The 288,358-nt window shown below is 38.6% G+C and overlaps 1 protein-coding gene across 1 annotated transcript; it reads left to right on the top strand.

The window, feature by feature from the left end:
• The first annotated feature begins 69,680 nt into the window (after nucleotides 1-69,680).
• On the top strand, nucleotides 69,681-186,529 carry LOC149177309 (KOW domain-containing protein). Its single transcript, XM_089420080.1, has 5 exons — nucleotides 69,681-69,891; nucleotides 70,032-70,127; nucleotides 103,840-103,943; nucleotides 104,292-104,428; nucleotides 186,130-186,529. Exons 1-5 carry the CDS (start codon nucleotides 69,832-69,834, stop codon nucleotides 186,210-186,212), a joined length of 480 nt encoding a protein of 159 aa, XP_089276206.1. The 5' UTR covers nucleotides 69,681-69,831; the 3' UTR covers nucleotides 186,213-186,529.
• Nucleotides 186,530-288,358: the final 101,829 nt, after the last annotated feature.

Consider the following 288,358-nt stretch of genomic DNA (forward strand, 5'->3'; position numbering starts at 1 on the left):
AATACAATGCCCTCATACAAAGAGAGGGGTTGCCTTCTAGGGCAAAAAACCCTAAACTAAACATAAGTTCTACCCTCAGATCATCTGCCTAATGAATGGCCCAGATTGATTAGAAATTACTATACTTTTACAAGGCAATTTTACATTTGTTTTTAGCTTCGGGGGCGCTGCCCCCGAGCCCCCGCCGGGGGACCTCTGGCCCCGGACCCCCCAGCCGGGGGGGATCAGCCCCCCCAGACCCTCACGGGGGGGACAAGTCCCCCCCGCACCCCCCCGCGTGGAGGGGTGTACAAGACTTCCTGGGGTATACATTCGGCTGAAACAAAGACCTTTGAACAATCATGCTCCACACGCAACAATCTCCCACTTGGAGAATGATTGTAGCAACTCCACTGCTGCTTCATTTGCTGAACAATGACTCCTCTTTGGACCTGGCTGTTTTTCATCTTCATCGTCATCCTTGAAGACCAATTGAAACTGAGCATGTTCTCAATTTCTCCCTGGTTACAACTTTTGTTAGCATATCTGCAAGATTCTTGCTAGTGTGTATCTTTTCCGGCTTCAACTCTCCATCTTCCAACACTGATCGTATGAAATGGTACTTGAGCTGTATGTGTTTAGTCCTGGAATGAAATGTTGAGTTCTTTGCAAGATGAATGGCACTTTGACTATCACTGTATAACGTGCCCATATCATGCTCCTTACCCAATTCACCCATAAACCTTTGTAACCAAATCATTTCTTTACTAGCCTTTGTAGCAGCAACATACTCTGCTTCTATTGTTGAAAGTGCAACAACACTTTGGATTTTTGAAACCCAACTGACAGTTGTTCCTCCAACAGTAAATACATATCCTGTAGTGCTCCTCCTGTTATCTCTGTCACCTGCCATATCTGCATCAACATATCCCTGTAGAGAAATGTTTTCACCACCAAAGCATAATGCTTGATTTGTGGTACCTTTCAAATATCTGAGAATCCATTTCACTGCCATCCAATGTTCCTTTCCTGGATTGTTCATGTGCCTGCTTACAACTCCCACTGCATGTGCAATATCAGGCCTTGTGCAAACCATTGCATACATTAAGCTTCCAACTGCTGATGCATATGGAACTTTAGACATATAATCCATGTCTTCTTGGGTCTTTGGGCATATTTCCTTACTAAGTTTGAAATGGCTAGCAAAAGGTGTACTAACTGGTTTTGCATTGTGCATATTAAATCTTTTCAACACCTTTTGTATGTACTCATTCTTAGAAAATGTTAATTTGTGATTTTTCCTGTCTCTAGTGATTCTCATACCAAGGATTTGTTTTGCAGCTCCCAAATCCTTCATTGCAAATGAATTTGCCAATTTTCTTTTGAGTACATTTATTTCCTGCATGTTAGATCCTGCAACAAGCATGTCATCCACATACAATAACAATATAATATAGCTACCATCATTTTGCTTTTTCAGATCAACACAATGATCAGAGTGACATCTAGTATAACCTTGTTCAGACATAAACTTGTCAAATTTTAGATACCACTGCCTTGGAGCCTGTTTTAAGCCATACAAGCTCTTCTTCAACCTGCACACTAGTTTCTCCTTCCCTTTCACCTCATATCCTTGTGGCTGCTGCATATATATATCTCTTCCTCCAAATCCCCATGGAGAAAGGCTGTCTTTACATCTAACTGCTCAAGATGCAAATCTTCAGCTACTACAAGACTTAAAATAGTTCTGATTGAAGTCATTTTAACAACAGGAGAAAATATTTCATCAAAATCAATACCTTTCTTCTGTGCAAACCCCTTCACCACAAGTCTAGCTTTGTACCTTTGTTTTCCTCCATCTTCTTCCTTCAGCCTGTAAACCCATTTATTCTTCAATGTAGTTTTTCCTGCAGGCAACCTGACTAAATCCCAAGTCTGGTTATGCATTAAGGAGTCCATCTCTTCTTCCATGGCTACCTCCCACTTCTTCCTGCTTTCAACCTGCATTGCTTCTTCATAACATTCAGGGTCACCAGAATCAGTCAACAATAAATAATATAATGAGGGAGAGTATCGTTCAGGGGGTCTACTTATCCTGGTAGATCTTCTAACACCACTTTCAGGTGTTTGGGGTGGTTGCTGTTGTTGTGGTTGTTGATTATTATTATTTTCAGACACCTTTCCTTTTTCAGTGATTTCATCAAGAACTGCGTATTCCTTGTTTTCCTTTTCCTGTTTCTTTTCCTGCAACTGATTCTTATACAAGACCTTTTCATTGAATATTACATCTCTGCTCCTAATGATTTTGTGATTTTCGTAATCATATAAGCGATAACCAAAATCATTAACACCATATCCAATAAAGGTACATTTCTTTGACTTTGCCTCAAGCTTTGTTCTATTTTCTTTATCAATATGGACAAAGGCCTCACAATCAAAAGGCTTTAAAAAGGAGTAGTTTACCTTTTTACCTGTCCATGCTTCCTCCGGAACACCACCATCCAAGGAACTTGAAGGCCCTCTGTTTATTAGATAAACAGCAGTATCTACAGCATCTGCCCAAAACTGTAAAGGCAATCCTGCATGCAATCTCATGCACCTTGCACGCTCCATGATTGTTCTGTTCATCCTTTCTGACACACCATTTTCTTGTGGTGTTCTTGGAACTGTCTTCTCTCTGCGAATTCCATGCTCTGAACAGTACCTATCAAACTCTTTGCTGCAATATTCACCTCCATTGTCTGATCTAAGACACTTCAATTTCTTTCCTGTCTCAATCTCAACCAAAGCTTTCCATTTCTTGAAAGTATCAAATACATCAGATTTATTCTTAATGCAATAAATCCAAGTTTTTCTAGTTGCATCATCAATAAAAGTAACATAATAACGAGAGCCACCGAGAGATGATACCTGAGCAGGTCCCCATACATCTGTATGCACAAGCTCTAATTTTTCATTCTTCTTTTCTTTCCCAACTCTGAGAAATCTGACTCTCTTCTGTTTTCCATAAATGCAATTCTCACACAAGTCTGAATCAACATTCTTCAAACCCAGCAACAAATTCCTTGAGTGAAGAATCTTCATCCCCTTTTCACTCATGTGTCCGAGCCTATGATGCCATAATGCTGCATCTGCTCCTTTGGAAGTTAAAGCATTAACAGAGTTAGAAATACCATTGCATAAATACAATGTACCAACCTTTTCGCCTTTTGCTATTACCAGGGCTCCTTTGGTGACCTTCCAAGCTTTATCTGTGAAAGTTGTCACACAACCTTCACCGCCTAACTGCCCTGTTGAAATCAGATTTTTCTTTAGATCTGGAACATGCCTTACCTCCTTTAATAGTCATTGGTTTCCATTCTGTTGTTTTACAAGAACCTTACCCATTCCAACGATTTTACAAGGTTTATCATCACCCAGACGAACTTGTCCAAAATCTCCTTGAACATAGTCATGAAAGTATTTCTTATCAGGTGTTGCATGGAATGAAGCCCTTGAATCTACCACCCAGGAATCAGTAATATTTTCGAAAGAAAGAATCAAAGCATCTTGTAACACCTCACCTGTCACATTTGCTTCATGATTGTTTTCTTGCTGTGCATCTCCTTCTCTTCCCTTCCGAGATCTACAGTCTTTCTTTAGGTGTCCTTTCTTTCCACATTTCCAGCACACTATCTCTGATCTGGACTTGAATCTGTGTTTCCTTGATTTACTGCGATATCCTGAGCTCTTTCCTCTTTCCATTTTTCTTCCTCTAGACTCTGCACTCAAAGCATTTCCCGATGTCTCACCAGAGCTTTTCCGTCGCATTTCCTCGCTAAGGATAGCACCGACAACATCATAAAACTTTAAAGTACTAGATCCAGAAACGGAGTTACTAATGGCCATTACCAAACCATTCCAACTTTCTGGTAATGAGCACAAGAATAACAGAGCTCTAACTTCATCATCAAAGTTTACCCCTACAGAACTTAACTGACTTGTAACTGTATTAAAATCATTTAAATGGTTTGCAACAGATCCACCTTTCGACATATTCATATTAAATAACCGTTTCATAAGAAATACCTTGTTTGAGGCCGAGGGTTTTTCATATAGTTTCGACAACGTCTGCATCAAACCCTCTGTTGTGGTTTCCTTCGAAATGTTGAAGGCGACTGATGCAGCAAGGCACAACCGTATTGTTCCGAGTGCCTTTCTATCGAGAAGGTTCCATTCTTCGTCTTTCATACCTGTCAGCATCTTTGTTTTTCCGCCCAATGGTAGGTATAGATCTTTTTGATACAGATAATCTTCCATCTGCATCTTCCACAGCGAGAAGTTTCGGCCGTTAAATTTCTCGACCCTAAACTTACCAACTTCCGCCATTGCTCCCACTCGAACCAGGAACCCTTCTTTCCTGCGAGTTTATCAGCCAAATAGACCTTCGGCTCTGATACCAATTGTTAGAAAATTATATATTACGGAGCAATGGAACACATAAAATATTGCAGAAATATAAACACAGAAAACGCACAAAACAAGAGAGACATAGATATACGTGGTTCACCCAGTTTGGGCTATGTCCACCCCGAACAGCCAGTCCTTCCTTTCTATTATCCAGCAAAATGAAGAGACACAACCTACAGCAAATCCGCTATAATATCCTATGTTTTCTCTCACAGTCTCACCTCTCTGTTTCTCGCTCACATAATACACATCTATATTTCAGCCTCCAATATAATGCCCTCATACAAAGAGAGGGGTTGCCTTCTAAGGCAAAAAACCCTAAACTAAACATAAGTTCTATCGTCAGATCATCTGTCTAATGAACGGCCCAGATTGACTAGAAATTACTATACTTTTACAAGGCAGTTTTACATTTGTTTTTAGCTTCGGGGGCGCTGCCCCCCAGCCCCCGCCGGGGGACCGCTGGCCCCGGACCCCCCAGACGGGGGGATCGGCCCCCCCAGACCCCCGTGGGGGGGACAAGTCCCCCTCGCATGGAGGGGTGTACAAGACTTCCTAGGGTATACATCCGGCTGAAACAAAGACCTTTGAACAATCATGCTCCACACACAACAACAACCTTGAGTTTGCATGCTTTTCTTATTTGAGAAAAGCTTAGACATCCCAATCTTCTATGCCACAACCAATTTTCATCATTTTTTCTTAGATAGCATCGTTGTTGTCTTCCTTTGAGTATGTATAAGTTGTTTGGAGTTCTTGAACCTTTGATCACAGTCTCTCCTGTATCAAGCTCACGAACAACGCATTCGTTTGATTGAAACACCACTTCATTTCCTTGATCACACATTTGACTGACACTCAACAGGTTATGCTTTAAACCATCTACATACATAACATTTCCAGCTTTAACCTTTTCTTTCAAGAAAATAGAACCTTTACCTTTTATGTCAGCTAGAGTGTCATTTCCAAATGAGACATTCTTTTCCTTTTCAAAGGCATTATATGAGCAAAGTTTCTCTTTGTCACTTGTCATATGTTTGGAGCATCCACTGTCGATGTACCACTGATTTTCTTGTCCTTCTGCATACAAGGCTATACCACATCTTTCTGTTTGAGATTCTTTCCTTCTCCATATCTTGGGATTTAATGGTGTTTGCTCCTTTTGAGGTGTTTGCCAAAATTTGCTCCTGCATTCAGATTCTTCATGACCAAAGTTGTTACAAATTGAGCATTCTATTTCATTTTTAAGAGGAGAAAAGTTATTATAGGAACTTCTCTTGATCCCTATTACATTCCTTTGATTTCGTGCTTCTCTAGTCATGATAGTTTTGTAAGGAATGCATTGAGTGGCTTTGTGCCCAAAATTACGACATGAAAAACATTGCCCATTAAAGAAGTTTTTGTGACTATCAAATCTATTCACCTATTGATTGTAGTTTCTATAGATATTCATCTTTGGAGCCAATTGAGTATGATTTCTCTGAGGTTGGTTGTGGCTTCTATTCATATTCATCCTTGGATCAAATTGAGTATGATTTACCTAGTGATCAGCTTTATGCCTTTGCTGACGATTACATACTGTTCACTGGTCTTTGTTGCATCAAGATAGCTTTTGGTGGAGGTTGTCGGCTTCTGTGATTGAGATGCTTCTTCAGTATATCCAAGACCTATCATTATCAGAGGAGAACATTGAACTTTTATAATTTCATTTAAAGTTTCTGATCCTTTAGCAAATCTAAGATTGAGAGAATTTGTTTTCTCAAGATCCTTTCTTAGACCCACAATTTCACATTCTAGTTTTTCATTGTGTTTTTATTTTTCAGCAAGTTGGTATGTCAAGGTATCTATGATCATATTCTTTTCTTCTAAACAAATTTTGAGTTTAGAGATTTCTTCATTAAATTTTTTGTTGGCATTATGATACAGGTGTTGTCCTTGATGGCAACTCACTTAGATGGCAATTCACAGTCCTGCAGGTTAACAACAAAGGATTACAAATCAGACTCCAAAGATTGAAGAAAGAAAGGTATACGTTGGTTCACTTTGTCCAAGAAGCATATACACGCAGGTTAACATAACAAAAGTAGCGTATAACGTATACACGCGCTTTCACAAGAGGAAAAGCGCGTACATTTTGGAAAACCAAGTTTTTGGTCCAAGGTATTGATCCAAAGTATTTGGTCCAAGGTATTGGTCCTAAGTGGTTTTGGTCCAAGGTATTGAGAAAGGCCTAAGAGTATATAAGGAGGAGAAGATCATTAGGCCAAGGAGAAAGCCATAAGATCCTAAGGAATATTTCTATCTGAAGTATATTTTATGTTGCAGGGTTGTGTTTGGGACTGGATCTGAAATATTCACGTGCACCTTGAGTTCAATATGCGATCAGGAATCATGAGACTTCAAATGACTTGTTCCTGAATGATCTAATATTGGCTGAGACTGGATCTGATGTTTTGCACCTGTTCTATTTGTTATCTATCATGATCTAGGTTTGTCTGAAGTCTGGAATTGCAGCAAAGTTTTGAGTCAATATTTGCATATCTGTATGCAGGTTCGCCTCGGCCAAAGAGCGTGTACACGCAAGTTCGGTTCTTTCAAATAGCATATACAAAAGAAAAGCTTCTTTTCAGATCTGACTGATCTATCTGATCAAATTATGTTGTTTTAGTGTTGTCTGTCAATGAAGTCTTCTTAGATCTGAATGTAAAATTGAATGCATAAGGAGGCTGGCATTTGACTGATTGATTGTATAAGTGAGAAGAAGTGATCTCTGTCCCTACCTGTGTAAAGCTCTGTAGATATTCAGTATATTGATGGTTGGTACAGACTTGATTCAAAAGTTTATGTTTGTAGTAGTTTTAAAGGTATACGTAGGTTTAATTCACAAAAGTAGCATATACACACAGGTTGGGTTCAGCTAAGTAGCATATACACTCTAATGCATGATTTTTGAGGATACAGCTAGTTCTGAATGACGCAGGGTTTCGGGTTCAGCACAGTGTTCTGGTGTCAGTGATCTGATTGTTCAGATCAACTCAATATTGGTTGCTGAAGTTTAAGTTTAAAATCTTTGATGGGTCCAGTGTGAAAATTTGATGAAACATGGCCTTGAGATTGTGGTGTTGTGATCCAGGAGTATCCAGTCTGAAAATTCATGAAACGTGGTCCCTGGAGGAAGAGAGAAGGTCATAGCCCTCTGTAGGTCGGCGCCTACATACTAGTAAACATATCGGCAAGTACAAGAGCTAGGGGGTTGGAGCTCCCTTCCAGTAGCAGCTGGAAAACGAGTGAAGTTTGGAGCCTTCAGTAGCTCGGCACCTACGTAATGGTAAACATATCGTCCAATACAAGAGTCAGGGGTTTGGAGCTCCCTTCCAGTAGCAGCCAAAAAACAAGTGAAGCTTGAAGCCTTTAGTAGGCTGGCGCCTACGTACTAGTAAACAGATCGGCTAGTACAAGAGCTAAGGGGTTATAGCTCCCTTCCAGTAGAAGCTGGAGAACGAGAGAAGGTTGTAGCCTTCTGCAGGTGGGTGTCTGCATACTGGTATGAGTCTGCACCAGTACAAGATTGTAAACGGGTTTTTCTTATGTTAAAAGAAGACAACAGCAAGTGGTTTTTATCATGCATTAGGTTTCCACCTTAAATATTGGTGTTCATGTGTGTTTCTTATGTGTGATGGTTTGTTTTGTTATTACTACACATGGTTACTGTTTATATGGTTAATGAAGTACTGATGCACTAATTAAATATCAGCATATGATGAATTAACTGAATCATAAGTTTGCTAGATATACGCTGGTTGCCTTAAATATAGTTGCGTGTACACACGAGTTACCTTCATTGAAGTAGCGTATATAAATCTGATTATGGAAATGAAAAAGTTATTGATTTGATAATATTGATTCATCCCCCCCCCCCCCCCCAACTCTTAGTATTATTTCTAACAATTGGTATCAGAGCAAGTCCTTTAGCAGAAGCTTGATCGCTTGAAGGAGATCTGTATAAACAATGGGAAAGAAGCTAAAGAAGAAAGCACCTCAAAAGAAGAAGGCATCTCAAAGTAACTATGACAGTGGGAGAGACGATTGGGGATTATGTGGAAGCAACTCTTCAAATTCAGAATCACATCAGAATAAAGATGAACAAGCAAAAGAACTATCAGGTATGAATTTGTTGTCCTATAGTGATACATTTCTATGTTCATTTGAAGATGATGAAAGTGACAGTGAAACAACTGAATTTGCTCTTATGGGTGAAAAAGAAAGATATCAAATAGAGGCAAAATTTAAAAAGCTCACAAACAAAATTATAGATCAACAAGATCTATTGGACAAAAGCGAGTGTGCCTTCAAAGAAGAATCTACCAGACTAAAAGCTCAATTGGAGGAAGGAAACAAAGGAAGCAATACAAGGAAAAGGAAGATTAATGTCAAAAGCTGCAGGATGAAGTGACATCATTAAGAAATGAAGTAAACAAAAAGAGTACAACAATCAAGAAACTTAAAGACAGACCCAGTTACTATGAAAGTCTTGAAGCTAAGATCCTCTCTCTAAAAGAAGATCTTGAAAAATCAAATAAGCAGAATGGAGAACTACTCGAAGCACTTCAAGAACAAGAAAACGAAGTTCTCGAATTAAGGCAACAAGTGGAAGAAGGAAGAAAAGCTGAAGAAATCATGAAGAAGCAGTATCTTGAAAAGGAAGAGCAATATCATGTTGAGGTAAATATCCTAAAAGGTAAATTAGAAGAAAAGGATAAGATTTTACGATTTCAAGATAGTACCAAGATTTTGGATGATATTCTTAGTAGTCGAAGGTTTCCTGCCATCAAATCTGATCTTGGTTTTCATGAATATGTTGAAGGTGAATCTAGGTCACAAGGTGAGGCAAGGAACTCTAATGAAAAATCTAAAATGCTCAACAAGGAGATGAGAGGTCAACCCCATCAACAACCAAGGAAAGAAATTTTTCAAAGAAAATATAGTCGGTTATTTCCTCCAATGAATAATGTTGAATGTTTTATATGTCATAATTTTGGACATGTTGCAGCGAGATGCAAAAGTAGAATGGTTCAAGACCATCACACAGAAATATCATCAGCTTCCAAGTACTTTAAGGGATATTGTTTTTCTTGCAATATGTTTGGGCACAAAGCCATTGACTATTATCGAAGGAATAATGTAAGATGTTATGCATGTAACAAGTTTGGACATATAGCAAAGGATTGCAAGAGAAAATTTCAGGCACCATACCAAAAGGAGAAAACATCATCACACTCGAAGATATGGAAGAAGAAGGAAGTACAGTCAGAAAGATGTGGCATAGCACAGTGTACAAACATAACAGACTCAAGGGAAGCTGAAAGTGTGAAACTTTAGTGTTCTAAATCTCATACGCAATTTTCATGAAGACAAGTCGCGTATATACGTGAGTTCGAAGCTACACAATCGCGTATATGTTGGTTTGAGGAAAAAGCAGTGGGACAGACTCAGGAAAAGGGGTCTGATATGGTTCAGTCAACTATCTGCTCTGTTTGATGATGGTTACAATCTGATGATGATATGTGGAAATGTGTTGGTCCTCATAAGCTGTTAAAAATTTGATGTATATTTGATTTATGATGATGCCTTGATGATTCTTACTAATATTTGCAATGATCAGATCTGACAATGAACAGTTGGCACAGGTTCAGGGGGAGCATATACTTATAATAATGCATTGTTGGCATTATGTTTAGAAGTCTTTGGTACCTAATGATTCTTATCAATGGTGATGATGCTTATGTGGCTAAAGTGTTTAAATGATACATCATGCTATGTTACGATTATGAGTTGCCCATGATGAAATCTCAGATGATACTTGTATTGCTTGGGGTTACATAGTTGTTATTCATATCAGATTTATGGGTAATTGTGGATGATTTTCTAATGATGCATATAGTACTTACATGGTGATCTTCATAAGGACAAGGAGAAGTACAAATCCTGAGTACACAACTTCATTATTTGATGATGAGCCACTCATTTCTTTTATGTTGGTGTCATCATGCCTCCAAAGATGCATAAAATTCTTGATGATGATGTTATGATCATAGATGATGACTATGGTATTTTCACATACATATGATATGATGTGAATGATTTTGTGTTACTGCCTAGAGATATGACATATGCTTAGTTGATTCATGGAAGGTTATGATAAGGCTCTTTCTACTAAGGAAACAGAGCAAGTTGATCTTGATAAGATCAAGAGGATGAGTTGATATCTATATATGACATACTTTGTCACAGGTTGATGATATTTACATTGTCATATCTTGAGAACTGATGATGGACATATACAGGTTGTTGGTCTGGATGTTGCTGACAAATGCTTATGGTGCAGATCATATATGGTGTATGATAGTTGCTGATGACTATCATGGTCTTGTTTAGGTCTTTGGTCTTTGTTAAAAATGTCATGTATATCATTTGATGTAAAGGTCATGTAAAGGCCCATGATGTAATAATATGTCTCTGTCTGTCATAGTCTTTTAATGAGTCCTTTTTGGTCATATGATGTAATTTGTACCCCCACTATGCATGAGAAGGATGATGTAATATTTTCTAAGTCAGTCATGTATAAACATTTGGTATATCCCCACTTGGTTGGGTGGATGAGTCAAAATTGGTGTATCCCCACTTGGTTGGGAGAATGATGTATGTGTGAGTCATCGGTGATAGGAAGGTCATACTCACTTAGTTGAGTTATAGAGTCATGTTATTCTTTTGGAAAATATTTTTGCAGACTCTACATGTGCTCAGGGGGAGCATGGACGGTTTAGTGCATCTCAGCATGTACAAAGGGGGAGATCAATCAGATAATTCAACATGTACTCAGGGGGAGCATGGACAGCATAATGTATATCAAAGGGGAGAATATCTTGGTCCGCCCTTTTCCCTTGATGTCAAAGGGTGAGAGTGTCTTGGTGTTGTTGTTGCCATCAAGTCCAAAGGGGGAGATTGTTGGCATTATGATACGGGTGTTGTCCTTGATGGCAACTCACTCAGATGACAGATCACAGTGCAATATGTTAACAGCAAAGGATTACAGATCAGACTCCAAATATTGAAGAAAGAGAGCTATACGTTGGTTCACTTTGTCCAAGAAGCGTATACACGCGGGTTAATAGAACAAAAGTAGTGTATAATGTATACACGCACTTTCATAGGAGGAAAAGCGCGTACATGTTGGAAAACCAAGTTTTTGGTCCAAGGTATTTTGATCCAAGGTATTTGGTCTAAGGTATTTGGTCCAAGGAATTGACCCTAGGTATTTGGTCCAAGGTATTGGTCCTAAGTGGTTTTTGTCCAAGGTATTGAGAAAGGCGTATATAAGGAGGAGAAGATCATTAGGCCAAGGATCAAGCAATAAGATTCTAAGGAATACTTCTATTTGAAGTATATTTTATGTTGCAAGGTTGTGTTTGGGACTGGATCTTAAATATTCATGTGCACCTTGAGTTCAATATTGGATCAAGAATCGTGAGACTTGAAATGACTTTTTCTTGAATGATCTGACATTGGTTGAGACTAGATCTAATTTTTTGTGCATGTTCTATTTGTTATCTATCATGATCTAGGTTTGTTTGAAGTCTGGAATTGCAACAAAGTTCTGAGTCAATATTTGCAGATCTGTACGCAGTTCGTCTCGGCCAAAGAGCTTGTACACGCAGGTTCGGTTCTTTCAAATAGTGTATACAAAATAAAAGCTTCTTTTCAGATCTGACTGATCTATCTAATCAAATTCTGATGTTTTACTGTTGTTTGTCAATGAAGTCTTCTTAGATCTGAATGTAAAACTAAATGCATAAGGAGGCTAGCATTTGATTAATTGATTGTATAAGTGAGAAGAAGTGATCTTTGTCCCTACCTGTGTAAAGCTCTGTAGATATTCAGTATATTGATGGTTGGTACAGACTTGATTCAAAAGTTTATGTTTGCAGTAGTTTTGAAGGTATACACAGGTTTAATTCACAGAAGTAGCGTATACACGCAGGTTGGGTTAAGCTAAGTAGTGTATACACCCTAATGCATGATTTTTGAGGTTATAGTTGGTTCTCAATGATGCAGGGTTCTGGATTTAGCACAGTGTTCTAGTGTCAGTGATCTGATTGTTCAGATCAACTGAATATTGGTTGATGAAGTTTAATTTTAAAAGCTTTAATGGGTCCAGTGTGAAAATTTGATGAAACGTGGCCTTCAGATTGTGGTGTTGTGATCCAGGAGTATCCAGTCTGAAAATTCATGAAACGTGGTCCTTGGAGGAAGAGAGAAGTCCATAGCCTTCTTTACATTGGTGCCTACGTACTGGTAAACATATAGACCAGTACAAGAGCCAGGGGGTTGGTTCTCCCTTCCAGTAGTAGCTGGAAAATGAGTGAAGGATGGAGCCTTCAGTAGGTTGCCGCCTACGTACTGGTAAACATATCGACCAGTACAAGAGCCAGGGGGTTAGAGCTCCATCTAGTAGCAGCTGGAAAACGAGTGAAGGTTGGAGCCTTCAATAGGCCAACGCTTACGTACTAGTAAACAGATCGGCTAGTACAAGAGCTAGGGGGTTGTAGCTCCCTTCCAGTAAAAGCTGGAGAACGAGAGAAGGTTGTAGCCTTCTGCAAGTGGGTGCCTGCGTACTGGTATGAGTCTACACCAATACAAGATTATAAACATGTTTTTCTTATATTAAAAGAAGACAGCAGTACGTGGTTTTTATCCCGCAACGGGTTTCCACCTTAAATCTTCGTCTTCATGTGTGTTTCTTATGTGTGATGGTTTTTTCTGTTATTACTACACATGGTTACTGTTTATATAGTTAATGAAGTACTAATGCACTGATTAAAGATCAACATATGATGAATTAACTGAATCATAAGTTTGTTGGATATACGCTGGTTACCTTAAATACAATTACGTGTACACGCGAGTTACCTTCATTGAAGTAGCGTATATAAATCTAATTATGGGAATGAAAAAGTTATTGATTTAATAATGCTGATTCTCTCCACACACTCCCCCCCCCCCCCCTTCTCAGTATTATTTCCAACAATTGGTATCAGAGCAGGTCCTTTGGCAGAAGCTTGATTGCTTGAAGGAGATCCATAGAAACAATGGGAAAGAAGCTAAAGAAGAAAGCACCTCAAAAGAATAAGGCATCTCAAAGGAACTATGATAGTGGGAGAGACGATTGGGGATTATGTGGAAGCAACTCTTCAGATTCAGAATCACATCAAAATGAAGATGAACAAGCAAAAGAACTATTAGGTATGAATTTGTTGTCCTCTGGTGATACATTTCTCTGTTCATTTGAAGATGATGAAAGTGACAGTGAAACAACTGAATTTGCTCTTATGGGTGAAAAAGAAAGATATCAAATAGAGGCAGGATTTAAAAGGCTCGCAGACAAAATTAGAGATCAACAATATCTATTGGACAAAAGGGAGTGTGCCTTCAAAGAAGAAGCTACCAGACTAGAAGCTCAATTGGAGGAAGGAAACAAAGTAAGGAAGCAATACAAGGAAAAGGAAGATCCATGTCAAAAGCTGTAGGATGAAGTGACATCATTAAGAAATGAACTAAACAAAAGGAGTACAACAATCAAGAAACCTAAAGATGGATCCAGTTACTATGAAAGTCTTGAAACTAAGATCCTCTCTCTAAAAGAAGATCTTGAAAAGTCAAATAAGTAGAATGAAGAACTACTCCAAGCACTTGAAGAACAAGAAAACAAAGTTCTCGAATTAAGGCAGCAAGTGGAAGAAGGAAGAAAAGTTGAAGAAATCATGAAGAAGCAGTATCTTGAAAAGGAAGAGCAATATCAGGTTGAGGTAAATATCCTAAAAGGTAAATTAGAAGAAAAGGATAAGATTTTACGATTTCAATATAGTACTAATATTTTGGATGATATTCTCAGTAGTCAAAGGTCTCCTGTCATCAAATCTAGTCTTGGTTTTCATGAATCTGTTGAAGGTGAATCTAGGTCACAAGGTGAGGCAAGGAACTCTAATGCAAAATCTGAAATGCTCAACAAGGATATGAGAGGTCAACCCCATCAACAACCAAGGAAAGAAATTTTCAAAGAAAATATAGTCAGTTATTTCCTCCAATGAATAATGTTGAATGTTTTATATGTCATAATTTTGGACATGTTGCAGCGAGATGCAGAAGTAGAATGGTTCAAGACCATCACACAGAAATATCATCAACTTCCAGGTACTTTAAGGGATATTTTTTTTCTTGCAATATGTTTGGGCACAAAAGCATTGACTATTATTGAAGGAATAATGTAAGATGTTATGCATGTAACAAGTTTGGAAATATAGCAAAAGATTTCAAGAGAAAATTTCAAGCACCATACCAAAAGGAGAAAACATCATCACACTCGAAGATATGGAAGAAGAAGGAAGTACAATCAGAAAGTTGTGGCATAGCACAGTGTGCAGACATAACAGACTCAGGGGAAGCTGAAAGTGTGAAACTTCAGTGTTCTAAATCTCATACGCAATTTTCATGAAGACAAGTCGCATATATATGTGAGTTCGAAGCTGCACAGTCGCGTATATGTTGGTTTGAGGAAAAAGCAGCGGGACAAACTCAGGAAAAGGGGTCTGATATGGTTCAGTCAACTATCTGCTCTGTTTGATGATGGTTACAATCTGATAATGATATGTGGAAATGTGTTGGTCCTCATAAGCTGTTAAAAAGTTTATGTATATCTGATTTATGACTATGCCTTGATGATTCTTACTAATATTTGCAATGATCAGATTTGACAATGAATAGTTGGCACAGGTTCAGGGGGAGCATATACTTATAATAATGCATTGTTGGCATTATGTTTAGAAGTCTTTGGTACCTAATGATTCTTATCAATGGTGATGATGCTTATGTGGCTAAAGTGTTTAAATGATACATCATGCTATGTTACGGTTATGAGTTGCCCATGATGAAATCTCAGATGATACTTGTATTGCTTGGGGTTACATAGTTGTTATTCATATCAAATTTATGGATGATTGTGGATGATTTTCTAATGATGCATACAGTACTTACATGGTGATCTTCATAAGGACATGGAGAAGTACAAAGTTGAGTACACAACTTCATTATTTGATGATGAGTCACTCATTTCTTTTATGTTGGTGTCATCATGCCTTCAAGGATGCATAAAATTCTTGATGATGATGTTATGATCATAGATGATGACTATGGTATTTTCACATACATATGATATGATGTGAATGATTTTGTGTTACTGCCTGGAGATATGACATGTGCTTAATTAATTCATGGAAGGTTATGATAAGGCTCTTTCTACTAAGGAAACGAAGCAAGTTGATCTTGATAAGATCAAGAGGATGAGTTGATATCTATATACGACATAATTTGTCATAGGTTGATGATATTTACATTGTCATATCTTGAGAACTGATGATGGACATATACAGGTTGTTGGTCTAGATGTTGCTGACAGATGCTTATGGTGCAGATCATATATGGTGTATGATAGTTGCTAATGACTATCATGGTCTTGTTTAGGTCTTTGGTCTTTGTTAAAATTGTCATGTATATCATTTGATGTAAAGGTCATGTAAAGGCCCATGATGTAATAATGTGTCTCTGTTTGTCATAGTCTTTTAATGAGTCCTTTTTGGTCATATGATGTAATTTGTACCCCCACTATGCATGAGAAGGATGATGTAATATTTTCTATGTCAGTCATGTATAAACATTTGGTATATCCCCACTTGGTTGGGTGGCTGAGTCAAAATTGGTGTATCCCCACTTGGTTGGGAGATTTATGTATGTATGAGTCATTGGTGATGGGAAGGTCATACTCACTTAGTTGAGTTATAGAGTCATGTTATTCTTTTGGAAAATATTTTTGCAGACTCTGCATGTGCTCAGGGGGAGCATGGACGGTTTAGTGCATCTCAGCATGTACAAAGGGGGAGCTCAATCAAATAATTTAGCATGTACTCACGGGGAGCATGGACATCATAATGTGTATCAAAGGGGGAGAATATCTTCGTCTACCCTTGGCCCTTGATGTCAAAGGGGGAGAGTGTCTTGGTGTTCTTGTTGCCGTCAAGTCCAAGAGGGAGATTGTCAACATTATGATACACATGTTATCCTTGATGGAAACTCACTCAGATGACAGTTCACAGTGCAGAAGGTTAACAACAAAGGATTACAGATCAGACTCCAAAGATTGAAGAAAGAAAGGTATACGTTGGTTCACTTTGTCCAAGAAGCGTATACATGTGGGTTAACAGAACAAAAGTAGCATATAACGTATACATGCACTTTCACAGGAGGAAAAGCGTGTACATGTTGGAAAACCAAGTTCTTGGTCCAAGGTATTTTGATCCAAGGTATTGATCCAAGGTATTTGGTCCGAGGTATTTGGTCCAAGGTATTGGTCCTAAGTGGTTTTGGTCCAAGGTATTGAGAGAGGCCTAAGAGTATATAAGGAGGAGAAAATCATTAGGCCAAGGATCAAGCAATAAGATTCTAAGGAATACTTCTATCTGAAGTATATTTTATGTTGCAGGGTTGTGTTTGGGACTGGATTTGAAATTTTCATGTGCACCTTGAGTTCAATATTGGATTAAGAATCATGAGACTTGAAATGACTTTTTCTTGAATGACCTGATATTGGTTGAGACTAGATCTAATGTTTTGCGCCTATTCTATTTGTTATCTATCATGATCTAGGTTTGTCTGAAGTCTGGAATTGCAGCAAAGTTCTGAGTCAATATTTGCATATCTATACACAGCTTCGTCTTGGCCAAAGAGCGTGTACATGCAGGTTCGGTTCTTTCAAATAGCATATACAAAAGAAAAGTTTTTTTTCAGATATGACTGATCTATCTGATGAAATTGTGTTGTTTTACTGTTGTCTGCCAATGAAGTCTTCTTAGATCTGAATGTAAAACTGAATGCATAAGGAGGCTGGCATTTGATTGATTGATTGTATAAGTGAGAAGAAGTGATCCCCGTCCCTACCTGTGTAAATATCTGTATATATTCAGTATATTGATGGTTGGTACAGACTTGATTCAAAAGTTTATGTTTGCAGTAGCTTTGAAGGTATACACATGTTTAATTCACAGAAGTAGCATATACACGCAGGTTGGGTTCACCTAAGTACCATATACACTCTAATGCATGATTTCTGAGGTTACAGGTGGTTCTGAATGATGCAGGGTTCCGTGTTCAGCACAGTGTTCTGGTGTCAGTGATCTGATTGTTCAAATCAACTGAATATTGGTTGATGCAGTTTAAGTTTAAAAGCTTTGATGGGTCCAGTGTGAAAATTTAACGAAACATGGCCTTCAGATTGTGGTGTTGTGATCCAGGAGTATCCAGTCTGAAAATTCATGAAACATGATTCCTAGAGGAAGAGAGAAGTTCGTAGCCTTCTGTAGGTTGGTGCCTACATACTGGTAAACATATCGGCCACTACAAAAGCGAGGGGGTCGGAGCTCCCTTCCAGTAGCAGCTAGAAAACGAGTGAAGTTTTGAGCCTTCAGTAGGTCGGCGCCTACATACTGGTAAACATATCGGCCATTACAAGAGCCAAGGGTTTGGAGCTCCCTTCCAGTAGCAACTAGAAAATGAGTGAAGGTTGGAGCCTTCAATAGGCTGATGCCTACATACTAGTAAACAGATCGGGTAGTACAAGAGCTAGGGGGTTGTAACTCTCTTCCAGTAGAAGCTGGAGAACAAGAGAAGGTTGTAGCCTTCTGCAGGTGGGTGCCTGCGTATTAGTATGAGTCTACACCAGTACAAGATTGTAAACAGATTTTTCTTATATTAAAAGAAGACAGTAGTAGGTGGTTTTTATCCTGCATTGGGTTTCCATCTTAAATCTTGGTGTTCATGTGTGTTTCTTATGTGTGATGGTTTGTTATGTTATCACTACACATGGTTACTATTTATATGGTTAATGAAGTACAGATGCGCTGATTAAAGATCAACATATGATGAATTAACTAAATCATAAGTTTGCTGGATATACGATGGTTACCTTAAATACAGTTGTGTGTACACGCGAGTTACCTTCATTGAAGTAGCGTATATAAATCTGATTATGGAAATGAAAAAGTTATTGATTTGATAATACTAATTCACCCCGCCCCCCCTCTTAATATTATTTCCAACAGTTTTCCTCTTCTAAAGCATCCCAAAAATCATCATTGTCATAAGCCATGAGAAGTCTATAATCATCACTATCCTCTTCTAAACTATCCCAAAAATCATTGCTATCATAAGCCATGAGAAGTCTGTAATCTTGACCAGTTTCATCTTCATCACTATTAGATAAACCATCGCTATCTTCATGAGTATAGTAACTCCTTCGATTCACAATTTGTTTCCTATTCCCTTTTGCATATTCCTTTCCTTTTTCATATTTATCTTTATGAGGACATCTGGCAGCATAATGACCGACTCTACCATAAGAAAAGCATTTGAAAGGTAGCTTACCTATGAACCTTCCAGAACCCCATTCAAGCTTCTTGACAAAATTTACCTCATCTTCTTCTTCTGAAATGTGTCCTGATTGATTGTGTTCTTCCTTTTATTTTCCTTTTGGTGAAGCTTTAAATGCGACTTCTCTCATATCTGATGGACCTCATTTTCTCATCTCAAAAGCAGTTAGGATTCCGTGAAGCTGTGTCATAGTGATATTATGCAGATCCTATTTTTCTTCTATGGCAGACACTTTGAATTCAAATTTGGCAGACAAGGATCTCAAAAGTTTCTCAATTAAGGTAACTTCCTTTATTTCTTCACCCAGGTTCTTGATACAATTAACAACCTCATCTATACGTAAGAAGTAACTAGCTATACTCTCATCACTATGCATCTTAAGAGTTTCATACTAAATTCTGAGAGTTTGAAGCTTAGCATGTTTTACCTGAGAGTCTCCTTCATAGCTTTGAACGATTTTGTCCCATATCTCTATGGTTGATTTGAGCTGCATGAATTTGACAAACTCTAATTGTGAAAAACTTCCCAATAAAGTATTAGTAGCTTTGGCATTGGTTTCATATTGCTTTTTACCTGCCGTGTCTGTAGGAATTGCTGTTGGAAATTTATATCCTCCTTCCACAATTTCCCAGACATCTGTTCCAAGAGATTGTAGATAGGTTGTGGTTCTTATTTTCCAATAAACAAAGTTGCTCCCATCGAAGATTGGCAGTCTGATGGATCCCATGCTTTCATGATTACTCATCTTGATGGATCTTCCTTCAAGCGATCAAGCTTCTTCTGAAGGACCTGCTCTGATACCAATTGTTGGAAATAATACTGAGAGTGGGGTGAATCAGTATTTACAAATCAACAAATTTTTCATTTCCATAGTCAGATTTATATACGCTACTTCAGAGAAGGGAACTCGCGTGTGCATGCAATTGTTCTTAAGGCAACCAGCATATATCTAGTGAACTTATGATTCAATTAATTCGTCATATGTTGATCTTTAATCAGTGCATTAGTACTTTATTAAACATTAAACGGTAACCATGTGCAGTAATAACAAAATAAACCATCACACATAAGCAACACACATGAACACCAAGATTTAAGGTGGAAACCCAATGTGGGTGAAAACCACCTGTTGTTGTCGTCTTTGTCTTCTTTTAATAATAAGGAAATCTATTTACAATCTTGTATTGGTGCAGACTCATACCAGTATGTAGGCACCAACCTGTAGAAGACTACAACCTTCTCTCATTCTCCAGCTTCTTCTGGAAGGGAGCTACAACACCTTAGCTCTTGTACTAGCCGATCCGTTTACTAGTACGTAGGTGCCAACCTACAGAAGGCTACGACCTTCTTTATTTCTCCAGGGACCACGTTTCATGAATTTTTAGACTGGATACTCCTAGATCACAACACCAAAATTTGAAGGCCATGTTTCATCCAATTTTCATGCTAGACCCATCAAAAACTTTTAAACTTAAACTACATCAACCAACATTCAATTAATCTAAACAATCAGATCACTGACACCAGAACATTGTGCTGAACCCAGAAACCTGCATCATCATTCAGAACCAGCTGTAACCTCAAAAACCATGCATCAGAGTGTATACGCTACTTGGCTGAACCCAAACTGCGTGTATATGCTACTTCTGTTAATCAAACCTGCGTATACCTTCAAAACTACTGCAAACATAAACTTTTGAATCAAGTCTGTACCAACCAGCAATATATTGAATATCTACTGTCAACTTATAGAGCTTTACACAGGCAGCGACAGAGATCACTTCTTCTCACTTATACAATCAATCAATCAAATACCAGCCTCCTTATGCATTCAATTTTACATTCAGATCTAAGAAGACTTCATTGACAAACAACAGTAAAACAGCAGCACTGATCTGATAGATCAATCATCCTTGAACATCAAGCTTTTCTTTTGCATACGCTACTTGGAAGAGCCGGACCAACTTGTTTACGCACCTTCATCAAAGCGAACCAGCGTACAGATCTAAAAATACTTACTTCAAAACTTCGTTGCACCTCCGGGCTTCAAACAAACCCAGATCACGATATTTAAAGAATAAAACAGGTGTACATAATCAAATCTAGCCCAATATCATATCATTCAATAATAATAAGTCATTATGATCTTGATCCATCATTACATCTCATCCATCATCAAATGCTCAGGTGCATATTTAGTTTAGATCAAGCAAAGCATCAGAAACCCATAACATGTATATTTGCTTTTGATGTGACACTTCATAAGATATTCATTACTTGTACACTTAGCCCTTTGATCTTCTCCTCCTTATATACTTAGATCATTTATCAATACCTTGGACCAAAACAACTTAGGACCAATACCTTGGACCAAATACCTAGGGTCAATACCTTGGACCAAATACCTCGGACCAAAACCTTGATTTTCCAACATGTACGTGCTTTTCCTCCTGTGGGAGTGTGTGTATACGTATACACTCTTTTTGTTCTATGGACCTGCGTATACTTCTTAAACTGCTTTACATCAACCTTTTCCTTTACATTCTTTATTCTGATCAGTAGACCTAAGTTCCATCTTCTTGTTCTTCTGTACCAATGTCCTGTTACTTCTGAATAGACCTGTTACACTGTAATTTGCCATATTACTTCTGAAATGATTCCTTTGAACTGCCATGCATTCTGTCACATCTGATATCTCTCTTGTAGATTCATCTAGTTACCATATACAAGTGAGTTGTTCTGCTACAAGTGGGTTGCCTTCGAGTACAACACATGTATCATAATGCCAACACTTGGGCCATGACATGTGCACAAAGCCAACAAAAGTCTCTAAATGGTTGTTTAGACAAAGAAATTTCTAGAACAAAAATATCATAAGGAACTTGGTAACTTGGCAAAAATAAATCGGCAACAACATTAGTCTTAGTTGCTTCTAAGATCGTGAAATTATTTTCTTCAGACAATATCAAGAGAATATTAGCCTCCAGTAACTTGAATATTTGTCTAAATGTCTTTGCATTCAAGGGAATCCTCTTCGTTCATAGCATAATTGTTCTCGTTTTTAAATAATAAAAAATTGTGTGCAAATGAACAATTTCCCTGAAATCAAAAACTTATGGCACACATGAAACATTCACTAATCCGCTATTCCAAATCTTGTTATTGTTCTTCTCGTCCATTCACAAATTATCATAACACTGATATATAATCGACTAGTAGAAGTTATCATCAACAACACCAAGTAAATTAACAGTTCGGTGCAAATAGCTTCCCTACTTTGTCTGCTAACCATATTCGTTTCATAGCTAAAAACACTTTCTGAATCAATAATGTTGTCAACACCGCTGAGCTACATAATTTTGTTTTTTGATTCTGTATATATTCACTAGATCTTACTTTTGCAAATGCAAAATTGACTCTAACTATTGCAACTATGAAATATGTTACACAGAACATTTGTCAATAAATAGTAATTGAAGATACCAAAGCTAACATTTATGGAAACAAGTGCAAATATACCTCGAAGCTACAAAACCATCTCATCCATTTATTGCGCATCTCATTTTTGTGTGACTATAAATTCTTTACAATAATGGAAACTAGCTCACAGACTATCAATAATAATTCTCGCTGCAAAAAAGCGTGCCAAGTTATGCCTATTACGAAACTACAAGGCCGCATAGTTGGTGCCTACTACCTAGTCATTATTGTCTTTGAATTACGAATAACCTAACACATAAATTTGAAAAAGCTCAGAGACACATGCAGTTTGACCAATTATTGCAAATTGCTTCGCTCTCTTATCTACTAACCTAAATAAATGTTGGTTCAAAAATTAATGGCATTTTTTAAAAAGTCCATGAACGTACGAGAAAAGTGTCACACAAAATGGGAATATGCAGAGAAGATATGCAAAGTAGTGAGTATGTACGGAGAAAGGAAGATGCAAAAAAAGACAACAATACTTCCGCACATTTGCAAGTTTCGCACAACATTTGTGCATTTTTCCTATCTTTTGCAATTGTGCAATTACTAATTAGCTTAAGTTATAATAATATAATTAACAAATTTGAAATTTCTACAATAGTTAAATTAATTACCTATTTATTTTGGACTTCGCATGGCAATGAATAAACAAATCTATCGTTACAACTTATATGAAAATAGCTAAAATTTACAAAAGTGTGTTGTATTGCATTTATAATTTCTTATGAACATTATTACTTCAAAACAAAAAAATGTATAGCTTTTGTAGTCTTACATTCACTTAAAGTATAACGAAGCATGAACTGCATCATGGTCACTCCAGTACAAATGTGAAATATGAACATGACATTGTTGAAGAGGGAAATTTGTTCAAATGTGATCAATAATTGTCAGAGCATTTCCACGGGGTAGGACCTCCTCAGGGAATATAAGGTTTTCATGAGGCTGATCTTGAGCCGCCATCCAAGCACGAATACCTTCGTTCAGGAGAATATTTTTTGTGTAGAAAGTCTTAGATTCAAGATCTTCTGTTGCACGGATCTCGTGGGAAACAAAATCATAGGCACTGATCTGTCTCATGTCCCAGCTCTGTGATGTTCTGGGACCGGTTCTGTTCAATAAAATCAGGCTCTGAGATACGAAATAACGAGAAGATCATATCTATTCCATGCATTCTGACCAATTCGCCTTACTCACTCATATCATCGGACAGTGGTACCGCATCGAAACAAAGTTCCTCGTTATTTCTTGTAATTGCTTGCATCACATATACTCTAATAGTTGTTTTTCTTTTTCTATTTGAATTAATGTTGATATTTAAATCTCCAATAAGTATAAAAATGTAATCACAAATTGTGAATTGTGCCTTTGTTATTGTTGTTTCTTCAATAATTGTGAAAACAAGTACAAGTGGCGCAACATATACATTTATCACGCATATATGATATTGGAAATATAATTCCAACAAACAAGTTTGATTATGTTATTGCAAATATTTTTCGTTGATACGATTTTTATGTTTTCTTGTATGCAAGTAAGTACTCCATGAAGAGAATTTGATATGTTGAAATTGAATTTACGAAATTCAATATTAGATGGTGGAAATTTTAAATGTGTCTCCTGGATACAGAGAATCATATCATTCATTAAATATTCATCACGCACAATGTCATTCACATGAGCATGTAGACTTCATGTATTCAAACTTGCAATTGTTAAAGTATTTGCACTTGTTATTGGCTTCTCTATGTACCCTGATTTCTATGATGCTTTAGTTCTTAATCGTTTAATTTTTTTAATACTTTCTTATTTACACAAATGTTCTTTTGTGTTAGTATTTGAATAAGATACAATGATTTCATCGTTCTAACACATGAAATTGTTGTGTAAACTAGTCCATGTGTGGATATGCCACTTGGATTAAACGCAAGTCCATATAACGTTAAAACATATGATCGGTGAATTGTTCTAGCACAAGCTAGTTGTATCAGAAATTGTTTGCGCACTATAGTTGTAAAGCTCTTGCTATTACATGTCAATGGTTTTGAAACACGCAATATTGGAGTCTAATCAGATGAAACATTTTCATCATATAATTCATGATAATTGTTTCTTTGAAGTTTTTCGATTTCCAGATTTACGAAATCTATCCATAACACATCAACATTATTGCCATTTTTCATATTTTTTTGCATATTCCATCAGCACCATTAACAATACCATCTTTTGTATTACAGTTCCCTGCATATAGCTCAACAAGAACATTGCATTTGATAAGGATTCTCGACAGTAATCTCATTGTCTTATCATATGCAATAAATCCTATTTCCTTACTATGAGATTCATCAATTGCATCAAGAACTATTAGCTCTTCATTTACATGTGACAACTTTTTTTCGTTATGCTTCTATACATCCTTGTTTCTATAAAATAGGTATGGAAACAATGGATCCATTGGAGCAGGTCTATAGCACTTATCGTTTATATATTTTATGTATTTATCAAATTTTTTATTCACTCACATTTTTTTAAGGATTTCAACAAACTTGTTATATTTTTTACGCATTGTCATATGCAATTCATAGAATTTGACTTTCTCTTTCCATAAATTGTATACTAATTTTTCGCCCACTAAAATTTGTTGCTCAAAAATCAAAGAATCTTTGATCGGTTGTGCTTGGAACAAGTCACCTGAAAATATTACATCTATATTTCCCAAATAATCCAATGAAGTATGCTTAATTTCACGTAAGTGTTTATCAACGTGGTATAATAATGTTGAACCTATCAAAGGCGCCTCATCAATCAACATAACACAAATTTGTTCACAATGTTTTGTCAATGTGTCTAGTTTTTCACCTTTAAGCAAAATATATTCTAATTTGTTAAATGGTAAATGGAATGTAGAATGCAATGTTATACCACCTGCATTGAACATTGCCTTCCCTGTATATGTTGTGATGATTCCTTTTAATTGAGATGGGTCATATCTGAACATGTTATTGTACAACCGAATTAGAGATTGGAATATTGCTATAACAATAAATGTTTTCCCAACGTCTATGCCACCTGTTACAAGTACATACAATGGGTCATTTGGGTTTCTTCTTCTGATCAACTATTTCTTTCACAATCTTTTCCTGCTCTGGGTTAAGCATTCTCATTATTTCATTGAATTATGTTTCTTCTAGTACTTGTGATTGCTTTAAAAGTTGATAAGGTCTCTCAACAATTGATTTTGCATTTTTAGCCTTTTGCAAATATAGTATATCTGATTCGATATCATATTCTTGATAACGTTTTTCACTTTCTATTTCTTCACATGGAGGTAAATTTCTTTCAAACAATTCGCTCCTTTTGTTTTCAAGCTCAACATTTATGCTATCAATATCAGTCCACATTGTCATTATTTCGTTCATGAATTTTCGCTTATTACATTTTATGATTTTCTCAAATAAGAAATATGCATTCTCCCAACTCGAATATTGTTCTTTAAATATGTTCTCATCAATACGATATGGGACATACAACATTAATCGTTCTTTGTAATATTTATTAGAATCAATATGTTTATTATACTTTGCGTACCTTATAACATATGGTCTCTCAATGCCTCCGCTTTTTTTGCCTTGTAGTGTATAACATGATGCAAATTCCGCTAAACATACATGTTCGATGATTTATGGTCATTGCAAATAATGATCAATAATTAATTAACATGTTTTGTTTTCTAAATCATTTGGTTCACATTCTAGTTCTCTTGCTTTCTTTAGTAAAAACTTCTGATCATCTATTGTTGAACTATTAATAAATATACATTTCCTTAAACTAGTATTTAGTGGAATTGACAACACTATATATACAACTTATTGTGAAGACATTTGTTGTAAGTTCAATAAATATTTTCCAAGTCTTGCAATTGTTTCTATGATATCACCATCATTTTTTTGACACTCACTTCACACACATTTAAACATTGATGTCATTGTTTTATCTAGCTTTGTCATATATGAACTACAATAAGTAGTTGTAGCATATGAATCAAGTACAAATTGAGCATCAATATTTGCACCCCAGATTAACAGAATATGTTGAGCAAAGCTATTAGTCCAAATGTCTATTGGTTCTCTTTTCAACAAAATTATTCTTCGTTTTAGAGTACACTGAATTGTATGGATATAATCACATTCGGTTATACCTATTTTTTATTTTCAGAAAACTATCAAATGTATATGTCTCATCATGTTCCATATGCTCTAGTGCATCAAATATTGCTCTTGCATTCGCCTTTGTTTTTGCATTGTCGAATTCCATAGGCTCAAGTATTTGTGTTCTTGGCATTGGTGGTATCGGAAAATTGAACCTGCAATGCATTTGTTTTCCTTTCCTACAAGTGCTTGTGTGACGATGACGTTGAACAGTTTTCATATTTGTAGGTAGTTTAGTTGAATCGCAAGACAAGTACTTGTCAACAAAGTTTTTGATTTCAGTATTCATACTTGTTCCATAGATGGGAGCATTTTAATCCATATCAATCCATGTTCATGTTGGCTTCCTTAATTTTGGAATTTTGTTACAAAGAAATAGTCAACGACATCACCAAAGTACTTGGACTCATGTGAAATTAACTAATGTACAACATTAATTATACTTTTGTAATATCGTACACAGGCAATAGGATCATTTCTTATCGAAAAAGCAAATTTATTCGATTACGGTCATTAAAGAGGGAGGAGAAGCTAGGGTTGGAGTTGAAGACAGGGTTTTGGATTCAGGGTACCATGGCAAGGAGTGAAGGGTGGAGTGATGCTCCCTCCTACAGCCAGGCAGTCATAGGAGGAAGTCAAAACGCGGGAAAGAAACATTTCAAAAAACCACTAGACAAGATCTCAGAAACCAGAAGTCAGGGGACATCTGGAAGAAGTGGAGATCAGGATCAGGAAGGGGATCAATAGGAAATGAGAAAAGAAAAGGAGATTGGAGGCAGTAGTGAAAAACTGGCTTCCAAAAAGACCACGGGAGTCTGCAAGCCCAAGTCAGGCATTATTCCTCGGGTCGTATTAAGCGACCTAGCGATACAAGCTCATAGAGATCATATGATGGAGCATGAAATTATATGTAAGTTCATGGGGCTATGGCCAACGGAAAGGGCTTTACATGTCTGGATAAGGAGCCATTGGAAGCCAAAGGGGGAAATACATTTACATCTGGGTTCTAAGGGTTTTTTCACAGTAGTGTTCGCAAGCCTAGAAGACAAAGACAGAGTGTTTGAAGGGGGGCCCTATTTCTATGTTGCGGCAGGACTCTACATGTGGCCATGGATGATGAAATTTGTCCCAGAATGTGAAACATTCACTTCAATACCAGTTTGGATTAGACTATATTCCCTTCCTCTGGATTATTGGTTTCCAGAATCTTTGAAAACCATAGGCAACAAGCTGGGACATTTTCTAAAAATCTCAGAGGCAACTCTGAAAGGGAGATATACCTCCTTTGCCCGAATATGTGTGGAAATGGATCTATTTGGAGCCCTGCCAGAAGCAATCATTTTAGAAGTATATGATGAATAATGGGTGCAGACAGTGGACTATGAGCACATACCATTCAGATGCCGCAAATGCCATGAACATGGGCATACATATAGAGACTGCCCCACAATCAACAAGGAAGATAATAAAAAAACCATTGTCGAAAGAGACCACGAGGGTTTCACCAAAGTTGGGAGTAAAGAAAAAGGAGGAAAAAGTCCACACAAGAAGGCAAATGAGGACAAACACACAAGACAAAACATCTTCAAGATCCTGGAGGAAGAAGAGGGGAACAAGGAGACAGTCCAGGACATGGAGAATGTAACAAAAGAATAGGATAGGGTAGCTGACATGGAGGATATCACAGTAGACAACCAGCAAAAGGATGATCTACCAAGCCTGATGGAGATCAGTAGGGACCAGGAGATGACTCCAAGTGAAGCAGGAACAGAGGACCATGACTTACAGGAGATTCTAGATAGGGAAAATCTAGATCTAAACAAATTTTTGGAACAAGGTAAAAAAAATAGGGGTGGAATCCCTGCCAAAAGAGGACTATGATAGAGTACAACAGCTCTTTCTCTGGAGGTCACAAGCGAAGGGAGTGGGAGTCAAAAGAAATCATGAAAGCCAGGAGCCAAGTGGGGTCAAGATGATGGAGAATCCTCAGGCACAATCTCCAAAGAACTCAGGCAGGAAAAGAGGAAGAAAGAGGCAGAATGAACTGCTGAACGAATGTGGAAAACTGTTGATCAACTCAGGTAAGATGAAAGATCTTACCAATTATTCCTTTACTAATCTTTCTTAATGAAGTTCACAACCTAGAACATTAGAGGAATAGGTAATAAAAGGAAACAAAGAAATCTTAGTAACAGAATGAAAGAAGAAAAACCAGACATGGTTTTTATTCAGGAGACAAAATGTTCGATGGAAAAGATAAGAGATATTCATAATAAGTGGTTATTCAATTATGAGTATTTAGAGGTCAAGGCAGATCATTCGGCGGGGGGGATTCTCACTTTGTGGAACCCACAAAAATTGGGAATTCTGGATGCTGAAGCATCCAGGAACTACCTTTCCCTGATATGTCAACCTATAGGGGACAAGGAGATATACATGATTACGAATGTTTATGGACCTCAAAAGCTAGCAGATAAGCTCAAGCTTCTCACTTCCCTGGAGGAACTTAGAGAGAGACATCCCACTCTGCCCTGGATCGTTGCAGGAGATTTCAATATGATAAGATCTCTTTCGGAAAAAAAGGAGGCACTAGACAACTAGGCAGAGACTCCATGGCCTTCCAGAACTTCATTAGGAACATGAGGCTAGTGGATATTGAAACATTAAATGGAACCTTCACTTGGAACAACAAAAGGGGAGGGGCCCATCAAGTTGCTTCCAAACTTGATAGATTCATGATTTCAGAGGACCTCTTTCTCTCAGGACCTGCCATGACAGCCTCCATTCTGCCCTTTGGAGGATCAGATCATTGGCCTGTACAGTTGGAAGCCACCTTTATGGGCACTCCGAGAAACAGACCTTTCAAGTTTGAAAATGCCTGGCTCTCACATCCTAATTTCACTAATAACGTTGAGACATGGTGGAGAGAGGAGTTGAATATTCAGGGTTCAAAAATGTATATGCTCCAGCAGAAACTTAAACATATAAAATCCCGTCTTAAAGTTTGGAACAAAAATGAATTTGGAGATATCTTCAAAGCCAAAAGAGAAACTGAACTGAAGCTCCAGGAGATCAATCAGATCATCATCATAGATGGCTTCACCGAAGAGAGGCAAAAATTAACTGACTCTCTGCAGGAAGAATGGGAGAACCGATGCTTACAAGAAGAAATTTTCTGGAGGCAGAAATCAAGAATACAATGGATTAAAGAGGGAGAAAGAAACACAAAATTCTTCCACAAAACCACCATAGCTCACAGGGCACACAACAGAATCACAAAGATCAAAGATTCTCAAGGCATTGAGCTAGTTTCTCACAGTGATATGGAATCAGTCCTTGTTCAGCACTTCTGCAACATTGCAAAGGAGCCTCTGGAGGACAGATCTAGGTTCATTGAACATTTCACTCAATATATCCCTCAGCTGGTTACCAGAGAGGACAACCACAATCTCAACAGGCCAGTTTCAGAAGAGGAGGTCAGTGAAGTGATTAATGAAATGAAGAGTGGAAAAGCACTAGGCCCAAATGGATTCAATGTAGACTTCTTCAAGGCCTGTTGGGAAACTGTCAAACCTAATATCCTCGAGGTGGTGGAAGACTCAAGAAGATCCAAAAAGGTACTAAAGGCTCTAAATGCATCCTTCATAGCTCTGATCCCAAAGCAGGAAAATGCCATGACTCCGAATGGTTTTCAGCCCATAGCCTTATGTAATGTGGTGTATAAAATTATCTCCAAAGTTGTAGCCAATCGACTCAAACCACTTCTACCCTCTCTCATTTTGGAGGAACAAACAGGCTATGTGGAGGGAAGACAAATCCTCAACAATATCATCCAAGCTCATGAGGTGGTACACTCTCTCAAAAGCAACAAATAAGTTAGCATGATCATTCAGTTGGACCTCGCGAAAGCCCATGAAAAATTAAGCTAGGCTTACATAAGAGCAATTCTAAAAGCCTACGGTTTTGATCAAAACTAGATAAGCTGGGTCATGGCATTAGTTACCTTAACCATTTTTTCCATACTGCTTAATGGAGCTCCTTCAAGGACCTTCACTCCCTCCAGAGGGCTCAGACAAGGAGATCCGCTTTCACTGTTCCTCTTCATCCTCATGATGGAAGGGCTAGGTAGAGCGATTAAGATGGCAAATGCTGAAGGAAGAATTTAGGGTATCAAACTTACCACAGATGGAGAGGCAAACACTCATCAACAATTTGTAGATGATACTATGTTGCAGGGCATACCTACCGTCAAGGAGGCCAGAGCAATCAAAAATATCTTAAATGACTTTGCTATGGCAGCAGGCACTGAGGTAAGCCTTAACAAGTCCAAAGTTTTTTTCTTTAACACTAATATTGCTATTTTGAGAAATATTACTAGAATTATTGGATTTTAAAGAGAACAACTACCTTCCAAATATCTTGGCATTCCTCTTACTGACAAACCGTTAAGCAAGAAAGTGTGGGAGCCCATTTTAAATAAACTTAAGAACAAGATCAAAAAATGGACATGCAGATCACTAAATCTGGCAAGACGTGTTGTGCTCACACAGGCGATCCTGCAGGCCATTCCCATTTTTATGTTTTCAGCTCTCCCTGCTCCTCAAGCTATCAAGCAACTGATGAGAAGCATTCAAAGGGACTTTCTGTGGGGCAGAGGGGAAGAGAAAAAGAAGTGGGCTTTAGTAGCCTGGGACAAGCTTTGTAAGCCCAAGAGCCATGGTGGTTTGGGGCTTCTTGATCTTGAGACCCTCAGCAAAGTCTCGGGAGCTAAGCTTTGGTGGAGATGGATTAAGGAACCGAATGCCCCCTGGGCTAAGCTTTGGAAACAAAAATATGCTAAGCACTAGCAGGAAAAGGATCATATTAGAATGTCAGGGAAAAACAGGGGCTCCCATATTTGGAACCTTGCTCGGGATAATAAAAACATTGTTCAGCACCATTGTTTTTGGGAAATTCGGGTAGGGGATCTTGCTCGATTTTGGGAGGATAACTGGCAACAGGAACCCAACCTTTATAGGGATGAATTTGCAGATCTAAAAAATGACACAGACAGCAAAGATATGGTTCTGGTAAAAGACTTTGGGATCAAGAAAGGAATAATGGAAAATGGAGGGAGTGGAGGGATCTAGGATACAGTGATGAAAACCAACCGAAAACCAAGGCAGAAGCCCTCACCCAGGAGCTCGAGCATAGAAGGATTCTTGTCTCTTCCTCAACGGATCAATTAAGATGGGGAAAGAACACTAAAGGCAACTTTAACCTCAAAGAGGCCAAATGGGAAGTCACAGGATTTAACTTTGTGAATCCTGATCAAATCTAGAAGAAACTCTGGCAAAGTCCACATTGGATGAAAATAAAGCTTTTCATATGGCTGGTGCATCAAAGGAAGATCTTAACTTGGGAGAATCTCCTCAAGAAAGGCTTCATTGGTCCTTCCAGGTGTTACCTTTGTGGTGCGCATGAGGAGACGATTGAACACCTTCTCAACCTCTATCCTTTCACTTCAAAGGTGTGGGACTGGGTGGCTGCTATCTTTAGACAAACTGATAGGGACAGTCTCAGCATATCCAACACTCTAAAGAACTGGAGGAAGAACTTCTCAGGGAATGAGATAGTTAATAAAGCCTGGATTTTGGTTCCAGGTTTTGTCATCTGGCATGTGTGGAAAGAATGCAACAGTTGAATCTTCAAAAACAAAACTCACAGGCCCCAACACATAATTGAGCAAATTCTAAGGCAGCTCAAAGACACAGTTAGAAGCTTGTTGAGGACCCTTCCTAAAGATCCTCCCCTGCCCCATGAGGAGAGAATTTTACTTCACTTGGGGCTCCAATCTATTAATCCTTTGGGAATAATGAAGACAGTGAACCTTCTAAACACGTGTGCTACCATCTGGAAGCCTCCTCCTTATGGTTTCTTAAAAATCAATATTGATGGAGCAGCTAAGGGCAACCCAGGATTAGCGGGCTTTGGGGGTGCCATAAGAGACGATCAGGGACAAATACAGATGATCTTCCATGGCCACTTGGGGAAGGCTACAAACAACATGGCTGAGCTCATGGCATTAGAGCAATGCTTGGAAATCCTGGTGAATTCAGGTTCACACAATGTTATAATTGAAGCGGATTCAGAATTAATTATTAGAGCGGCTAAGAAGATTAGTAATGGCACCTCTCCAGATAAAGTGTCGAAGCACTAGAAGCTCTTGCAATTTTTTTACTACATCTATTCTCACCTACAAACCCTAAAAACTGTCAGATTTTCTCATGTGAAAAGGAAGGCTAATATGTTAGCGGATCGGTTGGTGAATGAAGGAGTCACAAATAGGGACAGGGATTCTAGGTATGCTTGGGATTCGCTTCCCCCAGGTAAATTGTGGGAGGACTGTCTATGTAACGCTACCCAGGATATGGAACTATGGACTAACAGGGAGGATCAGAGGAACCCTGAAGACCAGCGGGAGGTTGGAGGACTCCATACAGTCCAACCCGTCATGGTTCGGTGATTTTCCAAGGTCAGGATTCCCTTTGATTGAATGAAGAATGGTTTGACTCGGACTGTTCCATAGGGCGGGGTAGCCCTCGTCATTTGGCTTAGGTGGTGGTTGACAGAGAATCCAGGTGAACGGGATTGGCTCAAGTACTGCTTGTTGGAAGGAATTAAGGGACAACATGTGGTGAAAGGTCGGGTGGGATTTTACGCGAGTCAACTGGTCCAATACCACAAGCGGTATATTGGGCGAGGTCTGAACGGTTTCTGGTTTTTATGTGTTTGGCTTCGATTCCACTCTTTGAGCAACACGTTGCAGAACAAGGAGAGAGAAAACCGCCCGTTAACTCTCGCGTTTCTCGGCTTTTTGATATCCATGATGACCGTTGGATCTTAATCAGTGGATCAACGGTGGCGATTGTGTATGCGCGTTGGTCGGACCTGAAAAATATTTAGAGTGTTATGCTTTAACTTCCTTCGGGTCCGTTTGTCCGTTTGTCAATTTGTCAGTTTTCAGTGTGACTTGTGGTGGGACCTCTTGTGGTTCCATGGCAGGTTTTGGACTTGCCCTCCAAGGTTTACTATGCTCCTTGTGCTTTGTTTGGCGGTTCTCCCTGGTTTTCCGGTTTAGGTTCTCTTAGTTTTGGGAGATTGGATTGGTTTGGCTTGCCCGGCTGACTGTTGAACTCTCGCAGAGCGGGTGTGGCTCCTTGTAAATTATGTATATTTGACTAAGTTTAATAGAAGGTCCTACTCTTACTTGATAAAAAAAAAAACAACAACAAAAAACCAAAAACAAAAAAACAAAACAAAACAAAAAAACAAAAAAAAACAAAACAAAACAAAAACAAAACAAAACAAAAACAAAAACAAAAACAAAACAAAACAAAAAACAAAAACAAAACAAAACAAAAAAAACAAAAAAAACCAAAAACAAAAAAAACAAAAACAAAAAAAAAACAGGTTCATTTCTTATCAAGGTATCAATATCATCTTCATCTACTTCATTTTCAGTGCAAGGTTTTTTTCTCAATGTATTTGTTGCAAAGCCTTTACTAAAGGCTCTCGTATATGTTAAACACTACTAAACGAAACAAAGAAAGTGGGCAGACCCAGGTATCAGATCATTTCATATAAGTTTTTGCATAAATGTGAAAAATAGTCTGACGATGTCCCTATTTGTTTAAGATCCATATAAGTAATGTTTGATGCAAGAATGCTTTTCAAATTTGTCGTTGTTTTATTTTTTAGCTATTTTTTTCTTCCTTTTAACTATTCTTTTCTTATACGAATCCAAATACAACTGAATACTTGATTAAGGATAATTCGCATTGTTTTGTAAAACAAATTCGTTATATGATATGCAAAATCATGATCTTGATGCAAAACTACCTACTTAGCAATATCATGATATGTAAAGCTCCTTGCAATGCTGTCTAATTGTTTTTTTTCCATAACACAGTTTGGGAAAGCTCATCTCTGTTGAATACTTATCTTTGAGTATGCCCGAAGACCTGTAGCCTTCACCTAGAGCAATGTTTATATGATTACTACGAAGATCATAAATATTATACGAATCACTAAATCCATGTAACAATGTTTTTGTTATGGGCTCTTGATCACAATAATCATTATCATCAACGTTTTTTGTATTTGCATCTGTCTCACATGCATATGCATATTTGTTTTGATCAAAGACTTGTTTCCATTTTTATTTATTTAATTTTTTACATTCTCTAGTCTATAGAGTGGAGTTCTACATAATCATCGCAATGCCCTCGTGACTTTATGTACACGTATTTGTCCAACAACAAATATGCTTTTAAACACAAATGTCTTTTAATTGTAATGACCACAGTACTAGATTCATTTATGTCACGGTGAAGTGCAATTTGAAATCAAGATATGTCAACAGGCACATTGATTAATCCACCAGTCAATGCCAATTGTGGTTTTCTAAAATGATGTCCAAGTTCTCGTATTTGAAAAAATGGTAATTGTAATGATATCAGTCGTTCCTCCAATTCATAAAGTTTTTTCACTATGGAAATTTGTCTATTATGGCTAATTTGCTCTAGAACTGCAAATTTGATCATTTTGTCATTGTCTAATTCCATTTCGTATTTTTTGCATACGCACTTAATTTTGGACACATTACTGATTTGTTTTCCTATGACATCTCTTTTAAACCAAGTTTAATTGCAAATTGCACAGTCATAAACAAGAACATCTTGTGTTTTCTTAAAATATTGTTTTTCAACCACTGTTTCAAATGTATAATCAAACATCTGTAACGATTCTTTATGTTCATTAGCAAATTTACTATTATGTATTGACTTTTGTCGTTTCAATCGTCCTGTAATCTGACTTGCTTTTATACACTTTTGTTTCTTATGTATTTTTTGAGTTCATGCAATGAAGAATGTGGTCTTTTGCTTACATTGATAGACTTTGTATTAAGTTCCATAGTATTTTCATCAATGTCCATGCTCTTAGAACTAGAATTTAATGGCTTGCATAGTTTTATAAGAGCACTTATTTATTATATGTTTTTTGGCTCGATGCATTGATAGTCGCAATCTCTTGTTTGCATTGATAAATTTTGTATCAATTTCTATGCCATTTTCATCCACATCCATGTTTTCGAACTCATGTGTATTAATGGCACTATGTTTTTTATTGGATTCTTCTATACATTCATTTTCGTTAATTGCTTCAATAAGACGTGAAATGTTTTTTTGTTGTACTATCTCTTTGAGAGGTTCATAATGAAAATGACCTACACTTGTACCAAATTGCATAATATGGAATATTGTTTCGTCTTCTCGAACCCACAAAATTCAGACACAATAGCCAGAGTGTCAGCAAACCATATGCATATAGTTACGTTCAAGATATATTGTATCCAGTCATAAACAAAAATACCATTGTCTATATTCCCTTTTTCATATGGCATTGCTAATTGTATAATGTATCCTTTCCAATCTACTATTCCAGGAAATTGCTTAATTACATCTTCATTCATGTATTTTTCTATGCAGTTTAATGCAAATGAATCATTATGCATCATTGCATTGCAAAAAGTTTGTGCAATTATGTGTCATAAACAAGGAACATCATACTCATTCTTCATCAATTGGCATATTGTTTCAAAACAACTTTCACCGTAAATACTCTTAAACCCAAAAAATCTCTTAACCATATGTCTGCCCATGTTTTTTTCTATTTGCATCCATCCATGTTCTGTTTCTTCGTATGTTGTTATATTTATTATAGGTTCATGATCAGTTCCTATTGAACATTTTTTCTTACACAGGAGTGGTTCGAAATGTCCGCCAATTGAATTTTGGTCATGGAACAACATGTCATAACTTTCTTTGCACAAATTCGAACTAAAATGCAATAGTTTTTCATTGTTGTCTTTGACCAAAGTCTTATGGGAATTTTTAGCTAATTCGATAACTAATGTATACAAAATATGTCCCCCCAAAGTCCTCGTTCTTCCCCAGCGTTAGTATTTGAAGTTGATTTTGTCATCCTTTCCAAGTAAACATCTAGGCTATCTATACCATGCATATGTATTAATGCATCTATATTCAATTCACGTTCGTAAGATAATATGGCTTCAACCTTTCCTTCAAAAAAACAGTTCCTAAAATGTTATATTGTTCCTTCATGCAATTTTGTTGATGTGTATCTAAAATGCAATAGAGTTCGCATACTATTGAATAGGCAATCTCCCACAACATATGCAAAATTGTTCAAACGAAATAGATTATGTTGCCTTAGTATTGCATCCGTACCATTCCTTTCTATAGTAAACAAATGCTTCTCCATTGATGCTTTATCAATCACGCTTCAAACATGTTTGTTCATTCATTGATGCTATAGCAATTACATTTCGAAAAAAAAAAATAATTTCACTATGAACTATTCCTCAATGATAAGTACAACATAAACAATGTACAAGAAACTGATATAGATACAACCGATTCACATAAAACTCTTGCCTGTGAATGAGATATATAGTCATAAAACAAATGAACCACAACATCCCTGATACATATATCGTAAAATTTGTATCTATTTTTGAAAACAGATATTATGTATAATTCTTACGCTAATAAGCAAAATGCACATTTCTAATAACAAAGTATTGACTCCGACAACTATGAGTAAAACCATTCATAACGAGCCCCACCTCCCCTAGAACTATGAAATGTGTAAATATGCATTAACAACAAGCATACAAAAAAATGCATGATGAACACTTGGCCAATGCAACCACCGACACCTTATGTGTTAAAATTACGCCACAAGAGCTTTATAAAACTTAGAACATTTGATTTATGATTCTTAGGTTTAGCAAAACACCGTGACATGTTACTTGCTATTATTATTATTATTATTATTAAAATTATGTCATAAAAGCTTCATAAAACTTAAACCCTTTGATTTATGATTTATGCCGAAGAATGAGTATCCGCAATAACAAACACAATCTTTCTATGGCAAAGTTTTGTACTTCTGCATTCACTTGCACCCCCCCCCCCTCCAATAGTTCTTTCGCACAATTTCCTTCCACATAATAATGATTTTTAAACAACGAAAGTGTCTTAATATCAATCACTATGTGTAAGGTATTACACGATTTCATATTTATTTAACTTCCTATGTTTTTGTTATTCACTATGGATATGTGTACATGATTTGTCCTGTCTAACCTATCACATGCAAAATAGTTACACGTCATTATGCACAGAAATGAGATATATAGAGTTAGATGCCATTGAAAATATCACTTATATGTATTTTGCAACACATCATAGATATGAAAGACAACCAAATCTTCAATGATTACACTCTCTCGTTTCCGTCAAGCCCCCACATAATACAACTAGGATGAGTTTCCCCCCTTCGAATCGCTCTTGTTTTTGCTTCATTGAGCCATCGTCGCTCTATTTAGTGGCAAAGCATTCTTATAACACATATCCAAAAAAGAAATTGCATAGAGTCTAAATCTACGCAAAATAGAGAATCTGAACCGTAATTTTCCAAGTTTATTAGACAGTGTAATGTAGATTGAAGTTTATGGAGCGCGATTTTGGAGTTGCAGAGTAAGAGCTCATTACTTTTTCAGCTAAAATAACCGACGCTCAGAAAATTTTCAAATTGTTTTACAAAAAATACTTTTGTTCATGTTGACACCTATAAGCAATGTTGGTCCCCACTACTATGTTATTAGCTCACTTTAGGAAAAACCACATAAGTGCGAACAATAAAGACTTTTCTGCAAACCTACATAATCGACCTCTTTGCGCTAAAGACTTTGTTAATTAACATATTAAAGATTGTGTTGTTATAATGAAAGCTTTCCACTCCCGTAAGCTTTTTCTTTTTGTACATTTCTCCGGTGTTATTATTATTATTATTATATATTATTGGTAATATTCTAACTCTAAATATTTCTAAATGATTTACTAAACATTGTACCGAGTTCAGCGAAATGCAAACTAGAAAATGCCCCCGTTCTTGTCCTCCGCATGGTAAAAGGATCACATAAGGAAGGCTTCACAAAAGGAAACATAATAATATTAATTCGAAATTTGTCATAGTTAAATTAATTACGCACCGACTACATAAATTTCCTTTTGCGCCCCCGTTTTCATGCCCATATGCCATCCTCCACACATCCTTCGGACAATGAACATTTAAATTAGGCAAACTCAAATCCAACATTAACAACAAAGACAAAGGCTTAAAATTAAGGAAAGTTAGATCAATGATATATTTACATTGCTATAGCGACTTTGCAAACATAGAGTCAGAGATTAGAACTGTAATTTTCCAAGTTTATTAGCAAGTGTAATACAAATTGAAGTTTATGGAGCATGATTTTGGAGTTGCAGAGCAAGAGCTCAATACTTCTTTAGCTAGAATAGTCGATGCTCTCAAATTTCTCATCGATTTGGACTCAAAGCATGCTGAAATGATTCAATGTAAAGCACATGTCCATTCGACCTTCTAAGTAAGAAAAAGGCAATACTGGACTTGAAGATGGAGAGGCTACAATTAGCAAATGAAACATTGAGTTTTCGTCTTGATAATTTGGCTCACGTAGAGGACGTTAATGTTGAGGATGACACTAATGAAAGAGATGATGATATCATGGCCATTGACCAAGGTTCCCCCTTCTCAACTTGAGCCATCCCACGTCACTTCTGATATCGAGGATATGTAGTAATGTAGATAGTTTTTTTTTCGTTGATAAAGAAAATCAGTTCACAATACCTATCCTTCTTCGAGTTTTTGAACACCAGAACAAGAATTTTTTTTTAACTAAAACGGTTATGAATTTATTTATATGTTAAAAGCAGAGAGGGTCTTTGTCGTAGCGACCCCGCGTACATGACTGTAATCCTTCTTTTGCTGCCTTTGGAATGTGGCAGTTTCACAAATTTTGGAAAAGGCTTTCCCCATTTACAATTAAGATCCCTTTCATGAGAGTGCAACCTAAGTTTGCCATCCGATCTGCTTCCTTGTTGGAATTTCTGAGAATGTGATAAAATTTGTACGAATCAAAGCCTAGCAGGATTCTCTTTAATCTGTCCATGATTTTGTTGAGTCCAACATTGTTGAAATATTCCTCCTTGATTAGTTTTTTGATTAAAATTTCTGAGTCTCCGAAGACTTGGATATCTTTAGCACCTTTCTCTCTGGCAATGAGGCAAGCCTTAAGCAGCCCAAGAATCTCCGCTTGATTGTTTGTTTTCTCACCAAGGCCCCAGGCAAAAGAATCACTAAAGGACCCTTCCGAGGAGTAGATGATCCCACCAGCACCTGCAGCTCCGGGGTTCCCTTTGGACGCCCCATCAAAGAAAATGGTAGTTAGTTTTTGGGCCCTCCACCAGCTTTGAAAGATGTCATCTGTCTCTCTTTTTCTCCATTCCGGATTTGCTTTCAGGGGTGTAAGGAGGTACTTTTGGGGATGTGGCTCCAGGGCCAGCCACCTCTTTTCTTCCGGCCTGAGCAAAGGGTCTTCTTTGAAATATTGCTGCTGAGCCGCTTCCAAGAGAAGAGCCTTAGCTTTTGCTGCTACTTGAGTCGGAGAATGCTGCGTATCATTGAAAATCTGCTGATTTCGAGTTAACCACAGCTGCCATCATACAAATTTGGGCAGCGCTATCCAAACTTTGCGCCAGAAGGACTTGGGAGGGATACTTCGGGGGTAGCAGGCACTCCATGACGCAAAAAGATCCGGAACAGAGATTTGTTGAGGGATAGAGATCTGAAAATCTTGGAGTAGAAGCCCCCATACCTCCTTGGCAAATAGGCAGTCCAAAAACAGGTGCTGGGCAGTTTCTAGATTACATCTGCAGAGCGCACATCTATGAGGCCCTTCGATCTTCCTTTTTGCCAGATTGTCTCCTATTAATAGCTTATTGTGTGCCAAGGTCTAGGAAAAAAAAAGAAAAAAAAAAGTAGTGGCATCTTTGAGCAGGTCCTCCAGCAGGATCAATTGGTCTCTTAGGCGCGCGGGGACTCCATGGAAATCCCATCTTGTCCAGTCTCCACGGTTGTCCCAAATTGCCAGATCATAAACGCTGTTTACTCCCGCTCGTTCAAGCCAATTTCTGAGATCAGCGATTTCTTCTCTTTCTGCCAGCGGTTCACTTCCCATTATTCGATCTTTCCACAGGTGGGTGCGCTTACCATTACCGGGAATTCTGTACATGAGTTTTTTGAAAAAATCGCTGCTTTTACAACAGAGCCTCCATACCTGCGAACAAGACGCTGAAGTCTGCAATTGCATTTTGCTGAGCGCATCGTTGTCTGTATATTTTGACTGTAAAGTTATGCTGACGGGATGAGTGGGATCGTGGATCATTTTCCACAAGAGTTTGCCGCCCAGCGCTTTATTGACAAGGGAGGGGTCCCGAATTTGTAGTCTGCCCTCAGCAATCAGCCTCTTAACCGTGTCCCAATTGACTAAGTGCATCTTTTTATCATTGCCTTTCCCGCCTTGCCATAGGAAATTCCTGAGGAGGGTAGCGATCTAATCCATGACATGTCTGGGGGCCAGAAGAAACGTTGCCTGATAAATGGGCAGAGCTGACAGCTGAGATTTTATTAGAATGGTTTTGCCGCCTTTTGTTAACCAGTATCCTCCCCAGGCAGCAATTTTAGATTTGATTTTGCTGATGATGTGTGTCCATAGGGACCTCTTGTTCACCCCTGAGGAAATGGGAAGACCAATATATCTGAAACTGTCCCATTGAGCATGTCCTTTAAACCCGAGGATCTTCGAAATATTAGTGATCTCTTGCTGCTCAGTGTTCCAACTGTAGATTTCGCTTTTGCTCTCATTGATTAGAGCACCAGTCACCCTGCAATAACTTCTCAGCACATTGTCGAAAGCTTTCGCTATTCTGGTGGAAACACCTCCAAGGAGCAGAGAATCGTCCGCGAAGAGGGCGTGATTCAGGGGAGATGCTACATTAGAAGGTTTGAGACCCAGGAGGGAGCCAACGGTTTTTTCAGCTGCTAGTTTTCTACTGAGGGAGTCCGCCATGAGGATGTACAGGAAGGGAGAGAGAGGGCATCCCTGCCTGATACCTCTTTGAGCTTGAAAGAAATTGGTTGGACGACCGTTGATGAGGGGAGCAATCCATGGGGATTCAATACATGCTTTTATGAGCTGGACAAAATGATGAGAGAAACCAAAAGAAAGCAGAACTTTGCAAAGGAACAAGCGGTTTACTCTATCGAATGCATTCGCCATGTCAAGTTTGATCAACATACCTTTCTCCCCTCGCTGTTTGCTTGAGTGAATGGTCTCCTGAACTTGGATGACATTGTCCATAATGTATCTGCCTTCCACGAATCCGCCTTGAGTGCTGGAAATCAATTTTTTGAGCAGGGGCTTGATTCGATTTGCAAGGAGTTTGGCTATGATTTTGTAAGATGCGTTACACAGCGAGATAGGCCTGAATCTTGCAAAGGTGTCAGGGTTGGTTTCCTTGGGGATTAAAGCTAGATAGGTGGAATTGGTTCCTCCTCCTATCTTGGCTTTTCTCATAAAACCTTTTATCATTTTGAGGAGATCAGTTTTGATAACTTCCCAACAGGATTGATAAAAATGGATTGTGAATCCATCAGGCCCAGGGGCCTTATCGGCTTCCATTGACCAGATTACTTTGATAATTTCCTCATCTGTAATGGGTCTGCAAAGGGCTGTATTTTCATCAGAGTTAACAAGGAGGGGAATATTGGAGAGGAAGTCAGAGACTTCCTCTTCATTGCCTTGATTTCCATCATTGTATAAATTCCTGTAGTGGGCTTCAGCGGCGCCTTTCACCTGGTCGAAGCCTTTGCAGACTTGACCCTCCGAGGTTTTGATTTCAGCTATATGGTTCCGGGACAGTCTAGCTCTGTATTGTCTGTGGAAATAAGTGGTGTTCCGGTCCCCTGCCTTTAACCATAAACTTCTGGACTTTAGTCTCCAGTATTCTTCTTCAGCTCAGAAGGATTGGTAGGTGGATCGTTGTGCTTTTACTTCCTCATCCAAAAGTTCTGTTGTAATATCTTTATTTTCCATTTCAGTTTGCATGGAGTGCAGCCTCTGGACTGCCTCTTTTCTTTGATTGGTTGGATTGGGGTCTGGCTTTTTTATCCATTCCTTCAACGCGTGTTTTGTGGCCTTCAACTTTTGTTCCCAGATGTAGCTAGAGGAGCCTGTGAAGGATTTAGCCCAGGCAGCTTTCACAGTCTCCATGAAGCCCACTTTCTCAATCCATAGAGGGCTGAAACGAAAGGGAATGGGGCCCAGATCTTCTTCATCTTCCAAAAGTAGCTGTATTGGCTTGTGATCAGAAGTCAATTTGGGCAGGATTTTTGTGGTGACGATCTTTTTATTCATCAGAAGGGCGCTTTGAACCAGGAACCTGTCCAGACGGGCAGAGATATGATCCGACCCAGCACGATTATTTGACCATGTAAACAGCCCATGGACTGGAGGGAAGTCTAAGAGATCCCAATTCTGAACGAGCTCCTCCACAGAGGCCAGCATGGAGTCTCTGGTGTTGGAGCCTCCCCTCTTCTCTTTTGGCTTCAGAACTATATTTAAGTCTCCTGCTATGATAATATTATTTGGGGAATGTTGCTCTAGATAAGATGATAGCGAGTTCCAACATTCTCTTTTTTCAATGTAATTTACAGGAACATACAGATTGAAGAGAGAGACAGTCAACTTACTAACTTTGTGCGTCAATTCAGTGAAGATCCAGTGTTGTGATTCTTGAAAATTATTGAGCTGGAATGTGCAATCTGACCAAAGAGTAGCCAGTCCTCCGGAGGTGCCCCTGGCGCTGACTGCCTTACCTATATTTTTATTCCACTTTGACCTGCTGATATCTAGAAGGGTTTGCCCTTCAATCTTGGTCTCTTGGAGCATGAGGATGTCTGAGGGTTCTGCTTTAAGAAGATCCTTGACTGCTTCTAGTTTGGCGGGGTTCCCCAGTCCTCTGCAATTCCAAGAGACGAGCTTCATTATTTACTTAGTGGAGGGGTGGGACCTCCCTTGGAAGGTCTCAGCCTGGTATTTCGCCCAATGGACATTTCTATTGTGGCTTGGCTCCCTTGAGTTTTAAGTCTTTCGGCCTCTTCTTCTCTCATTTCTTTACGGGATTTCCTTCCAGCTCTTTTAGAAGGGCGCTCATAGACTTCATCCTCCGAAGATCCTGAGCTTTCTATTGCTTTTTTCCTTGTAACTTCTGCATATGAGGGGTTGGACGGGCTGCCCTGTGTGACTTCAATCTGCTTTTCTTTCTCTCCTTCTTTGCATGGGGGGTGCTTTCTACATGCACCAGGTTTTCCTGCTCCGGAGCTGTTGGGTTGATCTGTGTGCTTGCTGTCCCTTGTTCGGTTGCTTCGTCTTCCTGATTGGGCTTAGAACTGCTTGGCATCCCTGTCGTCTTTCCTTTGCTAGAACCTTTTTTTGGGTGTGTTGTTTTCTGAACTAGAGTCCATTGGTCCTCTTTTTGTTTGTCTGGTTGCTCTTCTACCTTCTTCTTGCAATGCTTCGTGAAGTGTCCATGCCCGTGACAATGTCTACATTTGAAAGGGAGCTGTTCATAGTCCAGTTCCTGGACATGCACCCATCCTGCAACAGTAAGTTTGATTGCTTTCGGTAACCCCTCCTCTAGATCGACTTCAACGCATATTCGAGCACATGAATACTGATCTTTTCTTGCAGCTTTGTCAATGTATTTGCCCAGTGCATTGCCGATATTCTCAAGGGATTTTTGATTCCAGCAGTGGAGAGGCAGATGGGGGAGTCTCACCCATACCGGAACTACCGAAGGGACATCCTGGGAAGGATCGAAGTCTGGGGACCATTTATTCAAATACAATCCCTGCGGTCCCATAAAGTATGGGCCATTTCTGAAGATTAAGCTTCTGTCTTCCGGGCTTTCAAACACAAAGACAAAGAATCCTTTCCCAACAAAGTAGCTTTTAACGCCCTCTTTGATCAAGGGGCTCCAGTTTCTTTGTGTCCAGTCTTCTACTGACTTCGGAGAAGGCCAGAGGCCCGTGAACTGGCCGATGAGGCCTCTCTCTGCCAGATTCAATGCTGCTTTGCACGTCTCTTCTTCAGGGAGGGCCACTGAGGGAATCGTTTCCATCCTCTTGATAAACTTTTGTTGGACCACCGTTGGAGCTCACTTCGGGCATGCTTCAACCATTGCACGGAACGCCAAAACCTCTGGAGGCGGAATGGACGAGCCCCCGTTAGTTTCCATGATCGCTGAGGGGCGCCTCAGGACTGAGCGCAGGGGCGCAGCAGCCACAAGGGCGCGGGATGAGCACTTTGCAGTCAGCAGAAAAGGAATGAGACCCTCCGCAGCAGTCAGAGGGCCGAGGCGGCCAGCGGCCTCAGGCGCAGGGGGAGGGCGTCGGCTAGGTCAAAGCCTCTGCGCGAGCGGAAATTTAGAGTTAGAACAAGAAATTTTGGCTAAATTTGAAAATAACAAAATTAATTTTCATGCATGACATTTATCTGTATTTCTCTACCTAATATGTTGCCTATACCCTATGTGAAAGTAAATCATTACTGATTTAGTTGTTGTTTTGCTCTCATTAACTTAATTTCAAAAAATATTTCCACAACTTAATTTGCATAATTTTCTGTTTTCCTTTTCGGCTAATGTAAACATTTATTCGTAAAATCAACATACATACCCCATCTTTCACACAATGAAACATAATAATAATAACAGATTAACATTAATAGTTTAACATTAATTTCCCTATGCGCACCTTGTTCTCTTAAAAATACCCCGTCCTGCACACAGTAAAAGCTTCGCACAACGAAACATAATAATATTTTTTGTTCCCAATATAAAAGCTCAACACAGTAAAAGCTTCGCACATTGAAACACAATATATTCTTCGTTCTCAATATAAAAGCTCAACACAGTAAAAGCTTCACAAAATGAAACATAACAATATTAATTATCATGTTCTCCACAGATAGCCCATCCTCCACAAATATTTCTTTCTAACACCAATGCTTAGAGCAATAACACATTATCAGAGCATTTATGAAACCCCCCGTTCTCCATAGCTCTAAAATCAAATCTCTATGCAACTTCTCTCCCGCACATACTTCATCCTCTGCATAGTAAAATCTCTACATACAGAAAGCTTTTAACATTAAATTCCCTATGCACCTCGTTCTCCCGCACATACCCTGTCTCTCCACACAAACAAAATTTGTAACATTAATTTCTTCCTTGCTAGATAAAGTTCTTTATGCACCATCGTTCCCTCGCACATACCTTGTCTTGCGCACAATAAAAACTCCGCTCAATGAAACATAATAATATTCCCCGTTCTCCCGCACATACCCATACTTCCATAAGCATTCATATGATATATGATCTAGAAATTTGTAAAAGTATCTCCACACACCAAAACATTAAGTGGAGATTGTGTAGGCGGTGCGCCCAAAACCTCTATGCAACTTCTCTCCTGCACATATTGCATCATCTGCACAGTAAAAGCTTCGCACAAGCAAAAATTTTAACATTAAGTTCCCTATGCACCCATGTTCTCCCACAACTCCCCGCACAAGCAAAACTTGTAACATTAATTTCATCCTTGCAGAATAAAGTTCCCTATGCACCACTGTTCTCCCATGTACCCCGTAAAAGCTCTGCATAACAAAACACAATAATATTTCTCGTTCTCCTACACATACCCCATCTTCTGTAAACATTCATACGCAATATACAATCTTGACATTTGTAAAAATATCTCCACACAACGAAACATTAAGTGGAGATTTTTGTAACCCCCTCCTCGTATACACAAAGGACCTACAACCGCGTCAGTTCCATCATCATTGGGAAGAACAATATCGTAATAGTGTCAGTGCTAGTGTTAGTGTCAGAGCACTCACCAACAGAAGGGCCACTTAGAAAATTAGTTTTTTAATTTTGTTTTTAAATCAATTGTCAGGCACTGACAAATACAAAAAATAAAACACTCTCTGTTAGGGGAATTATGTTCCATCGAAGTTGCCAGGCCAATCGAAAATTAGAAATAAGATTTCCAAAAAATTAGAAAATTATTTTTATCTATTTATGGAAAATAAAAATACTTAGTATTTTCTTGAATTTTTGGCTAAAATCACAAACAAACAAAAACAAAATAATGCAATTTGACCATGAGGCGCGAATGTTATAGTCCCTAACGAGGCAAGGACTAATAAGGAGTCATCACTGTCTTTGGGAATGAGCCTCTCAATCATCATTGATTTCTTCTAAATGTGGAATGGTAAGGCCACAACCTTTATTTCCATGCACTTGTCACTTCAATTTTGGCACATATTGGTTTTGATGTGGTCTTGTTCTCTTATTTTATAAATAGCTTTACAAACTTTTATCATTGACTTTAATCAAACCTTTAGGATTACCTAGAACGAGACAAATGAGCTAAAGACTGAGTGGGAAACTTCCTACTTAGCATGTGGAGAACACCTCCCAATACTAAGGAAGTTGATGCAGGGTTACGATATCTAACTATTTCTTTTAATTACACAAATTGCACATACGAATTAACATAAATTAGAGAATAGTCACACTAAAAAAACAAAATTAAAAAGACAAGTCTAGTTAAACAGATCATCATTTTTCTTCTTCCAAATAAGAAAAACACTTCAATTCTAAATTTCATATAACTTACTGATCAAAGGAAGCATATCTTATAACAAAGAGATTTTACAAGATACATGGACAAGTGAACCGTACATTTTAGTAACCTGGTTGACATATTCATAGTACTAGAAAACATGTTTGTAATTTTTTGGTTGATATTTGTATATTGGGTAATTAGGCTAAAGGATACTAAGGAAAATCAACCCATTTCCAATATCTCATCACACAAGAAGGGACTAAGCATAAAAGGTTTCATTGGGAGCAACAAGAGTTTTCCAGTCACTAACTAGTTGGAAAAACTAGGCCATTTGTTTAAATTTTAAGTGATATAGCTTATTTAACTAATTATACAAAATAGGGTTGTGATAAAGATATTCATATGTTTTGAAGAGATGTTTGTACCTATCAGCACGTTTGTATTTTTCAAAGACTTTGACCTTATTCCATTTTAATCCTTCTTTTATGGGTTTAGGAATCATAAGCTAACTTAATAAAGAGAGAGTTAAGAAAAAAAAATTAACTTAATCAAAACCAATTTATTTAGGTTGGCTAATGAAAATTTGACTCTCAATTTATAACAAAGATTTGGATAATATTAATGCACATCATATTATTATTTTTATTGGCTAAAACTTTCTATTAATTGATCAAAATATTACATCTAATATTCTTGAGGATCATTGCTCTCCCGACCTCACTCCAACTAGATTTGTTGGCCAGGAGAGTGATACAAAAACTAAGAAGGAATTGCCATGCTTTACATAATAACCAGAAGCAAAAAGACCAGATAGCCCAAAAAACACAGAGAATCAACAAACAACCAACATTCATCACATATTAATGGAGAAAATTAGGTGCATGACCAACACCCAGAGTAGCAGGAGGACTTGGGTCACTATGGGCATGAAATTCCACATGAGCAATGCATGCCTCCATATCATCAAGTCTATCATTGGTGCACCTCTATCCTCGTCACAGAGAAGCCAAGCGATCCAAGATGTCCCACTGGTTTTGCTGCAAGTCATTTAGAAATGCAATGACTTCATTTCTATCGTTGTGTCTTTGCTGCCTCATTTCCTCCAAAGTTGTCATTACCCTTCGCATTTTCATATTAAGGGACTCCATAGAGGGTGGTTGTTCCACATGACCCAATAATTGAACTAGGTATTAAGCCAGTCCCCCCCCAACTCAACAACTGCAGCCCCTTCCTCCTTAGTTGTTGCTTCTTGACCTTCCCTTCCCACTGGTTGTCCGCGAAGCTACAATCCCCTCCAGGCATGACCTCCTTAGCTCAACATCTTTGGATTGTCAGCAACACACCAAACACAAAGCTTGGCTATAACACAACCAAGACACCCACTCCACTAAACCCTGAAATTACGGCTCGCGTGTAGTAGAATTGTCCAACCTACTAGCTTGAACCAAACGACTCCACACTCTAAAACCCAATTCAAGCCCCACCCAACTATGAATCTAAAACAAGCAACCATGTGATGGAATTCCTCGACAAAACCACTATAACACACCAAACACTAACTACCCACCTCCCAACACCCAGGGCAACGTGACCAAAAATGTTTGGGCTTAAATTCTCTCCACAAAAGGATGCCACGCCAATACTGGAAAATACAACTGCAGAAGGAACCCTCTACAGACACTGAAACCAGGAAAAGATTCGTCCAAACCAAATACCACAATAACCAACTTACTGGAGTGTCACCAAGCTTCTTAGAAATAGGTTGACGATCAGGCTCCATAGGCACAACCAACAACACCATACTCCTTGCCAGCATGAATCATATACACTTTAGACTTCCTCCGACCCTTTTCTAGGATACCACACTGAGCGACATGCTTTCCTAGCCAACACTCACAGTAACGCTCCCCATGCACCCACAATGACAGAGGTATCGTTTACTAGTTGAATGAGCATGCACATGTTGGAAACCTATGCATATTCATTGTCAATTATGCCAACCCTACTCTCACCTATACCAAAGAAACAACAATAGAAAAGAATGCACCCCAACCAAGGTTTATAATCCACTCTTGCCTTCTTGAGACTTCGATGCCTTCGCGCTAGTTGTCCTAGCCACCCATCGCATATGCTACATGCGTCCTCCACATGAGTCACATCTACCTCGGGCCCTCTAACTTGTACTTTGATCGCCCACCCCCATCAGGGTTGCTAAGTCACCTCTACCCCAAGCCGCAAGGCTTGAACTTTGATCGCCCACCCCCTTTGGGGTAATGCATGTATTATTATGATTAAGGAATGAAACAATATATGATTGATCAAGGGCTTTTCCTTGACATAAGACGACAAGAAATCACTACAAACAATGATTATTAAAAATTATTCAACTTTAAGAACTTGGCCTCTCTAATTGATATGGTGTTGAATCAAGTCACCCCTTATTTTTGAGATGCTATAAGTAACAAAAATTCCTTTAACTTTGCACATGATAGAGTGTCAACTAAAATTAAGACTTTTTCAAAATTTCATGTCCAAGGGAACTTCTAATTGAATACAATTCCTCTAAAACACCTTATAAACTTGAAAAATACATATTATTATTTAGATTTCTAAAACTTTACTCAATACTATAGTTAAAACTTTTCCTCTAAAACACCTTATAAGCTTGAAAAATACATATTATTATTTAGATTTCTAAAATTTACTCAATACTACAATTGAAATTTATTATGGAAAAATCTTAATTTTAATTTTTTAATTTTAATTTTCCATTTCTATTAAATCTTTTTACATGATAATAAATTTTACTATGCAAAGTAAACTTTTATATATATATATATATGAACGAGTAAGGGTTTTATATTAATAAAGACTGGATTTGGGGCCAAAACCCTTACAAAAGCAATCTAAAATTTAGCATATAGATATTCAACTGGCTATACATTCTAAAAACAAACGATAATGCTAAAAAAACATTACAATTGAGAACACGACAAAATATTATTTGCATGGAAACATAAAACTATTTTGAGATTTGGGATGACCAACAAAAACTTTCAAAGAGGGCAACCATAGGTTGCATCCGTTACCAAAAGATCATCTCCACGAGGATGACGAAGTTTCTTCTTCTTAGAGGTCGCACTAGGATCGGTGCCACCCAAACCAAATTAGACACTGGCAATGATGATTTCCAAAGTTAGAACCCGAGCATTGAGAGAAAAGATCTCCTCCTATAACCCATTCAGAGAATTTTCCATATCACTGAGGTGGAATAGAAGCTTCACTTCCATAAGAAGTTGGAAAGACTAGTGTTTCCTTTCTTCCATGTCATTCTTCCTTTGCCTAACATCTAACAAGCCTTTAGTTGAATCTAGAATTTTATCTAACAAGCCATCATTTCCATAATCCATAATCTTCGGGGGCTCCACCATGTCTAATGACGTCCACTGGAAACAAATAGATGAAACCTTGAACTAGTTTCCAACAACAAACATAAACCCATAGATGCCTACGGGAGCTCACGAGGCCATTAAATATATCACATTTCTATGCCACGAGCCCAAAGAATTCGTATAATCCATTGTAGAGCCAAAATCTTCCTCTATCTCTACCTCTATCTCTCTATGTCTTTGTTCTTCCTCCTTCTCTCTCCCCTTCTAACTCCATCTCTCTTGCCCTCCCTCTCTCCTCTCTCTCTCTTCATTCCTCTCTTTCCCTCTCTCTTACACCTCCACCTCTCTCTCCCCTCCCCATAATTTTATCTCTCTCTGCCCTCAAGCTCCGTCACTATCTCCCCCCACTCTCCTTCTTCCCGCCCCCCTCCCACCTCTCTCTCCCCCCTTCCATCCATATGATGGAGAATTTTTACTCTATGTAATCAATGCTATATGTAATGTTTTATTTTTTTGTTAGAGTATTTACTTGGCAGTGACTATAATGATTCCATGACCATATTTAAATTTAATTAATAAGCACATAAAAACTTAATACTAACAATATAACAAGTTTCTTAACCATGGATATCCACCCCCACTTTACCATGGGTATTACTAACTCGTAAATAGGTTTTGTTACAATACCATGGCTTATCAATACCACATGCCAAAAAACCATAACTCATGTCACAATAAACAAAATTAGTTTAGCAAGGACCAATGCAAATATTAATGTTTAACTTTGAAAAATAAATATTTATTTTTCAATACCATTAATTTTTTTTTTCAAACATTTTATTGGACCGTAAGTTGAAGGTTATTGGAGCTTTTGCACAATATAATGCCATGTGGATAGCCTTACATATTTTATGCCATAATATATGGATATATTTGCAATATTCATGCATGATTTTTAGATATTTGTGTAGTGATTTTTTTTATTTCTTTTTTAAGCTTTGGTGCAAAACCATAAAAAAATAAAATACTTGAAAATAACTTGTACTCAAGTAAATAACATATCTATCATCAATTACTTCCCACCATAATTTAAGCAAGTCTACACATAAGAAATGGATAGGAATAATATGTTAAAAATATACTTGGGATTACTTCCCACCATTATTTATGTTTTGTTTAGCACTTATGTAGGAGTAAAATTGTAAATGTATAAACTTACTAGTGGTTACTACCCACCAAAATTTATGCAAGTTCTTTTGCTTGAGGAAACAATTTATTATTCACTTCACATCTCAATTTATTAGTTATTGCCAAAGCAAAACTATAGGATGATTTGTCTATCAATGGTTCACACACTTTGGTATGAAATGTCAAACAATGGTGATGAATCGGCTATGAAATCCCTGGTATATAAGCTCAATATAATAAAATCTAGAACTAGAACTTGGGAGAGGACCAAAAAACAACAGATGATTGTGGAACTAAAGGACATCAAGCGAAGCATTTATGAATTTGACATGATATTGGAAAACAAAATCCCAATGCAGCAGGATTTGGATCAACTGTGATTGCTAGAAGAAAGGAAAAATGAGATATTGAACATTCAGGACATTAGCTGGAGACTCAAGAGCAGAGCTACTTGGCTTCGGGAAGGAGACCGAAATACCAAGTTCTTTCACAAGTATGCTACTCACCGAAAACATTGCAATGCGATCTGGCAGATCAAAACATCGGAGGGTCATATCAAGAATACTACCCGGGATATACAAATTGAAGCTGTAAATTTTTTTGAGCATTTCTATCAGGCCAGGGAAGATGTCGAATTCGTAGATCAAGCCTGGGCACTAAACCAATATCCTATTATGTTTGACAACGCTGCTAATGATGAACTATCTAGTCCTATTACCTTGGAGGAAATCGCACAAACCTTTGTATCCTTTGCTAAGGACAAAAGTCTAGGTCTAGATGGATGGACCATGGAATTCTTTATACACCTCTTTGAGTTGTTGGGTACCTTTTGGAGATTGTCGAAGAAGCTAGAATAGGAGGAAAGATTTTAGGAGCAATAAACTCAACATTTCTAGCTCTCATCCTCGAAAAACTTTTGGGAATATATGCCTATTTCCCTCTGCAACATTCTATACAAGCTCATATCAAAGGTTATTTCTAGGCGTATTAAATTGGTCTTATCCTCACATATCTCCAGAGAATAGTTTGGTTTTCTTAATAATCACCAGATTCATGATGCGATTGCAGTGGCACAAGAGTCCATCCATACTATTCACACAAATAAGAAGGAAGTTGTGGTAATGAAAATTGATTTACACGGAGCTTTTGATAGTGTTGATTGGTCATATATAAGGCTCATTCTATACAAGGTTGGCCTCCAGAAGCATAACATGGAGTGGATTATGGCCTGCATAACTTCAACCTGTTTTTTGTGCTTATCAATGGACTTCCCTCACATTTTTTCAAAGTGGGTCGCGCCTCAGACAGGGATGCTCCCTCTCCCCTCTAATTTTCTTACTTGTCATGGATGGTATCAGTCTTAAAATCAAAGAAGCTCAGTCCTGTAGTATTTTTCATGGACTTCAGATTACTTGTTTAGTCAATATCACTCACATGTTCTTTGTAGATGATATATTAACTTTTGGTATTATCTCTAGAGCCCAATGGACTACATTGCACTACATTTTTTTTCCAGATATGGAGCAGCTTCTGGGCTCCAAACAAATGAGCAACTTCTGGGCTCCAAACAAACGGTAGCAAATCAATTCTATATTACTATGTTGGTGATAGTTCGGATATAGATTACATTGCAGATATATTCAGAGTAGCGAAAGCACCTTTAAAGGACGATATATCCTACCTGGGATACAAAATAAAACCCTGCAACTATAGAACCATGGATTGGCTTTGGTTAGTTGATAAATATAAACAGAAGCTATCAAACTGGACTCACAGATACCTCTCTCTAAGAGGCAGATTCATACTGGTGTAAGCAACACTTCAATAGATTTATGTATTTTGGGCACATCTCTTCAGGATTCCTAGAACTATTTGTTAGCCTCCTGTTGCAACAGGTTTCATTTTTCATGATTGACATTTTTACATGCCAAATATGTCATCTTTCTTGCAGCAAGGTTCCGTATTTCCAGAGAAGAGAACCAGAGAAGAAGTAATAAAGTGTGCCAATTCAAATGCCACTGTTGTTTCCAATTTTGATGAGTTGTTCCAGTTTTGAAGAATTTCTTAAAGGGAGGTCCAGACAGTCTAATCCTGGCCTCCCTAGGTTTCAATTTCCTATTTTAGAATATAGAGAATGACATCTGTCCAAACAGTTTAATCTTGGCAGATTTGTAGATAGGTAGAGAATCAAAGGGACCCAACTGTTTAATCTGGGCCCTGGCAGAAATAAGTGTAGATCTAGATAGGAAAATTCAAAAGAAAAATTGTGAATCTGGGTCTGCAAGTCTAAGTGCACCCAAAACAAAAAGAAGAAAAAATGTTAGGACAGTAGGCTGGGTAGGTAGCTTTGATGTGGCAGAATCATGATTGGTGATCAATTTTGTATCTCACAATGTCTCATCTTTTCAGATCACAGTTATCAGGCAGTTTTGCAGTTTCATGAAGGTACTCAAGCTGGAATTCACTAACCTCCCCTTTCTTCTCATCACCCCAAAGTCACTTACTAACATCCCCCAAGAGGTCAAGATCTGCTTGAGCCTCTCAGTTTCATCATTTCCATGACATTTGCCTTGGTGAGGATCTCCTTCACTCAAGGACTGCTCACTCATCATCTGTGAGCCTTCTTTTCCCCAACAAAGCCTAAGGTCTCATACCTTAGCGCCCTCTTTTCATCTCCATATTAACTATTAACTTTATTATATAACTCCCTAACAATTTTCCCCTTTCCCCTATTTTTAATCATGTATATAAAACTCCCCTATGTAAATACCCCTCCCTGGCAATATAGCCATATTATTCACTAAGTCAGGGAAATCACAGTCCATCTGGGGCTGTTTTTAGCCCATCCGAGTCATTAAGGAACTAGTTGACATCTGGCCAGCTAGTAACCTCTCCCTTAACCCTGAAAACCCCCAAAAACCCATGTTTTCACCTTTCCCCTTGTAAAATTTCACCCTAACGCTGTAAAAAAACCATATTCCGCCCCTAACCCAAAGTTTATGTGCATAAGTATTAAGCCCGCGCCTGTAAAACCCACATAAACCCTTTTCCTATAGTTTTTAACCCACCGCACGCGTATCAAATTTGGAATATTCCCACCCGCTAACCCACCATTACCTCGCGATCGCCACCAACCGTTGGATCGCCCGCCCCACATACCAACGGCTGGCGGGCATCCCCATCCCTGACACGCCCGGGCTTTAGCATCCGGGAGTTCGGCGGTTTTGCCGCCGTACCCCCGCCACGCGTCAGGCTCTGGGGTGTGGCGAAGCCCCCTCCCCCGAAACCACCTTTGCCCATAAGCGGTGCGCTAGAAACCGCTTACCACCTTGTGACGTCATACCCTACGTCACCCCCTGCACAGTCACCCGAGGAGTCACCTGCCTGCGTGGCCTCCTGCCACGTGTCTCGCCACCGTACCTGCCACATCATCATCCGTACATGATGACGTCATCCCGCCACGTCGCCTTGCTGACGTCACCCGCCGTACAATGCTGACATCATGCTGACGTCATCAGCACTTTTTTTGGGCGCAGAGGCGCGAAAGTTGCACTTCGGAGCCCCGGAATCTAATTCTGAGGCAGTTTTTGATGAGCGATTTGCGCCGCAGGATTTTTTAGGCTGAAATGGAGAATCTTCAGGGAATCTTTAAGGAATCTTCTCACCATGCGGCCCCAGGAAGCCCGAAAAGGCACAAAAATGATCCGTTTTCCTCACAGAGCATACCAAAAGGAGCAGAAGATCATTCCAGATGATACAGAGGCCGAACAGCAGCCATTTACTGGTGATTAGACCTGCAGCACATCAGATCAGCAGTCCAAATTTTATCAAAGAGTATCAGAGAAGGAAAAAACGCCAAAGAATATCAGCCGAAGATATTTTAGTGGCTCGAAGCAGCTAAGAATTAATGAGCCCCCCAGAAAGTCAAATCAAGCAGCTAAAGCCCATGCCTACACTCAAATCACAGCTTAAACTTTAAATGCAGGCAGACATCGAGGAGCAGGAACCCATGCATATTTATTTCAGAAGACACTACAGCAAGCCATCAAGGACCACATCATTTACTTATTTCTGATACGGCGACCCTCAGCGCCGCTCAAGAGATTTTTTACATTTAATTCCAGATAGAGTTAGGTCAATAAATTATGTTTTATGACCTGATTAGGTCAAGATGTAATAAAAGCAGTAGGTAGAAAGTTTTGCCCTATATATACCACCCTCTGTATAGTTTTAAGGGTTGGTTAATTGAGAATTTTCACTAGAGACTCGCTGTGTATACCTGAATTTTCCTGTAATCAAAGATTGCTTAAAGCTTGGAGAGCGAACTGTCTGTTGATGAATGTTTTGAAGAGTTGAAGATGAAATTCCTGCACTGCGGCCTGAAGCAATAAGTGCCTCTTATCTCTGTTTATGTGTTTGCCATTATCTAAATAGCAGAAAAAAGGAATAGCCTAGAATTAGTTTAAATACTCTCTATGCTCAATCTCTGTTGTTTCTTGATGTTTTCTTCTAAAAGAATTGGTTATGAACATTGAATTCCTTCCGGCTCATGTTTACCCCAATTCACCTGTGTTGGCCAATTATCTAGGGATTCTTAACTGCCCCTAGGTAGCGCCCTGTTACCTCCTCTGCTAATCTGTTGGAGAGATTCTTAACTACCTCTCTTTCTTTAGCATTCAGTTCATCCCTTAAAACCTGAAGATTGCTTCAAGCTCAGCTATCTTACTCCATGTTCCCTCACTGTTATTAAGGAAACTCAACAGCATTTCTTTCCTCGACTCCACGCCCAATGGTTTGAAAGATTCAGACTATGCTCTGCCTCTCTACCTGAAAGTGTTAATTTTCCCACCAAAACAAAACAAAAAACCCTCTGGACCCAAGACCTAGCCTAAAAACTTTTTCAAACAAAGCTAAATCTAAAAGAGAGAGCCCTCTCTGACTGCATGCAGGCTAGAACCTGCAGTCCAAAGTTGGTTTGTGGTTACCTCGGCCGTATCCCTTTCTTAACCTTCAGGGACAACCTGAGTGATAACATAATGGCGACTCCGCTGGGGACCTTCCTCAGTTAATTTTACAAAGTTTCACGAAGAAGGTTAAAAAAATCCCTTGTAGAAATTGATTTTCTAATTGCTGTATATTTCCTAAAACTACAGATGAAGCCTGAATGTCAGCCAGGAAGCCTTTGAAACTGTTTCTGTTTTACATTAACAGGTTTAGATAAAAGCTGCTTCAGTCAATCTTCATGCTAGTTTTAAGATATACACAGCCATTCCAAAATCTTATCTGGCCCTTGTGAATACAAAAATATTCCAAAAAATATATCCAAAAAACAAGTTCGGAAGCTGGCTCCCAAGAAAAATCCGCGATATACAAGGTCAAACCCAGACCCAGATCCTCCAGCTGTTTTTGAAAACCCTAACATAATTCCTAAAAACCTTAGGAAGCAACAAAGACAGGAAAATTTTGCTGATTTGAGTCCTGAAACAGCTTACCCTAGCTCTGTTCCAACTCCTGTCAAGGTTTTATTCCGGTCTACCTCTGCTTCCCCTAGTTCATCATCTACATCTCAAAGCCCTCCCTTCACACCTTCGTTCACTGCACATATTCCCATTACCACTACTGTTGTTTCTACTGCTCCAATCAGCCCTGTTGTCCCTGTAATCCCTATTGTTCCTGTTATCTCCACCAATATGGCTAATAGATATGCACCCCTGCAATTACCTGCTAACACTGCAGCTTTACCTCAAGATTACCAATCCAAAATCACACATTTTGATTCCACTGGCCCTTTCACAGCTATTCAGCATGCCAAAAAGATGCAAGACTATTTTGAAAACTATGAAATAGACGATGATAGTGTAAGAATGAGAATTTTCGTCCAGAGCCTGACAAGTGATGTAAGAACTTGGTTCAGATCACTTGCTGCAAATTCCATAACCACTCCTGATGAGCTTTACCTATCCTTTACTAACAGATGGGAGAAAAAGAAAGATCCCTTGCACATATTAGGTGAATATGATACAATTAAACGAGGTCCTCAAGAGACCGTTTTGGAGTACTGTGCAAGATTCAACAATGTATATAACGCGATACCGCAGAATTTAAGACCTCCACCCGACCTTGCCTTGTACAAATTTCCCGATGGTTTTGACCCTGATATGGCATATCAGTTAAAAGAAAGAGCTCCTGCAACTCTTGAAGACGCCCAAAAGGTTGTTGTTACCGTAGAAGCCAACTTAATTGCCAAAAGAAACAGAGCGAGAATGGAAAAGAGAAACACCTTCAAAGAAGAGCCCTCAACCTTTGACCAGAAGCTTGATGCTATCATTAATGGCCTGCAAAGACTAGGGGAAAGAGTAGAAAATGTTGAGAGAAAAGCATCATGGGAAGGACAGCAGTCCAACACCATAAGAAATCCAAATTTCAGGAAAACACAGAGCATAAATGCTGGTAGGTCTAACCAAGACCAAGACATCAGACCCCCTTTTCAAGATAACTATGTAGAAGGATCTACTTCTAGTCAACCCTTAGAAGACGATCACATAAATGTAATGGACCTAAAGGGTGAGCATCAAAATTTCCTGACACAAGAAGACCAAAATGAACATGATGGTAGTCAATTTCAGACTAAAACTGGCAAGTCTTTTGATTTCAAGCAGGGTTATGATACTGCTGTGTATGAAGTACACAAACAGTATAAGCTCAGAACTAGGACCATTGACATCTCTGAGCCTAGCAAAACAAAGGAAAGTAAACAGCCCAAGAAGATTAAAAACACAGCTGTTATAACCCAACCAGCTGATACGACTGCCTCAAACTCAAGTCAAGTGATTGTAGAGGACATAACAGACAGGCAGCCTTCCAAGGATCAGCCTTTGCCACCTCCTTTCGCAAAACAAAACTCAAACAGCGTCCCAAAAAATACTCCTGAAGTTGCCAAACCGCAAGCAAATACTTCCCATAGCACTAATAAACAAGAGCAAGTCGCTGAAAATCCAAATGAAAAGGGAAAAACTGCCAATGCCGATGCCAAGACTCCATTGGAGAAGCCTTTTAGTTTAGAAACAAAGATTGGGAAACTCAAGATAGCCATTCCTCTTTCAGAATTGGCTAAACACGATGTGTATAGGCAACAAATTCAAAGGTCACTTCAAATTACAGAAAACAAAGACGATGTAAATGTTTTGGATGATTCCCCTGAACTGCTATTTGGCCCAGAAGTTAATGGCAAATCTACCTATGGACCTGTCCCACCCTTTTATATCAGTCTGCATATACATGACAAAGTTTTGCATAAAGCTATGTTTGACTTAGGGGCATCACACAATCTTATGCCCAAAGCAGTTATGGAAAAACTGAATCTCGACATCACAAGGCCTTACAAAGATTTATACTCATTTGACTCAAGTCAAGTGAAATGTCTAGGTCTCATCAAAGATCTGTGTGTTTCCTTAGTCCAATATCCTAACAAGATCATCCTCATGGATCATGGGGAGCGAAGCTTCAAGGATCCCTTCAACTAGACCTTTCCTATGCTACCATTTCAGTCTTTGGGCAACCAAAGAGACTGTACAAAGAAACGCTGATGAAATACGTAGTAAGTAGTGAAAGCAAGCCTGAAAATTTTCCCATTTATTCAATTCATTCCGATAAGGATTCTTTCCTTTTATTTAATGATCAAATAAATTTACCCACTGAGGGTAAACTGCTAGCTCTAGAACAACAAGGGCACATCAGTGAAGAAACGGTTACCCATAATAGAGAAATCGTCAAAACAGTAAATGCAACCAGCATGTTACAAGAACCTCCCCAAACAGAAATTTTAAATCTGCCCAATCCTAAAAAAGCTCAATCTCTTGATACTGATCACAAGCAAGAAATCACATGGTTTCTAGAGTTTGATGGCTCTGTTAACAAGTTAGGAGTAGGGGCAGGTGTCTGGATTCACAATACATATGATAACCATGCAGAAGGACATGCCTATAGACTCAATTTCAAATGCACAAATAACATGGCAGAGTATGAGGCTCTGCTGTTAGGCCTTAAACTGCTGAAAACTCTAGGTGCTGTAAAAGTGTCTATCTTAGGTGACTCTGATCTAGTTATACAACAGATGAAAGGTAATTTTGTTACCAATGACAATAGAATGAGAGCCTACAGAACTGCTGCTACTGACATACTCCAGTCATTCACCGAATTTAAGCTTGACAAGATTTCCAGAAATCACAACATTCATGCACACAGCCTAGCCACCTTCACAAGTGCATGCAAGCTTCCTTTCGACCCGAATCATTGCTTCACAGCCGAAATAAAACATAGGCCCACCATCCCAAATAATTTCAGAGATTGGCAAGTATTCGAGAATGATGCCCAGATTAAAAATTTCCTTACCCTTGCACACGAATTTTCAAATATTCACATTGACACGGATGCCATGACAAATTCTGAACAGCAGAGAAATGAAAGTCAGCAAGCTCTAGATGCTGCAATAGCCAAACTGATTATGAAGCCAACCGTTTTTGACAATGAAAACATTGAACAACTGAAACAAACACAGGCAGAAGAAACAGACAGAACAGAGGTAGAAATCATTGACTTGAAAGATAATTTTTTGCCCGCTAGCCTCACCCCTTTAGAAGACATGTTTGACTCTAATGACGTTCCCAGAAAACCAAAACTGCAACCAATAAACACGGAAATTGAAGAACACAACATTGGGACACCAGAGAATCCAAAAATGATCAAACTGTCTAAAAATTTGCCACCCGATCAAAAGCCCAAGTACATTGGCTTATTCAAAGAATTTCAAGACGTGTTTGCTTGGAGCTATGAGGATTTGAAGTCTTATGATACATCAGTGATTCAACACACAATCCCATTGAAGCCCAATCAGAAGCCTTTCAAACAGAAATTAAGAAGAATCAACCCTGTGCTGCTTCCCCCGATTGAAAAAGAAGTAAAAAGAATGTGGGAAGCAGGCATTATAGCACCTATCAGATTCTCTGAGTGGGTGTCCAATCTGGTTCCTACAAGGAAAAAGACAGGTGAAATCAGACTTTGTGTAGACCTCAGAAATTTAAACCAAGTCTCCTTAAAAGACCACTACCCTTTGCCCAAAATGGACCACATATTGCAGAGAGTAGTGGGATCATCTAGAATCTCTTTACTAGATGGATTTTCAGGTTTTAACCAGATACTTGTTCACCCAGATGACCAAGACAAAACAGCTTTTACAACACCCTGGGGAACATTTAAGTATGTAAAGATGCCATTCGGACTTAAAAACGCTGGTGCTACTTTTCAACGAGCAATGGATATTGCTTTCGCCAAAGAAATACATGACTTCCTGGTTTTGTACCTTGATGATCTGACCCCATTTTCCAAATCTGATGAGGAACACCTCAAGCATCTCAGACAAATTTTCATGACTTGCAGAAAATATGGAATTTCCTTGAATCCTAAGAAGTCCTTATTTGGCCTTGAAGAAGGAAAATTGCTTGGCCACATTATATCAAAGGATGGAATCAGAATTGACCCTGAGAGAATACAGGCCATCCTCCAAATTCCATACCCCAGAAACATAAAAGAGTTACAAGCATTCCTTGGAAAAATCAACTTCTTGAGAAGATTCATTCCAAATCTGGCTGAATTAATAAGACTGTTAAGCAACATGTTAAAGAAAGATGCCAAGGTAAGATGGTCCCTGGAAGCGAAGCAAGCATTTGAGAGTATCAAATCTGCCTTAACTCAAACCCCTGTCCTAATTAGTCCACTGTTCGATAAAGATTTCATCATATTTTCATTTGCATCCGAGCATACGATAGCTGCTGTCCTGCTGCAGAAGGACGAACAGGGAGCTGAAAAGCCAATTGCTTTTTTCAGCCAAGCCTTAAGAGACGCCCCATTGAAATACCCGATAATGGAAAAACAGGCCTACGCACTTGTCAAGGCCATCAAGGATTTTAGAGTGTACATACTGTATTCACACGTGATTGCCTACGTCCCACACGCCGCTGTAAAAGACATACTGACTCAAGACGGATTAGAAGGCAAAAGAGGAAAGTGGATCGCAAGTATCCTCGAATACGACATTGAAATAAAACCAACCAAGCTGATAAAGGGACAAGTTTTAGCTAAACTGATGTCTGAAAAAAAATTTCAAGCCTTAGACATTAACCAGCTGGACAATGAACCGGAGCTGGCGACTCCACAGATCAGTGAAATATTTCTGCAATGCCCCTGGTACACTGATATTTGCTTTGTATTGTTAAACCTGTGTGCTCCCCCAGGATTGTCCAGGACAAAGAAAAGATTTTTGAAAATGAAGGCTTTGAGATTTTGTGTTATTGATGGTGCATTATTTTGGAGAAATCATGAAGGTATATTGTTGAATTGTTTAACCATGCACGAAACTAACAATGTCATGAAAGAATTCCATGCAGGTGATTGTGGAGGACATCTCTACTGGAAGTCCACAACAGACAAAATCCTGAGGGCTGGTTTCTACTGGCCCACTCTCTTTGCAGATGTTAAAAAGTTTTCCACGACATGTCACAAGTGCCAAATTTTTGAAGGCAAGAGAAAGTTGTTGCCCCTGCCCCTTAAACCAATCTCCACCGAAAAACCTTTTCAACAATGGGGTCTTGACTTCATTGGAGAAATTCATCCATCTTCCTCAGGCCAGCACAAATGGATCCTAACAGCCACCGATTATTTCACCAAGTGGGTTGAAGCCATTCCCTGTAGACAAGCCAATGATACCATCATTATCCAATTCCTTGAATGCAACATCCTTTCCAGATTTGGCTGCCCTGAGAAGATCATCACTGACAATGCCGCTGCCTTTAAGTCCAAAAAGATGATCAGTTTCTGCCATAAGTTTCATATCACCTTGGGCCACTCTACAGCATATTACCCTCAAGGCAATGGATTGGCCGAATCATCTAACAAGAGCCTCATCAACATCATAAAGAAAATGCTAGAAGAAAACAAGAAAAACTGGCACAAAAAGCTGGTGAATGCCCTATGGGCAAACAGACTTTCAAGCAAAAGATCAATTGGAATGAGCCCTTATGAGCTGGTATATGGCATGGAGGCTAGATTTCCTTCATCCCTGGGCATTCCCACCATCAAACTGTTACAGGAAATTCAGGCTGAACCAAATGACATTCAAAGAAGAATTAATCAGACAATTCATCTTCAGCAAATGAGAGAACAAGTCTATGACAGAGCACAAATCATACAAGAAAAGCTCAAAAAGATGTTTGATAAGAGGGCTAAATCTGAAGATTTCAATATTGGTGACAAAGTTTTGAAGTGGGACTCAAGAAGAGAAGACAAGGGCAAGCATGCAAAGTTTGATTTCCTATGGAAAGGCCCATTTATTATTTCTGCTGTTCAAGGAAACAACACCTATTTTCTCAGATCTATGGAGGACAACACCGTTGAAGAAGGCCCTGTGAATGGCAGGATGTTGAAACATTATCACGATCCTTGTTGTTGAAACAATGCAAGTTCTGTAAATATCTTTGTACAGTTATATTGTGTATATATGAGCACTGTTTTTAATTCCTTTTGATAAGCAGGCCGATTATTGAAGGAACAGTAGTAAATTCATGGAGGCACAGCCGGTGCTGGTTATCCAGTTTTTAAAGACCTATCTCTGTATCAATCTCAGCAAAGCAGCAAGAGTAACAAAGTCATAACAGCAATTCGGGTCAAAGAGAAGCTGTTTTGCACTTGCAATTTTCAGGCAAGAAAGGGTTAACAGGAGAGGAAAAATTTCAGCAAATTGTTTCAGACCAAAGCTGAAGGAAGAACATCAATTTGCAATCCATGTTTTCAAAGATATATTCTCAGGCGACATTGTACATAATAATCCAGCACGCAGAAGAAAGCAGGCGTTGCTGAGCAGTTCACAAAGATTCACTTGAGGAGAAGGTTGTTTTGTCACAGAGTTTCATATTTCTAATAGCCAGAGCAAAGAAGTTTTTCAGTTTACGGTGACAACAGAGATCAAGGCAGTCTGACCTGCTGTTCTTGACTTTTCACAAGGAAAAGCCATCCCCAAGTGGAGCCACTGTTAGCCTCCTGTTGCAACAGGTTTCATTTTTCATGATTGACATTTTTACATGCCAAATATGTCATCTTTCTTGCAGCAAGGTTCCATATTTCCAGAGAAGAGAACCAGAGAAGAAGTAATAAAGTGTGCCAATTCAAATTCCACTGCTGTTTCCAATTTTGATGAGTTGTTCCAGTTTTGAAGAATTTCTTAAAGGGAGGTCCAGACAGTCTAATCCTGGCCTCCCTAGGTTTCAATTTCCTGTTTTAGAATATAGAGAATGACATCTGTCCAAACAGTTTAATCTTGGCAGATTTGTAGATAGGTAGAGAAAGGGTCCCATTGTTTAATCTGGGCCCTGGCAGAAATAAGTGCAGATCTAGATAGGAAAATTCAAAAGAAAAATTGTGAATCTGGGTCTGCAAGTCTAAGTGCACCCAAAACAAAAAGAAGAAAAATGTTAGGACAGTAGGCTAGGTAGGTAGCTTTGATGTGGCAGAATCATAATTGGTGATCAATTTTGTATCTCACAATGTCTCATCTTTTCAGATCACAGTTATCAGGCAGTTTTGCAGTTTCATGAAGGTACTCAAGCTGGAATTCACTAACCTCCCCTTTCTTCTCATCACCCCAAAGTCACTTACTAACATCCCACAAGAGGTCAAGATCTGCTTGAGCCTCTCAGTTTCATCATTTCCATGACATTTGTCTTGGTGAGGATCTCCTTCACTCAAGGACTACTCACTCATCATCTGTGAGCCTTCTTTTCCCCAACAAAGCCTAAGGTCTCATACCTTAGCGCCCTCTTTTCATCTCCATATTAACTATTAACTTTATTATATAACTCCCTAACAATTTTCCCCTTTCCCCTATTTTTAATCATGTATATAAAACTCCCCTATGTAAATACCCCTCCCTAGCAATATAGCCATATTATTCACTAAGTCAGGGAAATCACAGTCCATCTGGGGCTATTTTTAGCCCATTCGAGTCATTAAGGAACTAGTTGACATCTGGCCAGCTAGTAACCTCTTCCTTAACCCTGAAAACCCCCAAAAACCAATGTTTTCACCTTTCCCCTTGTAAAATTTCACCCTAACGCTGTAAAAAAACCATATTCCGCCCCTAACCCAAAGTTTCTGTGCATAAGTATTAAGCCCGCGCCTGTAAAACCCACATAAACCCTTTTCCTATAGTTTTTAACCCACCGCGCGCGTATCAAATTTGGAATATTCCCACCCGCTAACCCACCGTTACCTCGCGATCGTCGCCAACCGTTGGATCGCCCGCCCCACAAATCAACGGCTGGCGGGCATCCCCATCCCCGACACGCCCGGGCTTTAGCATCCGGGAGTTCGGCGGTTTTGCCGCCGTACCCCCGCCACGCGTCAGGCTCTGGGGTGTGGCGGAGCCCCCTCCCTCGAAACCACCTTTGCCCATAAGCGGTGCGCCAGAAACCGCTTACCACCTTGTGACGTCATACCCTACGTCACCCCCTGCATAGTCACCCGATGAGTCACCTGCCTGCGTGGCCTCCTGCCACGTGTCCCGCCACCGTACCTGCCACGTCATCATCCGTATGTGATGACGTCATGCTGACATCATCCCGCCACGTCGCCTTGCTGACGTCACCCGCCGTACAATGCTGACGTCATCAGCACTTTTTTGGGCGCAGAGGCGCGAAAGTCGCACTTCGGAGCCCCGGAATCCAATTCTGAGGCAGTTTTTGATGAGCGATTTGCGCCGCAGGATTTTTTAGGCCGAAATGGAGAATCTTCAGGGAATCTTTAAGGAATCTTCTCCCCATGCGGCCCCAGGAAGCCCGAAAAGGCGCAAAAATGATCCATTTTCCTCACAGAGCATACCAAAAGGAGCAGAAGATCATTCCAGATGATACAGAGGCCGAACAACGACCATTTACTGGTGATTAGACCTGCAGCACATCAGATCAGCAGTCCAGATTTTATCAAAGAGTATCAGAGAAGGAAAAAACGCCAAAGAATATCAGCCGAAGATATTTTAGTGGCTCGAAGCAGCTAAGAATTAATGAGCCCCCCAGAAAGTCAAATCAAGCAGCTAAAGCCCATGCCTACACTCGAATCACAGCTTAAACTTTAAATGCAGGCAGACATCGAGGAGCAGGAACCCATGCATATTTATTTCAGAAGACACTACAGCAAACCACCAAGGACCACATCATTTACTTATTTCTGATATGGCGACCCTCAGCGCCGCTCAAGAGATTTTTTGCATTTAATTCCAGATAGAGTTAGGTCAATAAATTATGTTTTATGACCTGATTAGGTCAAGATGTAATAAAAGCAGTAGGTAGAAAGTTTTGCCCTATATATACCACCCTCTGTATAGTTTTAAGGGTTGGTTAATTGAGAATTTTCACTAGAGACTCGCTGTGTATACCTGAATTTTTCTGTAATCAAAGATTGCTTAAAGCTTGGAGAGCGAACTGTCTGTTGATGAATGTTTTGAAGAGTTGAAGATGGAATTCTTGCGCTGCGGCCTGAAGCAATAAGTGCCTCTTATCTCTGTTTATGTGTTTGCCATTATCTAAATAGCAGAAAAAAGGAATAGCCTAGAATTAGTTTAAATACTCTCTATGCTCAATCTCTGCTGTTTCTTGATGTTTTCCTATAAAAGAATTGGTTATGAACATTGAATTCCTTCCGGCTCATGTTTACCCCAATTCACCTGTGTTGGCCAATTATCTAGGGATTCTTAACTGCCCCTAGGTAGCGCCCTGTTACCTCCTCTGCCAATCTGTTGGAGAGATTCTTAACTGCCTCTCTTTCTTTAGCATTCAGTTCATCCCTTAAAACCTGAAGATTGCTTCAAGCTCAGCTATCTTGCTCCATGTTCCCTCACTGTTATTAAGGAAACTCAACAACATTTCTTTCCTCGACTCCACGCCCAATGGTTTGAAAGATTCAGACTATGCTCTGCCTCTCTACCTGAAAGTGTTAATTTTCCCACCAAAACAAAACAAAAAACCCTCTGGACCCAAGACCTAGCCTAAAAACTTTTTCAAACAAAGCTAAATCTAAAAGAGAGAGCCCTCTCTGACTGCAGGCAGGCTAGAACCTGCAGTCCAAAGTTGGTTTGTGGTTACCTCGGCCGTATCCCTTTCTTAACCTTCAGGGACAACCTGAGTGATAACACTATTGTCAACAAAATCACATTTTAAATGACTAGCTTTCTCTAGAGCGGCTCTGAGACTCCTACTAGGATGCATCTCTGCAAATGGTCTGATTTAACTATTCCAAAGGAATTTGGAGGATGGGGACTGCTAGACAATTATACCTTTGGAAATGCTTGCTCATAAAATCATTCTGGAGAGCTGTTAATGGTAGTGGAATATGGCAAGATATCATACATTTGAAATATTTGAGACATCATACATTGGAAGAATTATTCAGGAATAATACCACATTCAGAAATTATGGGTCCATAATCTGGAGGAGCCACTTGAAGATACTTCCATGGTGGCGCATGAGGATGGAGTGGGAATTTGGAGATGGTGGGAAAATTCTGATTGGCACTGATAACATCAAAGGATTGAATAGAGAGCAGAACTTACAGGGACACACATTGGAAATCATCAACAGAAAAGGATTCTTTTTCCTGAGCCAAGCTATTAGTAGATTCCACAATAGCTGTCCTATATGGAAAGTAGCTTTAGAATTGGGACTGACTGGACAATGTGCAATCAAATGGTGAGAATTTACCACTTCTCTCAGCTAGGCAAGTCTTTTCCATAAAACCCGGACAGACAATATCTCTTGGAGTGGGAAATTGCACAATCAGGCACTATTGGTAGTTGATGCTTATAGATACTATATCACTCAGAGACACAATCTCCAACAGACTTCTTGGTTTTACAAGGTATGGAAACTGAAGATCCCTCTTAAAATTACTTTGTTTACCTAGCTAGTATGGAAGAATAAAATACTGACCTAGGACAAGTTACACAAGAGAGGCTTTCAGGGTCCTGGTATCTGCTTTTTCTGTAGAAATTCCTTAGAATTTGCAGATCACATTTTCTTTCTTTGTCCCTCATCTGCATGGATTTGGAGAAACATCGCATATTTCTTGAACATCCCTCTGATTTCGACGACAAATTTGGAAAACTCCATGTCCCAATGGTATGCATGTGCATCTGGGGAATTAGCGATGCCCATATATATTATATGGGAGATCTGGAATGCAAGGAACAAACATATATTTGAGGGGAAGCCAATTGACTACAACAAAATCTGCTACAAAGCGATCTGATGGGCGGATGTTATTCCATTACACACACATTCAAATCGGATCTCTGTGAAGACAAGATCTTCTCCTACAATCATTATGCCTGCCAGGTGGTTCGATGGAGCATCACAAAGGGGATCATGTGGATGTGGAGCGATTCTCAAACCAGACAATAACATTATATACAACCCTCACTAGAATGGAGGTCTTGGTACCAACACTAGAGCTGAAATCATGACACTTTGGGGGTTGCTCTGGTTCGCCAAAGAGAAACATCTGAATATCATCAACATCTATGGAGACTCCAAAACTCTCATAGAAGGTATTTTGGGACACTCTGCATTTGACCCACCTCTATTATCTGGATGGATCAATAGGATTAAACAGGTGCTGGCCTCTCTCACTTCCTACTCCATGACACATGTATACAAAGAGGACAACAAGGAAGCGGACCAACTATTCAAAGCATGTCTACAAGGGCAATATGGTATCATGCATTACAAACTAATAGTAGATCAACACATTAGAGAGGAAGGCGAGATCAACTTGCCATAAAGATGAATCCCGTTTTACTAGTTTTTCTTATCTTGAGTAACATTTTGATGGGCAGACAGACACCACAATTTTTTAATTTTGCTCTGTATTTGCTTTTTGGATTAGTGTATTAAGGATTGTCTAAAATGAATGATATATTCAGATCATCTAGCAACTCTTGCCTACTTGGCACTTTATTTTTCGTGATATATTTGATCTGATGCATGTACTGGACTATTATTCTCACTGATGCATGTACTGGACTTTTAAATATATATAAAAGCCAACGTTTTTTCTTTAGAAAAGAAAAGGATGATTTGCCCATCAGCCATTATCAATTTAACATTGACCAGTGTAGCTTATAATTATTTATGCAATTTTTCCGAGAGCATAATTTCTAATTTGAATTGGAGAAGCTAAACTAACTGCAAAACAAAAATACAATATAACAAATTAAATTTTATTATTTTTATTATTAATTGAGCTAAAATTTAAATTTTTACACTACAACATCTCCATCATACCATACTTTATTCTATATTACTTTTTTTTTTTTTAATTGAATGAACATATAAATGTTAAATGTTTATATTAAATGTTAAACATTTACACTAAAAAACCAAAAACCTCTACACACAATAATATTTTATTACCTACCATTTTAAATAGTATAATTTTTATATTTTAACAAATTCTCAAACCACAATAATATTTTATTACATAACATTTTAAATAATATAATTGTATATTTTAAAAATGTGTTAAATGCAGTCATATATCACAAAAAAAAAATTGAATAACGCTTTCTTAGATTTCACAAGGGAATTTTTGTTATTGTAAAATTTACTAAATCTCAATTTTTTCATTGGCTGAAGTAAATATTTATTTCGCACCCTCTCCTTTTGAGTCTCCAGAGCCTAGTTACAACACAATATTGTGTGGATGGGCTTAGAGACTCGTCTTCTTAACAGTCTAGTAAAACCTCTCTAAAACCCCCGGCAGTTTGCTCTGCATTTTCAAACCCTGGCCAGTACCGCAACCAGTAGCACCATCCATGGGTTGGAAGGCCGCTGAAAAGCTTATTAAGACCTGGAAAATTCTTAGAGGGGATAAGGCACGATCCCTTACATTATCCCAGTTTTCAGCAATTACTAATTAAAAATAGCACAAGATAAAAGAATTCCTTTAACAATTAGGCACGATTGGCGTTATGAGGTTGCTTAGAATGATCATTTTAAATTGAACAATTTGCAGGTCATGATAAATGCAGGGAAGGATAAAGGTCAGACGGGCGTGATCAAGCGAGTAGTTAGATCCCAAAACCGAGTTATTGTCGAGGGAAAGAACTTGGTAACGCTGCAATTCCTGTGTATAATGATTTATGTTATGCTTTTTCCCACTCGTCTTACTAGGGTTTCATTCATTATTGCCATTTGTCTGTATTGTGTTTTTACTTAACGCAGCCCTCGTATTCTGCAATGAGTAACACATTGAAATCTGTAGATTTGCTGTTTGGTTTCAATATACAGTCGACAAACCACGACATAAACATGTATTGCCATAACTGCATTTTTCCTCCTCCATTCCTTTTTCCATTTAAACTTTGGATTTTTGGATATTGATAGAATTCAGTCGATTGGTTTGCAAATGATGCTCTCAGCTCCAGGATTATGGGAAACTGATTTTACCAATATTGTCATGGCGTATATTATTGAAGATGGGCAGTTTTGCGGTTTTTTCTTCATCTTCTTTGCATTTTCTTTCCCAATTTTGAATATTGTTCCGAATAGACATGGCGTGAGGCTGCATTGCAAAGGGATGATTTCCTCTGTTAAAGGTGCCAGGTCCGAGGGTCATCTAGTCTGCCACGCTCCTGGTTCTCATGCCATATGGGTGGGACAGGTTACAGCAAGAGTTGAACCCTCGTGGACCACTTAACACTCGGTGGATCTTGCCAGTGATTAAATCCCCCGTTTGCATCTTTTTTCGTTATCTATTTATCCATAGTGTTATGTGTTAAGATTCTCAGATCATGGGAAGCAGACCTGTACTCAGACAATCTAAACTCTAAAACTAGGAACTGAAAAACTGATTAACACTTCTCAGTGGAAATATGAACACCAGATCTGCAAAGTTCAAGCACATACTCTGAAAAAAAAATGAACCGGACGTACAAAATCTGTACCACTCAATCACATCCCTCTTCATCTTTTTCTTCTTTTTCCAAGGAAAGAAATGAGCCTCCCTCTCAGCCTGAAGCAAAAGTGACTTTGCTGGTACCAGGTCAGCCCAAAATTATATGCACTTAAGAGTTCTTTCTCAGGCTCTAAGCCATTACAACAATATTCATCAACGTATCAGAGATCAACATGTCACTTGCGGGGATTTGAACTTGGGTGGGAATGATAATAATTGTTCTGCCCAACCACCCAAGATAACACCAATTAACAATCACATCCTTCTTCTATTATCAGAAAGAAGAAAATTACGATGTAATAGCTCATACTCAATCTCTCTCACTCCTACTGTCAGTACCAGGTACCAGGTCAGCCCACAATTATGCGCACTTAAGAGTTCTTTTCTCAGGCTCTAAGCCATTACAACAATATTCATCAATGTATCAGAGATCAACATGTCACTTGCGGGGATTTGAACTTGGGTGGGAATGATAATAATCGTTCTGCCCAACCACCCAAGATAACACCAATTAACAATCACATTCTTCTTCTATTATCAGAAAGAAGAAAATTACAATGTAATAGGTCATACTCAGCCCAGGTACCAGCAAAAGTGACTTTGCTGGTACCAGGTCAGCCCACAATTATACGCACTTAAGAGTTCTTTTCTCAGGCTCTAAGCCATTACAACAATATTCATCAATGTATCAGAGATCAACATGTCACTTGCGGGGATTTGAACTTGGGTGGGAATGATAATAATCGCTCTGCCCAACCACCCAAGATAACACCAATTAACAATCACATCCTTCTTCTATTATCAGAAAGAAGAAAATTACGATGTAATAGCTCATACTCAATCTCTCTCACTCCTACTGTCTTACTCAAAACAGGGATGAATAAACCACCCTCCCTGCCATGCTTTTATAGATGCTCAGGGATTACAAAAAATTGACCACCCTGTGGTGCTAAAATGGGAAACCCTGACTCAGAGAATCACTTAGACTAGAGCGCCCTACTCTGAATGTGTGAGCACTTAGAATAACATGCCCAACTAGATTTGAGATCAATGCTCAACTAATTCTAGAACATATCCTGTCATGTTGCCTAAACTAAATAAAAACAGCAGCTAACTGAGGAGAAAGGAAGCCCCTATCAAATTCTGGAAGAGCATGTTCAAAGTTCAAACTTCAGTCCTTAAACAGAAAGCAAATTCTAATGATAAGAAAGGACTGAAATTGGAAGTGCTCTTATGGCTGGTGCATGCATTTTTTACTATTTAGTACTCTAACGCCGGTGCATGCATGCCTACATCATGTATGCGCTTGCTATGTCCCTACATGACTGTAGCTCGCCTCCTAAAGCAACTAGTGCTGCACTTTCGTTCTTCCAGGAATGCCGTGCACACATCCTGAGTGAGGGAGCTTCTGCATGAAGGTATGGACCTGTTGTGTGTGTCCTGAAGGTTTTAGGCTGTTGAAATATGCCTCCCTCATTGTTGTGCTCTCTATTCACAGTGATCACTGCTATCTCCAACACTGCCCCTCCCTCATATCTGCACAAGAACCAAGGCATGCTGGATCTATTGGTGTGGATCTACAGTAGGGATCTGCCATCGCTGTGGTGCCATGCCAGAGAACAACTTCTGAGAAACACAACCGATAAACTAATACTCCTTTTAATCGAGGAAGGTGATCTCCAACACACCAAGACACTCTCAGCATCTCGAACCTCCGCTCTGCTAGGGTTTTGCTCAAACCGTTCACCACTTGTGAACCTGAAGAAACATAACCCTGGATCACTGCTCCCTTGTGTTCTCTACTCGGATATCTGTTTAGAATCTTCAAGATGTAAATCCTTTGTACAAGGAAAACTTCATCAACAACATGCCAACCTATAACGTCCTTGATGTCAATTTCTCGTGTAAAACTATTCTCAGACCACATCATGAGCTGTTTAGGACTCTCTGTAGTGATAAACTCATTTACATACAGGGCCAAGATAAATGGATCGGATGCACCAAAAAAATAATTAAAAGGTGCACTAAACTTGGAAAAGCTCAACTTCAGTATAAACTCATCGATCTCGAAATACCAAATTTGTGGTGCATGCATCAACCCATACAGGGCCTTCTGTCTGAATTCATGGGTATCATGCCCATGAAACTGTAAAACTTTGGCATCTGAAGCAAAAACCTCAACAAGATAAAACTTTGTTTCTGTGAGGAGTCTCATCAAGGTCATCTCCCCCTTTTTGAGAGTACTTCGGCAGCAAACATGTCCTGGTACTCTTTCAAACTTTTGTCAATTGCATGAACGGAATCAATCACTGATTCCATAGTAAGTTTTGAAACTGTGTCCACAAAGCTAGAAGGACTCTCCATCATGGCATTTTGCCACATTGAGAAATGTAGCTCGGACAAGAACTTATTGCACAGGTTTCAGTGTGAATGTGTAGAAAGTGGTTTGAGACATTTAGAGGGTGACCACTTAGGAAAAATGGGTAATAATTCTATTTTGTAATTTCACTTGGGAAAAAGTGAAAATCTTATGTTTTGCAGTTGACACAGTCTAGGAGTCTAATAGAGTGTATTTTATACGTTAAGGACTTAGACATGATTTAATCCTGACTGTACATCTCAAGATAAGATCAGGGTTTCAGCAAAGCATAAATATGGACGAGGTAGAGAATTCGACCTCAGTTGAACAAAGGAGGAGCAGAAGAGGAGACAGAGCACATCAGTGAAGGAGAAGAGATTAACAGCAGGTCCTTTACAGGCTGTACGGTGGGCTAAACTTCTGCTGCAGCTGTTTTTCCTTAATACGATGCACACTTTCAAGGGCAGGCTGTCACTGTCTTCTGTAGAAGCTAGGGTGTGATCTATGTTAAGGAGACAAGCAGGGTTTTCTGTCTAGAACAGGAAGAAAAGAAGCAGGCCATACAGCAGGCTGTATTGCTGCGCCTCCATCTCTTTTTTTTTAAAAGAAAGGGAAGGAAATTTGTATTCTAAAATTGGGATCCGGCCCAAACCGATACATTTATTCTGGGAACTGGAATTGCCAAAATTCCTTTTAGGTTTGGGTTAGAGCACGCAGAATCAACCCAAAACCTTGCACAGGTACACCCATCTAGTTGGGATTTGATTCCATTCCAACTGAAAACTTTCCAAAAACCCCTAAAATCCAGATATATTTGCAGCCCATTCTTTTCCCAACTTTTTTGCTTTGAGTGGATTTTTGTCTTTCCTGGAGAATTACTTTTCATCCTTTTTTTTTCTTCACTTGGGTCCAGACTCCAAACCAAATTTTCTGTCGATTCTGGAGAATCACCCTTTTTTGAGGAAGTTATACTATCCGATTCCTTCTTTTGATCCAAAGAAATGTGAATCACTTCTGCCTGGTCTGCCCACGGAAGAGCCTTCCTGTTGTTGTCTGTTGAAGATGCACACCGAGGGGTTGCTGCTGTGGATTTTCCCTTATCCAAAGTTAGGGGATCAGTCGTGATTGTCTTTTTCCTTTGTGGGACCTTCAGAGAGACGGGAGAGTTACTTGCATTCTCTGCTGCGTCGAATGCCGCCGCTTCACTGCTTGACATTGCATGGTTCACAGTTGAGACTATTGGTTCCTTAGGAATATCATTCTTGGGCTCAGAAAATTTTATACCCTTTTGCGCACAGGTTTCATTGTAGTGAATTGGAGGGGAATCCTCCATTGAAATTGAATAATGATCGAAGTTTGCGCCTACCCACCATCATGGTTTTCGAGAGGAGATCTTTGACTTGGTCTTCCCAACTTTGGGACAAGATTTGAGAGTGTGACCAGTCTCATAGCAGGCTCTACAACAAAAAGAGACATTCTTATAATATGGAGTTTGTACCCATGAATAGTTGGGGCCAAAAAGCTTTATTTTAGCAGGGAGTCCCATGATGAAGTCCATTTCGACACAAATGTGAGCATAAGTGGGCTTCAGATAATATTTAGCGTCCTCACTTCGACAATAGAATCTGCCTAAAGGATTAATAATTGAAGTCAGAGTAGCAAGATTCCACATATGAAAAGGAAGATTAGGGAGCCTTACCCAGACCGGGGCGGTCGAGATTGATGCCGAGAGAGTATCAAAAGAGGGGAACCAGGGCTGCATGGAGAGCCGTGCACTTCCCTAAAACCATGGACCAAAATCAAAGATTAGTGCACGATCAACAGCTTTGTTGAAAACAATAATGAAGAAACCTCTTGCTAGAGGATAAATGTTCAGATCTGTAGAGATGAAAGGCTTCCAATGCTCAGTGATCCAAGAATGAAGGTCAACAAGCTTCGGCCATAGGCCGTTAAACCTGCAAATCGTGCCAGCCTCAGAGAAAAACTTTGCTTCGCTTAAGGCCTCAGCCCCAAGGAAACCTCAATCGAGGGAGGCTCACTGATAGGCAACACTTTAAAAGCAGAGGAAGGGTGACTGCTAACAACAGATTTTACAATGTCGCAGAATGATTGAGTGATCCTGATGAGAGCCCACTTTGTTTGAAGGAGAGGCGACACCCTTATCACCAGAAAATAAAACAGAGAGCATACATGATCCGTTCAACAGGGAGGCAGAGGAAACTGTAAAAATTTCTGTTTTCCCACCCCGGTTTTCAGTTTCACCTTATTTCTCCCATGTAGTTAAATGCCCATTCCCATAACCATACATTTAACAGACTGAAAAAAATAAATATGGCTGAAAACACAAATTCTGGAAATTTTTCAGAATGCTGGAAATTGCAGAAATAAAAATCAGCAATTAAAAACAGCCATTAAAACACTGATATTTTTGGTCAACTTGACCCTGGAAAAACCCCCTACAACTCTTGGGGAAAACCAGTTTGAGAGCTCTTCTTTATTTCTGAAAATTGCCTTTTGACAGTGAGAATTATTCAGCAAAAAATCAGCAAGCAAATTTACAACTTATCTCCTTTCAAGTGCCTCACAGCAATCTAGAAATTACAGCAAACAGGACAGCAATAAATGCTGCACGGCCTCCGTTTTGTGTGCAGAAAAATCAGCAAACTGCTCTTCGATTTTTGTGCAAAAATCTGCCTTTCACTATGTGCTGAATCAGCTGTACAAATCTGCTCAACTGCTGCCTTGGAATGTGTGCCAAGCTGCTGTCTCCTTCTCCTCCCTGCTCAGAAATCTCTCTTGCTCTCTTGCTCTCCTTCTCCCAATCTGCTCATGAAAGAATGAATGACCTTTTCCTCCTTTTCCTCCTTTAATATAACTCCAAGTGACTTTTGGGTGATCTCTAAATCCAATGGCTGAAATAGATTTAGATCAATGGTTGAGATTAAATGCTCATTTAAATCTCACTTTCTATTTTTTAATTCACCCCACTTTAATAAAGACCCACTTAGTCATTTATTTCCAAAGTCACTTTTCCTTTCTAATTTTTCATTGACTTTATAAAAGTCACTTTAAAATTAGACTTAATAACTTTATCACTTAAAGTCACTTTTAAATTAGATTTAACTTTATAAAATTATAAAGTCACTTTAGGAGAAAAATTAAATTCTTTTGGACACTTTTCCCTAGGCCAAAGATCAAAGCCTAAGGGAACCACCTGTCCTCCGGTACCAAATTTCAACACTCCCTCTTACCGAGGAAGGTGTTCCTCACCACACCCATCTTGTCTCTGAAGTAGACATGCTTGCCCCGTGGTAAGGCTTTGGTAAGGATATCTGCAACCTGCTCATCAGTGGAAATATACTCAAGCTTCACAGCTCCCTTCTGAACATAGTCTTTGATGAAATGATATCTGATCCCGATATGCTTTGACCTGTCATGAAATACTGGATTCTCCGTGAGTTTAATGCAACTCTGATTATCACAGTAAATCACTGAAGGTCTCAACGGCTGACCAAATAAGCCAAACAACATCTTGCGAAGCCAGATGGCCTCACAACTAGCTAGACTGGCTGCCATATACTCTGCTTCCGCTGAACTCAGTGCTACTGACTGCTGCTTCCGGCTGAACCATGACACTACTGCTGAACCCAACCCAAAACAACACCCTGAAGTGCTCTTCCTATCAGAAGCACAACCTGCCCAATCAGAATCAGTGTATCCTGCCAATCTCACTCCATCTCCCTGCCTGTAGTCCAGACCATAATCCACTGTCCCCTGTAAGTACCGCAAAATGTGTTTTGCAGCCACCCAGTGAACCTTCCTAGGCTCACACATAAACTGACTCATCGTGTTGACTGCAAAACAGATATCTGGTCTAGTGTTGACCAAATACATCAAGGAACCAATCAGCTGCCTGTACAATGTGGGATCCACCAACTCGGAATCCGAAGCATGAAGCTTCTTCCAGTTGGTGATCATCGGTGTCGACATGGGTCTACAATCCTCCATGTGGAATCTGCTAAGGATGTCCACAATATACTTCCCCTGCCCCAGGAAGAAATGCCCCTCCTCCTGCCACACCTCCAAACCCAAAAAGTAATGCATCAAGCCGATGTCCTTCATCTCAAACTCCGCCGCAAGATCTCTCTTGCAGTGCTCTATGAGTCTCTCTGCACCTGTAATGATCAAGTCATCCACATACAGCACCAGAATGAGAGGCTCCTCACCAATCACAATAAAGTAAAGGTTCGGATCTGCCTCACTCTTTGTGAAACCCATCCCCTGCAAGTATGCATCTATCCTGGAGTACCAAGCTCTGGGAGCTTGCTTCAGGCCATAAAGGGCCTTCTTCAATCTGCACACATGGGACTCCTTCCCATGCACCTCAAAGCCCTGTGGCTGCTCAATGTACACCTCCTCCTGTATGAAGCCATTGAGAAATGCGGTCTTCACATCCATCTGGTGGATCTTCCAACCCATCTCTGCTGCTATCGATATAATGGAGCGGATCGAAGTATATCGAGCCACGGGAGCGAAGGTCTCCTCATAATCAACTCCCTCTACCTGGGAGAACCCTCTAGCCACAAACCTCGCTTTGAATTTCTCAATGCTGCCATCTGCAGCATGCTTTACCTTGTAAAGCCATCTGGAAGTAACCACGGATTTGACCTCAGGCCTCGGCACCACCTCCCAAACATCATTCTTCATGATAGAAGAATACTCCTCCTGCATGGCCTCTCTCCAGACCTGCTGGTTAGCTGCCTCCTCATAGCTAGAAGGCTCAGAGTCAAGGATGCTGGTAACCATCGCCATATAACTACAAAACCTCTCAGGTGGTCTACTCTCTCTGACCGGCCTCTTCGGCTCAGCAACAGATGTGGCATCTCTCAAGGTGTCCTGAAGCCACTTGGGCTTCCTCTTCCCTGAGCGCACTTCTTCCACCGGAGAATGAAACTCCTCCTCCTCATCATCATCAGTAGCCTGAACTCCTGACTGTCTGTCTGCTGTCCTCCTGCCTGCACCTGAACCTGTAGAAGCTGAGGTACCGTGTGAACTGTCCATCAGTGGACTCCCTAGTGAACTGCTCTGTGAACTGCTCTGCATGCTGCCTGGAGCACCACCCCTCTGGCTCGATGAGCCACTGCTCACTGACGGACCTGACATCCTCATAGATGTACCTCCGGATCCCTGCCCACTGGATCCCTGCGACTGACTCAACTGCTGCTGAGGGTCTGGCTGATCCAGATACTCTAACTCCCGTGACCTCCTAAAGGCCCTGTCCTCCTCGAACTTCACATCCCGTCTGACAACAACTCTCCTCTGTGCAAGAATGTAAATCCGAAAGGCCTTTGAGGTCTCACTGTAGCCCACAAAGATACCCTTCTCTGCGGTGGGCTCTAGTTTGGTCCTCTTCTCCTTGGGTATATAGGAGTATGTAATGCATCCAAAGATATGAAGATGACCAAGATCAGGGTTCTTCCCAGAGAAAGCCTCCTCAGGAGTCATGTGCCCCAAGGCACGATGCGGACTCCTGTTCTGCAAGTAAACAGCTGTGTTGCAGGCCTCTGCCCACAAGAACAATGGCAACCCCTGATCATGTATCATGGCTTTGGCAGCCTCTATGATGGATCTGTTCTTCCTCTCCGCAACCCCGTTCTGCTTGGGGTTGTAAGGAACAGTGAACTCCCTCCTAATCCCTGCCTCCGCACAATAGTCAACAAACTCTCCAAGGGTGTACTCTCCTCCATTGTCCGACCTCAAGGACTTGATCTTTCGACCTGTCTGAGTCTCCACAAGAGCTCTGAACTCCTGAAACCGCTTGAAGACCTCACTCTTGGTCTTCAAAAAATAAATCCAGGTCCTCCTGGAGTGATCATCAATGAATAAAACATAGTACTCATATCCACTCAAGGAAACATGAGACATCCGACCGCTCACATCGGAATGAATCAAATCAAGTATCCCCGTCGCTCTGCTGTCACTGCTGGGAAAAGGGGATTTGGCAAACTTGCCCATCGCACAACCTCTGCAAGTATCAAAGTGATCAGTATTGAAATCTGGCACACCTGTAGTGATCTCCCGCAATGTCCTCAAGGCTCCATGATACATATGTCCCATCCTGCGGTGCCAAATCTCACACAGCTCAGAACTGCTAGCTCTGCTGTCGGTACTACTGCTCAATGCCAAAAGGGGCTGAAATGCAAACTTGTACACCTTTGCATGGCGTACACCTATCACTCTAGCTGAATCAGCTGGAGCGCCCCTGGGATACATCAACACCTGTCCTCCCCTGAACAGTACCTCATATCCTCTGTCCTCCAAAGCTGAGACGGATATGAGGTTCTTCCTCATCCCTGGCACATAAAGAACATCTGACACTTTCAAGGGAGGTTTGGACTCCCTCTGAAATGTCACTGTCCCCACCCCGACTGCTCTAACAACTCTGTCATCACCGAGTACTACCTCAATATCAATACCACTCTCTGAAAGCTCTGAGAAGTACTCACGGACTCCTGTCATGTGACGTGAAGCCCCACTGTCCACATACCAGATACCTGTAGATGCTCCGCTAATCGAGGGAAAAGCATGCTCCCTCTGAACCTGTGTGGCAGGTGATCCTGCACTAGAGGACTCACATGTAGTGAACGCAAACTCTCAGTCAAAACGACCAGCAAAGTCCTCAATCTCTGCTGAAGCTGCCACGTCCTGGTTCTTCCCCTTCTTCTTCTTCTTCTCCGGACACACAACTGCATAGTGTCCCATCTTTTGACAATTCCAACACTTCACCTTGGAATAGTCCTTCTGTGTGTTCCCCTGTTTACCTTTACCTTTGCCTTTGCCCCCACCACTGCTTGTGGAAGCCTGCTTCTTCCCTTTGCCTTTCTTGCCTCCTGCCACCAGTGCTACATCCTCATCCTGCTCAACTGGCTTGGCTGCCCCAAGCTGACCTTTCCTGATCTCTGTCTGAATACAATCATCCCAAAACCTCTCCCATGTGGGAAGGGTCTCACGTGCACAAACCCCATCAGCAAAGTTCAACCATGAACGGGAGAGGCCATTCACTGCAATACGCACCAACTCAGTGGATGGAATGGCCTCTCCAATCGCTGCCAACTCATCTCTCACATTGGTAATCTTTGTGAGATATCCAGCTGCACTATCATTCCCCATCTTAATGTTCTTCAGCTTCTCCTTCAGGACCATCTTCCGGTTCTCATTGGTACTCTGGTAGAGATTGGACAATGCTGTCCACATCTCATGGGCATTGCTCTTTCCTCTCACATGAGGAATGCAATGGTCTTTGATTCCGTCTAGAATCAGCCTCTTACCCTTATTGTTCTTCTTTTTATACTCAGCCAACTGAGTAACATCAGTGGGCACAACAACAGGGTTCTGTGCGGTATGCACCATGATATCCCAGACTTCTGCCTCCTCAAAGATACTCTGCATTCTCTCCTTCCAAACGCTGTAATTTATATGCCCATCCAGCCTATCCTCCACCCTCAATCCCAATGACATCCTGCTGTCCTAAAACTGAAAAATAGCACTGCTGTAGTAAAGATAAAACTGCTGTTTATGAAAAAATCAGCTTGCTGGAATTTTCTGAGTGAAAAATCAGCAACTGTAATTTTTCCTTTTGCTGTCCCAAACTGCCCTTCAGCATTCAAGCTCTGATACCATGTAAAAATTTCTGTTTTCCCACCCCGGTTTTCAGTTTCACCTTATTTCTCCCATGTAGTTAAATGCCCATTCCCATAACCATACATTTAACAGACTGAAAAAAATAAATATGGCTGAAAACACAAATTCTGGAAATTTTTCAGAATGCTGGAAATTGCAGAAATAAAAATCAGCAATTAAAAACAGCCATTAAAACACATTAAAACACTGATATTTTTGGTCAACTTGACCCTGGAAAAACCCCCTACAACTCTTGGGGAAAACCAGTTTGAGAGCTCTTCTTTATTTCTGAAAATTGCCTTTTTACAGTGAGAATTATTCAGCAAAAAATCAGCAAGCAAATTTACAACTTATCTCCTTTCAAGTGCCTCACAGCAATCTAGAAATTACAGCAAACAGGACAGCAATAAATGCTGCACGGCCTCCGTTTTGTGTGCAGAAAAATCAGCAAACTGCTCCTCGATTTTTGTGCAAAAATCTGCCTTTCACTATGTGCTGAATCAGCTGTACAAATTTGCTCAACTGCTGCCTTGGAATGTGTGCCAAGCTGTTGTCTCCTTCTCTTCCTTGCTCAGAAATCTCTCTTGCTCTCTTGCTCTCCTTCTCCCAATCTGCTCATGAAAGAATGAATGACCTTTTCCTCCTTTTCCTCCTTTAATATAACTCCAAGTGACTTTTGGGTGATCCAAGTGACTTTTGGGTGATCTCTAAATCCAATGGCTGAAATAGATTTAGATCAATGGTTGAGATTAAATGCTCATTTAAATCTCACTTTCTATTTTTTAATTCACCCCACTTTAATAAAGACCCACTTAGTCATTTATTTCCAAAGTCACTTTTCCTTTCTAATTTTTCATTGACTTTATAAAAGTCACTTTAAAATTAGACTTAATAACTTTATCACTTAAAGTCACTTTTAAATTAGATTTAACTTTATAAAATTATAAAGTCACTTTAGGAGAAAAATTAAATTCTTTTGGACACTTTTCCCTAGGCCAAAGATCAAAGCCTAAGGGAACCACCTGTCCTCTGGTACCAAATTTCAACAGAAACAACCCCATTGCCAATGATGAGCACTGTGGTTGAGGACGGCTGGGGACTTGCCATAGAGAGAGAGAGAGGAAGAACTCATCCCCAAAACTGTAATGTTGTTTTTAGCTGACGAGGATGGCGAAGCTGAAGATTGAGGGGGGGAACTCTTCTCCATATCTAAAATCGTAAATTCAACTGACGGGGAGCTAAGCTGGGGAATGGGACAAAGCAGAAGATAGAGACGCACCAGACTCCATATAATCCACCTGAAGTCGCTGAAAGAGGAGAAGAGAGCGACCGACTAGGGTTGAACCCTAGCTGCTGCCACACAGAAGTTATGCAACGCCGTTTTGCTACACCTTCATCTGTTACACAGGCTGTTCATCTCTGTTTTTGGGTGATTTTGTGGACTTTACAACTGCTAGTTTAGCAGCTTCTAGAGGTCACCTTGTAAGCTTTGATCTAAGGAATCAGAAGGTGATTTGCAGGATAAAATATTTGTGTATGTGTGTATTTCATTTATGCTTTTGCTATTATGTGTTTGATGCTATGTTCAAAAATTATTTTTCTGCTATTAATTTTTTGTTTTTGTTTTTTGTTTTGAGTTATTTAATGGGAGAACATTCGGACAACTGTCACCTAGTGTTTGGAAAATTCGCATGCCATACCTGCTTTACTAGATCACCAAGCAACCTGCCAAGGTCACCATCTTGAACTCCTTTGGCCAAAACTTGATTAGGTCAGGGCTATGCTTTCTAATGATCACCTTCTGACCATCAAACTCCGAGGCACTGTAGATTTGTCATGAAAGAAACTGGAAGAAGACTCTTCATTAAACCAGGAACATATGATACATCATTTAGGTCAGGAACATCACCTGAAGGCATGTGGAAAGAGAATCCTTTAACACATGTCACTGTATTTGTTGATTTTTTCCTTGAAATTTGAAATTTGTGGAATCAAAAGGCTATTTGAATTATTTTGACCTTGATTCAGTGAATCTCAAGCTGAACCCGAATTCAAGCTCGAATTTGAACTCCAAGGTGAATAAATTTGGTGGAAAATTGAGGGTTTGTTCAAATTTGGCCCCGAAATTCGATAAAAGATTTTTATTTTTATTTATTTTTCTCTAGCCACTTGTTCCACATGGTTTTTTCCCACTCTTCGTGCTTTTCATTTCTTGCAAGGCTCGAGCTGCTTGACGTAATTCCCATTGGCTCCTTGTAGCTACATACCCCTTCGCTTGACCTAGTTCTTGCTTCCTCCACCTAATGCTAGAACCAACTTTCCTTTCTATAGTTTGTAGATGCAAACTCCTTTGGCCAATGAGTTTCCTCCTCGTAGCCATAGATTCCTTCACCTAATGCTGATGCCCTTGCAATTGCAAGTTACTTCTAGTCTGCGGCCAGGGTTTTACTTCTCGTATGTATTATATGTTTAATCATGTAGGCATGCTATTTTCATTTCTATCATATGTGTTTAATTACGTATATTTGAATTTTTAAATTTTGTAGTATGTCAAATTTAATGCCAAATTTTATTAAGGAAATTTTCACTTGAACTAGGTGACTTAGCTTGTAACTGGACAAGTGTCACGATTGCCCAACTCCACTTATATGCCATCCCCTTGCTCTTGAAGTATGTTGGATGCCTTCTTGTTGAAGGCTGATGCTTCACTATCCAAATAATACCCTAGACCAAAAATAGTGTTAGTGGAAAGGCACTATGCCATGGAGAAAATTCACTCATAAAGAAAATTCTCTTAAGTGTATGTGCTAACATATCTACTCCTATTGAAGTTTCTGCATTTTTGCAACCTTTTTTTGGTCTACTTGGCTTTCTTCCTCTTAGGACACTGATATGCATAGTGGCCCATCTTGTGGCACTTCAAACACTTCATGTGACTTAAGTCTTCCTTCCCTTGGTACAAAGAATTTGATTCTTCCTTCTTTCCCTTTTGACCCTTCCTAGGTCCTTTTCGCTTACGAATGCTAGGTTTTTGATCTTGTCCACCCCAATTGAAACAATCTCTAATGTGGTCTCCTCTTGGATGAAATCATTCCAAAGCTTCTCAAATTGCCTCCCTTTATGACATCCTTGGACAATCCCCCAGTCATATCCCTTCCCTTCCAACCTTATGCCACCTCTTCTCTAAATTGGCGATCAAGAGAGTAGCCAGAGCTTTGAGTACCAACATAGCAGTTGATGAGGATGGGTTTGAGGCCGAATTCCTCAAGCATGGCATCCAGTCGCTTGAGTCATATATTGCAAATCATTTTAAACATGTGGTTTGTTTAGGATTCTGCCCTCCTAGACAAGACACGTTATCCATCCGATCCACAAATTTGGGAGCAGTTCAGATTTGAATAACTACAAAACTATCATGGTGGGCCACACATTCTCCAAGCTTTATGCCATAGTTCTACACCAATGGCTTTCTAAGGAATTGGAGAATCGACATCTCAGAGCTAGAGGACAAGCAGGCTTCCACCCAAACTACCAAACGATTGATCATATCTTCACCCTTAGAGCCATCATTAAGGAGGCCTGCCATTGCTCTTCGTGGGTTTACAATTGCTTTCTTTTGTGTTAATTTTAGGTATGTTCTATGCTTAGAGCAATTTATTTCAATTTTCACAGTTAGCTCCATATCTTTTCCAGATTAGTAATCACATCAGCATTAAAGTAAATTGCAGACAGAACATAAACATAAATCGCAAAAGACAAGCCAAGACAAGAGGACACAAGATGTGGCGCTAGCCAGGGACAAACCCCAATGTGGGGAAACCCTTGATCAATTATTCTTATATGTTCTTCAATAGTTCAACAGAGAGAGAGAGAGAGAGTATGTTTACAATAGAAGTCAACACTTTGACTTATCTAGATAAGAGCATAGATCATCTCTAAGAAGATGATACATGAGATCAGTTGAAGACATGCTGCTTCAACTAATTCTCCAAGGTGACTCCTTCACCTATCGTTGTGCTGCATTTCGTCATCATGCTGCATCTCACCGCACTGCACCATGCTGCACCCATCATCACTATGCTGCATCTCATCATGCTTCATTAATCATGACTGTACCCATCACTGTACTGCATTATGTGCCATTGCTGCACCATGTTGCCATCTTAACCTATGTGTTGGCTGCACCTTGCTTGCTTGTTGTCTTGTTGTTGCATGCTAGTTGTCCCTTGCATGCTAGCTGTAACATTGCGTGCTTGGTGTATTTGCTAGTAAGTACCATACAACTGTCCCAATGTTAGTTAGTTGTCCCTTGCATGCTGCTCTCCTTCGGAGACAGATGCTCCGGCTGTTTCGGCAGCTCTGGCAGTTCCGACTGTTCCCGGCAGTTTCGGTTGTTCTCGACAGTTTTGGTAGTCCCGACAGTGCCGACAGTTTTGGCGTTTTCGACATTTCTGGCTTTTTCGGCAGTTCTGACTTTTCCGGCAGTTCCTGCTTTTTCGGCAGTTTTGGCTTTTTCGGCAGTTCCGGCTTTCTACCCTGTAGATCAGGGCAACGTTATTCCTTAGGACTCTCCTCCTACTAAAACCCAAATACAAGTAGAGAGAGGAAGAGATCCCAAGTGCGTTGAAATGACTTGAAGGCCACCTCTATTTATACTAAAACGTTGAGCACATGTCGGGTTTATTTGGTTGCTGGCCGACCTTGACGAATTGTCTTATAACGCAAATAAATTCATAACTCCATGAATACTTATCGGAATTGGATGATCTTTAGATCAATCCTACACCTCTCGATGAGAGGGATCCAAGAAAAATATTGGTTACCATAAATAAGATGACCCACATGGAGTTTGGCCCTAGTTGCCAATTCTAACACTCCCTCTCAACTAGGGAGATCTCGATCCGTTGATCCATATGTCCGACTGTACTATCTCTACCATGAGTGCCCTGCACTGCTTTGCTCTGCTCTGATCTGCTGAGCTCTGCTCTGATCTGCTGAGCTCTGCTTTGCTTTGATCTGCTGAGCTCTGCTCTGCTTTGATCTGCTGAGCTCTGCTCTGCTTTGATCTGCTGAGCTCTGCTCTGCTGAACAATGAAGAAGAAGAATTGATTGAGAATGCCTCATACCATTCTCTACTGACCCGAAGTCAGTTTCATCTGAGGAGAGTGTGTCACATCACTCTTACCGACCTGAAGTCAATTTTATTGATCCCAGATCAGTATCACAAGAGAGTGTCTCAAACCACTCATACTGATCCCAGATTAGTTTCATTGATCCCAGATCAATGTCACAAGAGAGGGTCTCAAACCACTCATACTGATCCCAGATCAATGTCACAAGAGAGTGTCTCATGCCACTCATACTGATCCCAGATCAATTTCATTGATCTCAGATCAATGTCACAAGAGAGTGTCTCAAACCACTCATATTGATCCCAGATCAATGGAGATCATCCTAGCATAGGGAGTACGGTAGATACAACGATGCGTCCATTGATAGTACTACTATGGTCCCTATCCTCATTTCCATGCTCATTAATCAGATGAGAGGTACTTCCCATGAGTCCCAGACTGCATGGGGAGGATGCCTCGACAGGAGAACTAATCATCCTGTCCACAGGAGAACGAATCATCTTGTCAGTGGATGCCACAAAGAACTAATCATCTTGGCCCACAGGAGAACTAATCATCCTGTTCCACAGTCGCCATGGAGAACAAATCATCCTGGCCCACAGGAGAACTAATCATCCTGTTCCATAGTCGCCACGGAGAACAAATCATCTTGGCCCACAGGAGAACTAATCATCCTGTTCCACAGTTGCCACGGGAGAACTAATCATCCCGTTCCACAGTTTCCACGGGAGAACTAATCATCTTGGCCCACAGAAAAACTAATCATCCTGTTCAGAGCGCACCACCAGGGGAGGTTGAGTCGCCCTGTGGTCGTATGTTGCTCCAGTAAGTACCCCAAGCCCCCCAGAGCTCCCAAAGCTCAATGCATGCAACATGCAGGACCCTTATAAGAAGGTCTCTCAATGACTCCAAGTCGTTCGGGAAAGTCACAGATTTGACCTTTCCCCAGGGCTTTGACAAAATGTCTGTGACCTGTAGATCAGTGTCAATGCGATGGAGCCTCCTCGCTCATCGACTTACCATATCGCAGATAAGGCAGTATCTGATGTCTATTTGCTGGAGCAATCATCGAATACGAGATTCCTCAATAATCGAATCCCCCCTTTGGTTGTCACATAGAATCACAGTGGTATTCATCATGTGTACAAACAGCTCAAGAACTTCTGCAACGATGCAGCTTCACACGAGATCATACTCGTAGCTATGTATTCGGTCTCGGCGGTGCTTATAGCAATCGACTTCTGCTTCCTGCTCATCCATGATATTGAAGCAGAATCCAAAGAGAACTAGCACTGAGAAGTGCTCTAGTGATCCTCCACACTGCTTGCCCAGTCAACATTCGAATAATCATGCAGTTTCATATTTCCGGCAGTGTATCTCAATCCATGAGAGATTGTGCCCCGAAGATATCTCAAAAGATTATTGGCACCAATCCAGTGAGGCTCAACCAAATATGAGTTCACCATGCTAACTGCAAAACATATGTCCGGACGGAAGTTCACCAAGAACATCAACGCGAATGAGTTTATGAAACTCAGAGGCATTTCCCAAATCTGGTCCGACATCACTACCATATAACTTTTGAAAGTTAAGATCCTCGAGGTAGTCACAGGCTTGCAGTTTATCATTCCACATCCAGAATCCAACTCCCTCTTACTTCTGCAAATGAGAGGGTCTGCACCTGTCAGAAATAGGTTGTCCTCATAAGGTGCTAGTATGAGAGGTCTATCATCCACAACCTTCGGGTAATGGTTTGGATCGGTTTCACTCCTAGTGAATCTCAACTTCATTAGACAGCTATCAATCCTCTCATACTACGCCCGGGGTGTTTTGCTTCAAGCCATAGAGGGCTTTCTTCCACCTGTATACATGAGATTCCCGATCATGAATCTCAAACTCCTCGGGTTGTTCCAAACCTGTGGACTTGCTGCATGAGGGGAATGGTCCCCTTATAAGATTTTCCTTCGGTACATCTCAGACATGTACCTTCATGCTCTACTTGAATTCAGACATCCCTATCACCATTTGACTCACCTCAGGTAGGGCCCCATAGGTAGACCTCCGGTGTTACAGATGCGATATGTCAATTGACATGATCCCCAATTGACCATCCTGCAACTTGATACAAATTGCCAACCCTGAACCCATGAGAAAAAGCATCTTTGAAAATTATATTTTTTAACACGTACCTTTCCATTGATGAATGCCACCCTGAAACCTTTGATTTCCATTTCCGAGATGGACACCAGGTTTTTCTTGCGATCAGGTACATAAAAGAGATTCTGTAAATGAATCGAGTTACCCATATTCAATTGTTAACATTCCCTACACCCTTTCTGGGATAGGTGGCATCGGCTCCAAGTATAATCCCACGATTGTTTCCATCTCTACCAAATTAGAGAGTGCACCCATCTATTCGATGAAGTGCCTTGAAGCACTACAATCTATAAACCAAATTTAGAATCTGAAGGAGAGGGCCAATACAAGATAACGCTTATTTATCTTATTAGAAACAACATTTGATTCTTCATACCTGGGGTTCCTTGCTTTCTATGAAGAGTCGGCCATTTCCTTGATGACCTGCATTACCTATCATTCCTTTGATCATTGAAGATGTCCCTGGAATGATTGTTATCATCATCAAGTGATGTGTCCCTGCCATTCGGACACTCCTTCGCATAGTGGCCAAACTAGTTATCTGCCTTTCCTTCCACCCTGAGATCCGGTCTTCCAATGAAGTGATCTTTAGGTAGGCCATATTCCGCTGCGCCATTCTGATAATATTCTCTGCTTTGACCTAACCCTTGGTGAATTTGAAGAGGGATGAGGAATCTACTAATCCTTTTGTCCTTTCCCAACTGTCTTTGGTGATTGCTCTTTCACTCTTGCTTGGGCATTGTTTTCACCTCAGCTCTGATGCCATGTTAATTTTAGGTATGTTCTATGCTTAGAGCAATTTATTTCAATTTTCACAGTTAGCTCCATATCTTTTCCAGATTAGCAATCACAGCAGCATTAAAGTAAACTGCAGATAGAACATAAACATAAATCGTAGAAGACAAGCCAAGATAAGAGGACACAAGAGCTAGCCAGGGACAAACCCCAATGTGGGGAAACCCTTGATCAATTCTTCTTATATGTTCTTCAATAGTTCAGCAGAGAGAGAGAGAGAGAGAGATAGTATGTTTACAACAGAAGTCAACACTTTGACTTATCTAGATAAGAGCATAGATGATCTCTAAGAAGATGATACATGAGATCAGTTGAAGACATGCTGCTCCAACTAATTCTCCAAAGTGACTCCTTCACCTATCGTTGTGTTGCATTTCGTCATCATGCTGCACCTCACCACGCTGCACCATGTTGCACCCATCATCACTATGCTGCATCTCACCACGCTTCATTAATCATGATTGTACCCATCACTGTACTGCATTATGTGCCATTGCTGCACCATGTTGCCATCCTAACCTATGTGTTGGCTGCACCTTGCTTGCTTGTTGTCACTTGCTTGCTTGTTGTCCCTAGCATGCTTCTTGTTGCATGTTAGTTGTCCCTTGCATGCTAGCTGTAACATTGCGTGCTTGGCATATTTGCTGTTAAGTACCATACAACTATCCCAATGTTAGTTAGTTGTCCCTTGCATGCTGCTCTCCTTCGGAGATAGATGCTCCGGTTGTTTCAGCAGTTTCCGGCAGTTCCAGTTGTTCCCGATAGTTTCGACAGTCCCGATAGTTCCAGTTTTTCCGACAGTTCCGACATTTCCGGCTTTTCCGGCATTTCCGTCTTTTCCGGATTTTCCGGCTTTTCCAGCAGTTCTGTCTTTTCCGACAGTTCCGGCCTTTCCGGCAGTTCTGGCTTTTCCAGCAGTTCCAGCTTTTCCGGCTTTTCCGGCAGTTTCGACATTTCCGGCGGTTCCGACTTTTTCGACAATTCCGAATTTCTACCCTCTAGATCAGGGCAACACTATTCTTTAGGATCTCTCCTCCTACTAAAACCCAAAGACAAGTAGAGAGAGGAAGAGATCCCAAGTACGTTGAAATGATTTGAAGGCCACCTCTATTTATACTAAAACGTTGAGCACATGTGGGGTTTATTTGGTTGCTGGCCGACCTTGATGAATTGTCTTATAATGCAAATAAATTCATAACTCCATGAATACTTATCGGAATCAGATGATCTTTAGATCAATCCTACACCTCTCGATGAGAGGGATCTAAGAAAAATATCAGCTGCCGCCTGCCATAAATAAGATGACCCACATGGAGTTTGGCCCTAGTTGCCAATTTTAACATTTTGACACGATTCCGAGGGAGGCATTATTCCAGAGACTCCACAATATTGGTGTTGGAAAATGTAACTAGGTTTGGTCTTCATAATTGTCATTGTACTTCTGTCATTATATATTTCATGTAAAAGCAAAAGATGAAAAATAAATTATTATTATGATTATTATTTTCATTAATCAAAGCATGTTCTTCATGCTTCTAGGGTTTATTGAGTCAATAAGAAAATTTGTCATGAGTCATAGTCCAAACTATGTAAGGAATTTTTTTGTTTTATTTTGTATTTTGAGTTAAAAGAGCTAAGTTGCAGGAAACATTGGAGAAGGGTCCGTTTTCGACTGGAAATGAAACGGAAACAAGGAAACTTGTATCGTACGGCCTAGAAGCTCGTTTCCAGCCATACTGGCCCGTTTCTCAAGGAGGAAACGTGGCTAGTACGGCCAGAAATGCATTTTCAGGCCATACGGTGGAGTTTCCTCTTCTAACTTGACTTTTTCTTGTATATATATATATATATTTGTTTGTTTGTTTGTTTGTTTCACTTCTAATTTTTTATTAGGCGACTAAAATATCTTCTGGATGCTTCTAAATGCCTCTCAAGTTATAAAAAGGAGGATTTTTTGAGCGGGGTAGCCTAATGTTCAAGCCTATGGTCCTAGAGTTGATATGCAGTTCATGGTAATGTTAAATTCTTAAAGTAAAAGTGACATTCTCCTTTATTTTTCATTTTCATCATTTTACTTAAATTTTTAACATTGCCATGAAATGACTCAGGATGTAAATAAAGGAGAATGTCACTTTTACTTAAATTTTTAACATTGCCATGAAATGACTCAGGATGTTTGAGAGTGGTTTCGCCCTCATTGGATTTCATATGGAGAAAGTAGAATTTTAGATCTCACTCAAAATCCAACAGACTTGTCTGTTTTTCAGGATTTCAGGGATGGGGGGATTGCAACGTTTCCATTGGATTTTGTCATGTACTAGGGTATGGAACTTGTATTTAATCAAGAGAACCAAGCCCTCTATGTAGGGGAGACTCCCAGTAATCAAGAGCACGTAGGGTACTAGGGTATGGAACTTGTATTTAATCAAGAACACTAAGGTCGTTCGACTATGTAGAAGGAGACTCCCAATCAAGCACGAGACAAGAAATTAGAAATTTCTCATGGCTGATTTTGGATATTGCTATTTTTATTATGTGATCATTCATGAGTAAATGTGATGTAAATTTAGAAACCTATAGTTTATGCATTGACAATTGACAATTTAATCATAATGTAATAAATTAGAATGTATCATATATGCTTTATGATTGCACATATTTCTTAAATGTCCTAATATATATATATGTGTGTGTGTGTGTATATATATATATATGTATGTATGTATTGCGTTTCCTTGTTTCCAAAATTTGGGGGGGTCACGTTTCGTACATGTGCCCGTTTCGGAAACTCGTACCTGTTTCCCCGTTTCGTGCAACTTAGCAAAAGAGTCAATTTTGTCACCACAAGGCCAAGTCGGCCCTCCAAGTGGACAAGTGGGCCAGCCCATAAGTTGTGTCTCTTCATATGGTCGAACAACTATATATTGACAACTGTGCTCCACATTTTGGCAACCAATTCAATTTCTGTGAAAGCAAGAAGAAGAAAATCAACAAAGTAAGAGGAGAAAGAGAGCAAAGTCTAAGGAGAAAGAAAGTCTTGTTTTTTGCCCTAATCTGTCCACACATGCGACTTTTCTTTGTGGTTTTTTCAAAGCTATTACAGGGCAGAAATTTCAGGAGCCAAATTTTTAGGGGATGACCAGAATTAAAAAATTTATCTAGCTTTGACTTTGATGACTTTGATTTGGTGGAAGAGACTTGGAGGAACGCTGACTTGGGTTCTTTGTTGCTGTCTTGGTCTTGGTCTTGTGTCTTGGATATTTCACTTTGATCTGATTCTATAAGAGGATTTTCTTGGGTTTCCCCCCTTATAGGGTTTCCCCCTAGCTTGCAGCCTAAGTTCTTGTATTCTTTGTTTCTTGTGATCTTCTTGTTTTGTATTTTGGTAATTGCTTGATGAAGATGAACATAACAATTTAATAAGAAGCCAACAAACATTCACAAGTAATTATCAAGGAAGAGAAATCTATTTAATCTTCATGCCTATTTATATCTCAACATGGTATCAGAGCTAATGTGAAAGAAAGGACAACATGAAGATCACTGTTGTTGGCTTATTGAAAGACACTACTATAGCAATTACATCTCTTTTATCAAAGGCAAAGGAAGAGGACCTGAAGTATCACCTATCATTCACTGTTGAAGCAACAATCTCTCTCTTGACATTATTGTTAAAATTGGCAGCTAGGGCCAAACTCCATATGGGTCACCTTATTTATGGCAGCTGATATTTTTCTTGGATTCCTCTCACCGAGAGGTGTAGGATTGATCTAACGATCATCTGATTGCGACATGTATTCATGGAGATATGAATTTATTTGTATTCTTGACAATTTTTCAAGGTCGGCCAGCAAGCAAAACAATCATTTTCACCCCCAGCTAAACCTCAATGTTGCATATAAAAGGAGGAGACCTTGTGGCATCATTTCACTCATCTCATCTCACATCCTTCTCTCTCCTCTCTTGATTGGGTACGCATAAAGGAGCAACATCTCTCTCACACGTGCAAAGGAGGAAATCTGTTTTCTATCTAGGACTGCGTTGACCTAGGTTGACTGAAGCTGTAGGGTGACTTTTGGACAACGTTGACCAAGCGTTGACTCTTCTCATTTGCGGATTGGGTTAGGCTGCCTCTCCTTGGCAGGCCATAGTTCTGAACAACTGCTTCGACCACATTTTGACCCTGCGTTGACCAGCCTTGACTGTCAAGGAGTTGACCGCAGGTCTGTCCAGCGTTGACTGAAGTTTGACTGGATTTTCAGACTGTTTTGGGTTGACATTTCTTGCTGTTGGAGGCCGAGTTGACTGAGCATTGACAGGGATTGATTAGAGGTCAAATCTGACTTGTTTGACCAACTTTGACTTTGCTGGTTAGGGTTTTGCAGTTGCTGTCATAAAATTACAGAATTGTATATTTGTACTGTCTCTCTCTCTTTGCTGAATTATTGAAGAATATAAGAAGAATTGATCAAGGGTTTCCCCACATTGGGCTTTGTCCCTGGCTGGTGTCACATCTTGTGTCCTCTTGTCTTGGCTTGTCTTCTACTGTTTATGTTTATGTTCTATCTGCATTTTACTATCATGTTGATGTGATTGCTAAACTGGAAATTGATATTGGGCTAATAAGAAAATTTGAAGTAAATTGCTTTTAACTTTTAAGCATAGAACATACCAAAATTAACAATTATCAAAGGCTCTTGGTTTTCAACACTCAACATTATTGATCTATTCCTGAAGACATAAGCACTCTGAACCTATGGCAACACTTATTTGAATCTTGTGATCCTGTAAGAACTACTACAATATGAATTATCTTGAATAGAGGTTTGCATTCAACCTAGAAGGCCATGATTATGGTAAACAAGAGATATCCGAACCCTCTGCAAGACATCTGAACATTCTACTAAAGGATATATACCAACATTATGATAAGAAAATTCAAGATTTCTGTTGTGAAGATTAGAAGCAAAGATATGTGAGGCTCGTACCTTTGCATATGATTCAAATTTTGCATCCATCCATGTAATCTGAATCTCTGTGGTGACTTGTTACAATCTCTATGGCATCCTAAAGCAAAGTACTATGAAAAACTATAAAGGTCATCACTCTATTCAAAGATCTGTAGTATACTATCCAAAAATCAATAACTCTTGCTTAGATTGTATGACCATCCAAATTATAGTTCAAGACCAGGTGCACTTGCTCAGGCAAGGCCAAATATTTGAAACAACATCATGTGATATACATAGCACTGTGACATGCGAAGAAACTGAGATTGAAACTTAAAGATCAAAATCTATGGTGACACTGTATCATACGGATTCAAGGCATGCCTATTTGAGTTTTGTAGCACACAAAGTCTGAGTTTTGAGGCACACACATATTCAAGTTTTGGAACACACATATCCAAAGTCATGAAAACACCTACATCTGAAATTCCTGAATGAGATTTTGTGGAATTGTTCGTGCAAAGATCCCGTGGCATTATTTTTGTACTAGGCTGAAATAATGAACAAAGTTAAACTTTTGTTGAGGACAAATATTTGGCTTTTATGGACAGTCTTGTGGACGATGCCAAGTCTGCATCAACATTTAAAGCACTCCATGCTACATCCAAGTCAAAGAAGGACTATTGAAGGATGAAATTAGAAGTTACAATTGATCTCTGCTAGCACTTATTAAAGATCAAAAGACCAAGAACATTCATGATATGTAAGTAACCAAAGTATTGTAGCTGACATCTATTATTGTTCAAGTTCGGAGGTTCTGTGGCACTTCTATGAGGTCTATCTGAAACTTTATAAGGCAACTCGACTCATTTGGAGACCATCCATTTTTGACATCCAAAAAGATCATCATCTCTGTAATCAATACAAACCTATGGCACTATGATTATATACCTAAGGGATGAAGGACATAAGTTTGTTGAAATTAAAGGAACCAGATTCATATGGATCAACTCTAAGGCATGTAAATGTACGAACTATAAAGAAATACAAAGCAACATCTTTCTGTAACATTCATCGTAACATACTTGAGTTTATTATGAGACCAGTGCTACCACAGTGGACAAGGTATATAGAAGATAGAAGTATGACAATTTGTGTCCAGAAAAATACATAAGACAACTATCTTGAAGAACGAAACCTTTTAGAAGTCATTTCCTTGGTTCAAATCCTAGTTTGAAGACTGAGACGTTGGAGTTCCATGAATGAACTGTGATTTGAAGCTTATCTCTGTGACACCTGTACATGAAGCAATCAAGCTACCCAGACCGCCTTCCTATATTTAATAGAAGAATAAGTGACATCAATGAAGCCAACCTGATGTCTGAAAGAAGTGATTTAAAGATAAAAACATAGTTGCAAGTGATAGACCTGAATAACTCTACTCTGTGTTACATACAAAGGGCAGAAGTTTGGGACCTGTATAAAGGTCACCTTGTTGTGGTATATAGTTTGTAAAAGAGAAAGAAAACTGTGTAAATCATCTAAAGGCCCAAGACTTCGTGAACAATGGAAGAACTAGATCCGAAGGTTGATGAAGCTCATTTTTGCGATACGAATATGAGAAGCAGTGTCTTTCGATTGAAGTCAATACTTGTCAATTGGAGGAATAAGACCATATTATTGCAAAGAGGGACAAGTAAAATAAAAGAGGAATGACATCATCCTGATGTGAGGACAAGATTGGTGAACATGCCCATGATTAAGAGGAAGCTAACCTTCTTCAAAAAGGATCTATCTATGCTTGAGTAATGGAAGGAAGATCTGGAAGAAGGTAGAAAAGCACAAAGACAAGAAGAAAGTAGCTTGAAGTATGCACCAAACTTCAAAGGAAGTCAAGGAAAGAAGCTTACCTGTCTAAGCTAGAAAGAAGCAAATGTTAGATCCTGGATGGATGCAATACCACTTAAAGGTTGGCAGAAAAATCTAAAGAAGTTTATGATAAAAAAGGGAAGATGACAGATCAATGACAAGATCCTTTAGCAAGAAGTTGAAGAATTCTGGTATCGTTGTACCAACAACTAATTAGTATGATTCAGGAATACATTGATTAAGTTGATAGTACTGATGCTGATACCACTGATGATTGGGAGCTGATATGATATTTTTAGAAAAGCATGAAAGCAGGACCTTGTTATGATGAAAGAAGTTGTGAAAGGCTTGTGCAATCAACTATGAGGAAGTTTGGCTCCATAAGATGTTTGACGAACTACTTGATGACATGTTAGAGCTACGTGAAGATTGACAAAGGTCCAGGAAGGTCGAAACTCATTATGATATGATGCAAGAAAGGAGCCCAACAGCTACAACTAGATCTCCATGGAAGAACAAGTAGCTGATACATTGATGTAGAATAAGACAAACTGAGGCTTGTGGTTATGTCTCCTTGGTTCAAAGGGAGTAAGGATCTCCTTCCTGGTTGAGAGGGAGTGATCATGGACACCGTATTCTTCATGTGTCATGCACTATGGCTAAGAGTAACAACCGTAAGCCTAGTGAAGGCACTAGTGGGGACTGGGAGAATAGTGGATTGGATAAGCATCTAGGAACGATACTCCTCGAGGAATGGTATCCAAGATGAGAGTAGTCTCAAGGACCGATACTCTTTGAGGATTGGGAATCCAAGATAAGAGTAGTCCTGATGATCGATATTCTTTGAGGATGGGGTGATATCCAAGATAAGAATAGTCTTGTAAGGACATACCTGGTGAACATCTAGATGGGGTGTGTGCCTTGGGCCCTTGAGAGGCGGTTGTGGTGCCCAAAAGTATGCCTCCCAACATTGTGCTCTAATCTAGTGGAGAGTTAGAGCTTGTCAGTCGAGGCTTTGCTATTTTGTAATTGACAATGTTGGTTATGATGATGCTTATCAATTCAACTCTTGTTATGAAAATATTTCAATTTGAGAGTATCCTTGTATCCTGTTGAGTCGTTATGAATACCTCCTTAGTTAAAGGGGAGTGTTGGAAAATGTAACTAGGTTCGGTCTTCATAATTATCATTGTACTTGTGTCATTATATATTTCATGTAAAAGCAAAAGAAGAAAAATAAATTATTATTATTATTATTTTCATTAATCAAAGGATCTTATTCATGCGTCTAGGGTTTATTGAGTCAATAAGAAAATTTGTCATGAGTCAAAGTCCCATTTTGACTATTTGTAAGGAAAATAAATTTTTTATTTTGGGTCAAAAGAGTCCATTTTGTCACCACAAGACCAAGCCGGTCCTCAAGATGGACAATCCAACCAACCCATTAAAGAATAATCAAACATAACAAATCATACACAAATATTGAACACAAGATGTACATGGAAACCCATCTGGGAGAAAACCACAAAACTTCTTTTGATTAATTGCATTTGTGAGCACCAAGTCTAGTTATAATTATTTTTTTAGGCACCAGCCTACAAGAGACCAATCCCCCTTTCTTTGCAGGCACCAGCCTGCTGGAGACACCAATCCTCATTTCTTTTCAGGCACCCACCTGTTGTAGACACCAATCCCACTGAATTTGCAGGCACCAACTTGCAGGAGACACCAATTGCTTGTAATCTTGATTTTGATACTCTTCTTTACTGGGTGCTTCTGATTTCCTCTTAGATCTACTTCTCTTTCTTCGATTCGACAGCTCCCTGGACACTTTAGCAATCTGGTCTAGACATTTAGTACTTAGCAGTTTGATTTGTACACTTAGTTCTTTGATCTGATCTTTCTCCTTAGCTCTTTCCTTCTAATATGCCTCCCAAAATTTATACACGCTATCATAGAGTCACATAGACATTTGTTGGCACTCTGCTTTGCTGTTACACAATCCCATTGTCACTTGCTATCACTCAACAGTGTTATCACACAGTCCCATTGTCACTTGCTATCTCATTCAAGAAACTACCTTGCTGTCCCTGCATACACACACCTACAACATTCATCCTCCCACACACACATATGTTGTTCATCAGTATTCACATTTGCTGCCATTCAGCATACATGTTTGTTGCCTCTCTCACACTCTTTTGTTGGCACATTCACACCTACAGTCTAATCATGGTATTCAAAATCAGAACCGGTGACCGGACCGGTCCACCTGTCAAACCGTGTTTCAAATCGGAATTGGTCAAACTAGGACTGGTCCGATCTCAATGAACCAGTCTTTATAAAGATACATGAAATGATTAATTTTTAATGAAAAAAACTATTTTTAAGATTTAAAACCATGATTCCAAATCAATAGGTACAAGATATGTAGAGTTTGCTCATCTATATACCATGTAAAGGTGAATATATCAAAATGGCACTGAGTGCAATACATATCAGCTAAGTCACCGGATTCGTCCTAAACCCCCTATGAATCCCGAATCCAGCGAATCCGACACGATTCGGTCAAGATTCGTGTCCAAATCATATGACATGTCGTGTCCGAGGTCATGTAACGATTTTCAAAAGCGTGTCGCGATTTTGGGACATGTGTCCTGTTTCCAGGACTCGCTAAGCTCAGTGCGGGAAAGAAAAGGGCGTGTTTGCTCATTAATATTTTCATTTGGCAAGTGATTTGTGCTGTTGCAGCAAGGAGTAGAGCATTTTGGCAGCTTCATGATCAAGTCTAGGCCCTAATGTTGATATGCTATTCATGGTAATGTTAAATTCTTAAAGTAAAAGTGACATTCTCCTTAATCTTCATTTTCATCCTTTTACTTAAATTTTTAACATTACCATGAAATGACTCAGGATGTTTGAGAGTGGTTCCGGCCTCATTGGATTTCATATGGAGAAAGTAGAATTTTAGATTTCATTCAAATGCAGCAGACTTATCAGTTTTTCAGGATTTTAGGATTGGGGGATTGCAATGTTTCCATTGAATTTTGTCATGTATTAGGGTATGGAACTCGTATTTAATCAAGAGCACCAAACCAAGAGCTTCTGAATATGTCGCTCCCGCTCCCGTTTTCGCTCCCGCTCCCCATTTTCGCTCCCGCTCCCCACTTTTGCTCCCGCTCCCCGCTTTTGCTCCCGCTCCCAAGTAACACTGTTCCTGATGATATGGGTCTGGACACCACTGTTGAGTTGGCATTGGCCAACATGGATCTCAATGATCCAGTGCTAGAGCCTGTTAGATTTGATGACTTAGAGGGGTCAACCTCCATACCAATAGATGCAGAGGCGACTATGGATACAGGGGAGGAGGAGGATGCAGAGGAGAGCAGTGGGGACCATGATGATGGGGACAGTGATGCTGATTCTGATGCTGATTGATGCCTTGAGGCTTGTATACCTGTAGTTGTTTTATATTTTATATTTCTATTTGCCATTGGCATTGCACCAACACTACCTATGTAACACATTTTGATTTGATGACTTAATGAGAAAACTACAACTGTCAGTGTGTTTATCTTACTATCTTGTAGTTGTAAGTTGTCTTTCAGTTATGAATTATGAATCATGATTTAAATTTTTAATAGATTTATCATTTATGTGACCAGTACCACTGACATTTATTTGAACTTTGTATGTACTATGCATGCTAATAGCTATAGATGAAGATCTATGTTTGAAATCAATAAATTTGTATCATTAATTAAAATTTGTGTAAGAAATATGATAATATCTAATTTTTAATATATATATTTTTTTAATAAAATAATATATAACGTGTCCTGTTCCGGGGGGTTAGCGTGTCCGAATCCGACACCACGAATCTCGAATCCTACGTGTCCCGAATCCCCGTGTCAGGTGACTTAGCATATCAGCAACAAAATACATAATCAATGAGGCTCTAAATGGCCTCTAGAGTCCAAAAACAGTGCTACAAGCTATGGGGCCACTGGCTTACTACAAGTCTACATATCAGTGATCAACATGATCACTCCTCATCATGATCAAACTCATCACCACTAGTAGACATGGGATCATCAACATGAGCTACATAAATAATCTGGCTCAGAGTTTGAGGACTCCTAAAACTCCTCTGCAACCTCAGTAGTAGTGGTAGTAGTAGCAGCAAAACTAGACATCAAAACTACAAATCACTGATCAACATGATCACTCATGAAACTCATCATTGATTTAGCGCTACTAGAAATGGGATCATCAACAAGAGATACATAAACATCATCTAGCTCAAAGTCTTCAAACTTGGATTGCTCAACCTTATAATATGATAGAAATTGAAAAAGTTTAACATGCCTAACTAGTGATTTTGGTTTGAGTGAAGGGTTCATCTCCTCAACCTTATAATGTGGTAGAAAAAACTTAGCATGCCTAACCAGTTATTTTCCTTTGAGTGAAAGGTACATTTTTGTTAAGGCCATGGTAGAGGAGTTCAACAATCAATACCACCAACATCAACAGAGTTCAACAATTAATGCCACCAACATCTAGGTTTTTAAAGGGCTTCAATGCTTCATGCTCTTGATCAAATGCCAATCTAATACCCTCACACGTGATAATCAAATAGAAACCTTGCAAACACCCAAACGATGAAATCCTGAAAACCATTAAGTTTGCTAAATTTTGAGTGAAACCTAAAATTCTAGTTTCTCGATATGAAATCCAATGAGGTCAAAACCACTCTCAAACATCTCAGTCATTTCATGTTAATGTTAAAAATTTAAGTATTACTTTAAGAATTTAACATTACCATTGATTGCCAGCGTTGCTAGGGTTGATATGTGTGAGGAAAATGAGAGGGGAGACATGCTTTTCTTGGAGGGGTTGTTTTTGGAGGGAAACAGGCCCAAGTTTCCCTCAAAACCACTTCAAAACTCACAAAACCACTTTCTGTCGGGTCCGCGGCTGGCCTTGCAGTGAACTGACAATTTTATGATGGAACCAGCCGATTTATGGAAAACCGGTCGGTTCCGTCATAAACTGGCCGGTTTATGCCTGGTTTGACCAAAATACCGACAATCCGGGGTTTTCTACCGGTCTAGTGGAGTTTGCTAATAAACTGGCCGGTTCGACTGGTTTCCGGTTCAAACTGTGCAATTTTGAATACTATGAGTCCAATTGCTCGAATTAGTTGACCATATATTTATTTTCTTTCAGCTCAAATTTAAATCGATCCAAGGTTTAGACCTATGGTATTGACCCATGGTATGGACATTGAGGCCCGCAGCAAGGTAAAGATTCTTTTCCCACTTTCACATGATTGCTGGGAAAGGCAGAAGTCCAAAGAGTTTCTTGAGTTTCATCTCCAGGTTTTCGCTTGGGAATCCTTAGAATGAATGTAGTCAAATGCTCTACCACTGAGCTGTAGGCCTTAATATCCATGAGGCAATTTCTCCAGGTTGCTGTTGTCAATGAATTCATACACTAGCATCCTGCCTGCACCCTCAGCACAATATCCAAGCAAACGAACAAGATCTTTGTACCTTTCATTGTGGTTCTGATTGGACAGATTCACATAAAATTATGAGGTGACTGTCCTGGTCATCCCAAGATGGGGCATGGTGTGCAAGGATACCACAAAAGAATATGTTGTAACCACATTGTACCATCCATAAATGCATTTTAATTCGAGAGGTGAGTGTGGAGCATTTGATATACCATAGCTGAGCTAGCACAATCATTTGTCTGAAATAGAAAGTGAAATCTGTTTGAATCTGGAGAGCTTGAGCAGGAAAGCTCAGCAAAAGCCAGCATCATGCATCCCTGTGGGGGCGCCTCTAATGTAGTCATCCCTTGGGAGGTAACAGGAGTATTACCTCCTAATTCTTGGTTCATCGGATTAGAGTCACAAGTGGTAGACAGATGATCATGGTACTAAAATTTTAGAGCAGTGGGACCTTGGGTTTCCTCTCCTTCCCCCCTCCCCAGGGGTTTGACACCTGAGACTTATGTCAAATTGATGCTCACTGCTGCATGGCTCATTGGGAATACATCAGATATACTGGATTCCAGAGGCCTGAGGATTGAACATGACTTGCTCTGCATACTCTCACACAGCTCCAGCTGAGCAACAGGACTTCCATCTGGAACTCCTTACTCATGTCCTTGGATAATAGGAGAGTTAGACTTAGTCATGCCTGTGCTCCATCCAGGATCATACAGTCTAAGCCCCAGTGACTTCCTGGTGGGAGCCTTTTGACAGAGCATTGGTCACTTCACAGTGGTGGATGACTTTGAGGAGGAGGATACACTGCCTCAACCTCCACTCTCGCTCTCGGCAACCAGTTCTAGCTGGCCGTGACATCCTCTCTTGGCTTAACAATGATGCTTTGGTCTCAGCTTGTGTTACTTCAATGTGTATGTACTGTTCTAGTCCCATTGACCTACATCTGTGGTCATTTATTCAACAATAGCAAAAATATTCTATTTTATCTCGTCTCCTCACAGAATTTCTAATTCTGTTTCTTCTGTTGCGCTTCTTTGTCCTTCGTTGCTCTCCTTGCAACTACTTTCATCCTCTGCAGGATCATTTGATGGCTTGATGGCCTACAATTTCAACGACTCTGCTTGGCAGCTCTTTGAGATTATTTCTATTATTTTATCTTTTCCTAATGTTTGAACTTGTGGAATTTTACATCAAAAAAGAAATTCCCAGGTGTCTTTGTGTCAGATCCGCACAATTCCATTCTCATCTATCTAAGGTCCAAGGCCTCCAATGGAATTCAGTTTCCTTTCTGGTCACTGATCCTACACGATGCTTGTGGCTTTGGATGTCTTCAATCTGTACATTGCTTCAAGATGGTTTTATGCTTTAATATCATGTAGGATTTCACATGGGTGTTACATAACACGGTAATAAACAAACATAATTGGAGAGAACAATAAATGTCAGATATATTAATGATGCTGTAGCAAGCACATCTACAATTGTCAACCACAACATTTTTGTTCAAACATTTGCAAATAGTAGGTTTATTTACGAAACATAAGGCAAAGTCAATGATAAATAAAGAAAATATTAATGGAAAATTTGAATGAGTGAATTTCTAGCTGATTTGAATTGGAGGCAAATATTATCACACTGATTATCCAATTAAAAACAAAGGTGAAATGCCATTCTTACCCAATCAAAAACAAAGGTGAAATGTCTCTATTCCTCTCAAAATCACCAATGTTTGGAGTGTACAGCTATGAAATGCTTCACTTTATTCGCAAAATTTACTGGCAAAATATGTAACTTATTGATCCATTTTGGGATCCCTGACAACTTTGGGTTTGATTTTTGCATAACAGTTATCATATTTTATCACCAGAAAATATATGCTTTCAACTAAACCTTTGTTGGTGTCTGCAAATAACAACGAATTCTTCCATATCAAAGATGCAGATTAATGTTTAGAAGAGCACATGCTGTTTTTGAAAAGAGAATATGTGATACCAAGTTCTAAAGAAAGTTTTTAGAAGTCAAATTTCAAAAGAAAAGATGCTAGCATAAGAGTCATTATAATCTGAAGATATTTGAAGTACAGCTAGTCTGCTGTTCTTTGTTATTATCCTTTTCCTATACCTCTGAAATCAGTAGGTGGTGACTGTTAATGTTTACATGCTATAATAAATTTTCTTACTATTCCATGTTGAGGATATTATTGTTACAAGTGTGCTGAAAGGAAGAGTGGTGGATGCTTTTCCTATATTAGGGCATGCCCTTTTTTCCAAGTCCTTTTTCATATCTACGTATACCAGCTCTTGATTATATGCATTCATTTATTCCTGTTGCAATCATTTGTTGTGAACATCTGCATGAGTGTAGTGCAGCTTATCTGCATTTTCTGGATGGAATCTTATTTTTACAGGTAAAGAAGCATGTCAGGCGAGGAGAGGGCCATGAAGGTGGAATCTTTACAGTGGAGGCACCAATTCATGTTTCTAATGTACAAGTACTTGATCCTGTTACAGGGTAAGAGTATATTGTGATATTGCAGGGAATGTCTAATGGACCATTTGTTTAAGAATCTGCAATATTGAGTTACATAAATGTTTCATCATTGTATAAATATCTCTCTTGCTTCTTATAGCATTTCTATTTCTCCAAATCTCTATTGTTTCACTAGATTCTCAAACAGAAAATGGTGTACAAGGGTAGTGCCGAATCAAAAAAACTGACAAAGACTGGTATTGAATTACACTTTAGACTAATACCCATTCTCTTGGAATTCTTAAACAGATGTTAGATTTTATCCTTCACTAGGAATTCATCAGTTTATGTACACTGATGCAAATAATTCAATATGTGGGCTGTATGCAGTGCTCCATGTAAGATTGGATACAAGTTTTTGGAAGATGGTAGCAAAGTAAGGATATCCAGAGGACAAGGGGCTTCAGGGAGCATCATTCCTCGCCCTGAAATTTTGAAAGTCAGGGACAAGCCACGGATAAATGTTGGTGAGTGAGCATTTTTTTCATAATAGGAATACATATGCTATTGTTGTATTTTGCACTTCTATTGTTGGTATGTACTGTGATTAGATGTGCAAACTTTTATTATGGTTCAATGCTGTTTTGAATAGGATTATTGGGCATTATCTGACCATGGATTTTACATTTTCAATGCTTATTATTGATGAGAATTACATCCTTGTAATAATTTTCTGAAGATATGTATAGTGTTAACTCTTATTTCCCTTGTAAAGATATACATTAATTTTCTACCATGCCTTGATAAAGCTTAGAAGGATTCTTACTGATTATGTTGTAAAATGTATTAAAACACTGTGAGTACATATGTCAAACAATCTTCAAATTAGCTTTGTCTGGACAAAGTGTTAGACATTTGGTTGGGAGCTGTTTGTCCCCTTATCTTCTATTTTTGTACTTGACTCCATTGTAATGATTTCTAAATAATTTGTATTAATTTTTCTTCCATGGGGATATTCTTGGGAATTGGAGGTGCATCCCTTACATCCCATAAGTCTTGCTAACAAACAAATGGGCCATTGACATCTCCTTTTGTGCATATAACTCAAAGAATGGCCTAGGAAGTCCCTTGACTCCAACAGGCTGAGTTTCTAGGAGATGTGTCTCCTTCCCCTGGAAATGTTTCCTTTTATATGCGTGTCTTGGAGATGCGTCTCTCTATTCTTGTTGATGTGTCCCATGCCCTAGTTCTGGGAATGGACCCACAACTAAGCTTGAGGGATGTGCCCTTGAAGCAATCTGAAATCGTGATTTGTATGGTCTATTCCCTTTCCTAGTTTTACACGTCATATTGTATGAAGTTCCACATTGTGATTTTCATTACCTTGATCAAAACGCCCTGCTGGTTTCTCATTGATATTGGACCTAGTTGGGGGGATTTATCTTTATGGGCCCCTTTCTCTTCATGGCATCATATCATTTGATTATTTTTCATTGGGGGAGTTTCACTTCTCTTTGGTTAGACAATCGTGTTTGCTTCTCGATGGTGTTGTTACATGTGCTTGGATATGGATGATGGTTTTAGGCTCCCAAGCGGTTAGATGATGATGGTGTGATGTCCCCTCTAATTAATTTCACCCAACAACTACACCAATTTTGCAATTTTGTCTAAGTTATGTCAATTTTGATATTTTGGGTGCTTAACTTAGGAGAAGTGGGTTAGGAGGACCCCACTTGATTAAATTGGCTAAGGAAGGCCCCAACATAGGAGAAGAGGGGAAAATCGAAGTCATAGTGGATTGTGGGGGCCACCCCAAAGGGGAATATGCACCCCTTGGAACAATTCACACTTTTTGAGGGAGAAAGTCAAGAGGAGGTCAACGCATGGTACCCACATGGAGAAAGGGGAGCTCAAGGATAAATAGGAGGAGGATGCATCATTTTGGGGCTTTTGAACCTTTGACAATCAAACTTACCTAGCACGCTTGAGTTGTTGAGCCAAGTCTGCAAGCGCTGTTTAGCACACACGATTTTCATGTGAGAATCTCACCCCACCTTTGGTGGACTTCAAGTGCCAGCTCAAGGAGGAGATCTACACTATTTGGGCGCTGTTCCAAGTGTTTGCTCAGGCATTTTGTGGGAGTATTACAACAGGCTGGGCACAGTTGAGAAATGGAGATCTACACTATTTGGGAGTTGTTCCAAGTGTTTGCACAGGCATTTCGTGGGAGTATTACAACACGTTGGGCACAGTAGAGAAATACACACTTCCTGTGGGAGCTAGTTGTGGAGCAACACTTTTGTTGGGCTTTCTAGAAGAGACTTGGACCATTTTTTGCTAAGGATTTAGAGTGCTATCCAGGCACATCTTTGTGGGAGTTTTGCTGTGGCATTGACACATCTTCAAGGACTGCGTAGGCCTGCACAAAGGTATTTTTTGTGTCACACATGGGAGCCAGGAGGATAGGTACTTGGGGTTTGAACTAAGCTCGGACTTGTGGAGGCATCTGGAGGGGAGTTTTGCTAGCCTTTGCTATCATTTTGGAGGATTTGGGCAGTGTCATTTCCAGGTGGGTCGAATTACCTAGCTAGTGGAGGAGTGCATGGAAATTGGGACTAATTTCGAAGGTCGAAACTAGGCCCAACCTTTTTTGGGTTTTGGTGGGTTATTTGAGGGGAGGCCAAGGTTAATTTCTCGGAATTTTCTAAGCACTTGAGGAGGGCCAACCAACAAATTCTTCCCAACCATCAGTGCAGTTTTCCAGGGCCAGCGTAGAGCATTGAGAAGGAGACACTTCCATCATCTGAACACTTGTTTTCTTCACCTGGGACTTGTCTAGCTTGCTTTTGCAAGCCCAGGTGCATCTATTGCATGCTTATATTGTACTCTCCTTGATTTATAATAAAATGGCTCAGCTTGGCGCAATTTTTGGAGAATTTTTGGCTATTTAATGGATGAGTGAAATTTTGTGTTGCATGTGCTGTTATTGTTTTGTTTATCATTGTTAATTTTCCCTTAGGAATATGTTAATTTTCCCATAGGAATATTACAGTGGTTTCAGATCAATAATCTTGGCTCAACCTGTGGGGAATCCTTCAGTCTATGACACCAAAGGACAAGAAAAATATCACATATAAGAGACAAAGGTACACAAGCAAGGAAAGGAAACTATAGATTACCCTTGAGTAGGAGGTTGAACAACCAGACACGGGGGATAATCAGAATGACAAAGAGGAAAAAGAGGAGGAATTTGCCCAAAGCCTCTTGAAGGCTATCAACGATTTGTCTTGGGGTATTGACGAGCCGAGACAACAAAACAACAATAATAACAAGGGTAAGGGCATCCAAGGAGACATCCATTTGGGTGAGTGTGTTGAGAAATCTAGGGTATCGAGATTAAGTGATTTCTCTTCTGTTGATAACTGCTTGTGAATGCTTTTTACTTCTTAGATAAGGATCTTCTTTTACTTATGTTATTATAGTGTTATTCTTCATCAAACAACTACCAATGCATAAACCATAAAGAGACATGAGACACAAAATATAGGCTATTAGCCAAGGCCAAAACCTCTCCTATTTTATAGGAAAACTCAAACAAATTCTTCTTCTTATAGAGACTTCAATTGGCGAATACCAAGACCAAGACCCTTGACCTATTTGCCACTCCAAGACCAAGACAAAAAGCTTCTGAGCTTGACCCTTTCCTTCCTTGAGTCAATGATGGTCAAACTGCTAATTCTTCTTTCCTTCTCGGCTGCTCCTTAGACTTTGGCTTCCTGCAATACTCAACTTCCTTCAAAAACCCTAGCACATGTGAAACATCAAGATTGTAACCTTAATTTCCTTTGCTTTAGGTGGAGGCTACTTCCTTGTCAACTCGACTTTAGATACACCTTCACTTCCTCCTTGACTTAACCTTCCAATGGGACTGCTATACTTTGACCTCTTCTGCAATAGAGATAGTTCCTTTTCTTCGCACGTGTGAGATCAAAGTGACCAACAAAGCAGATCCAAATGATGCCAAAGACTTCACTGTCCTTCTCTCCATTCTTCGCTGATGATTAGGCTCCCTTCTAAGTGATCTTTGCACACCTTGATTTCAGACCGAATTCTTTTCCGAAATTTTGCCTTCTGGAACGAGGCCGAGTTTCCTATTTATAGTTGTTTCCCAGTCAGTTATGCTGACTTGTGTGAGGGTGAGCCGACATGTCTTTTGGTGGAGATCATTTATTCCATATTGTAGCCGACCTGTAGGAGGTGCCTTTGCTTGGTCTTGGAGGGCCTTCTTATACATTTAATGGCTCATACAAAAATGTAATATGCCCAAGAAGGGTCCTTCATACATGACATTGACTCAATTTGACTTTTTGGCTAGATGACAGAATCTAACCCATGATCATGATCATGAAACCCATGATTCAAGTACTTACAAAAATAATTTTTATTTTCTTCTTTTCATTAATTACATAAAATCACAATTACATATGTCATTATGAAGGCTGAACCTAGTTACACTTTTCAACACTCCCTCTTAACTAGGGAGGTACTCATAATGGTACTTGGTCATTCTCAATTTGAAGAATTTCTCATAAGAAGAGTCGAATTGGTAACCCATCTGTTTAGCATCATATCAACCAACATTGTCACATAGCAAGGCCTTGATTAACAACTCTATCTCTCCACAAGATCTGAGCTCAATGCTGGCGAGACCAATGATGTATAGACACCCTCATCATTGTCTCTCTCGAAACATACCCCACCCAGGTTCTCAGGGTGTGTTCCACCAGGACTATTCTTATCTTGGATTCCCAGTCCTCAAAGAATATCAGTCCTCTATGACTACTCTTATCTTGGATGCCCTAACTCATCCTCAAAGAGCATTAGATGCCAGATGTTTACCCAATCCTCCATTTTGTCTTCCCAAGTGAAAACAAGAATGATGTGTCTATCTCTCCCTCTTAATTAGGAAGGACATATCTATTCCAATAAGGGAATGTACTCATTTCTACGGAAGGAATGTACCTAAGCTCCCTCTTCGCTTAGAAATTTTTTTTCCAAGTTTCTTTAAAGTAAGAAACTTGTTTCTAGGTTCCCTCTTAATTAGTGACCTATAGCAGCTCCTCAGGTGGAGATGATGGGACAACCAACTACTTGAAGAACTCCTCCTCACGATGTCATGAACTTCTTTTCGTTATCTAGGAGGCTTCATGTTTGGGACTTCTTCATAGGGCACAAACCATCCATCACTTTCATCCATGAGTCAATCATGTCATCATCGGAAAGTGATCCATCAGTTCATATCTGGCCTTCCTTCATGCCATGTTTCCTTAAGGATCTTTCATCCTACTACATGGGCATCAGTGGTGGAAGATATCCATAGATCTTCCTTCGGCAACCCTGCATAAACCCATCCAGATATTTGTTCAAAAATAAGAAATGAACAATTAAATCAAAATTACCTTTTTGATGGTCTTTCATCATGACATCTTCTAGTTTGCATCAACATCCTGCATACATGTCGACACATCTCCCAAAGATATATACTGTCAAGGGTCTCTTTCTTTTTCAGACTTCACTAGAGTCTACATATCTTTCTTGGAGATATCCTAGTCAGATCTCTTGGTTTTTGGATGTTGATTGCTTTTTCCATGGTTGCATATTCCACGATCTCTTCCTTCTTTTTACACATTTCATTCCTAGGAACTTCCAATCAAAGTTCCTCCAATTATTGTCAACCACCTCATATTACATATGAGGACATATTATGTTGATTTCATCTAGTGAATGTGTGACCCATGCATTCCTGCATCCCTTCGAAGGAGGAGATCCTTCCTTTTGATTATGCTCTCAAGATAGAGCATTGATCCATGTTACCTGCAACCATATGACATGACTCTTCAATATTGAATATAAGCATACATACCACATTTTCTTTTGGGTCATCCAAACTTCCTGCAACAACTTCCTTGATTGAAAGAGCTTCAATCCCTTGATCTACTTCACCTTTTATGTCATCATACCATCATCCCATGAATTCCACAAGTTTGAAATTCTTGATGAAACACTTGCTTCCCCTCTTGATCGGTGAACCTTTCGATGAAGATTCCATCAAAGAATCTTTATTCCTGAGGATCTAGAGTATCCTCATACGACAGAGGTTTCCTTTTGACAAGTGTATGATGAGCTCTGTACTAGATGACTTTTTTCTTTCTTTTCCATAAGTGCCACCTATGCTACAAATGATGTTTCCAAGAGCTATATCTTTCCATAGTTGACTGCCATAGATTCCAATTTCAACCATCTTTCATGCTTTTCTATGATGATGTCACAAGCTCTTGCTTTTAATGCTTCTATGATGCCATGATGCATCCCAACATTTTTTAGTGAATCATGATAGCCATATCTTACAACAAAAGACTCAGGAATTATGGAAAGAACTTAGGTGAGGAAGACTATCTCAGTCATAGTAGAGATCTCTTACTTCCTCTTTCTTGGACTTCTTCTTTTCAGCTTCCTCCACTTCTTCGGTGATATGGGCTTCTTCTCTTCCTCTTTTGTTATTGTCCTTATTGATCTTAGGACAATCTCTTTTGTAGTGCCCATATTCTTGACACCCATAGCATTGAATCTTAGCCATGTCCCTTTTCTTTTTCCGAGAACTAGACTTTCCAAATTTTCCCTTTCTTCTTGTCATTGTAGCATAAGCTTGATTTTGCTCACCTGCTCCCACATCAGATTTGGCCTTTAGTCTAGATTCTTCAATCTTGCATAGTGACCATAGATCCTGGAATGGAGTAGCTTCTTTCTTCCCATAAATACTTGAAGTAAAGTTACCCCACTCCTCCAGTAGTGCATTTAGTACAACTGTAGTCATTTCTCTATCAGACATGACTTCTCCCAGATCTTGAAGTTGATCCTTGATTTCAGATATCCTCATAAAGTATGAGGCTATTCCATCTTCCCTTGACATCTTTAGCTTGTAGAGTTCTTGCCTTAATGAGATGACTTCTTCAACAATGCTCATGGAATACAACTCTACCAATTTGTCATAGATTTCTTTTGAAGTTTCGAGTTTTGATACATATGGGATGAGGGGATCCTTGATGGATTATATGTGAATCCTTTGAACCCTAACTTCCCCTTTCATATACTTTGCAAGTGCTTGAGCATCTTCCTTTGCTGGTTTGGGGATTGATCCTTTGACATGTTCCATAGCCTCATTTTCAATGAGGTGCAAATCTGTCCTTTTCTTCCTTGCAAGATAGTTTGAAGTCCCAACTAATTTGTTGCTTTCCTTGCAAAAAGACATTTTGACAGATTCAGATGTGGACATCAATATACTTACTTGATAGTATGCTCCTTCTCCTTGCTACTTTCTTGATGTTGATGATGATATAGAGAATAGAAAACTTCTCCTTGATGAAGATAGTTTTCTTCAATAATGATCCTTGATCCCACAGAGAGGGAGATCCCTTTGGATCCTTTAATGGTGGAATTTTTGTTGATGAAGGTCAATGCTGACTTCTTGATGATGTCTTCAATGGTAAAGATATTGCTTCAACGAGAGAGAGATCACCTTAGAATCTTGATGACAACGTTCTTGGTCTTGCTTGATGTATAAGTTCTTTAACTTGATTAGGGTCTTTGAGGTCTCTTGAGATGGCTTGAGGGTTCCAAAACTTCTTTGTAGACTTCTTCTTTGATCTAGGGTTATGATGCTTCCTTTGTAGATCTTGACTTCAAGATGATCTTCGCTTTGATGCCTTCCTTGAGATTTGATCCTTGAGTGTCCCTTGATAAGATGCCCTTCCTTGATTTAGTCACCTTAGCTCTAATACCATGTTGAGAAATCTAGGGCATCGAGATTAAGTGATTTCTCTTCTATTGATAACTGCTTGTGAATGCTTTTTACTTCTTAGATTAGGATCTTCTTTTACTTATGTTATTATAGTGTTATTCTTCATCAAACAACTACCAATGCATAAACCATAAAGAGACAAGAGACACAGAATATAGGCTATCAGCCAGGGCCAAAACCTCTCCCACTTGAGAGGAAAACCTGAACAAATTCTTCTTCTTATAGAGACTTCAATTGACGAATACCAAGACCAAGACCCTTGACCTATTTGCCACTCCATGACCAAGACAAAAAGCTTTTGAGCTTGACCCTTTCCTTCCATGAGTCAATGATGGTCAAATTGCTAATTCTTCTTTCCTTCTGAGCTGCTCCATAGACTTCGACAGGGTTGCGGGTGAGTGCCCCCCCCCTCTCGCTCCTGCTCCCAATACGCGCTCCAAGCTAGAGTGGCTCGGGAGCGCGCTCCCTAAAAAAATGCTCCCTGCCTTTTTGGGAGCGTTTAGCCTTTTTTGCAATAATGTTCCAAACACAATTTTTTTCGAAGAAACAAATAACTTTTGAGTGGGGCAACTTAATGATCAAGCCTCTAGCCCTAGTATTGATATACGATTCATGGTAATGTTAAATTCTTAAAGTAAAAGTGACATTCTCCTTAATCTTCATTTTCATCCTTTAACTTAAATTTTTAACATTACCATGAAATGACTCAAGATGTTTGAGAGTGGTTCCGACCTCGTTGGATTTCATATGGAGAAAATAGAATTTTAGATTTCATTCAAAATCCAGCAGACTTATCAATTTTTCAGGATTTCAGGATTGGGGGATTGCAATGTTTCCATTGAATTTTGTCATGTATTAGGGTATGGAACTTGTATTTAATCAAGAGCACCAATCCCTCTATGTACCTTGATGTTAGTGACATTGGTTGTCGAACTTCTCTATCATGACCCTCCTAAAAATGTACGCATCACTCAAACAAAATCTTGACTTGACAGGCTGTGCTTTTTCTATCTTATGTTAATGCTTAGAGGGTGATATTAATGACAAAGATCCCTATACAGATATAGAGGTAATGACAAAGATACCTCTGGATATTAATGCTTAGAGGGTGATATTAATGACAAAGATCTTGATTTTCCAACAAGACTAAAAAATTAGACATTTCTCGTGGTGGCAAGAGGCCCAAGCATAAGCAACAGATAATAAAGTTACTTGTCTTTTCTAGTTTCTAGTAGTTTTTATAGCTATTGACTCTTTCATATTTATTATGATATTTTTTAAAACAATATATGACAATTTAAGTTTGAAGTTGGCAATTATAACTCATTAGTAACGAATTATGAATATGATGCTTCATGAAAGTTGAAAGTTGTTTCATTTCATTTCATTTTATAACATTTCATTTCATGTTAGATATTATTTATTGTAATGGTTAGACTTAGCTTACAAGTACAACTTTGGTGATCAATGATGATAAATGTTAGATATTGAATTTTGAAAGCTTGAAACTTTAAGATTGATGAATCACGAGTCTCAATATGTTGTATGTTACTATGTTATTAACTTGTGGACGTGGTCGATGAAGATTATAACTTCTAGATGATTGTTGTTATATGGTTCAATCTGTGTTTTTTATATCTAATTCATCATTCTACATGTTTTTGTTGACATATATGTATCAAAATATAAAAAATATATATATTATATAAAAAACACTCCGGGATTTGCTCCCAAACTGAGAGTTTCTGAAAATGTCGCTCCCGCACCCGTTTTTGTTCCCGCTCCCCGCTTTTGCTCCCGCTCCCAAGTAACACTAGACTTCGGCTTCCTGCAATACTCGACTTCGTTTAGAAACCCTAGCACGTGTGAATCATCAAGATTTTAACCTTAATTTCCTTCGCTTTAGGTGGAGGCCACTTCCTTGCCAACTCGACTTGAGATACACCTTTTCTTCCTCCTTGACTTAACTTTCCAGTGGGATTGCAATACTTTGGCCTCTTGTGCAATAAAGACAGTCCCTTTTATTCGCACGTGTGAGATCAAAGTAACCCAAAAACAAATCCAAATGATGCCAAAGACTTCGCTCTCCTTCTCTCCCTTCTTCACTGATGATTAGGCTCCCTTCTAAGTGATCTTCACACACTGGTTTCAGATCGAATTTTTTTCCGAAATTCTGCCTTCTGGAATGAGGCCGCGCTGCCTATTGATAGTTGTTTCCCAGTCAATTAGGCCGACTTGAGTGAGGGTGAGCCGACATGTCTTTTGGTGGAGATCATTTATTCCATCTTGTAGCTGACTTGTAGGAGGTGCCTTTGCTTGGTCTTGGAGGGCCTTCTTATACATTTAATTATTCATACAAAAATGTAATATGCCCAAGAAGGGTCCTTCATGCATGACATTGACTCAATTTGACTTTTATGACTAGATGACAAAATCTAAAGGTTCACATTGGGAACCTTAACTAAAATAAAATTCCTTGATCATGAAACCCATGATTCAAGTACTTACAAAAATAATTTTTATTTTCTTCTTTTCATCAATTACATAAAATCACAATTACATATGTCATTATGAAGACTGAACCTAGTTATACGTTTCAACAGAGGGTTTGGGTACCTTGCACCACCAGACCGCAAACCCACACAACACGCCTCACATCTCTAGCACACTAGCTAGGTCAACTATCCCTACGTGTTGGAGGCCAGCAAGGGCAGGAAGACATACCCATGGGAGACTACTTTGTGGAGTACTAGTGATATGGGGCCGATTTTAGAGATGCCATCACCTTCAAAGACTTCTGCCAACTTGAGAGTAACAATAAGAACAAGGGGCCGAGTGGGGGAGGCTACATGCATGGCACTGATTTGCAGTGCATAGTGGGAAGGTTATTCCTTTCAACTTTTGATGGCTAGCCTAAGAGCTCAGCCAGGGCGTGGGTTGAGAAGCTAGATGTCTATTTTCAGCTTAACCAAATGACAGAGGTAGAGACAACCAATATTGCCACTTTACATTTGGAGGGAGAGGCCCATGATTGGTGGTTCCATGGATTAACCACAATGGGGCATGCAGGTGTTACCACCTATGAGGAATTCACACGGAGGGTGTTGGAGTGCTTTGAGAGGAGAGACCCTAAGGAGCACTTTGGAGAGTTGACGCGGCTCAAGCAGACCAACAGTGCTGAGACATGTATCTTTGAGTTCGTGATGATATCAGTGATGGTGTTGGATTTATCGGAGGCCAGGAGAGTCTTTTTGTTTTGGAGGGGTTAGCAGAGCCACTAAGGGGCTTGGTGAGATCCAATAGGCCCACCACTTTGCAGGATGCAGTAGGCAGAGTCCGGGATTTGCAGGATGCTCTTCCTAGGACCAGAGTGCAGGTACCCACTAGACCCATATTCCAACAGAGGGGAAGAGACACCAAACCTCCGCCACAACGAGATATTCAAGGGCGTGGGTAGTTGGACAATGAGGTCAGGAGAGACCTCTGTAGGAGGGAGTTGTGCTTCACTTGCCAGGATCCATGGGCACAAGGGCACAAGTGTACCAAGGGTAAGGAACACTTCATAGTTGTGTTTTCTGATAGTGAGCCGGATGATGATGCAGAGCAGGATATAGGTATGGGTGATGATGAGCCATTGATGATAGGGGGAGGAGGAGGTCCACCACCCCCACCAGGGGGAGCTCCTTTTTTCCCTACAATATGAGTTATCGCTTCACTTCGAGGAGTGCCGAGGTACCTTACTATGAGGATTCGGGGTACAGTGCAGGGACAACGAGTATCAGTGGTAGTAGACAGTGAGGCAACCCACAATTTTGTAGATGCCCAAATGGTGGAGAGGAGGGGCATACACATAGAGTCCTTTGAGGGATTCTCGGTCTTGGTGCCTGGAGACCGTACCATGCAGTGCACTAGATACGTTCCCGAGATGACAGTGGTGATGGGGAACTAGTCTATGACAAACCATTTCTTTGTGGTTGACGTTCCAGACAACAATGTGGTGCTTGGTGTGTAGTGGCTATACTCTCTTGGGCATGTTATCACTGACTGGCAAAAGTTGGAGATGGAGTTCGCAGGGCCCGTTGGGAAGATGGTTTTGTTGAGAGGCATACACTCATATCCCCCACAGACAGTGTCAACGCATAGGATGGAGGCAAACTTGAGACATGGGGATATAGAGTGTGCCGTGGAGCTCAGGATACCTGATGCAGGAGGCAAGCCCAAACCAGTACACCCGGACATCCATGCCATTCTAGACAGGTACTAAACAATATTTGGAGACATCCCACTAGGGCAACCACCTGATAGGGGGTTTCAACACTCTATTGAGCTAGATCCAGGGTTGCAGGCGATCATTACTACCCCATATAGACATCCCAAGGCCTATTGGGATGAGATTGAGTGAGCTATTCAAGAGTTGCTGGCATTGGGGCACATTAGGCCTAACTCTAGTCCCTTCGCTTCATCAGTTGCTCTAGTGAAGAAGAAGGCTGACACATTGCGGATGTGCATTGATTACAAAGCTCTTGATAAGAAGATGCTGAAGAACCGAAACCCCATTCCCTGCATGGATGAGCTTAGAGGAGCCAACCACTTCTCTAAGATAGACTTATGTTTGGGTACCATCATATTCGGGTGAGGGATCAGGACATCCCTAAGACAACTTTCAAGTGTCACTATGGCCACTTTGAGTTTCTGGTTATGCCCTTTGGGTTGACCAATGCACCTGCTACTTTCCAGTATTGCATGAACCACGTGTTCCGCAAGCAATTGCGCAGGTTCGTATTGGTATTCTTTGATGACATACTGATTTACAACAGGACATGAGAGGAGCACCTGCAACATGAAGAGGAGGTGCTTCGTATTTTGGAGGGACACCAATTTTATGTGAAGCTGTTCGAGTGTGAGTTTGGGTTGACTGAGATGCTCTACCTGGGGCATATTATTGGAGAAGATGAGGTGCGGGTGCATGAGGAGAAGATTAGGGCCATCCAGGATTGGCTAGTTCCCTGGAATGTGACCGAGTTGAGGGGCTTTGTGGGCATTTGTACATACTACAGGAAGTTCATAAAGGGCTTCTCTCAACTAGCGACACCCTTCACAAATTTGACTAAGAAGGGGGCATTTGCATGGATGAATAGGGCATAGATAACATTCGAGCACCTAAAAATAGTGATGAGCAGTTGTTCGGTGTTGGCTTTGCTTGATTTTACACAACCATTCACATTAGAGTGTGAGGAGTCGGGTGAGGGCATTGGCGCGGTATTGTCACATGGAGGTCACCCTATAGCCTTTGAGAGTTAGAAACTCCTTAGTCATGAGAGGCTGTACTCGATCTATGACAAGGAGATGTTTGCCATTATGCATGCATTTGCCAAATTTTGACAGTACTTGGTGGGTAACAGGTTCAAAGGGAAGACTGATCATAACAATCTTCACCACTTTTTGGAGCAGAAGGGCCTCAATGAGAGGCAACAAAAGTGGGTTAGCTGGATTTAGGCGTATGATTTCGACATAGAGTATGTCAAGGGCAAGCAGAACATAGTGGCAGATGCCATATCTAGGAGGTTCGTGACACTTTCACTCGTGAGCATCAGCCATGATTGGAAGGCATAATTGTTGGTAGAGTACTCCAAGGATCGATAGCCATGTGAGATCTTGGATGGTACTCATGTGGACGAGCGCTACTGGGTGATGGATGGTGTTATTTACTACAAGGGGCACATATATTTGGTGCTTGGTTCGCAGTTGAGGGGGAAGATACTCCACGCAGCACAGATTCAGCACTATCTAGACATCAAGGGTTCTTGAGGACCTACAGGATAGTCAGGGGGCGCTTCACGTGGAGGGGCCTCAAGGGGGATGTGTTGAGGCATGTGCAGGAGTGTGAGGTTTGTTAGACGAACAAAGGGGAGTTGACTCATCCCGCTGGGTTACTGCAACTGCTTCCTATTACTGAGGGGAAGTGGAAGAGCATCTCGATGGACTTCATTAAAGGATTCTGTATGGTGCAAGGCTGTGATTGTATATATGTGGTGGTGGACTGGTTGATGAAGTATGCCCACTTCTCTATTCCCACCAGATACGCCGCTTTGCAAGTTGCAGAGCTATTCTTTAGGGAGGTTTTCAGGTTGCATGGTCTTCCCAAGACCATATTCAGTGATAGGGACAATCGGTTCATGAGGGCATTTTGGCAGGAGCTCTTCAGGTTGGTGGGCAAAGAGCTCACTCCCAGTACTAGCTACCACCCTCAAACATATGGGCAGACCGAGATAGTTAACAAGTGGCTAGAGGGATACTTGCGAAACTATGTGACAGGGAAGCAATGGACCTGCTTGAGATGGTTGCACCTGGGGGAGTATTGCTACAACACTACCTACCACATGTCTATTGGTATGTGACCCTTCCATGCTTTATATGGATATGATGCTTTATCTTTTGTTGACCTTGTTCCATGCTTTATATGGATATGATGCTTTATCTTTTGTTGACCTTGTTTTTGGAGACAGCTGGGCCCTAAGGGCCAAAGATTGGATTCAGGAGAGCCAAGACACCCTTAAGGCTCTCAAGGAAAACTTACAGATTGCCCATAATCAATAAAAAGTGTACGCAGACAGGCACAAAGTGGAGAGACATTTTGAGGTGGGGGACTTGGTTTTCTTGTGTCTCCAACTATACAGGTAGTCTACGCTGAAGCAAAATGGGGTCGAGAAGTTACAACCACGTTTCTATGGGCCCTACAAGGTGACTTGGAGGATTGGAGAGGTGGCATATGAGTTGGAGCTTTCGCCTCGAAGCAAGGTACACAATGTCTTTCATGTTTCAAGTCTCAAGAAGGTATTGGGACAACATGTGACAACAACCATGAAGCTACCCTTGCTGGATGATGAGGGGCATTTGGTTCTTGAGCTTGAGGCTATTTTGGAGACTAGGGAGAGGAGATTGTGGACTAGGATTATCAAAGAGTATTTGGTGCGGTGGAGGAATTTACTGGATGAGGATGTCACATGGGAGGGGGAGCGTATTCTACAACACCCCGCATTACAGTTGCTTGGGGACAAGCAACATTTGGGGAGGGGAGGGTTGCGATGTCCCCTCTAATTAATTTCACCCAACTGCTACACCAATTTTGCAGTTTTGTCTAAGTTATGTCAATTTTTATATTCTGGGTGCTTAACTTAGGAGAAGTGGGTTAGGAGGACCCCACTTGATTAAATTAGCTAAGGAAGGCCTCAACATAGGAGAATAGGGGAAAATCAAAGTCATAGTGGATGGTGGGGGCCACCCCAAAGGGGAATACGCACCCCTTGGAACAATTCACACTATTGAAGGGAGAAAGTCAAGAGGTTGATGCATGTGGCCCAAATGGAGAAAGGGGAGCTCAAGGATAAATAGGAGGAAGATGCATCATTTTGGGGCTTTTGCACCTTTGACAATGAAACTTAGCTAGCACGCTTGAGCTGTTGAGCCAAGTCTGCAAGTGCTATTCAACACATGAGATTTTCATGCGAGAATCTCACCCTACCTTCGGTGGACTTCGAGTGCTAGCCCAAGGAGGAGATCTACACTATTTGGGAGCTGTTCTGGGTGTTTTCTTAGGCATTTTGTGGGATTATTACAACAGATTGGGCACAACAGGGAAATACGCACTTCATGTGGGAGCTAGTTGTGGAGCAACACTTTTGTTGGGCTTTCTGGGAGAGACTTGGACCATCTTTTGCTAAGGATTTGGAGTGCTAGCTGGGCACATCTCTGTGGGAATTTTGCTGTTGCATTACACATCTTCAGGGACTGCGTAGGCCTACACAGAGGTATTTTCTGTGTCACACATGGGAGCCAGGTGGATAGGTACTTGGGGGCTGAACTAGGTTGGGACATGTGGAGGCATGGAGAAAGGGGAGCTCAAGGATAAATAGGAGGAGGATGCATCGTTTTGGGGCTTTTGAACCTTTGATAATCAAACTTACCTAGCGCGCTTGAGCTGTTGAGCCAAGTCCGCAAGTGCTGTTTAGCACACGCTTTTCATGCGAGAATCTCACCCCACCTTTGGTGGACTTCGAGTGCTAGCTTAAGGAGGAGATCTACACTATTTGGGAGTTGTTCCAGGTGTTTGCTTAGGCATTTTGTGGGAGTATTACAACAGACTGGGTGCAGTAGAGAAATATACACTTCCTGTGGGAGCTAGTTGTGGAGAAACACTTTTGTTGAGCTTTCTGGAAGAGACTTGGACAATCTTTTGCTAAGGATTTAGAGTGCTAGTTAGGCACATCTCGGTGGGAGTTTTGCTGTGGCATTGACATGTCTACAGGGACTGCGTAGGCTTGCACAAAGGTATTTTTTGTGTCAGACATGGGAGCTAGGAGGATAGGTACTTGGGGGTTGAACTGAGCTGGGACTTGTGGAGGCATCCAGAGGGGAGTTTTGCTAGCCTTTGCTATCATTTTGGAGGATTTGGGCAGTGTCATTTCCAGGTGGGTCGAATTACCTAGCTAGTGGAGGAGCACGTGGAAATTGGGGGTAATTTCAGAGGTCGAAATTAGGCCCAACCCTTTTTGGGTTTTGGTGGGTTATTTGAGGAGAGGCCAAGGTTAATTTCTCGGAATTTTCTGAGCACTTGAGGAGGGCCGAACAACAGATTCTTCCGAGCCAATTCTGCAGTTTTCCAGGGCCAACGCAGAGCATTGAGAAGGAGACACTTCCAACATCCGGACACTTGTTTTCTTCACCTGGATTTGTCTAGCTTGCTTTTGCAAGCCCATGTGCATCTACTCCATGCTTATATTGTAATCTCCTTGATTTATAATAAAATGGCTCAACTTGGCGTAGTTTTTGGAGAAATTTTGGGTGTTTAATTATATGTGTGAAATTTTGTGTTGCATGTGTTGTTATTGTTTTGTTTATCATTGTTAATTTTCCCTTAGGAATATTACAAATGGTGTTAGGAGATATATGTTTCATGATTGTTGGGATTTCTTAGTGACTTTGGAAAGATAATGTGGTATTATTTGGTGTTTCTAGGAGGGGGTATTCTATATAGTCCTCTTGTTTGATGTGTTATGGAGGACATGCTTGATGATTGGATGGGTTAGCGGTTCCTTTTGTCCCCTTCTCTTATGATGCTGCTATGGTGGGATGATTCATGTTGCCTTTATGGGATTTTCTGAGGTCATTTAATTTTATGATGTATCGTTTGCTAGGCAACACCTAGGGGGGAATGTGTTTCATGATGTTAGTACCCTCATCGATGTGTTATTTCCTAAGTTTGAGTTACAAGAGGGATACTATTGGATTTTCTACAAGGTGGTAGTAGAAAACAATTTTTTGATATGATGATTACTACATAATGATCTTCAATCAATTTATCTCATGCCACTAATATCATTGAGCAATTATACATAGAAAAATATCAACAGATAATGCAATGGAAACAATAAAGATTAAAGAAAGATGGCCATGCATAATAGAGACAATAATTTTACCTTGGGAAACCTAACCTTGGGAGAAAACCCAACAAATTTTCGTAGGAGAAATTATTCTTCGACAAGGTTTACAAATCAACAATTTGTCTAGAATTCTGCGCCAAGTACAAATCCAAATACGAGTCAAAGTAGCAGTAGGTCAATGTTGGTCAAACTAACCAAAATGCTCAGAAGTAAACACTGGTCAAATAGTTGGCCTATGGTCAAACTTTGGCCATGTGGCTCTTGCAGTAAACTGTAGTTTAATGTGGTCAAATTCGGCCTTGCGACTCTTACGGCCAAATTCTTCCTTGCGGCTCTTGTGGTTGATTGCAGTTAAATTCCTGTGCACACGTGGCTCGCTTGCAACTCGGTCAACCCTTGTCAAACTTGGCCTAAAACAAATAGTCAACTCGTCCTTTTATTCACACGTGCGGCTATCTGAGAGGTCTCATATGAAGAAGAAACTCACTTGCTTGGTTGGAGAAAAATGAGATGTCACATCATCTATATATACTAGTCAAATGGGGGTAAATTAACCCAAGGGACACACCCTTTCATGAGCTGGGCCAACTTGTCTTCCTGGGCCGACTTGGTGCCCCAAAAATAATTTTTATTTTTAATTTTCTTAGGCCCACGTGAAGACCTCCTTGGCATGCGGGAATACCTCTTGATGCTACACAAACAATCAGTACTCCCTCCCAACAAGGGAGGTATTCTCCTTAGTTGCAAGAGATTTCCCGTTAGCTGGAATGTCTCCTTCATAAAAAAAGTTCGTGAGCTTTCTACGTTGTTGCATGTCTATATATCACTCCATCCTGGAGTAGGCAATGTGACTCTTCACATACATCACTCCATCCCAGACTAGACAATGTGAGTATCCCAGGCCATTTACCTCTGGTCCAATCAGCATGGCCCGAACAAAGTCCTTTATGGCTCCTCAGGTAAATGTATCAATCTCCTGTGGTCAAATCAACATGATCCAACCAAAATCCTTCATAGCTTCTCAGGAAAGGATTTGCCCCTGGACCATTCATGCCTAGCCAAATCAGCATGGCCCAACCAAAGTCCTTTATGGCTTCTTAGATGAATTTCATCTATCTCCTATGGTCAAATCAACATGACCTAGCCAATTCCTTTTGGCTTCTGAGAAGAAGATCTGTCCAATCCTTCAATTTGCCATAGGCCATTCACCCTTGGTCAAATTAGCATGAATTAGCCAATGTCCTTCATGGCTACTTAAGTGAATGTATCCATCTCCCTTGGTCAAATCCACATGTCCCAGCCAAGTCCATCTAGCTTCTCAAGAAGTGGTTTTCCTGATCTTGCAAAGACATCAACACTCCCTCTCAACGAGGGAGACATTTTGCATCATGCCAAGCTTGTCTTTGAAGTATACAAACTTGTTCTAAACAGAGGCTTGGTGAAAATGTATGCATTCTACTCATTTGTGGATATGTACTGTAGCTTCGTTGTTCCCTTCTGCACCATGTCTCAAATGAAGTTACCTATTCAAAGAGTGTTGCAAGAAGCTTCCGAAGCCATACTGTTTCATGACTTGCGATACTGGTTGCGATATACTCCGCCTTTGTTGTACTGTGTGCTACAAAAGTTTGCTTCTTGTTAAACTAGGAAATCATAGGCGATCCCAAGCTGAAGCAACACCTCGAGGTGCTCTTTCTATCCTTTGCACTCCCAACCTAATCTGATTTAGTATACCCTTGCAACCTCACTTCACCTCTTGAGACATATCTCAAACCATATCCAATTTTGCCATGCAGGTACCTTAACACATGCTTCGCTGCATGCCTTGGCTCAACCATAAATTGGTTAGCTTCCTTCAGTGGTGCGTTTTGGTTGCCCTGATTAGGTGCTCTCTCTGACACTATAGCAAACCCTCTTGTGGCAATCCTCGCTGCCCCCTCTACCACTTTTTCTCCCTCTATCACTGAGGCATATGCTGCTCTTTGGTATGGTAACCTCATAGAAGGCATATGGCTCCTAGAAACCTCCCGTCTCTGAGCATCTAGTCTGACAATATCAACCCATGACATCCTCTTGGATGGCTGCTCCTTCCATTCTGCCTGAATGTCTGCTTCCTCGGAACTCGAAGCTCTTCCAGTCATCTGGCACAATGCTGGATGTCTTAATAATTTGTACAATCCCTCTTGAACATCAATCACTCCTGTTGAGCCTATGCTTGAGATCTTAAACCATACAAGAACTTGACCATCTGGCGACTAGACCTAAAATCTCCTTATAGTTCACTGCCTCTTTCTGGGAGAACCGTCTTGCCACAAAATTTGCTTTGTACTTCTCGGTGCTACCATCTATTGCATGAATGATTGCATTGGCAGTCTCAACAATTCTTCCTTTTTGTAAAACTCCACTCAAGCGACCATGGAAGAAAAAATTATAACCAAGCAAAAAACAAGGACAAGAGGCTGACCAAATAATAATAATAATAATAATAATCAACAAAAAAATATGAAGTACTTATCTCTTGATTAAGGAAGAAACTGTTGAGCACTGTCAACTTCCTCTATGTTAAATCTGTAAGAGAAACTTGGAAACCTGTCATGTGCCTAGAGGCACAACTATCCACAAAGATTATTGGTAGTAGATCCTAAAGGCAAAATTCCTTTGACTTCTTATGTGGTGGATGCTCATCATCTTCATCATCATCAACAACATTCGCTGTTGATGCATGTTGTTTTCCCTTCCTTTTCTTCTCAAGGCATTGGGAGGCATGGTGTCCAAAATCATGACAAATGAAGCACTTGATCTTTGACATATCCTTCTTCTTCTAATCGTGAATGGGTTTTCTACTTGTATTCTCTTATCAAAATTTCCAAAGTTCCGTCTTCCTTTTTCTTTTCTTGTATGAGCTGCGAGGGCTTTAGTTTCTTCATCCTGCAAATTTTGCAAGTTGTTCCTGGACAACAATCTGGCCTCCCCTTGGACACAATTAGTCCATTGTTTATCAAATTTGGGCAATTTTTCTCGTGCACAAATTTCTTGAATAAATGGCTCCCATGAGGAAGGGAATCCATTGAGAGTCATTGTAACTAGCTGTTGGAAATACTGAGAGGAGGGGTGAATCAATATTTCTTTTTCAACTATTATTTTACCAGTTAAAACATTTATATTCAGAACACAAGATGAACAAGTATCAATGCTTTTATTAATATAATCTTTGCAATAAAATAGATACAATATATAAATGGTTGCAATCAGTTGCCAAGCATCAACTTGGACTTTTGTGAGGCTCCAACCTCCAGAGCTCCAACTTTGTTTCGCCAAGGCAACAATCTTGGACTTAGGAGCACCAACTCCCAAGGACTTCATTCCTTCCAGTTCCTGAGATGCCAGTACCAAGGACACCAATCCTTCCTACTTCTGAGGCACCAATCCTAAGGACTCCAATCCTTCTTACTTCTGAGGCATCAACCCCAAGGACTCCAATCCTTCTTACTTCTGAGGCACCAAACCCAAGGGTTCCGACCCAGTCTTGTCAAGGCATGTTTGATAGTAATGTTTTGCTCTCAGAACTCTTCTTTACTGAATTCTGTCTGTTTGCAGCTTCATTGTAGTCTCCATGCTACAACATCAATGACAACCAGTCTTCTTATGAAGGAGTCTTTACAACTCTTCATACTGTCCACACATAGTCTCCAATAGCCTTCACGATCTCTGATAATGTCTCCACACAGCTTTAGTGAGTCTACTATTAGCTGCACTAAGCTCTGCATAAGAACCAATTTTCTGTTCAAGCATCTTTTCTTACTGTCACAGTAAATGCTTCAGCATGATTGCTTCTCTGCTGACTAATTCTCCCTTCAAACAATGTTAGATAAAACTTTATTTATTACATCCCAGAATTGTTCTATAGACTACATAGTGTACCTGATTAATTCTTTCATAGGGTAACACGATTAGCAGAGAAGCTCACCCTTCGAATGCCTCCTGTCTTGTTGGTCCTTCGACCCTTTTCTGTTCTACTGGACCCTACAACTACTTCTGTTTCCTCCAGCTTTTTCAACAACACTTTCACTTTCCTTATTCTCTGTTTTTGTATCTTCCTGATGCCTCTGACCGTTGGTTTCCTCTTTCCACTGGCTCTTTGGCTTCCTCCTTGGTCGCTGTAGTTTCCTCTGCCTCGCTTGATCCTTCGGCTTCCCTCCTCGGTCGCTGTGCTTTCCTTTGCCTATTCGGATTAGCCAGTGCTTCAAGGACACATTAATATAAAAGAGAAGGCCGACTTACAAAGGAAATGATGTTTATTAAACCATATCAGAGAGAGGTCCCTTTTTTCTTTAATAACGTTCATACACAGGGCTTTACTGTTAATGGAGAGACTGTCCCTCCTCGGTCGCTGTGGTTTCCTTTGCCTATTCGGATTAGCCAATGCTTCACGGACACATTAATATAAAAGAGAAGGCCGACTTACAAAGGAAATGATGTTTATTAAACCATATCAGAGAGAGGTCCCTTTTTTCTTTAATAACGTTCATACACAGGGCTTTACTGTTAATGGAGAGACTGTACCAATTAGGAGGCCCCACCTGCCACGTCACCATCGCAATCACAATCGCCATCGTTTAGGCCTGCTGAACTATCGGAACTGTTATTTATGCATTTTGGCCTTCAAACCCCGCACAATACAATTATTTGAAATACACAGGAATATATGGAAAAACTGACCGAAACGCTTAAGGGTGGACTTCAAAATCATTACACCCGCATCTATAACTGCATTGGGTCTGCTGTGTAATCGCAATCGGCAGTCGTGACTTTCGGAGGTCTTTTATAAGTCGAGCTCGTGACATCGCCGATGGCCGATGGCCGATTCTCCTGCGGATGCGATATAGCATTGAGCCAAACTGTAATGTTGCATCGGGTCTGCAACATATATCGCAATCGGCGCTTTCAAGGGTGACACCCCTTTGTATATTGCGATATGCGAGTTCCGATGGGCGGATGCGATATAATATTAAACCATTGCATAATGTTGCAGCGGGTCCGCAACATATCACAGTTATATGATATATATATATTGCAAATTTGCATGTTTTAACGTGGCAAGACTTAAAGCCCGAATATATGAAATACACTTAAAAACCATGCTTCGACACACTTAGTGGACTTCACCTGTTTATACACTCGGACAGATATGTCTCGTCGGGTCTGCACATATATATCGCTGTCAAGGGTTTTGGGTAGTGGCTCATTGTAGAACCCGCTGATTATGATATCGCTGATATATACATATACTCCGCCTCTATGCTCCGATATATGTATATTTGCTGCCTCCGATAGTGTATTCCGATATATACACTATTTTCGCCTCCGATAGTGTATATTGCATATATGTATATGTTTTCTGCCTCCGATAGTGTATATTGCATATATATATGTTTTCCGCCTCTTTTAACTCTTCCTCCTCCTATAACTCTTCCGCATATATATATGTATTCCGCTTTTTGGCATCAGTGACATATATTACCCCTGATAGTTCTTCTTTGGCATCCATTGCTCCTGATAGTCCTTCTTTGGCATACATTACTCCCGATATGGCTCCTTGGCATATATTACTCTCGATATGGCTCCAGTAGCTCCGATAGATCTGTTTTGCTCCTTCGATAGATACCTGATAGCTCTATTTTGCTCCTCCGATAGCTCTGCTTTGCTCCTCCGATAGCTCTGCTTTGCTTCTCCGATATGCTAACCCCTTTCGGTTCTTCTTGGGCATGTATTACATGTGATGCTCCTCCCATATGGCTCCTCTTGCTCCAAAGTCTTCCTTTGGCTTTGCAACGTTTTTCAATGACCTCCTCTGATACCTTCATACCTTGATGGCTTCTACCTTTTCCGATATGCCTCTCTTGCTTTGATATTCTGCAATACTCTTAAGCATAAGCGATAGCTTTGATATGCCTCCTTCAGTAACTTCTCCGTTAACAGATTCTTGCTTATGGCTTGGCTATCCTGATGGCCTTGCTCCTGTCTCTTCATGGATCTGCTCTGCTTCCCCTTCATGGATCATCTAGTATCTAGAATATTGCCATATTGACATCAATGACAACCTAGGTCAACACTAGCTTTATATCATCAATGGTATCTCCAATGGCTATAAGCTCATCTCTGATTTGGGAGACTCTCATAATATACGAGACAACATAATATGATGATATCATGACATTATAGAGATGATTTCTCAACGTTAACTTCCTGCTAGTGTTGCTGCTCTCATACAATTCTACCAGAGCAGCATATACTTCTTTGATAGTCTTTAATGCAACAACACGAGGAATCAAGTGGTCCTTTATGGAATCTACCAAGATTCTCTTTGCTTTGGCTTCATTCTTCTTATACTTGGCTTTCTCCTCAACTCGCTCTGGCTCTGGAATAACAACCTCCACATGATCCTAAAGCTCATTCTCTTCCAAGATAAGGAGTATCTTGGTCTTCCAAGATCCGAAGTTGATAACACCATCTAACTTGCCTTCAACTCTGAGACTTAGTGCCATTTTGATAAGAGATCCAAAAACCAATCAAGCTACTGACTTCAATGGCTGCTCTTTCAACGAAGCTCTGATACCATGTTGAATTTTCTATAAGGTGGCAGTAGAAAACAATTTTCTTATCTGATAATTACTACTGAATGATCTTCAATCAATTTACAATGCCACTGATATACTTGAGGAATTATGCACAAAAAATTATCAACAATAAATGTAGTGGAGTAGTAAAGATCAGAGAAAGACTACCATGCACACTAGAGAAAATATTTTTACCCTGGGAGACCCAACCTTGGGAGAAAACGCCACAACATTTCTTAGGAGAAATTATTCTTTAGCAAGTTTACAAATCGACAATTTTTCTAGAAATTTGAGCCAATTACAAATCCAAATACTAGTCAAAACCTAGTCAAAATAGCAACAAGTCAACGATGGTCAAACCATCCAAAATGCTCAAAAGTCAACATTGGTCAAACAATCAGCCTGTGGTCAAACTTCAACCTTGTGATCAACTGCGGTTGACTGTAGTCAAATTTGGCCTTGTAGCTCCTGTGGTCAATTGTGGTCAAATTAAGCCCTGTGGCATCTATGGTCAACTGTGATTGAATTCCTATGCACATGCGACACTCCTACAGCTTGATAAACCCTAGTCAAACTCCGCCTAAAACAAACACTCAACTTGCCCTCCTTTTCTTCACATGTGTGACTGTCCAAGAGGCCTCAAATGAAGAAGAAACTTGCTTGGTTGGAGAAAAATGAGATGTCACACCATTTATATATACTAGTCAAATGGGGGTAAATTAACCCAAAGGACACACTCTTTCATGAGCTAAGTCAACTTGTCTTCCTGCACTCACTTTGTGCCCCAAAAAGTAAGTTTTTTTTTTTTTAAATTTTCTTAGGCCAACTTGGAGACCTCTTTGGCATGCGGGAATACCTCCTGATGCTACACGAAAAATAAATAGGTACTACATATGATTTGAAGGTGATCTAACCTTTTTATAAGGTTGGATGGTGAATTTTGAATTTTGTTTGTCATGCATCGTAAATTGGCTTTATGTTTTGTTGTTATCATGATCCGTAAATGGTGGGCCTATGGCTTGTCCATTTGTCAACACGAATCCTTACGAAATTTATGTTTTGTTCTCTACTCATTGGCTTCAAGGCTTTAGTTCTGCCTACTTCCCAAATATTTCCTCCCTTAGTTCTCCTTCCTCTTCGTTCACTATAGCCTTCTTTCTTTAATGGGTTTCCTTTGGAAGGCCAACCATCACAATGGTTCACTTTCACTTTCATCTTTGCCTAAAACAAAGAAGAAAGAAAAGAAGGATATGATTATTACAAAATTAATTTTTTTTTTTTTCGAACATCTAGTTCAGATCACACCTCCACATGTGAAGACTTTTGGTCCCCAAAAGTTGTATCATTAAGGAGACGAAAGCACAAAGCCTTCGTTTGCCTCACCATATCCACCATTCCATGGTAGATGAAGGTGGCTTGTTTCCTTCTTGTATACCCTTGTTTAGCTACTAAAAGAATTATTCTTTCTCTCTCTTTCTCTTGACGCGCTTTGATGAGGTATGTCTTGTCACCCTTGAGCAAGTGATATTGTTTTCTCTCATGTAGAAGATGGCATCCCTATCCCACAAGTATGAGCTACCGAACATCGCTTTGCAAGCATCCAATGGTGCAATTTAACATTCTACCTCATCAACATAGCTAGCGTGAATGACAAACTTACTTTAGTCTTTGAGTGGTTCTCATAACAATTTTCCCTTGCAACCATACTTGTGAACTTGAACGTAGTAGATCATAAGTTTCTAGACTAAGTTCATCAACTTATATTTTGGAAACCAGATGACTTTGAGAACCATTGTTAAGAATAACATTTCCCTTATGGTTTTTCACCTAAGCTTTGATTCAAAATAGTGCATGTTTATCTATACTCAAGTGTCTATTGCAATGTGGCACAAGCTATGGCTTCATCCAAATTAGAGTTGCTTTATGCCACTTCCTTTTTCATCTTGGTAGTTTCCTTTGCTTTCCCATGGGACTTTAACTACTTTGGATGCAATTCCTGATAATGTTTCCAACACTTCTCTTCGATGTGCCCATCCACATCCCAATGATTGCAATTCCTATTAGGATCCCTCCTTTTTTTGGTTATTACCACCATCTTCTTTTCTCTTTTCTTGCCGGTTTCTTGTTGGCTCATGTGTTGCTACCCTTCTTGGAGTCCAACTCAATATAGAAAGCTTTCTTACTTGCCTCATTTATGCTTTTCACACCATGAAGTTGCAATTGTCTTTGATATGGTTGAAAATTCCTCCAAGGTACTTCATCACCACCCCAGCAACCTGAATTGGACTCATGGTAAGGCAGAGCTTGAGAAGTTCTTCAATCATCTTAACTCTATATCTTCCGAAATGGAGCTTGAGGAGAATGGTAAGATCCCCTTTCTAGACGTTCTGATCAGTAGAAAAGAGGATGGTACTTTGGGACACCAGGTCTACAGGAAGAAAACTCATACTGATAGCTATCTTCATGCTGACTCTTACCATCATCCCTCCCAAAAATCCGACGTCTTAAACACCCTAGCTGTGAGGGCTTTCAGGATTTTTGACCCCGATCACATAAAGGATGAGATTGAACACTTAACCTCTGTCTTCAAAAACATTGGATACAAGGAGTGGAGTATCAAGAGAGCTATAAGAAGGGCTCAGGATAGGGCCCTCTCTGAGCGTCCCCCTGGAGACAAGAAAGAAAATCAAGGGAAAGTTTACCTTCCATTCATCCAAGGGATTACAGATAAGATTGCAAAAATTTTAAGGAAGAATAACATAGACACTCAATTTACAACATGTGGAACGATAAGGCAAATGATGAGGTCGGTTAAGGATAACATTGATCGACAACAACTCAAGGGAGTGTACAAGATCGATTGCTCATGTGGCAAGAGTTATATTGGGGAAACAGGTCGGTCTCTGAAAATAAGACTTAAAGAGCATGCCGCTGACATAAAGAATGAAAGATCCCGTACATCAGCCCTTGCAGAGCACTCGTCCAAGACCAAACATCATGTGTGTTTGGAAGACGCCAAGGTAATTGCAAGAGAGGACAACTATCATAAAAGAAAAATCAGAGAGGCCATTGAAATTATGAAATTTCCTCAGAACCTCAACAGGGACAATGGGAGTGAAATCAGTGGAAATTGGCTTCCTCTGATCAAACAAATAAACCCCTCTGGACCCTTGGAAGCATAGGATCGGAAAAAAAAAGGGTCTTTCATTTCGAAAGTTTAATTAATTAATTAAAACAAATTAATTTAATTAAATTAATTTAATTTAATTTAATTAATTATATTAATTAAATTAAATTAAATTAATGATTTAATTCTAAAAAATAAAATAAATTAAAACATGAAATTAAACATAACTACTCAAATGATTAATAATAACCCAAAAAATAACTTTGATTATGCAAATAAATTTAATTAATAAGAATAAGATCTAATTAAGATCTCTCAAATAAATATTAATCAAATACAAATTTTTAGAATTAAATAAAATTAAAAGCATTAGGATGGAGTATGAATTAATTAAATTCAATGGGGATTATTTAAATCAAAATTAATTAAATAAAATAAATTTAATTAATTTAATCAATTAATTATAGAAAAAGAGAGAAATTATAAATTAAATATTAATCAAATAAAATTTTTAAATGAAATAAAAATTAGAGCATTAGTATTTTAAATTAATTTCTTTTTCAATTTTAATTGGATTTTAATTAAATTTAATGGGGACTAACTAATTAATTAAAAACAAATTTTTTTAATTATATTAATTAGTCAATTTATTAATCAAATAAAAATTAACATTTAATTTATAGATAAATAAAAATATAAAAATTGGAAATTAATAAATTAATTAATTAGATAAATTAATTAATTGATTAATTAAAGGAAGGCTAAAAATAATTAATAATTTAATTTAAATTAATTAATTAATTAAATATAAATAAAAAAGAATTAATCAATTAAAACTAAAATAATTAATAAATGTAGTACAAAATTAATAAAATAAAATAAATTAATCTTATTTGTTCATGATTAAAATTATTAAACCTGAACTAATAATGAATAATTAAATAATTAATTAAAGTTTTTATAAAACTTTTATAAATAGAATTTTATAAAGATTTTATAAAATTTTTATAAAATTATTATAAAAAGGAAAATAATAAATAAATAAAATAATAATTAATAAAAATAAGAAATCATGTGTCGGCCTTTATAAAATTAGGGTTCTTGGTTTATTTATATCCAGGTCGCAAGGCTCTCTTCTCTCAATAATCTTTCATTCATATTCTTTCTGATTTGTCCTGATGATGGACCCCCTTTGGGGTTTGAAACGTTGGCAGAATGAACTAGAAACTGTGGATAATCCGGATCATGACACTACAAAAAACTTCCACAGAAGCTTAAAATCTAACAAAATTATTGTTATCCTTGAGACATGGGTTTCCAGACTTGAACCAAAGCTTTGATGAAAGATTGGATCTCTATACCTTGAAGAGTGAAAGATTCACCAATGCAATACAATATCAGTGTGATCTAGTCTTAAGGAAACCTATAAAGGACGGGTATAATGAAGCCACTTTTCCCTACTAAATCATTGATGAAACATCCTCGATCATATCCAAGGAAATGTTGTGACATGAAAGTTATCATAATATAACAAGAAGAAATGTCAACACTACTAGACATAGCCATATAAAGAGGATTATGTACTCGGGTTCTGAAAGATTGAAATGCTTTGGAAATGTTGCATTATATGCAAAATATGTCACAACATAAAATCGCTGATTGGGCATTTTGAAATGCTTAGCCTTGCAATATAAAAAGGACCACTTTTACTAGCTTGCCTTTGAAGAGAGCACATAGTGATGAAGGAAGCTTGATTACAGTGAAAAAGAGGTCGACTCCCTCTTCAAATCCGAGAATCAAAATCCTCTTGAGAGATATGAGTCATGTGCAAAACTTAATGCGTTTAGAATTCTTGGATTGAAAGCCTTAGTTGAATTGGTAATGCTAAGACAATAATCAAGTGTAATTGGACAATGGGTATATGGATGTTGCATATAATGCTCAGATCTAAATGATGGAATCCATTGAAATGAAGATGCTACTTCAATGAGTTTAATGAAATCAAGTTACTTGTCTTACCAAGGATAATCATTGGACAAAACTTACTTGATTAATGACAATGTTGGGCATGTCAATTCGAGGGTTTTAACATTTGAATCTAGGGTTTGAAAACCCTAGCAATATAAAAGTCTTGATTATAGGATCTATAGGCAAAACTCTAGGATTGGACCTAAAACATTGTTTCCGTTGAACGAAGAAACCGTAGCTCTTACAAGGAAGGAATGCAATCATGATAATGATGTGGATGAAGCTGACAAAGTTGCAGATGGATGCAAGAAGACTAAAGATCAAGAGGGAGTTGACTTTTTGCTCAAAAGATAAGTATTTTTGGATTATTACTATTGTTGTTTTTACTTGTAGTTAGTCTCATGTCTTTATATCCTATGCTTGGTTGTAATTGTTTTCCCATGGCCTCCTAATGACGATTGCAGGTACATAGTGAAGGCTGCTAATGCTTTGACAACAAATGGAAGAAGTGGAAGAATGAAGCAAAGCGTGTGACAAGATGACTTTACCTGAATCATGAGTTGAGTTGATAGATATTATACAAGATGAAATCCGAGCTCAGAGGGTGCTAGTAGATCAACAAGTTTGAAGTATGCGTGTAGTAGATGGTAGCATAGACAAATACAAAGCAAGAATTGAATAGAAGGTTCTCCCAGTAAGAGGGAGAGGATCACGACAAATATTTGCTCCAGTTGTAAGGTACACTTTTGATAAATTATTATCGTTGTTTTGAAATTGCACCAAGTGGTATGCAAAGATTGTTTTTCTCAATGAAGAAAATGAAGTGTATATGAAACTACCTCATGGATTTGAGGTGCATGAGAAGAAGTCTCATGATTAAAGACTGCTTTTGATTGGTTGATCTTATTTGATTTGTCTCTAATGAAAGCTGAAGAACTCGTATCAGAGGGAGCAATTGTGGCAGAAAGAATTACCTCTGTAATAGAGGGAGTAGTCAGAGAGCCTTGTTTTAGCTTCAGAGGGAGTTGACCTTTGAGTTCAAGATGATGTACTATCATTGATAGTTGATATGCTGAAAGACAACAGTGGTAGAGAGAGCACCCAATCAGGGTGACCGAAAAGCATTTGTGATCCAGTGAAGGGAGCAGACTAGTTTATGGTTGAGCCAAGATATGTTGCTCAACATGTGTTGGAGTACCAACATGGTACAATTAGTGATGGCAAAGTCAGTTATGATTTGAGATTTGTTGCAAACAGTAAAACAAATTCAAATTGGGTTAGGAATGCTGAAGACAAAAAGAGCTTATGAGGATATTGCTTCATTTTGGGCTCTACTTTGATATCTTGGATGGGCAGGAAGAAGACATTTGTTGCACTTATTGATCGAGTACAATGCAACTAGTTTGGGAAGTCAAGCAGTATGGTTTCTGAGGCTACTTGTAGGATCATCTTGATCAGGTGTAGGTGACGACCATGATAGGAGGTCAAAGCACATTGGAATCAAGTACCACTTCATTCGAGACATGGTGTAGAAGGGAACAAATAAGCTCTAGTACATCTCCACTAATGAGCAGATTGCTAATATTCATACGCAACCTCTTTCTAGACGGGAGTTTTTGTACTTCCAAGACAAGCTTGGGCTTGTGGAGAATGCCTCTCTCATTGAGAGGGAGTGATGATGAGATTGCATCATGGATATACCTTCTCCCTGTGTTAAGTACTTTGACTGTAATTAGGGAAATTATCCTCGTGTCAAGTACATTGACCTGAATTAGGGAGAATGGTTTAACAAATTAGGTAGCATCATGGACTGACATTCTTCTTGTGTCAAGTACTTCGACCTGAATTAGGGAAATTATCCTTGTGTCAAGTACATTGACCCGAATTAGGATGAATGGTCTGACGGACTGGCTTTCTTTCTGTGTCAAGTACTTTGACTAAAATTAGGGAAGTTATCCCTTTGTCGAGTACATTGACCTGAATTAGGGAGAATGGTCCAGTATAAGACATACTCCTTGTGTTAGTTGACCTTAGGTGGAGTATGGTCCTAGAGGCTACTCAGTTAAGTTGGTGCCTCCCAACATCATGCTTTGATCTCTTTCTAGAGTGAGCTTGTTTATCATTGATGAGGCGTCTGGTGTTTCACCTAGACTATGTCTATAGTTGTTTGATGGTGAACCATGATTATGTCTGGTTTATGTTGGTTCATCATATTGATGATGATGCTTATCTTAATCTTGATCCTTCCTATATAATTGTCAACTTGAGAACATCTTGATAGTCATTATGATACTTCCCTAGTTAAGAGGGAGTGTTGAATTTTGTAACTATGGTCGATCTTCATAACGTATTTTTAATCATTTATGTATATTTTAAGCATGTTCTTCATGATCAAAAGAAAATTATATTATTTGTATTTGTTAAAGAAAATTAGAAGGTTTGTTCTTCAAGACCTTCCAAAAGAGAAAATTTGAATCTTGAATTTTTGTTTTTGGTTCCACAAGATGTCCAAGTCGACCTTCTTTTGATTAAGTTGGCTCTACCCCAAGAGGCACCTATTCAGACCCATTCAAGTGTGTTTAAATAGGTCATTCGACCTCCATCGAAAGGGCAATTTGGATCTGATCATATTACGCAATTTCTTCTAGCCGTTCTAAGAAGTCTAAGGGAGCAGGACGAAGAAGATTAAGGAACTAAACAAAGTGTCTTAGTTGAGGATGATTCTCTAAAAGGGGCTTATTTTTTTTTGTGGTATTTCTCATCTCTGAGCGGGTCAAATCTCTATGGAAAGAGCCAAGATTCCCGAGGCATATTCTGTGTGAAAGGGCCGAGATTCTTGAGGCATATTCTGTGTGAAAGGGCCGAGATTCCTGGGGCATATTCTCTGTGAAAGGCTTGAGACTTTTGTGGTATATTCTCTGTAAAAGGGCTGAAGTTTAGACATCTATTGAAGACCCTTGACCGAGTTGACTAAAGGACAGGTTGAGGAGGGCTTGACTTGGCTTCTTAGTGGATGGCTGAAGTTGTCATCTTGTTGTTCAGTTTGACTATGGTTTTGACTTTGATTGTCTCTCTTGTTGACTTGATTCTATAAGGAAAGGTTGCTGGGTTTTCCCATGGTAGACTCTTGTGTTCTTATGTGGTTGTCTCTTTATGATCCTTTATCACTTTGTTATACTGTTGAAGTTCTCTGTGTAATTATTTAATGATGAATAATAAATGTAGGGAAAGATCAATCTAAGAAAAATCATAGCAACACTTATCAGTATAGAGGACTATTGCAAAATTAACAAAAGTACCTGCGAATGGATGACCCACCTTCCTTCAGGAAGGAATGCTAGATGGGAGGGAGAAATTTGAGTGCAGCAAGAAGTGGAGGATCCTGACCTCATGCTATGTGTTGATCATATAGGGTTGTTGGCTAGTTGACTGTTCAAGGAGCAAAAAAGTTTTCTCCTATGGGTTACCCACTTTTTGGTGGGTAGCATTTGGCTTTGACTTGGGGACATATGCTCATCATAGAGTGCATGATCCATGTACTCATACGAGGAGTGCATGAGAACTCCAACAATCCCCGAGGCTTGCAAATCTGTTACCTGTACACTCACAACAACTTCTTAATAGCAACTAAGTTGGATGTTGATCATCACCCTTGCGATATAGGATATAATGATACTAAAATAAAATGTTAGCTAAAAAAATGATATCTAACTTTTATGCAAACACATTAGCGTGAACAATATCAAAAGAAGGATGCACACACAAGGATGCATGACACGCAATGCTACTCTACCCTATGCTAACATGTCTAGCATATAGTAGATCAACTAAGTATAGTCATACAACCAATGAAGCGAACATTCGATTAGATCATTATCACATCTCATACCCGTATGCTTGATAATGAGATAGAACAAGGAACAATTACTAACCATTATCTCATAATACTCAAAGACTAGATCAGAGCAATAACAATGGGTGGTGGGAAAAATGCAATAAGTCATTAGGGATGTGCTGATAGTGGCATGGAGAAAAAGATGGTCGAAGGACAAGGTCTCTACAAACAGTTTGCTTGTCTTAAAAGTCAGATTCTATAAGGTTAACCAAAGTCAGCTCATTACGTTCATAATCCACATAATCTAAAGATGGCTGAGGACTGATTATGATATCAGAAGGAAGTTTAAAGGGCATAAGCAAATTAGTAAACATATCCTCTTGATCATCATATGATATGCAAAGCTGGACAAGGTCATCAATAACATCAATATCAATGTCATAAATTGGATCCTCTGCAAAATCATAACCACTCACATCCCACTTCCCCTCTTCAACATGCAAAAAACTATCAATGTTATTTTCTAGGGATTAATGTTATCACCCTTTTCAATGGTTTCACAAGATGTACAACTAAACTCAATATCCGTGGAAAGGATGGAGCCTACCTCAGCTTCACATGGCAAGACACCACTTTCGGTAGGGCCTTCTTTATTAACACCAACTTCCTTTCCCAAGTCATCAACTTCATCAAGATCTTCGTCAATATTTTCCCTTTGATGATCCAAAAGGGTTTCTTCCTCTTGCTCATGGTAATCTTCTTCATCAGATTCTTCTTCAATACCTTCAAAGAGATCTATAAGATTTTCCCTTTTTAGGGCCTGGATTAAGTCTCAAAGGTTGTCTTCATAGTTCATAGATCGCAATCTCTAACACTTCATAAATTCTTCAATAAAATCCCTTATGGAAGACATGTTCTTTGGGTGGAAAAAATACTTAAACCACTCTCTTTGATTTTCTTTGAAAGATTCCACAAATAATCTCATTGTTGTATCTTCATAAATCACATTCTTTATGGAAGCATATTTCATGAATCTTACCATGTGGTCAATAGTTGAAGAAGCAATACCATTAAATTTGGGGCAATTTTTATGGCAATCTAGTTAAAGAAGCTTTGGATATCTTGGCACATCTTGAATGCAATGATGGAGATGATGCAATGGCAAGATTTTTTTTGCGTAATGGCATTCCCTTCAATGTTTGTAATTTTCATTTTTACAAGGAAGGCTTTAGTTGTAGGTACCTCTCGTGTCCCCAATATAAAAAATAACCATGAAATTCATAGCTAGAAATGCAATTATCCGACATTATCATGTTAATGGGCTAGTTGGGATAGGTTTTGATGAGGGCAAGGTGCTCCATTGTTATGGATAGGTGGACATATATTACTTGGGATCACATATCAACATTATTGTTACATCTTCGACAAATCTCTTTGTTATTAGCATAGTTGATTGTTTTAGCAAGCACATGGATGATACATTTTAGTTTGAGGTTCTTTGGGATGCTATATAGAAGATAGTGCCTTCCAATATACTATAGGTAATCAAGGATGTTGCACATGTTTGCGGGTCAGCTACGTTATTCGTTTAGAGCAAGTACAAACATTTATTAGACCCCATGTTGTTTGTATGCAACGAATAATGTATTCATAGACATTGGCAAGATATCATGGATATGAAATTCGAAAATTGGAGATGCTTTAGAGAAAGGTAGATGGTTATCGAAAACTATCACATCTTCTTAACTATGTATAGGTCTTATGTGAGGGCTGAATTTTATAACCTTGGATACTCTATATATGGCAACTGTCATCAATCAGAATGAACTTCTAAAAGGTTCATCTTGATTGATTTAGTATCAAAGGTTTGTGGATACATTGGAAATGGATTCAATAGCGATGGTTCATGGATACATCTTGATTGATTGAACACCCCACATCTTGATTGATTCAACATTGATGGTTCATGAGTCCTGTAGCCAAAGTAGGCACATGGTTGCATATCTTCATTTACAAAGTTAAAAATTGAACAAGATTCTTCTCGTAGATATTTAGAGTAGTTTTATTTAGGGATTAGTCAAAACTCATACCAATGTATAGTTTTAACATTATTCATTGAGTTCAATATGGTTCCGATGCTTGCATGTGACATTTAGTACTTGGAGTATGCATGGGAAGGAGAAGGCTTCAAATGTGTAGTTTCAGATTTCCAAGATTTGCCATCCCGGTAATTTTTTTACTTTTAGGAAGTTCATATTTTTTGATATTGTTTAGGGAGTTGTGCATATACTTTAGTTTTGGTGGTGATTGAGAAAAGTAACAAATTTGGGCAACATTTTTGGTTATATTTTTCAGATAAAAATTGCATTTTTGGATACCCTTTATAGACATATGCATCAGTTTTGGCAATTATTAGAGAACAAAATTTAGGTCAAAATTAGTGTTTATAACTTTATATTTTGGAAAATCTTATACACACGCAGGTTCATATGGTCATGGATAAGAAAACCCTTAAATTTCTAGTGGTCTCGAGAAATTATTAATTTAGGTCAAAATAATGGTTTTTGCCAATTCTAAAAATAACAAGTGTGTTGAGGTGGAATTTCCAATAATGGAGATAGGTTTCAGTTTGCAAAAGATTTTGAGCACTTCGATGGGTTTTGGGGGAAGATATTTTTAATAGTTGAGATCACCACCCTAGTTTATTTGCATGTACTTTTTCATGATCTCATCTTTTACTTTGACCTAGATAATGTGTGCCCTATTTTTGGATTGGTTATAGGTTAGTTGGATGAGATGAGGAGTGTGCCACACTTGAGATGTTTCTTGTGTTGAGAAACCAATAGGCAAGCAAATTAGGGTTGATTTCTCTTACTTGATAATTTCTTATGAATTTTTGTGGGCTTCTTATTTCTTTTATTATGTTCTCTTCATTAAACAATTACCAAAACATAAAAACATGAAGATCACAAGAGACAAAGAACACAAAGATGCTGATAATTTCTGGTTAACATGTTCTTTGCGTAGGACAATCACTTCAATGTTCCTCTTGAGCCCAATTTTAATTCCATTTCTTTTATTAGCAATCACATAAACCGTAATCACATTGACAATAATTGAAGAAAGAACATAAATAACATATGCAGAAGACAAGTCAAAACGAGAACACAAGAATTGACTCGAGTGAGGGAAAAACCCCAAGATGGGGAAAACTCTTGATCAATTCATCTTATTATCAAATATCAAATGTTCAACAGAGAGAGAGAGTACAATCAAAGTCAAAATTGACTTGCCAATATGATGAGCAATACCACTGTCCAAATGACAAAGAAGCAGCCTAGACAAATCTTCCATTTTGCCTTCAAACAACAATAGACAAACTCTGCCCTAACCAATGATCAACAATAGTCAAAGTAGTTACAAAATAGTCTCCAAAAGGAGCTCAGTTCTGGTTCAATTAGAGCGGCCTCCTTTACTGATCATAATGAACCCAAAACAATTCTATACTGGGAAGTCAAGCCTAGTGAATGTGATGATGAACCCTGCGGTCAAAGGCCTGCAATGAGGGATTGCAGTGAAAGAGCCCAAATTGCCCAGATCTTGTGTGAATAGCTGCGGCCCTCCATTTGAACAATGGACTTGATGCAACTGCTGTAGATGATTACAGTCCACATCAACCCACTCAAGCTCCTCCAATAGTCCTTACAATCACTGCAACTTGCCTCCTCCTTTATGTTGCCTGCCCATGTGGCCTATAGGCTTTGCTATGGGAATTAGGCCTTACGTCCCCTCCATCTAGCCTAGAACATGCTTGTGGTGCTCCTGCAATTTCCTCAAGGCTTGCGGCCTATCAAAACAGGGAGGATACCACTCAAACCTTGCACCAATCTTCCTAGATATGCCTTGGCCTGCCTCTACTACACTTCGGACCTACCAAAACCCATAAACAAACCTCCAAACAACCCTTTGCTACCTCGGCCCTGACTTCCTTGTGCTGCAGTTACCACAAAAGATGTTTCCTTTAAATTTGTTTCACATAGGATGTGTCTAATGAGGTTGGAGGTCACCTCTATTTATATAAGATGGAGAGGGGTTCAATTTGACTAATTAACCCCAAGTTGACCTTGATAAATTACATATGAGTGGGCTTGTTTTCAAAGTTATATTTTTCCTTATCCAAATTTAGTGATCTTAAGGTCGATTTTGGTCCTCTCGAAAAGAGGAATTTAATGCAATAATTATCTCGATCAACTGAGTTAACCAAAGTGGAATTTGGCCCTAGTTGCCAATTTTAACAGTCCCTCTCAACTAGGGAGAATTGCACCTGCCAAAATCTTGACCATTGATCATCATGTCATCCTGTCATCATGAACCATCTCTGCATCCCATTTCAACTCTACTGAACACTGATATAGATAATGAAGAAGAATTGATCGAGAATGAGACTCAGGACCTTACCACACTCCATTGACAAATGCCAGTCCACATAGCCAAGGGGAGACCCCAATTAGACTTGATCCCATATCAAGTTGTTGAACATCATGCATCCTAGACATAGGGAGTATGACTGTACACGATGCGTCCATTTGTACTGCTATGGTCCTTGTCCTCTTTTCCCAACTCATTGGCCAGATGCGAGGTACTTCCCGTGACTGTCACACTACATGGGTAGGATGTATGCTGGGCATCCACAGGAGAAGGTGAACCACTCATCCTGCCCATATGCCATAGGAGAAGGTGAACCACTCATCCTATGCATATCTCATCAATCGTAGGGGAAGGTGAACCACTCACCCTACACACATGACAACCACCATAGGGGAAGGTGAACCACTCACCCTATGTGTCATATATCATCATGGGGTTTCATAGGGGAAGGTGAACCATTCACCTTGTACATAACGTACTTATAGGCGAAGGTGAACCACTCACCCTATGGTCGCTCATAGCATCAAGAAGTACCCTAGGCCCCCAGGAGCTCCTAGAGCTCAATGTTCAACTGAGACCCTCATAGTAGGGTCTTTCCACGACTCCCAGCCTCTCTCTAAAGGAAGATAAACTTGACCTTACTAAGAGGCTTTGAGGTTGGAGGTCAATAAGTTCTTGGCTTTAGAAGGAAGTCAAAAGTTCAGAAGCTAGTCTAATGAGGTTGGAGGTCACCTCTATTTATATAAGATGGAGAGGGGTTCAATTTGACTAATTAACCCCAAGCCGACCTTGATAAATTACACGAGTGGGCTTGCTTTCAAAATTATATTTTTCCTTATCTAAATTTAGTGATCTTTAGGTCGATTTTGGTCCTATCGAAAAGAGGAATTTAATGCAATAATTATCTCCATCAACTAAGCTGACCAAAGTAGAATTTGGCCCTAGTTGCCAATTTTAACAGATGTAGGCTCCAAGCTAGGGCAAAACCCCACAAGGGGGAAAACCCAAACAATTCCTATTCTTATAGAATCAAATCAAAGTGAGAGATCCAAGACCAAGACTTCCCACCAGACCAAAGTCAGCCCTCCTTCAATCCTTCCTGAACCAAGTCAAATCCAACAAAGTCAGCGCCTTCAAAATTTGGTCAAATAACCTTGAAATTTTTGGCCCTGCAATAACCTTGAAATTTTTGGCCCTGCAAGAGATTAGAAACCTCGCATGTGTGGCATAATTTAGGGTAGAAATCACATGATTCTCTCTCCTTTAACCTTCACTCTCTCTCCTTTGACTTTCACTTTTCTTCCTTAGACTTTCGTTGGTTTTTCTTCTCTCTCTTGCACAGAAATCAAAGTTGTGATATGATGATCAAATGAGGTTGAGTTGCACTATATTTATATCTGTTCTAGGAGTTTGAATTTGTCCCTTCCAGGGCTAACTTGTCCAGGCAGAGCCGACTTGGTCTTGTGAGTGACAAAATGACACTGACTCAAAATAAAATTTTTGTTTTTCTTACAAAGAATCCAAATGGGACTTTGAATTTGTCCCTTCTAGGGCTGACTTGTCCAAGTAGGGTCAACTTTGTCTTGTGAGTGACAGAATGACTCTTTTGACTCGAAATAAAATTTTTCTTTTTTTTTACAAACAATCCAAATGGGACTTTGACACATGAAAAATATTCCTTTTGACTCAATAAATCTTAGAAGCATGAAGAACATGCTTTCAACTAGAAAATAATAATAATAATTATTTCTTTTTCTTTTTTTGATTTTACATGAAATATATAATGACATAAGTACAATGATAATTATGAAGACTGAACCTAGTTACATTTCCAACATCTCAGAGGAGAGGTGACTTTCTTTTCAAGTAATTGGCACGTGTCTTGCATGCTTGGTAGTGCACCCTACTTAAAAGGTTAGTTTTGGCTTGACTTGAACTCGATGTTTGTCTCAGCTCGACTTGCTCTCCAAGTTTGATCCATAGTGACTTGCACACTAGGTAGTCTCTCTTAGGTTGTTTTCTGTTCCAAACAATTTTCTACTCTAGGTGTTGGGCATGTTATTGAGGAGGTTTCTTGCTATGTTTAAGTCTAGTTGGTCTATTAAGGTGTGATGAATTGCTTCTTGGTTGATTTTAGAATTAGTTAGGTTGCCTCGAGTTAATGTAAATTAGAGAGAGATTGCTCCTTATCTAATGTGAGACTTTTCCTCCAAGCATTTGTCCTAGCAATGATAGGAATAGCTGCAAGGAGATTCAACATGGGGAAGTTTTGCTTCAATGAGTACCCGCCTGATTTCACAAGTCAGCCCAGTCGCAAGCAGATCCAACATTGGGTTTCCCCAACCTGATTTAGCAAGTTGAGTGTTTACTGTCTCCAAACTCAGAAAAAGAGATGAGTGAAAAGGGGCCCTATTAAACTATACAACCTGTTAAGTTGGGGGTTAATTTCTCTAAATGCCCCAAAACTCAGATCTAATGGAACTAGCAAGTTAAAATATAATCTGCAAAAGAGAAATGATTACAATGGAGAGATAGTAAGACAATGGAAATAGCTCATAAAATTACTTAAGCTCACTTAGCAAGTTAGATTTGCACAATATGTGAAATGAAATGCGAATTGAAGAGGCTATGAGTGCATATTAAGTAAAATTCATAAAATTAAAAATAAAACTAGTGACGAAAAATGATTTCCAATCTAGATCACTTAAGCAAACTAAAGAGATGAAACCAATAGCTACTCAAGCAAGCATTCATGGACACCTTCCCCAATTGGGGAAAAGGGATGCCAAGGGGACAAAGTCCCCAAGCTCCCAAGAGAAAATGTTAGTCCTTTATTAGAGTTAGAATCCCTCTCATAAAACGAGGGATGAAAAATGTAGTTCGAGAAAAGGCTTACAATGAAATCCTGTGGAAGGATAAGATGCCTTCTCCAAGTGTCTAATGAGTTACAATGAGTAAAAGGAACTCAATGAATTTAGAAAAATTAATTACAACTAAGAACAAGTTGCATAGCAATATCAGATAGTTCCAAAAGGTGAATGTCTCCAATGAGAAGAAAGTGATTCGACACTCCTTAATGAGGATTACAAATCTGTCCTAGAAGAGCTGATTTTTTCCCTTCAAATCTGCCCAAAAGGGAAACTTGAAAGTCTGCCCAAAATATACAAAATATCAGTCCTTAAAATGAGGCCAATTCTACCTATATGGTCTGCAAGGAAAACCAGACTTTTAGATGGACAAATTCTGCCCAAGAAGTATGAAATGAATGTCGGTTTTCAAGAGCCAATTGGGGCTACTTTGAGAAAAGTTTCCAAGGCTGTCAACACGCCCTTCTCTGCTCTTTATGGCTGCCTTCGAGGAATCTCGAAATCTTCCTAATGAGCAGCCTAAGCCTCTGCCAAATGAACAATGAGAAAAAATGAATTAGTTACCATGAATAATCTAATACATGAGAAAATGAGAAGCTAGAATGATCCTAGAGATCCTAGAGAAAGATGGAAGTAGACTTCAAGTGAGCTAGAAAATGTTTTGAGCTTTGATCAAGAGGAACAAGTTTGAGGAACAAGTAAACTACTTGTTCCCTTTGGATCAAGAAATGCCTATAGTTGAAACAATGGTCCACTCTTGAGTCTAATACTCTGATTTTCAATATCAAAACCAAACAAGTAACCAAAGTTTTGCTTAGAAATTTGATTGATGGAAGAGAGTCAAATAGGGACTAGGGGAGCCCTCTCGAATATTCCTCCAAGATCAAAATGTGGAAGCCCTTTGGAAGTGGTTCAAAAGAATACTTCTAATCTGCTTGTATATTAGAGACACTTTGCAAGTACACATCAAAACACCTCCACACGCTTGTTAGCAATAGCTAGAGACTTTGCAAGAGAAAATAATCAATGTAAGCTATTCACAAGTACCCACAATGATTAGATCAAATGCCAAGTTTACCAAGTGAAAAGTAAATACTTACTAATCACTTCCTTGAGATAACACTATCCGTTCAGGGATCTAAGCATACAAGCTATGAAACAAATTAAAACATCAACAAGTTACCTCCATCACCAAGCAAGACAAAGCACCTTCTGACCTCCAAAGTCTTTGATTTTATTAGAGAAATAAAAGAGTACAAAATCCAATAGAGTTTTCCCAAGCATGAGCTTTCAACCATGAAATGAGAGAGCCTCAATGTGTCTCTTTATACAAAATTGGGAGGAAATCCCAATGTCAAAGTGATCAACAAGTAGTATGAATGGTGAGAATCCCAATGTAGTCGACTTCTCCAAGTGGCAATAGACTGCTTGAGATGACTGGTGTGAGTGGCCTCATCGATCCTGTAGGTGTGAAGTGTTGTGTTATGAATAAAATATATATATAAATAATGTAAATATAAATAATATTAACACATTATAAATAAATTAGTTAGTGATTCAGAAAGAAAGAAAGATTTCCAAAAACTTCATATAACTATGACTCAATGCTATTTAGAATTAAAGGGTCTATTGCGGGAAAAGATGTTATTATTGCTATCTCGCTAGACGAAGATAAAAATTATATAAAACCTAAAATCGCAAACCAATTAGTGATTCCCAAGTCAAATATAATTGAAAAATTAGATTGTTATGACAACCAAAAATATGACATAACCAATTTACAATTAAACATTGGAGATTATACATTCATATCACAATACTCAGTTCAAGCTCTATGGAGCGCTCAAGGTGACATTATTTTAGGTTCACCCTGGATGGAAACCCTAGGTTCCTTCATCCGGAATACGAAAAATAAGTTTTTGACATTTTCATACAAAAAAAGAAAAAGAACACTACAAGATGTTACATTGAAGGCAAAGCCAGTAACGCCAGAAGGCAAAGCCAGTAACGCCAGAGGACATACAAGATATCTCAAAAGTAATTTCTCAAGAAAGTAAAAAAGCGATACAAAATACAAGATATCTCAAAAGTAATTTCTCAGGAAAGTAAAAAAGCGATACAAAATATGCAAAGGGGAATAGACAAAATCACCGCTGACAAAAATGAAGAAGTTACTTGCCTTAAGGAACACAACGAGAAATTATTGAGACAAATTATGAAACTTAAAAATGACAAGAAGGTCAAATAAGAACTCATTATCGACATCTGAATCACAAGAGCAGACAACTCAATCTGTCCACGTATATGTATGACTCAAAACAGAAAGAATAGACTTATGTTCCAAAGGATAATGATTTCAGCACAATCCAGTCTGACGATAACAATTTATCTTAGCTATCAAGTAATTGCAAAGTTTTTCAAAAGATTGATTTAGGATAGTCAGACCCTTTCTCAGTTCGACACTTTTATTTATCACTCCATGGATCATATCAACTTGTATCAACAAAGATGACAATTTTGAGACAAGAAGATTTTTGAAACGAAAAAAAGAGATCAAGTCTTTTCATCAGCAAGCTTTGAGGACAAAGCTTTTTGAAGAGTAAGGCAATGTTATGAATAAAATATAGATATAAATAATGTAAATATAAATAATATTAACACATTATAAATAGTGATTAATTTGTGATTAGTTAGTGAAGAGGTATGTCCCTAAGGACATGACTGTTCATAAAGGGACCCCTGCGTAGGGTATATAAGCAGGCCCTCAGTCTCATTTGTAACATTTTTCTCATTCATACATTTCAATATATATATTCTTGTATGTTCAATGGAGATTTAGGTATTCCAATTCTTTTGGAGTGTTTACTCTGTTATAACGTGTTGAAATTTGTAACTAGGTTCGGTCTTCGTAAATGTATGAGTCAAAATGAAATGTACTTATCGAAAGAATGAAGAAAATATTTATTATTATTATTATTATGACTTATTAAAGCATGGGTTTCATGCTTGGGTCATCTTGTTTTAGGTCAAAGTCCCTAATGAGGACTTCTAGGATTTATTCCGAGTCATTAGAGTCATTGTACATTAAAAGAGACCTTTCTTGGGCTTTTGAATCATGTAAAAAGAATTATTTTTGAGTCAAAAATGAATTTAGTCTCCTCCACACCAAGTCAACCTCAAGAAGGGTAATTCAACCTCACTAGAAGGATATATATACAAGGCAGTTTGAATTCATTTGGAGTATCTATCTCTCTCACACAGTCTGTAGATATCTGCTTGGTGTGACCTAGGAGATAGCACACTCAACAGTTCATACTTTACTTTCAAACTTAAATTGTCATATAATGATGACAAAAGAGGCCATAATTGGTAACAACGAATTTACCCTTGGTGAATTCAAGTGTTTCTTTATTGTTTGTGAGGACATTAGAGATTAAGTTGGATTTCTCTTTAGTCCATCATGATTGTTTGGCATTGACAATTTGTGGACATATTTTTAAGGTTCTACAGTGATGATCCTTCACATCAGAGTTGTTAGATTTTAGTTTCTAGGGTTTCAGTTACATTATAGAGTTTGAGTTTTAGAGGACATTATTTCTAGGTGGGATAGTATAGAAATGTGTTATTTTTGTTGATGTTTTGGGTATTATCAGGGGTATTCTCACATGTGGGGCAAGTGGGTTAACCTTTGCACCTATAGACCCATGGTATTACCCATGGTATTCTAATGACCCATGGTATTCTGATGACCGATGGTATCACACCCTTTGGAGAAGTATAAGTACAAGGGTGATTGATTCATTCTTGTCGTCTTGTGGCTTAGCAAGAGACCTAAGAGGCTTATGGAGGAGAACGCTAAGTAGGCCTGAAACCTTTGAGGGTCGAGAGGGCCTGTGGAAGGTGGCTTAGCAAGAGAACATCTTGTGGAGGAGAAGGTTGATTCCTTAAACACCTTGAGCGATGAGAGTGTCTATGGAAGGTGGTCGACAATACAGCATCTTGTGGAGAGGAGGTCGAGTAGGCCTCAAACCTTTGAGGGCCAAGGGAGCATCTTGTGGAGAAGAAGGTTGAGTCCACAGACCCCTTGAGGGCTGAGATGGCTTGCGGAAGGTTGTCGGAAAGACAACATCTTGTAAAGGAGAAGGCCAAGTAGGCCATAGACCTTTGAGTGCCAAGAGGGATTGTGGAAGCTGGTTAGCAAGAGAGCATCTTATGGAGGAGAAGGGCAATTAGGCCTCAAACCTTTGAAGGCCAAGAGGGCCTATGAAAGGTGGTTGACAAGAGAGTGATTCCCTTAAGAGGAGTCACAGTAGGCCTCAAACCTTTGAGGGCCGAGTGGGCTTGTGGAAGGTGGTTGGCAAGAGATCATCTTGTGGCTGAGAGGGTTGAGTTGGTTTGAGAGGGCCAAGACGGCCTGAGGAGGGCCGAGAGGGCCAATTAGGGTTGAGAGGGACGAGAGGGTCGTGCAGGGCACAAAGGGCCCAAATCAATGAAGGAAATCTGCATGAGTAATTTTGTAGGTTTGATGTGAGTGAGATACTCAATTTTGCTGAGTTCAAGGAATGAGCATAGAGTAGCAAAGGAGATATGCATGAGTAATATTGCAAGTTTGCTATGAGTGAGATACTCAGTTGTGCGGGGTCCAAGGAAAGAGCACGAAGCAACAAAAGAGATCCAAATAAGCCAGATCGAGGACAAATCTAGCGCTTGATGTGTTGGATCAAATCTAGGGTAATTGTTGTATATGTAATTTCCTTGAGGGCCATTTTCCCAGCAAGGAAGCTTGAGTAGTTTTTGAGAATAATTTAATGAAGAACTATTGATTAGGCAAAACTTGTGTATAATATGTTTACTGTGCGTGATCTAATTGTTGGTTTTATAAGTTTTGTTGTTCATAAAAATGTTTTTGGTTAGACACATCACCGTGTTTTAGTTCATTTGTTGTGTAAAGTTAATAGGAAGTTGTTACTAGATCTGGTGTGTGTGTGTGCGCACTAAGTCTAGTGCCCAAAAATCTAATATGGTATCAGAGCTTGGTTTTTAAGAAAGACAATTGGATCTGCGATTTGCACAAGTGACAACTCTGAGTGGGAGTTGTAGGAAGTTAGGAACTATTTTAGGAAGTAACAGTGTTGTGAAGACCAATGCCAAGAGAGTTGGCTAAGTGTGGTTGATTGTAACAACAAAGGAGGAAGTGTGCAGGTTGATTTGAGAGATTTCTAAGAGGCCAAATTGCTGAAGTGAGAAGGTCAACTTATTGGATAGGTTGACTTGCCAGGCCCAAATTTCTTGTAACAGGTAAGGATGTGCGAGGGGAAGATGCAGGGCTGAGTTGCTGGTGAAGAGGTGGGACAAATTCTTCTCAACGATTTTCTTCAGAGGCTGGTATCTAGTGTGTCAAATTCCTAGGACCAAATTCTTCCATTAGGGCCAAGTTATAGGTTCTAGTCAGTGCATATGTCCTTGGGTAGCTCAGGGTTGTGACATGAGGTCATAGTGCAAGTCCATTAGAGTCGACAGGGCCACGTACACTCCAGGAGAAAGCAACTGGATGTGTGGGTGCAGTAGCACACAGGCTGCAGAAAGGGCATGCCAAAACCGTGAGTAGGACTACTGACAGGGCTACATGAGGCAATTGTCAAGACTGGGCTATTGAAGCAATGCCACAAAGCGATGTGAAGGATTGTATTGAGGGTAGGGTGCCACATTGGGTGTGATCGAGTAACTGTGGGATGCAGTGGCCCACAGGAGTCACTGGGTAGAGGGTTTGCTATGACAAGCACACGCCAACAGAGTTGGTAGTAGCTAGGAGGGCCATTAACAGAGACCATACATAATTTACGAAGGTTTGCCAATAGGATTGGCAAAGGTCGAACCTTAAAGGGAGAGAGGCAATTCGTACCAATCAAGGGTTTGGGAGTAGTGCTAGAGAGACCTAGCACTATGAGCTACAAGATGGACAATGAGGCTTAAGACGTTGCGCAAGAACCAGAGGGTAAGCCAATTCTAAGTGTTTCTTCCAAAAGTACCTTCACTAAGAGGGAGTGTTAGAGTTTGTAGCTTGGACATATACTTCTACGTAGGTCTAAGTGTTCCTACGATAGAAGAAGGGCCAAGAAGGCAAGACCGAGATGGTTAGAGTGTTGAGATAACCATTGGAGATCCAAGTGAGATACTTGGAGCGAATGTCAAGCAAATAACTTAAGGGCCGAGAAGGCTTATGATTTGGAGTCAAAGGGAGTCAAGCTTCAGAGGGAGTGAGCAGGTTTGGGAGGGAGTTAGTCTTTAGAGGAAGTTAGTAGGCTCAGAGGAACACAACCTTTAGGTTCAGAAAATCATGGTACGAGATGGCCATGCAAATGGGAGGGAGTAGTCTTCCAAGATTGTGTCATGGGACAAGATGGCCATGTGGGATGCTCAGGAGTGAGAGACTTCTACGAGTAGGGTGTCTTCGAAGAAGGGTCCTTGCCATACTACGAGAATTTCTTCTATGTCATATGGAGCAACCGTGGTAGCAAATCAAGGTTGCAAATATGTTCCAGGTTTAAAGGCAAAGTCACTTCTAGATGGTGTTGAGAATACATCCATCGCTAAGAGGGAATGTTGATGTTTTGGGTAGCATCAGGAGTATTCACACGTGTGGGGAAAGTGGGCTAAGTGATGGGGCTTTGCACCTATAAACCCATGGTATTACACCCTTTAGAGAAGTATAAGTACAATGGTGAATGATTTGTTCTTTTTGTCTTTTGGCCTAGCAAGAGAGTCGAGAGGGCCTGTGACGAGAAGGCTGAGTAGGCCTCAAGCCTTTCAAGGTGGAGAGGGCTCGTGGAAGGTGGCTTAGTAAGAGAGCATCTTGTGGAGGAGAAGGTCGAGTCCTTAGACCCCTTGAGGGTCGAGAAGACCTGTGGAAGGTGGTCGGCGAGAGAGCATCTTGTGGAGGAGAAGATTGAGTAGGCCTCAAACCTTTGAGGGCTGAGAGGGCCTGTTGAAAGTGATTGACAAGAGAGCATCTTGTGGAGGAGAAGGTTGAGTCCTTAGACCCCTTAAGGGTCGAGAGGGCCTGTGGAAGGTGGTCGGCAAGAGATCATCTTGTGGAGGAGAAGGCCAAGTAGGCCTCAGACCTTTGAGGGCCAAGAGGACCTGTGGAAGTTGGTCGACAAGAGAGTATCTTATGGAGGAGAAGGTCAAGTAGGCCTCAAACCTTTGAGGGTCAAGAGGGCCAGTGGAAGGTGCACGACAAGAGAGTGATTCACTCAAGAGAAGGCCGAGTAGGCCTCAAACCTTTGAGGGTCGAGAGGGCCTGTGGAGAGCTGAAAGGGCCAGAAGGGTCGAGACGATTTACAAGAGCCGAGAGGGCTGAGCAGGCCAAGCGGAGCCGAGAGGGATGAGCAAGTTGTTGAGAAATCGATATGGAAGCTAATTAGGGTGATTTCTCTTTACTTTAGTATTTGCTTGTGATTATTTTAATATTCTTCTTCTTGTTATTAAATTTTGTTGAACAAACAATTTCTAAATGATAAAATGAAGATCAAAAGAGGACACAAGATGTAGGCTCCATGCCAAGGAGAAACCCCACCAAGGGGAAAAACCCATAAACAAATCTTCTCTTCTTATAGAATGAAATCAAATGAGACAATCCAAGACCCAAGATCCTTTACCAAAAGCTCCTCCAAGACCCAGGCCAGTTCACCAACTAAGAGACGAAGTTAATGAGATTCGAATTTTTCTCCAGCTGAATTTTGGCCCCCCCCTACAACTCTGTTTTCGGCCCCGCAACTCCTGTAATTTGGCCTTGCAACTTCGAACTTGCAATTCATCCAGAAATTCGGCCTTGCAACTGACTAGAAAACCTAGTATAAGTTTGCACGTGTGAGAGAATGATTACCAAGGGACAACGTCGACTTCTTGACTTTCTTCCTAATCCTTGTCCTTTTCTAGGTCTTTCGTTTCTCTTACAATTACAAATTTAAGTTGTCTATGTAAGTGCTGAAACAAGGTCAAATGCTCTTCTATTTATACACTTTTTCTGGCATTTGAATAGACACGACTGGGCTGACTTTGACTTGCTAGGTCAACTTGGTCTTGGAGGCCTGCTAAACACTTCTAGACATAAAAATAATAATTTCACTTGGTTACAAATTGCCGAAAGGGTCTTTTACATATGACTAGGACCTTCTTGACTCAAAAATATTTTCTTGATTTGACAAACCCTAGAGCATCAAATGGATGCCTGACCAATATGACCATATAAATGGAGCGTGAAATCCATGCTTAAAAAGAATTTTCTTTTCTTCTTTTTACAATTTACAATAAGTATATAATGACATTTATAATGAGAATATGAAGACCGAATCTAGTCACATACTTCAACACTCCCTCTTGACTAGGGAGGTATTCATATAACTGGTACAAGTATATTCTCAAATTGAAATGTTCGAAGAAGAGTATTAGCATATACAATGCTAGAGATCTCTATCCCATCTAGGCTAACTGCCAAGGTATTAACCCATCAAGGGATCTAGGTACCATCTAGGCTACCTGCCAAGTTACCAACCCAACAGGGATCTAGGTGTCATCTATGTTACCTGCCAAGACACCAACTCAATGGGGATCCAGGTGTCATCTAGGCTACCTGCCAAGACACCAGCTCAACGGGGATCTAGGTGTCATCTAGGCTACCTGCGAAGACACCAATTCAATAGGGATCGAGGCGTCATCTCGTCTACCTGCCAAGACACCAATTCAACAAGGAGCTAGGTGTCATCTAGGCTACTTGCCAAGACAAGAATCCAACAGACATCTAGGTATCATCTAGGCTACCTGCCAAGATACCAACAGGGATCTAGGTACCATCTAGGCTACATGCCAAGGTACTAACCCAACAGACATCTACGTATCATCTAGGCTATCTGCCAAGATACCAACGATGATCTAGGTACCATATAGGCTATCTACCAAGGTACCAACCCTAACAGGGATCTAGGTATCATCTAGGCTACCTGCCAAGATACCAACCCTAAAGATCTCAGTACCATATAGTCTATTTTCCAAGGTACCAATATAGAGCTTACCCAAAGCTCCCTCTGTCCATTTGGGAAAGTGAACTTCTTCATCAACTTTAGGCTATCTCGAGTCCTGCTACCTCTTGTGCCATATGATTACTGCCACATGATATGTCATCTACTCAATTCAAATATTATTCTTTGTCATATGCATCCCTGCAATATGTCCTTTTAGGTAGCAAAACCAAATCCTATCAACATCGAGTCAACAATACCAAGTCAATATGATAGCCTCTACTGCTGCTTGCCTCTTCGAAGGTCAAAGTTTCCTGTAGAGCTCAACTTCACATCGATCTAGAGATCTTTAGCCTGCATATATCAATCATCACGTTCCTGGAATGATCCAGTCAACAAGCTTCAGATAATTGATCCAAGAGGGATTCTATAGAAGTTATCTTTTCTTCCTCTCTTCAAGAATCTACAACGGATGTTGGCCAATACCAACAAGCTTATTTTATGATAATCTTTTACAACTCCCTCTTTCCATCATGCTCATCATCGTTGGCATGAATACTTTTATTCTTGTTGTCTTGCTTCACAATATTGAAAGTCTTCATGATGTACCTGCATTTTTATCAACAAGTACAAGCAAGCAAAAATATACAAGTACAACAACATGATGTCAATTCTGTCAATCTAGGGTTACTATGATTGTTCACAAGAAATCTTCTAGGGTTCTAACTACATACCACGAACTAACTTTTATTAGGTTTTTACCTTTCAGCAAAAGCACCAGGTCCTAGGGTTTTGACTTCAAGCCGTAGGAATTAGCTTAATACATATCCTAAAATCTTTTTCTCAAAACTATTTTATGTTAGGGCTTCGAGATATATTAGTATCAAAGAACACATAGCTTGCAAACCTTAGATTTCATTTTCCAAAAGCTAGGGATTCCTTGAGAGGGAACAAACAGTTAGGGTAAGGGTTTTCACTTCTAGGGCTAATTAGGGTACATAAACTCTAAATACCAAGAGTCTACAAACTCTAGCAGTTATATAGTTATCATTGCAAATGGATTGCAAAATCCTAAAGCATACTATAAAAAGCCTAACTATTGTTATACCTTATGCACATTATTCGTACGTACCTCTTACAATTTTTACCTTGCTTCTTTAGTGGAGACAGCGTTATTACATCGATTCTCAAATTTATTATTTCCATTGTTTACAAATCTTGATTAGGGTAAAACTTTAGGTCGGTTTCTCTGCTGGAGTAAGTTCTTCTCATATACCTATTCTAATCATAGCGACATTCATTGCATAAAATTGAGATGTCATGTTGCTTATTAATGATGTCAAAGATGTTGAGAAATCTAGGGTAGCTATATTATGTGATTTCTCTTACTTTGATCACTGCTTGTGATGTTTTTTTACTTAACTTAATTAGCTTCTTCTTTCTCTTGATTATATTTAGTGTTATTATCATCAAACAACTACCAAATCATAAAGAACAATGAGATAAGAGGACACAAGATGTAGGTGATCAGCCAAGGCCAAAACCTCTCCTCTTGAGAGGAAAACCCACAAGAGTTCCTCTGTTCTTATAGAATCTTCAAATGATGAATTCCAAGACCTAAGACCCTTAACAAAGACCCCTCCAAGACCAAGTCAACCTTTCTCCTTGATGAACTTTCTTTCCAACAATTTCAACCCTAGCAATTTTTTTAGCAACTTCGACCCCAACAGTGCTTTCTGTAATTTCGACCCCAACAATGTCTTTTGCAACTTCGACCCTAACAACTTTCTAGCAATTCGACTTGCCCAACAACTTTCCAGTACTTCGACTTCCCCATCAATTTTCTAGCACTTAGACTTGCCCAATAACTTTCCAAAAACTCTACTTGCCCAACAACTTTCCAACAATTCTACTTGCCCAACAACTTTCCAACAAATCGACTTGCCCAACAACTTTAGAAACCCTAACGCAAGAGGGAGAGAGAGAGATCCAACAACTTCGATCTTGCTTTTCTTCTTCTTATCCTTGATTTTCGTCCTTTTCCAGATTCTTTCTTGAGGAGATCGAACTTGCTTGAAGTGTGTTCAAATGAGGTCGAGTTCCTTCTTATATATAGGCTTTCCAGGGGTACAAATTGCTTCTATGAGGTCGACTTGATCTTTCATGTAGGTAGACTTGCTTGAGGCACCATGACAAGGTCTTGGAGGGTCTTTGACTCTAATATGCCTCAAATAAACTTTTCTTTGGAATAGGTAACATGCCCAAAAGGTTCTTTCATACATGACAATGACTCTTATGACTTGTTGACTCAAAGACAAGCCCTAGAAACACTTAATGGGTGCTTGACCTAAAAATAAATGTCCCTTGAGCATGAAACCCATGTGTCAAGAATGAGAATAATAAATTTATTTTTCTCTTTAAAATAAATACATAAAATCATGATTACGTGTCACGATGAAGAGCGAACCTAGTATATTTCAACACTCCCTTTTAATTAGGGAGGTATTCATATTCCATACAAGGGACTTGGACATTCTCAAACTGAAGAATTCTCATAAGAAGAGTCAGATTCGTAAGCCATCTCATAAGCTATCTTATAAAGTTATACCAGAGCATCTTATCATACCAACCAACATTGTCACATAGTAAGTCCTTGACTAACATCTCTACCTCTCCACAAGATCATAGCACAATGCTGGTGAGACGAATGACTGATAGACACCATCATCATTGTCTCTTAAGGTACATACCCCACCTGGGTGTTCACAAGGCATGTCCTTTTAGGACAATTCCTATCTTGAAATAACACATCCTCAAGGAATTTTCTCTTCGAGTACTCTTACATCTTGGATGCCCTACCACATCCTCAAAGAGTATCAGAATCAATCTCAAATGCTTACCCAATCCTCCATTCTTTCTTCACAATATGAAGACAAGAATCATATGTCTATGTCTCCTCATGGCCTCCACTAAGACTTGCCATTGTTAGTCCTAGTCTAGTGCATGACACATGAAGTAGAGAACCATATCTGTCACTCCCTCTTAATTAGGGAGGACCAACTCATTCCTATAAAAGGAATATACCCAAGCTCCCTCTTAACTAGGGACTTGTTTAACAACAACTCTTTGGTGGAGATCATGGTACTATCAACTACTAGTAGAGCTCCTCCTTTCAATGTCATGAACTTCATCTTCATTATGGAGCCTTTATCTTCTAGTTCTTCTTTGTAGGGCATCGACCATCCATCACTTTCCTTCAATGAACCATAGGATTGAACCAATAGTCATGTCATCCTTCTTTTCATCAAAAAGTGATCTTCCAGTCCACATCTAGCTTTTCTTCATACAACTACCTCTTCCAATTCATGTTTCCTTCAGGATCTTCCATCCAACCACATAAGTGCTAGTTGTAGGTGACATCTACAACTCTCTTTCAGTAGCCCTGTATCAACCCATCCAGATGTTGTTCAAAAATAAAAAGCGAACATCAAATTAAAGATACCTTTTGCGATGACATTTGCTTTTTGCAACATCAACATTCTACACATTCATAAATATATCTCCAAGACTTTCAATGTCAAGGGTCTCTTTTCTTTATAGACTTTATCAAAGTCTTCATATCCTTTCTATGGAGATATCATAGCCAATTCTTTTAGTCATTGGACATTGATCACTTATCTTACATGATCATAGTTGCATTTTTCATGAAATATTCTTCCTTTATTCACATATTGTTCCCCAGGAACTTCCATACATAGTTCCTTCATCTTGTCAACTACCTCATATTCCATATGAGGACATATTATGTTGACTTCATTTTATCAATATGTGAACTAGTTCAAGGTATATGCCTTCATGCATCTTTCTAAAGGAAGAGATCCTTCTTTTTCGATCATGCTCATGAGATAGAGCATTTACCCATGCTATCTGCAACTATATGATGACATGACTTAATCTATCAAATACATGCATACATACCTCTTTTCTCCTTTTGGTCATCTAGACCTCCTTTGGCAACTTCCTTTCCTTGCTTGAAAGTACTTGACATGTTGCACTCCTTTGTCATCATACCATCATCCTTCTAAACAAAAGATCATTAACGAGACACTTGCTTATTCCAAGTAGAGGTGAACCTTCTAATGAAGATTCCAATGGAGGATCTTGATTATCCTCATCCCGCAAATGCTCCTTTCTATAGATGATGTATGATGATTTCTTTTTATGCTAGATGACTTTCTTCCAATCATATTACTACTTCGGTATGAGCTACTATCATTATGACTGCTACAACCATGTAGACTTTTACTTCAACTATCCTTTCAAGCTTCTATAATGATGTCATGAGCTCTTTCTTCAATCATATGCTTCTAATATGATGCCATCTCCTAATATGATGCATCTTATCATACTTACAATGCTTCTCATCTTGACAGTAATCTCTTAATCATAGTAGAGGTCTTTTCACCTTCTACATTTCCTTGTTATGTACTTGAGAGACCTTAATAGTGAAGATCTATTCCTTCCTTCTTAGATTTCTTCTCATCAGGTTCTTCTACTTCTTCGGTGATATTGGCTTCAATTCTTTCTTTTATTTTCTTGTTGTCCTTCTCGAGTTTCAAACATCTCTCTTGAAATTCCCATATTCCTGGCAACCATAGCATTGAATCTTTGACATATCGATCTTTTTTTTTTTGAGGACCAAACTTTCCTTTTCTTCTAGTCATGACAACAAATGCTTGAACTTGCTTATTTGATCCCACATCACTTTTTGTCATTTGCCTTCAATCTTACACAATGACCAAAGTTCACCGAATGGGTGGCTTCCTTCTTTCCATAGATGCTTGATACAAAGTTGCCCCATTCCTTTGGTAGTGCTTAAGCACAACGGTGGTCATCTCTTTGTCGGACATTATTTCCTCCAACTTTTGCAGTTGGTCTCTTATTTGTGACACCCGTTACTTCTGCCGCTTATACCTACCTACAAGTTAGTGAGAAAAGCCTTTAACCTCATAAGGTGTGGTTGGAGGCAGGGAACTCAAAGGAGGGGTTGTCACACTGATTCCAACTCTTTCCGTTTAAGCTATCTCCTAGGTTAGCTAAGGGGGGTGGTCCCTAATGAAAAGTTAAGTTAAAAGTGATATGAGGTTCTAGAAGAGTGTTATAGTGAAAATAGATTACTTTTAGTGATCTATGACCAAATATGATATGAACAATAACAATGAAAATCATTAACATGGAGAAACCATAAAACCAGTGCCTTGTAAAAAAAATTTCTCAACAAAATAAAAGATACATTTGCTCAAAGTAAAGATGGAACGCTTCCAATAATGAAAGCAAAGTAATCCTGAAAAGCAAACAAAAGACGTTAGCACAAGATATTTGTAAGATATAAAATTAATTCATGAATCATAACATATCTTGCCAAAACTAAACAATTAGAAAATTTAATTTAAAAAAAGGTAAAATAGGAGATGCTAAATGTTAAATCAAGATGTCAATATGGAATTAGATTTGAGCATGAAATGAAATCACTTATTACCAATTTGAAGAATCACAATACTTGCCTTGAAATGTTTATTGAAAATAAACTTTGCAATATAACAACTCAAAACATCAAGAGGCAAGTAAATTAAATGTGATGGAAAGTGCTCTTGGTTAATTTTATTAACTACCTTTACAACAAGATTGCAATTGGACTCTTCAATCTGCAGACCTCACTGTTATCCAAAGATTTGAGCCCCACAGTAAGGAGTCCATAGAGGAGTAGAGGGTCCCTAAAATGTCTACTTCAACCAATTTATGTTAGAGGTAAAATTTTAGTGAGACTTGGGGCCTTCCTATACTAAAATGCCTATATGAAGTGCAAATTGTGTTAATTTCCCAAATAAAATAATGCTACATGCAAATGCTTCAAAGAGAAATAAGATAGTTGCAAAACTTGAGAGACTAGAATGTAAATGAGCTCATATATGTCTGCACCATTAAATGGAAAATAGACAAGTAAAATGGAATAGATTGCATTAAGCTACAATTGTTTCAAATAAATGATAATACTCCAATAATTTCCATGACATATAGCATAAATTGACAAAGTAGTGAAGCATGTACTTGAAGAAATTATGAAACAATTATATCTTGCCAAAGTATGAAGTGTTTACACGTGAAATAAGATTTGCTCAAGTTCACAAGTTTGAAGATTATGCGTGTGAAAATTTAAATACAAGATTAGGAAAAATTGCATGTGGAGCAAAATGTGTTAATTTTGAGCATGCACAAAATGAAATTAAGTGCTAGAAAGCTAAGAAAAACTAGAAGCAAAATTAGTCCACCCATAAGAATCCCTCCTGTAAGTGAGGAAGGGGGATGGCATGGGAAAAATCCCAAGCTCCCTCAAACAAAAAAAATATTTTTTATTAGCGCTTGAAATGGGTAAAAAGTTTCCCTAAGAGGGTTGCCCACAATATGAGAGAGATCTTTACAAATATAGGAATTTAACAAAGCTAGACTCTCTTCCAAAAAATATTACAAACTTGAAGGTGGAAAAACTCTCCAAAAGAGATTTACAAGGCTCAAAAGGCCCACGAACTAGATGAGTTTGCAGCTCTTCCTCAAATGCTTACGACCTCCCTAGAAATCAGTGTTTGGATAGCGTGAGGGGGTCCTACATACATACAAGTGAGTAGTTTCCTAATGCTTCTCCTCAAGCTCCTCGCTGCCCAATGCTCAAGCCTATGGGTTACAAAACAAAACCAATTGTCAGTGTGAAACTAGGAAAAAGAAACCAAAACTAAACTACAATTTAATATACAAAATACTAGCTCCGATAATGGGAGTGAACCCCCATATTTCCCTAGCTTTGGAAATGACCCTTGAATAACAGATATAACTTTGAAAGAGCTAGAATCAAAGAAGTATTTTAAATTTAAATGGATGATCAAGTGGCTATAGAGTAAGAAAACCCCCCCTTGCTCTTCGTTGGATGGAAGACTTGGAGTGAAAAATGGCCGAGTCTTGGATGACTTTGACTCTAGGAGTGAGTTGATTTAATTGAGATTTCTCTCACTTCTAGATGAATTTCTGCACACAATACAAAAGATTTTTCCTACACACTTGAAGAAGTATTAGTTTGAAAAATGATTAGAGCAATATAATGAATAAGATAAACTAAGCATCCCTTCTAAAATGAATTGGCAAGCTTATTCCTAGAATACTACTCTAAATCAATGATTGTGCAAGATAGCTTGCACATGTCAATCCAAGCAGGATGACAAGTATAAACTAATATCAATTCAATATGCAAAAGAAATTAAACACAATAACAATAGCATGAAAGGACATCACCTCATAGCGCCAAGAGAACACCAGCCAAATAGCCCCAAAGTCTTGATTATATTAAGAAAAGTATGCAAGTACAAAATGGTAGAGTTTCCTCAGGCCCAATAGCTCATAATATGATACATATGAGAGCCCATGGCTCTATTATATAGAAATTTGGGAGCAGATCCCAAGGAAGAATGCATGTGAGAACTGAACATGGAGCAAATCTCAAGAAAGAGCAAGTCGAGTTCCAAGTGGAGTTGATAGAGACACCAAGGCAAATCGATTTCCTCATGTGGCACCCAAGGAAAATTGAATTATCTATATGGCATAGTAAACATATCTATGAGTGAACCAAACTAATGAGATAACTCCAGTGAAACCATCCAAACTCGAACCAAGTGTTGCCACCTCAGATGATGATCCCAAAGATGCTTTGCTTGGATCCCAAGAACTGCGTGATCTCCTTCGAGAGAAACTTGTGGTCCTCCAAAGTGAAACTCGTAATCCTCCAAAATGAAGTGCTAAGTGTAGAAGCACTCGAACTAACAGTGAGAGAAGTCCCCACGAAATCCTCAGTCCAAATATTCCATTGAATATTCCTCTAGTGCATGAGCTCCTTCAAATAATTTGATTTTCCACATGTGCAACTGCTGCATTAACTCCAGAAAATTCGATTTTACGAGATATTGGTGATGTAATGTGCTTAGTCATCGTCCACATGCACCTTGAATCAACTTTTTGACTTAGGATAATTTCCAAGTCATTTCTACATCATTCTGTCACACGGAATAATTTATTTCTCCCTATTTAATTTATTTCTAGCTTAATTTATTGCCACATTTTCTTCTAAGCCTAGGAAATGTAGGTTTTGGGGGTCCTAAACACATTTTTGACCGCTAAAAATGTGTCATAGAAGAGATTTGAGGGTGAGAGGTGCAAATTTTATTACTCATATCCCATACTACTTCTCTAGACATCACTTATTACATTACATATACAATTTTTATTGCAATTTCCGTCCTGTGGAAAAATCTAAAAAATGACTACCTAGACCTAACCAAATTCCACGATTTTTTTGTGTGTGATCTAGTATGGTAATATACATAGACTCTAGACACTAGGACTCACCCAAGGCCTCAACATCAAGCCATACTTCGACTTTTGTGTATATTTGGAGGAAAAAACTCTATTAATTATTAAGTCCTAGTAAGAAGATGATAATTAACCAAGTGAAAAAACCTCCCAGAGTAATACTCACTTGTTGGCAAGGTCTCAAGCTACCTAGGCCTGTTATAGACTCAAAATTCATCATTACTAGCATCACTTATTACAATTCTTTGCAGGGTGTGGAATCTGGGTACAAGAGAAAATGATGAGAAGTAGAATTAGAATTTAAAAACTCTAGTAATCTGATGATATCTGATGGTACACGTGTCCTTTGGTACATCTTTGGGCATGGAGTCTTCATATAATCATCAAGTGTCACTCCAGTGGTCAACAACACCCTCATAAAGTATGATGCTATTCCTTCTTGCTTTGATATCTTCATCTTGTAGAGCTCGGTTCTCAATGATAACACTTCTCCTACTGTGCTTATGGAGAATAATTCTATCAATTTGTTATAGATGTCTTTTGACTTCTCTAACTTTGCCACATAAGGGATGAGGGAATCCTTGATTGATTCTATAAGTATTCCTTGAGCCCTTATTTCCCCCTTCATATACTTTGCTAAAGCTTTAGCTTCTTCTTTTGGTGGTGATGACCACTGAAGTGAACCCAAAATTTTTGAAGACTCCATGCTCGAGGATATATCAGAGGCTTCATGTACCATCAGAGTTCACTATATTATCAAAGTTTTTCAACGCTATTTTTTCTTCACATCTTCTTCTGTTGTACTCAGATTCCACAAGCCCTACGGGGATGATGTAAAGTGATGCTAGTATGATGAGTTGAGTCATGTAACAAGCCTAGGTAACTTGGGACCTTGTCATCAAGTGAGTTTACTTTGGGAGTTTTTTTTCACTTGGTTGATTATTAGGTGCTTATGAGGACTTAATAATTAATTGAGCTTTTTCCTCCAAGCATAAACCCAAAGTCAAAGTGCAGCTTGATGACGAGCCCTTATGTGAGTCTTGGTGTCTAGAGTCATTGTATATTACCATATTAGATCAGTCGTAAAATTTTGCGGAATTTTATTAGGTCTAGAGGTCAATTTTTTACTTTTTAAATTTCTCACAGGGTGGAAATTTGAAAAAAATATTAATGTAAAATGTAATAAGTGATGTCTAGAGAAGTTGTATGGGGTATGACATACTTTGAGGGGTAAAAAATAAGCTCTAGACCCTCAAAACCCACTTTTCCTAAGTTTAGTGGAAAATATGGCAATAAATTTAGCCATCAATTAAATAAATTGGAGAAAATAAATATCCACACATGCTAAATGATGTGGAAATGAGGTGGAAAATCATCAAGGATTTGAAGCCAAGTTATAAAGTGATGTGGACAAAGAATCAAGGAGAAACATGTGACATACACAATAGAGTAATCTTCAAAATACTTCAAAGATGTAAACATCCATAGTAGGACAAGTAAGTATATTGAATATTATATAAAGAATTGATGATATATGAGATGATTACAAATGAGGGTGAGGGTTTGCTTATATACCCTAGGTGAGTACCTCTTCACCAACGGTTGTCCTTAGGGGCATACCTTTTCATTGACTAGTTACTAATTAATCATTATTTATTATTATTATTGTTTTACATTATTTGTATATACATTTTTATTCATAACATTGTGTTCCTCTTCAAAAATCTTTGTCCTCGAAGCTCACTGATGAAAAGGCTTGATCTCTTTTCCCGTTTCGAATATCTTTTCATATGGACTTTCAGCTTCATTGATACAAGACGATATGATGCTTTGAGTCATAAACAAAATTGTCAGACTGAGAATGGATCAGACCATCCTAAGTTAATCTTTTGTGGAATCTCCTGATCACTGGAAATTTGTAATGAATTGTTATCATAGGACTGGATTTTGCAAATTTCGGTATTCCTTGGAACATAAATCTGTTGTTTTTGTTCTAAATGGTTCAAATATGTAGACTGACTTAGTTGTCTTCTCTTGTGATTCATATGTCGATAAAGAGTTCTTGTGGTTTGATTTTTCCCTAATTTGTTTGTGGTAATTTCCCGATTTACTTCAGATACTATTGTTGTTGGGTTGTTTACTGAATCATCACTTGGAATTTCCATTGTTTGAACAACAATATTTGAATTGGTTTTAACTCCTATAGGTTTCTCTTCTTGTTGAGTGGTGATATTGACTGGTTCAGTATTTATTCCTTTATCTTCAACTTGGATTGAAACGACTGGAGACTTCAGTGTTTCATCTTGAAGTTGTTCTAACTTGTCATTTAGTGACTTTTTGTCACTTTTAAGCTTCGTTATTTGTGTAAGAAGGCTTTGGTTATGTTTCCTTAAGCGTAAAAGCTTTTCGTTTTCAAAATTGCTGACTTTGTCCTTGGTATTCTTCTCTTTATCTTTTATACTTTTGATTTTTTCTAATAATTTTTTATTAAGGTTCTTTAAGCGTAAAGTTTCATCTTCCTTCTCTGATAGACATTTGTTGAGCTTCTGGCCGGAACTTTCTTTTTCTTGTTTTAGTCTTTGTTTCTTAACCGTAGATTTCTTGATTTGTTCAAGTAATTTCTGACAATGGTCCCTTAGGCGCAAAATTTTGTCGTCCTTTTCTTTTGACTTATTGTAAAACATGTCTTCGAGATCTTTATATTTATTTTCCAATGCATTGTTTTTTTTTCAAGCTCTGCGAATTCTTTCTCTAATCTTTTTATTTGTGTCCATGTATTACCTTGATGCTCTTTGGCACTAAATAATCTTCCACACGTTGGACAACTTAAATTGCAATTTTTTTGAATATATGTATATCCAATTTCATTTAGACAAAATGGACATTTAGTCCAAAATATTGACTTGGTTATAGGAATCATCTTTCCTTATTTCATTTGCTGATTATAATCCATTCTTTTTGGTTCAAAAATTGCCCCCACTTCTATTTTTCTCGATCTTAGGGTTTTAAAGGTATCCCTTTTTTTTAGAATAACACTTTTTTATTTTTTTATGAATCTTCTTTCACTACTAATAAATTCTTGAGTTTATAATAATGCTCCCCTTTATATATATATATTTTTTTTCCACTGGAAAAATCGTAATTTTATTCAATATGAGTAAAATTACATGTTGTAGATGCTAAAATAGCATATGCGTTATCAAAACTTGTTCTGCTAAGAACATGATCTAAAAATAAGCTGTCTATGCCTTCCTACCTTTCTTTTTCTCCACTTTCCGCCAACCTTCATTGTTGGGTGTGGCAGTTACAATAGTCATTTGAAGTTCGTTTGTATCAGCCATGATTTCTTTTTCAGAATCTGAGCTTGATGAAGAGTGTGCTCTCTTGCTGCCCCCGATTTCCTGTCCTGTGTTCTCATATTGCTGCTGTGGCTTGCTTTCATTTGGATCTGTAGCATATCCAATCAGATTTTCATTATTCTGTGGGTGGTGTGTGCTGCTTTCATTTTTGGTTTCTGGATTATTTCCTTCCTCTACAACTTCTTGAGGTACGCTGATATCTTCCTCCTTCTGTTCCTCTTCTATATTCTCTGTCCATGTGGGTGAAAACTGCCAGCCTTTTGGTTTTGTGGGCTGTCTTCTTTTCCTTTCTTTTTTATTTTGTGGGCATGCACTCTGAAGATGACCAGTTTGTCTACATATACGGCAGCGAAAGGCAGTGTTTTCGTAATCAAGTGGCTGTGTCCATTGCTTTCCATTGTGGAATAAGAGGATGTGTTCCGGTAGGCCTTGACTGAGATCGACCTCCACACAGATCCTGGCGAAAGTGTAGATGTCCTTTGATAGGCGTTCGCTGTCCACTTTTAGAAATGTCCCCAAAGCGTTGCCAATTCCTTCTAGTACTTTGTAGTGCCAAAAGTGTATAGGTAAGTTAAACAGTTTTACCCATACAGGCATTTTGGAGACTACCATGTTGTTGGGGTCGAAATCTGGGAACCAAGGTTTTACAAACAGGCCTGCATTGCCCCAGAACCATGGCCCTTCGTTTAATGCATATTCCTTGTCCTTTATGGTGTCAAACTTGACAATGAAGAATCCCTTGGAACATAAATGGATGTCACAGTTTTCTGTCCATATGGAATAGATCCATTGACGGAGAGCTTCTGGTTTAGGCCAGAATCCATTGAACCTGCATATCACTGCTTTTGTTAGATAATCGGTGTGTATTTCATTTACCTCTGGTATGATAATTGTTAAGGCTGGGTTGTGTGATGTCTGCTCAACAATGTAAGTCCCCGGTACAGTAGTTTGTTGCTCAGATTTCATTTGTGGTTCCAACTTCCCTTTTACTGCTTCTTTAAAGGACGCAGGCCCTTTTGAGCTTGTGCCAGAACAGCCTCCGCGTATCCTTGTGCTGAGGCAGATTGTTGAATTGTTTCCAATACCATAATCCATTAGATTACGGTCCTCCTGCAATACTTTTCCTGTGTAGAGAAGAAGTTGCTTGCATGGAGGGATTCCAATTCTTTCTTGTATCCTCTGTTTGAGGGTGTTTATCGCCTCCCATTTTCCTAATCTGATGCATATTATATTTCCTTCCATGGATCTGATAAAGAGATTATTTTTTGTCTCTTCCCGCGCATTCACTGCAGGTGCTGTTTGATTCTTTAGCTCTTCCCTCGTACTCGGCTCATCTCTCTGTTCCCTGATTCGATCTATGGTCTGATTCTGAGATCCAGATCTATGAGGGATTTTCTTGTTATCGCAGATCCAGATGTGCTGATTGTCGATCCGCTCTTTTCCAGTATCCCATACTGTAGATCTCAGGGAATCCACACCCAATCTCTCGCCCCATGTTTGGTCTTTGAAAGATCTGATTGGGAGCTGCCAGAATGTAACAGATCGGGCCCGTAGCTTTCCGAGGGGGGTTAGAGGATCAGTCTGCCGGTTCAAATTCCTGTAGACGCAGGCGCAGCTTCCTATCCAGGGCGTAATCCAAAATGGGGGTCGTTTAACAGTTCGCGGTTCTAGATTTTGGATCTCGTGGCTCGATCTCAGCTCCATGCCACGGATCAAGTAAAATAATGCCCGATCTGGGCTCAATGGCGCTTGCTCGAGTAGGTTTTCAACGAGATCTGCAGCCTGTAGAAACAGATCCGGGTTCTGATGTGCAAAATTTTTGAGATTTCTTTTTCTTACCTCCAGGGTTTTGTCGCCGTGGGCTTCTAGTCCTTGGATCTGTATCAGCATACCACTGCATATCAAAACGCAGTGATTGAAGGCCCTCCGCTCTGTTTCCGGACGCGCTTCGCAGACATTTACGTTGCTAAATCTGCTGGGTGCCAGATCTATTCGATGCTCAGGTCTCGAACTGCGCCGGAAACCCTCTTTCACCTGTGGAGCGATAGGCAGGTACCAGGTTCTGAACTTATCCGTCTAAACTATATATATATTAATTAAATTTATTTTATAGTTATAAAGTTATAAACTATATATAATTAAATTAATTATAAATTTTATAATTACAAAATTATGTAATAAAACTATAATTTATATAATTATAATTTTTTAATTATAAGGTTTTAATTATGGTATGAAGGGGTGCGGACAGGGTCGCATTGATAGGGTTTCAGGGTCAACGACAAATGGCGGTGATTAAATATGAATGCGGTGGAGTGGATAGGGATACAATATGCGGTAAGACGGGAGCGATAAACAAAGGTGATGATAGTCGAGGCAATGAGAACGTGACGAGGGACAGGCACGATAGCCATGGGAAATGTTATCAGCCACATATCATTAAGGTCGTAAGCAATCAAAGTAGGTTGGTGGCTACGCGGAACAAATGGTGGCTCAGAGTGTCAGGAGGATATGCGATAGCGATAACAATACAGGTCGGGGTAGAACTATTGCAGGGTTGGTCGAACAATTCTGCGACGGGGAAACTTCGAATAGCACTGTGGATTATGACTGTCGATCGTCTGTTGATAGCGTTGTTGTATTTAGGCGTCTTCAGCAGTAGCGGTAGTGGCAGCAACGACGGCCCGGGCAGCAACGTGGACGGGGGCAGGCCGGTCGGGGACTTGTCGGGCAAACTGGTGAAATGGACGACAACATTATGGTCCGGTCGCTAGTCAAACAAACAATTACTGCTGCTTCGTCGACTTTTCGTTGAAGTGGTTAGTTTGGTGCGGGCCAACGATGGAGGCCCTGTGGCTGTTATACGTGGGCTAGTTAAGTTTATTTTTAATTTTATTATTATTATTATTATTTTATTTATTGTCTTTATATATATATATATATATTTTTTTTTTTCATTTTTATTTATTTTTAAGTAATGGCCCAAGGCCTTTTTTCCTTTTTTTTTTTAATTATTCCTTTATGGCCAAAGGATGAATGACAACATTGGCGAAATGGAGAAACTCCAAAACTATGTAGCGAAACACTTTAATCGCAATGACAACAGGGTTGATGATGACTTAATCGCCAAAGGTCAGGATCAAAGAACGTGGCTCCAATACCAATGTAACAAACAAAGTTTGTATGCGCAGTAGAATAATTCAAAAGAATTGAAATATGTAAGGATCCATAATAGGAAAAGTAAGTGTATATTGAATATTGTATAAAGAATTGATGAGATATGAGATGATTAGAAATGAGGGTGAGGGCCTGCCTATATAATCTATGCAGATACCTTTTCACCAATGGTTATGTCCTTAAGGACATACCTTTTCATTAACTAGTTACTAATTAATCATTATTTATTATTATTATTGTTTTACATTATTTGTATTATTTTATATAGAATTTTATTCATAACAAGCTAACACTCGGTTTGTTATTGCAACCCTCTCTAATTTGTTCTTGTGGCAGCGTGCGAGATTCATTGTTTGAAAGTTTTAACAAGTTGTGTGCAGGACCTTGTGCTGTCACTTCAAGACTAGTTTTCAAGGGAGGTCGTGGGTTGTTGTGAGGGCTGCTAATTTTTTCCTCAAGGGCCGAGAGCTAGAGGAGGCCGTGTGCTGTTGTGAGGGATGTTAATTTTTTCCTCAAGGGCCGAGAGCTAGAGGAGGCTTAGCCCCTCTCCTCATACATGCATTGTGATTGTAAAGTGGCTGATTTGTGAATACCAAAACAATCCACACACTGGGAAGATTTGGGGAGTTTCACAATTTGATTTTTACATGTAAACATTTCTCCATGTTTGCAAACTTTAGAGGCCTTTTGTTAATGCCATTCATTTTCCAATTACTTTCGGCATCTAAGGAGGAAGTCTAGTGCATCACAAGCACAAATTTTGTAAAAAAATTTTGAAGTCTCTTGAGAGGTCTCTTTTCTTTGTAACTATTCACTAATAAAGGTACTTAATTTTATTGTGAGGGGGCTTGGGATTTTTCCCATGGTATCCCTTCTCCCCATTTAGAGGGAGGATCATTGCTTGTGGGTGAACTAGTCATCTTAGTTTAGTTACTCTAGTTCTCATTTGCTAATTTGATTTCAATCATGCATGATTAGTTTCCGACAGGGTTCTCTCATGCATTTTCATTTTAGCACAAGTTTGATATTTGTTTATTTCAATTTCTTGAGTAATTGCATTGAACTTCTATTACAACACATGCAATATCCTTTTCTTTCAAAAGCAAGCAAGTATTTTACACAATTTGCAAGCTTAAACTGGTTTAATTTAGCCATCTTGGTTTCACAAGTCTCTTGAGCTCTTTGCTTTATCATTGTAAATTTAATTTATGTGGCATCTTGGTTATTATTGAACATTCTTGTGTTGAAGCAATTTGGCATTGACTCTATTTCTTGCAAAGCAATTGTGGACTTGTGAAGTTTCACTTTCATTTCCATTTGAAGATATTGGTATTTTTACTTGAGCATTGTCCATTATAGTCAAGCGCCAATACTTTATTTTGGAAGCAACAACATTTACCCAAGCATCTCACTTAGGCACATTTTATTACTAATTGGCATTTCCAAAAATTAACCTCCAACTTAAGTTGGTTGTATAGACTTTAGGGACCCTCCACCCCTATTGACTCCTCATTGTGAGATCCAGATTTCCGGGTGAGGATGAGGTCTAGGGACCGGAGTTCAATTGAAACTTTGTTTTAGAATACAACTAATAAAATAAACCAAGAGCATCTCTACATCACAATTTCACTTTACTTGCAATACAACTCTCCTATATATGCTATCTTGAATTTATTTGAGTCATATTTGCAAATATCCTCATTTTCTCAAGAAGCATTTGCTTTATAGTGCAAGTATTTGGATCTTTTACTTTTGCAACAATTAGCTTTCTTGTACTTGGAATATCCTTCATTGGTGCAACTCTATTTCAAGTTATTTCATATATTTGTTGCTTTGATGATCATTTTGCTCATGAGTAGTTGATGTCATTATCTTGTCATTTGAGCATTTACTTTCAAGTACTATCTCCTTTATAGTTGCAATTGATGTTTATATGCTCATCTTGGTCTAACATTTGATCTTGCAAGATTGTCTATCATTGTATCTTGATTTCATTTTTTGGGCAAGCTATTGTTATTTATTTGAAGGCACTGGTCTATACTTTGAATATATCTTTGAGATTTGCTCATTTATTCATATGCTTGCTTAATTCTTGAAAACAAGTTATTTTTGACAAACACTCCACTTAACTTAATCTCCTAGAAACTCATATCATATAACTTTTCATTAGGGACCACCCCCCTTAGCTTACCTAGGAGAGACCTTAAGGAAGAGAGTTGGGAATAGGTGACAACCCCATCTCTTAGTTTTGCCACCAAACCACACCTTGTGGGGTTCAGGGCTTTTTCTCACTAACTTAGGTGTGTATGCTAGGCGACAACAACATGTGGTTGGACGATTGAACCCTTAATATGTCCAATGACTTCATTTTCTATGATGATCAAATTTGTCCTCTTCTTCCATGTAAGGAAATTGATGACCCAACCAACTTATTGCTCTGCTTGCAAAATGAAGTAATTTTGATACTAGATTCAGTTATAGATATAAGGATACTTACTTTGTTAAGTGAAGACGCTCGTTTGATGGTAATATCTTCAACTTGATGCCTTCTTGATTTTGATGATGATGTTTACTTCCTTGAAGGTGACAATGCTTCTTCTAGAGATGTCCTTCTTCAAATATGCTTGTGATGAGATTCTTGATTCAAATAGAGGGAGAACACGTTGATTCCTTTGATGCTTCTTCTTTGATGTAGAGACTTCAAGATGTTTCAAGGTGTATTCCTTCCTTCTTTGAGTGGAGGTGGGGTCCTTGAGGTCTTCATCTTGTTGTTGCTTCTAGTTGGTGTGATCCTTGAAATGGGTAGTCCTTCTTGATGCTCCTTAGATTGTTCGGCGCTTATGTATCCCTTCTTGATGTTTCGATGTCCTCTTTGATGTCTTGAACTTTCTTGATACTCCTTTTGATAGTCCTTCTTTGTTAATTTTGGGTATGTTCTATGCTTAGAGCAATTTATTTCAATTTTCACAGTTAGCTCAATATCTTTTCCAGATTAGCAATCACATCAGCATTAAGTAAACTGCAGATAAAACATAAACATAAATCGCAGAAGACAAGCCAAGACAAGAGGACACAAGATGTGGCGCTAGCCAGGGACAAACCCCAATGTGGGGAACCCCTTGATCAATTCTTCTTATATGCTCTTCAATAGTTCAAGAGAGATAGTACATTTACAACATAAGTCAACACTTTGACTTATCTAGATAAGAGCGTAGATCATCTCTAAGAAGATGATACATGAGATCAGTTGAAGACATGCTCCTTCAACTGATTCTCCAAGGTGACTCCTTCACCTATCATTGTGCTGCATCTCGTCATCATGCTGCACCTCATCATGCTTCACCAATCATGATTGTACCATGTACTTGCTGCACCAAGCATCATTACTGTCCCAAGTACTATTATTGCACCTAGCTGCACCATGTACTTGCTGCACCTTGCTATTGCTGCTATCCCGTTGTGCCACAGCTGCACAATGTCATTGCTGTCCCATCATAGTTCTGTCCCAACATGCTGCTGTCCCATCATTGTTTTGAAGCTAATCATGTTGCCACACAGCTGTCCCAAGTGGTATGCTGAACCATGTTGACACACAACATGTCTCATGTGTTTGCACCGCCATGCTTGCCACACTGTCCATGCTTGCCATGCTTGCCTTAGCATTCCTTTGCTGTCCCATTTACTATACAACTGTTCCTTGCCATTGTTGCCTAGATATATAGGTGTAGCTGCTGTCCCTAAAAGTCATGCTACACCTTGCTGCTGTCCCCTTAGTCTTGCCATTCCTGCTGCTATCCCATGTGTCTTAGCGACACCATGTAGCCCAGTTGTCCCATTTATTAGCATTGCTGCCGTGGGCATGTTTGAGTCTTCAAACTCTCATGTTGTCCCTGTTTTGAGGGTCACCTACAACCCACCTTTTCAGCCGTATTAGACCTGCATCCAAGGCATCGTAGGTTAGCGTAAGGGCTCCCTTTAGAGTGCGTTAGGGCTGCCTTTAGACAACGTTTAGGGATGCCCTTTAGACAACGTTTAGGGCTGCTATTAGACTGTGTTTAGGGCTTCCTTTTGGACAACATTAGGGCCTCTCTTAGACTGCGTCTAGGGCTGCCTTTTGACGACGTTTAGGGCTGCTCTTAGACTTCATCTAGGGCTGCCTTTTGACAACGTTTAGGGCTGCTCTTAGATTGCGTTTAGGGCCGCCTTTTGGACAACATTAGGGCCTCTCTTAGACTGCGTCTAGGGCTGCCTTTTGACAGCGTTTAGGGTTGCTCTTAGACTGCATTTAGGGCTTCCTTTTGGACAATGTTAGGGCCTCTCTTTGCTATGATAAGATTCCCCCAAGACTGCGGCTAGGGCATGATTTCTTGACAACGTTTTTGGCTTCTTCTTTGACAGCGTCTAGGGCTAGGGCATCTCCTCTAGGGCAGCTCCCTTAGTCTTCTTTCCTCCAACGTCTAGGGCTTCCACTCCTAGATTTCTCTTCCACTAAAACCCAAGACAAGTGGAGAGAAATCAAGATAGAAGTGTGTGTGAGAAATGACTTTCAAGTCATCTTCTTTTATACTAAAACGTTGAGCACATGTGGGGTTTATTTGGTTGTTGGTTGACCTTGATGAGTTGTCTTATAACACAAATAAATTCATAACTCCATGAATACTTATTGGAATCAGATGATCTTTAGATCAATCCTACACCTCTCGATGAGAGGGATCCAAGAAAAATATCAGCTGCCATAAATAATATGACCCACATGGAGTTTGGCCCTAGTTGCAATTTTAATACTCCCTCTCAACTAGGGAGAACTCCATCTACTGATCCATATGTCCGACTCTACTATCTATGGCATCGGTGCCTTGCACTGCTCTGCTTTGCTCTGCTCTGTTGAGCTCTGCTGAACCATGAAGAAGAAGAATTGATTGAGAATGTCTCATACCACTCACATTGATCCCAGATCAATGGAGGTCATCCTAGGATAGGGAGTATGGTAGATACAATGATGCGTCCATCGATAGTACTACTATGGTCCCTAACCCCATTTCCCTGCTCATTGGCCAGATCAAAGGTACTTCCCATGAGTCCCAGACTGCATGGTTAGGATGCTTCGACAGGAGAACCATTCATCCTGTCCCTACGTCGCCCGGGGTATCATATGGGAAGGTTGAGCCATTCACCCTGTACACGACACACCATTAGGGGAGGGTGAGTCACCCTATGGTCGTGTGTTGCTCCAGTACTCCAAGTCCCCAGAGCTCCCAGAGCTCAATGCATGCAACATGCCGGACGCTTATAAGGACTCTTAATGACTCCAAGTTGTTCGGGAAAGTCACAGATTTGACCTTTCCCCGGGGCTTTGAAAAAATGTCTGCGACCTGTACATCAGTCTCAATGCAATGGAGCCTCCTCGCTCATCGACGTACCATATTCTAGATAAGGTAGTATCTGATGTCTATCTGCTAGAGCAATCATCGAATACAGGATTCCTCAACAATCAAATCCCCCTCTGGTTGTCACAGAGGATCATGGTGGTATTCATCATGTGTACAAACAACTCGCTGAAGAGTTTCCACAACTAGGCAACTTCACATGAGATCATACTCATAGTTATGTATTCGGTCTCAACAGTGCTTATAGCAACCGACTTCTGCTTCCTGCTCATCCAGGATATCGAAGCAAAACCCAAAGAGAACCAACACTAAGAAGTGCTCTGGTGATCCTCCACACTGCCTGCCCAACAACATTCGAATAATCATGCAGCTTCATATTTCTGGCAGTGTATCTCAATCCATGAGAGATTGTGCCCCGAAGATATCTGAGAAGATTCTTGGCACCAATCTAGTGAGGTTCAACCAAAATATGAGCCCAACATGCTAACTGCAAATCATATGTTCGGATGGAAGTTCACCAAGAACATCAATGCGAATGCATTTATGAAACTCAGAGGCATTTCCCAAATCTGATCCAGCATCACTACCATATAACTTCTGAAAGTTAAGATCCTCGAGGTAGTCACAGGCTTGTAGTTTACCATTCCACATCCGAAAGCCAACTCCCTCTTATTTCTGCAAATGAGAGGCTCTGCACCTGTCAGAAATAGGTTGTCCTCAAAAGGTGCCGGTATGAGAGGTCTATCATCCACAACCTTTGAGCAATGGTTTGAATCAGCTTCACTCCTAGTGAATCTCTGCTTCATCAAACAGCGATCAATCCTCTCATACTAAGCCCGGTGTGTTTTGCTTCAAGCCATAGAGGGCTTTCTTCCACCTGCACACATGAGATTCCTGATCATGAATCTCAAACCCTTTGGGTTGTTCCAAACTTGTGGACCTGCTACATGAGGGGAATGGTCCCCTTGTAAGATTTTCCTTCGGTACATCTCAGACATGTACCTTCATGCTCTTCTTGAATTTAGGCATCCCTGTCACCATCTGACTCACATCGGGTAGGGCCCCATAGTAGACCTTTGGTGCTATAGATGAGGTGTGTCAATTGACATGGTCCCCAATGGACCACCTTCCTGCAATTTGATACAAATTGCCAACCCTGAACCCATGAGTAAAAGCATCTTTGAAAATTTTATTTTCAAACACGTACCTTTCCATCGATGAATGCCACCCTGAAACCTTTGATTTCCATTGCCGAAATGGACACTAGGTTCTTCTTGTGAACATGTACATAAAGAGATTCTTGTAAATGAATTGAGTTACCCTCATTCAATTGAGGACACCTCTTCCGGGATAAGTGGCATCGGCTCCAAGTATAATCCCACGATTGTTTCCATCTCTACTAAATTACAGAGAGCACCTTCTATCCGATGAAGTGCCTTGAAGCACTACAATCAATAAGCCAGATTCCCAAAGAATCTGAAGGAGAGGGCCAATACAAGATAACACTTCTTTATCTTTTCAGAAACAACATTTGATTCTTCATACTTGGGGTTCCTTGCTTTCTTTGAAGAGTTGGCCGTTTCCTTGATGACCTGCATTACCTGTCATTCCTTTGATCTTTGAAGATGTCCTTGGAATGATTGTTATCATCATCAAGTGATGTGTCCCTGCCATTCAGACACTCCTTCGCATAATGGCCGAACTTATTTACAAACAAGGCATCTGCCTTTCCTTCCACCTTTAGATCCAGACTTCCCAATGAAGTGATCTTTAGGTAGGCCATCAGAAGTTTCCGCTGCGCCATTCTGATAATATTCTTTGCTTCAATTTCACCCTTGGTGAATTTGAAGAGGGATGAGGAATCCATTGATCCTTTTGTCCTTTCCCAACTGTCTTCGGTGATTGCTCTTTCGCTCTTGCTTGGGCATTGTCTTCACCTTAGCTCTGATACCATGTTAATTTTGGGTATGTTCTATGCTTAAAGCAATTTATTTCAATTTTCACAGTTAGCTCAATATCTTTTCCAGATTAGCAATCACATCAACATTAAGTAAACTGCAGATAGAACATAAACATAAATCATAGAAGACAAGCCAAGACAAGAGGACACAAGATGTGGCGCTAGCTAAGGACAAACCCCGATGTGGGGAAACCCTTGATCAATTCTTCTTATGTGTTCTTCAATAGTTCAACATAGAGAGAGAGAGAGAGAGATAGTACATTTACAATAGAAGTCAAAACTTTGACTTATCATGAGATCAGTTGAAGACATGCTCCTTCAACTGATTCTCCAAGGTGACTCCTTCACCTATCATTGTGCTGCATCTCGTCATCATGCTGCACCTCACCGTGTTGCACCATGCTGCACCCATCATCACTATGTTGCATCTCATCATGCTTCACCAATCATGATTGTACCATGTACTTGTTGCACCAAGCATCATTGTTGTCCCAAGTACTATTGCTGCACCTAGCTGCACCATGTACTTGCTGCACCTTGTTGTTGCTGCTATCCCATTGTGCCACTGCTGCACAATGTCATTGCTGTCCCATCATAGTTCTATCCCAACATGCTGTTGTTCCATCATTGTTCTGAAGCCGATCATGTTGCTACACAATTGTCCCAAGTGGTATGCTGAACCATGTTGACACACAACATGTCTCATGTGCTTGCATAACCATGCTTGCCATGCTTGCCTTAGCATTCCTTTGCTATCCCATTTACTATACAACTATCCCTTGCCACTGTTGCCTAGACATATAGGTGTAGCTGCTGTCCCTAACAGTCATGCCATACATGTTGCTGTCCCATGTGTCTTAGCAACACCATGTAGCCCAGCTGTCCCATTTATTAGCATTGTTGTCCTGGGCATGTTTGAGTCCTCAAACTCTCATGCTATACCTGCTACAACCCACCTTTTCAGCCTTATTAGGCCTGCATCTAGGCACCATAGGTTAGCTTTAGGGATCCCTTTATACTGCGTTAGGGTTGCCCTTTATACAACGTTTAGGGCTACTCTTAGACTGCGTTTAGGGCTGCCTTTTGGACAGCGTTGGGGCTGCTCTTAGACTACGTCTAGGGCTGCCTTTTGACAACGTTTAGGGTTTCTCTTAGACTGCGTTTAGGGTTGCCTTTTGGACAGCGTTAGGGCCTCTATTTGCTATGATAAGATTCCTCCAAGACTGCGGCTAGAGCATGCTTCCTTGACAACGTTTTTGACTTGTTTTTTGACATTGTCTAGGGCTAGGGAATCTCCTCTAGGGCAACTCCCTTACTCTTCTTTCCTCCAACGTCTAGGGCTTTCACTCCTAGATTTCTCTTCCACTAAAACCCAAGACAAGTGGAGGGAAATCAAGATAGAAGTGTGTGTAAGAAATGACTCTCAAGTCATCTCCTTTTATACTAAAGTGGTGAGCACATGTGGGGTTTATTTGGTTGCTGGCCGACTTTGACGAATTGTCTTATAACACAAATAAATTCATAACTCCATGAATACTTATCAGAATCGGATGATCTTTAGATCAATCCCACACCTCTCGATGAGAGGGATCCAAGAAAAATATCAGTGGCCATAAATAAGATGACCCACATGGAGTTTGGCCCTAGTTGCCAATTTTAACATTCTTCAAGCTGCCTTTCTTGTCTTGTCACCTTAGTTTTGATACCATGTTGAGAAATCTAAGGCAACTAGATTAGGTGATTTCTCTTACTTTGATAACTGCTTGTGATGTATTTTTACTTAACTTAATTAGCTTCTTCTTTCTCTTGATTATATTTAGTGTTCTTATCATCAAACAACTACCAAATCATAAAGAACAATGAGACAAGAGGACACAAGATGTAGGCGATCAACCAGGGCCAAAACCTCTCCTCTTGAGAGGAAAACCCACAAGAATTCTTCTCTTCTTATAGAATCTTCAAATGACGAATTCCAAGACCTAAGACCCTTGACAAAGACCCCTCCAAGACCAAGTCAACCTTTCTCCTTGATGAGCTTTCTTTCCAGCAATTTCAACCCTAGCAATTTCTCCAATAGTTTCTTCTGCAATTTCGACCCTAGCAGTTTCTTCTGCAATTTCGACCCCAACAACTTTCCAACAATTCGACTTGCCCAACAATTTTCCTGTACTTCAACTTGCCTAACAACTTTCCAACACTTCGATTTGCCCAACAACTTTCTAGCAACTCTACTTACCCAACAACTTTCCAACACTTCGACTTGTCCAACAACTTTCCAGCAACTCGACTTGTCCAACAACTTTAGAAACCCTAACATAAGATAGAGAGAGAGATCCAAAAACTTCGATCTTGCTTTTCTTTTTCTTATCCTTGATTTTCGTCTTTTTCCGCTTCTTTCTTGAGGAGATCGAACTTGCTTGAGGTGTGTCCAAATGAGGTCAAGTTCCTTCTTATATATAGGTTTTCCAGGGGTACGAATTGCTTCCTTGAGGTTGACTTGATCTTGCATGTAGGCCAACTTGCTTGAGGCACCATGATAATGTCTTGGAGGGTCTTTGACTCTAATTTGACTCAAATAATTTTTTCTTTACAATATGTAACATTAGATATCATTTTGAGATTCAACTGCGTTAAGTAAGTCATTCACGTATGACCATTTCCATGAGAGGTAGTCGTAACTGACTAATTTCTCATGATTTTTGAATAGTTCACTTAGCACTCATTGCAGCGGGTGATGCTCACAGGGGTGAAGGGTCTTTCATACATGACAATGACTTTTATGACTTGTTGACTCACAGACAAGCCCTAGAAGCACTCAATGGGTGCTTGACCTAAAAAGAAATTTCCCTTGAGCATGAAACCAATGTCTCAAGAATGCCAATAATAAATTTATTTTTCTCTTTTCAATAACTACATAAAATCATGATTACATATGTCATTATGAAGACCGAACCTAGTTACATATTTAAACAGAAGAGGTGTGATACCAACCAATGCTATGAACCATCATGTTGATTTAGGTATCATTACTTTCGTAGTTGTCGTTTTACTGTCAAGTCTAGAACAACTGCATGATTTTATGTATCATGAAAGCGAGCCATGATGTTGCTGAGAGCCGTAGAGGAGTAGCGAGACACCATAAATATTATCAACGAGCTATTGTAGAGGCCACAATCTTGCCAAAACTCAGTAATGTGATCACTTTAAACTTCATAATTTAATGTATGCAACCAGAGTAATGTGACCTACAGGATTTGTCGTAGACCGAGTCACAAGTCACGAAGTGTGAGCTTCAGAAGATATTCAATCTATAATTTTAAATGTTCGTACCTTTTCTGTAATGTCATCGAGCTTACAATAATGATTCTCAGGCCAAAAGATATGCAAGCTTCAGTTGAACTCGAGCCAAGATCTAGAGATGTGAAGAGCACTTATTATAGTCATATTACGAGCATCAGAGAGCGAAAATCATAGATACCATAGTGTGAGACCATCACTGGAGATCAAAATGAGATCATATCACAGAAGCAAGATTGTGCCATAGGGTGAGAGTCGAGACTAAGCCATAGTTGCAATAATGGTTACAGGTGTGAAGCCATGCCGTGATTCACTGTATTTTGAGTCAACAGAATAAGTCACAGATACAAGCCTCTCTGAAATACGTCATTTATATAGTTACAGTGTGAAGTGAGCCATATCTAGATCATAGTCATTCCATATTGTAGTCATTTCATGTCACACTGTAAGGTTTAGACAAGCCACATAATGTGATGCCATAGTGAAATTATGAAGGCATTAAAGAAAACCATAACACGAATCATTGTTTCAACAATGCGAGAATCACAAAGATGTGATCTAAATCATAGATATGAGTCATCGTGTATATAGTAATCCATGACAAAATATAGACATTGTCCTAGGGAGTGCGAACTATAAGATATGTGAGCTTATTATAGAGGCATAGAATTAGTCATGCGAACAACTATAGAGTTACTATATGCAAATCCAGGATATAAGAGAGAAATTTAGAACCATCGTTAGAAAAATTAATCTCCCTTTAATCCGTCAATGCTTCCACAAATATGAAGAGAAATGGATCATATACAAGGATTTCAAACTCCAAAAGATACTTCATTTGCTCCATGGATCCAAATAGTTCAGAGAGAAAGGATGCAAATTTCTCGATTCCCAAGGTCATTGGTGCTCCTTTGATGCCTTTCAAGGGTTCCTTTCCAAGGTTCTTTAATGAAGATTTCAAAGCCCTTGATATCTTTTTAAGGATGTCCTTCTCAAAAGTAGTTCTTATCTTTCTTTTATCCTAGTAAGGTGATCTTCCAGCTGCCTTCTTCTGCACCTTGTCACCTTAGCTTTGATACCATGTTGATAATTCGATATGGCAGCTAATTAGGGTGATTTCTCTTTACTTTAGTAATTGCTTGCGATTATTTTAATATTCTTTAGTAATTGCTTGCGATTATTTTAATATTCTTCTTCTTGTTATTAATTTGTGTTCATCAAACAATTACCAAACCATAAAATGAAGATCACAAGAGAACATAAAATGAAGATCACAAGAGAACACAAGATGTAGGCTCCATGCTAGGGCAAAACCCCACCAAGGGGGAAAACCCAGAAAGAAATCTTCCCTTCTTATAGAATCAGATCAAATGAGACAATCCAAGACCCAAGATCCTTAACTAAAATCTCCTCCAAGACCCAAGTTAGTCCACCAACTAAGAGACGGAGTTAATCAGATTCAAATTTTTCTCCAACAAAATTTGCCCCCCCCCCCCCCCCCCCCCTGCAACTCTGCTTTCGGCCTTGCAACGCCTAGAATTCGGCCTTGCAACTTCGAACTTGCGATTCCTCTAGAAATTCGGCCTTGTAACTGACCAGAAACCCTAGCAGAACTTCGCGTGTGTGAGAGAATGATTACTAAGGGACAATTTCGGGTTCTTCTTGACTTTCTTCCTATTCCTTGTCCTTTTCTAGGTCTTCTTTTTCTCTTACAATTACAGATCGAATTTGTGTTCTAAGTGCTGAAATGAGGTCGAATGCTCTTCTATTTATACACTTTTCTGGGGTTTGAATAGCCACAATTGGGTCGTCTTTGACTAGCTGGGCCGACTTGGTCTTGGAGGCCTACTAGACACTTTTAGACATAAAAATAATAATTTCTCTTGGTTACAAATTGCCCGAAAGGGTCTTTTACATATGACTAGGACCTTCTTGACTCAAAGAAATATTTTCTTGACTTTGAAAAACCCTAGGAGCATCAAATGGATGCTTGACCTAGATGACCATATAAATGGAGCATGAAACCCATGCTTAAAAATAATTTTCTTTTTCTTCTTTTTACAATTTACAGAAGTATATAATGACATATGTATAATGACAATATGAAGACCGAACCTAGTCATATACTTCAGCATGGAATAGAGAGCACGAAGCAACAAAGGAGATCTACATGAGTAATATTGTAGCTTTGTTGTGAGTGAGATACTCAATTGTGCTGGGTCCAAGGAAAGAGCACAAAGTAGCAAAGGAGATCTGCATGAGTAATATTGCAAGTTTGTTGTGAGTGAGATACTCATTTGTGCCGGGTTTGAGGAAAGAGCACTTAGCAGCACAGGAGATCCAAATCAGCTAGATCGAGGACAGATCTAGTTGGTTTTATAAGTTCTGTTGTGGAAAAATTTGTTTATTGTTAGACACATCAGTATGTTTCTGTTCATTAGCTGTGTAAAGTTAATAGGAAACTGCTACCAGATCTACGGTGTGTGTGTGTGTGCACTGAGTAGATCTGGTGCCCGAAAATCTAACAATTTTTAGCAAGCTTTCAGTTCATGCTTCCAGAGTTTGCATGTAGTGTTTGATGATATATCCATGCTACTTAATTTCATATGAGGTCAATTGAGACTATTTTAAATGACAAGAGATGAATATTTTTATCAGGTTGAGTTTGGGAGCTCAAATGGGAAAATAGTCAACATTTTCTTTTTCCTTGGCACAATATGAGCTAGATGAGCCTCTTTTCAAGGATATGGGATGTGGTGCTATTTTAGCAACATCTATATTTAGACGTGTTGTTCATAGAAGTGTTCCCACAAGTAGTGTTTTGGTACTCCAACTTCAGTTGGAAAGTTTACTATTTTAGTAAATTTCTATTTTTAGTAGGCACTGTGCTAGGTGGGCATGCATGTGAACTATCAATGGGTCTTTCCTTATTTGGTCATGGAGGTGAACGTCAGTTTTCCTTGGTTCCTATATTTGTGGAGGTCACTACCATTTTAAGCAAGTGGCATGTGCTAGACGAACATGGTGACATTTGGCACATTTCGATGGGTTAGTGGACTAGAGTTGAAAACTACTAAATTTGCTGAATTTTGGATGGGATTTGAAATTCTACTTTCCAATGTTGCGAAAATCGTTATTGGGATTAAATCGGCGAGGGGAAAAAATTGGGAAAAAATCAAGAAAAAATCGTAAAATACAAAAATATTCATTTTTTTTCAAATTTTTTAATATCTAAAGCATCTACAACATAAAATAAATACATTGACACATAAATGTGATAAAAGAACTAATATATAAGATGTGTAATATCATTTCTACTGCTACATCACACATAACAATGAATCCTGTCTTGAATAGTAAGTCCCGACTCCCGAGTCCCAACTTAGCCTCAAAATATCAACAAAAATATAATAATGTATCTCATATCACGAGTCATAATGTCATATACAGTGAAATGAACCAAATAACTAATACTATTGATTTTCTCTACCCCTTTTGTGAGAAAATGCAATAGCTTTCCCTTTCCCTCTAGATGTAGATGCTAGTGGAGTTGGTAGTGGATTCTGCTGTGCTCTAGAAGCTGAAGAAGTAGGAGCTAGAGGAGGTAGACCACATCCTCTACTGGTGGCAGGGGTAGCTTGGGTAGGTGGTGTCACCTCCTCCTCCTCCTCCTCTGCGCCTTCCACTACCTCCTGCTCTAACCAATCATTGGTAGACTCCATGAGAGGCCTCTTGGCTTCAACCCTCCATGCAACAGAGGTGTTAATCCCATCCAATGAGATGGCATCCATATCAGATATCCTCTCAAGTTGCCTCACCCACAATTGAAGATTGTAGTAGATGTAGACCATGTCATTAAGTTCCCGGGACTCCAACCTGTACAAAGATCATAAAATAATAATTATAAAAAAATTATTATTTAATGAATTCAAAAAATTAATTAGAAATTTGGAATATTTTAAGTTTTAAGTTTAACCTGTTGCGCTTCTTGTTGTGTATTTTTTCAAATACACTCCAGTTGCTCTCGCATCCTGAGGAGATACATGTTTGGTTGAGGATTCGAATGGCAAGATTTTGTAGATGGGGTATTCTGGCACCATAGCGAGTCCACCATGCATCTACAACAAAATTACAAATAAAATAAACATAAGAAAAAAATGAAATTTGAAAGTTGAATCCAAGTATGAAGTTATGAACTTGAAGAGAATGAAATTTGAAACAAATTAAAAAATACCTAGCATTTGAGTCTTCCTATCAACCACGATCATCTCAAAGCCAAATGTGCCACCTGCCATCCTGTATATCTCCATTTCTTTGGAGATTTTTGCACATTCTGCTGGAGATCGCACCATCCTCTGAACACATGTTAAGAATCCATCAATGATCTCAGCATCAAATAAGAACCCACATGGGTAAGAAAATGCGGGGTTCAGGTAGATCCTTGCAGCATGAATGGGACAATGGAGTGTGTTGTTCGATCGTTCATCAATCACTTCCCATAGGAGGAGTTGTTTCTGAAACCCCTCATCTCCCTTATGATCATAGTAGGCCCGAATGGATTTTTTGGCCCTATCCATGACCTCATACAAATAGCCCATTGCGGGCTTCTCACCATCAACTAATCGAAGAAATTTTACCAAAGGTTCACTAACGGTGCACACCTCTTGCACTCCCGCCCAGAAGTTTTCATGGTATGAAACTAATTTGCATATGGCCTCTCCTTCTGGTTTGCGGCTAAATGTTAAAGCACGCCACTCCTCTAAAAGAAACATTCTCTTCACATCCCACATAGAATTCAAGAGATATTGAAGAGATATGAAACTAGTGGCAAACCGTGTAATGATAGGACGCACCAACTCTTTGTTGTTGGTGAATTTTCTGATAAAGCTAAGCACAAATACTTGATTATATATAAATTTTGTAATGCTTTTTGATGAGTCAACAATATCTTTGACAAATGAAATTTTCCTATGTCCTCCAACATCAAATCAATACAATGTGCAGCTCAAGGTGTCCAAAATAAAGTAGGATGCCTCTCCATAAGCATCTTGCCAGCAGCAACATAATTTGCAGCGTCGTCCATTATGACTTGGACAACATGTTCTGCACCCATCTCCAAAATAAACACATCCAGCAAATCACATAATAATATTGTATCTTTTATATATGAAGATGCATCAACAGATTTCATAAACATTGTCCCCTTGGGACAACTAACCAAGAAGTTTATAAGGGTTCTCCCCTTTTGGTCGGTCCAACCATCTGACATCACAGCGCATCCTGTTCGTGCCCATGATGCCCTAAAATCCTCCAATTTTTTGGTGTAGCCAACCTTTTCATCTTGAAGAATGCGGCCTCTAAAGTCATCATAAGAAGAGATTTTGTACCCTGGGCCAACAACTGCAATAACATCAACAATAGGCTGGAAATATGGATTATTCCGTGCAATGCTGAAAGGAATATCACTCCAAAGGAGAAACTTGCTCAACAACTTGTTAGCTTGTTCTTTCTCATTTTTTTAAGCATTGAAGTGATAGATGGTTGTGAACCAGGCGTGGTTCTAGGAACAAAAAACGATGAGGCAACTACAGGGTTGGTTGTAGACATTGATGCTGAAGTAGAACCAGTGCCACTTCCATATTCACCTCCTAACACTTTCCCTGCTAGTTGCTTATTCAGATCTGCTTTGGTCACTTTCTCTTGCTCTAATTCTTCCAATGATCTCATGGCTCTTCGGATGATTTCCTCATTTGTATTGTTGCAAGACCCTACATCATGTTCAGGGATTTTTGCAAGGTGATACTTCAATCTATAAACCCCCCCAAACATATGCTGCCCACACAACTTGCAAGATAAGTTCAATTTATCAAACCCTCCATCAGGTTCACCAAATTCCCATAGAGGGTCCAATTTCCTTGGCATGTTTGTAACTTGGTTGAACTCGTAAGTCTTGAGTTTTAATGTAAGATGAAGTTTGAAGTTGAACCTATGGCACAATAAGAATTGCAAGTTACAAAAATTAAAAAAAAAATTACACACATGACACAACACATTGAATTTTTGATAAACAAACAGAAAAACTTCAACTCAATCCAAAATGAACTCTCTCCACTCTATGCAACGAAAATGAAAATTCAAATCCACTCAAAAGTCATTGGTAATCAATGGGTTATAGAAACCCAAGCAAAAACAAGAAAAAAATCAAAACAAAATGGCCAAATTTGGTGTCCATACTTGGAAACCAAGGTTTGCCGAAGAAATCTAAAGACGAAGTTCTCTTGCTTGGGATGCTAAAATCTCTAGGCTTCCTCCTCCTCTGTCCTAGTAGACGCCTTCCAGGCTTCTTCTCCTCCCCTGCTCTCAAACCACGCCGCAATCTGTTCAAAATGACAAAAAAATTCATGTTTTTCCTTATAAAATGCGCTGTCTGGGAGCTTGATGATTTTTACCCTTCAAATCTCGATTTTTTCAGCATTTTTTTTGGAAAAAAAGTTCGTAATAATCAGGCGATTTTATCGGCGAATGAAAAAATCGCGATTTTCGTAACACGTACTTTCTTCAAATGAGGTCAGACAAGGTTGGAATCTCGTCTCAAACACCCCGAAACAACTAACAATAATATAAAAAGTTAAGTAAATGTGCAGAGAGAGAAATACAAAGAAAATTGAAACTTCTACTTCAAGAATTTTATATTATCATTTTAGGAACACTCAGGGAGTTGTGCTCCTTTTGCACTCTTCCCACAAGCATAGTGAGTGCCTCGAAAACTCTGGGAGTGGCCTCCCAAAATAACTGGGAGCGATATAGAACCATGCTTCTGAGGGCATTTCTGGGATGCTCCCTCTTAAAGCACGCTTTGGTAGTGAAGCCAAAGGAGTGTGGGCTGCTCCCCCACAACTTTAGGTCTATATCCCTAAAATCATTATGTTACACAGTTGCAGAGAAATGGGAGATAGTAAGGTCTCTTAAGCTATTCATACTCCAAGCATGAGTTAAGTATGGCCAAACTTCATCAACCATATGGAACACCAAACCTTGATGGCAACTTGCAAGATATGATGTGAAAGGGCATGATTGCAGAAGGAATTTATCATTGCGAGGCACACCCCAAACTATATGCAGAACAACAACCAGTGTTTTCCTATGTTTGACTTCTTTGCATCTTGTATAATCTCCAAAAAATTTTAACTTTCCATTGTAGCCTGTTATTGATGTGGCATGCATTGAGTACTTGGAAATTTCTAAATTCAATATAGTATTACTGTCAAGCTATGCAATTATTTGTTTGGTTATTTAACTAGATGTTTTGTGATTACTGGTTTGGAATGCACATCAACATTCTGCAAAGAAGATTTTTAAATATTCGAAAAACAAAAAAGAATCAAATTTGCTTATAATTTAAAACAACCAGAATAACTTATATTTAATTATAAGCTCAAGATCAGTTCTGACTAATTTGAGAACTTTATGTTATTGCAGTTGGCCCGAAAGATACTGTTGAGGAAGATGTTATAGAAATGACATATGATGCAAAAGCTGGAAGAGGACTTCCAGATATTTAAAGAGATTCCTAAGCTTTTCTACGTCTCTAGAAGTGGGTTAGGTTGGATACTAGGTGCATCTGATAAATGGAAGTGATCAAGTATTTGTAAGATTGCTTCTTTAGAATCAGGAATTTTATTTATTGAAGCCTTCCTGCTTGCAAATGAATTGTTCATTCTCTAGGATGAAATTAGGGTTCCGCAACATTTATATAGATTATTAATGATAACCTTGATATCATTATCCAAATTTTGGAAAGAACTGCTAAGAACAATATGAAAATCTGATGTCTCAATCAGGCTTCAATGGAAAATGCATCTCTGGGGTTTACTTCTAAGTAATTTTGGTATCCACTGTTTGCAGGTTAATACAAGGACTGCAGGTTCTAAGCATATTTTTGCACTGCTAATAAGTTAACTTTAGGTGATTAATTTTCAATTTTTCAGATTTATGTTGCAATCTAGTAGTAAATCAAATGAGAAATGCCTCACAGTGACGTTATATCTATCAAAACCTTAAATTAAAGTAATAACCTATGTAAACTAACAAAAATGTTTGTTTTATAATGCCACTCTAGCCTATTGCATGGGGAATTACTATTCTATTCAAGGAACAACGCAAGTAAAACAAAATCCTATATGGTGAGATTCTTAACAAAACGGATTCACAATAAAGACGATAGATGTGGAATATAGGATTTTATCATCAAGTAAGTCAGTTTATACAATATATATACATCCTTTTATTTATGATTCAGGTTGTTGCTTTATCTAATCATTCATAATCACCAATACTAACATAGTTTTTAAAACTTTGTACTGTGAATTACATGCTATTTTTACTATATCAGGACCTAAGTGGCACTCATTCCAACATTCCCAGTTGGTACCGATTACTACATTTTATTTCCACCTCGAATACAAAATTCAAGACAACTACTAAACAATTAAAGCATGGCTACAATAATTGTATGGCAATATTGTACAGTTCTCCGCAATGCAAAATTGCTTCAGTTGGGGGTTTTTGTCAAAGAGAACAATCTAAATGATTAAGAGAAAATGTAAAAAAATTATTTTTAATAGGCAACTTTCCCACTTACAAGTTGGAAAAGAGGTGAAATGCAATTCGAGGATTTGTATGCAATTTTTTGTTTGTTTTTTTTGTGTCTCTCTCATTATGTGGGCATTCAATACATTGTGGCTAATGTTCAAATCACTTATTTATTATAAATCAAAGTAATGCATATCTTTTTCTTAAGCTCTATTTCTCTCCATTGCAAAGTTGACACTGAATGTCAAGCTTGTTGAATATATCATGTAGCACTATTTTGGACTAATTTTTAACTCATCTCATAACCTATGATTTCCCATCTTATATCAATTAATGGTATCTTGTATTAATTGTTGTATATCTTAATTTAAACTTAATTATAAACTATTTAAGATTTAACTCATATATTGTCTAATGATAGGACACATTTGTTATTAACTTGAGCTTCACTTGGCATTGAAAATGTTTGAGTCTCTATTGATAAGGATCACAAAAAGATTGAAGCTCATGTATGCACCTCCTTTGCCCCATTCAGCCCCTTACAATATCTCTCATTTCCCTCGACCAATTTAATTTGAAAACCATGCACATACATATATTGGCAAATAAGTGAAATTAAACTAAAAGGACCAAATATACTAATCCAAAATAATGTAATAGCTCATCAAATATACTAACTATATGTTACTGCATTTCAATCATATGCGGGGCTTTATATCTTTTGTGTTGGGCACTGAGAGGATTGCATAGACTTGTTTGATAATAGAGTTAAGTTGGCATAGTGTTTGCTCCTATGCAACCTATTCTAAAGATACCGTTAATTGGTGGCAGAATGGGGAATATCAGCAATGCACATGGTAGAACTTGCTTACTAATCAATAAGGTTAAACTTACCACAAATTCTTTTTAAGAGTCCTTTTTAAAGGGAAAGTAAGAGGGAAAAGAAAATGACATACTTATAAGGAGGCATAAATGCATGCTTTCTTGACTTAAAGAAGATTGGTTGTTGAAGTAAAAAAGGTTGGTGGCTTTGATGGTTGGAGTTGGATTGTGAGGACTAGGGATGAATGATGGACATTAATGAGAATGTCAAACATGCTTCAATTGTGTAACTAAGTAGGACCCACATCTAGAAGACAATAAACCTACTTATAAGTCACATCATTTATATTATATGAACATAAAAAAATATAATTAATTATTTATGAAATGCCCAATATGGAAACGTTTAAGAATGGAAATTTATCTCAAAGTTCAGAAACTTTGAGATACTAGTCCCTAATATGCAAACAATAAAATATTTGGTGATATATTTGTGAAAGTACTCAAATTTCTAATGTTTTTTTAAATATAAAATTTTGATGATATTTTAGGTAAAATAATTTTCTACTATAACATTTTGGTGAATCTTTTTTAGAAAAAACAGAAAATGATGAATTTTTTTTTGGGAAAGGCATGAAAAATTAGCCTACTTTGCCCTCCTTACTTTTTGTAAGAATATCATGTGCCCTCCTTGCTTGAGTTTGACAAAGGCGTTATAGTCCCCAACTAAGACGAATTTTAGGTTGTCTTGGGTAGGCATCTTATTCATCCTTCTCAAATCTAGCTTTCGCGGTAGTTGATGTGTCTTTAAGCCTATCAAAAGTTTCAAGCACATGCTAATGTTATTTAGTTAACTAGAGCAAATGCAAATTTATTTATTGATTTAGTTAATATCGTATTATAAGTGATGTGATACACATCTAGTACTTTGAAATTTATGCATTCAATATGATATAATTATCAATCCATGTGATTATATGTTTAGATATTTAACTAGATGTTTAGTGATTACTAGTTTGGATTGCACATCCATGTTTAGTAAGGAAGATTTTTTAAATATCTAGAGAACAAAAAAATATTGCTTAAAAATTTGAAAAGTCCATAATAATTTCTATTTAATTATAAGCCCAATACCATTCTGAATATTTGAGAACCTTATGTCACTATAGTTGGCCCAAAAGATGCTATTGAAGATGTTCTAGAAATGATGTATACTACAAAATTGGAAGATGGCTGGAAAGATTCTTATGCATTTGTAGGTCTCTATAGAAGTGCCTTAGATTAGATATTGTGTGCATCTAATAAATGGAAGTGATTAAGTATTTGTAAGTTTGCTTCTTTAGATTCATAAAGTTATATTTCTTCAAGTTTTCATCCTTGCAAATGAATTATGCACTTTTCTCTCGGATAAAATTATGGTTTTGCAACATTTCTACATATTATTAATGATAGAACTTTGACATCGTTATCCAAATTTTTGAAAGAACAACGATGGACAAGATGAAAATATGACGTGTCAACCAGACTTCTATTGAAAATGCATTTCTAATGTGTACTTCAAAGTAATTTGGATAATCCATTATTTATAAGTTCGTACAAGAACCACATGTTTTAAGCATATGCTTACACCTATTCAATTAGCTATAGGAAATCAATTTTTAAATCTTCATATTTATGTTATAATTTAGTGGTAAATAGAATGCAAAATGCATGTTAATGATGTAATATCTATCAAAGCTTCAAATTAATGTGGTAACATCTAAAAATTTGCAAAATCAAAATGTCAGAGAATTTTTCAGGGTTTTTAAAAACCCATGTAAACTAATAAAAATGTTTGTTTTGCAATGCCCATCCTAGTCTATTGCATGAAGAATTAGTCTTATATTCATGAAACAAATCAAGTAAAATAAATCATATATGTTGAAATTGTTGACAAAAAAAACTCACAATAAAGAGGGTAGATCTAGAATATATGACTTTATTATCAACTGAGTCAATTGATACAATAAGTGTACATCCTTCTATTTATGATTAAGCTTGCTTCTCTATCTAATCAACCCTAACCACCAACGCTAACATACTTTCTAAAGCTTAAGTGATTACTTAATACTTATGTTGTCAATTGGAGTTGTTTAATATCAAACATTGCATTTTATTCCAACCTTGAATACAAAATTTATAACAAATTTTGACTAAACAGTTAAAACATGATTACAATATTTGTAGAACAATATTGCACAATCCTCAACAATGGAAAAATGCTCTTGTTTTGGGACTTTGGTCAAAGAGAAAAATCTAAATGATTCATAGATAATGTAATAAAGATAATTTTTAGTACACAACTTTTCCAGTTAAAAGTTGAGGGAAAATAGGTGAAATGCAAGTTGAGGACTTGTATGCAAAAATTTGTGCTTCTTGTACCTTTCTTTTATCATATGGGCATTCAATAAGGCTATGTGGCTAATGATTCTTTGAATCAATTATTTAAGCACTATTATCACAAATCTAAGCAAAACATCTTTGTATTAAGCTCTATTACTAGTAATCTAAGTCGTATTTGCTAAAGAGTAAATCCATACATGTGGGTTGAATTTTAAATATATTTGTGGAAAAACTTGTTTATTGTTTTTTAACCAATGTTTTAGACTTTCTAGGTGAGTCCATCATCAAGGAATTGCAGTCCACAATTGAGAAGTATGAGTGTGAATAACTTGAGCTATTAATAGTCATAAGAGGGAAATTATGGTTTATGTGGGCTCACAATTATAATTATTTTAATCTTGGTTTATAACGATAATTATTTTAATTTTTGGATTATAATGATAATTAAATTAATTTTATTTTGGTTTATTATTAATTTTGTTTAATAAATGTTTCCAAGAATTACTTAATTTTAAACCATCATTTCTATTTATTGTATTGGATCTTTTTTCTATTTCAATGACCTCTTCCACTCTTCTTTTTGAATTAGTTTCACATTTTCCATGCAAATGTAGTGAGGAGGAGCATGCATGTTCTGGAAGGGATTTCTTTTGTCCTATTCCTTGCCATGTCTGTTATGTGCTCTTTTAAACTATGAAAAAACACATGGTGTTGCCATGGGCTCACCCTTATCACCAATAATCGCCAAAATATATATGGAAAACTTTGAACAAAAGGCTCTTAATTCATTCCCATTTACCTTGGATGAATGGAAAAGATACATGGATTGCATATTCGCAAAATGGAGCCATGGGTTGAATAAACTTAAAGACTTTTTTTCCCTTTCTTAGACATCCTCCTCACTAAGGAAAAAGGTAAGCTTAGTCACCAAGTTTTCAGAAAACAAACTCACACCGATAAAGACCTTCACTCTAATTCCAATCACCATCCAAAATAAAATTTCAGCGTCATCAAAACCCTAGCTACAAGAGCATCTAGAATTTTTGACCTTGAATACTTAAGTTATGAACTTAACCATCTCTACAAGGTTTTAGAAAATAATGGATATCATAGAAGCGTTATCTACAAGGCCATTCAACAATCCACAACCAAAATTCAAAAAAGAAAATCTCTAAAGAACCCAAAAATCACCTCACCCTATATAAAAGGAACCACTAATAAAATTGCAAAAAATATCAACAAATATAATGTCAACGTTGCTTTCACCCCCCCAAACACCATTAGGGAAATAATTGATTCGGTCAAAGATTTAATAGACCCAAAACTACAAAAAGGAGTATACTCTATCCCTTGTTCATGTGGAAAAGTATATATAGGTGAAACATGAAGATCTGTTGGCATAAGATTAAAAGATCACATAACAAACATAACAAGGAATAGGACAAAAAAATCTACCCTTGTGGAACATGCATGCTCCTCTTCACCCTACATTTGTATGGAGAATGAGAAACTAATTAAAAAAGAATACCATTATTTAAAAAGAAGAGTAAAAGAGGCCCCTGAAATAGAAAAAAGATCCAACACAATAAATAGAGATGATGGTTTAAACAAAAGTAATAATAAACCAAAATAAAATTAATTTAATTATCATTATAATCCAAAAATTAAAATAATTATCATTATACACCAAAATTAAAATAATTATCATTGTGAGCCGGCATAAACCATAATTTCCCTCTTATGATTATTAATAGCTCAAGTAATTCACACTCATACTTCTCAATTGTGCATTGCAATTCCCCGATGATGGACTCACATGGAAAGTCCAAAACATTGGTTAAAAAACAATAAACAAGTTTTTCCACAAATAAATTTTACGTTGTGCTTTCGCTATAAGGAGTACCATCATAAATTACAGAGAAATTACAAAAATCACAACATTCACAATTTCAAAGTTGATGACAAATACTAAGCTAAGCTTCATGTCAAGCTTGTTGAAATCATCATGTAACTAGTTTTAACTAACATTATTTGTACATTTCAATCATATAACTAATATCTACTACACTATTTTGTCCTAAGTGTTTTTGTTTCAAAATGTCCATAATAACAATATTGTTGTCTACTTCTTGATGGACGTTGTTAAGATCATAAAACATGCTTTCATGCACACAACTAAAACCCACATTTAGAAAAAAATAAAACCATTTATAAATTATATATGAACATAAAAAAATAATAATTTGTTGTCAATGAAATATCTAATTTAATAGAATTCTAATTTAATAGAATTCATTATAAATAGAGAGAACAATTCATTATACATATAATGAATGTGAATAGTACCTACTATTGTAGACATGGTAGTAGGATGAACCTTTCGGTGACCACTACCAACAACATAACAATTATATCACCCATAACATTTTAATGTTTCTACAATAACATTTATAATTATTTTATAATTCATAAACCCTAAAGATGTTTATAATTAACTATTTGAAATATATTTCAAATATTTACCTCCACGTTCACACTAGAAGTAATGTGCCCTACCTTGTTTCAGTTTGACCAAGGCTTTATAGTTCTTAGTTAAAGGGACTTTTAGATTATATTGGTTGGGCATATTATCCATATTTCTTCAATCTAGACTTGGTGGTTGTTAACGTATCTTATGCCTATTATAAGCTTCAAGCATAGACTAATGTTATTTAGTCATGTAGGGAAATGCAGAATTATTTATTCCTATTAAGAAATTGCGTCAAATTTCAAATTTTCATACCTAAAACATATATATATAATATGTTTATATGGATTATAATAATAAACATTAAAAAAAACTATATTACATTTCTTATACTGACTCAATTTGTTTCATAGGATCAACATGCAATGTAAACGCCTATATATTAAGAGATAAAAGATGTTTAAGATAAAATTGTTGTAAATCATTTTTAAACACAATCAGTAAATACTAATTATACACTCTTATGTGTTAGTTTGATGTTTTCTTGGGATTATTACTCAAGTATTATTTTGATGTTTCCTTGATGGATCATATTACACAAATTGTTGGCTTGAAGGGATTTGATATTAATCCTTAAGAATAGTAGGGACAATGAGTTCTAAACAAATTTATATAAGTCATGAGGAAACTCGTGCAATTTTGGGTCCTTGTAATTTACAATGGGAACTCTAAGCTTTTCTAAGGGGAGGTTAAGATCATACACATTTTTATCTTCAATGAATATATTAGGCAAGACTACTTAAGGCCCGTCATTGAAGGCATCCTTAGTTTTAGGCTAGGTTGTGAAAATCGTTGAAATTCGTTTGTGATCTAAATTTATTCAGGAATGAAATGAAATACAGATTTGAACAGAAGCACAGAGCTACAAATAAAATTGAACTTGAATTATTTAGTAACAAACACTAGAAATTGTTTACATGCAGAATGGAAACAAACTAGCTCAGGTGATGGTAGCTCATCTCTGAGAAGAGAGGTGATGACTACATGCCTTATAAACTGTGTTACAATGAGGCTCAAAGGCCTTTTTATTATTGAGAAACAAGGGAAAACCATAAACATCTAAGAAACCTAACCCTAGGAGATGAAGCACCAAAAGTTTGTGGACCCCGTTGGGGTTAGTTGGTACATCAACTTCCCGGGGTCGTAACTTTGGCATATGATCTCCATTTGATGTGTACGATACCTCGCTAGAAATTCCTATTTGATGAAAACTTATTATTTCAAACCCCTTTTGGTGGCTATGGGTTTGCCCATTTTCCAAAAAAATGTCATTTAGGGCCTCAAAATGGCTCCGGAAATTCAAGGCTCGAAAAATTGCCAAAAATAGTAAATTGTGCTACAGTTAAGGAAACTGAAAGAAAGAGTGTTAGGGATCCAAGTGGAATAGGCGAGTGGACACTAATATACACCTAGGTCAATCCTCCCCCTAGGAAGCAATGGTCCCCATTGCATTGAGTGCCTTCATGAGATGGGGATACTTCTGTTGAACTTGGTCCCTAGTGAGCCACTTGCCTTGGTGCAAGAGTTGGCCAAATTTGACAACTTGATACTTTTGGATCCTCTATTTACGAGTGTTATTGATATGTGTGTCCATGATCCAATCAGTTGTGGACTATTCAATGCAATCTAAGTTGAGCTACGCTGGTGTCAGCTGCTCAATAATATTTGATGTGTCTAATAATGGCGGAAAGTATGGCTGAAGGCGGTCCACATTGAATATGGGGTGCAAGCCAAGGAATGGGGGGATACTGAGATCGAAAGTATTATCTCTCACAACCTTGGTGATGGTGTAAGTATTGTATCAGAGTGGTCAAAACTTTCGATGGGTTCCAGTAAGGCATTATCTCTGCAAATGCAAGCAAACTTTGTTGCCCACCTGAAACTTATGTGGAACCCAATGTTGATCATAACATTGTTTTTACTTGGCATTGGATTTATCCAAGATGTCGTGAACTTGCTAGTGGATGTGCTAAATGCATTGAATTTATCAACTTCAGAGCATATTGTTCCTATGTAGTTGCAAAAGGTAGTGCAACATCAAGGATACATAATGGTTGAAATCCTAGGCCCACTTGAAAGGGGATGTGGGCAGTCAAGCTATGGAGAGCTCTATTATATCTGTATTTCACATAGGTAAGACTCTCATCCCATGTTCGCGGATGCTCAAATATGTACATGCGTAGTATGTGTAAAATCATCCTATTGACAATCTCAGTCTGACCATCAATCTGGGGGTGGAATGCAGTCGACTTGGTGAGCTTGGTGTCCAACAATGACCAAAGTCTCAACCAAAATGTGCCTAGGAACCTGCTATACCGATTGGATATAATGGTCTATAGGACCTTGAAATGCACCCACACTCGTTCAAGGAAGAGTTTAGCAGTGGATTATGCCGTGATACTCTTCTTATAGGAAGCCAATATGGCCATCTTAGAAAATCTATTGACGACCAAAATTATACAATTGTTACCATGCTTGGTAAAAGGAAGGCCATACATATAGTCCATGGCGATGGATTCCTAGGGTCAACTAGGCATAGGTAGCTTAATATACAAGCCTTGATTTTAATGGTTGGATTGACGATGACACAAGCAATGCAGGATCTAATATATTTTCTAACATCCTATCGAAGATTTGGCTAGTAAAAATACTTTTGCAGTACTACCACTGTCTTCTCTACACCAGAGTGTCCTGCAACTTGATTATAGTGCAGATTCCAAATTATCTTGGCACACTCGCTTGAAGGAACACAAAGGTGTCCTAACTGGCATAACATTGCATCCTAAATGTGGAATTATGGAACTTGCTTTCCATCCATCAACAACTGGTATGTCGTGGATAATTTTAGATCGTTTTTGTAAGGCAACAACCATCCATAATTATCGTGCCCATAAGAGTCGAGACTAGTGGTTAATTCCTCAACTGGTGGATGAATGAGGTAATATGCGACATTATTGGTGTTGCACTTCTTGTACTTAACATTCAGATGAAACTGTTGCATATATGTGGAAATTTTTTACGGTGGTCATTCTGCAACTTCCCTTGTGTCTGTATAAACTGGATAGGTCGGTGATTTGTGTGGATGATTGTCTCCTTCCCCAGAATTAGATGTTTCCACTGCCCACAATCTTGTACGATGGAATACATCTCTTTATCATAAGTGGGGTATTTCCGAATTGTATCAAAGAGTGTCTCACTATGTTAGGCCATTAGATGCCCTTGTTTTCCGAGAACTACACCAATAGCATAGTCAAAGGCATTTGTCTCAATTTCAAATGGTTATTGAAAGTTTGGAAATGTGAGCACTAGGGAGGAGAAAAGGTAGTGCTTCAGCTCAATGAAAACCTTTTGTTGGGAATCATACAAGAAAAACTTTTCTTTCACTTTTCCCTTGGTAACTTGACTCAAAGGCCAAGTGATATGAGAGAACCCAAACACGAACCTTCTATCGAAATTGACAAGGCCGAAAATGTTGTGAAGCTCTGTCAGAGTGGTCGAGGTTATATAATCCCAAATGAATTGGATATTATCTGGATCCACATGCACGCCTTATTCATCAATGATGTAACCCAAATATTGGACTTGGTTCATGCCAAAGGTGCATTTCTCCAATTTGGCACACAATTTGTGTTGTCGCAGGGTTTGAAGGACCTGTCAAATATGTTGCAAGTGTTCTTCCCAACTCTTGTTGAAGATGAGGATGTAGTACAGATATACAACCATGAACAAGTAGGTAAAGGGTTGCCAGTTGTCATCCATTGGTCTCATAAAAGTTGTAGGGGAATTTGTAAATCTAGAAGGCATAACCAACCATTCAAAAAGGCCCTATTTGGATTTGAAGACGATCTTCCATATATCTATGGGTTCTATTGGAACTTGGTGATAAATGAACTTCAAATCAATCTTACTGAAGTACTTGTCCCCTTATAGCTAGTCAAGAAGGTCATTAATTTGTGGATTAGATACCTATTCCTGATAATGTTTTTATTTAGTGCCTGATAATCCTATTAATATGTTTTCATTAATTTTGGTTCTTTGTCTTTCACAAAAAAACTTAACAAAGAACGAAAAAACATAAAGAAAGAACTTAACAAATAAAATCCCATAACAGAACCAATCTTTTGCAAACTCTCAAACACAATACACAATACATCAAAATAAGTGAATAGAAAAACCTCCGGGAATAGCCTGTCCGAGAACTCTTTAATAAAAAAATGTTAAGCATGTTTCCTCTATAGTGAAGGTGCCACGAGACTTAGATAAATGATCAATTGGTCCTAGGATCGACTTTTCTACTTCCTTTTTCTATTGCCCCTCTTATGCTTTCTCGTAAATTAAATAGCACGACAGGGTTGGGCACTTCACTTATTGTCTCCAACATAGGCTTCGTGTGACATGCATGGGAGGTGAGGGGCATTGACAGGTGCATACCTTGCTGGCTTCTATAACTTTCCTGCAAGACCCCTACGACATACACAAATCCTGTTATATGTATATACTTATCATTCATCTGCTAAAAAGGTATGCCTAGTACTCCCAACTAGTCTTGGTCAAGTGCTCCTCCTACACTTGCAGAACTCCATCTTGTGGTAGTGTTGCAAAAGCCCTGTTGACGACACTCATTTCTCCAATTACTTTGATTGCATGGACGCCAAGCACATTGATTGTTGAAGGTAGTTGTGGGTTCCCTTCCAACATCATCTAGTTTCTTTTCATATGCTACTATAGGTAGTAATTTGATAGATTTCTTTTAGGCAAGCTTACACTCCACGCAGACTTGATAGCAAAGCAACATCCACACAATCCACAATTTCAAGTGCTTCACATAGCCAACAGTAGCTCACATGACGCAAAGAAAGTCAGTGCAGTCGAAGTGAACATAGATGTGTGAACAAAAGCAACAGGTGAGCGATCGAGCAAACAGTGCAGGTGCATATCATGCCTCGGTCTCTGTTTATATCTTTTCCCATTTTTTTTCACTAAACTAGTCAGATCAATTCGACACAAACTCCTCCTTATAGATTCATTGATGCTCTTCTCCTTCAAGCAATGGCTTTTCCACGCAGCTCAAAAACACAGAACAATTTTTTTTTTTGCACATTGAAACTCTCTACTCTCATACTCAATCACAAACTTATGCACAAGTAATAACTTAATCCTCAAAAATTTTCCACATTCCTGGGCCCTCCCTTGAGGAAGTGATCTAGATCTCTCCGCTACCAGAATTAACCAAGATCTTTTACTTCTGTGATGTTAGTAGAATTTCATGTGAAAGAGTATCAAAAACCACATGTGCATGCTTTAAAGAATATGAAACATAATGACGACCATAAAAACAAAGAACACACACACATTAATCACAGAGTTCGCCCAGTGTGAGTTACATCTCCAGGCTCGTGTCAAAAGTGGGGAGGTCGCTTCATTAAACGTTGCAAGATGATGATGATGTACATGGTATATTATTTGTCATTACAAGGACAAATTCCCTCAACAAGAGTGGCATGTCTCTCCACGAGACATTCTCCTATAGGAACTCTCACTCATATGGGTCCTCCTTCAGCATGACAAGATAATAAATTCTCACATGACGTGACATACAAATATCCTTCAACATAATGGTAACAAGGATCTCAACAACAAAAATCATCATCTCTGCAAATCAAAAGAAAGACATGGAATTAATGCTACATATACCTCCACTTTTTGGGATGGCTTGAAAATGCAAAGCTCAACTAATGAAACAGACATCACCGTTGAATTCGTGGTGCGAAATCGTGTCAAACGACTATAAACTTGACCCCTTTCTAACACCGTCATAATTTAGACCCTTGAGAATCCTGAAGATTCCTTCCTGGAGATGGGCAAAAGATCCGCTGCTCTGATGAACATTATGAGCACACCACTGCACTCCTTGTGAAATTCTGAGAAAAATGACTATAAATTCAACATCATTCCAACTCTGTCAAAAATTAGCCTCCAAGGGAATCTTTTAGATTCCTCAAGATTCTACAAAAAATCCTCACTTTTGACTGCCTAAAAGTACGGTTCTCAGATGGGGAAACAAACCACACCATCATGTTCCCTGCCAAATTCTGGTTCATTTGAGTATAAACTTGGCATGAATGTGACACTGTGAAAAATCACTCTCCAGGGAATCTTTTAGATTCCTCACTGATTCTGCATGGAATATTTTGTGGAATATTCCACTAGAATATACCCATCTCAAAAAATGTACCCCGCCTAGGCTGGGTTCCATGCGCACTGTTCTCCTTCTCTGTTGGGAAAATGAGCATGGTTTAAATACATATTTCTGGGCAGACAATACAAAGACGTGCCTATTGGGCACATGGTTGGGTTGTTGCCTTGAGGGCGGAGGTCCCGTGGTCAAGCCAGCGGGCCTCCCCCATATAACACACATTTTTTTATTAACAAAAAAATGGGTGCGTTAGTTTTCTTGGCGCATTTGTTACATAGCCGTTGGTGGTTTATGGGTTGGCGCATGCCATTTGGGGCCGTCTTATTGGAGGGCTAACCAACCTGGTCGGGCGGGTTCAAACCCTGCTGGCTTCACTGTCATGTGGGTTGTTGACCCAAATATTGTATATGGATTTTGGGGTTGGCAGGGTTTGACCATTCGCCAACCTTAATTGGTCATATAATATATATGCGGTGGGGTGGCGTGGGTCGTGGCCCACCACCTCCTTTTATATATATATATATATATATATTTCGTTTTATAAAACCAACTAGCGAAATTTTTTCGACCGGATTTTCAGGGTCACTGGAAAAATTAAAAAGGCGAAAAATTCACCCGTTCCAGCGGCCAAATTTCGTGTGCTGATACTTTGCCAATGTAGGTTTTAACCCCGTACAGAAATTACCTGCATACGAATTCTAAATCACAGAAAAATAAACAATGCGAGAGCATAACACATAAAACACATAGACACAGAGATTTTCCCCTGGATCCCAAAACCGGGACTACCAGCTTGATTTTTCATTATATTCCTTTCAATGTTACAATACATATTTATACATGCCGAAGCATCCAATACCATGGACCGAAAACCATCGCGTCCAAAACCATGGACCGAAAAACCATAGGTAGGTTCGCCCAACCTAATATAGGGTCCAAATTTTTTTTTCCCGGGCGCTGCCCCGGACTCCGTAGAGGGGGGCTACCCACCCCCCTCAAACCCCCTGTGACCCCCCTGTTGCGCAATCGGCGCAACAAAGGGGGGGGCTCCGCCCCCCCTCTAACCCCTGGTTCACTACATGGGTTAGTCGTGGAAAGAATATAACACAACCCAAAAGCCAAATTGTTGCCTCGTTAGTGACTGCCACTTGGCCTAGTTTGACTATAACTTTGACCACAAATATCTTGAGCATACGAACTCAAATTTGAGTGTCGTTTGCACTATTGGAATTAGGACAACGAGAAATATGATCTGGTTTTGGTTTCAGTGAAATACGAGAACTTTGATATTTGAGTCTTTCCTGAGCCACTTCTGAATTCTGAGTGTTTCTGAAGCCACCTGGATCATTCCTCCCAACTGAGGAGCTTTTGGTCCTCCAAAACCATAAACAAAATCTGCAACTATTATGTTACATTGTCTGCACAACAGGTGTCTTAAGAAGCCACACTTCCTTCTCCTTCACCCTTGTTCTTCGAAGCCATAAGTGATGAACTGACACTTGTATCCTCTACAAATATGTAGTAAAATCTTTGAAAACTAAATGTTCAATTACATGACCAATCATGACCAAGCATCCCCATACTTTCCAAGACTTTATAACACACTCTTTGGTCAAGTGTACATCATAATAGAAATCAATACCCCAGCTATCAATAAAAGGCCAAAACATCATCACTGCTTTAATAAGTGATGGAAAACACATAATCACTTTTACAATTATATCTCAACACATGATTTAAAAAATGCGGCCATGACAAGCTACTATATCTAGTAAAACCATCTCTTACTTATCAAGGTGAATGGGTCATCTCCTTGTGGTGAATTCGCTTGTTAAACAACTTCACCATCTGGTTCCTGCATGGGTGCTTTGTCCTTAAGACACTGCTCTGGGTGGAGCCTCCAAAATGTGGATCTTTGGTGTCCACCTATGTTGAAATGATTACAAAAATTATGCTTCCTCCAGTCCTGCCTAACCTTCTTCCTTCCTTGATGCGGAGAAGGCCTTTCACGCCTCATCCTCTTACTTGTTGTCATTCTCTTCCAGCACTCAGCGACCACATGGTTATGCAAACCACAAAAACTACATGGGTTTCTTCGCCATACTTTCTGCTCAACATTAACAATATACTTGTAATCAAAATGCACTTTTGAATACTAATACTTTTTATACCTTCCTTGAAATCCTAGTAATGAGAGCTTGCCTTAGATCTTCCTCTGCAATGTCCACTGTCATGGGAGGATTGTGATGTGTTCTAATCATCCTCTTTCTCTGATGGCTTCGACAATGCCTTGGAATTTTTTGCTACCTTCGAGCACTCTGCTTCAGTGTATCCCATCTTGGTAAGGAGTCTCAGGTCGATTCTTGAAATAGGTTCCTCAAGGCTTCCAACAGAAATAACATTATGTGAAAATGAAACTGAAGAACAATCAACATTGTTTACCTTAATTGTCGATTATGAAACAGGCGATGATGGCTTCACTAAGCCTTTGTTCCGCGTCAATTTTTCCATGGCCTCTTCCGTGGCTCGTAATTGAAACTGCAATCTTTGCTTCTCCTCTTTTTCTTCTCGTAGAAGCCTCCTCATTTCAGAATTCTCTGCTTGAAGGCTCTGATTGATCTCCTCATTTGAATGATGAGAAGATGAAGAAGAATAAGAATGTTCACTCGAGGAGGTAGATGGAGCATCATTCTCTACTCTTTCTTTCTCCTGTTTCTCTCTTGCCATTTTCACCTCATAATCTGCAGACATTAAATCTACCATTTTTGACATCCTGTAGAAGGCCTCATAGAGATCTTTGTCATCCTCCATTTTCCTTCTAGCTGCACGTCCAATTATTCACACTCTCAATTTGCATCAGCAAGAAGACTGCTCTGATACTAAACTTGATCCGGATCTCTTCGCTACCGAAATTAACCAAGATCTTTTAATTTTGTAATGTTAGTAGAATTACATGTGAAAGAGTATGAAAAATCAGATGTGCATACTTTAAAGAAGATGAAACATAATGACGACCATTAAAACAAAGAACACACACACATTGATAATGGAGTTCACCCAGTGTGGTTTATGTCTTCGGGCCTGGTGTCAAGAGTGGGGAGGCCGCTTCATTAAATGTTGCAAGACGTTGATGACGTACATGGTATATTAATTGTCATTACAAGGATAAATTCCCTCAACAAGAGTGGCATGTCTCTCCATAAGACGTTCTCCTACGAGAACTTTCACTCATATGGGCCCTCCTTGAGCATGACAAGATAATAAATTCTCACATGACATGGCATACAAATATCCTTCAACATAATGGTAACAAGGATCTTAACAACAAAAATCATCATCTCCGCAAATCAAAAGAAAAACATGGCATCAATGCTTCATATACCTCCACTTTCTGGGATGGCCTAAAAATGCAAAGCTCAACTGCTGAAACGGACATGACTGTTGAATTCGTGGTGTGAAATCGTGTCAAACTATTATTATCTTGAACCTTTTCTGACACCATCAAAACCTGGACCCTCGAGAATTTCGAAGATTCCCCCAAAGAATCCTTCCTAGAGATGGATGAAAAATCCACTGCTTGGATGAAAATTCTAAGCACACTGCTGCGCTCATTGTGAAATTTTGAGAAAAATGACTATAAAGTTAGCATCATTAGGCCTTTGTCAAAAATCAATCTCCAAGGGAATCTTTTAGATTCCTCAAGCTTCTGCAAAGATTCCTCACTACTGACTACCTGGAAGTTTGCGGCTCAAATGGGGAAACAGACCACACCATCACGTTCCCTATGAAATTATGGTTCGTTTCAATATAAACTTGGCAAGAATCTGACATTGTGAAAATCACCCTACAGTGTATCTTTTAGATTCCCCAGTGATTATGCATGGAATATTCTGTGGAATATTCCCCTGGAATATACCTATCTTGAAAAATGTAGCCCGCCTGGGCTGGGTTTTGTGCGCACTGTTCTCCTCCTCCGTTGGGCAAATGAGCATGGTTTAAATACATATTTATGGTCAAAAATACAAAGACGTGCCCATTGGGCAAATAGTTGGGTGGTTGGCTTGGAGGGCGGAGGTCCCAGGATTAAGCCCGTGAGCCTCCCCCATATAAGACGCATTTGCTTTATTAACAAAAAATGGGCGCATTAGTTTTTTTTGGCGTGTTTGTTACATAATCTTTGGTGGTTTATGGATTCACGCATGCCATTTGAGGTCCCCTGATTAGCGGGTTGACCCACCGGGCTAGGGGGGTTCGAACCCCGCGACTCCACTGTCACGTAAGTCGTTGACCCGTATATTGTATATGGATTTTAGGGGTTAGAGGGGTTTGACCACATGCCAACCTTATTTGGTCATATATACGCTGTGGGGTGGCAGGGGTGGTGGCTTACCACCTCCTTTTTTATATATATTTTTTTCGTTTTATAAAACCAACTAGCCAAAAAATTTCGACCAGATTTTAATGGTCACTTGCAAAATTAAAAAGACAAAAAGATTTCCCGTTCTAACGACCAAATTCCATGCACCGATACTTTTCCAAATTGATGCCTCGTTAGTCACTGCCACTTGGTCTAGTTTTACTAGAAATTTGATCGTGAAAATCTTGAGCATACGAACTCAGATTTGAGTGTCGTTCATGTCGTTGAAATCAGGACGATGAGCACTACAATCTAGTCCTAGTTTCGGTGAAATACAAGAACTTTAATTTTTGAGCATTTCCTGAACCACGTCTGAATTATGAGCGTTTCTGGAGCCACCTAGATAAGGAAGTCAAGCCCATATGGGCTCTAATACCAACAAAGAAATTGAAATTAGAGACATACTACACGTATTACACACAAACACAAGTCATATATTATGCTCTTGAAATCAAAATACATCAGAAATATATAATATGATATGAGATCCAACATATTCTAAAATATGAGAATATTGTTCAAAAAATCTCTCAACAAACTTCAAGAACCAACAAACCAAATCTACCAATATATTATTATAAGTGTTAATTCCAAGTGTTCTAATATTTTGATTATTTTTTAATATATACACCTACCATCGATATTATTCCTAAAATAAATCCCAACACATGAAATAAATATGGTCCACATCTTCACTAGTAAAAAGTGGGTGCAAGAAAAAAGAAGTGTTTCTAAAGTGTCTTTAGCCTAGGACCAAATAATTATTGATAAATGTTTCTTAAGGGTGTTTAAACGTTATGGTGGAAATATCATCAGTGAGATAGTTCTGAATACTAAATGACTGGAGATAAGGAGAACCTAACGCCTTATAAATATATTATTTGAGCTTCTAAATGAAGGGAGAGAAAGAGGCCCCAACATCTTACAAATATATTAATGAGCTACATAATGAGGGCCCAACACCTTACATGTATATTTGATGAGTTACTTATGAGGAATTTAAATCGATGGGAATGATGAAGGACCTTCATCATGCATAAACACTTGGCTTCAGGGAGTGAAAGCCATTGACGAAAAAGTATAAGTTCCTTTGACTCTAACTATTCTATTAAAGCAAAATAAAAATATGTTTTTTTGGATAAAATTTTAAAAGTTATAATTTTATTTAGTTGATGAGAATTTGATTATGAAAGATTGTTATTAAAAGTTTTGATGAGAATTTGATTATGAAATATTGGTATTAAAAATTTTGGTTTCTTTTAAAATGAGTTAAATTTAAATTATATTATTATTAAAAAAATTAATTTATTTTAAAATTATTATATTTTAAACTAATTAAACAAAATAAGATGTAAATTTATTTGATTAAGGAAAAAAAATAATAAAGTGATTTTGAATTTATTCTTATTTTAAATTCATACCTAGATATTTATTATATAGTCAAAAAAATATGTTGAATATTTCTCTTTTTAAGTTATTCATATTTTTAATTTAGATACATATCTAAATTTTTACTATATAATTAAAAAATAAATTGAATATTTCTATTTTAACTTATTCATATTTGAAGTTCGATATTTTTAATTTAGATACATATCTAAATTTTTACTATATAATTAAAAAATAAATTGAATATTTCTATTTTAACTTATTCATATTTGAAGTTCGAACCTAAACCTTCACTGTAAATTAATATTTTATTAAATTTTTAAAAATAGCTATTGAGATTCAATAAATATGATTATATATGAATTTTTGAATTATAATTAATTATAAAAAATTAAGTAATAATATATATAAAATTAATATTTTATTAAATTTTTAAAAATAGCTATTGAGATTCAATAAATATGATTATATATGAATTTTTGAATTATAATTAATTATAAAAAAATTAAGTAATAATATATATAATGTATTTTAAGCAAGTTGAAATTTGGAAAAAATGTAAGTAATATTATATATAATTGTGTAGAGAGATCCTCAATATGGAAGAGATTAACCTTACATTTAAAAATAGTACAATAATAATTTAAATTAACAAATTAAAAAATAAAAACAAAAGAAATTAATGTAGGTTATAATTAAAATAATTCAATTTACACCTTAATTTTAAATAACTTTATATAGAAATATAAAGTAATCGAAAGTATAAAAAAAAATTACCTTTTAGTGCGTTGAAGAAATGTCTTCACTACTCAATATGAGATGAGTAAAAAAAATTATTTACTTTTTACTACAAGGAAAAATGTAATTTCTTCACTACTTGATATGGAAATGACAAGAAATAATATTATTGATACTACATTATGTGTAATTCATTTTCCTTTAAGTTTAAGTGTGATATTTAAAACAAAAGCATATTAATAAAAAATATTTGATTGTCACCCATAGGTAAAATATTGCAATGTCTATATTAAATAAGATAATTTTGTATCTACTTTATATAAAGAGAAAAAAGAAGGAGAGATGATGCTCCTCCAGGCTTCTTACCCTAGCCGTGAATTTGATTACGGTTAACTGCAGGCTCTGTAATCCCCCTGGCTCCCTCCGCTACCAGCTGCCCCCACCTGCACCTACTCTTGCAAACTGATGGTTACAGTCTCCGTTCCTAGGCTCAACATGGAGGATATGGACTTGGAATCGGTTGACTACTCACCAGACCCATTCTCGGATCAACCCATTTTCTGCTGCCCTAACCCTAAGCCAACACTCGCTTCCTCCGTAGCTCCGTCGTGCTCGAACCCGACGCCGGTTGTCTCCCTCCCTGGGCTATTTGCTTCCACCCTCCACATCGCTACCCTCTCCATTGACTTCCTAGCCCTTGACTGCCCCCTGCTCTCTCCCGGAACCCTAAATCTCTTGGTCACCTGCTTGTCCCCACCCTTCGATCCCTCGCCCCTTGTGGATCACCTCTTCCCCGCCAACCCTCCCTCCTCCTCGGGCCTTGAAATTCCTATGCTACCAGCAACTCAGGCCTTCGAAACGACACTCCCAGCAGCTCCGCGATGGCACACACTACGGCCCCTCCATCAGGATGTTTTGAAACCCCTGTAATCAAGGTAAGGACCGCAGCTCAACAAACTCAGCAAGAAAACCTGAGTCCTTCGGATCCATTGCAGGACCACCCAACAGCGCCAAGAACAAGGAAAAGGAAAGCTAAGTGTGTCAAGGCCTCAGGGAAGGACTTCACCATCAAATTTGGGGAATGACTCACCATGGGAGAAGTAGCAGACACGATAGGCAAAGTTCTGGTGGGTAGGGTTCGTGGAAGAACCTATTCAGTGGAATGTCTGGGGTTATGGGTGAAAGAAATTTGGGGGAAAATCTTCATACAGCTACCCGAGGTACAGATCCTACCACGAGGATGGTTCGCGCTCCACTTCGCTCTGGAAGAATATACAAACATGGCGCTCGCCCGATATTGGCACATTGAAATGGCCCCGGTCCTACTAAAACGATGGAGCCCTCTCTTTGATCCAGAAAGAGAACAGATCAGAGCTGGACCCCTTTGGGTGCGTTTACCTGGTTTGCCCCTTCAATACTGGTCAGAAGAGGTATTCATGTGAATTGGAAACACTCTGGGCACATTTTTGGACTACGATAAATCTATCATTCAGTCTAAAAATCGCACTCTAGCCCGCATCCTAGTGCACCTGGATACTCGGGAGGGCTTGGAGGAGAATATTACTCTACAATGGCGAAATTTTACAAGGATTCAAATCCTAGATTACGAGGGTGTGCCATTCAGATGCTGCCGCTGTCACAAAGTCAGGCATCTCTACAAAGAATGCCCCCTGGTGCAAAAAACCCCCGAAATGCCATTGGAAAAAGAGGGCGGGATGGGCAAGACCACCTCAGTCACCCCCGAGAAGACTACGCCAGCAACATTCTCTTCGCTTGGGAAGGTGACCTTAGTTCAGTAGGCTCAGCAACCTCCTGGAAGCTCCTCGCGACCACCATCACCGCCGTTGACTTGAGCTAGGGCAGCAGCTAAAGCTGCACGTACCTCGGGTATTCCTCTTCTACCACTCCCTATTTTTTCTTCTACTTTTGCATGCTCTACACTCCATTTGCATAATGCATCAGTATTAGATCAAACTGCCATCCTCCCTCCCATCCCCTTCCCCGTGATCTCCCATTAGCCTGTATTTTCTACTACCTCCCCGTCTTTCCCTCTGGAGGCACTCTCTAGTTCGCCCCCTACATCATATGTCCCTCCCCACTCATACAGTTTGTGCCTCCGCTCCCTCTCATCTGAATCCCCCTCACAACACTCTGGCCTGGGCCTATCCATTCACTCGTTACCCCTCAAACCACCTCGTGGTTGCCAATCCTTCCTCTCGCATGTTATCCTTCGGACAGGGGCCGAGGTGGCCTCTGGCAGGCAAAATTCTTTGGACCAGGTTCTTAGAGAAGTGAACACCCATGACATGTTACCTCCATGAAGTGGCTATCCTTCAATTGCAAGGGCATGGCTAGCTCGCCCAAAAAACTAGCCCTCTGAAGGCTTTTCGAATCCAAGCCTGTTGACATCATTTTCCTTCAAGAAACCCTTGGTGAAGCGAATCACATTACCAGTATCCTGGGAAATCTGAAACCAGGTTGGACCTTCCTCTCCCTCGATGCAGTCGAGAGATATGGTGGTTTGGCTATGGGATTTAACCCTCGTTCCATTAATCTAAAATCTGCTTGGGGAGGGCAGGGTTTCATTGGGATAGATATTTTCTCTACTGACCTGGGTATGGACCTCCATGTCATCAACGTATATGGGCCTTGCCAGGGGCGGGAGGCCTTCTGGAATCAGCTTCTAAATCTCTCCATCACTTCGTCAGAAAACATCATTATTGGTGGAGATCTAAAATTTTCCATCGGATTTAGCGAGTCTTGGGGTTCATCTGCACAGATTGACCTGCTCTCTGATACCATGGAAAACCTTTTGGAACAGGCCCTACTGAATGATATCCCCATGACTAGACCATTGCCCACATGGAGGAACAAGAGAGTTGGGGAGGCGACCTTAGCCAGAAGGCTGGACAGATTTTTAATTAAGACCCCGCTGCTACAGTGATTATCCCTCTACAGGCAATGGGTCGGCTCAGGTGGTATCTCAGATCACTCCCCTATCTACTTAGAAATCACTGGACCCCCTAAAAAGCCCAAGGCACCTTTCAAATTTAACTCAACCTGGCTTCAGGACCCCTCCTACTCCAATCTAATCTCCTTTTTTGGTTGGCAAACCCTCCCACAAGGGGTCACACCTGGGATGAAGGATTCTACTATAATCTCTATCAGCTCAAGAAATTAACTATCCAGTGGGCAAAGGAAAAAACCCTAAAGGATGACAACACCCTCGCCACAGTCGAGTCCTTATTAGTTGTCCTATTGGATGACCGGAACAGGGGTTTCATTTCTACAGAATCCAAGATCCACCTTATTGAATTAGAAAACCAGAGAGCCAAAATCCTGAAGGAAAGAGAGGAGTCATGGCGCCTTAAGAGCAGAGCGCTCTGGCTAAAAGCTGGAGACGAGAACATGAGCTTCTTTCAGAATTATGCCAAGGGGAGGAAGGTCTCAAACACCCACTGAAATATGCCCACTCAGGATGGTGGCACAGCTAATACTTTCAGCCATCTCTCTCAGCTGGGAATCTCTCACTTCCAACATCTATACAAAGAACCCCCAGCTGCAAATCTTGCAGATATAATTCGATTGGCAGGGAATTTCCCAAGGTTTGTAGATCTGGACACTGCAGAAGAACTAACTGCACCTGTCTCCGCAGAAGAACTTGAAGGGACTCTGAAATGGTTTAAAAAAGACAAAAGCCCTGGACCGGACGGATGGACTATTGAATTCTATTTGGATTTTTATGAGCTTATAGGGAATGATCTCCTCAAAGTAGTCGAAGAATGCAGGATCACAGGAAAAATGTATGAGGCCATCAATTCTACCTTCATTGCCTTGATCCCTAAATCTGACACCCCTTCATCTTTCAATGATTTTCGCCCAATCTCTCTCTGCAATACCCTATACAAAATCATTGCCAAGATTATTGCAAATAGGCTCCGCCCCATCCTCTCTCACCATATCTCCCCTGAGCAATTTGCTTTCCTACAGGACCGTCAGATCCATGAGGCCATAGGAACAACATAGGAGGCTATACACTCTATTAAAGTAAAAAAAATTGAAAAGCATTATCCTAAAAATTGACCTTGCAAAGGATTTTGACCGAGTTAGCTGGCTCTATATAAAGATGATTATGATTCATCTAGGTTTCCCATTGGCATTCACGAATTGGATCATGTGCTGCATCAACTCAACATCCTTTAGTGTACTCATAAATGGATCTGCCTCTCACTTCTTCCATGCAGAACGGGGACTCCAACAAGGATGCCCTCTCTCTCACCTTTTGTTCTTTATTGTGATGGACGGCCTCAGCAGGCACATTGCATCCACAAAAAAGGATGGTAGACTTAAAGGACTGAAAATGAGTGACCTCTGCTACCTCACTCACCTCCTATTTGTTGATGATGTTCTTATCTTTATGGATGGCAGCATACAGGACTCTACCACTTTCCATGAAATCTTAGCTCTCTTTGCACAAGCCACTGGCATGGTCGCTAATCAAAACAAGTAAACTATCGCTCTATCATACACTTCCCCACAGGAATACAGAGTTGCCCATATTTTCTTCCATTATCAACTGCACAATCTAGAAAATGGCCTAAAATACCTGGGGTTCTGGATCAAACCTCATAGCTATCGGATTGCTGACTGGACCTGGCTAGTGATCAAAATCGAGAATAGGCTAAAAAATTGGAATCATAGATTTCTCTCTAGAGCCAGGTGCCTTGTCCTCATCAAATCTGTTCTGGAAGCCACACCTGTGTAATAGATGTCGCTTGCCTGGATCCCTCAGGAAATCCTTGCCCGTATCCAGAAGGTATGCTGCAGATATCTCTGGAATGGACAAAAAGAAGGAAAAACTTTTGCATGGGTTAGTTGGAAGAAAATTGCCTTACCAAAAATGGGGAGGCTGGGGTTTAAAGGATCTGGTTGTTTTTGCACAAGATCTAGTAGCAAAGATGAGCTGGACTCTACTCACTGCACAAAATCTCTGGACCATGGTTACATACCACAAATATATTTGGTCGCAACAAGCCTTGGATTGGGCTCGCTTACCAGCTTGGCCGCGTACTGGCATCTCTATAGTCTGGAAGACAATCCTTCAATCTATGCCTTTCATCAGATCTGGCCTGGCTTGGAGAATAAATGATGGCAATCTAGTGCGCATCGGTATGGATCCATGGATTGGGGGAGGAAACAGATATCAGCTCCCACCTGACCTGATACAACTCCTACATCAAAGGGACATCAAAGTGATTGCATAGATAGCTGACCGAGATCACAACACTGTTTTTGAACAAGGATGGATGTCTGCTCACAATGTTGGTATCCCTGTACAGTGGCATTAGATCTGGGAAGGATACTTAAATGCTCTGACTGAGGCACATGTTCGTATAAAAGAAGGTCCAGATGAACTTGTTTGGACTCCAGCTGAGCATGGTAAATACACCCCAAAAATTGGTTACCTCTCTCTCCTCTCGGATCGCAAACTAGAGATAGCTCAGGAATGGTGGCGCCATCTATGGAAGCTGAAAACACCTCCATGGGCCCGACTGTTCATGTGGAGTGTCCTCAGCAATAAAACTCCCACGGGAGATTCCCTCATACACAGATCTATTTATGGCCCACATTGGTGTGTATTGTGCAAACGAGACTCTGAAACAAACGAGCATCTGTTTCTGCACTGTCCTACCGTTGTCCAGCTGTGGCAAACTATTACACAACTCCTATCCATTCAGGAAAGATGGCAGGGACCCTCTATACCTCAAGCCTGGAACTCTTGGTTCGTTGCGCACCATGGCTCTAAAAAACAATGTCTACCCCTCATCCTCTGCTGGACTATATGGCTCACCCAAAATAATATCATTTTTAATGAAGTTGTTGCACGTTGGCCCCTCATCATTGCAAAGGTTGTGGTAGCCTATCATGACATCCCGGAAGTTGACAACTCCCCCATCCGACGCACTATCTCCCCTGGACCGATCGACAAATCCCGGCCATGGTCATTTTTTGATGGTGCAGCCCAAGCCCATGGCTATGGTGGGGGTTTCATTCTGCATATATCTGAACATCACTCATACAAAGTTCAACTGGGATTGGGGGAGGGGACAAACAATTTTGCCGAGCTTATCACTCTCAGACATCTTCTGCACTTTGCATTAGCACATGATTGCTCAACCATACAGATTTTCGGGGACTCTAAAATCACAATAAACTGGTTCAACAATACAAATCACTGTCATGCTCATTCACTTAGAAATATATTGGACGAAGTCATCATCTTCAAAGCAATTTTTAATTCAATTTCTTGTCATCATATATATAGGGAATATAACAAAAGTGCTGACATGCTTTCCAAGGAGGCCACACTACTACCCCGAGGCTTGTGGATGACCACGGAACAGAAGAGTGTTGAACGGTACCAATACCATCACCGCCCCTATATAGATCATGAATATCATAGAGTGGATAGGCCCTAAATTATTGTTTTTTTTTTTATATATTTCATAAAAACAGTGTCTATTTTTTGAAAATATTTATGCACATATGGCTCAACAGGCTAAATACCTCTGCGAGGAATTTATGTATAGTTTTTTTTTTTTTTTTTCTAATATATTTTTTGAACAATACCCATTGGAATTGGCTTTCGCCAAACTTATTTATTGATATGTATTTAGAAATGGCCATGGGCCAATAGCTACGCATATGCCTTGGGCATCTACTATATGTAATTTTTCTACATAATGAAAGATTACGATTTTTCCTTTGGAAAAAAATAAATAAAGAGAAAAAAGAAGAAAAGTAATTTAAATTAAAAAAAATTCTTATATTTTCACTTTCCATAACTAGGGAGACGTGTAATTTATTTTATTTCTAATATACATATGATATATAAGATTTTAAAAATATCAATAACAAAGAAAAGTTTAACTTAGATTATAAATAAAATATTTCGATAAAAGACTGTTTTAAAAATATCAATAACAAAGAAAAGGTTAACCTAGGTTATAAATAAAATATTTGGATAAAAGATTTTAACATGAAACAGATATATAGAAAGAAAAATTGAGAAAATTCTTATTTCATTAATGATTGCTTTATAATTTAATGTATGAGGGATATTTTTAATTTTTTCAATATTTAATATGGGTTTGATATGAAATATTTTAGAAAATATTAATAGTAAAAATAATTAAATATATCCATTTTAACATCTTAATATGGAGAAAGTGAATTATTTCAATGTCAACTACATATATATTATACTTGTTTATATCCATCTTAATTCCAGGTATCAAAAGTTAAGAGGGATCAAAACTCTTTTTATTCTAAAAGATGTTTGCATCTCAAAAGATTTGATCCTTCTTTAGCTCTTGATAGATCTTGAATTAAGATGAATCTAAACTAGTGTAAAGTTAAAATTTGGAAACTAACAATTATGAAATTATTAGTTTTCACTAATTCATCAAATGTATTAGATAATGATAATGAGATATTTAATATTTTGATTATAATAATCGAAATTTTAAAAACAATTTTATTATTAAATTTGATTATTAAAGTTTATCTTTGATTTTAGGAGAGGATAAATGAAAAAATAGAAAGGTAAATAAATTAGCGTGAAAAGCATACATTGTGGATGCATGAAGACATAAAACTTTAATGTTAATTCTTTATGAAAAGAATAAAGGTTTTAGAAGTTAAGAATGGAATATATGGATAATGTCATATCAAGTATATGATAAGGTTGCAAAGCACGAGAAAGTTAGTCCAAACAAAATATTAAAAATAATAATAATGATGCCCAGGAATAAAAGTGTGATAAAGATAAAAACAACTTTGAATGTAAATGAAATGATGTAACATTAGCAGATAGAAGAGGAGGAAATGAAAAGAAAATGAAACATTATAACATAGAAGAAGAGGAATGGACATACAAATGAGGAAATTAAAGATCGAAAAGACAATGGACTTTGAGTAACAGATGAGTTCGGTTAACCAATTAAATTAAAGAACAAGTTTAAAATATTAATAAGTTAATTAAATATTAATTAATTTTGAGAATCAATATTAATAGATTATTGTATTAGGTATATATTGAAATTAAGAAGGTTTTTTTATAGAAATTATATATGTGAATTTTTTTTCTCGAATTAATTAGTGTGGTTTATTTTCGAATTAATAAGTGTGGTTTATCATCACAGTGTTATATTGAAATTAATATCAACATAATTTACTATATAATATAATATCATACAAGAGAAATTGTTAATAAGTTTAAATTGTAGATGATAAGAACACAACTTGTTAATGTCAAATTTACTGATAAATAAGATATATCCAAAATTCATGTTTTCAAGAAAAAAAACTTACTAAATAAGATATCTCCAAAATTCATGTTTTCAAGAAAAGAAACCTACTTAACAAAACAAAAGATAAAAACCTAAACCAAAAAGCTAACAATTATATGAGCAACCATATTTAAATGTTGAAACTGATAACGCCAACATGTTCAAAGAAAAATAACAATAAAAATAACCCCAAATTAAAACAAGGATTTTTTTTTTGGTCAAGTAAGAGTGGAGCCTTCAATTAACCAAAAAAAGATTACATATGGTACATGTCTTTACAAGTGTAAACACTAGCAAAAGACAGACCCGTTGATCATAAACAAACAACAAGGTCAACAAAACCCAAAACATTACACACAAAAACAAAATTAGACCCCTGGGCATTATTAGCTAAACCCTGCTTCTACATGCCAGTTCGTCCATTATCGCAATCACGCCTATAACATTCTCGGTTCCTCTCTTTCCCAAGCCTTTCCGCTGTTCTTCAATCTCCGTCGTTGATCAATTTCACGATCCAATGATTGACGCTTCATCACAATCTCAGCTTATCACACATCGCAGTTTCCGCAAGTCGCCAACACTTGATTCCTGCAAAATGCGAGAGTTAACCTCCGCCGTTTGATCAACCCTTTGATCTGACGGTCCATAGTCCATCGCAACATTGCAAACCTCGACTCATCGCAATATCGCAAATATGGGTTTATCACTGACCAGACTCTTTTACCGAATGTGATTTGCGATTAAATCTCCACCGTCGATTTGGTTCTTGATCTGATGGTTGTCGCAACATCGCATCGGGAACTTGCGCGACACTTAACCGCTTCCCAGAGCCGATATAGATTATAAACCTTGGTCTATAAAACTTCAGGTCCACTCTTAGACTTAACCTCCAACCACTTTAAAACTTGTTATCCATTCGATGGCGGAGGCACCTAAATCCTACAGTCTGCGACCTTTCAACTAGAACGCGGGTTACAAATAGCTGAACCCCCGTAGTTACTTGTGACGTCAGCGTTTGGAAATAAGATTGACAGTCAGGATTTATTGCGACACTTCAACCAGGCTCAAGGACTTCCGCCCTCTCCTACTCCCGCTAATCTTTTCCACCATTTATGTCTGTTGATCTTACATGATCTAACAACTCCTGTGCATCGTTACCTCACCTCTTCGTCCTTCTCTTCACTTTGGGTTTATGCCATTCCTTCAACTCCTGCTAGTCTTCCTCCTGCTCATTATTCATGGTCTGGAGGTACGCCATGTCTTTGGTTGCCTGTCGTTGACAATCATCACGCAGTTTACCAGAGGGTATAGACTCCCAGTCGTACCGAATATAGCTTTCCTTACATAGCACCCCTTCATTCGCTAGATGATTAGCTAACATATTGGCTTTTCTTCGCACATGAACGAAGCTGATGGTTCTCAGGGTTCGCAAGTGGGAATGAATACGCTAAAAGACCTGCGAGAGCCTCCAATGTTTTGACACTTTTCCAGGTGTCGTTCCATTACACATTTTCTTGGCCGCATTAATGACCAATTCAGAGTCAGCTTCAATGATGGCATTGTGTAAATTTGACTCCATCAAGATTTCCAGGCACTGCTCTAAGGCCATGAGCTTCGCCATGTTATTGGTGGCAGTCCCCAAATGACTGTGAAAGATATCCTTTATGCACCCCTGCTCATCTCTTATGACACCGCCAAATCCAGCCATCCCTGGGTTGCCCTTAGAGGCCCTGTCTATATTGATTTTCAAAAAACCATGAGGAGGAGGCTGCCAGATATCTTTACCAGCAGTTGTTTTGCTCACACCCTTGACAGTGCCTTGGGGAACCAGAGAATGGAGACCCGACTGTAGTAGTATGTGAGTATCCTGGGGCGAAGGAGGGTCCTCAGGAATTTTCCACATAAGGGCTCCAACTGTATCTTTGAGCTATCGTAAAATTTAGACAATGATGTTCTAAGTCGAGCCTGTTTTGTTCTTGAAAATCCTGCCATTACATTCTTTCCAGACATCCTAGATGATAAAGCCTGGAACCAGAGTCCAAGCCTTGTTAATGATTTCATTACCTGAGAAGTCTTTCCTCCAATTCTTCAAAGTGTTGGTGATGCTGAGTCTGTCCCTGTCAGTTTGCCTGAAGACTGAGGCCGCCCAATCCCACAGGGTAGAGGTGAAGGGGCAGAGGTTTAGTAAATGTTCCATCGTCTCCTCCTGTAAGCCACATAGATGACATTTTGATGGGCCAACAAAGCCCCTTTTCAGAAGATTCTCCCATGTGAGAATTTTCTTTTGGTGAACTAAGCACATAAACAACTTGATTTTCATCCATTGCGAATTCTGCCAAAGGTCATTCCAAACCTAATCAGGGTTTGGATAATTGAAACCTAAGGCCATGCGTTTAGCTTCTTTGAGGTTGAAGGTGCCTTCGGTGTTTTGACCCCATCTTAGTTGGTCAGACGAGGATGACACCAAAATATTCCTATGCTCCAAGTCAAGAGCAAGAGACTCCGCCTGGGCCTTCAAAGGACTCTCTTCACTCTAACCAAGATCCTTCCACATTCTCCATTTACCATTATTCCTTACCTGATCCCAGAAGTCACTTACCATAAGTAAACCTTTGTCGTCAGTGTCATTTGGTTCCTGCTGCCACCTATCCTCCCAAAATCGTGCAAGGTTCCCATCTCGGATCTCCCAGAAACTATGCTTCTGGACAATGGCTCTATTCTCCCAAGCAAGGTTCCAAATGTGGGAGCCCTGGATGAGCCCTGACATTTGGATATGATCCTTCTCCTGCCAATTATTTGCATATTTTTGCTTCCTAATCTTGGCCCAAGGGGTGGCCGATTCATTGAGCCACCTCCACCAAAGTTTGGCTCTTGAAACTCTGCCGAGGATTTTAGGGTCATGTAGCCCCATACCACCATGGGCCTTAGGTTTACAAAGCTTGTCCCAAGCTACCAAAGACCACTTCTTTTTCTCTTCCCCTTTGACCCAAAGAAAATCTCGTTGAATACACCTGATTTGTTGCATAACTCCTTTAGGAGCAAGAAGAGCTGAAAACATGAAAATGGGTATAGCCTGCAAGACAACCTTAGTAAGCACAAGATGCCCCGCCATATTCAAAGACCTGCAAGTCCATTTCCTGACTTTGTCCTGAATTTTATTAGTTACCGACTCCCACACTCCCTTGCTCAGAGGTTTGTCAGTGAGAGGCATTCCAAGGTACTTAGAAGGTAATTGATCCCTTTGAAACCCAAGAATTCTGATGGGGTTCCTCTTAATAGAAATGTCAATGTTAAAAAAGAACACCTTTGATTTGTCAAGGCTTACCTCTGTACCAAAGGCCAATGCAAAGTCGTTCAGGATTTCTTTGAAGACTCTGGCTTCCTTGACCATAGGAATTCCCTGCAGCATTGTCTCATGAACAAATTGTTGATGAGTAGAAGCAGCACCATTCGGAGTAAGTTTCAGACCCTGGATTTTTCCTTTAGAGTTTGCCATATTGATCGCTCTGCCTAGCCCTTCCATCATGAGAACAAAGAGGAAGGGGGAGAGCGGATCCCCTTGTCTGAGAACCCTAGAAGGCATAAAGGTTCTAGAGGGAGAGTCGTTAAGCAAAATGGAGAAGCTAGTCGTGGATACAAGGGCCATAACCCATCTTATCCAGTTGTGGTTGAAGCCATAAGCTCTTAGCACTGCCTTGATGTAAGACCAACTTAGCTTATCATATGCTTTCGCTAGGTCAAGCTGCATGATCATACCAACTTGCTTATTGCTCTTAAGAGAGTGTACCACCTCGTGAGTTTGTATGATGTTGTTGAGAATCTGTCTTCCTTCCACAAATCCAGTTTGCTTCTTTAAGATGAGAGCACGAAGAAGAGGCTTGAGTCTATTACCGATCACTTTGGAAATAATTTTGTACACCACATTACATAAGGCTATGGGTCTGAATCTGTCTGGTGTCATAAATTTTTCCTGCTTTGGAATCAAAGCTATGAAAGAGGCATTAAGAGCTTTCAAAACAGTTTTGGATCTTCTAGAGTCTTCCACAACATCAAGGACATCTTCTTCGATTGTTTTCCAGCAAGCTTTGAAGAAATCCACATTGAATCCAAAGGGCCAGGAGCTTTCCCATTTTGCATCTCATTGATAACTTCACTAACCTCCTCTTCAGACACTGGCCTGTTAAGATTGTGGTTGTCTTCCCTGGTTACAAGCTTAGGAATGAACTTGGTGAATTTGTTAATGAACTGAGATCTATCAACGAGAGGCTCCTCTGCTATGCTAAGGAAGTGTTGAACTAGAACAGATTCCATTTCTTTGTGAGAGACGAGCTCTTTCCCTTGAGAATATTTAAGTTTTGAAATTCTGTTATGAGATCTGTGATCCAAGGTTGATCTATGAAAAAACTTCGTGTTTCTTTCTCCTTCTCTAATCCACTTCACCCTCGATTTCTGTCTCTAGAAAATCTCCTCTTGCAAGCACCGATCATCCCATTCATTCTGAAGAGAGTTAACCTGAATTTTCCGTTCCTTCGTAAAACCTTCTGAGATGATGATCTGATTAATCTGCTAGAGTTTCTACTCAACTTCTCTTTTGGCTTTAAAAATATTACCAAACTCTTTTTTGTTCCAATCTTTAAGCCTGGATTTGATGTGTTTAAGTCTCTGCTGCAACATGAACATTTTAGTGCCTTGAACGGGCATATCTTCCACCCACCATTTGTCAATATTGCTGGTGAAGTCAGGGTGAGAGAGCCAGACATTTTCAAACCTAAAAGGTCTGTTCCTCGGTGTAGCCATGAAAATAGCTTCAAGCTGGACAGGCCAGAGGTCCGAGCCTCCAAAGGGAAGGATTGAAGCTGACATATCAAGGTCTTTGAGAAAGAGGTCCTCTGAGATTATGAATCTATCTAGTTTAGAGGTGACTTAAAAATCCCCTCCCCTCTTATTATTCCTAGTAAAAGTGCCATTTACTGTTTCGGTGTCTACTAGCCCCATGTTATTCATGAAGTTCTGGAAGGCAATGGAATCTTTGCGTAGTTTTCTGGTACCATCTTTTTTCTCTGTAAGAGATCTGATCATATTGAAATCCCTAGCCAGAATCCTGGGCATATCAGGATATCTATCTCTCAAATTCTCAATGGAGGTGAGAAGCTTAACTTTGTCTTCTAGTTTTTGAGGACTGTAGATGTTAGTGATCATGTAGATCTCCCTATCACCCAAAGGTTGAATCACTAGCGATAGATGGTTCCTAGAAGCTTTAGCATCCAGGATTCCAAGTTTTTGAGGATCCCATAGAGTAAGAATCCCACCCGCCGAGTTATCCACTTTAACCTCTAGATACTCATACTTGATTAACCATTTGTTGTGTATCTCTCTGATCTTGTCCATCTAACGCTTTGTTTACTGAATAAAAACCATATCTGATTTTTCTTCTTTCATTCTACTGCTAAGAGTTCTTTGTTTCCTTTTATTTCCTAGACCCCTAATGTTCAAGGTTGTAAGCTTCATTATGAAAGGTTTGTAAAGGAGTTACTGGTAAGATCCCTCATCTTACCTGAGTTAATCATAAGTTTCCCACATTTGGTCAGCAGCTCATTCTGTGTTTTTCTTCCTCTTTTCCTACCTGAGTTCTTGGAAGAATGCATCGGTGTGTCCTCCATAGTTTTCACTCCCATATTCTCCTAGCTAACATGGTTTCTTTTGACTCCGGAACACTTTGTTTGTGATCTCCATAGGAAGAACTATTGAACCCTGTCAAACTCCTCTTTTGGCAGAGAGACTACCCCTTTGGTGATTCCCTGCTCCAAAAACTTTTTTAGATCTAAATTCTCCCTCTCTAGAATCTCCTGCAGTTCATGGTCTTCCGTTCCAGCCTCACTTGGGGTCATCTCGTGGTCCTTACTGAGCTCCATAATGCTCGGCATATCATCCTTTTGTTTGTTGTTTTCTGGTATATCCTCCATATTAGTATCCCTTTCCTTCTCAGTGGGAATATTCTCTGATTCCTGGTTTGTCCCATTGTTTTTTCCTTCTTCATCTAAGATCTTGAAACTATTGTGACTCGGTTGTCTGTCTTCATTAATTTTCTTTTGGTACCGCTTGCCTCCTTTCCCTTTACCCCCAACCTTAGTAAAACCTTCAGGATCCTTGCCTGTAGTGGCTTTCGTATTGCTCTCCAGCTTGTTCAATGGGCAGTCCCTGTATAGGTGCCCGTGCTCATGGCACTTACAGCACCTAAATGGGACGTGTTCATAGTCCACTGCCTGCACCCATTCCTTGTCATACACTTCTAAAATGATTGCATCCAGAAGTGCCCCAGATAAGTCCATTTCCACACATATCTGGGCAAAGGAAGTGTATTTGCCTCTTAGAGTAGCATCTGAGATCTTTATAAAATGCCCTAGCTTGTTGCCGATAGCCTCTAGAGACTCCGGCAGCCAATAATCTAAAGGAAGGGAATAGAGTCTTATCCATACCGGCACCAAGGTGAAAGTTTCTCATTCTGGGACAAATTTCATTACCCATGGTCTCATATAAAGGCCTACAGAAGCGTAAAAATAGGGTCCTCCCTTGAACACTCTGTCTTTATCCTCTAAGCTTGTGAACACCACCGTGAAGAAGCCCTTGGACCCAAGGTGAAGGTCAATTTCCCCCTTTGGTTTCCAGTGGTTCCTTATCCATGCTTGCAAAGCCTTCTCCGTCGGCCAAATCCCCATAAATTTATAGATAATAGCATACTCCGACATGTGGTCTCTATGTACCTGCAGCGCTGGGTCACTTAAAACAACTCGAGGAATAGTGGTCGACTTGGGTTTACAGACCTTTGATGTACTCATAGGAGCAACTTTCAAACTACTAACCTCTGTCCTCTTCTCCTTACTAGCTTCCTCAATGATTCTGTCCCTGTCATTGAGGTCTGATAGTTTCCGATTTTTCTATATTCTTAGCCTTTGTTACCTCCTCCATTGGTTTCTTGAAGCAATGTGATCCAACTCCCTTGCTTCTGTCCATAGCCACTTGACCGTAGGAGGGAGCTAATCTCCCTCCTCCGCGCCCCGCCATGGTGACTAGCAACAAAACCCTAAAGCAAAACCCTCATGGATGGTCCCGACCTTCTGAAGTAATGCAAAATTGAAATAAGATTAAATATTATATATCTTTGGGATAAAAATGAAAAGTCAATTACATATGTAACATTAAATATTTAAATGTGATATGTAAATAAAAATGCAATTTCTATTTAATTTTTAAATTTAAAATAATTATAATAATTAAATATTTATTTTTTTATATTAATAATAATTTAATATTTTTTATATTAATAGTAACTTAATATAACATTACTTTACATCAAATTACTAATAGTTAATTTGAAACAATAAAGTTTTAATTAGATCAATTTCAAAATATTTAATATTATTATTGTTTTAATTTTTCTTATTCAATATTATTATTGTTTTAGTTAATTTGAAACCATAATTTTTTAATTAGATGAATTTCAAAATATTCAATATTATTATTGTTTTAATCTTTCGATTGGAATCAAATAAATTTTGTCCCTATTGTTACAAGCATACCATTCATGGAGAGATAAAAACAAGAGATTAAACGTACTAAGGTCTTTTATAAGGATAAAAAGAATTTGCTTGCCCTATCCACTCCCTTCCTTGCCTTTTATAAGGATAAAAAGAATTTGCTTGCCCTATCCACTCCCTTCCTTGCCGCACGTCTTTTATAAGGATAAAAAGAATTTGCTTGCCTTATCCACTAGAATTTGCTTGCCCTATCCACTCCCTTCCCTACCGCACACGTCATGAATCTTTCCGACGGAAAAATAATTCATTTGCTAGATCAATTTCAAAATATTCAATATTATTATTATTTTATTTTATTTTTTCTCGTTCAATATTATTATTGTTTTAATTTTTCTTCATTGAAGATAATATTTTTAATATTAAAATATTATTATTATTATTTTTTTTTCAAATATTTTAAATATTATTTATTTTTCAATAATTTAAAAATTATAAAAATATATATTATATTTCACTCACAAATGACCGTGCCAAAAAATCATGAACCCAATATCCAAAATAGATCGAGGAAAGACACCATTTACAATAACTTCACTTCAAAAGCAGTTAACAAAAGGTCATATATCATCTAGAAAGTCAGCTTAGATGGTTTGTCAAATGTGGGACTTTTTAATTAAAGAAAACGTGTGGACATTGATGGAGGGACATTCTAATTAAATAACACCATGTTTACTTTTTATATATACTTTGAAAAATAGATAAAGCGTTGAAAATATAACTTAGAGGTTTGATGTGACTTATATAGAGATTGAGGAATATTATAACACAACATCCAATAGCAAAAGCTTATTTAATATAAAAGTTTAATATAGAATTTATTTATTTATTTTTAATTCTATTTCGGTGTTTTGAATTTTGGTATGGAATTTTGATTTGAGATTGAATATAAATTTTAAATTGTGATGATAAGATAATAGGAAGTAAATAATATTTTTTCTTCAAACTAGTATATAAGTATATTTATTACTTTCATACATGTTTAAGTGGTTAATTCCACAATTTGATTATATATAATTCTACATTGTGCCATTGCACTACAACATGTATGTTTGAATAATAGGTCTTACAACAAGTTAATCTCAAGCTAGCACATGAGCATACCTGCCACCCTTGTATCTATTAAAGTGGTCATTCCACAACTTGATCCTCCATTCTCTCTAAGCATGTGATGGTTCACATCACGTGCTACCATGCTACAAGTATACTTGAACAACAAATCTTACAACAACCTTGGGAAATACTTTGGCCTATGGCTAGGATTTACAACTTGGACCTAACACTCTAGGGTGTTCACGCACTATTGTTGCTCTCCATAACATGTTTCTTACTTCCCCAAACCTCATCGTCATCAACTCTATCTATGTTCTCTCATCATATGACTATTCTTTAGTGCCTTTATACTCTTCCTCCACTAAGAAATTATCTACGACACTCGTCTCACCTTGACTTGGCCTTTTACTCTATTTCTATGGCCATCTAGGCTATGCTTCTCTCTAATCGATCAAATGTGCATGGTGGTTCACTTAACAACTCTCCCACATCTATCTAATTTCTTTAATCGATCTAATTTGCACAATGGTTCACTTTAGGGCTCTCCCATTTAGATCTCACACCCACTCAACGCTTATCAAATTCCAATCGATTTTCTTTCTCGGCTTTAACCTCATAAAATTTAGTGGCATTTGCAACCACTATCTCCTTCTTCGGGCCATGATCCCTTGGCTCTTATACTAGTTGTTGATAAAAGGAGGGAGAGTAAAATAAAATAGGCACACATAAACACCAACAATAACAAATTGACAGGAAACAAAATTGACGTGGTTCACCCTATTTGAGTTATGTCTACCGAGAAATGGCCAAGCCTTTTATTATATCGGCAAAATCTTTGGCATTTTACAATATCCTCCCTTTTTACCTTGGCCTCACATTGGTGTAAAGGAATCTTACAATGGATTCATTATGCCTTTAAATACATAAAATCCAAATACCATGGGTTATGGATACCTCCAGATTGTGAATCACTAACGATAAATTAACTATATGACTAAGTCAAGTTTACCCTAACAAAAATAATTAAACATCTAATAATCAAAATATATAATTCTAATTAACAATGATTTATTTAAATTATTTACATATTTTTAAGTTTTTAAGGTTGTTGTGCTTTGATCATATTTTGACACTAATTAGGTGGATAGATGTGTCTATTTTGGAATAGGACCTCTAGAATTTTAATTTATTTATCAACAATTATTAGGTGGACGGTAGGGATTTAACTACCACGAAATATTCTACAATATTTTTGTGTTGAGAGGCGCTCTCTAGCCCAGTATGGAAGAGATGTTGTCTTGACATGTTCTATTATGTTATGTAAACGTTTTGACTCGATCAAAATACACAAAATTAAAATTAATAATAAATTTAAAAATAATAAAAAAATTTAAAAATTATTATTATTATTATTATAATTATAAATTTTCCATTGGGCATAGAATAAACAATGATAGGGTTTACTGTTAAGGAACTTCATGATGTGAAGGTCAACGGTTTGAAACTTTGTAGGAAAATTCCAGCCATGTTAAGTGCTAGTGTGGCCCAGAACGGGTGCAATCCCCGAGTCATTTCAAAGGTTTAAATGTCTTTGGGTGGTGGTTTCTCAAGAAAAATGTTAAGTGCACAGTCATCAAATTATATTAAAAAAAATTAAAAAATAAAATAAAAGTATATTTATGATTATAATTAATAATTAAACCATCCTAGATCCATCTTAACTCCAGATCTACCAAGTGCTAAGAAGGATCAAATCTCTTGATGTACAAACCTCTTTTAGAGTGAAAAGAGATTTTCTCATTCTCCGCACTTGGTAAGTCGAAGTTAAGATGGTCACATATCAAAGATTGAGATTTATCTAAAAAGTAGTTATAATAGTTTAATTAAATTGATTAATTAAAAAAACATGTCATATGAACATGAATTATGGTTTTTTGGGCATGTGTTATTAAGAAGCCATGGTATTGGCCCATGGTATTGTAACAAATCCTATTTCCATGTTAAGAACCTTCTTAGATTTTCTTAAATTGTATATATGTTTAACTCATATAGTAATTATTTTTATAAATAATAATAATAATAATAATAAATGTCAATTGGGGTTATCTTGTGTGATTAGGTAGAATAGTTGTTATCTCCCCCACCTAAGTTCAATTTCCTCCTAGTGACATGATAATGAGAAATATTGTTGTAATGGATTCATGACTATGAATATTGTTGTATTGACTCTCTCTCTCTCTCTCTCTCTCTCTCTCTATATATATATATATATATATATAAATTACTTTTCATGATTTTTTTATATCATAAAATAAGTGTTTTGATTTTTATTGGAGTTTGTTAACTATTTAATTTATATAACTGTGTTAATTTTACTGATAATTAAATTACGATTTTTATTAAACTATGTGAGATTATGTTTTAAGTTGGATTATCTTTTTAAAAAGGAGTCGTTTGAGTTGTTAGGTATATTTTTGTTTTGTAAGCTTGGGATAACCTTTCCATTACTTTTCAAAAATAAGCAGGTGATACAAAATCAGTATCCAACATCAGATGGTATCAACCTGCCCATAGGGAAACTAGGTCTATTGGACATCTGGTTGCATTATAGGCCAACCAAAATATTAAAAGCTTAAGATTATCCAATAGAGCAAGGAAAACCTGACAGTCTTTATAACCCCTATTAACTTGTAACCTATACCGGATATGTCATACTTCTTTTCTATACATCTAATGAAAACTAAACTTAGACAAGAAAAAAGCCATATTCATATAAAGGCCAGATTAATCATTTGAAGATTTAAATGGTGGCAGGTCTTTGGTGTTGGATCCTATAAACTCAGTCTGAGGCAAGCAAGGAATATGCTTCTCTATGCGGGAAAGGTGAGCATTTTGTTGATGTATCTAACGTTGGATTAACCAGAATTCCTCATGAATAGATTGAATTTCTTCTACGAGACCTGAAATGTATGTAATGCTCATCATCAACAACTTCACGAGAAGGTTTTTTTTTTTTTTTTTGCTAAAGCAAGAGTCGTTCCTTCTTCTCATTAAATCAAACAAAAATTACAATATGTACAAACTTCAACACACTGTGTGATAATAGGCTAAAAGGAAAATGCCCATCTATAGCCTATTCCTCAGTTTCCCAAAAAGCACCCACCCAACCCTTTTTTATTATAAACACGTAAAATCATCAGGCATCTCAAGTCCTATGAGCCCTCCCTATGTGTAACCACACACACAAACCCTTCCTAACTTTTGATCGCTGCCGTTCAATTTTCTCTTTTGATCTGATGGCCGAGGTATACATCGCGCCATGAAGACGTAAGAAGATTAACCCCTGGGCCTCAATAAATTGTTCGTTCGATCCTGAGCGTTGATCTGCCTTGCACCATCGGACGACTAAGCCGAGAATCGCGCGACTAAAGCCGTCGAAATTTAGTGTGTGATGAGGGTGGTTTTTAGACCAGGCCCTCATCCACGTGTCATGCGTTGTATGGCATCGCTGCCATATTTTCGAAACCATCGTTATCATGAAAGCGGTGCAATCGCACCAAAACCACTCCGGTAGCGGTTTTGACTTCTGCCACTGAAAGATTGGGTAATGTTGTTGCTTAAACTGATTCCTTCACTTTCTACCTTTAACATACCTTCTGTCTGAGAAAACTTTTCGCCCTACACTGGGAATATTCCGGATTGTGGTCACCCTGACTGCTAAGGCCAACCCTGGCCCACCTTCCATCGTAAACCTCTCTATCCAAAATTGTGAAACCTTCTGACCTCTGTCCATTACGAGTTGTATTCTTTAGTTTTGCTTCTATACACTTTTCTATCCTCTTCCACCTGGTTATGGTAGAGTTTTCTCAGGTTGCTCTGTGACATTGCGTTCCACTCCATTAAAATTGCACTATCCTTACAGCTGACACCTTGGTTGGCAAGAATGTTTGCCAATTTGTTGGCCTTTCTCCGCACATGAATGAATCTGAGAGTGCGTAGTTCCTGTAGATGTACCTGAATTTTATGGAGAACCCAAGTTAACCTCCAGTGTTTTGTAACCTTTTCCGGCCCTGTTCCATTACTGATTCTCTTGGCTGCGTTGATGACTAACTTTGAATCAGCTTCTATTATAACATTTTGGCAATTGTCCTGTATCAGAAGTTCTAAGAACTATTCCAAAGCCATCAGTTCTGCCATGTTGTTGGTGGATTTTCCTAAGTACCCATGGAAGAGGGAGATTATGCTACTGGTATCATCCCTAAGAACTCCTCCAAAGCCAGCCTTCCCCGGGTTGCCTTTAGAAGCTCCATCAATGTTATACTTTAAAAAACCTTCCGGGGGAGGACACCAAAACTCTTCAACCGTTTCTCTCATGATTATTTTCCTGTCCAAGCCTTGTGGAATAAGCCTCTGCATGCCTAATTGTCTGAGAATTCTTAACTCTTCTTCTGAGGGATGACTTTTGGGGAGGTCCCTAACTATGGTACCAACTGTCTCCTTAAGTTGTTTTAAGACCAGCTCTACCAGGCGAAGAGAGGAATTCTTTTCCTCTTTGAATATTCTTTTGTTTCTCTCTTTCCATACATTCCATATAATGAAACTTGGCAAGAGAGCCCAGGAAGAGTTGAGAACTTCATAATCCAAAAAGTTATTCCTCCAGTTGTTTAGAGTGTTAGTGATACTTTCTTTGTCTCTATCAGACTGATTGAAGATGTTGGTAAAGAAATCTCATAACCTGGCGGTGAAAATGCAGTTGTTGAGAAGATGTTCCATAGTCTCCTCTTGGGCTTCACAAAGCTGGCATCTGGAGGGTCCCAGCATACCCCATTTTTTAATGTTGTCCCAGGTTAATATTTTCCTGTGGTGAACCAACCACATAAACAGTTTGATTTTCATCCATCCTTTGTGCCTCCATAGCTTTTGCCAATTTTTATTTGGAGCCTGAGATTCTAGATCAAGGAGAATACCTTTTTCTTCCTTGATATTAAAGTTGCCTTCTTTGTTGTTACCCCATCTTAGCTGGTCCTGTCCTTCAGTTATTAAAATCATCCTCTGATCCAACATCCTCTTAAGGGACTTTGCTTTACTATTGAGGGCTCTATCCTCTCTGCCATCTTTTCTTTTCCATGTTCTCCATTTTCTTACGTTATGTGAATGTTCTCAGAAGTCTTTCACCTTTACTAATCCTTGTTTGTCTGTCTCATGCTTGAGGTCCAAAAATTCCTCCTTCAGAAGATTAGGTTCTTGTTTCCATTTGTCCTCCCAGAAAAGTGCCAAATCGCCCTCTCTGATTTCCCAGAAACTGTTTTCTTGAACCACTCCTCTGTTCTCCCAGGCCTTGTTCCATATGGGAGAGCCTTTCACAATTCCAGAAATTCGTATGATCTCAGAATAAGGCCAGGCATTGGCATATTTTTCCTTCTAGATGCTTGCCCATTGAGCTTTGGGATCCTTGACCCACCTCCACCAGAGCTTTGGGATCCTTGACCCACCTCCACCCGAGTTTGGCCCCTAGGGCCTTGCTAAGAATCTCTAGATTATCTAAGCCTAGGCCTCCTTGGTTCTTGGGTTTGCAGATCTTATCCCATGAGACTAAAGCCCATTTTTTCCACGTTTCCTCTTTGCCCCAAAGAAAATATCTTTGAATATTTCTAAATTGCTGCAAGACTCCTATTGGAGCTTGATAGCATAAAGATTAGGATAGCTTGGAGTACTGCCTTTGTAAGAACTAGTCTACCAGCTAGATTTAAATATCTACTTGTCCATCCTGACCTTGTCTTGAATTTTAATTATTAATGGATCCCATATGCTCTTGTGTCGGGGTTTAGGTGTTAGAGGAACTCCCAAATACTTGGAGGGAAGGAATTCTCTTTAAAAGCCTAGAATTCTGGAGACATTTCTCTGGATAACAATATGGGTTTTAAAAAAAAAAGATTTTTGATTTAGAAATATTGACTTCCATACCTGTAGCCATAGCAAAGTCATTCAAAATTTGTTTGTAAGCAAGCGCTTCCTAAACTGAGGGAATTCCTTGTAACATGGTATCATCTACAAACTGTTGATGAGTCAGAACTTGACCATTCTCCCAAAGTTGGAGTCCTTGAATTCTTCCCATTACTCTAGCATGCTTAATGGACTGCCCCGGCCCTTCCATCATGAGGATGAAGAGAAAAGGAGAGAGCGGATCTCCATGTCTAAGTCCCCTCGAAGGAAGAAAAATTTCAGAAGGAGAGCCATTAACTAAAATTGAAAAGCTGGATGAAGTCACCAGGGCCATGACCCATCTGACCCAATTATGATCAAAACCAAACGTTGTGAGCACTTTTTTGATGTATATACAGTTCACTTTGTCATATGCTTTGGCTATGTCCAGTTGCATGATCATACCCGCTCTCTTATTACTTGTTAACGAGTGAACCACCTCGTGAGCTTGAATTATGTTTTCCAGAATTTGTCTGCCTTCCACATAACCAGTTTGTTCCCCCGAGACAAGCGAGGGTAGCAAGGGTTTGAGTCTGTTAGCCACCACCTTGGAAATTATCTTGTAAACTACATTGCATAAAGCAATGGGCCTAAATCTCTCTAGCGTTTGAGCATTATCCTGTTTTGGAATAAGGGCTATAAAGGAGGTGTTGAGAGCTTTCAAAATTGTTTTGTTCCACCTGGAGTCTTCGAATACCTCGAAAATATCCTTTTTTACAATATTCTAGTAGGCTTTGAAGAAATCCACATTGACTCCATCTGGACCTGGAGCCTTGCCATTTTGCATTTCCTTGAGGACCTCACTGACCTCCTTTTTTGTTACAGGTCTGTTGAGATTACAATTATCCTCTCTGGAAACCAGTTCAGGGATATGTTTAATTAAGTCCTTGATGAAAGGTTCTCTTACTAAAACGTTTTCCTTGGCAATGTCACGAAAGTTCTTTACTAACACTGCTTCTATCTCCCCATGGGATTGATGAATCTGGCCCTCCTCGTCCTTGATAAAAGAGATTTTGTTGTGAGTTCTGTTTGCAATGGTGGATCTATGGAAAATTTTGGTGTTACGTTCTCCTTCTTTTAGCCATAGAACCCTAGATTTTTGTTTCCAAAAAATTTCCTCTTGTTTACACAACATTTCCCATTCTTGATGATGCTTCTCTATTAGATCATTTTTGTCTTTATCAAATCCATCCTTGATCAAATCTTGATTGAGCTCTAGGATTTTGTTTTCCACAATTTTCTTATTCATAAAAATATTACCAAATTCCTTCTTGTTCCAATCCTTTAGTTTCAACTTGATATGTTTTAATCTTTTATGTAGTAGGAACATAGTTGATCCCTGAAACTGCAAGTCCTCCGCCCACCATTTTTCAATGTTGTTGATGAATTCTGGGTGTGAAAGCCAAATATTTTCAAACCTGAACAGTTTGTTTCTTGGGGTGCCAATACCCTTAATCTCCATTTGAATCGGCTAGTGATCCGAGCCTCCAAAAGGAATAATTCCGTCTATTATTTCCTTGTCTAGAAGCATGAGGTCCTCAGGGATCATGAATCTGTCTAGCTTGGAATCTACCTGGGAATCCCCTCCTCTTTTATTGTTCCATGTACATAGACCGTTGTTTGTCTCAATGTCCACAAGCTTCATGTTTTCTGAAAAAATTTGGAAGGCTGAGGAGTCTTTATTTAGTGCTCTTGTGCCCCCCTTTTTTCTCTGAGAGAGATCTAATCATATTGAAGTCTCCTCCTATAACCCATGGTAGCCCTACATGTCTGGTCCGAAGATCCACCAAGGAATCAATAAACCTGATTTTGTCACCTAACCTTTGAGGGCCATAAACATTTGTTACTAGATAAGTGTCCCTGTCTTCTACAGGCTGTATAACAACTGATAAATAATTCCTTTATGCCTCCGCATCTACTATTCCTATTTTTTGGGGGTTCCAGAGGGTGAGGATACCCCCTGCTGTGTTTCCTGCTTTGACTTCTAGAAACTCGAATCTGCTGAGCCATTTACTATGGATTTGCCTTAACTTTTGAACGGAGCACTTCGTTTCTTGGACAAAAATTATATCCGGAGCTACCTGTTTCATTATGTTATTTAGCAATCTTTGTTTTCTCTTGCTGCCTAGACCTCTGATATTCCAAGTTGTGAACTTCATAATTACATATTGGTAAAGGAGTAATTGGTTAGATCTTTCATCTTACCTGAGTCTACCATGAGCTTACCACATTCCATAAGTAGCTCATTCTGCTTTTTTCTGCCTCTTTTTTTTCCTGGGTTTCTCAGAGCTAACCCTGGAGTTGTTTTTACTACTTTCACTCCTTGTTTACCCTATCTATCAATGTTGTTTACTTCTTCCACGCCCTTTTCCTGAGTCTTCCATAAGAACCACTGCTTTATTCGATTGCGTTCTTCTTGTGGTACCCCACCAGTTGTTCCCTTACTCAAGAGCCCTTCTAGATCTAGGTTTTCTCTATCCAAAATCTCTTGTAGCTCATTGTCCTCCATTTCCATCTCACTCTAGGTAATATCCTGATCCATTTCTGTTTCTGATTCACTCATCATGATCCCTTTCTGTTTATCATTTACCTGTTCCTGATCATGTTCTTCTTCCTTTTCCTGCTTATCATAACCATCCTTCATTACTTGATCTTCAACTACTTTTTCTTCCTCCTTTCCAAGAACTTGGAACTGATTCGGCCTAACCTTTGTCCTTCACTTTCGTGCTGCTTTGGCCCTTTTTTGCCGCTTTTTCCTTTGTGAACTTCCTTGTGAAAGCTATCTGTATCTTTCATTGTGTTAGGTTTGCTTTTGTTCTCTGCTTTACTGAGAGGGCAGTCTCTTAGAAGGTGCCTGTGTTCATGACATTTACAAAATCTAAATAAATTATGCTCGTAGTCAACTTTTTGCACCCATTCCTCATCAAAAACATCCAAGATGACCTCGTCCAGAAGAGCTCCAGATAGATCCATCTCTACACAGATCCTAGCAAAGGAGGTATATTTTCCCCTCCTTGTGGCTTCAGAAGTTTTGACATACCTTCCTAATTTATTGCCTATGGAAGTTAGCGATTCTATTTGCCAATAATCCAGAGGAAGAGAATAGAGTCTTACCCAAACCGGGACTGAAGTAAAAGTTTCCCACTTCGGTACGAAGTTCATCATCCACGGCCGCATATAGAGCCCTGTTGCTGCATAGAAGTAGGACCTGCCTTCAAACACTCTGTCTTTATCTTCGATATTTTCAAACACCACGGTGAAGAATCCCTTGGATCCTAGATGCAAATCAATGCTCCCTTTAGGCTTCTAGTGGTATCTGATCCAAGTTTGTAAAGCCTTTTCAGTGGGCCATAGTCCCATGAATTTGCATATGATTGCATAGGTTTGCATGTGCTCCCTGTGCGCCTGTAGCGTTGGGTCATTTAAAACTACTCTGGGAGTGATTTCAGCTTTGGGTTTGCACGATCCCTTTTGTTTTATGTCTTTTCTTCCCTGTTTTTTGTCATTATCCTCCTTGTCTTTTGTGCCATCATTCTCCTTCACTTTGATACTATCTGTTTCCTCTTCCCTGTTTTTTTTCCTTCCTTAGTGTTACTTCTGCCTGATTCTGGAGGTTTTTTTCCCTTGTTGGCCACTGCCTCTTTGTAGGAGGGAGTGGAGCTCCCTCCTCTGCAACCGTTCATGGAGGAAATCCCTTCCAAAAACCGCAACCCTAGTCATCCGCTCTTCCGTTCTCACCTTCGCTCCAACCAGCCGGGTCAGACTTGAATCATTCATCGGTATTACCCATAGTATTACCCCTTCACGAGAAGGGTTTTCACTAGCCAATATGTGAATAGATATTGTTGATACTGAGAGCGGTGGTCGCAGATGTGGCCCAGATCTAGGACTAGGTCCCACAAATCATCTAAGAGTTCCTTGTCACTAATAGTACCATGGTTGATAATCTTTGCTTCCCACTCCTCAACCGTCTAGCGGGCTTATGGGTGGGTCGTTGATCTATATGCTCTACTTGTGGCTAAGGCAAACAATGTTATGATCTCAGGAATATGCACTGTAGAAGCTCATGATTTCCCACTCCCACGGCCACGACCTTGACCTCTCCCCCATCCTGTAGAAGGAGTGTGACCTCGATGCATTGCAGGATGAGCCATGAGATGCAATCTATTGTTGTAGGGATAATTAAGGTATGCCAAGGATGTAAAGATTTGGCTTGCAAATATCACTATATCAACATCATAAAAATGATCTAGAGGTCATCCAAGGTGGATGTGCCCACAATTCAAACTAATTAAAGGATGTGCATAAGCTACAAGAACATAAACATGACAAAGACAAACATCAAACCACATTCGAATGAAGTTATCCCCCTTATTATCCTGGTAATGATTATGAAACCATTCCCAAATCTCATGAGGGTTCTCATCAAGCAGGTTTTTAAATTCCTCATGATCATAGGGCTAAACTATCATTAACCCGACGTAAGTAATCTTTCCCAAGGATTGAATGGAGTTAGAATTAGCAACAGAGGGATCTAACTGACTGTATATTAACAATTGAGAGATGTTTTCATCCCTGATCATCCAGGCTTCCAGTTTGAAAAGGTTACTAAAATCCAACAAGGGTTTCTGGAAAAGAGGTTTCCCTACATTTGATATGTAGATGAGAGGGTGGACCTCATCCCAACCATCCATTAGGGGCTATAATCAACATTACTCCAAAATGTAGAGTCTGAACCAACCATTCCAAGCCAAACACAGAACATAGAAATTACAGAAAGAATTGAGCTCATGGAGTGACCCATTTCAACATACCAGATAGGACTGAGAAGGAGAGGAGGCGACGTGACGAAAATTACTAGAGCTTGAGAGTTGCTTCCCTTACCAAGAACTTGCCAGGACAGGCGCCACCGAGAGCCTGTGAAGAGAGTAAATTTTCCGATTGCAATAAGTTCAATTGAACCCAAGTCCCAATTCACATATTACCTTATTCTGTTGTAAGTTAATTTATCAGTTTTTCATGCATGCTTAATCGTGTGTGGGTGTGGCCACGCCACCACCCTTGATGAACATTAATTACATGGCGGTGGCGTGAATCCCACCATGCCCCACCTTCTGGCTCTCACCTCGATCACGAAGAGTTGTTAGGTATATTTAACATAAACATAATAGGTAGATTTTTGTAAATAGATGTTTAATAATTGTATAATTATTATTTAATAATAATTTTTCAATATTATTATTTTAATTAATTTTAATAATTTATTTAAATTTTAATAACAATTTTTTTATTATAATTATTTTTAAATAATTAAAATAAAAGTTATATAATTTAGGCTCATCGGGTCTAGAATAGGCGATGATAAGGTGTTTTATTAACGCACTTCATGGTGTTAAGGTCAGTGGTTCAAAACTCCATGGGAAAAAATCTAGCGATGCTAAAGTTTGGTGTAGCCCAGACTGGGTACGATCCCCGAGTGATTTTGATAGCTTAGATGCCCCAAAGTCATAGGTTTGGCATGCCAGTCATCTCAAAACTCACATAACCTAACAAACAAACAAACAAAAAGTTATATAATTTTGATGTATCATTTAAAAACAATTTGATAATCTTCTCTAAGTTTGATACAAAGATTTTAAAGATCTAGTTTATTCAAACACCACATTATTTCATGTACATGATGTTGGCCCGTTACCAACACCCTTACAAATAAAAAAAATGAATGATTAGTATTCCAAAATATTAATAAATAAATATAATGATTACTTTCACACTAACGCATATATTTCATGTATGTGTTCGAGTTTGATGATTTTAAAGTTTGAAAAAAAACCCATAGTTAAAATTTTGAAAATAAAATTCAATATTACATTTAACATATTAAAATTTTTGAAAAATAATATATATATACACACACACTAAAAATTGTTGTGATTCTTTTATATATAATGCTAAGAACTGTTAGAGATCACTTTCCAAGAGGTTGATAATGTGGTCATGGATATGCCTGACGATAATGCTCCAAGTCTCGATGGCTTCACAGTTGAATTCTATAAATCATGTTGGACAATCATGGGCCAAGATGTGTGGTAGGTGGTGTAAAAATCAAGATGCATTACCTCACTTCTCACTTCCTCCAATGCTTCCTTCATTTCCCTAAGGCCTAAGTCATCTAATGCCTCATCCCTTGTAGATTATCGTCCCATAGCACTCTGCAATGTAATCTATAATATTATCTCCAAAATAATTGTTAATCATCTCAAATTGCTTATCCCTTGAACAAATATAATATGCAGAGGGAAAATAAATATTAGACAACCTAATTATAGCTTAAGAGCACATTCACTCACTATGATCATCTAAACAACTTGGCATTTTGCTTAAACTTGACATGTCTAAGGAATTTGACAAAGTTAATTGGTAGTACATTTACCACACCTCCAATCCTATGGATTTCACGATAAATGGATTTCCTAAGTCATGTCACTCATTTCCAAGGCATTCTTCTCCATCCTAGTCAATGGATCACCCTCCCCAACCTTCACCTCATCCTATGGCATTGGTAAAGGAGATCCCATTTATCCCTACATCTTTCTCCTAGTGGATGAAGGCTTAAGTCACTCCATTAGGCATGCTCTTTCCTATAATCGCCCTATTGGTCTCCCTCTTGGCTTTAATCATCTACGATCAACTCACCAATAATTTTTGATAATACCTTGCTAATGGGTCATCCCTCTCATCAAAAGGCCATGTAATTCAAGCACATCTTGTACATTTTCTCCATCCCCTCACGAACTGGAATAAATAGTAGCAAATCCCAAATCATATTTTTCAACATCCTTGAGGCAATTCAAATTCACATATCTTGCATTTTCAATTTCAAAAAGAGCTCCCTTCCAACCAAATACCTTAGTGCCCCCATCACCTCCAATCCTTTGCGTCTCTCAGTTTGGGAAGTGTTATTGAAAAAAATGAAAGCCAAACTATCTTGATGGAACTTTAAATCTCTCAATCTGGTTGATCGACTTATTCTCCTAAATTTTGTGCTACAAGTTATGCCTTCTTACCTCCTCTCAGTTCTATCTGCCCCCAAAGCCATCCTCTCCAGTCTCCATGGATTTCAATGCTCCTTCCTTTGGGGAGGAGCTAAGATAAATCGGAAATGGGCCTTAGTGGCCTGGGAGAAGTTGTGTATTCCCAAATTTGTTAGTGGCCTAGGCCTGAGGGATCTTGAAATACTTAGCAAGGCCCTAAGTGCCAAAACCTAGTGGAAATGGATCAAAAACACATCGACACTTTGGTGCTAAATGTGGACAAATAAATATATCCAGGGAATACACACAGAGCAAAATGTCAGAATGTCAACAAGCCCAAAGGCTCTCACATTTGGGATGTTGCATGGAAAAACAAGCATCTAATTCAAGACCATTGCATCTGGGAGATCATGAATGGATTGACAGACCTTTTATGGGATGACTCATGGAACCAGTTGCCCAAGATCTCAATATTGGCCAACTCACAATAACTCCAAGAATAGTTCCATTAGCAAGGTATTTCCGTGGTTGCGCAATACTAGCACGATTCTTCCACCAACTCCCCTTGGCGCAGATGGAAAATTCAAGACCCAAAATATGTAAACACTCATATAAGGGAACATCAGCTCCTAATGCCATCCTTGCAGACAATAACATCGTAGTCAACATTGATAATGATATATTACGTTGGGGCTACAATCCCTCAAGGAATTTTTCTTTTGTGTAAGATTGGAACTACTTCCTTTTTCTATTAATCATATATAGGCAGGTAAAAAAAACTATTAAGGGGTTTTCGCTGTGCATTATATTATATCATTTTTTTTGGGATTCAATTGCGTTAAGTAAGTCATTCATTTATGACCATTCCATGAGAGGAACTTATAACTGACTAATTTCTCATGAATTTTGAATAGCCCACTTAGCACTTATTGCATCGGGTGATGCTCACAGGTTTGAAGAAGTGGGATTGAAACTAGTGAAATGAGTCACATAGCGTCAATCATCACTTCCAGGGCTTACACCCGGTAACCAGGACTTCCCGGGAGGTCACCCATCCCAGATCGCCTCTGGTCATACATGAATGACTTACTTAACGCAGTTGAATCCCAAAAAAATGATATAACAAAAAATTATGTCTGGTGGCCTCAACCTACCCAAGGGAAACCAGGTCTGTTGGCCACCAATCAGTATCATATGCCATCCAAAATTTAAACAGTTTCAGAATATCCACCCATGCTAAATATGCTATTATATCTACTATATAAATCCTTCTACTATCAAATTAAATGTTATCCAACCAAATCATTATAGAAATAAAAAAAAAACATTAATTTTATCTAATCTACTTTCAATTATCTGATGATTCAATAGGAGTATGGTCCTTAGCACTCAACCCAGACACTTCATTCTGTAGAAAGCTTTGAATTTGTTTCTCCATTTGGCCAAAATGGACATTCTGATGATATTGTTGCACCTGCACAGCTTGAATCTCCCTTTTAATATCCTTTAAGCTTGGCCCCTCTTGTTTTGTTTGTGGTGGTTCTTCCAGGTCCCTATTTTTTTTCATGGTCCTGGCCAACAGGTTCTTCATCACACAGTAAAGCTAGATTTTCTGTCTAAACAGTGTTTTCCAGCCTCGAGTGTGTCTCAAGTCTATGAGCAAGGGATCTCATTCCTCCATTGGAAGCGGTTCTGTCGCTACCTTGGCATTTAGCTCTACCTCCCATGTTGAAATTATGGCCTTAACCTGTGCTGGAGTTCCTCCATGGTATGCATGCATGAGATTCTACATATTTTCCTCTCTAGTTTCCCTGCCCCTCTTCCGCTGGGTCTTACTAGTCGAGGCCATTGATGATTTCCTTTTTCTTGTTTGTCTGTTTGCAAGCACAAAGACCACCTATTATTCCCGGCCCGGCTTCCGCCTTCACTATTTTTCTTTCACTCTGAATTTCTTCCAACCATTGCCCCTCTCTAATTCTTTCATGCTCCTAATGTAGGAGCGTTAGAGTCAAAAGAAGAGGAACATTAAATAAACCTGTAAGAGTATCATAAGCACAAACATCATAACCAGAACATATTTCAATATTGACCTTCAACCATTCCATGTGAAGCACCCTTACAAAATCTTGAATTCAGGTTTGAGGGAGATGACTTGAGTTCCCCCCAGTCCCTTCTCATCTTTCCTTCATCCTTAGTATGCTCACTGTGCGCAAAAGTAAGTGATATTCTACCCTCAACCACTTAATTCCACCCTTGGAGAAGCCGACCCACTAGGTTCTAGGCTTAGGCCAAACGACACCCAAGTTGTCGGACAAGCAGGGTTTGGGGAATTTAAGAAAAGAAATGCAAGAGGTGACTCCGTTCTAACTAAAATTGCAAGCCCGCCAAGGTTTGGAGCCCTCAGTTCCTCCCTCTCACCCCTTTGGTCATTGAAGCTACCCTGTGGCCCGATTTTAACTAGGTTGGCTAAGAGAATGGTGAAGAACATACTCAACACCCCCCCAAGTCAGTCATACAACCCTCTACCTTGCCTTACTTCCATTTCTAACGGGTTGCATTCACAATGGTGGAATTACCAACCACACTTGGGTTCAATTCCCTCAAATCCCAATTATTTTCCCTTTGCTCCACAAGATTACCAGGAAGCCAAGTTGCGGCCGGTTGGTTGAGCTTTCCAAATTTGTGGTGCCCCAACACCCATTTCCTAACCCCCTGGTTCTGGAGGTCTCCCAAGAACTAGACTAGACGAACATGTATGCATTTCGAATCCCATACCCCCCTCTCGTTCTTCTCTGGCTCTAGAGATTGCCAGATGACCATAGGCATGGATCCCCTTATTCCCCAACAGGCTACCATACATTACAAAAAGTAAAAAACCAGACATCAACAATAGAGAACTGAGCCAAATTTCTTCCGAAACATTCGAAACCACCACCATTCATTGCCATACTAGCCTCCATTCTTGCAGCATTGACTCCATATCAAGACTAAGGTAGACTTGAATTACATACCAGTTTCCTTCTGAGGCGTTGAAGGCGTTTTCCAGGTGGTGGCAGAAATCCCTTCTCTCGCAGGTAAGGTTCTCCCCCCAACTTCCAGTCTCGTCACCTGCTACCTGTTTCCTCCTCCAACCTTGCATGCATGCACTGACTTCCTTCACCACCTTTCCTCCTTGATTACCTTCCAACCTGCCCTTTTGTTTTCCCGAGGCGATCAAGACCTACCTTTCTCTCCTGGTACCTCCTACCCCGCATGTGTGGGGTCCTTGGGTGGGCCGCCCGCTAACCCTGGCCACTTGTCCTTTAAGCATGTCCAAGATCCATCTCCAGATCTCATTTCCCATCACACCCTGATCGGGGACCCTATATTTCTTCTCTGTCCTTTCCTAAAATCTCCCTCAAAATCTTCAACCCTTCTACCTGGTTCGTCTCATTCCCGAGGATGTCCAGGTTATTTCCCGTATTACCACAACCCCAATTTGCTAGGAAATCAGCCGCCATATTCCTCGAATGGCGAACATGTTCCGGGATAAGGTATTCTATTCTTTAATGAAGACTCCTATTTTATTGACTAATATTGTTGTTCTCCAACTCTTGCTTATTTTTTTCCAGTGAGTACCATGCTGGATCTTTTTCACAATATCTATCACTAAGGTAGAATCTCCTTCCACCACCACCTTCTGAAATCTTTCTATTCTTACGATTTCCAATCGATGTTTGAGTGCATTGAATTCTGCCTCATTGTTGCTCATGATTCCACAGTCCATTGCAAACAACCGAATTTCTTGACCATGGTGGTCTCTAAATATACCTCCAAATCCGGCTTCACCAGGGTTTCCTTTAGCAGCTCCGTCAAAGTTTAATTTTATGAAGTCCTCCGGAGGGCATGTGAAGTATGATAAGGATTGAGTGGGGGGAGTTTTTAGTTTCCATGAGTTTGGTATTAGCATTTGCAGGGTCAAATTGAGCATTTCTAGGATTCAGCTCTCCTGGGGTGTTGTTTCCCAGTCCTATGGATACCATTGCTTTGCCATAATGGTTTTGCGGATGTTTTAATTGATAATCTTCCATACTTTCGCTACTGTCTTTTTTTCATCTTTGAAAACCCTCTTGTTTCTTTCTTTCCACACTGCCCACATGAGAAATCCTAAAGAGATGTTCCAGGATCGGTTGAGGATGGGGCTCTTATAGATTTTCTTCCTCCAATTTTCCATTGTTATTTTTGTGCTTGAGCAATCTCGATCTGAATGGCCAAAGAGGATTTCGTGATTCTGCCATAGTTGGTTGCTAAAGGTGCATGAGTTCAGTATATGCTCCATCGTTTCCACTTGGGCCTCTCACATGCAACACGTTGAAGGTCCTTGAACCCAGCGTTTCTGTAGTTGGTCCCATGTGAGAGCTCAGCCATGGAGAACCACCTAGAGGAAAAAAGCTACCTTTGGCCATAACTGTCCCTTCCATATTCTTCCCCATATGGGTAAACATTGTTGTTGCTGGTGTTCTGCTTTCAGGTGGTAGCCCTCCTGTATTGTAAACATGATTTTAATCCTATATCCCCACCTAATGATGTCTGTTCCTTCAGATATCGTTATTCTTCTGGAATTGACCTCTTTATCATATGCTTCCCATTGGGGAGAATCTGGTGTTGTGGGCCAGTGATGTCTCCTTTTCCACTCTCTCCATGTTGATCTATCATCCACTTCCCATAATTTATGCATAGTCAGGTTTGTTGTTCAATTTGTGTATAGGAATATCTCCGCTAGGTCCTGTCGACTAAAGAGTTTTTCCCTCTACTGCCAGTCATCTTTCCAGAACCTAGCCTTATCCCCTCCCATGATCTCCCAAAAGCTATGGTTCCTTTGTTTTCTGTTTCCAAGTTCCATATGGTCTATTCCCTTGTATTCTCCGGAGTTCTCCTCAAGGAACTTTAATATCAAAGAGGCATGTCATATTTTCACTCACATTCAACCTCCTACTCTCAACCAAAATTGGAAACATCTCTGGTAGATAAGGCATTGGCTTGAGATCACTCTTTTCCTATGGTTGTTAATCAAGCACAAAACCTTAACATGGGAGAATCTTCATAAATGTTGCTTCTCAGGCCCATCAATTCCCCCCTTTGTCTTATTCAAGCAAAGGACTCAAATCATCTATTTCTAACCTTCTCCTTCACCTCCAAATTATGCATTCATCTTACCACCACATTCAATAGTCCAATATTTCCAGTGCATTCCATCTCAAATGTTCTATAAAACTGGACAGGCTCTATGTTCATGACCATGATGTTGAATAGAGCTTGGGCCCTCATCCCTGGATTTCCCACCTAGAATGTTTGGAAAGAGCGTAATGCTTGCATCTTTAAAAATTCCTTTGCTTCTCTAAATTATTTCTATAACATAATTATATATCAACTATAAGAAACCATTGCTTCCTCTCAATGGTCCCCCAAGATTGGGAAGGCCCTCCTTGAGAACAAATGATACTCAAAAGCTTGGGTCTCTCTCCCCACTCATCCCTACCCCAAAGTACCTCTCCTTTCCCTCGCCCCATCAGCCACTCATCTTAGTCACCCCCTCCACATGGTTTTATTAAACTTAACTTCGACAGAGCCTCTAGAGGTAACCCGGGACCTAAAAGTTATGGAGGTGTTTTTAGGGACAACTCATGCCAAATTATTAATGTATTAGCAAGAAATCTAGTTTATCTGACCAGTAATGAAGTCAAACTTTAGGGTTTGGAACAGGGCCTTCGAACCGTACTTAGCAAGTGCTATAATTAACTCCTAATAGAAGGAGAATCCTTGTTAATCATCAAAATCCTTCAAAAAATGCAGTGTTGAATGATCCTCTCAAAAATATCCAAAAACTTGCGTATAGAGGCTCATTTATCCAAAGTGGCGTCTCTTCTAGATCAAATTAGTGCTCCTCTTTTGCCTCATATTCGACAGTCTGGAAACAAGATTGCAGATAGTCTGTCTATTTACACTCTTGATTCGGAGAGCCCTCTTATGGATGCACAATTGTCCTATCAAATTCTAGACCAAATTTGAAGTGCCTACCTCTCCATCGTGCATAGGACGCTTCCCCCACCGTGGGTAAGGAAAGAAAGTAGGTGTACTAAGCCATCGCAAGTCATAGAACACCTGACTATGCATTCAATTTCTCTTTCTTTTGGCACTCACCTCAACAAGATACTCACACATGTAAACTTTGGGAGAATTTACATTGCAACTCGCTTCCCTTGTGGGAACATGATGGTACCTCATAATCATTCATTACGCTCTCCAGTAAGAAAGGACACATATGGCATCAGGTGGAGACGACATCCCTCCTTGAGCACCCTTTTATTCAGGTCGCCCTCCATTGCATACTAGTCAGTAGATGCAATGATGAACTTGGCAGTTTGTATGAGTAGAAACAATGCTTTTCATGCTAATTCTCTCCTCCCACTCGACATTGGGTCTGGTAATAAGAATGCTTTGGTCGTCTTGATGTTGAAACGCACTTATAGTAGTGGTAGTGGCTTTCAGACGTCCTTGACCTATCAATTCACAAGGTGCTCATGGTATTTGTAGTGGCTCCCTGGTCTCACAATGTTTATTTCAAGTCCCCTACTTTGTTTCATCATTGTCCACAGATTCTAGATCATAAGAGAGTAAAGGATGATGTGTTAGTTTTCGTTTCATAAGAGGGTGTTATAGTATCGAGACTTAGCGGAGAGGCTAAAACGCATGAGTTCTCCAAAACCCAGAAATTATTGCTGGAAATTCCACCTAGAGATGGCTCAATTAAATTAATTGACCATAATTAAAAATTATGTGAGTCTAACTTAGGAAAAGTGGTTAATTAATAGTAATTAATTGAGAAAGGTGAGAATTCTTTAGAAATTCACACGAATCGACTTGGATATGATCTCAACCATCGATTAGGTTTTGATCATGGTTGTTGGAGTTCCAACTGGAGATTATAAGAAGAGGTCGATGGGTAGATGGAGAACACACTAGTGCAGATACTTAGTGATTTAGACAATTCGATTCTCCAGTGAAGGTGTTTCAGCAGGAGATATTGAGTAAGAAATCGAGTAGAAAGTGTCAGAGGAGTAGAGACAATGATCTAGAGGAAGATTTTCAGTTCTGAAGAGGCAACAACAAGTGATTGAATAATTCCACAACGAAGCTACCCCAAAACAGATACAAGCTTCGTGCGGGTTCTTACATTACAACCACGAGTATCGCGTTAGTTTTCCCAAAACAGTCGCACGGATCGTCAGAAGCAGAAACGACCTGCACAAGGGTTGGCTGGTTAGTTTTCAGTGGGAGATTGAGGCAGGGGTTTGCCTGTGGAGTGAGAGAATTTTATCTCTAAATATTTTTGTTAGATTCTTGTTGATTGGATAACCAGTTGGGCTTCCAAAGATTGTACTTATATTTTCATTATTACATAATAAAATAAACCCTCAACTGTTGTAACTGGTTTTCCCACATTTGGTTTTTCTAGGGACATTTGTCCAAAAATAATGGTGTCATAAATTTTGTGTGTTTGCCAACATTTCTTAGTTTTGAACATTTTTATTTCCACGTCATTTATTTTTATTTGTGAATAAATTTAAATGTGATTAATTCAATATTAATCAAAAAATTAATAAACTAAATAGTCAGCTAGGAGAATTAATTCCAGTTGCTACATTTCAAGGAAATTTCACATGGTATCAGAGCATATTTGACAGACAAGAAGCTCAGAGACGAAGGGAAAAATCCTTGGCTTAGAGGCAATTGTAGTATGAATTTTTCAGAGCGTCGCGCGGGCTAGCTCAAAACAACCATGAGAGCCTCACGAGATTTCCCTATACAGTTGCGTGGATCATGCGAGTACAAATTTAACAATCGTGAGTGCAATGCAAGGATCAGCAACTCATATTTTCGCTAAGCAACGTTCTTGTCTGGGAGCGGAAATGTTTTGCAGCAGTTTGCTAGAGTAGAATCAACACCGAGTAGAAGAGAAAGTGCACACACAAAAGGAGGAATTTCCAAATTTTCCTAGAGGGTTTCTAGTTCCATTTTTCTAAAGGTCATCCATAATTTTCTAGTTCCAGAAGGTCGTGCAAGTTTTCCAAACTAACCAGTTCGAGTTGTTGGAGTTACAGTACGTGTGCTAGTTTTCTGGAAAAGGACATTCATAAAGTTTGAGCGAGTAGACAAAGCATATTTGCGCATTCCAAGAGGGAGTATGAGCTCTAGAAGCGGTAGTCGAGAAGGTAAACAGGAGGAGATTCTAGTTTTGATCTTTAGTAGATATGGTCACAATCAGGATTATATATCAAGACAGATTGGATGATGCCTCCAACTATGTCATTTGGAAGGCTAAGATGTCATTTCCCCTTGATGAGCATGGCCTCTAGACCTATGCAGAGAACGTTGTGGCAGAACCTACTAATGCAGATCAACTGAAACAATTCAAGGAGATGGCCAAGACAAAGTTTGATTTTTTTTGGGAAAGTGCTGCAGGAAGAGATTCATTTGAAAGATTATGGGATTCAAAGAAATTCTACCATTATCCAGAATCTAAGATTAAAAGGTGAGGCTTTAGGAACAAGCATACCAGCTAGATCATCATCGACAGACAAGGGTCAAGCTTCTTTCAAAGATGCATTAGGAGGGAAAGCTACCGCACAGGACAAACAAAACCCAAATCTGACAATCCCAAGTTCATACATTGTAGAAAATATGGAAAAGGCTCTAGATTTGTCCATCGAATTATCGGAAGCAAATGATCTTTTCACTACTTTACATGCAAAAGCCATCATTTGTCGTTTTAATGGTTTCTAGCCAAAATTTGAAGATCTTAATGAATGGATCTACATTAACTAGATCAGATATTGCGATATTTACCTGTGCACAAAAGGTTTTTTTGTGGTTCAGTTTGATGCCCAAAAAGATTACAATTATGTCATAAATGATAGACCATGTTTATGGGTAAGGGTAGGCCTCTTCGTAACCCCATGGTTTCCTGGTTTTGATGCAAATTCAATGGTGGCTACAATAATTCTAGTATGGGTAAGGCTACATAAACTTCCACTTCCTTTTTGGTACCGTCGGGTCTTAGAAGGCATTGGGAACTCTCTGAGTAGGTTCCTAAAGACATATAGATAAAGAATGGACAAAGGGATCTTCACCTTTGCACGTATTTGTGTGGAGATGGATTCAATTAAAGGTCTCCCGGGTTGTACTAATCTGACACACAAAGATTTTAAATGGATGCAATGGTTAGATTTTAAAAACACAGCATTCGATGCAGGGTTTGCCATCAAACAAGGCATTTGCAAAACACATGCAAACAAGCAAAGAAAAGAACAAATAAGAGAATGCAAAAGAAAAAAGGATGGCAACTCCTAGAATCCCCTTCATCTGATGATGAGGAAGAAGAAATGGATGGAACCCAACAACAACAGGGGATAGAAAAACAACAATCCTCACAAGAGATGGGAGAAGAAAAGAAGGAAGAACATAAGAAAACGATCAGAGAATCCAAATAACTCAGTAGATATTATGATCATTGAAAACCAAGTAGAGGGGAATAACAACAACCAAGGCACAAGTGGAACCAAGCAATCACATGTATCCAAAAGATATCTCAAATCTTCGATGCAACAATGAGATGACTATTGTTATTTCTGCCCCACCTCTTGGGATCTGGCAAAAAGTCCAAAAGAAAAAAGGGAAAAAAGAAAAGTCCAGTTTATCTGGCAATCTGTAAATTTAGTTTTATTTTTATTATTTGGTAGCTTTGCTACTATGTGTGTGTTTTGCACACTGGACCCACAGGACAATCTGTGAATGCTTCAATGCATCTACTAAATGCAACTTTTCATTTTTATTAATAGAAAGTTACTGATTTTTTCCTTGGAAAAAAAATCACATATATATATATATATATATATATATATATATATATATATCTATATATATATATATATGAAATTCATATTGAAATATTTTTATACCTAACATGGATCTTTAAACAATTTATGCAAGTTTTATATTGAAATATTTAGAAGAAAAATATAAGGAATCTTTTAACTACTTTATCTCTCTAAAATTTAGCATAGAAATATTTTATTTGTGGTTCCGATAGTAAAAGTGAAATATTTTTACCATGTCTCCTTCACAATGGGCTCTAATATTAACTACCACATCTCCTTCATTCTTGGCGACAATGAAATATTTTTACCATGTCTCCTTCACACTGGGTTGTAATATAATTACCACATCTTCTTCATTCTGGGTTGTAATATTGACAATGAACTGAGAGAGCATAGTGAGAGCCGGATTATAGATGTTTTATAATGTTTTTAATTAAAACTAACTAAAGATATATTTAGTTCTATTTTTATTATAGTTGACATTATTTTTTAAATTTTTGGTATATATATTTTTTATTTTGAAAGATAATGAGAACACCACTTTTTGATGTCAAATCCCCCAACAAATAAGATATCTTCGAGATTCATTTCCCCGTGAGTAAGCTCATTTAAAAAGAATCAAAAAACAAAAACCTAAATCAAAACACTACTAATCACATAAGCAACCATACTCGAGAATATTGAAGAGGATAAAACTAAAGACAAATAACCAACATGTTTAAAGAAAGATAATAATGAAGGTAACCATAAATTGAGACAAGATTGAGTATCATTTGTTCTTGGGATAAAAATGAAATGTCCATTACATATGTAACATTAAATATTTAAATGTGATATAAAAATATAAATAAATTACAATTTTCATTTAATTTTTAATAAAATATTTATTAAAAATATATGTTGAAATTAAGAATAGTTTTTTTGGTAGAAATTATATACGTGAAATTTTTTGTGTTTTGAACCAGTTAGTATAGTTCATCATCAAGATTTTATATTGGAATTAATATCAATAAAATTTACTATATAATATAATATCACACAAAAGAATTTTTTAATAAGTTTAAATTATAAATAATGAGAACACAATTTATTAGTGTTAAATTTACTAATAAATAAAATAACTCCAAAATTCATGTTTTCAAGAAAACACTTACTTAAAAAAGAAGACGACAAAAACCTAAGCCAAAAAACTAACAGTTATATGAGAAACCAGTTTTGGCCAACATGTTCAAAAAAAAATAACAATAAAAATAACCTCAAATTGAAACAAGATTAAATATTATATTGAAACAAGATTAAGTATTATATGTTCTTGGGATAAAAATAAAAAATCAACTACATATATAACATTAAATATTTAAATGTGATATGTAAATAAAAAATGCAATTTCTAAATTTAAAATAATAATAATAATTAAATATTTTTATTTTTATATTAACAATAATTTAATATTTTTTATATTAACAATAACTTAATATATCATTAATTTACCTAAGATTATTAGTAGTTAATTTGAAACAATAAATTTTTAATTATATCAATTTCAAAATATTCAATATTATTATTGTTTTAATTTTTCTTTATTGAAAATAACATTTTTAATATTAAAATATTATTATTTCATATTTTATTTTTAAATATTATTTATTTTTCAAAAATACACTATAAAATGATTTAAAAATATTTTGCTAATACTTAATTAGAAACCAAAAAAACTTCAATTATATCAATTTCAAAATATTTAATATTATTATTGGTTTAATTTTTTAAATTTTTTATTCAATATTATTATTGTTTTAATTTTTCTTCATAGAAGATAAAGGGTTAATATTAAAATATTATTATTTGATTTTTTTTATTTTTTATTTTTAAATATCTTTAATATTATTTATTTTTAAAAATACACTATAAAATTATTTAGAAATATAAAAATATATATTATATTTCACTCACAAATGACCATCCCAAAAAAATCATAAACCCAATACCCAAAATAGATGGACGAAAGTAACCATTTACAATAACTTCAAAAGCATTTAACAAAAGGTCACATATCATCTAGAAAGTCAGCTTAGATGGTTTGTCAAATGTGGGACTTCTTAATTAAAGAAAACATGTGGACATGGAAGGAGGGACATTCTAATCAAAGAACACCATGTTTACTTTTTTTATATACTTTGAAAAATAGATAAAGCGTTGAAAATATAACCAAGAGGTTTGATGTGACCTATATAGAGATAGAGGAATATTATAACACAACATCAAATAGCACAAGCCTATTTAATATAAAAGTTTAATATAGAATTTATTTATTTTTTATTTTATTTTGGTGTTTTGAATTTTGATTTGATATTAATATAAATTTTAAATTGTGATGATAAGATAATAGGAAGTACATAACATTTTTTCTTTAAGTTAGTATATAAGTATATTTGTCACTCTCATACATGTTTAAGTGGTTAATTTTACAATTTGATTATATATAACTTTATATTGTGCCATTGCACTATAACATGTATGCTTGAATAATAGGTCTTACAACAAACTAATCTCAAGCTAGCACATGAGTGTACCTGCCACCCTTGTACTTATTCAAGTGGTCATTCCATAACTTGATCCTCCATTCTCCCTAAGCATGTGAAGGTTCACATCAAGTGCTACCATGCTACAAGTAGACTTGAACAACAAATCTACAACAACCTTGGGGAATACTTTGGCCTATGGCTACAATTTACAACTTGGACCTAACACTCTAGGGTGTTCATGCACTATTGTTGCTCTCCATAACATGTTTCTTACTTCCCACAACCTTAGCATCATCAACTCTGTCTATGTTCTCTCATTATATGACTATTCTTTAGTGCCTTTATACTCTTCCTCCACTAAGAAATTATCTACGACACTCGTCTCACCTTGACTTGGCCTTTTACTCTATTTCTATGGCCACCTAGGCTATGTTTCTCTCTAATCAATCAAATGTGCATGGTGGTTCACTTCACAACTCTCCCACGTATATCTAATTTCTTTAATCAATCTAATATACACAGTGGTTCACTTCAGGGCTCTCCCATTTAGATCTCACACCCGCTTGGCGTTGATCAAATTCCAATCGAGTTTTTTGGTCGTCTTTAACCTCATAAAATTTAGTGGAATTTGCAACCACTATCTTCTTCTTTGGGCCATGATCTCTCGACTCTTATACTAGTTGTTAATAAAAGGAGAGAGAGTAAAATAAAATAGGCACACATAAACACCAACAATAACAAATTGATAGGAAACAAAATTAATGTGGTTCACCCTATTTGAGTTATGTCTATCAAGAAATGGACAAGCCTTTTATTATATCGGAAAACTCTTTTCCATTTTTACAATATCCTCCCTGTTTACCATGGCCTCACATTGGTGTAAAGGAATCTTACAATGGATTCATTATGCCTTTAAATAGGGTACATAAAATCCAAATACCATGGGTTATGGATACCTCGAGCCTGTGAATCACTAACAATAAATTAACTATATGACTAAGTCAAGATTACCCTAACAAAAATAATTAAACATCTAATAATCAAAATATATAATTCTAATTAACAATTATTTATTTAAATTATTTATATTTTTAAATTTTTAAGGTTGTTGTGCTTTGATCATATTTTGACACTAATTAGGTGGATAGGTGTGTTTCTTTTGGAATAGGACCTCTAGAATTTAATTTATTTATCAACAATTATTAGGTGGACAATAGGGATTTAACTACCACGAAATATTCTACAATATGTTTGTGTCCAGAGGCACTCTCTAGCCCAGTATGGAAGAGATGTTGTCTTGACATGTTCTATTATGTTATGTAAGATGTTGTCTTGACATGTTCTATTATGTTATGTAAATGTTTTGACTCAATCAAATTACACAAAATTAAAATTAATAACAAATTAAAAATATTATTATTATTATTATTATAAATTGTCCATGGGGCATAGAATAAACAATGATAGGGTGTATTGTTAAAGAACTTCATGATGTGAAGGTCAACGGTTTGAAACTCTGTACGAAAAAATCCATCCATGTTAAGGGCTAGTGTGGCCCAGGACGGGTGCAATCCCCGAGTCATTTCAACGGTTTAAATGCCTTTGGGTCGTGGTTTCTCAAGCCAAATGTTAAGTGCGCAGTTGTCAAATTACATTAAAAATAATTAAAATAAATTATATTTATGATTGTAATTAATAATTAAATCATCCTAGATCCATCTTAACTCTGAATCTACCAAGTGCTAAGAATTATCAAATCTCTTGATGTACAAAGCTCTTTTAGAGTGAAAAGAGATTTTCTCCCTCTCGACACTTGGTAATCTGATGTTAAGATGGTCACATATCAAAGATTGAGATTTATCTAACAAGTAGTTATAATCTTTTAATTAAATTGATTAATTAAAAAAAATATGTCATATGAACATGAGTTATGGTTTTTTGGGCATGTGGTATCAATAAGCCATGGTATTCGCTCATGGTATTGTAACAAATCCTATTTCCATGTTAAGAACCTTCTTAGATTTTCTTAAATTGTATATATGTTTAACTCATATAGTAATTCTTTTTATAAATAATAATAATAATAAATGTCAATTGGGGTTATCTTGTGTGATTAGGTAGAATAGTTGTTATCTCCCCCACCCAAGTCCAATTTCCTCCTAGTGACATGATAATGAGAAACATTGTTGTAATGGCTTCATGACTATGAATATTATTGTATTGACCCTCACTCTTAATAGTTTTCTATATATATATATATAATAAAGTTATAATTTAATTGCTTTTTATGATCCTTTTATATCATAAAATAAGTGTTTTGATTTTTTATTGGAGTTTGTTAACTGTTTAATTTATATAACTGTGTTAATTTTACTAATAAATAAATTACAAATTTTATCAAATTGTGTGAGATTATGTTTTAAGTTGGATTATCCTTTTAAAAAGGAGTCGTTTGAGTTGTTAGGTATATTTTTGTTTTGTAAGCTTGGGAGAACCTTTCCATTACTTTTAAAAAATAAGTAGGTGATACAAAATCAGCATCCAACATCAGATGGTCTCAACCTTCCCATAGGGAAACTAGGTCTATTGGACATTTGGTTGCGTTATAGGCCAACCAAAATATTAAAAGTTTAAGATTATCGAATAGCGCAAGGAAAACATGACAGTCTTTATAACACCTATTAAATTGTAACCTATACCGAATATGTCATACTTCTTTTCTATACATCTAATGAAAACTAAACTTAGACAAAAACAAAAACCATATTCATCTAAAGTCCAGACAAATCATTTGAAGATTCAAATGGTGCCTGGTCTTTAGTGTTGGATCCCGGCAACTCAGTCTGAGGCAAGAAAGGAATATGCTTCTCTATGTGGGCAAGGCGAGCATTTTTTTGATGTATCTAACGTTGGATTAACCAGAATTCCTCATGAATAATTTGAATTTATTCTACGAGACCTGAAATGTCTGTAATGCTCATCATCAAAAAATTCGCGAGAAGGGTTTTCACTAGCCAATATGTGAATAAATATTGTTGATACTAAGAGCGGTGGTCATGGATGTGGTCTGGATCTAGGACTAGACCCCATAAATCCTCTAAGAGTTCCTTGTCACTAATAGTACCATGGTTGATAATCCTTGTTTCCCACTCCTCAACCATCTGGCGGGCCTGTGGGTGGGTCCTTGATTTATATTCTCTACTTGTGGCTAAGGTAGACAATGTTATGATCTTAGGAATATGCACTCTAGAAGCTCATGATTTCCCATCCCCACGGCCACAACCTCGACCTCGCCCCCATCCTGCAGAAGGAGTGTGACCTCGACACATTGTAGGATGAGCCATGAGATGCAATCTATTGTTGTAGGGATAATTAAGGTATGCCAAGGATGCAAAGATTTGGCTTACAAATATCACTATATCAACAACAGAAAAATGATCTAGAGGTTGCCCAAGGTGGACATGCCCATAATTCAAACTAATTAAAGGATGTGCATAAGCTACAGGAACATAAACATGACAAAGACAACCATTAAACCACATTCAAATGAAGTTATCCCGCTTATTATCCCGGTAATGAATATGAAACCCCTCCCAAATCTCATGAGGGTTCTTATCAAGTAGGTTTTTGAATTCCTCATCATCATATGGCATAACTATCATTAACCCGACATAAGTAATCTTTACCAAGGTTTGAATGGAGTTAGAATTAGCAACAAAGGGCTCTAACTGGCTGTCTATTAAGAATTGAGAGATGTTTTCATCCCTGATCATCCAGGCTTCCAGTTTGACAAGGTTACTAAAATCCAACAAGGGTTTCTAGAAAAGAGGTTTCCCTACATTTGATATGTAGATGAGAGGGTGGACCTCATCCCAACCATCCATTAGGGGGCTATAATCAACATTACTCCAAAATGTCGAGTCTGAACCAACCATTCCAAGCCAAACACAGAACATAGAAATTACAGAAAGAATTGAGCTCATGGAGTGACCCATTTCAACATACCAGATGGCTCTGAGAAGGAGAGGAGGCGACGTGACGACAACTACTAGAGCTTGAGAGTTACTTCCCTTACCAAGAACTTCCTAGGAAAGGCGCCACCGAGAGCCTGTGAAGATAGTAAATTTTCTGATTGCAACAAGTTCAATTGAACCCAAGTCCAAATTCACAGAGTACCTTATCCTGTTGTAAGTTAATTTCTCAGGTTTTCATGCATGCTTAATCATGTGTGGGTGTGGCCATGCCACCACCATTGTTGTATGATACTTAATTACATGGCAGTGGCGTGAATCCCACCATGCCCCACCTTTTGGTTCTCACCCCAGTCGGGGAGAGTTGTTAGGTATATTTAACATAAACATAATAGATAGATTTTTGTAAATAGATGTTTAATAATTGTATAATTATTATTTAATAATAATTTTTTGATATTATTATTTTAATTAATTTTAATAATTTATTTACATTTTAATAACAATTTTTTATTATAATTATTTTTAAATAATTAAAATAAAAGTTATATAATTTAGGCCCATTGGGTCTAGAATAGGCGATGACAATGTGTTTTATTAATGCACTTTGTGGTGTTAAGGTCACTGGTTCAAAACTCCATGGGAAATAATCTAGCGATGCTAAAGTTCAGTGTGGCCCAAACCGGGTACGATCCCCGAGTGATTTTGACAGCTTGATGCCCCAATGTCACAGGTACTCAAATCACAGGTTTGGCATGCTAGTCATCTCAAAACTCACATAACCTAACAAACAAACAAACAAAAAAGTTATATAATTTTGATGTATCATTTAAAACCAATTTGATAATATTCTCTAAGTTTGATACAAATATTTTAAAGATCTAATTTATTCAAACACCACCTTATTTCATGTACATGATGTTGGCCCATTACCAAAACCCTTACAAAAAAAAAATTTGATTAGTATTCCAAAATATTAATAAATAAATATAACGATTACTTTCACACTAACTCATATATTTCATGTATGTGTTATGTGTTCGAGTTTGATGATTTTAAAGTTTGAAAAAAACCCATAGTTAAAATTTTGAAAATAAAATTCAATATTACATTTAACATATTAAAAATTTTGAAAAATAATATATATATATATATACACACACTAAAAAATTTTGTAATTCTTTTATATATAATGCTAAGAACTGTTAGAGATCACTTTCCAAGAGGTTGATAATGTGGTCATGGATATGCCTGACAATAATGCTCCAGGTCTCGATGGCTTCAAAGTTGAATTCTATAAATCATGTTGGACAATCATGGGCCAAGATGTGTGGTAGGTGGTGTAAAAATCAAGATGCATTACCTCACTTCTCACTTCCTCCAATGCTTCCTTCATTTCCCTAATGCCTAAGTCATCTAATGACTCATCCCCTGCAGATTATCGTCCCATAGCACTCTGCAATGTAATCTACAAGATTATCTCCAAAATAATTGCTAATCGTCTCAAATTGCTTCTCCCCTAAACAAATATAATATGTGGAGGGCAAATAAATCTTAGACAACCTAATTATAGCTTAAGAGCACATTCACTCACTATGATCATCTAAATGACTTGGCATGTTGTTTAAACTTGACATGTCTAAGGAATTTGACAAAGTTAATTGGTAGTGCATTTACCACACTTCCAATCCTATGCATTTCATGATAAATGGATTTCCTTGGTCATGTCACTCATTTCTAGAGCATTCTTCTCCATCCTAGTCAATAGATCACTCTCCCCAACCTTCACTCCATCCTATGGCATTGGTAAAGGAGATCCCATTTATCCCTACATCTTTCTCCTAGTGGATGAAGGCTTAAGTCACTCCATTAGGCATGCTCTTTCCTATAATCGCCTTATTGGTCTCCCTCTTGGCTTTAACCATCTATGATCATCTCACCAACAATTTGTTGATAATACCTTGTTAATGGGTCATCCCTCTCATCAAGAGGCCATGGAATTCAAGCACATCTTATACATTTTCTCCATCCCTTCACGAACTGGAATAAATAGTAGCAAATCCAAAATCATATTTTTCAACACCCCTTAGGCAGTTCAAATTCATGTATCTTGCATTTTCAGTTTCAAAAAGAGCTCCCTTCCAACCAAATACCTTAGTGCCCCAATCACCTCCAATCGTTTTCGTCTCTCAGTTTGGGAAGTGTTATTGAAAAAAATGAAAGCCAAACTATCTTGATGGAACTTTAAATCTCTCAATCTCGTTGACCGACTTACTTTCCTAAATTTTGTGCTACAAGTTATGCCTTCTTACCTCCTCTCAGTTCTATCTGCCCCCAAAGCCATCCTCTCCAAGCTCCATGGATTTCAATGCTCCTTCCTTTGGGGAGGAGCTCAACTAAATTTGAAATGGGCCTTAGTGGTCTAGGAGAAGTTGTGTCTTCCCAAATTCGTTGGTGGCCTAGGCCTGAGGGATATTGACATACTTAGCAAGGCCCTAAGTGCCAAAACCTAGTGGAAATGGATCAAAAACCCATCGACACTTTGGTGCCAAATGTGGAAAAATGAATATATCCAGGGAATACACACAGAGAAGAATGTCAGAATGTCAACAAGCCCCAAAGGCTCTCACATTTGGGATGTTGCATGGAAAAACAAGCATCTAATTCAAGACCACTGTGTCTAGGAGATCAGGAATGGATTGACAGATCTTTTATGGGATGACTCATGGAACAAGTGGCCCAAGCTTTCAATATTGGCCAACTCACAACTCCAAGAATAGTTCCATCAACAAGGTATTTCTGTGGTTGCACAATACTAGCACAATTCTTCCACCAACTCTCCTTGGCACAGATGGAAAATTCAAGACCCAAAATATGTAAGCACTCATATAGGGGAACATCAGCTCCTAACGCCATCCTTGTAGACAAGGAACATCGCAATTAACATTGATAATGATATATTACGTTGGGGCTACAATACCTTAGGGAATTTTTTTGTGTAAGATTGGCACTACTTCCTTTTTCTATTAATCATATATAGGAAGGCAACAAAAAATATGTCTGGTGGCCTCAACCTACTCGAGGGAAACCAGGTCTGTTGGCCACCAATCAACATCATATGCCATCCAAAATTTAAATAGTTTCAAAATATCCATCCATGCTAAATATGTTATTGTATCTACTATATGTTTAATCCTTCTATTATCAAAGTAAATGTTATCCGACTAGATCATTATAGAAACAAAAAACATTACTTTTATCTAATCTACTTTCAATCATCTGATGATTCAATAGGAGTTGGGTCCTTAGAACTTGACCCGGGCACTTCATTCTGTAGCAAGCTTTGAATTTGTTTCTCCATTCAACCAAAACAGACATTATGATGATATTGTTGCACCTGCACAACTTGAATCTCCCTTTGAATGTCCTTTAATCTTGGCCCCTCTTGTCGTGTTTGTGGTGGTTCTTCTGGGTCCCTGTTTGTTTTCATTGTCCTGGCCAGCAGGTTCTTCATCACCTAATAAAGTTGGATTGTCTATCTAAACAACATTTTTCAGCCTTGTTTGTGTCCCGGATCTATGCGCAAGGGATCCCATTCCTCCATTGGAAGCGGTTATGTCGCTGCCTTGGCATTTAGCTCTGCCTCCCATGTTGAAACTATGGCCTTAACCTATGTTGGAGTTCCTCCCTGGTATGCATGCATGAGGTTCTACATATTTTCCTCTCCAGTTTCTTTTCCCCTCTTTCACTGGGTCTTGTTGGTCGAGGCCACCGATGATTTCTTTTTCTTGTCTGTATGTTTGCAAGCATGGCAACCCACTTTTCTTCCCGACCCCGCTTCCGCCTTCACCAAATTTCTTTCACTCTGAATTTCTTCCAACCACCGCCCCTCTCTAATTCTTTCATGCTCCTAATGTAGGAGTGTTGGAGTCAGAAGAGGAGGAAAATTAAATAAACCTGTAAGAGTAGCATAAGCACAAACATTATAACCAAACCATATTTCAATATTGCCCTTCAACCATTCCATGTGAAGCACCCTTACAAAATCTTGAATTCGGGTTTGAGGGAGATGACCTGAGTTCCCCCTAGTCCCTTCCCATCTTTCCTTCATCCTCACTGTGCTCACTGTGCGCAACGATAAGTGATACTCTACCCTCAACCACTTAATTCCCCCCTTGGAGCAGCCAGCCCACTGGGTTCTAGGCTTAGGCCCAACGACACCCAAGTTGATGGACAAGCAGGGTTTGGGGAATTCAAGAAAATAAATGCAAGAGGTTGACTCTGTTCTAACTGAAATTGCAAGCCCGCCGAGGTCTGGAGCCCCCAGTTCCTCCCTCCTACCCCTCTGGTCATTGAAGCTACCCTGCGGCCCAACTTTAACTGGATTGGCTGAGAGAATGGTGAAGAACATACCCAGCACCCCCCCTGGTTAGTCATACAACCCTTTACCTTGCCTTATTTCCATTTCCAACGGGTTTCATTCGCAATGGCGGAATTACCAACTGCACCAGGGTTCAAGTCCCCCAACTCCCAATTATTTCCCCTCTGCTCCACAAGATTACCAGGAAACCAAGTTGCGGCCGGTTGGTCGAGCTTTTTGAATTTGTGGTGCCCCAACACCCATTTCCTAACCCCCTGGTTCTGGAGGTATCCCAAGAACAAGACTAAGCCAGACTGGACGAACATGTATGCATTTCTAATCACATACCCCACTCTCGTTCTTCTTTGGCTCTAGAGATTGCCAGACGACCGTAGGCCCTCAGGGGAGCCTCGTCCCCTTCTTCGTCCCAGTATTCTGGTTTCAACGAGGGTCATAGCAAATTTCGCTACCCAGGAGCCAAAAGTTGCTCCTAACCCTCTAGCCTCCATTCTTGTAGCATTGACTCCATATCAATACTAAGGTAGAATTGAATTACATACCAGTTTCCTTCTAAGGCATTGAAGGCGTTTTCCAAGTGGCGGTGGCAATCTCTTCTCCCGCAGGCAAGGTTCTCCCCCCAGCTTCCAGTCTTGTCACCTGCTACCCATTTCCTCCTCCACCCTTGCATGGATGCACTTACTTCCTTCACCATATTTCCTCCTTGATTACCTTCCGACCTGCCATTTTGTTTTCCCAAGGCAATCAAGACCTTGTTTTCTCTCCCAGTACCTCTTGCCACAGACGTGTGGGGTCCTTGGGTGGGTCGCCCGCTAACCCTGGCCACTTGTCCTTTAAGCATGTCCACGATCCATCTCCGAATCTCCTTTCCCATCACACCCCAATTGGGGGCCTTGTATTCCTTCTCTGTCCTTTCCCAGAATCTCCGTCAAAGTGTTTATCCCTTCTACCTAGTTCGTCTCATTCCCGGGGATGTCCAAGTTATTTCCTGGATTACCACAACCCCAATTTGCTAGGAAATCAGTTGCCACATTCCCCGAACAGCGAACATGTTCCGGGATAAGGTATGTTATCTCTTTAATGAGGACTCCTATTTCCTGGACTAATCTTGTTGTTCTCCAACTCTTGCTTATTTTTCCCAGTGAGTATCGTGCTAGAGCTTTTTCACAGTATCTATCACTAAGGTAGAATCTCCTTCCACCACCACCTTCTGAAATATTTCTATTCTTGCGATTTCCAATCGATGTTTGAGTGCATTGAATTATGCCTCATTGTTGCTCGTGATTCCACATTCCATTGCAAACAACCGAATTGCTTGACCATGGTGGTCTCTGAATATACCTCCAAATCCGACTTCACCAGGGTTTCCTTTAGCAGCTTCGTCAAAGTTTAATTTTATGAAGTCCTCCGGAGGGCATGTGAAGTATGATAGGGATTGAGTGGGGGGAGGTTTTAGTTTCCATGAGTTTGGTATTAGCATTTGCGGGGTCAAATTGAGCATTTCTAGGATTCAACTCACCTGGGACATTGTTTCCCATTCCTATAGATACCATTTCTCTACTAGAATAGTTTTATGGATGTTTTGGTTGATATTCTTCCATACTTCCAATATTGTCTTTTTTTCATCTTTGAAAACCCTCCCGTTTCTTTCTTTCCACACCACCCACATGAGAAATCCTAAAGAGATGTTCCAGGCTCGGTTGAGGATGGGGCTCTTATAGATTTTCTTCCTCCAATTTTCCATTGTTATTTTTGTGCTTGAGCAATATTGATATGAATGGCCAAAGAGGATTTCGTGATTCGCCATAGTTGGTTGCTAAAGGTGCATGAGTTCAGTAGATGCTCCATCGTTTCCACTTGGGCCTCTCACATGAAACAAGCTGAAGGACCTCGAACCCCTTGTTTCTGTAGTTGGTCCCATGTGAGAGATCGGCCATGGAGAACCACCCAGAGGAAAAAAGCTACCTTCGGCCATAATTGTCCCTTCCATATTCTTGCTCATATGGGTAAACATTGTTGTTTCTAGTGTTCTATTTTTCAAGTGGTAGCCCTTGTTGGAGACACGATTGCCATTACACCAAAACCCGCAGGTGTTAGTAAACAGACACATCGCTAGATTTAAGCACATGCCACAAAACACATGGGAGCATTGGATCAACACCACCATTAACGGGGAGCACAAAAATCTCCCCCCTCAACGCGAGCCAGGTGTGTTTCGAACTCGAGACCTTTGGCTCTGATACCACTTGTTGGAGACACGATTTCCATTACACCAAAACCCACAGGTGTTAGTAAACAGAAACATCGCTAGATTTAAGCACATGCCACAAAACACACAAGAGCGTTGGATCAACACCGCCATTAACGGGGAGCACAATAGCCCTCCTGTATTGTAAACATGCCTTTAATCCTATATCCCCACCTAATGATGTTAGTTCCTTCGGATATCGTTGTTCTTCTAGAATTGACCTCTTTGTCACATGCTGCCCATTGGGGAGAATCTGGTGCTCTAGGCCAGTTTTGTCTCCTTTTCCACTCTCTCCATTTTGATTTATCATCCACTTCCTAGAATTTATTCACAGTTAGGTTTGATGTTCAATTTGTGTATAGGAATATCTCCGCTAGGTCCTGTCGACTAAAGAGCTTTTCCCTTTGCTGCCAGTCATCTTGCCAGAACCTAGCCTTATCCCCTCCCCTGATCTCCCAAAAGCTATGTTTCATTATCAGATCTTTGTTTTCTATTGACAAGTTCCATATGGTCTATTCCCTTGTATTCTCCTAAGTTCTCCTCATGGAACTTTAATATCAAAGAGGCATGTCAGATTTTCACTCACACTCAACCTCCTACTCCCAACCACAATTGGAAACATCTCTAGTAGATAAGGCATTGGCTTGAGATCACTCTTTTCCTATGTTTGTTAATCAAGCACAAAACCTTAACATGCGAGAATCTTCATAATTGTGGCTTCTCAGGCCCATCAATTTGCCCCCTCTGTCTTATTCAAGCAAAGGAATCAACTCATCTATTTCTAACCTTCTCCTTCACCTCCCAATTATGGATTCATCTGACCACCTCATCCAATAGTCCAATATTTCCAGTGCATTCCATCTCAAATGTTCTAGAAAATTGGACAGACTCTTTGTTCAAAACCATGGTGTTGAATAGAGCTTGGGCCCTCGTCCTTGAATTTCTCACCTAGAATGTTTGGAAATAACGTAATGCTTGCATCTTTAAAAATGCCTCTGCTTCTCTAAATTCTTTCTAGAACATAATTATATATAAACTAAAAGAAATCATTGCTTCCTCTCAGTGGTCCCCCCAATATTGGGAAGGCCCTCCTTGAGAACAAATGATGCTCAAAAACTTGGGTTTCTCTCCCCACTCATCCCTACCCCAAAGTACCTCTCCTTTCCCTCACCCCATCAACCGCTCATCTTAGTCACCCCCTCCACATGGTTTTATTAAACTTAACTTTGAGAGAGCCTCTAGAGGTAACCCGATACCTAAAAGTCCCCTTATTTCAAGTCCCCTACTTTGTTTCATCATTATCCATAGATTCTAGCTCATAAGAGAGTAAAGGATGACATGTTAGTTTTTGCTGGATCAGATGGTGTTATAGTATCGAGACTTTGTGGAGAGGCTAAAACACATGAGTTCTCCAAAACCCAGAAACTATCGTTGGAAATTCCACCTAGAGATGGCTCAATTAAATTAATTGACCATAATTAAAATTTATGTAATTCTAACTTAGGAAAAGTGGTTAATTAATAATAATTAATTGAGAAAGGTGAGAATTCTCTAGAAATTCACACGGATCGACTTGGATATGATCTCAACCATCGATTAGGTTTTAATCATGGTTGTTGGAGTTCCAATTGAAGATTATAAGAAGAGGTCGATGGGTAGATGGAGAACACACTAGTGCAGATACTTATTGATCTAGAGGAGAGATTGATTAAGTTATCAAGTAGCAAGTGTGAGAGGGGCAGAGACAATTATCTAGAGGAATATTTTCAGTTTTGGAGAGGCAACAAAAAGTGATTGAAGAATTCCACAATGAAGCTACCCCAGAACAACTACAAGCTTCGTGCGGGTTTTTCTAGTACAACCACGAGTATCGTGTTAGTTTTCCCAAAACAGTCGCGTAGATCATCAAAAGCAGAAACAACCTGCACAAGGGTTGGCCGGTTGGTTTTCAGAGGGAGATTGAAGCAAAGGTTTTCCTATGGAGTGAGAGAATTTTATCTATGAATATTTTTGTCAGATTCTTGCTGATTGGATAACCAGTTGGGCTTCCAAAGATTATACTCATATTTTCATTGTTACATAATAAAATAAACCCTAAACTGTTGTAACTGGTTTTCCCACATTTAGTTTTTGCGGGGACATGTGTCCAAAAATAACAGTGTCATAAATTTTGTGTGTTTGCTAACATTTCTTAGTTTTGAACATTTTTATTTCCATGTCATTTATTTTTATTTGTGAATAAATTGAAAAGTTATTAATTCAATATTTATCAAAAAATTAATAAACTGAATAATCAACTAGGATGATTAATTCCAGTTGCTACATCTCAAGGAATTTTCACATGGTATCAGAGCATATTTGACAGACAGGAAGCTCAAAGACGAAGGGAAAAATCCTTGGCTTAGAGAGAGTTGCGTGGTTGCACGAGTACAAATTTAACAGTCACGAGTGCAATGCAAGGAGCATCAACTCATATTTTTGTTGAGCAGCGTTCTTGTCTGGGTGCAGAAAGGTTTTGCAGTAGTTTGGTAGAGTAGAATCAACACTGAGTAGAAGAGAAAGTGCACACATGAAAGGAGGAATTTCCAAAATTTCCTAGAGGGTTTCTAGTTCCATTTTTCTAAAGGTGATCCATAATTTTCTAGTTGCAAAAGGTCGTGCAAGTTTTGCAGACTAGCCAATTCGAGTTGTTGGAGTTACAGTACGCGTGTCAGTTTTCTGGAAAAGGACATTCATAAAGGTTGAGCGAGTAGACAAAGCATTTATGCGCATTCCAAGAGGGAGTATGAGCTCCAGAATAGGTAGTCGAGAAGGTAAACAGGAGGAGATTCTAGTTTTTATCTTTTGTAGATATGGTCACAGTCAGGCTTATACATCATGACAGATTGGATGATGCCTCCAAATATGTCATTTGGAATGCTAAGATGTCATTTCTCCTTAATGAGCATCGTCTCTAGACCTATGCAGAGAACGTTGTGGTAGAACCTACTAATGCAGATCAACTGAAACAATTTAAGGAGATGGCCAAGACAAAGTTTGATTTTTTCCGGGAAAGCGCTACAGGAAGAGATCCATTTGAAAGATTATGGGATTCAAAGAAATTCTACCATTATCCAGAATCTAAGATTAAAAGATGGGGCTCCAGGAACAAGTATACCATCTAGATCATCATCAACAAACAAGGGTCAAGCTTATTTCAAATATGCATTAAGAGGGAAAGCTACCGCACAGGATAAACAAAACCCAAATCGAACAATCCCAGGTTCATACATTGTAGAAAAGATGGAAAAAGCTCTAGATTTGTCCATCGAATTATCAAAAGTAAGTGATATTTTCACTACTTTACATGCAAAAGCCATCATTTGTCATTTTAATGGTTTCTGGCGGAAATCTAAAGAGCTTAATGAGTGGATCTACATCAACTTGCGATATTTACCTGTGCGCAAAAGGTTTTTTTGTGGTTCAGTTTGATACCCAAAAAGATTATAATTATGTCATAAATGATGGACCATGGTTCTAGGGAAGGGCATGCATCTTCGTAACCCCATGGTTTCCTGGTTTTGACGCAAATTCAATGGTGGTTACAAAAAATCTGGTATGGGTAAGGTTACATAACCTTCCGCTTCCTTTTTGGCATCGCTAGGTCTTAGAAAGCATTGGGAACTCTCTCGATAGGTTCCTAAAGACATATAGAGAAAAAATGGATAAATGGATCTTCACCTTTGAACGTATTTGTGTGGAGATGGATTTAAGTAAAGGTCTCCCGGGTTGTACTAATCCGACACAGAAAGATTTTAAATGGATACAGTGGTTAGATTCCGAAAACACAACATTCGATGCAGAGTTTGCCATCAAATAGGGCATTTGTAAAACACATGCAAACAAGCAAAGAAAAGAAAAAATAAGAGAATGCAAAAGAAAAAGGGATGGCAATTCCTAGAATCCCCTTCATCTGATGATGAGGAAGAAGAAATGGATGGAACCCAACAACAACAGGGGATAGAAGAACAACAATGCTCACAAGATATGGGAGAATAAAAGAAGGAAGAACAGAAGAAACAATCAGAGAATCCAAATAACTCAATAGTTACCCGATCATTGAAACCCAAATAGAGGGGAATAACAACAAAAGGCATAAGTGGAACCAAGCGATCACATGTATCTGAAAGCTCTGATTCAGAAAAAGATATCCCAAATCTTACATGCAACAATGAGATGGCTATTGTTATTTCTACCCCAGCTCTTGGGATCTGGCAAAAAGTCCAAAGGAAAAAAGGCAAAAAAGAAAAGTCCAGTTTATCTAGCAATCTGTAAATTTAGTTTTATTTTTATTCTTTGGTAGCTTTGCTACTATGTGTGTGTCTTGCACACTGGACTCATTTTTATTAATAGAAAGTTCTTGGAAAAAATTCATATTGAAATATATCTATCTATCTATCTATATATATATATATATATATATATATATATATATAGATATATATATATATATATATAATATTAATTCATATTGAAATATATTTATCACCTAACATGGATCTTTAAACAATTTATTCAAGTTTCACATTGAAATATTTAGAAGAAAAATATAAGGAATTTTTTAATTACTTTACGTGTGTAAAATTTAGCATAAAAATATTTTATTTGTGGTTTCGATAGTAAAAGTGAAATATTTTTACCATGTCTCCTTCACAATGGGCTCTAATATTAATTGCCACATTTCCTTCATTCTTGGCGACAGTGAAATATTTTTACCATGTCTCCTTCACACTGGGTTGTAATATAATTACCACATCTTATTCATTCTAGGTTGTAATATTGACAATGAACAGAGAGCGCATAGTGAGAGCGGGATTGTAGATGTTTTATAATGTTTTTAATTAAAACTAACTAAAAATATACTCAGTTCTATTTTTATTATAGTTGACATTCTTTTTTAAATCTTTGGTATATATATATTTTATTTTGAAAGACACACATGTCAACTCCAAGCTGAATATGAACATAATTAAACATCTCTCTCATATTGGATTGTAGAATGTGTCTCTCAACACAATAAGGAAACATTTTAACATGCTTAAGTTCTAGATAATGAGAACACCACTTGTTGATGTCAAATCCCCCAACAAATAGGATATCTTCGAGATTCATTTCCCCCAGAATAAGCTCATTTAAAAAGAATCAAAAGACGAAAACCTAAATCAAAACACTACTAATCACATAAGCAACCATACTGGAGAATGTTGAAGAGGATAATACTAAAGACAAATAACCAACATGTTTAAAGAAAGATAATAATGAATGTAACAATAAATTGAGACAAGATTGAGTATCATTTGTTCTTGGGATAAAAATGAAATGACCATTACATATGTAATATTAAATCTTTAAATGTGATATTAAAAACAAAAAAACAAAAAAAAAAATTTACAATTTTCATTTAATTTTTAATAAAATATTTAATTTTTTATATTAATCTTAACTATTTTTTTGTTAGGGAATGTGAGTTTTTAGATGATTGGCATGCCCAGCCTATTGAAATTTTTACCACCTTTTCACAAGAACATATCAATATTAACTTAATATAACACTACTTTATATAATAAAATTATATAATTATTAACATCTGAAATAACAAACTTCCAACTATACTAATTTCAAAATAATATATTATCATTATCATCATTATTATTATTATTTATTTTTTTCTTTTTCATAATAAAAATTTTAAATTTCAAAATATTTAAATATTATTATTTATTTTTTTTGTTCATAATAATATTTTTTAAACTATAATATTATTTATTTATCAAATAATTAATAATATTTTTAATACCATAATATTATTTATTTATCAAATAAATATAATATAATATTGATTTAAAATTATATATTATATTCGAGTCACAAATGACTATCCCAAAGAAATCATGAATCCAATACCCAAAATAAATCGACGAAAGAAACATTTAAACCATTTACCATAACTTCAAAAACATTTAACAAAAGGGCCATATACCATCTAGGAACTCAGCTTTAGATTGTTTGTCAAATGTGGGACACTTTTATTAAAGAAAAAACACTACCTTAAACGCAATGTCAATGTTGGTGATGGAGGAAGAAGAGATGTGAACATTGATGTAGACCTAAAGAAAGGAATGGGTTGTTTAGTGTGGGTGCACCTTCCATCTATTTAATAATGTCATCATTCTACTGGGCCTATATTGATTCATACTTTGACATGTACCTTGTGCTTTATTGAAAATTATATCCTCTGACACGATATCTACCATATTTGTGAACCATCCTCCAACCCTTGACCTACCAAATAAATCGAGATCTTTGAATGCCATTTTGATATAAATCGATATCTTTGAATGCCACATTTGTGAACCTACCTACAAAATAAATCAATATCTTTGAATGCCACATTTGTGAACCTACCTACAAAATAAATCAATATCTTTGAATGCCATTTTGATTGCAGATTCACCTACCCTCCTACCCCATGTTTACTTTTTATATATTTTTTTAAAAGATAGATAAAGCATGGGAACATCTGTATAAAGATAGATATGACAATATACAATGGGAAAAGTTTATTAAAAAAAAAAATGTTTCTTATTTATTTATGTGGTGTTTTGAATTTTGATTGGATAATGAATGTAAATTCCAAATTGTGATGATAAGATCTTAAGAAGATAGTAGAACCATGTAAAAGAGTAAAGGTTGTTAGGTTAAATGTGATGGTTTTGGATATTTAGTAGTTTATGGTATTATATGTAGTTGAAGTTTTAAAAGGAGTAGGATTCTCCACTATAATGTGTCAAGAGTAAGTGGAAGGTTCACTTGGTGGGGGCCAGAGTGTTGGTCGGTTTGGCTATGTTTAAGTCAAGGATAATAATAGATATATTGTTGAATGATTTTTTCTTTGTTGGGGTTTTCTAGGGTAAATCATGTGTACATGGTTTCTGTGTATGTTGCTTTATAATCTTTTTTTTTTTCTTATTATTATTTTTTGGTTGCTTGACTTGGGAAGATTAACTTGTTCCCAATAACTTTGTTAAAGTCAATATAAAAATATATTACCATCCACCAGAATACATGAACAACTAGTGATGCAAAGACTAGATAAGAAAACACTCAAACATATAATTTTATTAAATTAATTATCTCCAAACTCGGCTTTACAAATGAATTACATGGATATTTATTCTGGAGGAGGAAAACTCTCGAATTCACAAAGAGAAATGCCTTCCTAGATGTTTGGATGAAGTTGAGAGAAATCATCTCAATTCTAGAAATCTATCCTAACTACTTATTCTCCAACAAATTCTAGAAGTCTTCATAGAATCTAGAATTTTTCTAAGATTCTCCAAATTAAATAAATACAAAATAAGAGATGCTCCCACATCATACTACCCGGGAGGAAAATATACATTCATATGCTTTGCTTCTGGAGTTCTTCAATATTGGTACCATATTTTGAAATCTTTGTTGATGTCATCCAAGTAGCATCTTCAACTGGTTGATTCTTCCATTTAACCAACTATTGAAAATACCCTTTATTCTTGATCCTTCTGGCCACCTTTTTATTGATGATTCATTCAATCTGCTTTGTTGGTTTTGAAGGTAGTTGCTTCTCCCACTGAACTTTATAACTTGTAGGTGCATCTATAGAATCATTTATTGGTTCCCTAAAGGGGTATAGATTTGAAACATTAAACATTGGCGAGATGTCAAAGCCTTTAGTTAGGTCTATTTCATAAGCATTCGAGGAAAATTTTCTCATAATTTTACATGGTCCGATCTTTTTCAGTTTTAACTTATTATATTCCCCTTTAGGAAATCTTTCTTTCCGAATATGTGTCATAACCAAGTCCCCAACTTCAAAATCCAATTTTCTTCTCTTGGAATCTAACCTTCATTTATACTTGTTGTTGCTTTCTTGTAATTGTTGCTTGACTTAGTCCTATATTTCCTGCATTCTAGCTACAAAATATTCACCATCTGCAATATGACAGGAAAGCAATAACATCACAAAGAAATTTATCTTTATAGCATCCTATCTAAAAATCCACTTCACATTGTTGATAACTAGTATTTGATGTCCCTTTTGCAACTACGAGACTTTGTAGGGAGTAGGATGCTTAGTTTTCCTTAAATTTAACTTTTCTACAATTTCTGCAGATACTAAATTATCAGTACTCCCACTATCAATAATGAAATTACAACATTTTCCTCCTGATTTACAAACAGTTTTGAATAATGTTTTCCTTTGTGTAGGTTCATTTACTTCCTTAAGAAACTTTAATAAAGTTGTTTTCATCATTAAGGATTCACCAGTTTCAGGTGCATTTTCATGTGTAGAGGATTGTACACTTTATGTATCAGTTTGTGCCATATGTATGTTACCTTGACTAGAAAATCTTTCTGGACATTCATCAGTTTTACAACCAACTTTATTACATGTATAACATCTTACCACAAAATATCTACCTCTACCTCTTTGATATGCTCTTTGTCCTCTGAAATATCCTTTTGATGATGATTATGTCTTATGTGAATTGTTGCCTTCTTCTTTTTGAATGGGAAATCTTCCACTTGAATATCCTCTTCTTGATTGTCCTCTACTTGAAGGTCCTATGCTTGATTGTCCTCTGCTCCTTATTTTACTTCGTCCTCTTCTTCTTTGACTTTGCTTCCTTGAAACTTCTCTTCTATCTTAAGGGATATCTGGTAAGCTTCTTCGACTATTTTCAAAGAAAAGATATCAAATTCATCTTGTATTTTAAATCTTAGACCATTAATATATCTAGCTAATTTTTCATCATTCGTTTCTACATTACCAAACCTTATACTTAATCTATAAAATTCTTTTGTATATTCTTTTACAGACATGGATTTTTGCATAAGATTTTGAATCTATTGAAAAATATTTATCTGATAGTCTCGAGGAAGAAATTTACTTTTGAGCTTGGTTACCATCTGATCCCAACTAGTGATCTTCCCTTTGCCTTTATTTCTCTTCTCAACTTTCACACTATCCCACCATAGTGCATTATGTCCTTTTAATCTAGTCATCGTGAACTTGACTTTCTTATCTTTAGTTACATTCTCATAGTCAAAATATCTATCCATGGCGCTAATCCAGTTGATTAGTTCTTCAAGATTTAATTTTCCTTCGTACATAGGCACTTCCAATCTATGCTTGCTACTTAATCCCGTGATCATCTTGACCATTTTCTCTTTTGGAGTTTCTTCTTCAACTTCAACTTCTTCTTCTTAGGTTTCTTCTACTTCGCTGATATTGCCAACGTCGATGTCTCTTCTGTGTGTTGTCTCCAATGCATATAATCTCATTCGAATATGTCTTACTTCATCGAGTAAGACTTGGTTGGAAGTTGGTCTTCCTTGATCAAGTCTAGTGCCCCTAGCTTCTCTAGCTCTATATGCCATCTTCATCTTTTTAATTAAAATAAAGTCAATAACTCTTTAATTATTTATTAAACAACTATTTAATTCTTTACTTCAAAATATTCTTAAGAAGTACCAAAATACCTTTTTTTAATATAAATACTTCACCTTGGTATGAATAGTTTTATAACTTCAAACTACTACACTTGTTTTTATATGCACCTTTATTACCCCTTTATGACTTAAAAATAAAATATTACGAGTGCTTCTTCTTTTTTATGGCCCATTTTATTTAATATGAATCACCTCACAATCATATATCATTACATACATAAATAAGGGTTTTGTACTCCAATCTAAAGAGTCTATACATGCTATCGCATGCCAAAGAGAAAAAATAATAAAGTGGAAGATATTTAATAGTTCTAAGCCTCTTGCTTTTCTCGCTTACTACATAAAAACCTTTTTTGTGGAGTTTTCTCTTCCCACGTGTTGTAGCAGTTGCAATGCTCTCCAAAATTTTGGTCTATATTCAAATTTCGAAGCCTAGTATGGATCTTGTGATCAATCGTTTCTTAGTCACTTATTGGTAAGTTGATGATCTCAAGCCCCCTTTTCAATCTTAAGAGTCGTTCACACTTTTATCTTTCTACAATACATGTCATCTTTGAGGATGGGGATTATCGCATGTTATGCAAAGGGAAGTTTGTTTTGCTTCAAGGGGAAATCTGCCTAGCCTCCCTTAGCATTCAAAATTGCGCAGTGGTTTCCTCCAATGTCCTTCCTTTAGCCAGAAACCACTGTCTATAGAAACTGCGCAATTTTTTCCCTCAGCTACCCAGTCCGCCTTGCATCCTGAAACTGCACAGATGTGTCCTCCCAAGGCCTCATCCCTCAGCTGCCCAGTTTGCCATGCATCCTGAAACTGCATAGATGTGTCCTCCTAGGGCTTCATCCCGCAACATTGTCTTGCATCCTAAAACTATGTAGTTTTTTCCCTCAGCTACTCAGTCTGCCATGCATCATGAAACTGCGCAGAGGTTTCCTCCTAGGGCCTCATTCCGCAGCAGTAACTACCCATTGAAATTGTGCAGATGTGTCTCTTAGTGATCACAAGAAGAATGACATGCTAGAGGACTCTCAAGGAGCTAAGGAAGAAGATAAGCAGACCAAGGAACCTAAGTAATGATAGAATATCGGGGCCGCATGAAGACTCCATTTGATTCACAACCCTTTGGAGGGAAGGTACATTGATGGACTACTCCACAAGATACTAGACAGACCACCTTTGTGTATTGGTTATCACTGTTGTCACATCCTCGTGGACTACTCCGCAGGATACTCGATAGGCCATATTTGTTTTTTGGTTATAACGACTGTCACATCTGTGTGGAATACTCTAGTGCATGGTGTACGCGTTGTCCCCTTCACTTCGGTTTTAACAACCATCACATCCGTGTGGACTACTCTATTGGGTGGTGTACGTGTTGTCCCTTGCACTTTAGTTTTAACAACTGCCGCATCTGCTTTGGACTATTCGCTGGATGTCATACAAAACTTTCAAGTTCATGTGTGTATCTTCCTGGGTGGTACTATTACCTCTCACTTAGAGGCTCACTTTACTCTCCCCCTTTACAGTAAGAGAACTGAGACACAAGTTACATTATGCACTCACCAGGAACACTTACCTTGTTGTTTGAAGATACCAGCGCAACGCTCTCATGTGCTGACATCTATAGCCAAGGAATATCTCTAAGTATATGGCAACCGGGCCTTTATACTAGATGGGACTCCTACACCAAACGATGTGAGGTCTAGTTGGGACTTCATACCGGGGGAATCCCCTAAATGTTGACGGGTCTAGCATCTTCAACACCACGATTGCGTAGGTCTATTTATCCACAATGTGTTGACCAATCACTCTTTGGGTTTCACAACTTTGCTTAAAAGAATCAATACCATGCTCGACAGAGTTGAAGAAAAATGTCTCAATTCAGACACAACGTTTACAATGCTTACCACAGCTTCGCAAATACAAATTTCTAACAACTTCTACACTTACCAATCTATAACAATGGGTTGATCAATACTTTGATTGGTTCGACCTACCATGATGCACAGATTCAATCAACATCGGTGGCTCCACAGATCACAATGATCTCAGCTTCAATGCAATTTTATCCCGAGCAACAAAAATCTCCAAGACAATGCAAATCGTAGATCTCGAAAGTAGCTCATTACAAATAGTGCATATAACTATAACGACTTTTCAGAATACCCTTTATAAATGTTTTGTAAACACACACGTTCACAGGGTTGTTTGCGATGTGATACAGGCCCACAAGATCTTGTACATGCACAATGATTCTTATTGGTCCAACACTTCTACTCTTACAAGTTTCAACTCAGCCATCGCCCGAATCTGCTCTGATACCAAAATATGACACATAGGCTAGATAAGGAAACACTCAAACATATAATTAAATTAAATTAATTATCTTCAAACTTGGCTTTACAAATGAATTATACGGTTATTTATTCTTGGGAAGGAAACTTTCGAATTCACAAAGAGAAACTCATTCCTAGATATTTGGAGGAAGTTGAGAGAAATCCTCTCAATTCTAGAAATCTATCCTAAATACTTGTTCTCCAACAAATTCTATAAGTCTTTATAAAATCTAGAATTTTTCTAAGATTCTCCAAATTAAATAAATACAAAATAGGAGATGCTCCCACATCAACTAGTCATTGTATTTGCTAGTTTTATAGGATACTCATTTCTTTTACATGGTTCATTAACCATCTCATATCATAACATCTCACATTCCTCCCCTCAATCTAGCATACAAGTACACTTGCCACCCTCGTACTTATAAGTGGTCAATTCCACAACTTGATCATATATAACTCCATATGCAAGTGCACTACAACAAGAATGCTTGAATAATAGGTCTTACAACAAACTAATCTCAAGGTATCATATGAGTATATCTAACATCCTAGTACCTATTCAAGTTATCATTCCACAACTTGATCCTCCATCCTCTCTATGCATGAGAGAGATCACACGATGTGCTACCAAGCTACATGTATACATGAACAACAGACCTTACAACAACCTTGGACAATGCTTTGGTCTATGTCTAGGATTTACAACTTGGAAAAAACACTCTAGGGTGTTCACGCATTACTAAGGTACACCATAACAAGTTGGATCTTTCACCAGACTTCATCACCATCCACTTTGTCTATGTTCTCTCATCCATCCAACCAGGTGACCTCTTTCTCACTATATATCCATGCTTTTGAGTGCCTATATACTTTGTCTTCACTAGGCAATCATTATGACGATTGTCTGACCTTGACTTGGCCTTTTACTCTATTTTATGCAGCCAATTTGGTTGTCTCTCTCTAATCAATGAAATTATCACAGTGGTTCACTTCGCAACTCTCCTACGTATATTTCACGTCTTCAATCGATCATATTTGTAAAGTGGTTCACTTCATGGCTTTTCCACATAGATCTCGCACTCGTTGATCAAATTCTAATTAGGTTTCTATGTTGGCTTCAACCTCGTACTATTTGTGGGCATTTTCAATCACCATCTCCTTCTAAAGGCCATGATCCATTGCTTCTTATACTAGTTGTTCAAAAAGGGGAGAGATTAAAATATAATAGGCACACATAAACACCAACAATAACAAATTCATAGGAAACAAAATTGACATGGTTCAACCAATTTGAGGAGCTACGTTTAGTGAGAAACTCTCTTTTATTATTTCATCACCAATCTCATTGGCATTTTTATAATATTGTCCTTTTTATCACGCCCTCTTAATGGCCCAAAGGCATCTTACAATAGATTCATTATGTCGTTAATAAGCTACCTAACATCAAAATGCCATGGGTTATTACCAACTACAATGATAAATTGACTCTATGACTAAGTCAAGTTTATTCCAATTACCCTAACAAAAATAATTAAACATGTAATAATCAAACTTTATAATTCTAATCAAAAATTATTTATTCAATTTGTTTCATATTTTTTAAGTTATTAAGATTATTGAGCTTTGATCATATTTTGGCACTAATTATGGTAATAGACTTAACGCCTCATGAATTTGAATATTCTTAGTAGTATTTAGCAATCAAATGTTGAGATTTATTAAAAAGGCAGTTATGATCTTTTTCCCTTTTAATTAAATTGAATAATTGAAAAAAATAGTCAAGTGAATATGATTTATGTTTTTTTGGGAATGTGGTATCAATAAGCCATGGTATTGGCCTATGGGATTGTAACAAAACCTATTTACAGGTTAAGAACTCTTTTATATTTTTTTTAAATGTACATATGTTTAACTTACACATTAATTCTTTTTATAATTAATAATAATAATTTAAAATAAAGTTGTAGTTTAGTTGATTTTTATGATTTTTTCAATTTATGTGAACTTTATCCTAAGGTAAGTGTTTTGAGTTATATCTGTATTTATCAGCCATTTAATTTAGGGGTACTTTCTTTTGGCATTTTTTGTAGTTAATTTTAACCAGAATATGGTAAAAAGTTTTAAAAACTTGAGTTTAAGTTGTTTAATCTAAAGAATTCAAGTAATTCATGGGCTTTTAAGGGTGTTGAATCTATTTACGTATTCAAAAATGTATTTCAAACAACAACAAAAACATAATTGTGCTTGAAATTGTATAGTTACACTAGGTCTTTAATTTATATGATCATGCTAGTTTTATTAATAAATAAATTGCAAATTTTAACAAAGTTTGTTTCATTTTATTAATAAATAGATTGCAAATTTTATCAAACTTTATTTGATGTTGCAAACAGCTAGAGCATTGTGTGATCTGGTTGAGGTGTTTGAAGTTTCGGGTGAACACTTTACCCATGGTTGTACGTTGAAATGTTTAAATGAGACCTCAACTATATCACAGAGTGCTCAGTAAGTTGGAATGATGAAATAACACCTCAACTGGATCACACAGTGCTCAATAAGTTGAAATGATGAAATGACACCCATCCTCAGGGACAGTAAGTTGAAACGATGAAATGGCACCTCAACTAGATCACACAATGTGAAAATCTACATACTAAAAGTTGATTCAATTAGGTTTTAAAATTAAATTATTTTTTTTAAATAAAAATAATTTCAATTATTAGATTAAATTTAATATAAAATATATTTAACAATTTTTTTTTAATAGATGTTTAATAATTATAGAATTGTTACTTAAATCATCACTTCCATTGATATTATTAATTTTATTAAAATTTTAAGTAATATTTTATATTATAATTATTTTTAATAATTAAATTATATATATATATATATATATATATATATATTCGAGATATCTCCTCACAACACAGAATCTTTGGACCATTGTCACATACCACAAATATGTCTGGCCACAGCAACTCATGGATTGGGTCTGATTGCCAGTCTGGCTGCGCACTGGCATTTCTATTGTTTGGAAGGCAATTTTGCAAACTATGCCTTTTATCAAAGCAGGCCTGGCTTGGAGAATAAATGATGGCAATCAGGTGCACATTGGTATGGATCCATGGATCAGGGGAGGCAACAAATATCAGCTCCCTCCTGACCTGATACACCATCTACATCAAAGGGACATCAAGGTGGTTGCACAGATAGCAGACAAGGAACACAACTCTTTATTCGAGCAAGCATGGTTATCAGCTCACAATATTGGCATCCCTGTACAGTGGCATCAATCTTGGGGAGGATATTTAAATGCTCTGTCTGAGGCGCATGTTCATATTAAAGAAGGACCAGACGAACTTGTTTGGACTCCAACGGAACATGGCAAATACACCCTGAAAATTAGCTACCTCTCTCTCCTTACGGATCGCAAACCAGAGGCAGTACAAGAATGGTGGCACCATCTATGGAAATTGAAATCACCTCCTCAAGCCCATCTGTTTATGTGGAGTGTACTTAGCAACAAAACACCCACGGGAGAATTCCTCACCCACAGATCTATCTATGGGCCGCACTGGTGTGTTATGTGTAAACAAGAATCTGAAACAAATGAGCATTTGTTCCTACACTGCCCTACTGTTGCTCAGTTGTGGCAAATGATTGTTCAGTCTCTATCCATTCAGGAAAGGTGGTAGGGACCCTCTATCACACAAGCTTGGAACTCTTGGTTTGCTGCTCACCATGGCACTAAAAAACTATGCTTACCCCTCCTCCTGTGTTGGACCATTTGGCTTACCCGAAATGATATTATTTTCAATGGAGTTGTGGCTCGATGGCCTCTTATCATCGCGAGGGCAGTGGTAGCATACCATGAAATCCCAGAGGTTGTCCATCCCCCCACTCGGCGCACTCTCTCCCTGGGACCAATCGACAAATCCCGCCCATGGTCTTTTTTCGATGGCGCTACCCAATCCCATGGCTGTGGAGGCGGTTTCATTTTGCATATATCAAAACAACACTCATATAAAGTCCAGCTTGGTTTGGGGGAGGGGACAAACAATTTCGTTGAACTAATCACCCTCAAACACCTATTGCATTTTGCATTAGCACATGACTACACAACCATACAGATTTTCGGGAAATGGCGAACGCCATAACTTATCTTCTTATATGTATCTAGTACTAGCCAAGGGACAACAGTTATGCATATGCCTTGGGCATCTACTATATGTATTTTTTCTACATAATGAAAGATTACAATTTTTCTTTTGAAAAAAAATTTCGAAATATCAATTAAAAATCAATTTATAATATTTTCTAAGTTCGATTCACAGATTTTAAACATCTAATTTATTCAAACGCCACAAAGATGTTAAACATCTAATTTATTCGAGCACCACCCTATCACATGTACACTACCAAAACTCTTAAGAATAAAAAAACAGGAATAATAAAGATTCATTCATATTTTATAAAAGATGAAAAAATAAAGCTTATTACGTTCACATTGAGGAAGTTCCCCAAGTGTGAAAGGAAAAGGAGGAAATTATGACTATGGCTTTGGTGCATGTAAGCCTAAAGTTACATAAGGAACCTTGTATGAGAATTTTATGGCCTTACCAATTGAATTGGATTTTCCGTAGATTATTCTTGTAACAAATTGGCTTGGGTGGGAAGTCACTAATTAGATCATGGGTTTTGTGTTCTCAGTAAATTTTTCCATATTGATTAATGGATTCTCTCATGCACCTTTTTTAGTTCCCGAGGTTTTAGGCAAGGTGTCTTATGTTTTTTTTGTTTTTTGCTAGTGATGGAAGGTTTGAGTAAAATGAGAGAAAAGTAAGAATGAAATATCAAAGGAAATAAAATCTTATATAATTAGTATATTATTTATTTATTCTTTGTGGATGATGTATTGTTGATGGGGTTGTTTTTTTGTCAGAATGGAAAATCTTCTAAAAGTGATAACTTTATCTTATTAGACCACCAGAATGAAGATTAATGTAAAAAATCATGATTTCTTCAAAACGACGGGGAAGAACAATTTTAGTTAAATATGTTCTAGAAAACATTCTGGTTTTCTAGTTGTCCATCTCCAAGATTTCCAAAGCAATTATAAACAATATAAGATAAAGGATGTTTAGCTTCATGTGCACTGGTAAGAAAATTAAGGAGGGGATTCACCTTGCAAGCTAGAAATCTTTGTCTAAGCCAAAAAAAGTTCGGTGGGTGGGGTTTCAAGAACTCGATTTGGTTTGGTAAAGCTCTTGCTTTGAATAATTTCTGGAGAGGTTTGTTTGGTGGAAGGATTTGGAGCCAAGTTATAAAAGGAAGTATCTTAGAAGGATGCCTGGGGTGGAGTGCCTCAGAAAAGCTGCAAAAAATCTAGTCCATAGGGGCTCCATAGTCTAGAAGGCCCTCATACATTATTTTTTCTTTCATTTTAACTGTCTGGCCAGGAATGTTGGAGACAGAAAACAGGTGATTCTTGGCAAGGACCCCTTTATTGGTGTAGCTTGTTGTTACAAGTTGTCTCCAAAATTGATTCAATTCTTGAACTCCAAAGGCTATATCTATCTTAATAATGTCAAAAGAGTGGGGGTTGCACTTCTCTCAAATGGTTATTGGTTAACTCCGACGGAATTGGGTTTTGTTGGTCCTTTGGCTGACAAATGGAATTCATTCACAAAGGAGTTACCTATCAATGGTGTTAGCTTAAATAGCTCAAAGGATAAATTGGTTTGGATTTGGGATACCTCTTCTAGTAGGGTGAAAGAAAACATTTCTTATGAAGCCATTGCCCACTCAAGGGTGGTTCAAGATCTCAGCTAGTTGAATAACTCTTTTTAGAAAGGGAAAATCCCTAACAAGCTCAAGTGTTACACCTGGTTAGCCCTACAAAATAAAATTTTAACATAGTAAAATCTCCATAAAATATGCTTTTCTCGGCCAAATCTATGTTTCCTCTGTAGACTATAAGTATAATCAGTTAACCACATTTTTGCAAGTTGTAATATTACCAAGAAAATATGCTAATATGTTCTACCAGTTCTAGGAATTAGAAAGAACTTTGATCAACCTTCCTTTGAGGATACATCCTTCATCATTTGATGGAGATGTACAAAAAGCTTTGTTCTCTTCCAATTTTTGTGGCCTGGGGAATCTAGCTACTTAGGAACATGGTCACTTTCAAAAAGTTATTGTTGATAATTTATATGGTAAAAAAATTGTTGATAATTTTAGGAATAAAAACAAAATTACAATATAACAAATTGAATATTATTCTTTTTATTATTTTTAACTTTTTATTATTAATTGAGTCAACATTTAAATGTTTGCCCTCATTTAAATACACTACAATATCTTCGTGCCAAACTCTCCTTACTCGACCCTCTAGTTGGTGCCTCTTTCCATTCATTTGTTGGAATGATCTAGGTGTTTCTCATGATGTTGACGTCTTTTGGTTGGGGCTTACTCTACGGTGAGTTTTGTGCTCAGTTGATGACCTTCTGTGTGTGTTTTTATGGCTTGTTTGCTCATGTCGACGTCATTATTGTTGTTCTTCTCCATGTCTGTGCTCATGTGTTTAGGTGTGTCATTTCTCTGCTTTGCTATCGTTGGTTTTGTCTTTCTCAGGGACATCTACGCTAGTTCCCTCTCGGTTGTTATCATGGGGTTTCTTTTGGGCTTTGACACCTATTTAAAATTTGTGTCGAGGCCTATTGCTAGGCGTTTCTCGTGAGATCACAGGGCAGCTTTTGCCTTATACTAGTTTTTCTGAAATTTCTTGTAATATTTGTTGGGACTTTTCGACTTCCTTTATTAGGGTTTTTGTGGTGTGGGTTTATTTCCCTGTGCTTGTTTTTATGATTATCTATGAGGCGTTAATGCTCGAATATGTTTAACATACACAAATTGTAACTTTGTTCCTCTGTCTCATGAATAAAATTAAGAGTTTTTTTCTCAGAAAGAGAGAATGGAAGGAAAATGATAATGCATAAAAGAAGAGGAATGAACATACAAATAAAGAAATTAAAGATTTAATGAAAATGAATAGACGCAATGGAATTTGGAAATTAAAGATCTAATGAAAATGAAGAGACACAACGGGAGAGGAGCGCTGGGAACTCGACTGCTAGGGTTCTGAACACATCTCAGACGGCGCAGTCTGTTCTGCTCAGACAGCCATCACGGACCTGACCTCTTGCTCTGTCGCTACCTAACTGCTCAGTGACGGATCGAAGGGCGAATGGACAATCCCCAGGGGGGGGCTTCAACGCCCTCCCCCAAAGCAAGTAACCTGCAGCACAGACCTGAAAGGACGATTCTATTTGGCTCGGTCAATGAGGAAGTGATAAACCAGGAGATCCCACGACGGAATGAGCGCACTGAAAAAGACAACCAAGGAGACAAGACAGAAGGAGTACCAGGATGGATTAATCGACCAGAAGGAGCCCCGAAGGTCTCCTCGACTACCTGCAAACCAATAGCAACAGATCGACCCAGAATCGAACTGTCGGGAGAGAAAATAGAAGAACGAATCCAATATATGAGAGATCATGCTCTCATTGGGAAATTTATAGGGTTCTGGCCGATGGAAAAAGCCCTATACGGCTGGATCGCAGCGAAGTGGAAGCCTAAAGGAGATGTGACTCTGCAGCTAGGCCCAAAAGGATTCTTCACTGCGATTTTCTTTTGCCTGGAAGACAAATACAGAATCCTGGTTGAAGGACCCTACTTCTTCAACTCAGCTGGCCTATACTTAAGGGAATGGACAGCCAGATTTAATCCGGATAAGGAGGACCTCACTTGGGCACCAGTCTGGATAAGAATGTACTCACTTCCAGATGAGTACTGGGATGAAGATATCCTGAAAGATATAGGAAATGGTCTAGGGGAATATATAAAGGCAGCAGAAGAAACAAAAATGCGAAGATACACATCATATGCCCGCATCTGCGTCTTCATGCGCCTGGACAAAGCTCTGCCAGAATCGGTAAGTCTCTCTCACCGTGACTATGAATGGATTCAACCCTTAGACTATGAACATGTCCCGTTTCGATGCCGTAAATGCCATGCCATAGGGCATCTTTTCAGAGACTGTCCCCTAAATGCCAAAGCTAATGCTCCTGCCCCCTCTGACTCTCTGACCCATGATGGCTTCACCAAAGCCCCTAACCGCAAACGAGCGCATAAAAAACCAACAACAGGGAAAAAGCCCCAGCAAAACAATACCTCTGATCCAGCGGTCAGAAATAGCTTTGAAATCCTAGCTCAATCTACGGAAGAGCAAAACCCATCCTCTAAGCCCAACTCTGCTCTCCCCTCCTCCTCCACCCAGCCACCTCCTTCAGCCCCTTCCTCTGAACCCCAACCCCCCAAAGTCACCCTAGCAAACCCCATGGAAGGTAAAGAGAAGCAGGTAGAAAAAGACAATGAAATGGAAGTAGACGGATCTTCAGATCCCCTCCAAAGCTCAGATATTCCCACAGAAGGAAATAACCAGGTGCAACAGATGGAGGAAGAACCAGAAAGCATAGATCTGAATGGACTAGATATTTTAGAACTAGAAGCAGCATGCAAAAAGAAGGCCTATGAAAGTATCCCAGAGCTTCAGCTCAACAAACTGGAAGTGGTCATTTCTCGAGCCTACCATCAGTATCAGCTCGGCATCCAATCAGGAAGTCAATGGGATTTAGGCCCTCCCCCAAAAGATTCCAAAAAAAGGGGAAGAAGAACTGATCTCCAACGAACAATAGCGATAGGGAAAATCCTGGTGGACTCAGGCAGGTATGCTAAGCTTACGAAGTACTATAAGCCCTCTACCAATAGTGAATCATGAAGCTCATTTCATGGAACCTAAGGGGGCTCAATAGCCCAGGAAAACTCAGAATGTTAAAAAATATGATAAAAATGGAAAAGCCGCAAATATGCTTTCTCCAGGAGACAAAATGTAACAGCTCAACTCTAGGTACTATCCTCTCTAAGGCTTGGCCAGGATGTCAATCGGTGGCTGTGGATGCATCCGGTGCATCTGGGGGGCTAGCCATTGCGTGGAACTCTCAAGCGCTTACTCTCTCGGACTTTCATGCTTCTCATCATCTAATCCAGGCTGCATTCCACATTATTGGCACTAATATTCATGGGAATCTCTCGAATGTCTACTTCCCACAGGAAGCAGGGGAAAAAATTGCTCTCCTCAACACCATAGAAGCTCTAAACTTCAATAGAAGGTACCCGCTATGGATTATAGGGGGGGATTTTAACATGATTACCAAATTGGAGGAAAAGATTGGGGGCAGAAACAGATTGGAACAGGAAAACACCCATTTCAAAGACTTCATCCAGAACGCCTCTCTAATAGATCTGCATTTCTGTAATGGCACTTTTACGTGGAGCAATCGAAGAGCAGGCAGGCATCAAATAGCCTCCAAACTGGATCGGTTTCTAATTTCAGACAACTCGATTCATCTAGGGGGAGACATATCAGCGGCCATTCTTCCACACTCAGGATCGGATCACTGGCCTATTGCTCTTCAATGGCAACGTCCTGGCAGCGCCACAAGAAGACCTTTTCGCTTCGAGGAATTCTGGTTTACCCATCCCTCCTTCAAAGACTTTGTTAACACAACTTGGACAACCTTCATCCCGCCAGAAGGCTCCAAGATGTACCAGTTCCAACAGAAACTCAAACATCTAAAATTCAACTTAAAGCGATGGAATAGCGAGACCTTCGGAAACATCTTCAAGGCGCAACATGATCTTCAAAAAGAACTGGCGGAACTACAACAAGAAATAAGCACAGGAGGCCACACAGAAAGAACCCTTGAGCAGGAGCAGCACATCCACAATCAGCTGGAGGAGAGAAGAAAGCAGGAGGAGATATATTGGAAGCAAAAGTCCAGGATCAGATGGTTGAAAGAGGGCGAACGAAACACTAAGTTCTTCCACCGAACCACTGTTCAACGAAGAATGTGCAATAACATCCCTTTTATACAAAAACAAGGAGGGGAAAGGGTCGAACAACATGAGGAAATTGAGAAGGAATTCCTCAATCACTTCAAGCAAGTCCATCAAGAGCCTGAAATTGACAGACGTCCTGCAATTGACAGAATCACACACAATGTGCCAAAACTAATCACGGAGGAGCACAATGAACTTCTCCTCCGTCCAATTCTAACTCAGGAAGTGGATATTGCTATGGCCCAGCTCAAAGATGGAAAAGCTCCTGGCCCAGACGGCTTCACCACTACTTTCTTCCACAATTTCTGGGAGCTGATAAAATTGGAAGTCTGGCAAGTGGTAGAGGAATCGCGAGCACATCATTGGCTGCTTCCCTCACTTAACTCTACTTTCATTGCCCTAATCCCTAAAGAGGAGGACTCAATCACCCCGGACAAATTCAGGCCGATTGCTCTCTGCAACGTAATATACAAAGTCATCTCTAAAGTCATTGCAAACAGGTTAAAGCCCCTCTTGCCACTGCTCATTTCTCAGGAACAGTCTGGATATGTGGAAGGGAGACAGATTATGGATGGCATTATCCTCTCGCATGAGATCATACACTCACTCAAGCACTCAAAACAGGCAGGTATGCTCCTAAAACTTGATCTTTCTAAAGCATTTGATAAGCTCAGTTGGACTTACATACAGCAAATGCTAATTGCTTTCGGATTCAGTCCCACATGGATCCGTTGGATTATGAGTCTAATCTCCTCCACCTTCTTCTCCATTCTCGTGAATGGGATCCCCTCTCGCCCCTTCTCTCCCTCCCGTGGTATAAGGCAAGGTGATCCCCTCTCCCCCTTCCTCTTTGTTTTAATGGCTGAAGGCCTGGGACGTCACATTAAAAAAGCCCTACACTCTCAACAGCTCAAAGGCCTCTCCATTCATCACTCGTCTGCCATTTCCCATCAGCAGTTTGTAGATGACACTATGCTCTTTGGCTACCCCTCTGTCCAGGAGGCCTCCAGATTTAAAGTCGTGCTCAATGACTTCGCTGAAGCCTCTGGAACCAGCATAAATAGCTCAAAATCGCAGATCTTTTTCTTTAACACCCCTCCTGTTGTTAAGACTGCAATCGTCCGAATTTTGGGATTCCCAATTGCCACCCTTCCCTCCAAATACCTTGGAGCCCCCCTAACGGTCTCCGCCATCAAGCATTCCTCTTGGCGTAATCTAATTGAGAAGCTCGAATCCCGTCTCAACCTATGGTCGCATAGAGCTCTGAACTTAGCCAGTCGCGCAGTGCTCATAAAGTCTGTCCTTCAAGCAATGCCGCTATACTTATTCTCCATCCTTGCTGCGCCAAAGTGGGTCCTAAAAAGAATAAGGAATCTTCAGCGAGGATTCCTCTGGGGAAACACTGCAACCAATCGCAAATGGGCCCTGGTAAAATGGAGCACCGTTTGCAAGCCCAAAGAAAAAGGAGGCATTGGCCTTAGAGATCCCGAGCATAGCAACGCCATCATGGGAGCTAAAATATGGTGGCAATGGCTCACCAGCCCAGGAAAACCTTGGGTCACAATTTGGACAGCCAAGTATGCCAATCACCGACCCCAGGAAGAGCTCATCAGGTTCACGCCCAATGATAAAGGATCGCTAATTTGGAATGCAGCCAAAGAACACTTCCAAATGATTCAGAAGCACAGTTTTTGGGAGGTAAGAAATGGTAACACCGCAAGATTCTGGACAGATGCCTGGAATCAAATGCCTCAACTCAGCCGAGTACTTAACCTGCCACCGGACCTCATTAGGGAGGAGCAGCAGCAAGAAAAGATTTGGCAGTACTGGACCCAGGAAACTGAGAAGGGCTTCAGGATTTGGAAACAGGGCAACCAAGTAATCACAAATGAAGATCACCAAATTGTCGAGGAATTGGATAGGGAACTGAGCAAAAGAAGAATCAGGTACGATGAAAGCAGAGACATACTAAGATGGGGTTACCAGCCGAAAGGAGCCTTCACCACATCCGAGGCCTACAAAATCATTTGCAATAGTTCCGCTCCCCAGGACCCAATCTGGAGCAAAATCTGGAGTTTTGGCTCCTGGCCCAAAATCTCCCATTTTCTCTGGTTGGTAGGACATCAGAGAATTCTAACGTGGGACAAACTCAGGAGCAAAAATTTTCACGGCCCCTCCATTTGTTTTAATTGCAACGCCCATGAGGAAACTCTCCAACATCTTCTGGACTCCTGTCCCTTGGCCAATCAGCTATGGGAAAAGGCAAGCTTTAGATGTCAAAGAAGATGCAGACTCGAGAATGAAATCACTAACTCAATACGTCAGTGGCAACGGGATCCTTACAAGAGTGAAATCCTCAATCACCTATGGAAACTAATTCCCGGGCTGGTCCTATGGAGCATATGGAAGGAACGAAATAAACGCATATTCAAAAATCAGCGCTCTTCGATAGACAATATTTGGAACCTGCTTTGTAGAAATCTTCAAGAGACTCTGAGGCTAAGATCTTGGAAGGAGGAGGACTGGCCTACTCTAGATAATGAGAAAGCCATTCTGGAAAACTGGCAAATACATCTTCCTCAAGGATCTCACAAGCAAGGCCATTCTGAAAGCAACATTCAAAAAAAAGTCACATGGACTCCCCCACCAAAGCATACGTTCAAGCTCAACTTCGATGGCGCCTCCAAAGGGAATCCCGGAATTGCAGGCTTTGGCGGAATAATAAGGAATCATGAAGGTGAACCCCTGATGCTGTACTACGGGAACATTGGATGGGACACCAATAACTCAGCTGAGTTAGAGGGGCTATGGCAGGGACTCCTTCTTGCATGGAGTCATAACTTCCATCCACTGGAGGTGGAAGGAGACTCTCAGATCCTCATAAATATGGCTAAGCATCTCCTAAATGGATCTCATGCCAGGAAAATAGCTACCAGCTGGAGGCTCGAAGCAAGACTGGAGGCCATAGAACTTGAGCTCCACAGAAACAGAGCTATCACCTTCAATCACATAAAAAGGGAAGGTAACAAGGTTGCCGACTTCATGGCCAATTTGGGGGTGGAAAATGACAACTCTCTACTCACAGGGCAACTGGATACTATTTTGACTCATGACAAAGCTCAAGAATGCACACATCTGGTCCAAAAAGATGCAGCTCCCCCGGATGCGGGTGTTAGTTAGGATGGGACGGGAGTATGCCGCAGGCCACATGCCGGCCATATGCCATCACGTGGCAGACGTCGGGGCTAATGTTGGCACAGGCGTAAATGGTAGCTGGTATAAGTCTATTTAGCAGAGCAGAGTAAATGCCCTGCATGGCTATTCGGCTCGCTTGGAGGTTGCAGTTATGGCGGGCGCGTTCCAAGGTGAGGTAGCTGAGGTTATAAACCATGTCGCTGCGTCAGGTCAGGGAATGTTGCTGGTTCTTCCTTCTGGCAGGTCTCTGCAACCTCAGATGCCCTGCCTCTCCGTCTCCGCTGGGATCGTCACGCTGTCTGTTTGGGTTATTCCGCAGTCTGTTCCTCACGCTGTCTGTTTGGGTTATTCCGCTGTCTGTTTGGATCTCTTCCCCTCGATCCCTGCAAGGATGGTGAGACCTCGACAGCGCATGCTTAGCCGTCGAGGCACCTCCAGGGGAGGAACCTCTCGCACTCCCGTTGCTGATACTTCCGCCCACTGTTGTCATTGCCATAGCATTCGCTCCACTGGAGCTAATCCCCTTCATTCAAGTCAATTCATGGACGCTGGTGCTTCGAGCTCGGCTTCCTTGCCCGCCTTCGGCTCTGCTATTTTTAACTTTAGCAGTTCCATGAACAGCCCCCAGATCAGTGCGCACGTTTCGGTTCTGTTCATTGAAACTTCCCAGGAAGACAATGACTCTCTGGACGAACGTGGGCAGGGGAAAGCTGACAGCACGGTGCAAGAAACAAAGGATCCTGATACTGGCCCGGAGAAAGAAATAAAGGATCCTGCCACAGACCTGGAGAATGTCTCGAAAAGCATGCTGGATCAGAGGGCGAGGACCAGCGAAGCAGAAGATATCCATATGGACACTGCCCCCACTGCTGCGGAGAGGGAGGCATACGGTTGGTGCCGGGTAGAGGAGGTGCAACTGGAAGAATAGCGATGCCCGAGCTCAAGGTCTACATGGCTCTTCTGTCTGGTCTTTTGGTCTCTAATGCTGTCTGTATTAGCTTAGTTTTGGCATCTGTGCTTTTTGTTTGTGTCCTAGAAACTTTGTTGATGGGCTGGATAATGTCAGTCTCCCCTGCGTGGGATAATTTAGATTTCTGGTTGGCGCCCCTGCGTGGGCTAGCTCTTTTGAATGGTCTAGATTTTCTGTTTGGCGCCCCTGCGTGGGCTAGCTCTTTTGATTGGCCTCAGCTGCTCCAGGATGATATTCCGGGTGCCTGGTTCTCTGTGTTTTGATCCGATGTAAATATTGTCTTCTGTACATAATATATTAGCATAGTTTTACCAAGAAAAAAAAAATGAAGAGACACAATGGAATTTGGGGAGCAATTTTGGTTAACCAAATCAAATTAAAGAACAAGTTTAAAGTATTAATAAGTTAATCACGCTAATAAACTTTAACAATCAACCATCGCATCATGTATATGTTGAGACTAATATCAAGGGTTCACTATGCAAGATAATATTACATCAGTCTAAATCCATCTTAATTCTAGATCTACGAAGCAACCGGAGAGATAAAAACTCTTGAAGTGAAAACCTCTTTTAGTGTGGAAAGAGATTTGATCTCTCTTGTTAAGATGGATCTACGCCAATATATTAACAATTGAATGAATTACATATCTTCATTTTATTAGGAAGTAACTGACTTATTTTACTTTTTATTACTTCTTCCTTATGGGTATTGAAATATTCTCCTATGGTCAACTTATATATATATATATATATTACCTAGAATGGATCTTTAAACAATTTATTTAAGTTTTATATTGAAATATTTAGAAGAAAAATATAAGGAATTTTTTTAATTACTTTATCTCTGTAAAATTTCGCATAGAAATATTTTATTTGTGGTTAGTGAAAGTGAAATATTTTTACTATGTCTCCTTCAAAATGGGCTTTAATATTAATTACCACATCTCCTTCATTCTTGGCCACAAATACCACATCTTCTTCATTCTCAGTTTTAATGTTGACAATGAACAAAGAGAGCATAGTGAGAGTCGTATTATAGATGTTTTATAATGCTTTTAATTAAAACTAACTAAACATATATTCAGTTCTATTTTTATTATAGTTGACATTCTTCTTTAATTTTCAGTATATATATTTTTTATTTTGACAAACACACGTCTCAACTCCAAGCTGAGTATGGACAGAATTACACATCTCCCTCATATTGGGTTGCATAATGTGCCTATCAACAAAATAAGGAAACATTTTATCATGCTTAAGTTCTAGATAATGAGAATGCCACTTGTTGGTGTCAAATCCCCCAACAAATAAGATATCTCCAAGATTCATTTCCCCAAGAATAAGCTCATTTAAAAAGAATCAAAGGACAAAAACCTAAATCAAAACACTACTAATCATATGAGCAACCATACTTGAGAATGTTGAAGAGGATAATAGTGAAGACAAATAACCAACATGTTCAAAGAAGGATAATAATGAATGTAGCCATAAATTGAGGCAAGATTGAGTATCATTTGTTCTTGGAATAAAAATGAAATGTCCATTACATATGTAACATATAATCTTTAAATGTGATATAAAGATTAAAAAAAAAATTACAATTTTCATTTAATTTTTAATACATTTTTTTAATATTTATCTTTTTATATTAATGTTAACTATTTTTTTGGTTAGGGAATGTCATTATTTACATGATTGGCATGTTTAATTTGTTGATTGAGTACTAAGGGGCATTTAAGCTATTAAAATCACCCAGAAAGGCATCTAAGCCATAAAAATCACCCGGAAAGATATCTAAGCCATTAAAATCACTTAGAGATCACACTTGGCTTAAAATCACCCAGAAAAACATCTAAACCATTAAAATCACCCAGAGATCACACTTGACCCTCGACCCAGTGTGACCTTTGGCCTAAGACCACACCATCCTTTAACATATCAGTATTAACTTAATATAACATTACTTTATATAATAAAATTATATAATTATTAACATTTGAAATAACAAACTTCCAACTATACCCATTTCAAATTATTATTATTTTAAATTTCAAAATATTTAAATATATTATTTCGATCTTTTCTTTTCCATAATAATATATTTTTCAAATTATTATTATTTAAAATTCCAAAATATTTAAATATCTTATTTCAATCTTTTTCTTTTCCATAATAATCTTTTTAATACTATAATATTATTTGTTTATCAGTGAAATACACGATAATATTGATTTAAAATTATATATTATACTCGAGTCACAATGACTATCCCAAAGAAATCATGAACCCAATACCCAAATTAGATCGACGAAATAAACCATTTACCATAACTTCAAAAACATTTAGCAAAAGGCCCATATACCATCTAGGAACTCAACTTAGATTGTTTGTCAAATGTGGGACATTTTCATGAAAGAAAAACAAGTCATATATCATCTAGAACCATTTACCATAACTTCAAAAACATTTAACAAAAGGCCCATATACCATCTAGGAACTCAGCTTTAGATTGTTTGTCAAATGTGGGACATTTTCATTAAAGAAAAACAAGTCATATATCATCTAGAACCCTACCTTAAAAGCAATGTCAATGTTGGTGATGGAGGAGAAAGAGGTGTGAACATTGATGTAGACATAAGGAAAGGAATGGGTTGTTTAGGTGTGGGTGCACCTTCCATCTATTTAATAATGCCATCATTCTAATATTTAATAATGTCATCATTCTAATGGGCCTATATTGATTCATACTGTCACATCATGTCTATTATATATATATATATATTTTAAAAGATAAATAAAGCATTGAAAATATAACTAAGTGGTTTTATGGGAACACTTTTATAAAGATAAGGATATTATGACCCTATTTATAAAGATAAGGATGTTATGACCATATCTAGTAGCAAAAGCTTATTTAATACAAAAATATTGTTTCTTATTTATTTTTCATTAATATGCGGTGTTTTGGACTTTGATATGGAACTTTGATTTGATAACGAATGTAACAAATTGTGATAGTATGCAGTGTTTTGGATTTTGATATGGAAATTTGATTTGATAATGAATGTAAACTTCAAATTGTGACGACAAGAAGATAGTTGAAGGATATAAAAGAGTGAAGGTTGTTAGGTTAAATGTGATGGTTTTGGATATTTAGTGGTTTATGGTATTATATGTAGTTAAAGTTTTAAAAAGGAGGGGATTTTCCATTGTAATGTGTTAAGAGTAAGTGGAAGGTTCACTTGGTGGGGGTCAGGGTGTTGGTCAGCTTCGCTATGTTTAAGTCAAGGATAATAATAGATATATTGTTAAATGTTTTTTCCCTTGTTGAGGTTTTTTTAGTGTAAATCGTGTGTACATGGTTTATGTGTATGTTGAATTATATTTTTTAATTTTTCTTATTATTATTTTTTGGTTGCTTGACTTGGGAAGATTAACATGTTCCTAATAACTTTGCTAAAGTCCGTATAAAAATATATTACCATCCACCATAATACATGAGTAACTAGTCATTGTATTCGCTAGTTTTCTAGGATGTTTTTTTCTTGTACATGGTTCATCAACCAACTCATATCCTAACATCTCACATTCC

The sequence above is a fragment of the Pinus tabuliformis genome, chromosome 4_1 (genome assembly GCF_031772625.1).
Source record: "Pinus tabuliformis cultivar Carrire ecotype Pingquan chromosome 4_1, CPIR1, whole genome shotgun sequence".
NCBI classification, from domain to species: domain Eukaryota; kingdom Viridiplantae; phylum Streptophyta; class Pinopsida; order Pinales; family Pinaceae; genus Pinus; species Pinus tabuliformis.

Bases quoted from the DNA above. Each gene is read 5' to 3' on its own strand.
- LOC149177309 (XM_089420080.1), top strand. From the start codon at position 69,832: ATGGGTTGGAAGGCCGCTGAAAAGCTTATTAAGACCTGGAAAATTCTT. The intron at 69,892-70,031 runs GCACGATCCCTT...AACAATTTGCAG, and splicing joins AAATTCTTAGAGGGGATAAG to GTCATGATAAATGCAGGGAA. The intron at 104,429-186,129 runs GTGAGTGAGCAT...ATGTTATTGCAG, and splicing joins CAAGCCACGGATAAATGTTG to TTGGCCCGAAAGATACTGTT.